Raw genomic sequence first — 254849 nt, 5'->3', positions numbered from 1 at the left:
TTTTAGACCCTTTAGAATGTCACATGCCTTATTGTTTCTCAGTAAATCTTTGCTGATGTGAAGTTATTGGAGCTGTCTGTGTGTGTTTGTTTCCAGAATGAGACCGGGACTGATTTCTTGCCGCCCTCAGAGCGTTTTTTTTTTTTTTTGTTTTGTTTTAAGATTTTATTTATTTATTTGACGCACAGAGAGATCACAAGTAGGCAGAGAGGCTGGCAGGGCTGGGCGGGGGGCGGGGGAGGCAGGCTCCCCGCTGAACAGAGACCCCCCCAATGCGGGGCTCGATCCCAGGACCCCGAGACCATGACCTGAGCCGAAGGCAGAGGCTCAACCCACTGAGCCACCCAGGTGCCCCCCAGAGGGTTTTTTAAGCATGTGAAAAAGCATGGGACCTTGACCTAACTGATTTTTAAGCAGTACGGGATGTGATCAGAGGGTTTCGAGGAATAGTTTCCTGAGTTTCTTGATGTTCGCAGCGCTTACTGTTACTTTCACACTTAGCTAAGTAACCTTTGATACTGTGTGGTTATAACATAATAACCACATGCCTCTTTGTCTTCTCTGTCAGGGGTGAAGAATTCGAAGGGCTTTAACCACTGGTAAAAGTGTCTTCTCACATCAACCACATAGCATCAAATATTATGTGAACCAGATGGCTATTTTACTAAATGGGTTGAGTACAAATTACACGCAGATTACAAAGTTGCCTGAGCTCAGCGGAGGGTAAATTAGCCAAAGACGTTATTCTGAGAAGCGAATCCCACTCTATCGCCCCCTTTCCTGTGACTTCTAAGCCAACCTTGTGGCTGACTGCAGCTTCCAGGGTCTGGCTGACAGGGTCAGGAAGCCCACGCTGTGTTAACCTAAGCGTCCCTGGGGTCATCCCAGGCTGCGTCATGCCTTCCTCTGCCATGTGGCCCAGGAGGGCTGGTCCTGTTCAGGAGGTACCTGGGACAAGGACAGGTCACCCAAATTAAGTGTCCCGGGGCTCATCAAGGCCTTGGCTCTCAATTTCCACTCCAAAGAGGGCCCCAGACCCTCCCGGTCTTAAGTGTCTACTTTCCCCCAAAATGACCCATCAGCCCAGGCGACTTCACCACCCCACTAAGCTGACTCTGGGTCCGAGGGTATCCTTAGCAGCTGGGAATGACTCCCCTAAAGGAACCCCCGTGTTCTCAGCCACCTGCTGAGACCCACGAGTCTCTCTTTTGGAATACCTCTCATTTGACTTTGCTTCCCTTGTGGGGGAATTGTTGAAATCCTCGATAGGATTTCCAGGCCTTTCTCTGATGTTGTTGATGGATAAGCTAACCTCAGAGTTACATGGTGACATCTGTCCCATGAAACCCCCCATGCTAGCCCTATACCTCCTGGGCACTTGCTCAGGGTCCACCACACTCTGGAGTTGCCACTAGGGAGCGAAGGGGAGGCGAGCTGCATACCCAGGGTTATGGTTCAATAGATGGAAGCGGTTATCAGCACAGGCAATGCAGCACCTTACCTGGAAACCTTAGACCAGGAATGTTTTAGCCATTCAGGGTTTAGACAGGTGATAAGGTAGCGTGTCCAGCATGCCGCGGCCAGCAGTCTGTTAACCAAACCATTTACTGTTCCCAAGGGGACGCTCGTAACTATTTCACATTTAATGGGATAAATGAAGACTCTATAGAGCTTCATGTTAATCCATATCTTGAGTTATAAAAGAATTTGTGATTTCCAGAGCTCTTCGGATTTTGGAACTGTCAGAATTGTGGACCTGGGGGCGCCCAGCTGGCTCAGTCCGTAAAGCTCGAGACTCTTGATCTCAGGGTCATGAGTTCGAGCCCCATGTTGGGTATAAAGATTACTTTAAAATAAAATCTAGGCCGCCTGGGTGGCTCAGTGGGTTAAGCCTCTGCCTTCAGCTCAGGTCATGATCTCAGAGTCCTGGAATCAAGTCCCTCATCGGGCTCTCTGCTCGGCAGGGAACCTGTTTCCCTGCCTCTCTCTCTCTGCCTGCCTCTCTGCCTACTTGTGATCTCTGTCAAATAAATAAATAAGATCTTTTTTTTTTTTAAGTTTTAATTAATTAAATAAATAAAATAAAATCTAAGGGGTGCCTGACTGGCTCAGTCGGTTAAGCACCTGCCTTTGGCTCAGGTCATGATCCCAGGCCAGGTCCTGGGGTTGGGTCCCACGCTAGGGTCCCTGCTCAGCGGGGAGCCTGCTTCTCCCTCTGCCTCTGCTCATGCATGCTCGCTCTCTCAAGCAAATAAATAAAATCTTTTAAAAAGCAAATAAATAAAATCTTTTTAAAAAAGAATTGTGGACCTGTATTATACGTATTACATGCCCTAGTTATTTCATTCTGTGACACCAGCTTCTTCAAACGCAGCCTGAAGTATGGGCATACTCGTTCCTCAGTAGAGACAGGTCTGGCCTCTTGGTGGCTTTCCTTATCAGCTCCAGGGACATCTGACACGCAAGCAGGCCAAGCTCCAGTTTGTTTATGACATCATCACTGGGGTGTTGGCAGTGACACGGGAGTTTCCTCCAGGCCTTGGAGCTACCTGAGAGGGTCAGACCTTCCAGCGCTAATTTGGAATCATTTTATCTACGGGTGGGTCCTTGTCTGATTTCCAACTCAGATTAAGGGTAAAATAGCTGTAGAGTAAAAATTCCCCACCATTGAGGTTCTTGAAAAGGTGCCCTCTGACTTACGAATATATAGATGGATCTACTCTCTTTTTTTTTTTTTTAAGATTTATTTATTTGACAGACAGAGATCACAAGTAGGCAGAGAGGCAGGCAGAGAGAGAGGAGGAAGCAGGATCCCCACTGAGCAGAGAGCCCGATGTGGGGCTCGATCCCAGGACCCTGAGATCATGACCTGAGCCGAAGGCAGAGGCTTTAACCCACTGAGTCACCCAGGCACCCCGGATCTGCTGTCTTGACAATCATTGACAAAGCATTTTGCAACCCTACGTTTAAAGGTGACATACAATTTGTGTGTGTGTGGCTTGACTGAGGTGTAACTGGCATACATTCATGCTATGCATATTTGAGTCCTCCCCTTGCAAGCTCTTGCTTGTAACAGACAGATTCAGTGGTTTGTCCTTTTGATTTGATTTCTTTTTAAAAAGCCAGGGACGCCTGGGTGGCTCAGTCATTAAGTGCCTGCCTTCAGCTCAGGTCATGATCCCAGGGTCCTGGGATCAAGCCCCTGCATCGGGCTCCCTGCTCAGCAGGAAGCCTGCTTCTCCCTCTCCCATTCCCCCTGCTGTGTTCCCTCTCTCACTGTGTCTTCTATCAAATAAATAAATAAAATCTTTTTTTTTTTTTTTAAAGATTATTTATTTATTTGACAGAGATCACAAGCAGGCAGAGAGGCAGGTAGAGAAGAGGGGAGGAAGCAGGCTCCCCGCCGAGCAGAGAGCCCGATGCGGGGCTCGATCCCAGGACCCTGGGATCATGACCCGAGCCGAAGGCAGAGGCTTCAACCCACCGAGCCACCCAGGCGCCCCTAAAATCTTTTTTTTAAAAAAAGCCAAAAACACTCAAAAGAAGGTCTAGATTTCAACAGTACCAACGGGATAACACACAATTAATTCTACCCTTTTTGGGAATCTTGGATTTGCTACTTCAAAAATAATCCAGTGCAAGGTAATGTGGTATCCTGGATTGGATCCTGGAACAGGGAAAGGGCACTAATATGGAAACTGGAGAAATCCAAATCCAAACAACATTTCGGGTTTAGTTAATATCAAGGGACCACTGTTGGTTTCTGGATTTTGACAAGTGTCCTTTAATAATGCAAGAGCATCAGGGAAACTGAAGCGGCGGCGGAGGTGGGGGGGGGGTGGACACACTGAACCTTCTGTACCATCTTTGTGCCTTTTCTGTCAATCAAAAATGATCCAAAATATGAACTTTACAGAAAAAAAGATTCCAATGGCAATTAGTTACTAAAGGAGAACATGTTTTATCACAGGTGCTAGGTTTTAAACAAAAGATTTTATTATACCCCTAAATACTGCACAAACAATAGCTCTTTTCCTTTTTTTAAGTTGTATTCCTTGGGGCGCCTAAGTGGCTCAGTCAGTTAAGCATCTGTCTTCTGCTCAGGTGATGATCCCAGGCTCCTGGGACCAAGTCCCACATCGGACTCCCTGCTCAGCGGGGAACCTGCTTCTCCATCCCCCTCTGCCTGTAGCTCCCCTTGCTTGTGCACTTGCTCTCTCTCGCTCTCTCTCTCTCTGTGTCAAATAAATAAAATCTCAAAAGAAAAGTATTAGTTTATTTTAGAGAGGGGAGGGGCAGAGGGAGAGAAAAATCCCCGAGGTGACTCCCGATGAACACAGAGCCAAGGTGGGGCTCGATCCCCAGATCCTGAGATCATGATCAGAATGGATATCAAGAGTTTGTTGCCCAGCCGACTGAGCCACCCAGGCGCCCTGCAAAAGCTCTTATGTCACCATTTGTTTTTTAAGTCACAGCAAAACACATTTCACTTTCTGGTCCTACTTTCCCCTCCTAATTGGTTTTACCCTCTTTCCTTATTCTTTTCCATTGTCACCTGCGGGGTCCTTTACCTACCAGTGACAAACCATTTCCAAAAGCTGGCTTGAGCTGAAGATTGGTATTTTGGTTCTTGGAAATGAGATTAATCTGCTTTCAAGTGAAGGCGCCAAACAGGAATTTAATTCACGGAATAGAAAACAGTCCCTTCTGTTTTGCCAAGTTAACCTTGTGGTGGTTGGGGGGGAATAGAAAACAGTCCCTTCTGTTTTGCCAAGTTAACCTTGTGGTGGTTGGGGGAGGAGTGGGAGGCGGGGCGTTTGCAGAAGAAGAGCCTGTGGGAAAACAAGCCGCCTGCCCCTCCCCTCTGCCACCCTGCCCCAGGAAGCTGCAGGTGGAGATCCAGATCCTTGAGGGGCAGGAGGTGGACTCGGGTTGCACGTGGACCCGATAGGGACTTGGAGCCCAGGTTGATCTATCCCCTTTGACTGGACTGTTGAGTGTCTCAGCTGTGCTCACTGCAGGTTCAGCACCTGCGAGTCCTTCCTCCATTTCCTGGGTTTTGTCCCAACGCTGGAGAGCCCTGGAGAGTTGGGCAGGGAGCCGGATCTGATCTCCTTGACCAGCAAAAGTGATTCGACAGTTCTTGTTTCTGAGGGTTGCAAAGCCAACACACAGCGGTGCCCATATTTTTAAAAGATACACTTTGATGAAAAGCTCTATCTAGGTCAGGAAGTGCAGAATCTTTTCAGTAATTTTTGTCTCTTAGGCTGTCTGGCTTCCTGTTTAAATGGCTTTTATTTATTTATATATTTATTTATTTATTTTGGTAAATAATCATTAAATTCCTGAAGGCTGAGGGTATGTTGACATTTACATGTAGTTATAATGCTTTGGTCCGCACTGTAGCTGAAGTGTCTAGGACGATGTCTGGCATGTTGAGTGAAGAGTCAGTTAATATTTGTTCGAAAAAATTTTGTCCAAGAATTGAAAAAGTAAACAGATCCACCTCTTTGAATACTGGGATAAGGCCAGACTTTGGTGTGAGCATAGTACATTTCCTAGAATTGCCTTCATTCAAATGGAAGTGTGTAAAGACTAATTCACTTCCTGAAGCGATGAGTGATGTCCGTTTGTTTGGGAAGTAAATGGTGTTTCTGGGTCTGAGATCGACCAGGTAGGTTCTGGGGCTTCATTTGAATAGACACCCCCGTACATTTGGGGGAGGGAGTGAGGGGGTATTCGCTGTTTTCCCCGGGTTCCCAGGGATTTGGGACAATACCAGCAGGCAACTGCATGTCTGGGGAAGGTCAAGGCAGGTCAGGAGTCTCCCCCAAGTCAGAGAGGCTGGTGGGATTGTGAACTGGGGGTGAGATCCTTAGGTAGGTGAGAAGAAACTGCCACTTCATGAACACCCCCCAAGTTCCTCCAGCAAGGGTCCCCCTCGAGCTATAGTTGGGGACTTTGAAAAGCTCTGACCGCTGAAGGCCACCTCAGCTCCTGCCAGGGCTTCTTCCCTGCTCTCCACACGGAGGGTCCAGTCACCTCAGAACCTACCACTAGCCCTGGGACAGAAGAGAGATAAGGGTTCCTACAGAATCCCCAACTACACACACGAGGAGAACCTCCTGGGACAGAAGCCAGTCTGTCTCAATAGCATGGCCAGCGTGGTCTGAGACGTGAGGGGCTGTGTTTGCTGATTGGCCTGGGTGTCCTCTGTCACTGTCACTAAAAACGTCAGCTCCATAAGCTCAGAGTCTCTGTTTCCTGGGTTCAGAACAGGGCCCAGTGTGTGATGCTCTTGTGGATGTTGAATGAGCCAGAGATGGAAGAAAGGAAGAAAGGAAGAAACAAGGAAGGAAGGAAGGAAGGAAGAAACAAGGAAGGAGGGACCGAGGAAAGGGAGGGAGGGGAAGAAGTGTGGACATAAACCAACTTTGCGCTTTCTGAGCATGCTCTACTCTCCCTGGACTCTTTCTGATCTTGCCTTCACCAACAAATGTACATAAATGAATTTGGTTGTTGTTTGTTTTGTTTTGTTTTGTTTTGTTTTCTGTGGCTCCCCAGTAAGTCACATAATGATGATGTTTGAGGTTTCAAAGAAAAAAATGGAAGTTCATGTTGACAATAGTTTAAGACGGCAAGAGAAGGAAAGAAGTGCCTTCACAAGGCATTGAACACCCACGAAACAGAAGAGGAGCTCCGTGTAATGGTCTGCTGCAAGATGCCCATGACTTTGCATGACCATAAACAGAAAGGATGGGCCGACCCAAGGCTTCAGCTGGAGTGCTGCTCAACAGTGAACCTGAGGCGTCCGGCATCTTCTTTCCTGGGTCCAAGTCATGGAGCTTTGCAAAGTCAAGACTGTGTCTGCAGAAAGGCCTGGAACTATTGACAGCCTGATTTTTATATCGTCATGAAACACCAGCATGTGAAAAGCAGGATTCCCTCCTAGCTCATCCTCAATGTGGTTTCTACAACCTTCCCACAAAGGGGGGAGTGAGTCACGTGGCCTCCTTGCCAATTTACTGCTGCTCAAGAATTTAGGCGGTTTAAGATGCAAGCTTTGGTTGTCTGGGGGTTATAAGATTACGGGGGCATTTTTTCTCTTCTTTATTTTTTTTTTTTTAGTATTTTATTTATTTTAGAGAGAGAGAGCATGAGGGGGGAGGGTCAGAGGGAGAGGAAGACTGCCCACTGAGCAGGGAGCCCGATGCAGGAACTCAATCCCGGGACCCTGGGATCATGACCTAAGCCGGAGGCAGTCGCCCAACCAACTGAGCCACCCAGACGCCCTTGTCTCTTCTTTATTATTTTCCTGTATTCTAGATTCACCACAATGAGCAGATACTGCTGTTACAGCAAAAACAAACACAGTAGTGAAGGCTTGCAAGAATTTCAGTTCCATGGTAAGTTAGCCCACATGCTAAGGGCCAAGCAAGGCAAAAGTAGCCATTGTCTAGAGCAGAAGTCAGATTGGAAGCAAAACGCATGTGGGGTTTTTTTTTTCTTTTTAAGATTTTATTTAGTTATATGAGAGAGAGTGAACACGCACAGAGGACAGAGGGACCGGGAGAAGCAGACTCCCAGCTGAGAAGGGAGTCCAATGCAGGGCTCGCTCCCAGGACCCCAGGCTTATGACCTGAGCTAAAGGCAGATGCTTAACCGACCAAGCTACCCAGGCGCCCCAAGGAACATGTGCTTTTAACTGCCTTTCTCTTCCCTCAGATGCTAGTGCACCTATGGACATAAAGTAGCCTCGTTTGTATTTTGGTTGCGAGAAAGTTGATTTTAGAACATGAGTAGGACTTTTTGGACTACATGTGGACAGACAGACTCTCCACCACAACACACTCTGTCTTAATTTCCTAGACTCGTATTTTTGCCCTAGCCTGTAATTCTGCAGCTAAAATTTTGGACCATGTATTCTTTCTTATTTATGAACCTTTCCATTAAAAAAACAACACATAAGGAACAAACAGCCATACAGTATATTTGTGATTCTAAGCTGCGTTAGAATTCTAGAGAATGAGATGCAGCCTTAATTTTTTATTATTATTGAGAAGTAGGATTCAGCTGCCGTTTCATAGGTACTCCTCCTGCTAAGCGGGTATGTTGATCCAGGTAACTGGCATAAAAGACACCACACACCAGCTTCTTCTGGAAGTCTGAATTTGGCAGAAGTCTTTTCAAAGGGAATGTGTAGCCAGAAAGAACTGTCTGTGGAGAGGAAGGAATTAAATGAAGGAAGCTGCCGATTGCTGATCATTCCTCCTCTTCACTGTTGTGAGTCTCTGTTGGTCTCTGTTGGTCTCTGCCCCTGGTTCCTGGCATGCAGTTCCTGAAGCCCTTGTAATTTCCCGGGTGATGGGAGTGTCTTTTTGTTCCGATGAGGTAACTCTGTGTGGGTTCTTGGGTAGCCCCTGGATGAGAGCTGACCACCAGATAGAATAAGCCATGATTAGAAGCTCATAATTTTCTCTTAAGAAGGGTGAAGGGTTGAAAAAGAAGTTAATGATTGATCACGCCTACGTGAGGAAGCCTCCATAAACCATGGATGGACCTTGAGGGCCTTATGCCAAGTGAAATGAATCAGAGGGAAGGATGAATACTGTATGATCTCATTTATATGTGGGATCTAAGACATGAAAACTAGATTCATAGATACAGACGACAGATTGGTGGTTGCCAGAGGTGTGGGTGTGGGTCAAGAGAGGTGAAGGTGATAAAGGGTCAAACTACCAGTTATAAAGTAAATAAGCCTTCCGGAACGTAATGCACAGTGTGCTGACTATAGTGAACAAGACAGTACTGTATATTTGCTTGCAAATTGCTAAGAGAGTAGATCTTAAATGTTCTCATCACAAGAAAAATAAATTTATAACTTTGCATGATGACATGTTATTAGATTAATTGTGGACATGATTTCTCTTTTTTTTTTTTTGAGGATTTTATTTATTTATTCAAGAGAGAGAGCAAGAAAGAGCACAAGCCAGGTGGAGGGAGAGGAAGAGGGACAAGCAGACTCCCCACTGAGCAGGGAGCCCAAGATCCCGGGACCTGAGCTGAAGGCAGAGGCTTAACCAACTAAGCCACCCAGATGCTCCACAGACATCGAATCATCATGTTTTACACCTGAAACTAATGTATGTTACATGTTAATTAAATCTCAATTTTTTAAAAAATGAAGAAAAGGAGATGTGGAAGCAGAGATTGGGGAGAGAAAGCGAGAATTTGTTTTCAAAACCTTTGTTTGAATCTTTTTTTTTAAAAGATTTCATTTATTTATGTGACAGACAGAGATCACAAGTAGGCAGAGAGGCAGGCAGAGGTGGGGGGGAAGCAGGTTCCCCGCCGAGCAGAGAGCCCGATGCGGGGTTCGATCCCAGGACCCTGAGATCATGACCTGAGCTGAAGGCAGAGGCTTTAACCCACCGACCCACCCAGGCACCCCTGAATCTTTTTTTTCAAACATGTATTTTCATTTGATTATTGTTATTCTTTGTGTTTGCAAAACATGTGTTTGAACCTCTTGTCAAATGTATACCCTAGATTCATTTTCCTGGGAAAATAATGGCTTTCCTTTTATCTGTGTGTGTGTGTGTTGGAGGGTGTGTTATAATTCATTTGTCAAAGCCCTAACCTCCATTGTGACAGTGTTTGGAGGTAGGTTCTTTGGAAGGTGATTAGGTCAGATTTGGAGATTTGGTCATAGGGATGGGGCCTTTATGATAGCATTGGTGGCCTTCCTTCAAGCCAGGAAGAGGACTTGCACCAGACCTGGACCATGCCAGCACCCAGATCTCAGACTTCCAGCCCCAGAACCGTGAGAACATAAATACTGTTCTCGGGGTCCTGATCTCTGGCTACGTCCATGTGTAAAACAGAGCTCATAAAACAAAGGCTTTAAAAATGGAAGTGAAGAGTCCCAGAGCTTCCGTCTGATGGACACTCCTCTCATTTCATGGAGATTGTTTAGGAAAGAGCAGTCGTTACATTTCAAAAAGTCTGTGCTTAGATTACGGCAACCGAATCCCCCTGCAGGAATGAAATCCCGGGTAGTGCAGTTCCTGCTTCCCATCACTCAGAAGTCCCCCGTCCACATTTCTGATGGCTGAACCACAGTGCTCTACTGCAGGGTACGGTTCCAGCCACAGTGAAAGAAACTGGATGTTCTAATTCACTTGAGAAGCCTTCCGGGGGGCAAATGAGTGATTTCTCCAGGACTTCATGAAGCTTCAAATATAGGTTTTGAAAACAAGGGGAATAATAATGCATGATGTAAAGAATATATCTGAAAGGATAGTCATATAGATGTGTTTGCCCAGGAGAAGAGAATAAATGCTTTTAACTTTCAGGATATGTAACATAAAATGATCTTGATTATATGATTTCCTTCATGAAAAATTGAAGAATTGGGGTCTGAGGGACGCTCCCGGTGGTTCTTATGAGTGAACCCTTCTGTGGTTTCTGACCCAGAGAAGGTGGATAGTGGAAGGAGGCTTGGCTTGGCCTGAGTAACATGGCTCTAAGGGAGGCTGGGAATTTGCATCTTCTGGAAGGAGGCGTATTCATAAAGCTGAAAATGACCCAGCTATACTAAGGGTGTTCAAAAGGTACATTCAGAAAACAGGATAAGCATATGCTGGTTATGAGGATGGAGGGACAACATAGGGTAGGGTCTTAGTAAATGGTGGCTAGTCTTCTCGGAGGGTGTGGGCAACACTCCCAGTTTACTGCTGGTGATTCATCTGATGCCTCCCTCAACACCTCCCGGCTGCACCCACCTTATTTACAGCAACTGCCTCCCGCCTGAACCTTTTTTGGCTCTTATGTCCCACCTGCCATGTTTTCCCCAGAAGCCTACAGGACCTCAATGGCAAATGTAAACACCAAAGGATAGTGATACAATCTTTTTTTTCCTTTTTAAGATTTTATTTATTTATTTGACAGAAAGAGATCACAAGTGGGCAGACAGGCAGGCAGAGAGAGAGGAGGAAGCAGGCTCCCTACTGAGCAGAGAGCCCGATGTGAGGCTCGATCCCAGGACCCTGGGATCATGACCTGAGCAGAAGGCAGAGGCTTAACCCACTGAGCCACCCAGGTGCCCCAAGACAGCGATATAATCTTAATCCTTCCAGGAAACAGGGATCAGATTGAGTTTCTTTAAATTACGAAACAAGCGAGGCCTCATTACACAAATCTGCCCTGAGAACCCATGAAGAAATCTGAACCCCACCTCTTCCAGTCTACACTGGCAACTTCCCAAAGCCCTGGGCCCTGCCCCTCGAGTTGCTGAGGATTTCCCAAGAGACTCACCAGGATCAGGAATAAGAAAGCGTTGGCATGCACCTAAATACAGGTGTGTCTTCACTTTTTAAAAAGGTTAAAAGCGGGGTGCCTGGGTGGCTCAGTGGGTTAAGCCTCTGCCTTTGGAATGCATAACATCGCCTTCTGTGATAGTTAGTCTTGCAAAGGTCCCTCAAAGAAGGGGTGAAGGACAAGAGAGTCTGTATTTCTGTAATGAGGTTTTATGGAGTCCCACCGGAAGGGGGAAACCGGAAATGCAAAATTGCTGGAAGATGCCAGGGAGTCCCATGACAGACTCCATGAGAAGACAAGCCCCAGGCCCTGGAGCCCTGAGCTGAATTTTTCCTTGTACTTATATGCCAAGTGCTCTGCCCTTGCTGTTGGCTTTTGTCAAAACAGAGGACTCAAGTGACCAATCAAGGCTCCACTTAGCCGTGCTTAGGGCCTGCTTAGGGCCTGAGTGCTCGGACATTCACCCACCTGCTCTGTGGCGGCAACCCAGGCTGGTATAGAACAGAAGAAGGTAGTGGTCAGGGAGGGCAACCAAGTCCTCAGGGAGTGGAAGCTCCACTGGAGTTTTGAACTTCAAGTGTTCCCAGGGGGAGAGGTAAGAAGTGAAGGAAGCAGGGCAGAGAGCACGGAAGGGGGGAGCACTATCTTCCCTCAGGAAGGTCGTCACCAGAGGACAGACGGATGGACTAGCAGGTCTTGTCAGGGAGTCGCAGAAAGGATGATCTGGCCGGCAAAGCCAGGCCTCGAGAAGGAGAGAAGCATGGGGTGAGAGGCAAGCGATTCTGTAGCTAATGGGACTGGCCAAGAGCTTCCCCCACCGCTTGTTGGCTGTGAAATTTGGGGGTGTGTTCAGGCAGGTTTGGGTCAGAGAAGCAGAAGCACCATGTGGGGTGTGGGTGTGTGTGTGTGTGATAGCAGTCATGGGGGCTGGCGATCCAGTGTGTATAGGTCTGTTTTTCCTGTGTCTGGAGCTGGAGCACGCAGCTCTCAGGGCAGGTGGTGGGGAAGGGAAGGTTGGAGATCACCAGGACAAGCTGGGCACCAGAGCAAAACCAGAACCACCGGCCAGTCAGTCTCTCCCCATCTCCAAGCCTCCAACCTGATGACAGCGCAGGTGTCCTGCAGGAAACGCTGGTGCCCTTTGTCGTGGAGCTCACGCGCTCCTGGCCCAGGAGACAGGGAAGTGATACAGAAGATCCAGCAGGACTTGGGGGAGGCTCGGGTCCCTGCCATGCAGGTGACAGCGGATAAGCCCCAATGCTAGGAATTGCAACAACGCCCCATGCCCTGCCCCAGCCTCCTGGGAATGAAGGAATATGGCTGCACTTTCTCAGTCTTATACAAAAATATCCTTCCCTGCCTGTGCTAACTTGAAACTGCTCAAGAGGGGAATTCCAGGAAATACAGTTACAGCTTTGCCAAACTGACCCAGGACGAATCCCCGCAGGACAAGTTATTTATTTCTCTGGGCCTCAGTCTCCTCATCTGTGAAATGGGAGTTGTAACCCCTTAACTGTGAGGACTGAGTGATCCGACCAGTGGAGCAGCCCCCCACTGGGCCATCAGCCAATACTGGCTTCTTTCTGTCATCCTTCGGCTACACTCCTGAGCGAGAGATGAGGGGAGCACCTCCAGGTTATTAGCATAAAGAAAATATTCCGGGAAGACGAACTGGTTAGAAGGTAGCAAATAAATGGAGAAAGAAGGAAGAATTTGGGTTTTGTAAGGCTGAGGTTTATATAAGTTTATTAATTATTATATTATTTATATTTACATATTTTTAACTTATTTGTGTAACTATTTCTATTATTTCTATATATTATATACATAATATATTATTATATATTATTTCTATTAATTATTGTGTTCATTACATAATATTATTAAAGAATACACAACTGGAGCGCCTGGGTGGCTCAGTGGGTTAAGCCTCCGCCTTTGGCTCAGGTCGTGATCTCAGGGACCTGGGATCGAGCCCTGCATCAGGCTCCCTGCTCAGCGCAGAGCCTGCTTCTCCCCTCCCTCTACCCATCCCCCATATTCTCGCTCTCTCTCTCAAATAAATAAATAAAAATCTTTAAAAAAAAGATACACAACTAAGAATATAAAATTAGGTACAAAAGTATTGACTTACTATGAGAAAATAAATCACAAGTCACAATTTTTTTAAAGCTGCCAAATACCACTAACATTGTAACATTCAGAAAAATTAAATACCTGTATTAATTAAATGTCTGACTCTCTAATACATTTTAATGCACGTCTTTGTGTGATCTTTGCCTCTACCCATGAAAACCTTCAGTAATATGTTCTGTATGAAGAACAGAAAGTTAATTCAGTCTTTCTTCTAGAATGGTTTATCAAAGTGTTCATTACTGACAGTGTAGAAGTTTCTTTTGACCTGACCGGTTTGTTGGTGATACGTGGTATCAAGACACATCTCAAAAACAAACAAACAAACAAACAAAAAACCACCACCCTGTAAGAGAAGCATGTTAAAGGAGAAGTCAGAAAGAGAAGAGACAGAGGTCCTAACAATTGTGGCTAAAATCTCTTACTTTGCAGATTTCAGAGAAGCCTATGACCATGCCCCTGCCATGACAGAGGAAGAGGTTGTGCAAGGTGGTGGGGGTGGGGGGAGCTGGGCTTAAGCTTTCCGTAGTTTCACAGTAAATCTGCCTCCTAAAGGGAGAAGCTGCAGAAGGGAACCCATGCGCGTGTTATATGCAATAACCCAGGAGTTGCATGACAGCCTGGGGGCCATATGTGGAACCAGACAAAGGGCAGTGGATGCTTAGACATCTTTCCCAGAAATGCACCAGGACCGCCTTCTTGTTCTCTTTAGGTGGAGGAGCTGGCTGGGAGTCAGAGCCATCTAGCTATTAGCTCAAAAAGCCAAAGTCTTCAGCCAGGAGGAGCAGGAATAGGCAAAAGCCAAGCCCTGAGAATTTACCTTTCTGCGGTGATCAAGCATGCTTGGCAATTATTCTCAGTTTTAGTAGGGAAGATCTCCGGAAGGAGATGGTTCAGCTGGGAAAAGAACAAGTACTCTCCTCTGGGGTGGTGCAGGAGGGGGGGCGTGGTTACCATCTCCCCTTCCAAAAAAACCCTTGTCTTTTCCTCTGAGAACTCTACATGGGGGAGATCACAAGCGCTCCCTGGACTTGGCTGAGATGGATGCACATCTGTCCTTTCCTTTAAGATGATTTTTTTTTTCTTGATTATGAAACTAAAATATGCCGTTGGTGGTGGTGGCTGTAATAAAAAAAAGAAGACCGTTACCATTCATAATCCCATTACCTACTGCGTGTGTTTTGGTGTGTTCCCTCCAATCATTTTCTTTTCTTTTTTTTTTTTTTTAAGATTTTATTTATTTATTTGTAAGAGAGAGAGAGAGAGTGAGAGCAAGCACAGGCAGACAGAGTGGAAGGCAGAGTCAGAGGGAGAAGCAGGCTCCCTGCAGAGCAAGGAACCCGATGTGGGACTCGATCCCAGGACGCTGGGATCATGACCTGAGCCGAAGGCAGCTGCTTAACCAACTGAGCCACCCAGGCGTCCCCCTCCAATCATTTTCAATGTGCAAGGAGTCTGACTCACATACTGCCTTTTTTCACTTAACGTATAAACATGTCTCTGTATCTGGAAAACCTCGAAGCATCATTCAGATCATCGCTAGGTGTTTCATCACATTTTTTGTTTGTTTGTTTCATCACATTTTTTACAACAGTGGCCAATTTCAAGAGTTCTACAAAATATTATACTACTACTAATAATAATAATAATAAAAAGAAGTTGGGGGCTCCGATCCGGCTCAGTCAGTACAGTGGGAGGAGACTCTTGAGCTCTGGGTTAAGTTCTAGTCCCACATTGGGTGTACTTCAAAATTAAACCAAATAAATAAATAAGTAAGTAAATAAAATGTAGGAAGTCCAAACGTAAAGCCCTATGTTGCCAAACGCTATGCTGCCAAGGTCTTCACCAGAACTCGGTGACCTATTCTTTAATTCTGGGTGTCCCCCATTCATTCTGTTCTTTGCCCGTTTTCTTCCATGTCAGCTGGGTTTACGGCTCATCTTGGGAGAAGCCAGAAGACCCAGATCCTGGCCTCAAACTGGAGAGCGGCTCAGGCTGGGCGAGTAGGCCTCCCGCCCCCCACGGCGCCGCACCCCAGCTCGGCGGTTACTTCCTCATTCACTTCCCTGCGCCGAGAAGGGCCGAACCCACACACCCACACTCCGTCCTGAAATGTGGGGCCTTTCTCTCGCCCTCCTCGGTACCCTGTGCGCCCCGTTCCCCAAAGCCCCGCACCTTCCTTCGCCCAGGCCCTGTCTAACCACTGTGCCCTTAAACCTGTTTTCAAAAATGGATTAAAAGCGTCAAGGGTACGTTAGAGGCTAAGGAAGCGAAGTTTAAACGGAGGGAGGAATCGGGGACCCCCACGCATCTGGGAGCAGCAGCAGAAGAGCGGATGATGGGGCGCGGGTCGGGAGGGCGCGGGTCAGGGGGGCTCGGCTCGCCACGGGGGACCCCGGGGCCGGGGGCGTCGGGGGTCTTCCCGGAAGGGCCGCAAGCCCCAGAAGGTGGACGTCCGGCGGGGTTCCCGCTCGGCCCCTGGTCTGCGCCGGGCCCGGGCAGCCGGCTCCGCGCTCGGGGAGGCAGAGCCCCGGGCCCTGGGCCGAGCCGGGCGCCGCAGGCCGCGGGGAGCTGGGTGGGGGCCCGCGCGGGTCGGGGCGCCGGGAAAGTCCCGCGGCCGGCGGGGCGGGGCGGGGCGCGGCGGGCCGGGCTGGGCTGTCCCGCCGCCCCGGGACCGCGTCGCCGCAGCTCGGGAAGGGGCGGGCCCCGCGCGCCCTGCGCTCGCCATGGCCGCCGGGGCGGCTACGTGAGCCGCTCGGCCGACCCCGCGCCGGGGCCGGGCCGCCCTGAGAGCCGCCGCGGAGCCCCGGGCCATGCGGCCGGAGCCCCGGGCCATGCGGCCCCCGCCGCCGCCGCTGTCGCTCCTGTCGCTGCTGCTGCCGCCGCTGCTGCTGCTCGGCAGCCACGGCACCGCCGCGCCCCCGGCAGGTAAGCCGGGCCCGGGGAGGCGTCGTCCGCAGCGGGGGGGGGAGGAGGGGGGCGACCCGAGGGGTGCCGCGCGCGGGGCAGGGGTCCGCGGGGAGCCCCGAGTGGAGCGGGAGCTGGCGCGAGGCCCGCCGCGGGTGCGGGGCGTGGGCTGGAGCCCCGGGAATTGCGCGCAGTCCCCCGGCGGGGAGCCCGCGGGCACCGGAGCGGCCCCGGGACCGCCGCCGCCCCTCCCGGCCACCCGGCCGCGGGTCACCCTCCGACGCCGGAGACGCCGCCCCTGCTCCTGCGGGACTCGGGCCCCACGGCGGCCCCTCTTCTCCCGCCCCCGCGCCGCCGCTCCCCGCCGCCGAGTGTGGCCGAGGTCCGCGCGCCGCTCGGCGTGAACAAAGGAAGAGAGAGTGCGGGGCTCGGGCGAGGCCGCCTGTGCGGGCCGCAGGCTCCGCATCCTGGCCAGCCTGGCCGCGGCCCCTGCTGCCCCGGGGGCCTGAGTTAGAAGCGGGGCCCAGGCTCGCTTCCTTCCTCGCAGCTGCGTGCGGCCCAAGTCAGCCGCAGGCTGGAAATGTCACTCAGTCCCACCGGGACTGGGGATGTGTTTGAGAGTCCAGATGCTTCTTTTCCCAGGATCGGACAGGTGAGGGGGTGGGCAGCACTCAGAAGTGCCCCGAACCCCGGTCGTGTTGGTGTTGGCGGCGGGGGCTCCAGGGAACCAGACTTTGAATCCCGGCTCAGCTCCCGTCCAGACAGCCCTTTCCTAGGTCAGTCTCGTCCCTCTGACACTAACTGCCCGTATTTAGTACTTAACAGCCGAATCTAAAAACTCTGAGAAAAGACAAGACCGCGGTGAGGAAGGTGTTTTGCTGGTTCTTTCCCCAGGACAGACTGTCCCAGGTTGGGGAGCTCTTAAATAGTCTCTAGAAGGTAGAAGTTTTCGCCCATGTGAAACTCGGGGTGTGGGTTAGGTCTCTTTCTTCTGCCAGCATCACTTAGAAAGGCTCTTACATTCCACAGCTCCTTGATAAGGGGAGCCTTGCATGTGAGGCTGTGTGCTCTGGGCCAAATGGTGGTTTTCTGTTGAGACAGATGGATTTGAATCCTGACTTCACCCCTCCCCAGCTTCAGGTCTTGAGCAATCTCTGTTCTGCCCTCCCCCGGCCTCCTTCAGTTGGAATCTGGGCTTTGGCAAAATGTTGGTAACTGCCGGAGCCGAGTGATGGGCTTAGTGCTGGTTACTTTCAACTAGTGCTACGGCTTACTAGTGGGGGTCTATGCAGCATACATGACCTCTCTGCTGTGAGTCCGACTGGGAGAGAAATATTTAAAAACTTTGCTATTTGACATTGCCCAACACCTAAGGCCATGCCCCTCTTTCTAGTAATTTATCTTTTAGTCTTCTACCAAAGTTTGGGTTTGTGTGATGCATGAGAAATAAACTGGTGTGGGGGCACCTGGGTGGCTCATTTGGTTAAGCATCAGACTCCTGATTTCAGCTCAAGTCATGAGATCAAGCCCCACGTCAGCTCCCCTGGGCATGGAGCCAGCTTAAGATTCATTTTCTCTCTCTCTCTCTCTCTCTCTCTGTCTCCGAGTGCCTCCGTCCCCGAGTGCCTGGGTGGCTCAGTCATTAAGCATCCACCTTTGGCTCAGGTAGTGATTCCAGGGTCCTGGTATGGAGCTCTGCATGGGCCTCCCTATTGGCAGGAGGCCTGCTTCTCCCTCTCCCACTTCCCCTGCTTGTGTTCCCTCTCTCGCTGTCTCTCTGTCAAATAAATAAATAAAATCTTTAGGAGAAAAAAAAAAGATTCTACTCTCCCTCTGTTGCTCCCCCCACAAAGGGAATAAAATATCCTTCATCATAGATCCTTTGAAAAATAGCACTATGCTATACTAATCTGTTTTGTGACTACTTGAAATTTTTTTCATAATAAATTATTAGAAAAACTAACTGGGATATTTTAAGGAGAAACTATGTTAATCAAAGCACAGAGTGGAGCTATTAACAACTAACAATAGAAAAATTTCCATGCTTTTTCATAATTCACAAGTGTCCTGCAGTAATCATGAAATGGCTTTTACCGTCAGAAAAAAAAATAAATAAATATTGGAAACAAATTTTTAAAAAGGAAAACTTATAATATCTACCCCTTAGAGGTGTTTCAGGGATAACATATGTAAAATACTGGACCTGATCTAAATTGTAGCGTAGGGGAGGAAAACTTTTCCTTTCTTGCCTTCTGGGTTCTTCGACTAATCTAATAATTAAGTTGACATGAGACAGAGTGACAGGAGAAAAATATTTAATTTTGTTCCTATGGGAGCTTATAAAAATATGAGGGTCGAAGAAGCGACCAAAGTTTTCACCTTTCCTACCTTTTAGATATAGAAATAGTGATTTGCAGAGATTTAACCAAACAAGGGGGTTTGAGTTTGGGGTCGCAAATTAATGAGGAAGTAACCAAGTTTGTTTATGCAACCTTCTCAGCCTCCAGTTCCATCTCTGAGTCAAGATGCCCTTTGCCCTCCGGCTATAGGGAGAATACCATCACAAGAGAGATTCAGTTCCTGCTTTCAGGGGGAAAAAGAAAAGTCAGAATGTCCTTTTTGCACTGACTGTTTTTTGAGTAACTGTAATTCCAAATAATGAACATGTAAAAAAAAAAAAAATGCCGAAGTGACATATATTGGGGTGGCATATTTTGGTCCCTTCAGTAGTAATGCTTTAAGCAGTGGCCGTTTGCTTTAGATCAAAAATTAATCAGCCCCACTACAGTGCAGTAAATCAACCGTCTTTCTGACCATCGACCTGAACGTTGAAGAATTGAGGCTTTTATTTGTATTCGTACCTGCTCTTAGTTTAGTAGTAGGTTGGAAAGGCACTTGTGCCATAGAATTTTGTTACCATGATTTGCTGGCTTGACCATCCAAAGCTTCTGATGCACGGAGAGGCTGCTGAAAAAGACAATAAATGCCCCAAAACAGGAACCATTGCAAATGAAGGTGCATTAAGCAACTCTTTTCTTTTAAGATTTATTTATTTGAGAGAGAGCATGCAGGGGGAGGGGCAGAGGGAAAGAGAGAAAGAGAGAAGCAGACTCCCGCTGAGCACAGAATCCAACACAGGACTCGATCTCACAACCCTGAGATGGTGACCAGAGCCCAAATCAAAAGTTGGGTGCTTAACTGACTGAGCCACCCAGACGGTCCCGCAGCAAGTAACTCTTGTCTGCCCATCCACTCAGCAGTTGAAACTACTAAGCAACTGCCATGTTTTGGGGCAAACTGAAAATGATAGTAATAGCGTTTATTAGGCTCCTTTTCTAGGTCAGACAAGGTTTTGTAAACATGCACTGTCTTTCTTTTCCCCACCATTCTCTTCAAGTAGGAGATAGCCCCATCTGTTCTCAAGGAGACAAAACTGACCTTTTTAGGTGGGGACAAATGGTCTGGGCAAGTAAGCGGATGTCTAGGACTTACTGACCAGAGCAACTTGCTGGTTACAGCTGAGCGTTCAGGGAATGCTTTTTGATATCTCCTCACCTGCAAAGTCATGGACGTTCATCATAACACCCCATCCATGGGAGGAATCTGAAGGGTCTTTGGATGTCAAGATTAAATGATTAATTTTAGTGTGAATTTCTTTTAATGCACTTTATTTTATTCTCTGTGTGTGATGTGTGGGAGTTTTTTGGAAGATTTTATTTATTGTATTTGAGACAGAGGGAGAGATCATGAGTGGGGGTGGGCGAGGGACAGAGGAAGAGGGAGAAGCAGACTCCCCGCTGAGTGGGGAGCTCCGTGTGGGACTCGATCCCAGGACCCTGAGTTCATGACCCGAGCCGAAGGCAGACGCTTAACCAACTGAGCCGCCCAGGCGCCGCTCTGTGTGTGATGTATGTTAACCAAACTGTCTTTCTGAGAGCCAGGCTAGCCTTTTCTTAAATACGCATAAAGTCTCAAATGCCTGGGTCCAGGCTGCATCCAAGGTCAAGGGCAGGGCAGGAAGGGGGCGCAGGAGGAGCTCTAGCTGTGAGTGGCAGAGAATACCCTTCACACGGGTGATCACTACGTCATCTCTTACCATGAGTTGCTTGTGGGTGACTGCCCGCATAGACCGCGGAGAGGGAAGGGACTGGAACTGTGTACACCCTACCGTTACTTCGAGCTTCTGTCTCATAAGAGCTGGGGTGTCATTAAAGCCCTGGTGTCCACCTCCAGGGACCGTCTTACTTCCTGGTGTTGTAACAAATCACCCCCAGTTGAGCGCCTTCAAACAACACGTAAGCAGTGCCTTTACACAACGAGAGAATGTATTGTCTTACAGCTCCAGAGGTCAGAAGTCAGATGCTGGTTCCACTGGGCTAAACTGAAGGTGTCCATGGGGATGCATTCTTTTCTGGAGGTTCTAGAGGGAGAATCGTTGCCTTGGCTCCTCCAGCTTCGGAGAAATACCGCTGTGATGACATTGGGTCCACCCAGCAATTTCTGGATAAGCTCCCTATTTTAAGGTCTGATGAGGAACCTAAATTCCATCTACACCCTCTGTTCCCCTTTGCCATGAAACCTAATATATTCACTGAACACAGATATCTTTGGGGAAGGGGCGCTATTCTGCCTACATCAAAGGCAGACCATCAATTACATGCTCAGCGCGGGGCTCGGTGCCCCGTCGCGGGTCCCTGAAGACAGCGTCTGGGTGACCGGGTGCTGCCCGCCACCTGCACAGGCAGCCGTGCCATGAGGAATCGGGACACCCTGAAATAGTCACGTCTTAGACATTTACTCAAACAGCAGTGTCTGATTTGCCCTTCATCTGCTATCTTGCGCGTGCCCCTCGCTCCAGCTCCAGGAGAGAGGGCATGGTTCCACGATTCAGGAGAAAACCGAGGCTCAGCTGTGTCAGCCGAACCTGTGGCTGTAGGTCACAGGATCAGGATTTCAGCCTAAGCCCTTTGTCTGTAAGTTCTGTTCTCCTTCCGCAGAGCCCTTGCGGACACGTTGGACAGCAGGCACCATGACCCTAGATACACTGACTCTTTGGAGCCGAGCAGATAGGTCACAGCCCGGAGCTGTCCACCCATGCCCTGCTGCAGCAGAGACCAAACAAAAGGGAGGAACTTGAGCATAAAGCAAGGAAGGAAAAAGGGAACCTAAGCTCTGCCTGGTTTACGAGTGGAAGAATGAACCGCTGAGGACCAGAAATCGGTTATGTACTCTCTGAAGGCAAGCCCACCGCTGGGCTGCGGGCCAGTCACTCCCCAGATCTGGAGTGCCTGCTCTTCCAGGCAGGGGGGATAAAACAATCCCCAATTCAACAACACCCAGCCTTCCTGGAGCTCCCCACTCTCGTGTTCAGAGGTACCGTCGATAAACCGTTAGCAATGTGGAGAGGCACGGGCCACAAGGTGCTCGCCCTGTCCTCAGCCCCATGCATAAAACTAGGTCGTTCTCTCCTCATAATGACACTGCAAAGTCTATACTGTACCCATTTTACAGATGATACAACTGAGGCACAAAGAAGTTAAACAACTTGCCCAAGGTCCTAAGGAGCATGCAGCTTTGAACTCAGGCTGTCTAGTTCTGGAATCCATGCTCCTAAGCACCATGGTGTAAACAGAGGACCCAGGTGGTGACTTAGCACCACGCGGGTGAGTCAAGCAGAGACAGGGACCCCCGCGCCCTGCGCGTTTTACACAGGAAACCACTCTAGTGAGAGCAGAGACCAGAAGGGAGTAGGGGAGAGAGCTGTGGCCTAAGGGGAAAGAAGGTTCCAGAGAAGGAGCCGCAGGGGCAGGCTCTGAGTTTCCCAGGAACAAGGAGGGCCTGTGAGGGCTGTGGTGCAGGGGCGAGGCAGTTCAAGGTCGGGCCTTCCGAGAGGTGCAGAGGGCAGGGCGGTGAGGCAATTGCTACGGAGTGGGCAGTCTCCGGTGCTTCATTGTGAAACCCTCGGTTTTAAGACTTGTTATCATCTCTGAATGTGGTAGGGCAGGGGATTCCAGGAAAGTCAAATGTCAGAGTAACACTGCGGGGCAGCTCCCCACACGTCGGGAAAATGAAAGCTGAAGAACGTAGAAGGCCCATCTGGAGACTCCACGTTTACGGGGAAGCCTTTCTTCTGGCCCACCTGTCACTTGGGGTGGACCCGCCCTTCCTGCTCGGGCCCTTGGTGCTTCCTTCCTTAGCTGATGTCTGGATCTTGGAGATCCGGGCGCCAGGAGACAGTCCTCCCCAGAGACGGGGGCATGGTGGAGGGCACCGCGGCAGGCGAGATAATGGCCCCCAAAGATATCCACGTCCTAAGCCCCAGAGCTTGTGGCTGCGTGACCTCATGTGGGAAATGGGCTCCATGGTCCCAGTGTCGTCACAAGGGTCCTCAAAAGATGGAAGAGGGAGGCAAGAGAGTCAGACCAGTGTGGTGACAGCATGGAAGGGAATCGGCCTGGTCTCCTCAACACGGGGTCCTGGGGAAACAGCCACATGCAGAAGAAGGAAACCGGACCAGAAGCTTTCTCACGCCGTATGCAAAGATAAGCTCAAAATGGATGAAAGACCTAAATGTGAAACAGGAATCCATCAGAATCCTAGAGGAGAACACAGACAGCACTCTCTTTGACCTCAGCCGCAGCAGCTTCTTGCTAGACACGTCTTCAAAGGCGAGGGAAACAAAAGCAAAAGTGAACTATTGGGACTTCATCAAGATAAAAAACTGCACAGCAAAGGAAACACACGACAAAACCAAAAGGCAGCCTCCAGAATGGGAAAAGGTATTTGCAAACAACATAGCTGATAAAAGGTTAGTATCTAAAAGAACTATAAAGAACTTACCAACTGAATGCCCAAAAAGCAAATAATCTAGTTAAGAAATGGGCAGAAGACATGAACAGACATTTCTGCAAAGAAGACATCCAAACAGCCAACAGACACATGAAAAATACTCCACGTCACCTGGCAAGAGGGAAATACAAATCAAAACCACAGTGACTTACCCCCTCACACGGTCAGAGTGGCTAAAATTAACAACACAGGAGATGACAGATGCTGGCGAGGATGCAGAGAAAGGGGAGCCCTCCTACACTGTTGGTGGGAAGGCCAGCTGGTTCAGCCATGGTGGAAAACAGCATGGAGGTTCCTCAGAAAGCTAAAAATAGAGAGGCACCTGAGTGACTCAGTCGGTTGAGCACCAGCTCTTGATTTTGGCTCAGGTCATGACTTCAGGGTCATGAGATTGAGCCCCAAGTTGGGCTCTGAGCTGCACAGTCTGCTTGGGATTCTCTCTCTCCCTGACCCTCTGCTCTCTCTCTCCAATAAATAAATAAGTAAGTAAGTAAATAAATAAATAAATAAATAAAATTTTTAAGTGAAAAATAGAACTACCCTTTGGTCCAGCAATTGCACCACTATTTAGCCAAAGGGTACAAAAATACAGATTCTCACGGGCACAGTGTTCCTAGCAGCAGGAGCAGCAATAACCAGACTGTACGGAGAGCCCAAATGTCCACCGACTGAGGAATGGGTGGAGAAGACGGGGTCTGTGTATGTGGTGGAATGTCACTCCGCCATCCAGAAGAATGAAATCTTGCCCTTTGCAGCAATGTGGATCTAGCTGGAGTGTGCGATGCTAAGAGAAAGAAGTCAGAGAAAGACAAAGACCGTGTGATGTCACTCATATGGCATTTAAGAGACAAAACAGATGAACACAGGGGAAGAAAAAGAGAGAGAAAAAAAAACCCAAAGCATTGGAGACTCTTAACAATGGAGAACAAATTGAGGGTTGGTGGAGGGAGGTGGGTGGGGGATGGGCTCAGTGGGGGATGGGCCTTCAGCAGAGCCTGTGTTGTGATGAGCCTTGAGAGTTTTAATTACGTAAGTGATGAATCACTGGATTCTACCGCTGAAACCAATACAGTAAACACTGTATGTTCACTTAAATATTTATTTTTTAAGATTTTATTTATTTGACAGAGATCACAGGCAGGCAGAGAGAGAGGAAGGGAAACCGGCTTCCTGCTGAGCAGAGAGCCCGATGTGGGACTCGATCCCAGGACCCTGGGATCATGACCTGAGCTGAAAGCAGACGCTTAAACCACTAAGCCACCCAGGTGCCCCTAGAACTTAAATATTTAAAAAGGGGTACCTGGGTGGCTCAGTCGGTTAAGTGTCTGATTCTTGATTTCAGCTCAGGTTGTGATCTCAGGGTTCTTGGGATCAAACCCATGTCAGGCTCTGGGCTCAAGGCGGAGTCTGCTTGGGTTTCTCCTCTCCTCCTGCCCCACCTGCTCGTGCTCTCTCCCTTGCTCTCTAAAATAAATGACTAAATCTTCAAAAAAAAAAAATTTTTTTTTGAAAAATAAATAAATAAATAGGTAGTCACTTAAAAAGAAAGAGAGAGAGAGAGAGAAAAAAAGGAATCAGCCCACTGTTGCCGGGGGAAGGAGTCAGAGCCAAAGAATGTGGGCTGCTTCTAGAAGCTGCAGGGGGGCAAGGAGCCATTTCTGCCCCAGAGCTTCCAGAAGGATCCCAGCCCTGCCAACACCCAGACGCTACCTAAGGGAGAGCAGTTTCAAACTTCTCATCTCCAGAACCGTAAGCGATCGAGCTGGGTTGTTTTAAGACACTGAATCCGTGCCACCTCGTCTCAGCATCCATGGGAAACTGCGGGTCTCTGACGCTGCTGGGCGCTGGGCCCTAAGGAAGTCCTCCCCCCGGGGGCGCTGTCCAGTGCTCACTGCGCTCTGGGGTCTGCGGGCCCCGCACAGCAGCCATGAGGAGCGAGCTGGGCCTGCCCAGCAGAGCCGCCTCCCAGGCAACCCCAGCCTGCCTTTGGCCTTCATGCAAATTGGTAGAAGTGCTGGTCCGCTGGTTGAATAAGAATTATTCTGGAACTGAGGCCCGCCTGAGCTCCGGGCTGTGGAGACAGCAGGCATTCTGGAGGTAAACAAGTGGCCACGGACTCTTAGTAACACGTCTTTCAGAGGAAGAGCCAGACAGACACCACTCTTGAGATGGGATGCGTTTCCCGAAAACATATGGTCTGAACTTCCTGCTCCGAATTCTGGAGCAGCACATTTTTCAAAACCCTTCTTTCCACCTCCTGGGCGTTGGTTGTTCATGTTTCCACCTCGGAGAACAGCCCGTCAGGATCATGTTTTCTTGCAAGAGAAGAGCCTGCGGCAGTTGTGGTCCCCAGCCCAGTCCAGGTCACCCCAGGAGGGCGGCTCTGACCTTGGCGGTGGCTCCCCAGGGTGGGTGTTATTCGCTGTTTGTAGCCCTCAGCCTTCACCGTGCCTGAGAATCAGCTGGGAAGCTTGTTGGAGATGTGGATTTCTTGGTCGGGGGGTGGGGGTGGTGGCTGGTGGTCTGTGCTTTAAGCAGGACCTTGGCGACTGTGATACTGGGGGTTCTTGAGGAACAGCGCGACCCTTACGAAGCCCAAAGGACATGTCTTACCCTCCATGTGCCTTTGTGGTTTGCACACCTGGTTTGGGGCTTGCATGTGTGAGTGTGTATGCGTGTGCATGGAGTTTAACACACTCCGTTGATGCGAATGCACATCCGCAACTAAGGCTAGTCTGGGGCCAATGCGTGTCACATGGCCACCGACTCAGCGTTCACTTACAGACAGTACAGCTGTTTACCCCTTGCTCATGAAGAAGACCGTGAGCCCAGACTGTCAAGTTCACCTGCCCAGCCACACGTGCTTATTTGGGATAGAGCATGCATTCCAGTGGAGCCAGACTCTGGCACCCGGGCCCCGTTGCTAAGAACTGCAACCTGCGGGCCCCAGGCCTCTCTTTCCCATGGGCTGTGTCACTGGTGCCATACTTAGTCCAAGGCCAGGGTGAGGGGACATGCATTAGGCAATAACCATTTCTGCACTTGGACAAAAACGGAGTTGTGCATTTAAATATTGTTGTAATCCTATTTTTCTCTCTCAACCCTCCCCTGCTTTCTCTCTCCCCTCTACCCCCTTCTCTTACTCCCTGCCCCTTTCAAGACTCTCTCTCCCAGCTGCCAGCTCCTCGAAACCCGAAGATTCACCTGTACAACGCCGAGCAGGTTCTGACTTGGGAGCCGGGGTCCCTGAGCAATGACAGCAGGCCGGTGGTCTACCAGGTGCAGTACAAATAGTAAGCCGGATCCTTCTGTTGGCGTCCTTACGGAAGGGGTGCGGGGAGCCCCAGGGCCAGCGGCTCCGGCTTGCCTCTTGGCAGGATTGCCAGCAAATCCGCTGGAAACAGATATTCCTCTTGTACTTTTAAAATCTCCAAGGACAGAGATTTCATAACCTCCCACCATGCGAAGGCTTAAATGGCACTGGTGTCGCAGAGACTGGGCTGCCTACCTACGGGGCTTCTTAGTTGGGGGGCGACTATCGTCTCTTTGGGTTCGGGAGAGGTTTGTAGAAGACGGTTTCCTGTCTTAAAAGGGCAGGAGGCACCTTGTAGCTTTCATCTTCCTCGAGTTTGAAATATCTGGTTTATTGAACTTTACAGACCAGATTTGGCCTACTAAGGAAAGTATTCACTTAGTTGCTACTAATTCTCGATCTCTAAAAGGGGTTTTCCATTTCACACATTCTTCTGGGCCCTCCTCTCTCTCTCACCGGCTTTCACACTTTCTCATCCCTTGGTGTACAACAGAAACACACAGGGGAAGAAGTAAGACAAAATCGAAGTCCTCGGTGGTTACATGTTTACTATGTTACAGAGGCTAAGAGAAGACGAAGTTAAAATTATTGGCCAAGTCGTTTCGTATTACCAGTCACACAAAGTGTAAGGAAATAGTAATGCTCCGTGCTTGGGAGAGCGTGGTGGATGGAGATCGTCCCAGCCCTCCTCCCGCAGCGTTAGCCACTGGACAGCTCAAGTCACAGAAATGTCCACGTTACTTTCCCCCTACACAGCTGATAGAAACTCCCATCAGACAAAGATAAAGAAATGGGGTGCCCAGGTGGTTCAGTCGTGTAAGCATCAGACTCCTGGTTTCAGCTCAGGTCATGATCTCCCGGTTGTGGGATCAAGCCCCGCGTCAGGCTCTCAGAGTGGAATCTTCTTCACATTCTCTCTCCCTCTCATCCACGTGCTGTCTCTCCCTCTCTCAAATAAATAAAGAAGATCTTTAAAAAAAAAAAAAAAGAAAGAAAAAAAAAGAAGGAAGAAAAAACCACTCATATTCATGAAGATAGATAGACGTTGAAGTATACATTCGTGTCCGTCAGCAGAAAAATGCCAAATTGTGTCATGTTAACTAGTCATTGAACATTCAGGAACTATTAAAAAGGATAATCTGGTAGCGGTTGCAACTATGTAAAATCTGGACCATATCTGTGGTCAAGAACAGGGAAGGAACCTGGAAAAATTACAGGCACTTAGTTTGTAAGAGGAGCACGTTTCCAGATGACTTCGTTTTCACCTTCGATGTCCATTATAACAACATTTGCTAAATAAGAATAGATTCTAAACCAGGGTTTAGGGGTTATGTCTGAATTACATTTAGCTGGTCCTCAAGTAAGTACAAAGCAATCTACAGTAAGCGGACAGATCCACAAGGACCAGGTACATGATCTGTGGGTCTAGCACAAAATGAAAATGGTACGAGGCCCCTTGCTCAGAATTACTGAGAATCTCAAGATGGCGGCAGCCACGTATCAAATTGAGTGACTCCTCAGAGTGGGGCTTGGGCCCCTGCACGGGTCCTGTGACCACGAAGCTTGCCCTACTCGGCACTCAGTAAACATGGTATCGTAGAACTAAACAAGCTTTTGGTGACAGGAAGTACTGACTAGCATTCCTTAGCTTTGAAGGGGGAAGTACATCTGTGGGTCGACAGAGCGCCAGGAGATAGTGGAAATATTCCTTAAAACCTTTGACGGTTTCCTTTCCCAGACTTACATGTTTATTATACTTCGTTTCCTTTTTGGAAAGCACTTTGGAGATGGTTTTCTCAGGATAGAAGATGGTTCTAGTAAAAGAAATAAAGGATGGGTTGAATGTGAACGTCCTTCTTTGGAAAAGTTGAGGGGTGACGAGAAACTGAAACCCGGGCTGGTCTTGTTTTCTTTTCCAGTCACAAATCTGATGAGAGGACGGCCTTTGCTCTTGTTTTGTTTTCAGAGACTTTTACATGTTTGGGACGGTTTAGTGACATGAAATAATCATTTTGAGTCTTGTGGGACTTAAAACTTTTCCTACAGCAAAGCATTACCGTAATTAGAAATGAAGCTGCCTGTTTTCTGGTAGTACAGTAGCCAAAGCCAAATTGCACTGAGAACTGTGGGAAATTTTCAGGTTTAAATCAGGGGTTGTAGTGAGTGTGACCTTCGTGCTGGGTTGGACCCACAGTGTTTCATTTTTTTTTTTTTTTCATTTAGTCCCGACATTAAAAACTCAAGAGATTTCACTTTTAAAAAACTTAACCTGACCAGCCAGTCTTCTGAAACATTTTTTATTTCCTTTTTTTTTCTGATTTTAACAACAACACGTGTTCTTTACAAAAAGGCTACAACACCCAGAAAAGTAGAAAGAATAAAGTTAAAACAACCTAGTGCTCTATAGCCCAAGAATAATCCCTATTCTCCTTCTGGCGTATTTCTCTCTAGACTTTTTTCCTAAATGCGTGCACTTGGTTTGAAAATGTGCCCGTGTGTGCGTAAAAATGAAACAAAACTGGGGTTATGTCTTTGGGTACTGCTTCCTTTTTTTTTTTTTTTTTCAACCAAATGTAGTTAGGTGTGTGAGCCTAGTGATCCTCCTAGCGATCTCTGTGTGAACATTTTTACCGCTTGTTTTATCAGAGGATGCATCACACGTGATACAGTCAATGCTTCCCCACTGGCGGGTGTAGATGGTCACCAGCCTGCGTCCTCATACATAAATTGTCTGATTGTTTTCGTATATTTGGAGCGGAGGAATTGCTGGGTGCGAGGGGACACTTGCCATTTTTGAAGGTGATGCAACAGAGACTGGACAGTGAAGCCCACAGCTGCCCAGGTGTGGAACAAGTGATTTACGTGGTGCTTTCGGGGTCCCCCGTCCTGGCTCAGACACTTTCCTAATGTCAGCTGGTTCGACTTTCATGGCCCCTCGGAGGCAAATACCATCATTTATCCCCATTTTATAGATAAGGGGACTAAGGAACAGAAAAGCGAAGTCACTGGGATTTGAACCCAGGTGATCTGGCTCCAGAGTCCGTGTGTGTGGCCGCTGTGCCCTGCTCCCTTCATGTGAGAAAACTCAGGGACAGAGGCAGTCGTGCTGGACACATGGTGAGGGGGGAGCCAGTGGGGACTCTTCAGGTGAGACTCAAACGACACACACCCCACCCCCACCCTGCACCCCAGCACCCGGGCCCCAGGAGGCCAGAGTCGGGGGGAGCGGGGGGGGGCCACGCTCTCCAGGCTGCGCTCATTGAAGTGCTGCCAACATCCCCTCGTTTCTCTGGTTTGCGAAGACAAAGCAATGTGGCCTCCCAATGCAGCTCCCTTTTCCTCTCTTCCCCCTGAAATTGCTGTCTCGTGTCAGCTGTCATTTCAATTCGGATGCTTTGTCCCTCTTCAGACCCCTTTGTGGAGAACCGTTTTTTAACAGCAGTTCTGAGGCAGGGCCAAGTGTGGAGGAGAGGGAAGGACGGGGAGCCGGAGTGGTCCATTCCCTGCTGCGTGGGGAAGTGACCTTTGAAATGTGGGGAGCCTTTCGCCCAAGTTCAGCAGCTGGGATCTGCGGGGAGAAGGTTAGAGTGTCTCTAAGTATCTGTGTTACGTGTTTAAAGATCACTTACCCCTTCTGAAGCGCACCCCCAATCTAAGACCGGAGGGTGCCTCTGCTGGGGGACCCCTCTCCCCAGCACGGGCTGGCCCTGGGTCTTGGTGGTAAGCCACAGAAGCCGTGGCCACACATCTTGAAGTGGACTTCATCTTGCCACTTGCCACTTCGACAGAAGAGTTCCCGGTCAAGGTCAGAGGCACACTTAGAAGCACGTGTGGCGTGTGGAAGACAGTGGCAATGATCCCCAGCCTCCTCTCTCCTCTCTTCTGTCTCTCCCCGCCTCGCTTTCTAGGCCAGAGCCGCTGTTGGGGGCACAGCGTGTCTCTACAGAGCACACTGCCTACTGCCCCCCAGTGGGGTCTCTAGCAGCCACCTCCCTGGTTTTCCTCAAGTCTGCCACCTGAGAACAGAGGTCAGAGCTGTCATTTACAAGAATATGTGCCCTTGTATTTAGCAGGGTTTTCATACGGGTGACGCAGACGTTAAATGTGCAGCTATGGAGTAAACAGAACTCCACAGTAGCAGGAAGCATGAGTGGGGTTTGTAGGAACACCATAGCTTGCCTAAAGATGCCAGCTGCAGGGGTTGAGCTTGGAGAATTAAAATCAGTTGCAGAACTGAATGGGAAAAATCTGAGAAAAGACTTGCATCCAGAATATATAAAGAACTCTTACAACTCAACAATTAAAGACAACTCTGTCAGTGGGTTAAAGCCCCTTTGGCTCTGGTCATGATCTCAGGGTCCTGGGGTCGAGCCCCGCATCTCTGCTCAGCGGGGAGTCTTCTCCCCCCCCCCTCTCTGCCTGCCTCTCTGCTGCTTGTGATCTCTGTCAAATAAATAAATAAATAAAATCTTTTTGAAAAACACAGAGAAAGGGTTTGAGTAGATAGCTCTCCAAAGAAGATATACAAATAGCCAATAAATACATAAAAAGATGCCCAACACCAATATTCATCAGAGAAATGCAAATTTGAAATCACAGGGACATACCACAGCATAGTCGCTAGGATGGCTATAATTAAAAAAAGCATAATGACAAGTACTGGTGAGGATGCAGAGAAATCAGAACCCTCATATGTTGCAGGTGGGAATGTAAAATGGTGCAGCCGCTTGGGAAGGCAGTTAAAAATAAGAGTTCTGGTATCACCCATCAGTTCCCCTCCTAGGTATTTCCCCCAGAGAATTGAAAAGTTATGCCCGCATAGAAACTAGCATGTGACTATTTCTTAGTGTTACCCACAACAGCCAAAAAGTGGGAGCAACCAACATGACCATTAACAGGCCAATGGAGAAACAAATGTCCTATAAGCATCACACATCATGTCTGAAAAACACACTACGTGGGAAGAGCCAATCAGAGAAGACCATGCGGTTCATGAGCCCATTTGTAGGAAGTGTCCGGAGGAGGCAAACCCTGAGAAACTGAAAGGAGAGATGATTAATGGTCACCTAGGGCTTGGGGGGTTGGGGCACAGTGGGGAGTGAGTGCTAATAGATATGGGATTATGGGATTTCTTCGGGGGATGAAAAAAAATGTCCTAAAATTGGTCGTGGTGATGTTTGCACAACCCCACGAATCTCCTGAAAGTCATTGGTTGTGCACTTTCACTGGGGTGGATTCTTTGATCTGCAACTTGGATCTCAGGAAAGCTGCTTAAAAAATAATAATAATCTGCTCTGGGGAAACTGTTGGATGTGGCAGAAGAGTGAAATCCACGAAGTGAAAGCCTGTTTTCTTTTGCAGCTTCTCTGGCAGTAGGTGGTATGACGCCAACGACTTAGGTGTGAACTGTATGAACCTCACCAAGCCGGAGTGTAACTTCACCCCGAGCAGCCTCTCAACGGGTTTCCCACCACATTTCAACATCTCTTTACGCGTCCGAGCTAAGCTGGAGGACCTGGTTTCCCCCTGGCTGACAGTGCCTTGGTTCCTGTCCTGTTGGAATGGTAAGAGAACTTGGCTCTAAAGCTTCCTTTATCATTCAGGCTTTCTTCACTTTCCTCCTCACTGAGCCGTGCAGACTCCACGCTCCCCTGTCCTGTGTCTCGCCCCGCACGGCCGGTGAACAGGTGGGTATGGTGGTCGAACCCACGTCCTGAGCACGGAGGCTCGAGCTAGAGGACTATGAGTTGCTAAGACCAGAGGCTGGGAAGCCACAGCCTGTCGGCCACATCCGGCCCGCCAACCTGCTGTTGTAAATCAAGTTTTATTAGAACACAGTTTCACCGTCTGTTAATAATGTATGGTGTGTGGATGCTTTCAAGCTACAGCAGTTCAAGCTTTCAAGCTACAGTTGCAACAGGGATTGCCTGGCTCTTGAAGCCCAATTTACTAGGGCGCTTTACCAAAAAAAGCTCGTTGGCCTCTGGGCCGGATGGAACATATTGGCTTCACTGATCACCCTCCAGCTTCCTTTATGTTTAAGAAAGACTTTCATTCGGCCTCGAACAGTGCCTGGCTCATGGTGGATATGCCGTGGAGCTTGTGCCATGGAGCTTGGTTGAATGAGCAGATGTGCTCCCAGAAATCGGAAGGGGGCATAAGGACGGACAGATTCTAGTTTGTGCTTCGCTCCTTCCGTGATTCATTTCCCACAGGGTCGGCTGTGTCCCAGAGCCCCAGTGCTCATGGTTTAGGCAAACTAAGCAGAGGGAGAAGACAGCTGAGGGAGTGTGGCCACGGTCTAGCTATTTGACGGGCTAGTAAGCAATTACTGTTCATTTATCTTAGGTCCTATAATGGTATTTTATGTTTTTAAGAGCGGGGCGGGAGGTCCTAGGCTTTCGAGACACATACTGGAGTAGTTACACATGAAATGATGTCGTGTTTGGGATTTTTCAAAATAATCCAGAGAGTGGGAGGGCGGAGGGCAAAGGGGATGAGAGGAACAAAACTGACCACGACCTCGAGGTGGGTGGAAGTCGGGTGATGAGGACAGGAGTTGTTACCACGACCTTCCCTCTCTTTCCTACGTGTCTGAGCGTGTCTGCCTTGGGAAGCTGGAGGAGCAACCCACAGCTTGCGCCAGATGGTGTGGGGACAGGAAGAGAAGGCAGCGCAGTCCCCGCGGGCCAGACAGTTACCGCGGACAAGTCGCCTGTCCTTGCGTAGAGAACCAGCACATATCTGAGCTGCGAAATGTCACCTAGCTGGGAATTAGTTAAGAGAAAAAGAAAAAGTAATGGTGAGCCCTGGCCCTGGTGCTGGGGAAGAAGAACGGAGTTGGAAGCAGGGCCTGTTGTGAAAGTCGCTGGTCCAGTGCCAGCCATCCGCAGCTCCCCGTCCTCCCGGCCTGAGCTGGGCAGCAGTGTTCCCAGGTGGTTCCCGGCTGGGCAGTCATCCCCTGCCCTCACTTGCAAAGTCGGAGGCAGACGTGTCCTCAGAGCCCATCGCTGGGTCCAGCACTTGTGCACTTGGGGGACACAACCAACACGAGGATGAGCGTGTGTGCAGGGAGGAGATGGCTGGCGGCGGCAGCTGCTGGGGGTCACATCGGCCTCGCTTCAGATCCCGCCTCTGCCCCTTACTGGCTAGGCCTCTGGGCAACTGTGCTGACCTCCTGGCTTCTGTTTCTCCCTGTGGGAGCGAAGATGACCTTCTGTGGCGGGTACGCAGAGCTGTGTGGACACGTGAAAATCCACGTTGCCTGGTCTACAAGGAGAGCTGGTCCGTGGAAGCTGCCGTCAGCAGTCACCCGTGGATAATGGAGACTCACCTGCAGATAATCGAGACTCCCTTACATGTGTTGAGAGAGGGCGGATCGTCTCCCCATCAAAAGACAGGCTCATTTCCCCTCAAAAAGTGCTTCGTTGATGAAGAGGGCTAAGAGCGGCAGGCATTTATTCACACTCTACATCAAACCCAGGAAACCCGTATCATTACCTCTTGGCACCTGTCGCTTGGTACCAGATCCCGGATCCAGAATTCTCGAAGGGCAGCTCTCTCCACCCTGACCTTCCGGGGGACGAAATGACCGCTCAGGCTGGCACCCTAGCTTCCAGGCCCAGCCCTGCGTGGAAGCCACAGAAACGTCTAGAGAACATGTCCTACAGAGGAGAAAGGTCTGAGGATAACGTGGCTTGAGCTGGTGGCCGGGCGGGGGTGGGGGCGGGGACCAGGCCGGCCAGGTCTCTATCTAGACCTAATCTCTCCCCCACAGCCTCACAGTTTGCAGTATGGCTGCAAACCCTGCAGGGACCAGCCCCTTGCCCAACAGGTGCCAGGGCCTTGCCCAGCTGGGGGAGCCCAGGTGGGAGCGTGGAAAGCACGAACAGTCTCAAACGCACAACTAGCCACAGTGATCCGATCGGCTGCACGTGTAGACGGCGCATGGATGGGCCTCTCAGAACTCGTGGGGCCCGAGCTACACTCTCCGTCTGAGTGATTGTTTCGTACAAGAGGGAACCTTTCCTTCAACGTGCTTCAGGGTCCCGGGAACTCTGTGAAAAGCTTCAAGAAACAGACTTCCAAGGGCAACATCTCTCCAGTACTATATTTAAACATGGTCTGTTTATAAATACCACTTTTGTTCATTTGTAAGGAAGTACGAATGTGTATTAAACATAGATCTGCAAAGGAGCCAGGTTGTAGGTAAGGGGAGCAAGATCCTGTCCCCGTCTCCCCCTCTGCCTGAAAATCTGACTGTGGTTAACCTTCCGGCTGTTTCTCTGGAAACCCAGTCATGGTGGCTGTTCGCCACGTTCCTAAGCAGCATCGCTTGTGGCAAAATGACCCCTGACTGATAAGCTGCACCTCCCTGGGGCCCCTCCAGTGCCTCCAAGGGACCCGTGTCTTCGGCCGAGTGCAGCAATTCTTGTAACTGCGTGTGGCCCTCACGGGGACTCTGGAAACTTCTGCGGTGCAGTCGTAAGAGATATTGGCTATTGGGGCTTTTCAGCCTGGGAGGCTTCTGTACCAGCCTCTTGTGGGTCTCAGTCTACAGGGAAGCCGTGTGCTGGGGTGGGGACTGGGCGGGGGCGGGGGTGGGGTGAAGAGACTGGCTCTGGGCCAACACGTGAACAGCTGCCAGGGCCCTCCTGCCACTGACCAGAAGCCCTGGTGCCACACTGTGGCCTTCCTGCCCCGTGGCCTGCCACGTGAAGCTTGTGCCCAGACCAGTCTCTGGGAGTCCGCTATGCCAGAATGCGATCTCACTGGATTTAAAAATGTGTGTGTGGGTGGGTGTGGGTGTGTGAACACGCCATAGACATATATAATCATGTGTGAGAGGAGAAAATAAACCAAGACGAAATCACAGAGGGAGACAAACCATAAGAGCCCCTTAACCATAGGAAATAAGGTTGCCCAGGGCTGCTGGGGCCGGGCAGGCGGGTGGGAGATGGGGTAGGTGGGGGGTGGGCGTGAGGGAGTTTACGTGACGTAATGGCACCCGGTGTGGTAGGCACCGATGCGTCGCTACCTCCACCTCTGAAACTAGCAGTGCACTATGTGTTAATTAACTGGGTTCAAATTTAAAAATAAAATTAAAAATAAGATCATATGTTGTATTATATATAAAATGTATGTGTGTGTGTGTGTATACATATATACGTGTGTGATACATTGTGTTTGTGTCGTTACTCTGTTTCAGTGACCGTTGGGCCTCCCGAGAGCATCTGGGTGACGCCGGGAGAAGCCTCCCTCATCATCAGGTTCTCCTCTCCCTTCGACGTCGCTCCCAACCTGGGCTATTTCCAGTACTATGTCCATTACTGGGAAAAGGCAGGAATCCAAAAGGCAAGAGCATTTTTCTGCTTTTCTACATTTTTTCTACTTTGTTTTGATTTTCTTTCCTTCGGACTTTCTGATACAGCAAAAAAAAAATCAACTTGGAATGAGACAAGGAGGACAGAGCGTCCCGGTGTTGCCTTGGGGTCTGAGCCCTGAACCGGGTTCAGTCCTTCTGCTGAAGACCCGAGCTTCTGCTCCCTATGCTGAGCCTTCCCTTCTGCCAGGTGGCTCCGAAGGCCCCTCTCTGCCTGACAGCACGCCAGTCCCGTTGTTTGGGGTGCGCACAGAGCCCGTGGGGCACTCTAAAGTGTGGAGAAGGTTCTAGAAAGCCTGTTTCTACAACAAGGAATCCCCCCCTGCAGTCTGCAGGATTTATGTAAATTGCTGTGGTTTGTATGATTTGCAAAGAGAGCGCATATGAACAGGTGAAAAGTCTGCTGGGAGGAGAGAGCGCCTTCTAGGGAAGAAGACAGGGTGTGGGAAGGTTCGGGATCTGCAAGCCCCGGGATCTTCACAGGAATGCAGGAGGGGCTGCGGCGGGCCGCGAGGCTGGCAGAGCTGGCATCAGACCAGCAGGGCCTGGTCAGCCCTAGTAATATGAGGGACAGTGCTGGCCTTCGGTCATCCGCGTGCCTGATTGTCCAGGCTGTGTGTCACTATCTCTGTGAGCTTCCGGGTTTCCTAAACTCAACAGTATTATAATTGTTTTGGTTTTTTGTTGGTCAGTTTTATTGTGATATAACTGACATTCACCTCTGCACAAGTTTAAGGGGTACGGCATAATGGTTTGGACTTAGTGTATTATGAAATGTTATAGTTTTCATAATGGTAAAAGCTTATGTTAATCGAGAGCTTTCTTTGCGTGGGGCCCTGCACCAGGCATTTGAGATACACATTTAGTATTTGTCCCGAGCCGTGTCACAGAGAAGGAAACCAGCTGGTTGAGTAAGTGGCCCAGGGTCAGCAGCTGACAGCTAGCACATCAGCGCAGGGACATCTGAGCCCAGGGTCCGTGCTCTGCACTTTGTCTTTTGTTTTTTTTTAAGATTTTATTTATTTATTTGGCAGAGAGAGAGAGCACACGCAGAGGGAGAGGGAGAAGTGGGCTCCCCACTGAGCAGGGAGCCCGATTCGGGGCTCGATCCCAGGACCCCGAGATTGTGACCTGAGGCAAAGGCAGACGTCTAACCAGCTGAGCCCCCCAGGCGCCCCCTGCTCTGCGGATCTTCCGCGCCGTAGCTCACACTTGTCCTTCCTCCCCATTTCTTCATGGTGAATCTTAAAACACTGAGGAAGGCAAAACTCCCTGAAGAGTAGACACTTATCATATGAGGAAGAAGGAACTCACCATTTCCCTGAATCAAAAAGTCAAGGTCTGGTCAAGTGGGATGGAGAAGGCCCAGAAGATTCCAGAAGGGATTCCCCTTTCCCCCTTCCTACCAGAGCAGCTACACCTTGGACTTGTGGATCAAAGATTCTAGGGCTCAAATGAGTGTGAGAGCCACCAAAATATCCACATCCCAGCTGTGAGTCTGTGTCCCCAAAACCAGCCCTGGATTTGCTGGAAGGACCCACGGACTTGGCATATGGTTGTATTCACGGCTATGATTCATTACAGAAGAAGGACACTAAGCAAAATCAGCAAAGGGAAGAGGAACACGGGCCAAACTCCAGAGGAAGGCAGGCACACGCTTCCAAGAACCTTCTCCGGAATGACTCAGACAGGACACACTTAATTCCTCCAACAACAAACCGTGACAACGTGTGAAATGTTGTCTACCAGGGAAACTTATCAGAGATGCAGTGCCCAGGGCTTTTACTGGAAACGCAGGCCCCTTCTCCTTAGCACAGATCAAAATTCCGGACTCCTAGAAGGAGAGCAGGTGTTCAGCATAGAAAACATTGTTTTCACCATTAGCTTCCGATATTACTTAGGGAATGGTGGGGCATTTCTGGATTCTAAGTTCCCAGGTGCCGGCTTTGGTTAGCCTGGCAAACAGACCCTCCAAGGACAGCGGTCTCAGGTCTCTGCAGTCTTTGATTCTGAATTCTAGAAATGCCAACTGGCAGCTGAAATAAACCCCAGAGGAAGTTTATACTTAAGATGGCTTTGTGGGTGGGGCGCATGGATGGCGCAGTCGGTTAGGTGCCAGGCTCTTAGTTTGGGCTCAGGTCACGATCTCTGGGTTGTAAGATTGAGCCCCAGTAGGGCTCCACGCTCAATGGGGAATCTGCTTGCGATTCTCTCCATCTGCCCCTGCCCCTCCACACTTGCGTGCTCTCTCTCTTTCTCAAATAAATAAAGAAATCTTTTTAAAAATTGCTTTATGGGGCATCACAAGCAAAAATTTTTCTCCTCTGCCTTGGCAGTCCCTCAGCGTTAAACAGGAGGAAGAAAAATCATCCATGGTCCTATGATTCCTAAGTAATGCGACTATTTTATATTTTTAAAAATAAGATGCTCTCTACATACTCTTGAGTAATCTGCCGGTTTTCAGCCAACACTACAGCAGCTTCGTCTCCGTGTCGCTGAGCATATGTTATACCACCGTTTCAAACGGCTGTGGCGTTTTTCTGCTACATCTCAAAATAGGAAAGCAGGGGCGCCTGGGTGGCTCAGAGGGTTAAAGCCTCTGCCTTTGGCTCAGGTCATGGTCTCAGGGTCCTGGGATCGAGCCCCACATTGGGCTTTCTGCTCAGCGGGGAGCCTGCTTCCCCCTCTCTCTGCCTGCCTCTCTGCCTACTTGTGATCTCTGTCTGTCAAATAAATAAATAAAATCTTTTTTTAAAAAATAGGAAAGCAATCCCCTTATAAGAAATCCTATATGGCCATAATATATCTTTCCCTCTTTTCCCTGTGGGACAATGGCCACTTTGTCCAGGAGAGCAAGAAGCCTTTGACTAGAAGTTTCCAGAGGGAGGGCGGCAGCAGCAGGGATAGGCTGAGGGGAGGAGACAGAATCCTCCAGAATCTGGGACCCAGCTGTGTCCCGATTACGTAACTCGCCAAGATCATGTGGACCAAAACTCTGTAAGAGGCATCAGCACATTTCAGTTAAAACTAAAACCAGGCTCGGAACGAAAAGAATGTTATTTCCCACCGTGATTTCTTTTCCCTCTGTCCATTGGCTAGCTTGAAGAATCTAGAATACATTAACCGTGAAGTAAGAAATAGTGATTTTAAAGTAGATGCGCTGGGCGTTGAGGCAATTTTATTATTTTTTTTAAGATTTTATTTATGTATTTTAGAGAGAGAGAGAGAGTGCGGGAAGGAGAGAGAGGGATGAGCTGACTCCCCCTGAGCATGACTCGGGGCTCGAACTCACCACCCTGAGCTTATGACCTGAGTTGAAACCAAGAGCCGGACGTTTAATTGACTGAGCCACCCAGGCACCCCATTTCAGGAGAAAATTTCATCCCAGACATGGGGGCCTGCTAAATTCCAGGGGCGGACCCTCCGTGGCCCCGGCAGGCCCCCGAGACCTCATAGCCAGAAAGACAGCTCTGAAGCCCTCAGCGTCTTTCTCCACACGGTTCACCACTTTCACACATAAAATATGTTCACTGCAAACCAGTGACTCTTTCAAAACAGAATCTGGGTGGTTCATTTGGTAAAACAGCTGGCTTCAGCTCGGGTCATGATCCCAGCGTCCTGGGATCGAGTCCCACATCGGGCTCCTTGCTCAGCGGGGAGCCTGTTTCTCCCTCTGCCTCTGTCTGCCTCTCTGCCTACTTGTGATCTCTCTCTCTGTCAAATATATAAATAAAATATTTAAATTAAAAAAAAAAAAAGAAAGAATCTCTTTCTTTGGTGACGGTGTTCCCTGGGAATTTGAGGAAACACTGGCAAAGCTACAAGTGGCTCAACCACATCTCTCTGGGTCATTTTCATACGTTCCTGTTGGCGTTTTTTACGTAGGTTAAAGGTCCTTTCAAGAGCAACTCCATCGTGTTGGATGGCTTGAGACCCTTAAGAGAATACTGTTTACAAGTGAAGGCGCATCTCTTTCGCACATCCTGCAACACCTCTAGGCCCGGCCGCTTAAGCAACATAACTTGCTACGAAACAATGATGGATGGTAACACCTGCCTTCCTTCATCCTTTCTGAGCTGGGACCAGAATCCCTGAGTAGTGTAACCGGGGCTGGCTTACGAGGTGGAGGCAGTGGCAGTGGGGAGACCCAGGGAGAAAGGGCGAGAAGCCAGCGCCCAAGTAGATTTAACCAGCTCGTGCTGAGATCTGCGACAGTGACACCACACAGACGGCTAACGCCGCTCAGTTTTAGGGTTGCTTTTACTAGTTATGCACTCAAGTGCGGAAGGCTGGGCAGGGGAGGGACAGTGTGTGTCCATCTCAGGAGGACGTGGACACTACCAAAGCAGTTGGCAGTGAAGGCTGACCCGGTATTTGTATCGTGTGCGGGATGGGCCTCTTGTTCACTCTTGTGTCCTCTTTTTTAAGCCACTACCAAGCTTCAACAAGTCATCCTCATCACTGTGGGAGTCTTTCTGTCGCTGGCGGCGCTGGCGGGGGGCTGTTTCTTCCTGGTGCTGAGATACAAAGGCCTGGTGAAATACTGGTTTCACTCTCCGCCAAGCATCCCGTCACAAATCGAAGAGGTACGTGTGCACACATCCAGGGGGTGACATGTCATCCCTCTGCGGCCCCATGGTAACGCCTAGGAGTCTGGCAGTGGACAAAGCCATGGACACAAAGTGTGGAGTTAGAAGTGTTTCAGGGCAGGGGCGCTGGGGGACTCAGTGGTTGAGCGTCCGACTCCTAATCTCGGCTCAGGTCTTGATCTCACAGCTGTGAGTTCGAGCCCCACGCTGGGCTCCGCGCTGAGTGTGGAGCCTACTTGGAGGGAAAAAAAAAGTGGTACAGGGTTATTTGTACACCCGTGTTCATAGCAGCAATATGCACAACCCCCAAATGCTGGAAGCAACCTAAGTTTCTGTCAGTGGATGAACGGATAAACAAAGTGTGGTCTAGCCACACAATGGAATGTTATTCAGCCATTAAGGGGAAGAGGATTCTGACTCACACAACAACACGGGTGAACCCTGAAGATACGATGCTAGGTGAAAAGGCCAGTCACAAAACGACAGCTTCTGTGTGATTCCACTTCTGTGGCGTACTCAGGAGAGTGAGGCTCACAGAGACTGAGTAGAGTGGTGGGCACTGGGGATTGGGTGGGGAGGGGGATGGGGCGTTAGCGTTTAATGGGGACAGAGTTCTAGTTTTGCAAAATTAAAACAGTTCCAGAGATGGTGGGGCTTGTCCAACCGTGTGAATGTATTTTATACCACTTAAAAATGATAATTCTGAATTCTAGTAATGTATTTTACCACAACTTAGAACAATTTTTTGAAGATTTTATTTATTTATTCATGAGAGGCAGAGGGAGAAGCAGGCTCCCCATGGAGCAGGGAACCTAATGCGGGACTCAAACCCAGGGCCCTGGGATCATGACCTGAGCTGAAGGCAGACATTTAACCATCTGAGCCACCCAAGTGCCCTAAAACAATTTTTTTAATGGCACGAAGTTGGTGGGAAAGGTGGCCTGGCGTGGCCAAGAGATGGCCTGTGGAGAAAGCCGCCGGGACGCCTGGCAGAGGGTGAGAAGGCGGTGGAGACAGGGCTGTAGGGCAGGAGCTGTGCACTCAGAAGGATTCTAGAGGACACGCACCCAGGGCTGTGGGTACAGAGCCGTCCACACCGAGAGCTCCCTGGATGTCACTAATATTCTGAAAGACCTGAGGGAGACAGGTGGACAGGGTCTCGTGGGAAGTCGCTTTCCTGCTCAGCATCCCCACCACCACCGCCACCCAGGCTCTGTGAGGTGGCCCAGCCTTCTAGGAGCCGATGGAAGATTATTTAAAAGCATTTGTCTCTGGAGGTTTATTAGCAGTAAAATCGGAGTAAAGGTACTGGAAATACCTAGAAGGAATAGGTGTTAGATAAGGTCCAAGTCTGTAGAGAAAGAGTAGTGCTTCTAGAAAAAGCTGGAGTCCCTTATCTTCCTTCCTCCGTCATGAGGTATTTAAAGTACCCAGACAGAACTCAAATTACACGTGAAGTCTCCCACTAGAAAACTCCAGGCCGATTCCACTCACGTGAGGCATCTAGAATAGTCCACCTCATAGAAGCAGGAGTAGAATGTGGTTGCCGGGGGCGGGGGAGAGGGACCCAGGGGGATGCCGTTCAGCGGCCATGAAGTTCCAGTTAGGCAGGATGAGTAAGTTCTGGAGAGCTGCTCTGTGTCATCGTGCCTAGAGTCAGTAGTGTATTGTGCGTTTAGAAATTTTTTAAGAGGGTAGAACTCACCTTAAGTGTTACCACAAAAAAAAGAAAGAAAGAAAGAAAGAAAAGGAAAGAAAACAAAAACAAAAACAAAAGACCTTCCCTGGTTAATATTTTCACACAGTAACAGCCCTCAGTGGGCGTTGGCATCTTACCTGCTCGGATCTCTCTCACGGTAAAACCACCAGCAGGTCCCTGTGAGGTGAATTTACTACTAGCTGTTTCTTTGGGTTGTGGGTCTAAAACAGAGTCTTTCGGTTCACTTCCCTGGGAAAGTGTGAAAAATAGATTTCAAAGGGCACTGAGGTTGCACGAGAATAACGAATCAGGTTTCACTTATATTTTTGAGGTTTCAGAAGCGCTCAGGATTGGTTTATGCTCCTCTTGTCGCCAGTCAGCTCTGGGCTCTCTGTGTTTCGATGTCTGTCGGCCGGTCTGGCAGTGAGACGGGAGTTTCTCCGTCACGCAGCGGTGACATGATGGCTCAGCCTGGTGCTGAGGCCTGAGGGAAGGGACAGGTGGGGCGCCATGAGGCCCCCTCCGTCTCTCCTTGCTTCTCTACTTGGTGTGTGTCATGTGAGGTGGAAGTGACCGGTGGGTAGAGGGGCTGAGGAAGACACGGGCCAACTTTCCCTCTTTTCCCCCATGAGGGGTGAACTAGAGGCCCCTCGTCCTCCCTCACCGGAAAGGGAGAATCCTAGAGCCACTTCCGGGGAGAACAGGCCCCAAGCCTGCCCCAGAGGCAAGAAGTCACAACGTGCTTTTCCCAAGGCACCGTGTGAGCTTGGCTGGCCCTGGGATTCCTGTTGAGGTGACTGTTGATGTGAGGGGCGTTCTTGTTTGAGAAGTGGCTTCGGTGGTGGTCAGAATAGGAAGGTACCAACTCAACCAGGTAGAAGGTCCGCCATGTTGAACTGAGAAGCTAATGACGCTGTTGATTTTCAACCTTTTCAAGTATCTGAAGGACCCGAGCCAGCCTATCCTAGAGGCCCTGGACAAGGACACGTCACCAACGGATGATGCCTGGGACTCGGTGTCCGTTGTTTCATTTTCAGCAAAGGAGCAAGAAGATGTTCCCCAAAGCACTTTGACCCAAAACTCTGGTGCGGTCTGCTAGCCTGTGGGGTGAGGGCTCTGAGCCAAGGAAGCTGCTGATGTCCATGTCAGCACTTTATGGAATCCGGTCCTCCATTTTCCTGTCCCCAAAAGGCCCGTCAGTGCCTGGGAAGATGTCACGGGTCTCATGGGGCTGACAAGCTTATTGATTTTTTTCTTCAAACTAAGAGTTTTCTAATCATACGCGTTTTCAGAATAATTCTACAGATATGTCCCCGAAAGATTAAGATTTCTCTTAAACACTAAAAAGACATGTAATTATTTGTTAGCAAATGTGCGTCCGGCACGCCTCTGACACTTTCTCGTCAGCAGCCAGGACACGAGGCCCCTCCTTGATGAAGGCCCTCGGGCAGACCATGTCACCTGTCCCAGCCTGTCCCAAGAAGGGACATTAAGTGGCCCTTCTTCATATCCAAACACCTGGCTTGAAATATGATTAGTCCTGTAAATAGTTTCCCAGAGATTAAGCCTTTTTTTTCCCCGTTAGGAATAAAAGACTATAATTAACTTTTTAAAAGTCACTGTGAAGTTTCTGCTTTCCACTTCACTTTCTTGATTTTGGTCTTTATCTTCTGCAAAGTTTCAACCATTTAAAATTCCTCTCTCTAAATTTCTGTTTTCTTAAGTAACACCCGGTAGAGGTCCCAAGGCCTCATGGTCACTCAGTGAGAACTGTCTCCATGTGTCCCCTGATGCCCTAGAAGGGTATAAAGGGCACTTTCAGAAGCCGCATGTGTGTGTCACCCAGGATGACTCATGCGTTGACCAAGACAGGGGCCTGTAGGCAGTAAAGAGAATTTGCTACCAGTCAACGGTGACACCCACCGGGCGTGTGCGTCTTCTGATCGGGTAAGTATCGACAGGTTCTGGATTAAAAATCCATTTCTGTGACTCTTAGCATTTAGGAAGCAGACATGTAGTTGCTTGTCCACTCCCCCCCCCCCGCCACTGGCACACACGCACACACACACCCCAAGTGATACACTTGCTGTAACGTCTGCTTTCCAAAGAATCCCCTCCGGGCAGCCAAACCTCACTGGGGAGGGGAGGGGAAGGAGTGACTATAAGAAGGAGAAGCTTCTATCACTCATTGATGGGGTCACTTCTCTCTCTCATTCGGGGCCTGTGCCACTGGTGAGGAATTGGCCCTGGGGTTGAGCTTCTAAGCAAACGCTGCTCCCAGAGGCCTGACTGAGGCTAGGCTCTCCGATGTTACTGTGTCGGAGGGGAGAGTATGCCCTGACACCACACCCGCTTCAGCATCCTAACTCGGTAAACACCCCGAGGAGGCCTGGGCCGGGCCTATAATCCGGGGGGGAAGGACAGGAATTAGTAGAGGGAGAGCCTTCTTTTCTATGTATCTTCCCCCAAGAAACACCTGGTTCTACTTTGTCACATGAAGAGCTAGTCAGTGGGATTCATACTTATACTCACTTGGGATTTAGTTTCTCGTCAAGCGAAGTACCTAACCATAAAATGAGTCAGAAGCAATCTTGTCCGTCAGCTACAACAGGGCAAACTGCAAGCCATTCGGCAAAGCCAGCCTGCTCCCCGCATTTGTAATTAAAAATAGTTTCTACAACTTTAAACAGTTTGGGGGGGAAAAATCAAAAGAATAGTATTCCATCACACATGAAAAGTACATGGAATTTAAATTTCAGTGTCTGCAGTAGCCAAACTATGGAAAGAACCTAGATGTCCATCAACAGATGAATGGATAATGATGATGTGGTGTAGATGTATACAATGGAATACTATGCAGCCATCAAAAGAAATCTTGCCATTTGCAACAACATGAATGGAACTAGAGGGTATTATGCTTAGCGAAATAAATCAATCAGAGAAAGATAATTATCATATGATCTCCCTGATATGAGGAAGTGGAGATGCAACATGGGTTTGGGGGGGGGGTAGGAGAAGAATAAATGAAACAAGATGGGATTGGGAAGGAGACAAACCATAAGAGACTCTTACTGTCACAAAACAAACTGAGGGTTGCCGGGGGAAGGGGGGGGAGGGAGGGGGTGGGGTTATGGACACTGGGGAGGGTATGTGCTATGGTGAGTGCTGTGAAGTGTGTAAACCTGGTCACAGACCTGTACCCCTGGGGCTAATAATACATTATATGTTTATTTAAAAAATTTTAAATTAAAAAAAAATTAAATTTCCGTGTCTGTAAATAAACTTTTACTGGAGCCCGGTGATGCTCATCATGGCTGGACCACTGCCGGCTGATTTTGCACGGCTCAGCAGAAGTGAGGAGGGCTGCGGAGCCTAAAATATTTACTGTGTGGCCCTTCCCCAAGAGTATTTGATCCCCCTTGATCTCCACAGTGAACTGTTCACTGGACAGGAAAAAGCAGAACCATTCCCATTACTTAAGTGTATACAAAGTCCCTGCAAGGAGCCGTCTGATGCTCCCACGGTATCCGGGAGAAGAGGGACTGAATTCTTATCTGTATCCCACAAAGCATGTAAGCGACCCTGTCCTTGAGCGGGCTGGATGGAGGCCGAGTTCAGGGGAGCCTGCAGCTCAGTGGAGGCCAGTGGGCCCTCTGCCAAGAATAGGGCGCCCAGAGATGATGGGTTCCTTGGAACCAGACCCCCTGTGGCCTGTATTTGTGTGAATTAGACATCCGACTTTCAAGACATTTTGAGCCAGGGATTTTCCAGTAAACCCCAGCGTCTGGTGTTCCTGTGCTGTGGATAGCGCCCCCTGGGGGCCCCACAGTGCCCGGCCGTGAGGAGAAGCATGTGTATATGTAAGGAAAGGGAAGGCTTATCATTTGCTACATACAAATGTACATACAAAGGTATATCCATCCGCCCTGTCCCAGGGCCACCTACTTTCATTCGACTCCACATAATGCTGTTGGGAAGCAAATCAGTTCGTTCTACTTGATTTATTAAGTTAATCTGTCCCTGCAAGCTGCCTAAGTTAATTACAAAGGAGAAAAAGAGCAGCTAGACACCATCTCGAGCAGTTTCAATGGCTGCTGATAGGGGTAATGACTCATAACAAATGTGGTTTCTGTCCTATTCCTGCCCAAAACGCATAACCTAGATTCGTGAGGGAACACCCCGCCAACTTAAACTGACGGGCATCCTACAAAACGATGCACTGGCCTGAAGTCTTCAAAAATGCTCAGTCACGAAAGACAACCCGAAGAATTGTTCAAGCTGAGGGCCTGTAAGGGGACACACGAGCAGGAGCACCGCGTCCTCAGGGATTGGGTTCTGGAACCGGAAAACTCTCGTGTTCCTTTACTGTGAAGCACATAAACAGGGCAACTAGCAGCATTTGGATACAGTGCTTGTCCTGACCTTGGTGTTGTGTGTACTGTGGTTAGGACCTAGGGAAATGTACACAGAAATATTCAAAGACGAAAAGGCATCACACCTGCAGCATATTCTCAAACATCTCAGAAAAAAATATAGACTAAAGTAAATGCAGTAAAATGTTTATATTTGGAGAATCTGAAGGTTGTATAGGAATTCTCTAAGTTGGGGCACCTGGGTGGCTCAGCTGGTGAAGCATCTGCCTTAGGCTCAGGTCATGATCCCAGGGTCCTGGGATCGAACCCCACATTGGGCTCCTTGCTCAGCGGGGAGTCTGATTCTCCCTCAGCCTGCTGCTCCCCCTGCTTGTGTGCACTCTCTCTCTAATAAATAAAACCTTCTAAAATAAATAAATAATAAATCACATCTTTTTTTTAAAAAAATTAAACAAAAATAAATTCACGACTTTCAGAATGGAGGGAAATACACTTACCATCATCCTGAACGCTTTTTGGCCCTTGGTGCTCCCAAATCAAAGCCTGGTGCTCTCTGCACCATCCCTGAGGGTCTGGAAGGCGCCCGCCACACCGTCTCGTAGAAACTGAAAATACCTTGAAGAGGCACCAATTATTATCTGAAACCCCTATGTCAAACGACAGAAACTTTTTCTGAACCCTGCGAAGACTTAAGCACAGGCAGGCTCAAAGGAAACAAAAACCAGGAGTCCAGGCGGTTTTTCTTGAAGGTGGCACGCCACCTTGTGCCAAGAAACTAGAAAGCCATCGAAAGAGGAAGGAAACGTCCCTCCCTTCAGGCAAGGCCCTGCTGGAGAGGTTAAGGACCCGCTTTTGGTGAGCACTTAACTGTTTCCAGGCACAAAGTTAGGCACCTGTTAGCATTCTTTCTGGCAAAGAGCACTTCCAGGCCTGCAAACAGCCTTGGGGTCACAGAGCTAATTCGGGGCGGGGCGGGGCCAGATTTAGGGAGGAGTAAACCAACTAAATATAAGTGGTTCCCTAGGAACCCCAACTTCCAAACCAGAAATCTCTAGGGACAGTGTCGCTGGAAATACTCCTCCTTTCTCTGTCCTCAACTCTTGGTTTCCTCTCAGGTTGTGATCTGGGGGTCGTGGGATCGAGCCCCACCTTGGGCTCCAGGCTCAGTGTGGAGTCTGCTTGTCCCTCCCTCTCTGCCCCTCCCCCCTCTTCATCTGCATGGGCTCGTGCTCTCTCTCTCAAGAATAAATAAAAGAAAAAACTTCACAGAAGAAAAATGTTCTAGCCTGGTTCAGCCTGAGGATTCCCAAGCCTTCTTTGGCAATGACGCCTGTTTGTTTTTTTTTTTTTTTTAAGATTTTATTTATTTATTTGACAGACAAAGATCACAAGTAGGCAGAGAGGCAGGCAGAGAGAGAGGAGGAAGCAGGCTCCCTGCTGAGCAGAGAGCCTGATTTGGGGCTCGATCCCAGGACCCTGGGATCATGACCTAAGCCGAAGACAGTGGCTTAACCCACTGAGCCACCCAGGCATCCCACATGACACCTGTTTTTCTCAAGAACACGGGTGCTGGGGCACCTAGGTGGCTCAGTGGGTTAAGCCTCTGCCTTCGGCTCAGGTCATGAAATCAGGGTCCTGGGATCGAGCCCCGCGTCAGGCTCTCTGCTCGGCGGGGAGCCTGCTTCCTCCTCTCTCTGCCTGCCTCTGCCTACTTGTGATCTTTGTCTGTCAAATAAATAAATAAAATCTTTAAAAAAAAAAAAAAAAAGAACACGGGTGCTGTGGGGAGGCTTGGGGAATGCGGGCTGAGGGAAGAGCAGGGCCCCGCCCTCGGGAGCAAACTGCCTGAGCCATGACCGTGACCCCAATCCTGACCCCAGTCCAAGGGCAGGTTACTTTACCTCCCCAGCTAGAAGGGCCCACCTCCAAACCGAGAGCGAAAGGAGAACACATGTAGGACAGTGTTTGTTGGGGAAGGTCACTGAAAAGATGGGGTGGCCCGTTGACTCGGGAGCTGGCCCCTAGCTCCTCACCCCCTCTCTGGTCCTTGGAAGGTGGGTTCCCTTGCTTTTCCTGTGCCCAGAGGCTGCTCCAAGGACACGGCCTGGAGATGGGGATGCGGCGTTGAGAACACGTGCGGCATCTGTGCCTGCACCTGTGCGGGGATCCACTCATCTCCCTGATGCCCCCGAGGAGCCTCAGGCCTCGTCGACAAGTTCCTTTGCGCATTAAACCTGCCATCTGGGGCGCCTGGGGGATTTAGCGGGTCAGGCCGCCAACTCTGGGTTTCAGCTCAGGGCGTGATGTCAGGGTGGTGGGATCGAGCCCCCAGTCAGGCTCTGCACTGAGAGGGGAGCCTGCCTGAGATTCTCTCTCCCCCTCTTCCCCTCGCCATGCTCGTGTGCTCCAGCTCTCTCTCTCTAAAATAATTTTTAAAGATTTTTAAAATTTTATTATTTGATAGACAGATAGGCAGAGAGGCAGGCAGAGAGACAGGAGGAAGCAGGATCCCCGCTGAGCAGAGAGCCGATGCGGGGCTCGATCCCAGGACCCTGAGATCACGACCTGAGCCAAAGGCAGAGGCATTAACCCACTGAGCCACCCAGGCGCCCCCTCGCTAAAATAATTTTAACAAACCCTTGCCACCTAGCAGCCTGGAGTAGCCTCTTCTTCGGTCTCCCCTGGCCATCTGAGTCCAGGGCCGGTGTGGGCGAGGCAGGTTTCAGATGCTACCCGCAGACGACCTTCTCAGGTGCGTGTCAGCTCTCAGCGTGGAGCAGGGACACATCCTGAAGAAGCAGGGCCTTGACTCGGAATGCCAGCGGCAGGGCCCAGAGCAAGGAAGGACATGGGCCTTGAGAGGAATGAGGGTAGGAAGAGGACACGGTGTGGGAGGAACACGAGGGCAGTGGGCGCTCTGTCGCTACAGTGGATGTTCGTGATTTGGAGGAGGGATGTGTCGCTCTCCCATCATCCTCGGGACACTCTCAGGCCACTGGCCCACAATGGAGTCCCCTGCCCGGTGTGATCCCAGCTGAGACTGATCCCAGTGAGACGGAGCCCCGGGAGCTCTGCCCTTTTGTTGCTTCGACGCTCATGCTGGGACCGAGGCCCTGTCCGCGCTCGATTTGCCTCCACGTTCCTCCCGTTGCGGGGTCCTGCTGATGTCGCTGCAGGAACCAGCGCCAGTGCTGGGCGGAAGGTCTGCCCTGTGTCCCCGGGGAGCTCGAGCAGGCTGCGCTGGGCCTCCTGGAAAGACCACCAGGGACACAGAAGCTTCCCTGAGGCATGAGTGATAGTGCCTTCTGAGCTCAACGTTAACGAATGGGGGATATTAAATAAGGTGGTTTTCAACAGAGACATATATGAAGCAAGGTTACATATTGATGGCTTGAGGAAAACTCGGCAGAGGCTAACCTAACCCTTATCTCCTGCAGCAGCCATCACCTGCTAATTCAGTGTTGGGGAGACTTCACAGAACCCCCCTATCTTGGGGTGCTTGGCTCAGTCAGTGAAGTGTCTGCCTTTGGCTCAGGTGATGATCCCAGGGTCGTGGGATCGAGCCCCACATCAGGCTCTCTGCTCAGCGGGGAGCCTGCTTCCTCCTCTCTCTCTGCCTGCCTCTCTGCCTACTTGTGATCTCTGTCAAATAAATAAAATCTTAAATTAAAAAAAGAAAGGAATGGGTTAGGAAAGCAAAAACTGCCACAGTTCCGTCAAGGTGAAGACCCACTCCAGGATTAAATCAAGCCTGATTGTCCTCCATAACTCTTCAGAAAAACACTGAACCTATCAGTTACTCCAGGCTATTCCTTTGTCTTCCATCAAAGAAATAAAAGCAATCAACAGAGTAACTCAAACCATAATTTCTACTTCAAGTATGGTTTCTACTTCAAATTTTCCTGTCTGAACAGATACAGTCATGAGACTGTTCTAACCTAAGCGCACACACAGTTAACCACAAAATGTGACTAATTGTTTAGAGAATAAAATTAGCATCAGATGTTTCTCCCTCAGGATTTAATAGGCCGTTCCTCGAGATTATTTAAAAGTAGCCCAAACCCTTATGAACATGAAACAGAATCCAACAGAGAGCATGAGGACAAGAGCGTGCAGGAAAAATTGGGATTAATTCGTAAGGCTGGCAGACGTTATTTCATAATGATATGAAGTCATTACATCTAAAATGGAACAGTGAAAGTTGACGTTATGATTGAAAAGCCTTCTGTTGTGGAAAAATGTGGAGAACCTGAGTTCAATGTCAAACACCTGAGTGGGGTTCCTGCCCAAGTAGCGAACGTTACACGGCGTGATAACATCAATCTTTCCCTAACTTTGCTACTGTATTATGCTGATACACATCAAAATTTACATAATGGGAAAATTTAGCCTCTGTTTTCTCATAGTGGCGACACCACAAGAAATACAAGGACCTCAGAAACAGTGTAATGACATAGAATGCTCTGGTAATACCAATCCACATACAAAAACAAAAGACACTCCGATTCTACAGCTACTGAACCTGTGCAAAAGGGAGAGCTTTCTATTAATGGAATCCCACAGGGTTTTTTTTGTTGTTTTTTTTTTTTTTTAGATTTTATTTAAGAGAGAGAGAGAGAAAGAACATAGCAGAGAGGAGCAGAGAGGGAAGGAGAGGAAAAATCTAAAGCCGTCCCTACAGAGCGTGGAGCCCAATGCAGGGCTCGATATCGTGACCTTGAGATCATGGCCTGAGCCGAAAGCAAGAGTCGGATGCTTGCCTGAGCCACCCAGGCACCCCCCAGTCCTCCCCCCCATGTATTTTTAAATGTTATGATGGGTTCCATCTTTTCTTATTCACAGTATCTGTCAGGGTGGATACAAACATTATCCCCCCCTCCTTTTAAGTGAGTCAACAGAGGAAAACTGATTTGCTCACAGTTTAAAAATTCATGTCAAGGGCGCCTGGGTGGTTCAGTGGGTTAGGCCGATGCCTTCGGCTCAGGTCATGATCTCAGGGTCCTGGGATCGAGTCCCACATCGGGCTCTCCGCTTAGCAGGGAGCCTGCTTCCTCCTCTCTCTCTCTGCCTGCCTCTCTGCCTACTTGTGATCTCTCTCTGTCAAATAAATAAATAAAATCTTTTAAAAAAAAATTCATGTCAGAATCAAAATCAGAGAAAATAGGGGCACCTGGGTGGCTCAGTGGGTTAAAGCCTCTGCCTTTGGCTCAGGTCATTATTTCAGGATCCTGGGATCCAGCCCCACGTCGGGGTCTCTGCTCAGCAGGGAGCCTGCTTCCCTTCCTCTCTCTCTCTGCCTGGCTCTCTGTGTACATCATGTGATCTCTCTCCCCCTGTCAAATAAATAAATAAAATCTTTTAAAAAAATAGATAAAACAACTACTATTTCAATCGATCTTCTGGCACACCCTTCACTAGCCTTCATACCAGCATTTTACAAGTCTGAGTAGAATGTATTTCTCTTTATGTCACCAAGAAAAACCGCTTCTATGACCGGGTCCACTTGAATAACTGAAAATGAATAAGCCGATTTTTTATGGCTCATTTTCTCCAACTGATTTCACAATATTGGAATGTGTGATAAGTAATATTTATTGCAACACGTTACAAAGGAACAGCCACCAGTAATCAGTCTTACAAGTTGTTGGGAGGCAAGACAAAGTTTACTGACATTTAGAGGGAAAAACAACAACAAAGGAAAACGTCATTAAACAAGAAGGTGTCTAGGCAAAGGCACAGCGTTCCACCGTCGCTTCATACTCTGTGCACGGGAGATCCTCTCAGAGAGCAGAGAGGACGGAGCAAGACAAGGCTTGCGTTAGGAGCTGCATGTTAATAGCACTGCTAGTAGTCTGTCTTACAACAAAAGGTGCTACAAAATCCCTCTGGAGGGAGAAAGTGCAACACAAAGCCTGTGTAACAAAGGAAAGCAAAAGTAGCAACAAGGACCCAACAGTCCCTTTGCTGCCTTGTCTCTCGTAGGCATACACATGGTGCACAAACAGTGTTTCCAGCTCAGCAAAAGGAGGTTTGGACTGGAATTACGGACTTTCAGGTTGAAGGTATATTTTGTAGGCAGAATTCACCCAAAGTCTGAGAGCTAGCACAAAGAGACACCTGCAGTTGGGAATAAAGAGGAGGAAATGCCTCATCTTTCACTAGGTCCTAATAATTCCCTTCGGGTAGAAGTGCTTTATCTTGAAACAAATTATTCCAGTTTTTTTATATGGTTCTTGCTTCTAAACTGCAGTTGTCTCAAACTTGCTTGATGCTGAATTTTGTAAGGTCAGCTAATGGCAGCCCGCCAAGAGCACCCCATGGGACAGATCGCGGCGTGGCTTTCATAAGAAGCCCGTTGCTGAGCTGCCCTACAGCCTTTTCACATCGGCCACGAAAAACCGAGCGTATCTGATCGTGAATTCTCTCCTTCCGCATAAAGTCATGTTAAAGAAATTGTTTTTAAAAGAGGCTTTCAAACTAGTCCTTCAGGCATTTAAAAAATCTTCATATAAAAGTCCACTTCTTTAATACATAACAAACATTTTTCCTTTAAAAAAAAAAATCTCATTTTTAAGCCAAAATAAATTACAACTTGCTGAAATACCCTTGTTCATGGCTCAGTGCTTGTTTCAGATACATGGAGCTGTGGTTTTGTGTTTGTGTGTTTGTTTTTTGTACATCTTCAGAAATTAAAGATACTAAAACAAAACAGTTAACTCTAAAATGACATGAAGATACAACCCTGGCTCAGGGAACAGATGAAGCTTTAAATCTTCAGGAATAAAAAACTGACACTCATCATGCCATCTATATGGTTTTGTATTATGTACATATTAACAATCTATTCAATGATTTTAAAAAAGGACAGAAACCTCATAAAACTATTTCCAAACTCAGAGCATAAAAGTGTAAAGAAATGAAACATTTAATGTACAAACTATCCCATTTGGCAATGTGTAAATTATGTTGAGAGAGAAAAACTTATCTACAAATATAACAAAACAGAAGGAAATGCGATCTAAGATGTGTTCTCAGGTCCACAGCTCTTCAGTTCTTCCAAATTTGTAGATCAGAGTACTAGAAAGATATGAAAAGAAATCATGAGGAAACAATGCCTGGGAATGAGCAACAAAGAATTCATTTTCTGACTATGCTTTGACAGGTGGCTCCCTGATTCCTTTGTGTCAATTTCTAAACATAAAGACCGCAGTGGTGCTGGTCTGAATGTGCTGGTTTGTTGACCTTGACAGCTAAGTTTGATTACATACGCTCTCTTAAAGCCTGGAGAGTTACTGGATAGGAAACCTGTAAGGAAAGGGGGATTTCTCCTAGTAACAGCATCAGAGCCCCTTTTAACTCTGGGTTTCTACAATAACTGAAGAATTCGAAAACAGACATTTTCCATATAATTACTGGACCCAGAGGCCTGGCCAGGCCGCAGGCTCCTAGCTAAGTGCTAGGAATGCAGGAGTCAAAACAAGGCCAGAGGTGCTCACGAACACAGCTGAGAGCCTGAGGGTAACAAACAAATATCAATGCAAAAAAATGCGGTCAAGGCGATGCACCTGGTGCCAAGAGAGTGAAACAGAATGCTCCGCCGAGTGAGAGAGGTCACGAAGGTCCTCCCGAGACAGTAGTGGCTAAGCTGAGACATAAGAGCGGGGATGATCTCGTGGGGATGATCTCAGCAAAGTAGGGGGCAGGGGGCGGGGAGCAGAGAGGTGGCGCACGCTGGGACCAGAAATTGGGCTGTGGGCAAGATGGATGTGCTGGACTTGAAATGTCAGCCACCCAAGATAAGTAGGCAAGCAGACACACGGTTCAGATGCGGACAGACCTCTGTGACTCATCGGCACAGATGCGGTAATCCAAGGCCTGAGCGGAAAGGAGCTCACTTGGAAGGAAGAAGAGGCCGGGACCGGAACCTTGAGAAACTTCAAAAGTGAGTGGCCAGTGCTGGTGGGAGGGCCAGCTGCAAAGCAGCAGAGGCACAGTGGCCAGAGATGCGGGAGCCGCACCCTGGTACAGAGAGGAGGCCCAAGCGGGCCGACAAACCTGCCGGGCTCGGAGCAGAGCACGAGGCTGACGCAGCACAGTCCACAGCAGCACAGGCCTTCCTACGCGGGAGGTTTCTGTTTGCCCAGTCTCATGACTCTCAGTTTCAATTTAATCTCTAAACAGTTCCTGGGGCACCTGAGTGGCTCAGTAGGTTGAACGTCTGCCTTTGGCTCGGGTTATGATCCCAGAGACCTGGGATCGAGCCCCGCACTGGGCTCCCTGCTCAGTGGGGAGCCTGCTTCTCCCTTTCGCTCTGCCTGCCACTCCCCGTACTTGTACTCTCGCTCTCTCCACCCCTCCCCATTAAATAAATAAATAAATAAATAAAAATCTTCAAAAAAAACAAAAACAGAAACAGTGCCTAAGACGTCTTCAGGAAAACTTCATTGTATCCCCAGAAGGCTGTTGGTCACATCCCAAGAAACATTATCACAAGACAGCACACACTGTCACACAGCTTCAAAGCCACACGCGTCCAGGTCATGGCGCAGGGAGAGGGCAGAGCCCAGCGGTCCCCCTAAACGGAAGGAACAGAGCTGAGGGTTCAGGGAAGGGGCTGGAGTTTGTGGAGAAGAGAACAGACAGCTAGAGAGGGAGCGCAGGAGACTCCCAGGAGCTCCCCATGAGTCTTCTGCTGAGTACTGATCAGCAGATGAATGCTGAGAAACGACCCAAGGAAAGGGAAGGAACAACTCCCAGAGCTGTCACAGGGCTGGGAAGACTTCACAGTCTCCCTAGCAGAGTGGGACGAAGCCTCAGGACCCACAGCGTGGGAAGGGCACCACCTTAGTAAGGGGGCACATTGGTCCTAAACTGGGCTTCTCGGCCTCCGCCCTCCAAGCTTTCCAGGCAAGACTCAGAAGGATCAGACTGTTTCCAAGCAACCTAGGTGCACCCAGAACAAAGCTCAAAAATGTTTAAAGGAATGCCAAGAAATTCAACAACCCCGCCCCCCCGCCACTGCATGCAGGGAAACAATGGGAGGGGACAACAAACAAAATGAAGACAAGATAGAAACAACAGGAAGAGACTCAGAACTGCCATAATTTGAGGGTCACTGAAATGGCTATAAACATACAGCATATGTTCAAGAAGGCAGAGGAGGGCATGACCATGCTAAGGAGAAATAAGGAAAATCCCGCAAACGGAGATAAACGCACATGTCTGAGACAACAGGTATGCTGGACGGGAGAATGGACATTGCAGAAGAGACAAGTGACTTTAAATATAACAAAGCAAGTATCCCAAATGAAACAGAGAGAGAAAAAAAAACAAAAAAGGACGAAGCACTTGGGGGTATGGGATGACTCAAGCAGCCCCGTGTAGATGTGCTTAGACTCCAAGGACAGGGGGATGAACAGAGAAGAGCTTTGAAGAAATAATGGCGAAAAGATTCCAAATTTGATGAAAACTAAACACAAAGATCCAAGAAACTCAATGAACCCCGAAGACAATGAACACGCAGAAAACTACATCACAGTACGTGAGTGAGCACCATAATCAGACTGCTTAAAAACAGTGATGGAAACCAAGTTCTTCAAGGCTTAGATCTTAATAATTTTCTGAGGTTGTGGGGGTATACATTTACAAGTAGATGGCTAAAATACTTCTCTTTACATTAAAAGACATTCATTCTGAAAAGCATAGGATATGAGCTTCATATTTTTTTTATTAGGAGGCTCCAATGTAGGGCACAAACTCATGACCCTGAGATCATGACCAGAGCTGAGATCAAGAGCCAAATGCTTACCCAACTGAGCTACCCAGGCACCCCATGGGCTTCATTTTAGGGTTTTTCTTTTTCTTTTTCAGAAGACTGCCCCTAAGAAATACTTCTAACATTGTTTTAGTTTTATATTTACTTTTTAGTTTTCTTAAAAACATAATTAGCGTGCCTGGGTGGCTCAGTGGATTAAGCCTCTGCCTTCAGCTCAGGTCATGATCTCAGGGTCCTGGGATCGAGCCCCACATCGGGCTCTCTGCTTGGCAGGGAGCCTGCTTCCTCCTCTCTCTCTCTGCCTGCCTCTCTGCCTACTTGTGATCTCTCTCTCTGTCAAATAAATAAATAAATCTTTAAAAACATAATAAAAAATCCAATTTCCCAACCAAGTTTTGTATATGACATGCATAATATGTACTAATCCTGGTTTTTCTGTTTTTTTCTTAATAAAGGTGCGTGATACAGTCTTTTAACAGACTATGGAAGTAGTCTGAGTTCAAGCCCCAGCTCTGCAATTACTTGCCCTTAAGTAGGCTCTGACCCTTATTTCCTCATCTATAAGACAGGAACACCACCAACCTCGTAAGTAGTCAGTACTTAAGACAATTATACAAGAATTGAAAAGGGAACATACATAAAGCATCCAGCTGAGCTCTTGGCTCATAGCAGGGCCCCAATTAAATGGTTTTTGTCTGTCCTTATATAATAGTAGAATTTTCACCTCTTCAAAGAAGTTATACTGTAATTAATTCAAAGGATTTATACATTCTATATGCCGCTCTTAGAAGGAAGTGACACTTCTGGGAATGTTTCGGGTATGGTGAAGAAATTAAGCAACGGGCAGGAACTCTTTCTGCTCACGGGCCCTGTCCCCACGCTTTAACAAGACCACCATTTTGCTCCCCCCGCAAAAGGAAGGGAGGAAGGAAGGAAGGAGGGAAGAAAGAAAGAAAGATTAGGCAACTTACCTAAAAAATATAAGTGCATTTTGAAAAAACACAGCTAGTCCTGGATAAACATCGGTATCTGCACAAAGGAACACGCATTAGAAGATTACACAAGGCAAACGGCGGTGACAAAGCATCCGTGCCCCTCATAAGGACACGCTCTGCATGTTAGAAACTACGGCTATTATGCATGAATGCTAAGAAATCTGTCATGAAACTGAAGGGAGAAAATGTCAGTCTCGTTCTCCCAACACAAAGGACTGTTCTCACTCTGGATAAAAGACAGTGAAATTCACAGTTTTTTCGTCTGAAGTTAACTGTTACGCTTGTAGCTGAGCCAGAACTCTGAGGAAACAGCAGCCGCTTCTCCCTTTCCTTTCCACAGTCAATACAGCGCCCTCCCCTTCATCCGTGGTTTCGCCTCCCGAGGCTTCACTTATCCGTGGTCCACCGCCTGCAGAAGCAGACGATCCTCCTTCTGATGTATCATGGGAAGGTCAGCAGTAGCCTACGGTGTGCCCCATGCCTGAGGCGCTCACCGACCTTCACCTCATCACACGGACATGTTACCGTCTCACATCATCACCAGGACAAGAAGGGTGGGTATGATAACAAGGGATTTTGAGAGGGAGACCACAGTCACATAACCTACTACAGTATACTATTATAATTGTTCCACTGTATTATTATTAGTCACTGTGGTTAATCTCTTATTGTGCATAATTTATAACTTAAACTTTATCATAGGTCCTTATGAATGGGGAAATCATAGTAAATTCAATACTATCCACAGTTTCAGGCATTCGTGGGGGGTGTTCTTGGTACGTAACCCTTGCAGAGGGGCGGACCTACTATATAGAAATATAAAATGTTAGAAAGGTACACATTAAATTCTGGATGATTTAATAGTCTGTAAACTTATTTTCTTTGATGAATTCAGGAATCTTATTGTGCAATTATAACAGATACACAAAGGATCATTTTAATTCATCACCATGTTCTTTCACTGAATCTCCCTGGAAGAAACAGTTACTATCTTCAAAGGAAAAGAAAAAAAATTTTTATAGAGTTTTAACTGTCCATTAAAAATACTAGACGTGGGTGCCTGGGTGGCTCAGTGGGTTAAAGCCTCTGCCTTCGGCTCGGGTCATGATCCCAGAGTCCTGGGATCAAGCCCCACATCCGGTTCTCTGCTCATCAGGGAGCCCGCTTTCCCCCCGCCCCGCCGCCTGCCTCTCTGCTACTTGTGATGTCAAATGAATAAATTTAAAAAAATCTTAAAAAAAAAATACTAGACTTGATGGAAAAAAAAAACCTTCAATTTTTAGCTTTCTATATACCATAGCAAACAGTACAACAGCATGGTCAAGAGCTCCAAGTCTAAGCCCAGATCCATAGATGTGAATCCCACCTCCACCAAGTGACTAAATGTGTGACCATGGGCAAATTGTTTAACCTCAGTATGCCCTTAGTTTCCTCATCTGTAAAGTGGGCATTATAACAGCATCGACCCCACAGAGTGTGGGGAATGTTAGACCATGTACGTGCTTAGAACAGTACTTGGCCCATACAGTGCTATATAAATGCTAGCTGCTGTTATGATTAGTAGTAGGTCAAGAAGATCTGTACAGCAAAAGATCTGAAGTATGTGTTAGAAATGCCCTCTGAAGTAAAAGCGTATTCAGAGTTTATAAACAGAAAAGTCTAAAATACTGAGCATTGCTGTAGAAATATAAAGATGAAATCCATAACTGAGAAATTTCTCAATGTGTACTAGTTCTCTAAAAATTAAAATACAACCAATGAGTACACAACCTTTACAAACGTGATACTTCCCCATACGCCTTCCAGAAATGGTAACTTATGCCCATTTTCCCAACAGAAACGAGAAAGTTTCACCTGTTGCTTTAAGTAACTGAGCAAACTTCCAGTAAGAGCACTTAGAGTCAGGGATAGAGTGAACTTAAAACACACTTCCCTGTATGATTCCATTTATACAAAATAAGCCAATCTACAAAGACGGGAAATAGATTAGTGGTTGCCAAGGGCTGGTGGAGAAAGGTAATGGGAAGTGACTGCTAATGGTAAGGAGTTTCTTTTGGGGGTGATAAAATGCTCTAAAATTAGATTGTGTGATGCACCTGGGTGACTCAGTCAGTTAAGTGTCTGCCTTCAGCTCAAGTCATGATCCCAGGGTTCTCAGATCAAGCCCCATATCAGGCTCTCTGCTCAGCGGGGAGCTTGGTTCTCCCCCTCCCTCTGCCTGCCACTTCCCCTGCTTGTGCTCTCTCTCTGTCAAATAAATAAATAAAATCTTTAAAAAAAAAAAGTACTTTCCTTCATATGCGCTTCATACTAGAACTGTGTACTCCATTAGTATTTTTAATTAACTAAAGTAACACTTTATTTTTAAATAATCTTTTCACCCAGTGTGGGGCTTCACACTCACAACCCTGAGATCGAGAGCTGCAAAACCTCCCAACTGAGCCAGGCGCCCCTAAAACAACACATTTTAGATACACTTGATGAGCAGCGTTATTTAAACAGTATTCAACCACTTATACTGACTTACTTGGCACCAAGTGAAAGACAAAGTTTCCAAAGATCGAACTAAGGACCTGAAAGGGTCCTACCAGGAGTATTAAAAGGTCAGCTATGGGTAAGGACAAGGAGAGGTGACAGTTAAGCAGGGTGACAAAGAGATTCTGAGGGGAGAGGGGACAGAAGGTGAGTAAGTGGTGTTATGTGTTATCTGAAACAGACTCCTGTCTTTGGAGTAAAGGGAGATAATCGGGTTCTTCTGGGCCTGGGTCCTGCCTTTCGACCCTGGCCTGGAGGAAAGCTACGGTGCCTGGAGCAGCCACGCGGAACAGCACCCTGCGAGCTCAGGCCATTGAGCGGAGTGAGCATGAAGTTTCTGCACGAAGGCTACATATATACACACACACACACACACACACACACACACACGAGCTCAGGCCATTGAGCGGAGTGAGCATGAAGTTTCTGCACGAAGGCTACACACACACACAGTCTTACTCCTAAAAACCTGCCCTGTGTCTATTCCTGAAAAATTCCAGCCTAAGCTGGAGAAAGGAGGCATCTGCGGAATGGTATTGGGGTACGCACCCCTGAGCAGAAATCCTTGTGAGTATGTTTTGGAATTCAAAAATTTTCACATTTAAGAATGGTTAACACAAGGCCATAAATATTAAAGAGGCCGCCAGCTCTGTTTGGACCAGCATCCACAGTCTAATACAACCACATTCCAGCAAGAAAACGTGTGAACACTTACTCAACGGAATAGAGACCACGAGGAGCCCCTTGTCAACTCGGGTCAGATGTCGCTGCTAAGCTGATTGTGAAACACCTGACTTGCAGCACTTTGTGGATTTTAGAATTCGCGGATAAGGGACGGAGATCTGTACAGGTTTCCCACTTCACCACTTACAACCCTCAGTAAACGGGCCTTCCAGTATAAAGCCTGGCTTCCCAGGGTTAGGAAGGAAATCAGACACTCTAGAGATGGCCAAGTGTTACCTGGTCTTGTTGGTGGCTTAAATTCTGCAACCAGGCTATACCACTGCACTCAAGGACCCCAACTTACGTATCTTCAAGCTAAGTGAACAGTTACAGTAAATTTTACTCCCGGTGGAGTTGATGGAGTAAGCTAAAGGTAAAAGACATACCTGAGTCTCTGTGAAATAAAGGAGGAAAAAAATACTTACTTTGGGTGACATATGCACCAAAAAGAATCCACATGGAAGCAATAAGTGACCCGAACATCAACATGAAACCAATGAAGAGCCAAACTCGAGCACCTGCATGAAGAAAAGGCTTTATCATTCCATTCATTGCTGCAGTGACTCAAGAACGCGGAACACCAGAAACACTGCGACCCTAATACCTGGCGTGCATACAAAGGCAGCCCCGTATTTGCATACACCTGCTATAACAATGAACTGAATGAGGATTTAAAAGGGGTTTAGCCCCACTTGGGGGGAGAAAAAAGGAGCATCACCTTTCTGCTGGCTAGAGAAATTACTATCCTAGCAAACTGCACTAGGGGAGCTTCTGAGTAATTCCATGACTAAACTGAGTAATTGATTAATTAAATCCTAAAGCTCTGCGGGGGAGCAACCTGAAATCCAAGAGCCACTGATTTTAAATAGTAACATTTTATTTATAGACTATGAGCAGCAAAACCTGACTAAAATAGTACTTCTGGCAGTAACTTTAACTTTGTTAAGGATTTAAGTAACACCAAACATTTTTTCAAGTTAATAAAAAAAAAATCTATCTAATCCTAACTAGATCTATAAAGAGACTTTCTTCTCCTGCTAACAAATCTCCCTCTGCCAGCACACATTAAAACTCAAAGTGCCTTTACCTGTTCTTCCCAAGCAGCCGCTTTCATAGCTGTCCCCCCGCACCTGAGCATTGGACACAGCATTTATCCTGGAACAACACAAAATCATCTCATGAGCTTGAGTGCTACTAAACCAGTCGCAGATATTTACATATATTTAAAGAGAAACATTCCCTAATTAGAGTCAGTATCTGAATAACTGAACATATCTTTTAATTTAACAGGTATCCTAGTGGACAGAAATGTTACAGGACTCTGTACCTAAACTACACCCAGAAAACATCCTTAATTTGAAGAAATTACTATTCACTTGTCTCCAAAGATTACAAAAGAGGGGCCGATTTTCTGATTTCCTTGCCTATTTTACATTCATACGCAAGTGACTCAGTGTGAGTCATCGTATTTTAAGGTTCTCGTTACAATCAAGACTTAAGTTCCCCTCTGGTTAAAAGTCAAGTGCTTTTCCCTGATCCATTTCTCAAAGTCACACATTTGATCTCTGTATAACAAGCAGGCACACTTTACTCAGCCTCTCTTGCTATTTTTATTAGAGCAAGATGCTTTCATAGTAGAAATGTAGCCTCTTCTCAGCATCCTTAATGGAGATAAGTAGTTCCATCCTCTACAATTTTGCAATATTTTATTTTTAGAGAGAGAGGGCATGAGCAGGATGGGGAGGGAGGGCAGAGAATCCTAAGCAGGCTCCACAATGGGCTCCAAAAGAGGGCTCAAGTTCAAGACCCTGAGATCATGACCTGAGCCAAAAATAAAGAGTCAGACACTAAACAGACTGAGCCACCCATGCACCTGCACAATTTAACTTTTATAACTCTCCACAGTATAAGAAAATTATATAATCTTAATGTTTTAACATAGTCTTTAATATTAATACAAAATACCCACAGAAAGTTTCCAAAATCTTTTATGAAATGAGACGTAACCGATAAACCCAAAAATGACTTAATAAAAAAGAAAAGTCACAAACCAATCTCATTAGAGGCCAATTCTGCCCTTCCCCCAGCTACTGGCAAACAGAGTCAAACAACACATTAAAAAAAAATTATACTCCATGCTAAAAGTTCCATGTGTTACAATACTCTAGGAATGATTCACCACTACAAAGAAATCTAGAATTGTAACATATTTCATTAAATCCAAGATGCCAATGATTTTTTTAAGATGCATGATATTTTTACCCAGAAAAAAAATATATCAATTATGGGGCACCTGGGTGTCGGGCTCTCTGCTCAGCGGGGAGCCTGCTTCTCCTTCTCCCTCTGCTGCTCCCCCTGCTTGTGCTCTCTTTGTCAAATAAATAAAATCTTACCAAAAAAAAGCAGCACCCTCATATTCAGAAATATTCAAATTCAAAAAATAATCTTGGGACAGATAAAATACAGTGACCAGTTTAAAAAGAGTGTAAGAAGAAAAATCATGTGATCATCTTTACAGATGCTAAAAAGATATGTAACTAAATTCAATACTCATTCTTGATAAAAAAAAAAATTTTTTTTTACAAAATGGGGAAAAATATAGATATTTATCATGTTAAAGAATCCACTGATAAATTAAAAAGTTATTCCAGATAGCATTAAACTATACGGCAAACATGTCTTTTGGAGATAAGTCTTGATCTTGAATTAAGAATCACCTTCATACTTACATGAAGAAAGCCAAGGTGGAGAACACGCCACACGTGTGAAAGGCATGGTTCAGCTGCTCTGGCTTAGGGTACACCACGGCCGCGTCGATCATTATCCACCAACCTGTAAAAAACTTGTGCAAGAGCCCAAGTCACTAAAATAACACGAACACTTGGTTCAGCATAACGTTACCTGCTCTGCAATATTCCTGTGTTTCTCCAGACCATGTAAATGAAACATAAGGTATTTCTGGTTTGAGTTCTGGATGTGGAAATATAAAAAATAATCTTCAGTTTACCTACTCTTGATAGCATTTGACATGAACTTAACCTAGTCAAATCTGTAAGATTCTGAAGTTCTGCTCTCAATGCAGGATAAAAAATTTGTTTTCTAAAATGAATTATCTACTTCTTTGGCCCACCATAAATTATAGGCACTTAAGTTCTCTCTCTTTTTTTTTTTTTTTAAAGATTTTATTTATTTATTTGACAGAGATCACAAGTAGGCAGAGAGGCAGGCAGAGAGAGAGGGGGAAGCAGGCTCCCTGCTGAGCAGAGAGCCCGATGCGGGGCTCGATCCCAGGACCCTGAGATCATGACCTGAGCCGAAGGCAGCGGCTTAACCCACTGAGCCACCCAGGCGCCCCAAGTTCTCTCTTTTTAAAAAGATTTTATTTATTTGAGAGAGACAGAGAGGGCATGTGAGCAAGAGCAGGGGGAGGGACAGAGAGAGAGAGAAACTCAAGCAGACTCTGGCTGAGCACAGAGCCCAGCACAGGGCCTGATCTCAGGACCCTGAGATCATGACCTGAACCAAAATGAAAAGTCGGATTCTTAATTGACTGAGCCACCCAGGTGCCCCTGAAGCTCTGCTTAACTAACCTCCAGCTAACCAGCTCCCAATTACCTGACGTGTTTCCTTCTCTCTAGAAAACATTCCTTTCTGATAGGCCTAAGCTCTTCTGTGTCCACAAATGAGCTGTGTGCTTACCAAGGGTCAGCTGTCAGGTCTCCAAAACTATTTAAGCCTTCCATAGTTTTAATTGATTATGCAGTTTGATTAAATACGGTATAACTGACTGAACATGAGTTTGTAAAATGGCTTTTTTTTTAAGATTTTATTATTTTGTTGACAGAAAGAGACATAGTGAGAGAGGGAACATAAGCAGGGGGAGTGGGAGAGGGAGAAGCAGGCTTCCCCCTGAGCAGGGAGCCCAATGTGGGGCTCAATCTCCAGACCCTGGGATCGTGATCTGAGCTGAAGGCAGACGCTTAACTGACTGAGCCACCCAGGAGCCCCAAATGTCACGTTTCTATGTAAACTAAACTGCAAAGACTGAGAGAAGCTGCTAAACAATTTCATGGAAAAATCAAGTGCAGGTGAGATGATCACAAAAAGCCAAAAAAAAAAAAGGGGGCACCTGGGTGGCTCAGTAGGTTAAACTGCTGCCTTCGGCTCAGGTCATGATCTCAGGGTCCTGGGATCGAGTCCCGCATCGGGCTCTCTGCTCAGCAGGGGGCCTGCTTCCCTTCCTCTCTCTCTGCCTGCCTCTCTGCCTACTTGTGACCTCTCTCTGTCAAATAAATAAATAAAATCTTTAAAAAAAAAAAAAAAGGAAGCATCACAATTATCTTTAATTCCTGCTCTGGGTTATTATTTTCCCCTACTGGACTTCAGGTATAGAACTATATACTGAAAGAGATACTTTTTTTTAACAGTGATCGATCCTGCAGTTTGCTTCGGAAAGGCAGTGAGCTAAAGCTAAAGCAAGACTGGTCTTGAGTCGTTTCGAAGCTGGGCTGTAGGAACATGGGGTGAGCAGGGTTCCCTACACCATTCTCTTTTTGTTGACTATATATGCTCAACATGTCTTATAATAAAAAGTCGAAAAAGAAAAAAAAGGAAGAAAATGAGGCAAGAGTTTCCTCCACAGACTTCGTCTCATCCCCATCAGAGCTGCCACTGGGCCCAGGGGGCGCTGGCGATCCTTCCCTAGAGCACCTCGGGGCTTCAGTTCTAAGGCAGCCTCATCCATGCTGCTGTCCACACGGTCCTGAATCTTGCTGAGTCACACCACACTATTGGTTACCAAATTCTGAGCCTCTGAGGAGCTTACAGGACTAAAACATATTGTATCATTGGGCACTTGGGTGGCTCGGTTGGTTGGGCGACCGCCTTTGGCTCAGGTCATGATTCTGGAGTCCTGGGATCCAGTCCTGCATCGGGCTCCCTGCTCAGGAGGGAGTCTGCTTCTCCCTCTGACCCTCCCCCATCTCGTGCTCTCTATCACTCATTCCCTCTCAAATAAATAAATAAAATCTTTAAAACAAAAAAAAAATTGTATCACTGACTTAAAAATGCTACCGCTTATGATAACTGTATTATCACTAAAGCTGAAGAAAAGATACTAAGCTTAACAAATTTACAAAGTCAGGGGCGCCTGGGTGGCCCAGTCGGTTAAGCAACTGCCTTCAGTGTGGGTCGTGATCCTAGGGTCCTGGGATCGAGTCCTACTCAGGCTCCCTGCTCAGTGGGGAATCCGCTTGCCCTCTCCCTCTGCCTATCACTCTGCCAACTTGTGCTCCCTCTCTCTGTCAAATAAATAAAAACCCTAAAAATTAAAAAAAAAAAAAAAAGTACAAAGTCAAAACCATGTTTTGTTCAGTCGTATCTGGAACTCTAATTATTCATACAAAGTAACAGTGAAATAAACAGTTCCGAAAGGGTATTCATGCTCCAAAGGAATCGACATTAATTTTCAGGGCAAAGCATGAGGCAGCCATGCCAACGAGCTGGCTTTTCCACTTACCAATATGCCCGCCACCACAGAAGCCACGGCGTTTCGCCTCTCGCTCCAGTCAATGCATTCGCATTCTGGCCAGCGGAAATTATCAAGGAAGCCTGCCATTTTCACCCCGTAGGCATGGATTTTTCATTAAACTTTGTATTCTACCACTAAAAAGACCAAAAAAAAAAAAAAATCTCTCTGAGGAAATGTTTTTAAGAAGTGAAATATCTTTTCCTTTCTTATTTTAAACAGAAATCTGCTTTCAGTCCAAACCTAGACTTCAGAAGAGAAATCCAGTACTTCGAGGACTACCTACTGACATGTAGGTAGGACTGTTGGGACACGAGGGGGAGCCTGCTATTTACTAAATGAGCCTGCTGGTTTGCTAATTCTTTGACCCTTCCACTTGACTGAGAAACGATCTCTGGCCCTCCCCTTGAATTCAGGCCCACTGTAAAACACCGGCTGAGCAACAGCACAGCAGACGGGATGCTCCGTAACTTCTGCCATACAACTTCCAGGACTAGATGGAAAAAGGCAATGCAGCTCGTAGCTGGTTCTCTGGAACACGGGTACCAGAGTTCCGAGTTGCCATGTAAATATCCAAGGTCACAATGCTGTGCGGAGACCGTGTACGGGCGTTCTGGCCCACAGTTCCCAGCCAAGAGCTGGCCTCCCCTGCCAGAAGCTTGAGTAGCCACTTCTGGGAGACCGCTGTTCCAGCTACTGTGCCCCATCTGGTAACCCAGACTTCCGGCTTCACCCAATGAAGCCCCAGATATATGGAGCACAGACACCATCCTGGCTGTGCCCTTTACCAACTCCTGACCCATAGTAAACCATAAGCATAATTAAATGGCTATTTTAAAGTACTAGGCTTTGGAGTTATCAGGAATGCGGCAATTGATAACTAGGAGAAAAATCATGTGCATAAAGAACTATAAGGGTGCAAAATGTTGGGGGAGTTTTCAGAAAAAGTACATTCAGATGAGGTGATCCAAGAACACCTTAAATTCCAAAAAGGAAGGGGGGGGGAAATATTTGAAAGCATTGAAGAGTGCTGAAAAGCAGACAGAAACTGGAGGGGATTTACCCTTGAAAGAAAACACAATGAGTAAGACCCACTCTTATACAGCTTTTTCCTCTGAAGAACCCCTAGTCTCCCACTCCAAGCCCAGGTGAGTCTCTGTGGTACACCGTGGCTAAAACTTGACCAAAAATGCCACAGCCTTTTTGGTTTGAGGTATAAGAGTTCAGGATTATTGGAGCAATTGGGAACTGAGAGAGGAAATTTTGGAAAGGGGGGAGTTACAGGAAGGAGCCCCAAACGCTTTAATATAAACTCTCTTTGAATACCTAATGCCCCCAAACAGGACACCCATGGAGGAAACTGCAAGAAACTCAGCAGAAAAAAAAAAAAAATAGCAGGAAGGCTAAATGAACTAAGCAGAGTTCCCCTGCACTCACTACAAGATACTTTAGAGCTTGAGTTCCACCAAGTCAGAGATCAGTAAACACCTTGGCATTACTCTAACAAGGTGTAACACCAAGGGTCTACAAGTTAAAGGTGGTCAGCCAGCATTTTATCCATCTATTAGAACAAGAACTGACAGCCCTCAGAAGATGATAACGGAACTGAGTGTCTATAATGTATCACCCACAATGTCTAACATGTAGTAAAAAATTATTAGACAGTCACAGAAACAGGAACAATGTGATCTATTTTCAAAGAGTAAAGAAAAAAAAAGTCAATAGAAACAGACCCCAAAATGACACAGATGTTGAAATTAGCCAACAAGGACTTTAAAGCTACCAATATAAACACATTCAAAGACTTAAAGGAACATGGTCCAAATAACTAAACTGATGGAGGATCTCAGTGGACAATTCTTTTTAAGATTTTATTTATTTATTTGACAGACAGAGAGAGATCACAAGTAGGCAGAGAGGCAGGCAGGGGGGTGGGGGAAGCAGGCTCCCCGCTGAGCAGGGAGCCCAATGCAAGGCTCCATCCCAGGACCCTGAGACCATGACCTGAGCTGAAGGCAGAGGCTTTACCCACTGAGCCACCCAGGCACCCCTTCAATGCACAATTTTTAATGTAAATTTTAGAACTGAAAATTATCATTTTTGAAATTTTAAATTAACTAAATGGGCTTACTAGGAGATTAGAGACAGCAGAAGAAAAGGGTAGTAAACTTGAAGATCAAAAGAAATTATCCAGTCTAAAGAACAGGATTTTTTTTTTAAGGGATTCTTCTTTCTTTCTTTCTTTTTAAAGATTTTATTTATTTGACAGAAAGAGAGAGAGAGATCACAAGTATGCAGAGCAGCAGGCAAAGAAAGAGGAGGAAGTAGGCTCCCTGTTGAGCAGAGAGCTCAACAGAGGGGCTTGATCCCAGGACCCTGAGATCATGACCTGAGCTGAAGGCAGAGGATTAGCCCACTGAGCCACCCAGTTGCCCCTCTTTCTTTTTATTTTATTTAATTTTATTTATTTATTCGAAAAAGAGAGAGAGAGAAAGAAAGAGCACAGCGGGGGGAGTGGCAGGCAGAGGGAGAACAGAATCACACTGAGCAAGGAGCCCCACGCAGGACTCGGTCCCAGGACCCCAGGATCATGACCAAAGCCCAAGGCACTCAACCAACCGAGCCACCCAAGTGCCCCTAGGGATATTTTTTTCTGGAAAAAAAAAAAAAATGTACAGAGCTCCTGCAAACTAAGGATCACTAGTAACTGATCCAATATATGTTTAACTGGTTCCCAGAAAAAGACAGAATGAGGAAAAAAATATTTGAATAAATAAAGGCTGATAATTTCCCAAGTCTGGTGATAAATATTAATTTATAAATCCAGGAAGCTCAGCCTTTAACCTTAGGTTAAATAGAGGAAACGTCATAATCAAATTGCTGAAAATCAGAAATAAAAGAAACACCTTGCAGTAGTTTTAAGGGAAAAAGTATCAACTTATGATAATGACTGTCTTCTCAACAGAGACCAGGACAGTGAAGAGAATTTAAGTGTTTTTTAGTTTGTTTGTTTGTTTGTTTGTTTTTTAAGTAATCAATCCCAGTATCCAGTGAAAATATTCTTCAGAAGATAGCATGATGGGGCACCTGGGTGGCTCAGTCAGCTAAACATCCAACTCTTACTTTCACTCAGGTCATGATCTCAGGGTCATGAGATCAAGCCCTGACTTGGGCTCCGAGCTGAGCATGGAACCTGCTTAAGAATCTCTAACTCCCTCTGCTCCTCTCTCTTCCCCCACCTGGTGCATTCTCTCTCTCAAAACAAAATATTTTCAAAAAGGGAGCATGACAACCATTCTACTATCGATCTACCCAAGAGAAATAAAAAGATACATGTACACAAAAACTTGAACACAAATGTTCATAGTAGCATTAATCATAACAGCCAAGAAGTATAGCAATCCAACCTACATCAACTGATGAACGGACACATAAAATGTGGCATATCATACAACAGAATACAAATTCAGTGATAAAGGGGAACGAAGTACTGATATATTCTACAACACAGAGGAACCTCAAAAACATTATGCTAAGTGAAAGACATGAGGCCACATCTTGTGTGATTCCATTTATATGAAATATCCAGATGAGGCAAATCTGGAGACAGAAAGTAAATTTGTGGTTGCCTAGTGACAGTGGGGGAGAGTGGAATAGGGAGCCACTGTTAATGGATACAAGATTCTAAAATTAGACTGTGGTCAGACATCACAGGGGAAGGGAAGAGAGAGACCAAGGAACAGACTGATGGTCAACAGAGGAGAGGTGGGGGGGGTGGTGAAATAAGTGATGGGGTTAAGAAGGGCACTTGTCCTAATGAGCGCTGGGTATTGTACGGAAGTGCTGAATCACAAAACTGTACACCTGAAACTAATAATACACTGTATGGTAACTAATGAATATAAATAAAAACTTTAAAAATAAGATTGTGGTGATGATTACACAACTCTGTAAATAAACTAAAAAATCACTGAATTGTACACATAAAATTGGTGAATGTTATCTTATGTATATCTCAATAAAGCTTTTTTGTAAAAATGATAAAATAAAAATATTTTCAGGTTAACAAAATCTGAGATAATTCATCACTAGATCTGCACTAAAAATAATGCTAAAGCAAATTCTTCAGGCTAAAGGGAAATGACACCAGATGAGTCTAAGATCTGCAGGGAGAAACGAAGAAAACCAGAAATAATCACTAGGTGGGTAAACATAAAAGACCATCTTTTCTTTTACTTAAAAGACAACTATGTAAAGCAAAAATTGTAAAACTGTATAACATGTCCACAAAGACTAATTTATTTCTAAACAGTATGTTAGTTATATTTTCAAATAATATGCTTAAATATGGATTCAGGTGAAATACCTCTAAATTTAAAGTAACGTTATCACTTAATACGTACTAATTAATATATTATAAGTACATTTAATATATTCTGAAATAAGTACAATTAACATATTCTTCATAGAAGGTCCAAACATTGGAAACACAGGCTGGGAGATGGTATTTGTAAAACAAAGGGCTTGGATCTATAATATAGAAAGAACTAAGCATTAGTAATAAGATAAAATATAGGCAATAAAAAGTGCAAAAGATGGGGCGCCTGGGTGGCTCAGTGGGTTGAGGCCTCTGCCTTCGGCTCAGGTCATGATCTCAGGGTCCTGGGATCAAGCCCCACATCGAGCTCTCTGCTCAGCGGGGAGCCTGCTTCCCCTTCTCTCTCTCTGCCTGCCTCTCTGCCTATACTTGTGATCTCTCTCTGTCAAATAAATAAACAAAATCTTTTAAAAATAAATAAAAAATTAAATTTTAAAAAAAATGCAAAAGACTTAAGCAGACTTGAAATAGGCAAAAGACTTAAAAAGACAATTTATGACCAAGAAGCACATAAAAAGGTATTCAACATGATCAGTCAACAGAGAAGTGCAAACTAATGAAATAACATCTCACATGCACTAGAACCGCAACTCAACCAACAACTCTAAATCAGGATAAGGTTGTAGAGCAAGTGGAAATCTCATAAATTTCTGGTGACAGTTTCTTATAAAGTTAAAAATAAACCTCCCTATAACCCAGCAATTCCATTCCTAGGTATTTCCCAAGGGAAGTAAAAATACATATCCACACATAAAAAAAGACTTAGAGAAGAAAGTTTTTAGCAGTTTTATTCACAATAGCCCCCAAATTAAACGATCTAAATGTTCAATAGATGGATGGATAAACAAGTTATGATCGAGGGAGCACCGGGGTGGCTCAGCTGGTTAGGCGTCTGCCTTCAGCTGAGGTCAGGATCCTGCGGCCCTGGGATCAAGCTCAGCGGAGAGACTGTTTCGCCCCCTCCCTCTGCTCCACCCTGCCCACCCGCTTGTGCTATCTCTGCTCTCTCTCAAATAAATAAGTAAAAGCTTTAAAAAAAAAAAAAAAAAAAAAGTGGGGCACATGCGTGGCTCAGTGGGTTAAAGCCTCTGCCTTCGGCTCAGGTCATGATTTCCGGGTCCTGGGATTGAGTCCCGCATCAGGCTCTCTGCTCAGCAGGGAGACGGCTTCCCCACACCTCCTCTTTCTCTGCCTGCCTCTCTGCCTACTTGTGATCTCTGTCAAATAAATAAATAAATAAATAAATCTTAAAAAAAAAAAAGTTACGATTGATTCATACAATGGAATACTCCTCCACAACAAAAAAGGATAAACTGATACAACCACACAGAAAAAAAAAAGTAAACCCTCAAAGATGATTTAAGTGAAAGAAGGCAGGGGTGCCTGGGCGGCTCAGTGGGTTAAAGCCTCTGCCTTCGGCTCAGGTCATGATCCCGGGGTCCTGGGATCGAGCCCCCCATCGGGCTTTCTGCTCAACGGGGAGCCTGCTTCCTCCTCTCTCTCTCTGCCTGCCTCTGCCTACTTGTGATCTCTCTCTCTGTCAAATAATAAAATCTTTAAAAAAGGAAAGAAAGAAAGAAGGCAGACACAAGAGAGTATATACTGTATAATTCCATTTAAATGCAGTTTGCTTAAGAAGAGGCAAAATTGGGGCACCTGGGTGGCTCAGTGGGTTAAAGCCTCTGCCTTCGGCTCGGGTCATGGTCCCAGGGTCCTGGGATCGAGCCCCACATCGGGCTCTCTGCTCAGCAGGGAGCCTGCCTCCTCTCTCTCTGCCTGCCTCTCTGTCTACTTGTGATCTCTGTCTGTCAAATAAATAAAGTCTTTAAAAAAAAAAAAAAAGAGCAAGATTTAAAATTTAAATAAATAAATAAATAAGAGGCAAAATTAGTTGACAGCCCCAGAAATCAGAATAGTGCTTCCCCTACAGGGGATAAGGACTCACTACAAGGGAATTTTGGGGGGAGAGGGATGGTGATGGAAATCTCTGTATCTTAACTGGGATAAAGGTTATACAGGTACATACATTTATCAAAAGTCACTGAAGTGTACACTTAAGACATGTGTATTTTACAGAATGTAAATTTTACCCACAAAATGTTTCTAGAAGTTTATCATCCAGATATGCTTTAGCTACACCGAAGTCCTGCACATTTTATATCATCAAAGATTAAATATTAACTGGTTAATAAAGAAGGTCACCATGAATTTAAGACAATGTCTGAAGTTAAAAGTCTTATTTCCAATTATTTCCCATATATTCATTTCCCATATATTAACCTGATTAAAAATAGTTCTAGAAGCAGAAAGTATATAGCTATTTGCATACAATGATTTCTGAAATGTCATGACCTCCTCCCTTCTGGGGCTCAGACTGGAGGGTCAGGGATGGAGTGAGGCAGAGAAACACTGGAGTAACGCAAATAAATACTATGGAGGAAATATGCAGGATGCTAACAGGGAATAAAGGGCAGAACTATTTTAAAGGGTGATCAGGGAAAAGCCTCTATCAAGAGGTAACACTTGATAAAATATTAAAATAAACTAAAATTTAAAAGCTAAGTACAGGGTGCCTGGGTGGCTCAGTGGGTTAAGCCGCTGCCTTCTGCTCAGGTCATGATCTCAGGGTCCTGGGATCGAGTCCCGCATCGGGCTCTCTGCTCAGCAGGGAGCCTGCTTCCCTCTCTCTCTCTCTGCCTGCCTCTCTGTCTACTGTGATCTCTCTCTGTCAAATAAATAAATAAAATCTTTAAAAAAAAAAATAAAAATAAATAAAAGCTAAGTACAGTCGATTAGATTAAGAAGAAACAAAAGGGAAAGAGGAGGGAGAGGGAAAATCACACACAAAGCCACTAGGTCCCTATGGTACCAGCAAGGAAGAATTAGCTGATACCACAAAGATTCAGGACATAGTTAGTAGAACAGGCTGGCTTAGAGTAAGTTTCGAGAGTCGCAGGTAAGGCCAGATCACACTGCAAATTAACCTTGACCTCATGAAGGACTTGGGTTTCACAGCGTCATAACCGGAAACCAGATGAAGAACTTTAAGGAGAAAAAGAGTCAAGGCTACGAAGAGCCCAGTCATTACGCAACACTTAGGACAGGAAAGTGAGGGGAAAGGGCTAGTCTATTAAGAATGAACCCTCTCGGGCGCCTGGGTGGCTCAGTGGGTTAAGCCGCTGCCTTCGGCTCAGGTCATGATCTCAGGGTCCTGGGATCGAGTCCCGCATCGGGCTCTCTGCTCAGCAGGGAGCCTGCTTCCTCCTCTCTCTCTGCCTGCCTCTCTGCCTACTTGTGTTCTGTCAAATAAATAAAAATAAAAAAAAAAAAATCTTTAAAAAAAAAAAAAAAAAAAAAAAAAGAATGAACCCTCTCAACTAGGAGGAATGACTTTCATGTGAGTTCTACTGTTGACATTCACTAAAAGATAAGCATATTTGATCATGACACAGTGCTGATCTAACATAAACTGGCAATACTCCTAACACTGGCTCCCTGGCTTGAAGTGGAATCAAGCACACAATACTTAATCTAAGATAACAAGTCTTGGGAGACTCAGTGAAGGCAAAGACTACTTAAGAGAAAACTTAAATGTTCAACGATAGAATAAATAGTTCAGTAAAATGGTTTAGTTAATGCAAACATTAAAAATATCTATTTTTGAAAAACATTTAACAGCACGAGTCAATGATGATGGTTAATATTAAGTGAAAAAAGTAGGTTATTAAAACTGTATGGATGGCATTATTTCCTTTTTCAAAAAAAGAACTACCAATATGCATATAAAAACACACACATAAGTAGAAATACCAGAAAAACAAACACCCAATACTTTTATATTATTATATATATGGGTGACAGGATCACGTGTTTGTTTTGCTTTTTGTCTGATTTCAAAGTTTGCAGCTCTTAGCTGCAAAATACAAAAATTTCAAAAGTTATTATAATTAACACAATGAAATGGTGATTTTTCTTGCCTGTCGAAAAACCTCTTTGTATAATGTAATATGTTTGTAACTGCTTTTAATAAACTTCTGACTTTTTTGAGGTCAAGAAAATGATTGGTAGGGTCTCCCACAAAACTGACCCTGCTACCAAGTGAAAAAAAAAACAAAAACAAAATTAGTGAACTAACTAACAGATTACTGGTCTGACCCACAAGTCTTGTAATATATTAGATAGCAATTATTCTTTTTTTTTAAAATATTTTTATTTATTTATTTGACAGACAGAGCTCACAAGTAGGCAGAGAGGCAGGCAGAGAGAGAGGAGGAAACAGGCTTCCTGCTGAGCAGAGAGCCCGATGCGGGGCTTGATCCCACGACCCTGGGATCGTGACTTGAGCTGAAGGCAGAGGCTTTAACCCACTAAGCCACCCGGGGCGCGCCCCGATAGCAATTATTCTTATTACTAAGAGAGGCAATTTCTTTATAAAAGGAAATAGGAATCCTTTTTAGAGGTCATTTTAAGTGATTCAACCATCTCATTTCCAAAAATTCAGTTTAGAAGACCCAAGGACAACTGCAAAAGCAAGAGAAGAAAACAACGATACGCTTCAACATACAAACAGTCTGAGAAATTTCCGTACGCATCCAAGTCCCAAAGAACATCTAATTCAGAAATGTTCCCATTAATCAGATTTCTACACTACCATCTGTCTGGTCTGCTGTCTCTCACTGGTTATTAAATGCTATTAGTGGGGGCACCTGGGTCCCCCATCGGCCCGAGTCCCGCATCGGGCTCTCTGCTCGGCAGGGAGCCTGCTTCCCTCTCACTTTCTCTGCCTGCCTTTCTGCCTACTTGTGATCTCTGTCAAATAAATAAATAAAATCTTTTTAAAATAAATAAATAAATAAATGCTATTAGTGTTCGGCAGTGAGTATATAAAAATGATTAAGGCAATCAACGTAGAGAACAGTCTGGTTAGGAACATTGTCAGAAGAACAAATACTGCATTACAATCTGGGCTGTAATACACATACATTATGAGCTACAGTGTAAAGTACTACAGCAGAAATATGAAACTGTTAAATCCCAGTACTCACTAGGAAGAGCAGAGGACAGTCTGACAGAGGAAGAGCAAACTCACCTGGGTTTTGAAGCTCGAGAGTTTGGCAGATGAAAAAGGAATAAAATTCTGGGCTTGTCAGTAGGGAAGTGACAAGGTCATCTCTGTGATTTAGGAAGACGATGCTGGCAGCAACGGTGTAGAGGAGGGACTGAAGAGAAATCTTAGACACCTGCCCTCATGCCTTTTTTTTTTTTTAAGATTTTTTTTTTTTAAGGTTTATTTTATTTATTTATTTGACAGAGATCACAAGTCAGCGAGAGGCAGGCAGAGAGAGAGGAGGAAGCAGGATCCCCGCAGAGCAGAGAGCCCGATGCGGGGCTCGATCCCAGAACCCTGGGATCATGACCTGAGCTGAAGGCAGCGGCTTAATCCACTGAGCCACCCAGGCACCCCAAGATTTTATTTACTTCTGTGACAGAGAGAGAACAGGCACAAGCATGGGGAGTGGGAGAGGGAGAAGCAGGCTCCCTGCTCAGCAGGGAGCACGATGCAGGGTCCGATCCCAGGACTCGGAGATCATGACCTGAGCCAAAGGCAGACGTTTAACAGTCTGAGCCATGCAGGCGCCCCAACCTGCCCTTATTCTAGACCAGAGGAGAATAAGGATGTACATGGAAGCCACATCAGTAAAGCCAAAGAAAGGGTTTTGTTTTGTGACTTCTTTAGATTTTTATTTATTTGAGAGAACGAGAGAGCACAAGTGAGGTGAAGGGCAGAAGGAGAAGCAAACTCGCAGGGAGCCCAATGCGGGACTCGATCCAAGGACTCTGGGATCATGACCTAAGCCAAAGGCAGACACTCAACCGACTGAGCCACCCAGGCGCCCAAAGAAAGGGTTTTTATTTGAGGAGTCCTAAAGCGGCATTATCAACAGGCAGGGGGAAGCTAAGAATGACAATGGCTGGATGCCTGGTGGATGGTGAGACCATTAGTCGAAACAGGGAAGGGAGAATCTGAGCATAGCGTATTTGGAAGGACTAAAGGACATTCAGGTGGGGCACCTGGATGGCTCAGTGGGTTAAAGCCTCTGCTTTCAGCTTGGGTCATGATCCCAGGGACCAGGCTCTCTGGTCAGCAGGAAGCCTGCTTCCTCTCTCTCTGTCAAAAAAATAAATAAAATCTTAAAAAAAAAAAAAAAAAAGGACATCCAGGTAGAAATTACCTAAGACAGATGTACAGAAACCACTGAAAGAGTGGTTTAAGACAGAAATACAGATTAGAAAGTCCCAGTACTTAATGGTAACTGAAGTCACAGGGCAGTTAAGGTATCCCCAGGACATGTGAAAGAGGACTGAGGACTGATTCAGTGTTCATCTCTGACTCCCGTCCTTTCCTCCTTGAGTTACTGTACACAGGCACTATAGCAGACTTGTAGATGCGATGGCATTTAATCAGCGCAAAACTCCCCTAGAGCATGTACTGAATATTTACAGAACACCTCCTACTAGTAAGGCATGGTGGGGAAAATAAAGATGAATAAAACAGCCCTCATCATCAGATTTATAAGCTCGCAGAGCAATCAGCTAACATTTGTTACATTAAATTACAATTTGTATCATTAAAAAATCCATTAGAAAAAAATCAGATTAACAAAATAAAAAAACAAAACATAAAACATCATTCAAGATGCTAGGTCTAGGGGCGCCTGGGTGGCTCAGTGGGTTAAAGCCTCTGCCTTTGGCTCAGGTCATGATCCCAGGTCCTGGGATCGAGCCCCATGTCAGGCTCTCTGCTCAGCAGGAAGCCTGCTTCCGCCTCTCTCTCTCTGCCTGCCTCTCTGCCTACTTGTGATCTCTGTCAAATAAATAAATAAATAATCTTAAAAAAAAAAAAATAAGATGCTAGGTCTACATAGCCAGAGCAGAACAAGTTGACTAAAATGAAACAAAAAATAAAACCTCGGTCTTCCCCACTCTTACTAGCACTACTAGCCCATAGTTACAGGACGCGGGCAGGTGCTTGGCTCTTTACAGACCACTCCATTCCAGCCTCGGGAAGACCCCACTTGTGGGACTACTCCCTTCAATCCTCACAACCCTCTACGGCAGTCCCTCAAATTATCTCCTACTACTGAGAAGGTTTAGAGAGTGGTTAACCCCGCTAGCAAGGAGGAAAGTCAGGACTGCCTCTGAAGTTCCTTCAGAGCTATTCCTGAAGTCTGTGCTTCTGACCATTCCAACACTAAGCTGCCGCCCAGCATCAGAGTGTCACAGGATTTCCCCCATCTCGGATTTCATAAAGAGAAAGTTACTGTTCCACTACCGGCCGGGGGACCGAGAAGAACGAGATGGCCGAGGGCGACACTGAACTGAGAGGAACCTCTGATCCTCCGGAGACAGAAGAAAGCAGTCGGACGAGGTCTGCAGTGACCGTGGTGACTGCTGCTCGTTCGGATCTTGCCGAAGGAGTCCGAAGAAGAGCTTTTCTTCTTGGTTTGCTATAAACCCAGTTTCTAGCCACTCACAGTGTGAATATTTTATAGGCCTTAAAACCCAACAGCATGAATTATTCAGAGATCTAAGTACTTCTGGAAAAGACGTTTTACGTACTTTATCTCAGGGAAGGCTTATTTGCCTTCTGACCTGTGAATCACATGTAACAAGAATAAAAGGTAGTTAGTACCACCAACTTTGGTAAAAGACTTAAATCTAAAAGCAAAGTAAAGGACATGGAACATAGATTACTCAAGAGACCTTAATTTTATAAACTATATAATCTCCCCCAGTAATATCCTTGCTAACAACTTTTAATTATTCAAAATGTGGGTTATTTGGCAAATCCTCCCCTCCGCTACTTCTCTGTGCCGTTGCTATGCAGACTGAAATAGCCAATCCCAGATCCATACATCCAATCCCTCAAGACATCCCTTGGCTGTCTCAAAGTCACCTCAAAAATCAACGTATCGGGACCCGGGGTCACGATCTCCTCCTCCAAACTGATCTCCTTCCGGGATTCACTACAACGAATGAATCATCATGCATCCAGCTTTACGAGCCGGAAACCCACGCCTCATCCCTGCTTCTTCCTTCTTCCCTCTCACATCCAATCCACCCCAGGATGCCTCCGCACTCGCTCCTCCTCCACCAGCGCCTCCAACTGCTGCAGACACGTCCACCCCCGCCCCCATCAATATCACTTCCATACTGCAGCGGGAATGACTTTCCTTTTTGTTTTTTTAAGTCACAAATTTGGTTTTTCCCTCCTGCTTGAAAGTTCTAATTTCCCTCCTAGATTTATTGTTTAAGATAAAAACAGAAGTCTATAGTGCAGCGCAGTCCTTACAGTGGGCCCCAGCTTCCTCTTACATCACTCTGTCTTCTCTCCAGTCATACTGGTTTCTCTTCAGTACCGCCGACTGGCTCAGTCACCTCAGTAAACCTGCACACCTCTGTCTGATTCCTCTCCGCTCCCGGCTCACCTTGTTAACGCCGACTCACACTACAGTGCTCAGCTTGGCTATCACTTTTTCACTCAGATACCAGCTTTCCCTCCCTCACTAAATGCTTACTGACAATGTCTACTACATATCAGTACTGGACACATAATGCACATCAATGAACAGATAAAAAGCACTGGCTGTGTGGAGCTTGGTAGGGAGAGGGGACGATAAACATAATTTTTTAAAAAGATTTTTTTTTAATATTTATTTATTTATTTATTTATTTGAGAGAGAGAGAGCACCTGGGAAAGGAGAGCTCATAGTGAGAAGCAGACTCCCACTAAGCAGGGAAGCCCGATGTGGGATTCGATCCGGGACTCCAAGATCATGATCTGAGCCGAAGGCAGTTGCTTAACCAACTGAGCCACCCAGGCGCCCCTTAAAGATTTTATTTATTTACTATTTGACAGAGAGAGGGAACACAAGCAGGGGAAGTGGAAGAGAGAGAAGCAGGCTTCCTGCTAACGCGGGGCTTGATCCCAGAACCCTGGGATCATGACCTGAACCAAAGGCAGCCACTTAACCAACTAAGCCCCCAGGTGCCCCTAAACATAATTATTTAAAGAATCACGTACCACATTAGAAAGTAATAAGTGTCATGGGGGGAAAAGAACAAGCTGGTGAGGAACACTGGGAGTACAGGCCATAGTGGGGCTGGCTGAAATGTCAAGGGAGGCTCCACTGAGAAGGAACCAGCTGATCAAAGACTCGAAGGTAGGGAGAGAGGTGGCCCTCTGAATATGTGTCGGAGGGAACAACAGCAGGGCAAAGGCCCGAAGGTGGTGTCTGGGTATTACCCAGTGTGGTCGAGGCAGAGTGAATGAGACGGAAAAGTAGAAGCCAACAAGATCAGGGAAGTAACAGAGGCAGGGAAGGATACTCACAGAGCCCTGGCGGCCACTGTGAGAACTCGGGTTTTCACTGATTGAAAGAGAGCCCTAAGAGAGTACTGTGCAGAGTGACACACACTTAAAAGGATCCCTTAGGCTTCAGTGGAAGAACACCCTGTAAGGGCTAAGAGTGGAAAGAGAGAGACCAGTTCATAGGCTTCTGAAATATCCAAGTGAGAGATGATACTTTCCTGACTTTCTAAGCCCCCTGTATTGCATTATTAATCATTATTTGATGAATATTTACCTCCCCTGTAGAGGGTAAGCTCCAAAAAGGACAGTCTGAAGTCCCTTTCACTCACTGTGGGGTTCCCCCAGAGCCTAGCACAGTGCCTGATGCACACTAGGCTAGGCGCTCAAATACTTGCTGAATGACTGACTCTATTACAGCTTTCAAAATGGGAAATGCATACGTGTCTCATTATCCTGTCATAAAATGAGAGAGTCAACTTTGTACTTAGGTTTACTGAAACTGATAATCTGGGGACGTCTGGGTGGCTCAGTCAGTGAAGTGCCCGCCTTTGGCTCACGTCATGAGCCCTGGCTCCTGGGATTAAGCCCTACACTGGGCTCTCTGCTCAGTGGAGAGCCAGCTGCTCCCTCTGCCTGCCACTCCCCCTGCTTGTGCCCTCTCTTTCTCACTGTCTCTCTCTCCCTGTCAAGTAAATAAATACTTAAAAAAAAAAAAAAAAAAAGGAAACTGATAACCTATAAAAGCTGGTAATCCAACACATCATCTGGATGAAGGAAATAAGTTCTACTGTGACTGGATACTCAAACATATTATTTCCTAAAATCATCTCCCTTGCCTTCCCAAGTCCAATATTCTGCCAGAATTGTCTAAAACTCAGACTGGATCATGACACTCTTTCATAAAATTCCAACAGCTACTGAGATAAATTCTGAAAATACAGGGTACTTGAAATCTTTCCCTGACACAGCCTTCTTATCTCCTGCCATCTTGACACTATACATAAAGCCATAAAGAAACAGAAGGCGGAAGGCAGCCAACACTTGCTGAATACCTACTGTGAGGCAAGCTGCTAAATTGTATATAGCTATATTTATACTTCCTATATTTATATTTATAAATCATATATGTAATTTAGACATAAATATACTCAGATATTTCACAGACCTAATACAGATATGTATTACTATATATTACATATAATATATGGCACTATATACTAAATATCTGATATAATGATACCTTTCTATACTAGATATATGAATTTAACATATACCAATAATATTAAACATATCCACACACATACCCTTGGAATGCCCCTTCCATCTACTGTCTATAGGCAAACTTCCAATTCAACCTTCAGGACACACAGCAAATATTTCCCTCTCTAGGCGGAATTAGCATAAATGCTTTCATGAGTCTTTGTTTTGCTTTAAAAATAGTACACCACGGGACACCTGGGTGGCTCAGTGGGTTAAGCCTCTGCCTTCAGTTCGGGTCATGATTTTAGGGTTGTGGGATCGAGCCCTGCATCGGGCTCTCTGCTCAGCGGGGAGCCTGCTTCCCTCTCTCTCTCTCTTTCTCTCTCTCTGCCTGCCTCTCTGCCTACTTGTGATCTCTCCGCCAAATAAATAAATAAAATCTTCAAAAAAAAATAGTATACCACATTGCAGAGCAATTATTTTGTGTGTATGCTTAACAAATGGTATTCAAAGGATGCCTCCAATGCTCAGTGGGTTGAGCCGCTGCCTTCGGCCCAGGTCATATCCTGGGGTCCTGGCATCGAATCCCACATTGGGCTCCTTGTTCAGCGGGGAGCCTGCTTCTCTCTCTGCCTCTGCCTGCCACTCTGCCTGCTTGTGCTCTCTCTCTCTCTCTCTCTCTGACAAATAAATGTATAAATTTAAAGTATGAAATATTTAAAATATATATATGTTAAAAAGAAAAAAAACAAATGGTATTCAAATAATGTTTTATAAGGGGCGGAGTGGGGGGCCTGGGTGGTTCAGTGGGTTAAAGCCTCTGCCTTCGGCTCAGGTCATGATCCCAGAGTCCTGGGATCGAGCCCAGAGTTGGGCTCTCTGCTTAGCAGGGAGCTTGCTTCCTCCTCTCTCTCTGCCTGCCTCTCTGCCTACTTGTAATCTCTATCAAATAAATAAAATCTTAAAAAGACAAAACAAAAAAAAGAACATGAAGAGCACTGCTTCTAGTACTGGCTCTGACATTCTTTAAGTTGTGACACTGGCCCATGATACAGGTGGACTAAATCAGTGGTTCCCAAACACAGGTCGGGGGAGCAGTGCCAAGCTAACCTCACAGTAACTTGGAGAGTTAAAAAATAAAAAGGTAATTGCGACACCCCTCCCACAAAGATCATAAAGTAAAGAAAAATGCCAAGTTATCTATTTTTTAAAACTTCCCAGGTTAAAAAACAAAACAACAGCAACAAAACACCAAACTTCCCATATACCACAGGAATCACTAAACCAAATTCACTCAAGGGTCCCTTCCATTACTAAGATTCTAAGCGTCACCATCTAGACTGTAATGAAGCAGTCTCCAAGAGCCAGAAACTTCAAAGGATTTCATCTATATCAAATCCATTAATCATTAATTTCAACTATATCAAAACATACAGGGACACCTGGGTGGCTCAGTTGGTTAAGCGGCTGCCTTCGGCTCAGGTCATGATCCCAGCGTCCTGGGATGGAGTCCCACATCGGGCTCCTTGCTCGGCAGGGAGCCTGCTTCTCTTTTCCCTCTGCCTCTGCCTGTGGTCGCTCTCTCCCCCTCTCTCTCTCTGATAAATAAATAAAATCTTAAAAAAAAAAAAATACAATTAACAGACCAAGTGAAATGTACAAACCTTCACTAATTCTAGTTTCAAAAAAAAATTTTTTTTTAAGATTTTATTTAGTTATTTGACAGAGAGAGATCACAAGTAGGCAGAGAGGCAGGCAGATAGAGAGGAGGAAGCAGGCTCCCTGCAGAGCAGAGAGCCCAATGCGGGTCTCGATCCCAGGACCCCAGGCACATGACCTGAGCTGATGGCAGAGGCTTTAACCCACTGAGCCACCCAGGTGCCCCTCGATCCCAGAACCCTAGGATCATGACCCGAGCTGAAGGTTAAGAGGCCTTAACCCACTGAGCCACCCAGGCACCCTCAAAAAAAATTTTTAAGGCAGTCTGGGCTACATGGGAAAGTCTGAATACAGGTCAGATATTAAAGACATTACAGAATTATTTTCTTGGGTGTGATAATGGTAGAATTATGGTTATGTAAGAGAATGATCTTGTTTTTAGAAGACAAATGCTTACATATTTAGGGGTTAAGTGTCAATGTCAACAACATATTATCACCTGGTTAAGCAAAAAAAAAAAAAAAAACTAAAGCAAATAGGGCAAAACGGTAAAATGTTGAATCCACTGTTCAACTTCTCTCTCTATACACTTAAAATTTTCTGTAATAAAAAAGTTGAAAAAGAAATAAGAATTGCCCATTTCATGAATTGTGACCCAAACTCAGATGACAGCTATGTAATCCACAAGCTGCTCCCTCCATGGGACTATTCCACTCCCTCCCTGAGGCCACGTTTACCCAGGCTCTCCAGCAGAGCGCTACTGAGGCATCTTTACATCCTCTGGGATTGCTCAGAAATGCCCTCCTCCCCAGTTCAGAGTAACTGGCTCCAGGGTCACAGCTCCCAACCCACACAGATGAAAGCGAACCCTCCTCGCAAGCACTGCTGGGAAAGCAAAGGCATTGAAATGAGTTCAGAAAAGATCTAGAGAAGAATATTCTTAGGGCGTTTGGGTGGCTCAGTCATTGAGCATCTGCCTCTGGCTCGGGACATGACCTCAAGGTCCTGGGATCAAGTCCTGCATCTGGCTCCCTGCTCAGGCGGAAGCCTGCTTCTCCCTCTCCCACTCCCCCTGCTTGTGTTCCCTCTCTCTCTGTAGCAGAGGGAGAGAGAAAAGCAGGCTCCCCACCCAGCAGGGAGCCCGACTCAGAGCTTGATTCAAGGACTCTGGGATCCTGAGCTGAGCTGAAGGCAGACGCTTAACCAACTGAGCCACCCAGGTGCCCCAGAAAGTGAGAATTAATAATAGCTCTGTTCAGCATGTGTGATCACTCCACACCAAAAAGAAAGTTCATATACATATGATCGCTTTGTCGCAAACACTCTGCTCCTGGCAACACCGCTACGACTCTTCAGTCCAGAAAACCTACCACTGCTTTAGGCAGAGACAGCAGATTGCACATCAGCATCTCACTTTTCTCCCTCCTGACACTTCACTAAAGCTACAATAAAAGGGAGGTTGTTTTTTTTTTTTAAAGATATTATTTATTTATTTGACAGACAGAGATCACAAGTAGGCAGAAAGGCAGGCAGAGGGAGAGGAGGAAGCAAGCTCCCCACTGAGCAGAGAGCCCAATGCAGGGCTCGATCCCAGGACCCCAGGCACATGATCTGAGCTGACGGCAGAGGCTTTAACCCACTGAGCCACCCAGGTGCCCCTACAATAAAGGGAGTTATTTTTTTTTTTTTTTAAGTTGTAGACTCCTAATGATATGGAGAATAAAAGAGGAGACAATAGCAATGAAATTCTGAAAGCTGGAGGGCAGATGGGCAGTGGTGACTAAGCACAGCCAAGAAAGCTGAGTTCCCAAGCCAGCAGTAGGGAGAGCTCAAAAACCTGGGGGAAACAGTAGAAAGTGAGATCCCGGGGCAACTGGGTGACTCAGTCGGTGAAGCGATTAAACCTCTGCCTCTTGATTTCCGCTCAAGATCATGTCACAGGATTATGAGACCGAGCAAGAAGTTGGGCTCCATGCTGGGCGTGGAGCCTGCTTAACATTCTCTCTATGCCCCTCCCCTCCACTCTCAAAAAAAATAAAAATAAAAAATACTGGAAGGAGATAACAATGGAGCAACAACTTCAAAATTCTGAAGGCAAATTAGTTTCAACTGAAATTCTATTACCAGAAAAAGTATCCATGAAGCATGAGTACAGGATCAAAACATATTCAGGAAGGCAAGAACTCCAAAAATATAACCCTTCATGTCAAGAAGCTACTAGAGTTTGAGCACCACTAGAGAGAACAAATCAATAAAAGAGAATGCAGGACACGAACTTCCAATTATAAAATAAATAAGCTGGGAAACGACAAGTACAGCACAGGGAATGGAGTTGAGGATATATTGGATGGTGACAGACGGTGGCTACACTTACTGCGGCGAGCACGGAGTAACACACAGAATTGTCAGACCACTGCATCGTGCACCTGAAACTAATGTAACCTTGTATGTCATACTCCAATAATAAAAATATTTTTTAAAAGGGAGAGAATCGGGGATACAGGAAAGATCTGACATAGGAGGACGAAAGAGAATCCAGCTGTGCCCCAGACGAGGAGGATAACCAGGCCAGATTGAAGTAGTGTAACTCGAGACAGACACGGCCCAGCTGCTGTACCAGCTCTTTAACCCGATGACTGAATGCCCCGAAACCTGGCCCAGATTCCTATCTGTGCTCAGCCGGGCTTGGCTTGATCTTGATCATATGGTGCTACTGTTCCTGCTCTCCTTCCAAGCCCGGCCGCTGCACCAGCAGAGGACACTCACTTCCTTCACAGAAAGGTTCTGCTTTGACCTACCCTGGTAACTGCGGGCAGGCCACGTGAGCTCAAAAAGCAGAAAATAAAGAGCAGCTCACTCTCTCATTTCTGCTGTCCTTCCAGTACCGACAGACCTAGGAGATAGTATCGATTCGGTTACAGACCGTAGCAATAAGGAGAATATCCTCGCAAAATGAGTCAAATGAATTTTTGTGTTTCCTAAGTGCTTATGAAAGCCGTGCTTACACAGTACTGTGATCTGTTAAGGGTGCAATAGCACTACATCTAAGAAAACACTGTACATACTTTCATTTAAAACTACTTCATTGCTAAAAGTGGGAAGCATCATCTGAATTTTCAGCAAGTCATACAGATCACAATAACAAATATAGCAATAAACAAGTCTGAAATACCGCACGAATTACCAAAATGTGATACAGAGACACGAAGTGAGCAAATGCTGTTGGAAAAATGGTGCCAACAGGCTTCCTCCACACAGGGCTGCCACAAACCTTCACTTCACTAAAACATAAGTAAATAAATAAGGCGGTATCTGTGAGGCACAATAAAATAAGGTGTGCCTGTGTGTGATCCATACTAGAGCCTTCCAGAAGCCCTCACTGTGGTGAACCCCACTTCCTAAGACTCATTCATAACCCTATTACTAGCTTCCTCAGAAAGGCTGAACAGGGAAACAGACAGGGAAGCTGAAGCCATTCTATTCTGTTTATCTTCTCCTGGAAACCTTCATCTAATAGTGACAATAACGGGCTTTCTTACCTGGTCAGGTCTGGGCTTACAATTATGAAACAAAATTTGAACCTCAAATTTAGAAAGCTCCAGTATTTTCTAATAAGCATGTTTGGAATTCATCTGCACTCTGGGGGAAATAATTAATAATTAATTAATTATATTAACTATAACTAATAACTAATTATTAACTTAATGAAAACCCCACTGTTAATATAGTTTATAGTCCTGTAAGGTTTGAGCTTAACTGGAGAAATTAATAAGGTGTTACGATTTTTCTAGCCTGGTAGAAAAGAGTAATCCCAAAGACATGATGATTTTGTGGCTGTGTGGAACATTAACCAATTATATCTCGGCAATTTTATTCAGACATTCCTTTCCTTGTGGACTACATATATTCCTTAAATTCTCTGAAAACCAGCTTGTCGTGGCACTCTCTGTAACAGTTAAATAAAACTTTGAAACATGCTCATTATCTATTTGCGTGAGATTTTTTTTTTATTTTATTTATTTATTTATTTTTTTAATATTTTATTTATTCATTGGACAGACAGAGATCACAAGTAGGCAGAGAAGCAGGCAGAGAGAGGAGGAAGCAGGCTCCCTGCTGAGCAGAGAGCCCGATGCTGGGCTCGATCCCAGGACCCTGGGATCATGACCTGAGCCGAAGGCAGAGGCTTAACCCACTGAGCCACCCAGGTGCCCCTATTTGCGTGAGATTTTTAACACTATTCATTCAAAATCAAATATATTGTTTAGGATGGGTATGTGTGTATGTGTCTGCTGTGTGTAGTGTAAGGGTCAATATATATGTGTATGTGTATGTTTGTGTATATATGTGGAAAGTTTATTTTAAAAAGCAAGAAAAAGACTAACAGATCAGAATAGAGGCTACCTCTGGAAGAAAGATGCACATGTTTTATTTCTTAATCTGATAATAGATACAATGATCTCAGCAATCACATTCTTTAAACACATAACATTCTTTAAACACATATATATCACATGTGTATATATAAAAATCACATATTATCATATATATACGGATATATGTGTGTGTGTGTGTATGTATGTATACACACACACACACACACGTTTGTATGTTCTACACACTTTTTTTTTGCCCTGGGATACATTTCACAATAAAAGAAACATTTTTTTTTAAAAAAGAGAACAAGAATTTGTTATGACTGGATATTTAAGGTGCTTACCACAGGACAAAGTACACAAAATATGTCTGTTCACAAATCTCTTCCTGAAGGCCTTCTCTATTTATTCCTGCCAAGCCAATCAAAGGAATGAATATAACCTTAAAAGTCAACACCACTAAGTGGAAACAAGGTTTAAAAATTCGCCATTTTGGGGGCACCTGGGTGGCTCAGTGGGTTAAGCCTCTGCCTTCGGCTCAGGTCATGATCCCAGGGTCCTGGGATCAAGCCCCGAATCGGGCTCTCTGCTCAGCAGGGAGCCTGCTTCCTCCTCTCTCTCTGCCTGCCTCTCTGCCTACTTGTGATCTTTGTCTGTCAAATAAATAAATAAAATCTTTTAAAAAATAAAAATAAATCTTAAAAAAAAATAAAATTAAATTAAATTAAAAAAAATAAATAAATAATAAAAATAAAATAAAATAAAAAATAAAATAAAAATTCACCATTTTTTAACCAGGTCCTCAAAATTTTCTTGATCCAGTCTCTAAATATAAAAGGACACTCAGATTCTAAGAAATGCACTTAAAACCAACAAATTTAGCTACCACCTTTAAATCATAAAATCTTTTAAATTATAAAAACGATTCCTTGTGGAAAGGGCACTCATTATACTGAAGTACAATAATCTGTTTAAATTTAATCTACCTGAAACTTATCCTACAAGGGCAAAAGGAATTTCTTGCAACAAGGCTTTTAACAGCTAAAATCCAGAAACATCCAAAATGTCCATCAGTACAAAGCCAATAAAATATGTTAGAGTACATCTGAACAATGGCATAGTACAAAGCATTTTAAAAATGAGGTAGGTCCACACATACATATACGGATATGTGTCCTGGTATTACTATAAGTCACTTGCCCTACAGTTACAGGACGATCTCTTCCTAGGGAATGGAACTGAATATATAAAGAATGAAAAGTGAACAACAATTCCCACTTTTTCCTTGATACACTTTTGTGCTGTTTGAACTTTTCACTTGATATTCTTCTGTAATGTTAAAAAAAATTTTTTTTACAATCTAGATATGTCACTGTTATCACTTAAAAGTAGCAATAAGGATAAACGAATCAGAGAAATGCTCTACCTTGGACTCCATAAGCGAATTCATTAAAGACCGGCCAGTTAAAGCTGCCGTAAGGCTAGTGGGCAGAGGATGGGGGTGGGGGCGTGTCTCCGGAAGAGGAAAACGACATCCTCCCGCGGCTCTCAGTAAACCTGCTTTTCCTGCAGCATCAGTACTCAAGATAACTTTTGATTTTCATTTTAAGATCGAAGAGTCTGGCAACACTATTATCGGTTTAAAAAAATAAAAATGTAACGTGTGCTCTACGTTTGAAACCTCAGCGGATCTGAGACACGAGGGGCCAGATAAGGGACTAAAGATTGATGGGGAAAAGAAGTGTGAGGGCCACCTGGGTAGCTCAGTGGGTTAAAGCCTCTGCCTTCGGCTCAGGTCATGATCCCGGGGTCCTGGGATCGAACCCCCGATCCGACTCTTTGCTCAGCGGGGAGCCTGCTCCCCCCACCCCGCCTCTGGTTGCCTCTCTACCTACTTGTGATCTCTGCCTGTCAAATAAATAAATATTTAAAAAAGAAAAGAAAAGAAGTGTGACAAGCCTAGGAGTAAGAGTCCCGGGAATTAAGAAAAGGGATTCACGGTACAGGTAGACGAAGAGTTTGAGGGAAGAGGTGGGACACAGAAGAGAAATTGTCTTCGAGAGGCATCACGGCGATTACACAAATACTCCAATCAGAGGCTTGACTCCCGCCCCCCCCCCACACACACAGACACACACATACACACGCACACACGCACACGTTCACCGGGCACTAACAGCAAAGGGATGGAGCACAGTCGATCTCATCACTGCTATGGCTTTAAAAAGGTCCTATCTGTGATGAAGCACCTTCCAGTGATTAACTCGGAACCCAATTCACTGGTTAGAACCCGGAATGGTTTCCCCCAGCCCAACTACCCCTGCCACAGTGGCAAGTCTCTGCTGCCGCTTACCTAAAAGGGCACTCCACACTTCAGGATGAATTGCCGAAAGAATGCCGAGCCGCCAGCATTTCCTCCTCCCACCTCTGTACCTGCCTCACCCGAGGCCAGAGTCGGGAAAGTCCACGGACCCGGACAATATTCCCAGCAATGGTTCGGAGCAAACGAGAGGGGCGACGAAGGACGAGTCGTCCCCAGACTCCCCGTGCGAGCCGTCCACCGCCTCTGTCCCCTGCCCGCGGCCCTGGGCGGCCGAGAGGCTCGAGATGGGAACCTTCCGGACCTCCCAGACCCGCAAAGGACGGCCAGGTACCGCGGCGGTGCGACCCGCACGGGTCGAGAGCGGATCCCCGGGCGTCACGGCCCCCGTCGGCTCGAGGCGACGCGGGCTGGGCCGGGGCGAGCGGCGGAGGTCTCGGGTCCGCAGGCTGCCCCCGCGCTCCGCGGGCCCGCTCCGGCGGGCGGCGCCAGGCGCGGGAGAGGCCGGGCTGGGCGCCGCCGCACCGCGCAGGCCGGGCCGGCCGGGGGCGCCTCTCCACGCGCGGACGGCGGGCGCGAGCCCCCCGCGCGCCGCGAGACCGACCGACCGCACTCACCTGGCCTCCCCGACACCCACGCCGACCCCGAGCGCGCGCGAAGAGGAGATGGCGGCTGCGCCGGGTCCCGGCCGGCGTCCTCGGCTCCGCCTCAGTCCCCGGGAGCCGGGAGCGGACGGCGGGCGCTAGGCTGGGGGCGCCGGCGGGGCGCGGCGCCGTGCGCACCGCAGCGACCAATCGGCACGCTGCAAGTGGCCGAGGGGGCGGGGCGGGGCGCCAGGGGCGGGGCGGGGCGCCAGGGGGCGGGGCGGGGCGAGGGTACCGCGACTCTGCGGCTCCGGGAGCTGTGGGCTGACTCTGCGCCTTGGGGCTCGCGGCCGCGTAGACCTGAGCCTAGTGCTGTCTTCCAGACGGCGTGGGGGCCCGGTTCCCACCGCTGCGTTTCTGCTAGCGGACTTCGAGTGCAGCATCCGTGACATCACGAGCGCGGGGAGCCCAAGACCCACAGGGCACGGACTCTGCCATAGGCCCCGCGGTGCCGCACGTGCTCCCGAAAAGGGCATCTCGGGAAGTGAAGGTCTGTAGGGATGCCCTATCCTAATCCCCACCACTCAGAAATGGAAGCCTGGAAAAGTGAAGTTTTTCACCCAAGGCTGCCAACTAGTACTGTTGGCAACTAGTACGAGGTAACCAGCACGGTACAACCCGTCTTCTAATTCTGCCTGATGCTTTTCCAGGGACCCACCCAGACTTTTGGCTTCCTTATAGTTAGGTCTCTTGCAACTGTCTCCTTTCTTTTTTCTTTCTTCTTCCTCCTCCTCCTCCTCTTCCTCCTCCTTCTTCTTCTTCTTTTGTTTTTTTTTTTTTTTTTTTTAATTTAAATTCAATTAGCCAACGCCAACTGCCTCCTCTGAAGACACTACATCTTGTGGGACCTGGCTAGTTCTTTCCGTAGGACTATTGGAGTCGTGAGTTCAAACCCCACCTTGGGTGTGGAACTTAATAAGCAAATAAATAAATAAAAATAAACACACTGCATCTTCAGTTTTCAGCATACCTTAACCAGCTTTTGAAAGGCCCATCTAAATTTCCTACAGAATCTAAAAAGCCATTTAATTGTTTGGAGGAAACGGCACTGTGAATACAGTTATTATTAACAAAGGGAACCTTGCGATGTCTGGGTGGCTCAGTCCGTTAAGCTGCTGCCTGCTGCCTTCGGCTGGGGTCATGATCCCAGGGTCCTGGAATCAAGTCCTGCATGGGGCTCCTTGCTCGGCAGGGAGCCTGCTTCTCTCTCTGCCTCTGCCTGCTTGTGTGTGCTCTCTATTTCTTTGACAAATAAATAAATAAATAAATAAAATCTTTAAAAAAAAAAAAAGAAAGAAAGAAAAAAGAATGGGAACCTTAAAAAGTTTTTTACTTGTGGTAGGATGATAAAAAAGGTTTTGTGTCCCAACTTACAACAAAATGCCATCCTCTTCTCTTCCTATTACTCCTATAGATTTTATGCATGTGAGAGGAGTAATCCATGCTTTGTGGTTTTTTTCCCCACTAACCCTCACTTCACATATTCATGGATACTATTTTTCTATCTTGTATATTTGTCACTTGGCAACTAATGCATTTACAGTTACATTATCCATTATTCAGATATTTGTGCTAGGATCTAGTGCTCAATAAATATTTATTGAATAATTTACTTTTGAAATATGTGCAACCTTAAAACTAGTCAAATCATATAAAACTTACTAACTTACGAAAGTTGATTTTTTTTAAATAAGATTTTAGATCTTGCTTATTTTTTCATTATTGTGTTAGGAGTAGGTTTGCCTGCAAATAGCATGGGGGGGGGGAACACAAAATAATAATGGCTTAGACAAAAATCAGTATTTCCCTCTTACATTTAAAAAGCCTGGAGTTAGTGTAGAGATGGTCTGACACTCCATGGAGACAGATTCACCTTCATTATTCCACCAAGAGAGTCCTACATGTATTTATTTATGTTTTCAAATATATAGACATTTGGAAGATACCCAGTTCCTTTCCCAGTATCACCTCATGATTTAAGAGAGCTGCCATAGCTCCGGCCATTATGATTACATTTCAACCATCAGAAGAGAAGACAGCTGGCAGAAGAGAAGAAGGAAACACCCCCTCTCTTTAAAAACCTTTCCCAAAAGCTACATATACATATCATTTCTGCTTTTATCCTACTGGAAAAAAAAAAAAAAAAACTCAGTCTCTTAGCTACACTAAATGTCAAGGAAGCCTGGAAAACAAGGCTTCACTACCGAGAAAGAATGGATATGGGGGACAGGTAGGAGTTCCTATCATAGTCTCAAACTCATCACTTTTAAAAGTATTAAGTATCTTAAGATTTCCTAAGATTTTTTTTATTTTTTTTTTAACTTTTTTTTTTTAAGATTTTTTTTTTTTTTTTTTTTTTTTTTTTTGAGAGAGAGACAGTGAGAGAGAACATGAGCGAGGAGAAGGTCAGAGAGAGAAGCAGACTCCCCGCGGAGCTGGGAGCCCGATGCGGGACTCCATCCCAGGACTCTGGGACCACGACCCGAGCCGAAGGCAGTCGTCCAACCAAGTGAGCCACCCAGGCGCCCCAGATTTCCTAAGATTTTTTAAAGCAAGTTTTTAAACAGAAGAATATCTGTAAGAAAATGCTTACCTCCATGTTTGAAAGAAGGTGTTACTATTAACCTGCCCCGAGGATGTATGCTTTCAGTTGCTTTTCCAGAAATGAGTGCAGACTCACATTAATGCAGTTAGCTTCTCCCTTATGCTTTAAGCCTCTACCCTACAGAGAGTTATATATATTCTTTTCAAAAATATGGGCATTTGAAATGTACTGGGATTTCAAATGTACTGATTTGAGTCTTTAGTAAAATTACAAATCAGTTTAAATATTTTTTATTTATTTATTTATTTATTTGACACACGGAGAGAGATCACAAGTAGGCAGAGCAGCAGGCAGAGAGAGAAGGGGAAGCAGACTCCCTGCTAAGCAGAGAGCCCAATATGGGGCTTGATCCCAGGACCCTGAGACCATGACCTGAGCTGAAGGCAGAGGCTTAACCCACTGAGCCACCCAGGTGCCCCTACAAATCAGTTTAAACAAAACTTCACACCTGCCCTGATTCAATTGGTGTTCTGTCATGTAGCTACCTAAGTATATGTTTTCTTAAATCCCTATTTCCTGAGAACCTCAGAGAGGCCCTTCTAGAATCTGGAGTCTTTGTGACTTCAGGACCTTTTCAGGCTTGGGCCAGAACAGTTCTAAAAGACGTGCTTCACCGAAAACTAGACAGGTAGGATTCAATACTGCCAGTTCAAATCTAGTAAGAGAGAGGAAGAGTCCAAGCTGTCCTTCACCCTAGGTCCCATGGGTTCTGGTTTGTTCTTATTTTCTCAAGGCTGCTTGGAGCGTACTGTACTCTAAGGCAGTGGTATTCACTTCCCACCCAGTGTGCAATGCAGAAATGAAAGACTAAAGCATAAGGTGTAAACATGTACTCCTAGGGGGACCTGCATGGCTCAGTGGGTTAAGCCTCAGGTCGTGATCTCAGTGTCCTGGGATTGAACCCCGCACCAGGCTCTCTGCTCAACAGAGAGCCTGCTTTCCCCTCTCTCTCTGACTGCCTCTCTGCCTACTTGTGATCGCTGTCTGTCAAATGAATAAATAAAATCTTTAAAAAAAAAAAAAGTCTCCTCCTCCATAAACTTAGGGGGTTTTGTAACAGAAGATTTCACAGAAGTCAGTAGAACTGTTATATTTGGATAAAGGAATCTTGAGACTAAGATCACATTCCCATGGATCTGAAATGATCCCCCGAAAGGATGGATGGATAGTCAGTGTCACTCATTTGGGAAAAAAACTGGGTCTTCAGATGAGAAATGATACCGAAGCTTGGAGGATCGTATGACACAGGAGAAGGAGGAGACATCTCTTTCTGCAGTCTAGATAGCAGAAAGTCACAGCGAATACATTTATCAGGGGGCGCCTTCAGTTGTAAGTAACAGGAATAAAATTCGAATTGGCTTTTTAGAATAATAAAAAAATCGGGCTGCTTGGGTGGCTCAGTGGGTTAAGCCCCTGCCTTCAGCTCAGGTCCTGATCTCGGGTCCTGGGATCGAGCCCAGCATCGGGCTCTCTGCTCAGCAGGGATCCTGCTTCCTCCTCTTTTTCTGCCTGCTTCTCTGCCTACTTGTGATCTCTCTCTATATTAAATAAATTTTTTCAAAAACCCTTTAGAATAATAAAAAAATGTAATTTAATTTAAAAAATCTGGGGTGTGAGTTTGTTTGTTTGTTTTTTTTAAGATTTTATTTATTTACTTGAGAGGGGGAAAGAGAGAGAGCGTGAGCACCAGCAGGGGAAGGGGCTGAGGAAATAGAATCTCTCGCTGAGCTGGGACCCCCACACGGGGCTCCCTAAGATTATGACCTGAGCAGAAATCAGGAGTCAGACATTTAACCAACTGAGCTACCCAGTCACCCAATAAACTCTAGGGCTTTTTTTTTTTTTTCTTTTTAAGATTTATTTATCTGAGAGGCACTTGGGTGGCTCACTCAGTTAAGCGGCTGCCTTTGGCTCAGGTCATGATCCCAGAGCTCTGGGATCCAGCCCCACAAGGGACCCCCTGCTCGGCTGAGAGCCTGCTTCTCCTTCTCCTTCTACCTTCCTCTCTGTCTACTTGTGCTCTCTCTTGATCTCTCTGTCAAATAAACAAATTAAAATCTTAAAAAAAAAAAAAAGATTTATTTATCTGAGAGAGAGAGAGCTCCTGGTGGGGAGAAGGAAAGGGAGGGGGAGAGAGGGAATCCAGCAGACCCCTGCTGAGGTACAGAGCCCCACACAGGGCTCCATCCCACGACCCTAACATCATGATCTGAGCCAAAATCAAGAGTTGGACGCTTGAGCCACTGAGCCACCCAGGTGCCCCAAAACCCTAGTTTTATTTTATTTTTTTTAAAGATTTTATTTATTTGTCAGAGACAGAGGGAGAGAGAGCGAGGGAGCACAGGCAGACAGAGAGGCAGGCAGAGGCAGAGGGAGAAGCAGGCTCCCTGCCGAGCAAGGAGTCCGATGTGGGACTCGATCCCAGGACCCTGGGATCATGACCTGAGCCAAAGGCAGCTGCTTAACCAACTGAGCCACCCAGGCGTCCCAACCAAAACCCTAGTTTTAAAACACACACACACAAAATAAATTGGAGACATAACCCGAGTAGAAATAGAAACACACATGGAGAAAATGAGAAGTATGATACTCTCACAAACAAGTCCGGCTGTTTTATAAGTGTCATGTTAAAATAATCACCTGTGGGGCGCCTGGGTGGCAGCTAGTTATGTGTCTGACTCTGGATCTTAGCTCAGGTTTTGATCTCAGGGTTGTGAGTTCAAGCCTGCCCTGAGCTCCACTGCTACTATGGAGCTTTAAAAAAAAAAAAAAAAAGGGTGAATAGAAAAAATAAAAATAAGGTAATCACCTATGTTGTGATCCAGGAAAAAGTGACAGTGAAATACAGCAAGAACTCCACGTCAAGGATTTCTTCAGACACCAATGTTTAAAAAATTGATATGAAGATAAATTCTTTTTTTTTTTAAGATTTTATTTATTTATTTGACAGAGAGAAAGAGAGCATAGCAGGGAAAGCAGCAGGCAGAGGAAGAGGGAGAAGCAGAATCACCAAGCAGGGAGCCCAACACAAGGCTCAATTCCATGACCCTGGGATCATGACCTGAGCCCAAGGCAGATGCTTAATGACAGAGCCTCCCAGGCATTCCCAAAGATAAGTTCCTAAATGGGAAACAGGGAACAGAAGATGGGTCAGACTATAGACAAAGGGCTGATATCCAAGATCTATAAAGAACTTCTCAAACTCAATACCCAAAAAACAAATAATCCAGTCAAAAACTGGGCAGAAGACAGGAACAGACACTTCTCCAAAGAAGACATACAAACAGCAAACAGACACATGAAAAAATGTTCCCCTCAGAGAAATTAAAATCAAAACCACATTGAGGGGCACCTGGGTAACTCAGTGGGTTGGGCCTCTGCCTTCGGCTTGGGTCATGATCTCAGGTTCCTGGAATCGAGCCCCTCATCGGGCTCTTTGCTCAGTGGGGAGCCTGCTTCCTCCTCTCTCTCTGCCTGCCTCTCTGCCTACTTGTGATCTCTCTCTCTCTCTGTAAAATAAATAAATAAAATCTTTAAAAAAACACACACGCACATTGAGATGCCACCTTACACCAGTTAGACAACGCAAGAAACAACAAATGTTGGAAGTTGTAGAGAAAGGGGAACCCTCTTACACTGTTGCTAGAAATGCAAGTTGCTACAACCCGTTTGGAAAATAGTGTGGAGGTTCCTCAAAAAGTTAAAAATAGAGCTACCCTATGACCCAGCAATTGCACTACTGGGTATTTACCCTAAAGATACAGATGTCGGGAAAAGAAGGGCCATATGCACCCCAGTGTTCAAAGCAGCAATGGCCACAGTCACCAAACCATGGAAAGAGCTGAGATGCCCTTCAACAGACGAATGGATAACGAAGATGTGGTCCATATATACAATGAAATATTACACAGCCACCAGGAAGGGTGAATATCCAAATTTTGCAAAAACGTGGATGGGACTGGAGGAGGTGATGCTGAGTGAAATAAGTCAAGCAGAGAACGTCAATTATCATATGGTTTCACTTATTTGTGGAACATAAAGAATAGCATGGAGGACATTAGGAAAAGGAAGGGAGGGGCGCCTGGGTGGCTCAGTGGGTTAAGCCGCTGCCTTCGGCTCAGGTCATGATCTCAGGGTCCTGGGATCGAGTCCCGCATCGGGCTCTATGCTCAGCAGGGAGCCTGCTTCCTCCTCTCTCTCTCTGCCTCTCTGCCTACTTGTGATCTCTCTCTGTCAAATAAATAAAATAAAATATTTAAAAAAAAAAAAAAAAAAAAAGGAAAAGGAAGGGAAAAATGAAAGGGGGGAATTCGGAAGGGGAGCTGAACCACTGGACTCCAGGAAACAAACTGACGGTTTTGTGCAGGGGGGATGGGTGAGCCTGGTGGTGGGTATTAAGGAGGGCACGAGTTGCATGGAGAAAGGGTATTATACACAAACAATGATTCATGGAACACAACATCAAAAATGAATGATGTACTGTACGGTGACTAACAGAACATAATTTGAAAAAAAAAAAGAGGAAGAAGATGGGTCAGAAGAAGACACAGTAACTCGGTTGTACACGAAGCCATAGAGAAGTTGTGCACGAAGCCTCAGACACTGCTGGGACACCTGGGTGGTTCAGTCGTTAAGTGCCTGCGTTTGGCTCAGGTCATGATCCCAGAGACCTGGGATTGAGCCCGTATTGGGCTCACCCCTCAGTGGGAAGCCTGCTTCTCCCTCTCCCACTCCCCCTGCTTGTGTTCCCTCTCTTGCTGTGTCTCTCTCTGTCAAATAAATAAATAAAAACTTCAAAAAAAAAAAAGATAAGAAAAGAAGACTGCTAGAGACAGAATATGATAAGGCAGAAGAAGAACAGGTGGTGTCCCCCAGATTCATATGGTCATTTCAACCTGTAATTTTTGGCAATATAGATTGACTTCCTTTGTACAAGAAGAGTAGTATGAAATTATTTTTGAAACAATGCTTATTAATGAAATTAGTGAGACTACAGGGTTTCGTGTATGTCTACGTTATTGTCTATTGCTACGTGGCAAATTATTCTCAAACTTAGTGACTTAAATCAAACATTTATTTATTATTTTACATAATGTCTAAGGATCGAGAATCTGGAAGTAGCTTAGCTAAGTTGTTCTGGCTCAGGAGTCCCCATGAGCTTACAGTTCAGCCGTCAGTGGGGGCTCCAGATCCCTGAAGTCTTGACAGAGGATCTACTCTGCTTCCGGTAACACTTGTTCATCTGGCTGTTGGCCCGGGACCTCAGTTCCTGGACATACGTGCCTCTCCACGAGGCTGCATCAAGTCATGTCAACTGGCTTCACCCAGAGTGAGCGATCTAGCAGAAAGTGAGAGTCAGGAAGCTTCCAGCCTCAGAAGTGACATGCTGTCCCTTCTCTTAGACTCTATTGGTCACATAGATGGAATCTGAAATGTTACCGGAGGGCACTACATAAAAATGTTAACATCAGAAAGTGGAGACCTTTGGCGTGCCCGGCAGGCTTAGTCGGGGGAGCATGCAACTCTTGATCTCAGAGTTGTGAGTTCAAGCCCCACGTTGGGTGCAGAGATTATTTAAAAACGAAATCTTAAAGGAGATGGCACAGTCAATTGAGTGACTGACTCTTGGTTTCAGCTCAGGTCATGATCTCAGAGTTGTGAGATCAAGCCACACCTTGGGATGCTCTCTCTCCCTCTCCTTCTACTCTTCCGGCTTGTGCGCTAGCTCTCTGATAAATAAATAAATCTTAAAAAACTAAAGGAAAGAAAAGAAAGTGGGGATCTTTGAGGGTCATCTTGGATCCTGACTAGAAGACCCACTAATGTGGTAATAATTGGCACTTAATTAAAATCCAATCTCCTCTCGGATGTATTTGCATTCAACACTAAAAGCAAACAACAATAGGCATATAGTACTGCCAATTCAATGCCATCAGCCATGGTTCCATCACTAATGATGTTCTGAAATGGGGTCCAACTCTTGGTAAAATTCCCCCCAAAATAAGTACAATTTTTACAGTATTTGCATTTGTGGGAAAAAATAGTGTATTTTGCATTATGCCCCTGATGTGTATTGTGTCTCTATGTAAAATATGATTCTGTTCCAAGTTTAGATTACTATAAACAGATTTTTTTTCATCCACATGAATAAGCGGTGAGATCTTTGGATGGTGGCCAAGACACAGAACAATGTGTCTTTCTGGTTACCTGCCCTGCAGACACTCAGTGTTCCTGGCTCTGCCCTCCTAAATGTGGCTCGACATGATGTTTGGATTTTTTTTTTCATTTAAAAAATTTTTATTTTTATTTTTTTTTAAAGATTTTATTTATTTATTTGCCAGAGAGAGAGAGTGAGCACAGGCAGACAGAGTGGCAGGCAGAGTGGTAGGAGAGGCAGAGGGAGAAGCAGGCTCCTTGCTTAGCGAGCCTGTTGTGGGACTCAATCCCAGGATGCTGGGATTATGACCTGAGCCGAAGGCAGCCGCTTAACCAACTGAGCCACCCAGGCGTCTCCCTCAATATTTTATTTATTTACTTGAGAGAGAGAGAGAGATAGTGACAGAGATAACGAGAGAGAGCACAAACAGGGGGAGAGGCAGAGGGAGGAGGAAGCAGGCTCCCCTCTGAGCAGGGAGCCGGACGTGGGGCTCAATCCCGGGACCCCGGGATCATGAGCTGAGCCGAAGGCAGACACTTAACTGACAGGGGCCCCTGAAATATTTCACGATTAGGATTGCATGGACTTGTGCCAGCCAGCAAAACGTACTGGTCCAAATGGGCAAAATGGTATTTCTTCAGTAGTGTCCCTCCTTTCTTGTCTGAAGAACCCTCCGCAATGTTCCAAAATGTCCTCTGGGGGCAGTAATGCCTCCACTGAAAACCACGAGTTCCCAGTAAGGACTTCACCTTGCACTCAGCATTTCATATTCATCATCGCTAAGGATTACAGCTATCCCCACAAGTTAGGTCTGATTACAGTTGACCCTTGGACAAAGCCGAGGTTAGGAGCGCCAACCCCTCACCCGTCAAACATTCCTGCAAAACTTTTGACTCCCCAAAAACCTCACTGCTTAGCCTACTGTTGATCCCGAAGTCTTACCGGTAACATAATCAATTAACACATACATCGTGTGTTATACGTATTATAGACTGTATTCTCACAATAAAGTAAGTTAGAGAGAAACAAGTGTTATAAAGAAAATCATAAGGAAGGGGCGCCTCGGTGGCTCAGTCGGTTAAGCTTCTGCCTTGGGCTTGGGTCATGATCCCAGGGTCCTGGGATGGAGCCTTGCGGCAGACAAGGGAGAGCCTGCTTCTTTCTCCCCTACCTCCCTGCTTGTGCCCTCTCTCTCTCCGTCAAATAATTAAATAAAATCTTTTATAAAAATATCATGGAGTGCCTGGGTGGCTCAGTGGATTAAGCTGCTGCCTTCGGCTCAGGTCATGATCTCAGTGTCCTGGGATCGAGCCCCGCATCAGGCTCTTTGCTCAGCGGGAGCCTGCTTCTCTCTCTCTCTCTCTGCCTGACTCTCCGCCGACTTGTGATCTCTCTCTCTGTCAAATAAATAAATAAAATCTTAAAAAAAAAAAATATCATAAGGAAGAGAAAATACACTTACAGTCCTGCAGGTAAGTGGTCTCACGGAGTTGAACCCCTGCTGTGCAAGGGTCAACTGTATATTCGTTGGACTAATGAGGAGACAGAAACTCAAGAAACTCGAGGTCACGGAGCTAGTGAGTGGCAAAATGTGGATCTGACTTCCGGTCTCCCGAGTCCCAAGCCCCAGTCCCTTACCACTGTGTCCCACTGCCCCTTGCTAAAGGTCTGAGGGGCAGTCAGGGAGGCAGGATCCTCAAGGGAGGTAAAGGACGAGAGTGACAGTCCAACGATAAAACGCCCTGAATGCAAGACAGCCCCAGGAACTCAGTGTCTTGAGTCTTCGTTGTTGAAGCTGTCGCTAATGTGATCTGCTCCAGCAACCTCTCTGCCAACAGCAGAGCACAGTGTGTGGGTATGAATAGAGATCTGAGTGCTATACACCTGGGTGCTCAGTCAGTTAAGCATTTGCCTCTGGCTGAGGTCATGATCGAGATCCTGGGATGGAGTCCCACATTGAGGTCCTGGGATTGAGTCCCAAGTCAGGCTCCTTGCTCAGCCTGTTTCTCCCTCTGCCTGCCCCTCCTCCTGCTTGTGTGTGTGCACTCTCTCTCTGACAAACAGATAAACAAATAAATAAATCTTTTTAAGAAAGAGGGATCTGGGGGGCTCCTGGGTGGCTCAGTGGGTTAAGCCGCTGCCTTCGGCTCAGGTCATGATCTCAGGGTCCTGGGATCGAGTCCCGCATCGGGCTCTCTGCTCAGCGGGGAGCCTGCTTCCTCCCTCTCTCTCTGCCTGCCTCTCTGCCTACTTGTAATTTCTCTCTGTCAAATAAATAAATAAAATCTTTAAAAAAAAAAAAAAAGAAAAGAAAAGAAAGAGGGATCTGGGGGCGCCTGGGTAGCTCAGTGGGTTAAAGCCTCTGCCTTCAGCTCAGGTCATGATCCCAGGGCCCTGGGATCAAGCCCCGCATCAGGCTCTCTGCTCGGTGGGAGCCTGATTCCTCCTCTCTTTCTGCCTGCCTCTCTGCCTGTTTGTGATCTCTGTCTGTCAAATAAATAAATAAAATCTTTAAAAAAAAAAAAAAAAGAGGGATCTGGAAGCAGAGAAACCACAGACAATCCAGGTTCAAATCCCAACCCTTGACAATTTCTAGCTGTGTGACCCAAGGCAAGTTGCTAAACCTCTCTGCGCCTCATTCGTTTCCTCAGCTCTTAAAAAGAGTTAAAAATAGTACTGATGTCATAGGATTTTTGTGAAGATTCATTAGTGCAAGGAAAGCATCCAACAAGAATAAGCTATTGTCAGCTTCTCTGTACCTCATAGCTTGTGATGCACTATCACGCCCTATCTCACTCCGGACTCATGATCGCTTCAGCTCACGTCTCCTGTCTCTATGCCTCAGTGTCTCTCTCTGCATAACCTTGCACTACTACTTATTTCATCTGCTCAGTATCAATTAGTTCTTATTTCCATGAGAGCATACAACCGTCTCAGGCAGTCTTAACAGATAATAGAGCTGGATGTGTTCATTTGGAAAGACCTTGAAGATCTATTTATAGACTAGTGAAGCAAAAGATAAGAACACAGAGCATGTTCACATTTGTGTGTTTTTGAGAGAGATATGGAGAGACAGTGTGTGCATGTAAATAATATACCTAAACTTTTGGAAGGCTATTGTGGTGGTGTGATCATGGTTCCCCCCAATATGTCCTAAATTCGCAGAAACTCTGAATATGTTATGTTACTTAACAAAAGGAAATTAATTAAGGTTGCTATTTGACTGACCTTAAAACAGGGAGAATATGGGGTGCGTGGGTGGCTCAGTTGGTTAAGCATCTGCCTTCGGCTCAGGTCATGATCCTGGAGTCCTGGGTCCTGAGATCAAGCCCCACATTGGGCTCCCTGGTCGGCAGGGAGCCTGCTTCTCCTTCTCCCTCTGCTGCTTCCCCTGTTTGTACCCTCTCTTGCTCTCTCTCCTGCTCTTTGTCAAATAAATAAATAAAATCTTAGAAAAAAAAAAGACTAGGGAGATTATGCTGGATGATCTAGGTGGGACCAAGGTAAACCTATAAGTGGAAGAGGGAGGCAGGAGGGTCCCTGACAGCAGGGAGGACTCACCTGCTGTCACTGGCTTTGAAGATAGAGGAAGGGGCCACAAACCAAGAAGCCTCTAGAAGCTGGCAAAGGCAAGGAATCCGATTCTCCCCTAGAGTCTCTGGAAGGAGTGAAGCCTCACCACCACCTTGATTTTCTACCAGTAAGATCTACTTTGGATTTCTGACCTCCAGAACTGTAAGACAATAAATTTGAGTTCTTTAAGCCACTAATTTTGTGGTCATTTATTTAAAAAAAAAAAAAAAAACTAGTATACATGTGCAAGAAGTTGTTGATGGTGGTTAGATCTGGGAAGTAGGGTTGGGAGGTCTGGGTCTGCGCAGCAGTGGGGAGCTCATTCGTTCATGGTCTATCCTTTTGCATCGATTGAATCTCTTACTATATACATGTGAATTTTCAAAATAGATTTTTTCAAAATAAAGAACTTTGGGGTGCCTACGGCTTAACCATGTTGAGTTTTAGAATAGAAAGTTTTTGTACGTGTAGCACCTGGGTCGCTCAGTCGATTAAGCGTCTGCCTTCAGTTCAAATCATTATCCCAGGGTCCTGGGATCAAGCCCCCAGGGGGGCTCCATGCTCAACAAGGAGTCTGCTTCTCCCACTCCATCTGTCTCTGCCCCTCACCCCACTCATGCTCTCTCTGCCTCTCTGTCAAATAAATAAAATCTTTTTTAAAATTATATATAATTAAATACCATGTTCTTTCAATCATTTTTTACCAAATGTGTTTGCTTTTGTCTATTTTCTCCACTTTGTGGATTCCTGTTTATGTAAGGCCATCACTCAGTTTGGTAAGAGTAGCTATGTGTTGTAAGAACAACAGAACAACACAGCTGGGGGCGCCTGGGTGGCTCAGTGGGTTAAAAAGCCTCTGCCTTCAGCTCAGGTCACGATCTCAGGGTCCTGGGATCAAGCCCCGCATCGGGTTCTCTGCTCAGCAGGGAGCCTGCTTCCCCCTCTCTCTCTGCCTTCCTCTCTGCCTACTTGTGATCTCTGTCAAATAAATAAATAAAATCTTAAAATAAAAAAACAGCTTTCACATACTATAAAATTCACTCATTTAAAATGCACAGTCTGGGGTGCCTGGGTGGCTCAGTGGGTTAAGCCGCTGCCTTCGGCTCAGGTCATGATCTCAGGGTCCTGGGATCGAGTTCCGCATTGGGCTCTCTGCTCAGCAGCGAGCCTGCTTCCTCTTCTCTCTCTCTGCCTGCCTCTCTGCCTACTTGTAATTTCTCTTTGTCAAATAAATAAATAAAATCTTAAAAAAAAAAATAAAATAAAATACATAGTCTGGGGGTTCTTAGTACGTTCACAGAGTTGTGCCACGATTACCACCATCAAGTTTAAACATTTCTTTTTTTTTTTTTTTAATTTATTTGACAGAGAGATCACAAGTAGGCAGAGAGGCAGGCAGAGAGAGAGGGGGAAGCAGGCTCCCCAATGAGCAGAAAACCCAATGTGGGGCTCGATCCCAGGATCCTGGGATCACGACCTGAGCTAAAGCAGAGGCCCAACCCACTGAGCCACCCAGGAGCCCCACCACCATCAATTTTAGAACACTTTTATCACATCCAAAAGAAACCCATAAACATTAGCAGTCACTCCTCATTTCCTCTCAAACACCACAGCCCTAGCCAACCGCTTCTCTACTTCCTGTCTCTAGAGATTTGCCTATCCTGGACCTTTCATATAAATGGAAAAGTACGATATGTGGTCTTTCTTGGCTGGCTTCTACACTTTCATTTAATGCCTCCTGCTAGCTGAAGGCATGTCAGAGAACAATTTCAGTGAGTTCAGGAAATCGACTAGCAAGATCAGCTTTGAAATCAATATTCCCTCGAGAAGAGCTATGGAACACTTTTTAAGAGATTTTATTGATTTATTTGAGAGAGAGAGGAGAGGAGGAAGAACACAGGGGTAGGGGCAGAAGGAGAGGGAGAGAGAGAAATTCTCAAATTCTCTTAGAGCCCTGTTGCAGGACTCGATCCCATAACCCATGAGATCATGACCTGAGCCGAAATCCAGAGTTAGACGTTCAACCCACTGAGCCACCCAGGTGACCCTATGGGACAATTTTTAAACAAACCATAAAAATTAAAAAAAATTTAAAAACCTTCTTTTTATTATTTTATTAGCACAACAACGTGCATCATTTAATTCTTAGAGTGCAGTGCCCACCCCATGGCAGTCACCAGCTGGGTTCTTCACAGAGAATATCTCAATGAATCCTCACACTCAGTCACCATTTTGAGCGTTTACCCCTGAGTAATCCGTAAGTCATTGAGGTTTGGTATTTTGCCCAGATCTCATACCAAATGGCAGAGCTGAGAGTTTAGTGAGAGTCCACGCCCCCGCCCCAGTCCCCCACTCCCCCACTCCACAACCTGGTGTATTGTTGCCAGGAGTCCCCAAGCCACGAGATTCATCCCATCTGGATGTCACAGTGCTTAGCTGCAAATGGCAGCCCCTCCCCTCCCAGCAGGATTAAGCAGAAAAGGGTTTTGTTAAAGGACACGGGCCCTTGCAGGAGGGCGGAAAGTGGCTCGAGGTTGTTAGGAGCAGTGCCTGAAACGACACAGAAGAACTGACCTAGGGAGGAGAAGACCGAAGCTGCCGCTAAGCCAGGGACTTGGCCACCCCTGCAGGTGACATTAATGCCACTTTATGCACCTGGGAGCCACCGCCTTCCTGCCACAGCTGAGTGAGGCTTCTCCAGAGACCCAGCCTCGTTCTTTCCATGCTTCATTCTGATCCCTGTCCCCCAAGGACAGGTCTTGCCAGAGCCTGGGTCACAGGACCATTTTGGGGCATGTTTAAGGAAAGGAAGGCTCTTCTTTCCTGTGAAGAGCAGCTTTGAAGATCTGGCTTCCTGTGTTAGGAACCACATCCCCGCTAGACGAATGACATCTACCACCATCAATACAGGTCCCTCGGAAGAGGGGAGGCAGCCAAAAGTAGAGCAGCCGTCAAGTTCATCTTTAAGCAAATCTCACTGAGAAGCTTTGGGGCTCAGCTGGGCAGTTCATGGTGTAAACTGTAGCTAGGTGGAGGGGACTATGCTATGGACCCAGGTTCACCCACAGAAGTGAAAGCAGAGAGGTCCAGCTGTAAATTATAAAGCTGAGTCAACATTGGACCATACACTCCTTGCTAAAGGTTCTCAGAGTACACCAGGAAGGACCCGCGCCACAACTGTTGAGTATGTCTCTCTCTCTCTCTTTTTTTTTTTTTTTAGGTTTTTATTTATTTACTTGAGAGAGAGAAAGACAGCATGAGCAGCAGAAGGTGAGGGACAAACAGACTCCCCTCTGAACCCAGAACCCAACACGGGTTGGTTGGATCCCAGGACCTCGAGATCATGACCTGAACCATCTAGGCGCCCCCTTTTGCTTAAAAGATTTTATTTGGAGTAGGTCTCTCTTATAACAATGTTAAACTTATTTGATAAATTTGTCCTGTTGAGATTCTCAGGTAGGACCAGAGGTGGCGGGGCTGGGGGACAGTGGCATCCATTAGTCATCTAGGGAAGGTGTGGGTCCTCAAAGAGGAAGCCAGACCTCTGAAACTGGTCTCGGCAGGAAAGAAAATTCCGTAGTTCTTAGTTTCCTAAATCTAGACTTGGGGGAGTGGAGGCATGCTGAGGGCACCTGAGGGTTCTCTCAGAGGTGGGAGAACGGTGGGTTCTGCCCCTACAGCAGGTTGAGGACTGGGCTCAGAGATGAACAGGGGAGGGCCACAGGCCAGGCTCTTCTGTCCCCAGGACTGCTTTCCCCTTGTCTATGTCATCCCAAGCCTTGAAGGAAGCTGTAGTTTGATGGGGCAGTCTGGTCTCAGCTGGGCAAGAAGTATTATGCCACATTTGTGGGTCTGCCTGAAGGCCAGGGGAGGAGAGGGAGGTCAGTGTCCCCTGCCTGGAACCAGGGTGGTGGTGGCAGCAGTAAGAGTGAGGAAAATGAGTAACTGGGGGTTACATTTGGGGCTGAGGGGTCCATATGTCCCCCCTCAGTGATTTCTGACCATCCGGATGGTGGGATGGTGGCTTCCCTTTCAGGACTTCGACAAATATACGCTGAATGAACAGAACATCGTTGAAGAGGAAACGCAACCCTTCTAGGAACAGCAAACCAGCGTGAGGGGTGCCTGAGAAGTACCGAGAAGGTCCCAAATGGTCCCTGGGTCCCAGTGATGGTGGTCCCAGGCAGCTAGCAGCAGGGAAGGGCATCAGGAAGCAGCAGGCCCTGATTATACAGCCAAGGTCACAGATGACTCCCATCTCTGTGAGGTACCCCAATGCCAAGTGTAGAGCTCTGTCCAGGTGGCTCCATGAAGAAAAGGAATAGTACTGCAACTGTTCTAGAAAATTAAGAGCCCTCAGGTACCAAACCGGCCTCAGGTACACAAAACAAGGGCATAAACCATTTCACATGGCTGGGAGCCAAAAGTCACTGGAATTTGAGGCTGTATGCTCAGGATGTTGGGCCAGGGTCCTGGTCCTAGAGTCTGAAGAAAGGAGCCCTGAAATTCAAGGTTAGGAATCAGGCAGTGTTTGATGCGAGGCTGTTCAGGAGTTGTTCAGACATTACCACTACATCTGAAAAAGTGGCCAAGTTAGAAGGTGAAACACTGACAGTAAAAGGTCAAGTCTGCCTCAGAGGAAAAGGAAGCATCAGATCACAATTCAAGAAACACTGACCAACCAGCCAAAATCTTTTCTCTGGCCTGAAACTTAGTTCCTTAAATTAGTGAATGTTTTTTCACTGAGTGAATTTGCCTTCTTCACAAGAACAATCTGTTTACAGCTTTTATATCATCAATCAAAAAGATAAAAAGCATTTATTCAGGTGGTCAGTCAAAAATACGGTTATTATTCTTAGTGGTTATTTATATAACAAGAGACCATTGGATAATCATTAAAATGAACTTTATTAACCTTATTAATACAGACAACATTTACAAACATAAGGCGTGGTGTGCTGAAATTCAGGATTTACTAGTGCTTTCTGATAACTTTACCTTTCTGTCATCCAATATTGAAAGTGGTTTCCTTTGTTTGTTTTTAATAGACATTTATTTTACTGGGGGAGAGAGAGCACAAGCAGGGGGAGCGGCAGGCAGAGGGAGAGGGAGAAGCGGGCTCCCCACCAAGCAGAGAGCCCGACGCGGGGCCCGATCCAGGAACTTGGGATCATGACCTGTGCCAAAAGCAGATGCCCAACGACTGAACCACTCAGGCGCCCCAAAATGGTTTCCTTTGTATTATGTTGCTGCAATGCAACTTGGCGTCATGCATCTAATTCCCATTTTTTTTTAAAGATTTTATTTATTTATTTGACAGATCATAAGCAGGCAGAGGGGCAAGCAGAGAGAGAGGAGGAAGCAGGCTCCCTGCTGAGCAGAAAGCCCGATTCGGGGCTCGATCCCAGGACCCTGGGATCATGACCTGAGCCTAAGGCAGAGGCTTTAACCCACTGAGCCACTCAGGTGCCCTCTAATTCCCATTCTTAACAAGATTCACAGAATCCTAGTCTTTTAAAATGTTTTATAACTATACTTCTTATTATGTAGCTACATTTCCTACTGGTCACAATTCTGTTTAGAGTAATAACATCACTGGAGAAGGCACATAACTCATTCAGTAAAATAATCACATGTAATACCAATTAATTACCCCATCACCTAAGCAGAAGGCCCTGACATTTCCTCGAAAGTTGCAGTTTTACTGAACCATCACGCACTTTACAAAATAATTTGTTCTTTCAAAATCAGAGTGGCAAGTACCCCTTTTGAACCACATCCATAAGCCCGCACTTGGAGTTCAATAAGGAAACAGATCTCCCTTTGAACACTTGATGCTCTTCTAGTAGCCCAACTCTTCTAGTAGCCCAGCTCTTCTAGTAGCTAACGCAATTACACAAACTTAAAAAAGTCAGATTTTTTTGAAAGTGGATGGAACACAACAATCTCACGAATGTCAATCTCTAGTCATTTGCCAAAAGTGCAAACTGGAGCAAAATTCAGACACCTTTTCATTCATGAAAGAGTTCCTTAGACCAGAAATTGGATCGCTACACTGAGATTTTCATACAGAAAAAGCCCCTGGGGAATCTGTAACATTACACAGAAAGGCTTCAGGTAGACTTAGCGATGAAGCCAGAAATGAAACCTCAAGTTTCCACTGAGCCCAAGGAGTTTTTTTTTTTTTTACCTCCAAAGATGCAGAAAATATACCCAAACTCTTTAAAAGTGGCCACTAGAATCTACTTCTAGAACAGCTATATCAACAAGCTTGGCTGATGGATTTGTACAGCTAACATAATGAAGTTAGGCAAGAAAAAGTACAACTCGGGTATTTCGTGGTTTTTTGTTTTGTTTTGTTTTGTTTTGATTCAGTTTCCACAAAGACGGTTTATAAAAAAAAGAAGAGTGCAATAAATCCATTAGGCTAATTTCCTGATTATAACATTTCCACCCGCATAAAGAATGTCCTGAAAGTCTTAGAACAATTGTAAGCTTTAATAACTCAGGGGTATGTATGTAGCAAGCTTGCAAAAAGACATTCATCATTTGAAAGTTTGCTTGCCTACAGTCCATTCCTTAGTTTTGTGACTTCTGATAATACTTTTTAAGGCTTGCTTGTTATAGTTGTTTGCTGCAGTAACTATGTTTGAAGATGGCAATAGCCAACTGTCTTTTGAGTTATTAGAGCTGAAAACTGCACCAAGACTTTCTGGAATGCCCTTTATATGACTCCCCTTCTGAGTCCTTGTCCTAATTCATTTCACCCATGACTGACATCTATACTCCAGAATGGGTTTTATTTCCTAGAGGTTCCCTTCTTTTCCTGCAACGTCCTCAGAGCAAAGCTGGTCAAACATGTCTCAGGCTCTGTTTCTTACAGCTTTCTCCCTCACGCATCCCTGGAGATGTGATTAGTTTTGAAAAAAGTACAGAGATTCAGAGTTCTCATCACTTGTGTTACCACAGTATATCTCAGCTTCTAAGAGTGACATCAGTACAACCGAAAATGGTTTGAGGCAGTACTGTGAATATTTAAGTGGTCATGTTTTAATAAATTTCCACACATTCATCCAGTTAAAAAAACCTGTCTTGACTTCAGGTGTTTTCTCCCTTTCTCCCCGATCAATGTTGTTTGGGTTTTTATTTGTGACTTCTTCTGCTCTTACAAGGCTCTCATATACTTCCTGGGCTCTGGCAATTTCTTTCTGTGCATCAAAATGGACTTTTTGCCAGGTCAGGAGGGGAACAATCAAATTAAAATCATTAATTCGCTTGTTTAGTTTTCTGATGTTTTCTTGAAACTGCTCACAAACTTGGGTCCACTGTTTCTGTTCAGTTGGTGTCATGGGGTTCCCAAGTTTTTTCCTGGATGCTAAGATCACCTCTCTGAGTTGATCAATGGTATCCTTTATTTCCTTTTGCATTAGGATCCATTCTGGTTGATATCCATTATCTATCAGTATTCTGTTCAGGTTGTGAGTCATGGGATCAATATATGAACAGCCAGAAAATTTTTTTAGAGGTTTTCCCTTCCCACTGAGGTTATCAAAGTCTCCTTTGGCCATTGACTCCTGAATGAGATCCTCTACTAAACGCTCTATAGCCTGAGTTATCTTTTGTTCTTTACTCTGCCTCACATCTTTAACAATTAAACTGTCCACGAAATACTGGCTTTGTAGCTTCTGCTTCTGATACTCCATGACTTGCTCAGTTGCACGGTCAGCTCGAAACTGCCTATACTGCTTCTCTCGTTGACTCGGAGTTCCAAAACCAATACCTTCAAAACTTAAATAATGCCGGTGTTGGGGTGTTTTGTATTTGAATTTGTCTTCTTCTTCCTCTGCTTCTTCAACTTTATTCTGTCGGGCATTTGTTTGTTCTAGCACGTGGGAAAGCACCTTCCGATAAGCTTCTTCGATCCTTACAAATGTTGCCGAATCCGCAGTATCAGAGCCACTGTCCGGATGGTATTGCTTGGCAAGCTTATGAAAAGATTCCCTGACATCATCCGCAGAGCAACCTTCATCCAGATTTAGCAGCCTATAATATTCTCGCATCTTCTTTTTGGATATATGAGTTGACACTGCTCTGTGTCTAATGACACCAAGATATGGGAGCATTTTCTGTCTATTAGATATCACTGGAACATTTATCAGATGAGACCTTAAGATTTGAGCCATTGTCACATACGTCATGTTCATAATCTTCCCAGTGATGGCCTACAAACGGACAACAAATAAAGAGTGAAGGAAGTTGTATTATCAGCAATCTCATGTTTTCAGCAATAAGGAAATTACAGGTACGATAAGGGGCGGTATTTTTCTAATGCTGCTGCCAAATGTTTATAGCTATATTTCACATATGTTAGCAGAGAAATTGAAGTTGATGATGCTTAGTATTAACATATTGTGATATAATCTGGATTCTACTCCTCACTAAGCAACCACAGAATTTCAGAGCTGCAGGTTTTTAGAGATCTCATCCAGTCTGCCCATTTTAAGAGAAAATGTTGGTCCCCAAGATAAAGCAACATAACCCAGTCACAGAGCAAAGTGTAAGGAAAATGGTTAGGGTTAGGGCACAATAAGGTTTTGCTTAATTCTCTGTATCCCCAGCAAATTATCAACTTCATCACGGCCACTGCATCTTTAGTGTAAAACTGTCTTCATCATCTCGAGGGGTCTTCTCATGAAACTTACACACATGAAACAGAGAACAGGAGCAAGTATGTACGTAGCCTGACAGTAAACTGAATAGAAATCAAGTGTCCCAAAGCTCCCTACCTTACCAAGGAGATGTTTGCTACATGCTAGAAAACCGAGATGAAATCTGGGCCCTCCCGACACGTTAGCTGTTATTTCTTGAAACTCATGGTCTAGCAGAAGAGAACAACTTACAACTAGATAATGGCAATTAAATGCCAGAAGTGGTTTAATCAGAAGTGGGATTTTGACGTACAAACGCTAGAACCGAGCTCCTGGGGACTCCAAGTTTCTGGACAGTTGGGGTCAACGGCTTTATAGTTTGGATGGTGGAGGCTGAGCCCCGGGTGGCCAAGACCCGGCAGTGCTCAGTCCCGAGGGACACGCCCCGCTCCGCCCCCTACTCACCTTCACAGCCTTGGGAAGGGGCTTAGCGGCTCCCGCCCCCAAGCTGCGCCTCTGCGCATGCGTGCGCGGTCTTGCCCTTCGCTCTCCGCCGGTCTCCCTGCGCAGGGGGAGTGTCTCCGCTGGACTAGACCATCTGTCGTCTTACCGTGAGGGGACCACAGTGGGTACAGAGGACAGAGTCGGACCTAATCGGGACAGAGGTCCTACTTTAACAGGGAACCCAGGAATCTCTCCTAAAATGAACTCTACCCTGGGGGACACAGGCGGGACGGCTCGGAAGGCTCCGCCCCGCCCCCACTCCCACCAGCAGCGGGCGTGGGGGTCCGGCCGATGGGGATTGTGGGAGATGTAGTTCGGGGGAAAGTGAGGCACGCGGCGGCCTTCGCCAGGTGCCTATGCCTTCCCGGGAGGAGGCGGCGGGCGGGGGAAGCGAAATGTGGCGGGGGCCGGAACCGGGGTGGGCATCCTCCATTGCAGGGTGTGGTGAGTGTAGGTTGGCAACCTTGAAGTCGCTGTGGTTCGGGGGCGACGGCCCTCGGTAACGTGCTTTTGGGAAGGGTCGACAAGGTCGTTTGCCCGAACAGGTCTAAACAGCCTCTTCCGGGTCTGCAGATGGGGCGCGAGCGCAGACCTGAACGTTCTGCCCCACCCAGAAGCGTCTCCCTGACCCGGGCGAGAAACCTGGTCTTCGTTAATTCAGCAACTACTTACTGGGCAGCTCGCCTAGCCAGGCGTTGGTAGGTAGGGGTTGAGGACAGTCGAGATCCAGATCAAAACAGGGGTCTCCTGGCTTTTGAGCTCAGCCACTGTCAAGGGGATTTCCTGTTTCCCCCTCCTGAACGGGGAGATGATTTTTTAAAAAAGAAAAAATAGAGAAAGGCAGAAAACTGCTTTTCTCTCTGTGTCTGTTTACCAGTAAAATAAGGGTACCAATAAATGGTAAGTGTATATTTAGCACTTTTTGTCAGCTGCTGTGCTAAGTGCTTCATGTATAATCTCTTTTAATCCTTACAACAGCCCTGTAAGTGTATTTTCCTCATTTTACGTACGATGAAATAATAATTGCATAAAACGCACTGAATTTTTGTGAGAGTTGCACAAGATATGTAAGCCACTTTGCAAAATGCCTGGCGCATTAAGCAATGTATTCTATTATGACTGTATTTCCTAAAAGGAGCCAGAAATAGGTTCTGGCCTTTCTAAACTTCTGAATGAGACAATGTAACAAGAAGTTGCTACCTCCTATGTAGTTGCACAGAGAAAGACTTAAATACGGATGCAGAGGGATTTCCTTATAAGCAAACAACGTAGAGTTCTGTGTGAAGCAAAGTAGTGTTTCTACAGAGCTAACTTTTCTGGCCAGCATCTTAAACACAGCATTAAAGTGGAAAAGAATGCAAAACACAGCTTTAAAAACTACTCATATATTTATAGCACTTTGCGTTTTGAAAGGACTCATCACAAATCTCATTTTGATGTTTGCACTTTAGCACTATGTAGTTAAGTGCCTTTTGTAAGTTACTAGAACTGTCAGTCAGTTTCTCTCAAAAAGTGTCAGTTTTATAGCATGATTGTGTACTTGTAGAAAGCGAATTGGAGTTGGCTGCTTAATCCAGTAGGAACACTTGCAGCTGCAAAATGCAAACCAGCTAACTGATTGGGGGAATTAACTTTTCTCATGTATAAGAAATATGAAGGCAGCCAGCTTTTGGGTATTGTATTGGGTTGCCACATTTGCTTTACCATTCTTTCCCTCTATATATGTGCCTTTTTAAAATTTTTTTTAAGATTTATTTATTTGACAGCACAAGTAGGCAGAGCAGCAGGTCGAAGGAGACGGAGAAGCAGGCTACCCACTGAACAAAGGACCCGATGCAGATCTTGATCTCCCGGGATTATGGGATCATGACCTGAGCAGAAGGCCAGTGCTTCACCGACTGAGACACCCAGGTGCCCCCCCTTTTTTTTGCTTTTTAAGATTTTATTTTTAGATAATCACTACATCCAGCGTAGGGCTTGAACTCAAAACCCTGAGATCAGGAATCTTGGGCTCCACCGACTGAGCCAGCCAGGTCCCCCAAAGGCTCTGTTTTAATCCACGTCTTTTTTCCTTCTCTTTTATTTGTTTATTCTGTGATAATTGCAAAGAAACTGATTTATTGCCCATAAGTTACCATAGTAACCAAAAAAATTACACTTCCTGAAGCTTGACTTGTGGTTCGGTCTGCATCTTAAAACCACATATTGTCCGATGACGCTTGCAAATGGTAACTTCTAGAGCTACAGTTCCTAGAACCACCATGAATATGCTTTCCTTTCTGGGTGCCATCTTTTTAAAAATTATTTTTCATTTTTCTGTTTTTATTTTAAGTAGGCTCCACACCCAGGGTGGGGCTTGAATTCAAGACCCTGAGATGAAGAGTTGCATGTTGTATTGACAGCCAGCCAGGCACCCCTCTGGGTGCCATCTTCATTCATTTCTGTTTGCTGAAGAAGGAGTTTGATGCTGGGGTGTCTTGGTGGCTCAGTCAGTTAAGAGTCTGCCTTCAGCTCAGGTCATGATCCTGCCATCCAGGGTGGATCCCCACGTCAGGTTCCCTGCCTGCCTCCCTGTGCTTCTGCCTGCCCTCTGGTGAGGTCATACTGGATCATTTGGTCCGAGCTGTTCTCCATGGAAGAGCGCAGGAAATGAGTATGTAAATCTAGTTTGTTACCCAAACTTCTTTTGAAGGTGCCCTTCCTGATTAAATAGCATTTCTTACATTAAATGAAATGAAAGAATCGCATAATTTCTGTTCTTTCCTTGACATCGCGGTTTAATTATCTACTCTGGGAGATATCCATAGTGAGTGAGTGTTTCTGTCTTTGTTCTTAGGAAGTACATGTTGAAATATTTATGGAGAAAGGGATATGATGTCTGCAAATTACTCTCCAGTGACTTAGAAATAAATGCATGTACAGGGCAAGGGAGAAAGAACAAACAATAAACCAGATGGAGTGAAATGTTATTCGGAAAATCTGGGGAAAGATGATTTGGAAGGTTTTTGTATTACAACTATTCTGCTTAGGCACTTTTTAACTTTTTAAAAAGAATTTATTCATAATTGCCAGAAATTGGAAGGAACCAAGATGTCCTTCAGCAAATGAAACTGTGGTTTGTACATACAATAAAATATCATTCAGTGATAAAAAGTAATTGAGCTGTCAGGCCTCGAAAAGACAAGGAAGAGGGGCACCTAGGTGGCTCAGTGGGTTAAAGCCTCTGCCTTCGACTCAGGTCATGGTCTCAGGGTTCTGGGATCGAGCCCTACTTCGGGCTCTCGGCTCAGCAGGGAGCCTACTTCCCCCTCTCTCTCTGCCTGTCTCTCTGCCTACTTGTGATCTCTGTCTGTGTCAAATAAATAAATAAAGCCTTAAAAAAAAAAAGAAAAGAAAAGGAAGAACCTTAAATGCATATTGCTGAGTGAAAGAAACTGATCTGAAAAGGCTCTATATATGATTCTAACTATATAAAACTATAAAAATCATTTTAAGAAATCAGTAGATTAAAGATAGGCAAAAAGGACTTGACTAGACATCTCTCCAAAGAAGGTATTCGAAGGGCCACAAGTAATCGCAGAGAAGCTCAGCACCACTGATCCTGGTGAAAGGAAATCAAACCCACAGTGAGTTAGCACCTCACACGCATTAGGACAGCGGCTATCAGACAGAACAAAACAAAATAACAAGTGGTGAGGATGTGGAGAAGCTGGAGCCCTTAAGAGAAAATAAAATGGGGGAAACATTTTTTTTTTAAAGATTTTATTTATTTATTTGACAGAGATCACAAGTAGGCAGAGAGGCAGGCAGAGAGAGGAGGAAGCAGGCTCCCGCTGAGCAGAGAGCCTGATGCGGGGCTCGATCCGAGGACCCTGGAATCAGGATCCAGGCCCAAAGCAGAGGCTTTAACCCACTGAGCCACCCAGGTGCCCCGGGGGAAACATTTTTTTTTTTTTTTTTTTTTTTTTTTTTTTTATTTTTATTTATTTATCAGAGAGAGAGAGCGAGAGCAAGCACAGGCAGACAGAGTGGCAGGCAGAGGCAGAGGGAGAAGCAGGCTCCCCGCCGAGCAAGGAGCCCGATGCGGGACTCGATCCCAGGACGCTGGGATCATGACCTGAGCCGAAGGCAGCTGCTTAACCAACTGAGCCACCCAGGCGTCCCATCGGGGGAAACATTTTTGATGGTCACAGTTGCCCAAAGCTACACAGCTTGTGGCAGACCTTCCTTCCTTCCTCCCTCCCTCTCTCTCTCTCTCTTTCTTTCAGATTTTATTTATTCATTTGTCAGAGAGGGAGCACAGGCAGGAGAAGCAGCATGTAGAGGGAGAAGCAGTCCCGATGCAGGACTGGTGGATCCTAAGACCCTGATGTGAAACTCAATCCCAAGACCCTGTGATCATGACCTGAGCCAAAGGCAGAAACTCAATTGACTGAGTCACCCAGGCGCCCCAGTGGCAGATTTTTCTGCCGGTCTAAATCTGCAGATTTGATCTGCAGAGTTAGTGCAAGATTTTTCCTATATCCTTCCCAACCCAGAGGGCAGACATGCTGCAAAAGGGAAAGAAAGTGTTAAAAGAGTATTTGCATATTGGTTTGGCATATAGCTTTCTAAAATAACACCCTCAGTTCCGGAAGGAATTTATTTCAGAATGGAGTTAGTAGCACCAGACCTTTGTTAAGTCATTTACTAGATTTTGAAATGTATTATTTGTGTCCAAATCAGCTGACAAAAGTGCCAAGAACAAGAAATCATTTCCCAGCAACACTCTTGGGAGCTCTGTGCCTGTGTCGTCTGGCCCCCTGGCAGGCCTGAGCCCTCCTCTTCATTTCGTAAAGTAATCAGTGAAAAAATGGACATTTCAGGGGCACGTGGGTGGCTCAGTCAATTAAGCGGCTGCCTTTGGCTCAGGTCATGATCCCAGGGTCCTGGGATTAGGCCCTGCTGGGCGGGTCTCTGCTTCTCCCTAGCCCTCTGCCCCTCCCCCCTGCTTATGCTCTCTCTCTTGCTCTCAAATAAATAAAATCTTTCTTAAAAATGGTTATTTCATTAAAGATGTTTTAGAGGACACAGAAGGGAGGGTTCCATTCAAAGCCACCAAGCAGAATTTCCTAAAAGTTGCGAGGAGCCATCTGTCCTGTCCCAGGCCCAGTCAGGTGCCGTATACCTCTCGTCTCCTTTCTCCCTGCCTTGTCTTCTCGAAAACGCACTCGGAGTTTCAGCACTTCGTGCAGAAAACAGAAGCACGGAAGTTTGCCACTTCACTCAGGCTTTCAAGGATCATTTATCTTCAACTGGGTACCTTGCAAGCATGTGTTTATGTGCTGATATCTGTCCCATTCCTGATGCCAAGTGGTTTATCAAAGAAAAATACAAATCAATTTCTTTCTCTTCTCTAGGCCCTAAAATTCTGCTAGTAAGAAAAACAAGATCTTGGGGCGCCTGGGTGGCTCAGTGGGTTAAGCCTCTGCCTTCGGCTCAGGTCATATCTCAGGGTCCTGGGATCGAGCCCCGCGTCTGGCTCTCTGCTCAGCGGTGAGCCTGCTTCCCCCTCTCTGTCTGCCTCTCTGCCTGCTTGTGATCTATCTCTCTCTGTCAAATAAATAAATAAAATCTTAAAAAAAAAAAAGAAAAAAAAGATCTTTTTCTCCAAACCATTAACATAATAAAAATACACAAAGTGGCAATGACAGAATGTTCTTAATAAATTGGCCATTTAGGGACGCCTGGGTGGCTCAGTAGGTTAAGCCTCTGCCTTTGGCTCAGGTGATGATCCCAGAGTTCTGGGATGGAGCCCCACATCGGGCTGTCTGCTCAGCGGGGAGCCTGCTTCCTCCTCTCTCTCTGCTGCCTCTCTGCCTGCTTGTGATCTCTCTGTCAAATAAATAAATAAAATCTTAAATAAATAAATTGGCCATTTAAAAGGCCATGCTCAGCATAAGAACGCGTCACACAAACTTTAGGATCTTGATTACCTCTGAAAATCTTAGAAGGAGTCCAAGATTTTCACTTGAATCACTATAATAGCAAACAAAATTAAAAAAATAAAAATAAAGGGGGAGGGAGCAAGTAACTGCAGGCGATCGGAAATGTAAATTATGAAACATCCCTCACTCTGCAGCCTGTAAAAAGAATGAACCCGATCTCTAGGTATAGTCATGGAAAGGTGGCCAGTGTATTTTCTGAATAAATATATTTTGCTAAATTATATTTGGAAAAGGATGAGTCAATTTGCACTCCATCCTATCCAGGAATACCTGTTACTCTACATCCTTGATGACACAGTGGCTTAGTAATCAGAACAACAGGTGATGGCGAGTGTTAGGAGAAATCCCAAACCCTCACATACTGCTGGTGAGAAGGTAAAATGGAACAACTCCTTTAGAAAACAGCTTGCGAGGGGCGCCTGGTGGCTCAGTGGGTTAAGCCTCTGCCTCGGGTTCAGGTCACTATCTCAGGGTCCTGGGATCAAGCCCCCACATCGAGCTCTCTGCTCAGGGGGGAGCCTGCCCCCCCCCGCCTGCTTCTCTGCCTACTTGTGATCTCTCTCTCTGTCAAATAAATAAATGAATAAAATATTAAAGGAAAGAAAAAAACAGTTTGCGAGTGCCCAAAAGTTAAAACATGGAGTTGTCACATGACTCAGCAGTTCCCCCTCCTGGGTGTATACTGAAAGGAACTGGAAATCTATTTCCACATGTATTTAACTGTTCATAGCAGCATTATTTATGATGGCCAAAAAGCAGATATAACCCATGTGCCTATCAACCGAAGAATGGATAAATGTGCCATATGCACACAACAGATTATTACAACATCATGAAAAAGTATAAAGTGCTGAGACACATCACAACATGGATGGACCCTGGAAACATGCTACGTGAAGAAGCCAGATAGTAACGATGAGTGAGTGAGTGCTAGTAGACCAGGGTCTCCTTTTGGAGTAATGAAAATGTTCTGGAAGTAGGTAGTGGTTATTGTTGCACAACCTTGTCACTATTGTAGAAATCACTGAATTGTATTTCAACAGTTGAATTTGATAGTATGAATTCTATCTCAATGGAAAATCAAAGTGTCTGTATTTTTATGTTAAGAAATTGGGAGTGCAGTGTAACTGTCCCTCAGAACAATGTATTACTTAAAATATAACCCATGAGAAATTCTACTAGTTACCAAGCATGTTTAGATACAGCCTTAAGAAAAACATACACTGGCAACAGGCCTCTGGGGCAGAGGACGATGTGCGTCCTTGTAGCTGGGGATGCGGGCTCGCTCAGGACGGAACGCCGCCTGCTGCTTTTTTCCGTTCTTGCCTTCCCCGGAGACACCCGTGGCTAATTAGACGAGCCCTTTGAATGTGTTTGATCAACTATAAACTTGATGCTGCTTGACCAGATAGATTTTGCTTTCCTTCTTGTTTATCTACAAGACATATGATTAATGTATAGCCTTCTTCGGCTCCTTTGTTGGTTACTGTCTATATCTAATAAATACGGGACTGACGAGTTGTTTGGGGTGACAGTCTTTACTTTTTCCTTTTTTTTTTTTTTTTTTTAAGATTTTTATTTATTTATTTGACAGAGATCACAAGTAGGTAGAGAGGCAGGCAGAGGGAGAGAGGGGAAGCAGGCTCCCTGCTGAGCAGGGAGCCAGATGTGGGGCTCCATCCCAGGACCCTGAGATCATGACCTGAGCCGAAGACAGAGGCTTTAACCCTCTGAGCCACCCAGGCACCCGGCGACAAAATCTTTTCTACTGTTGTCCCCTGCTTCCACTCTCTTGCAGGTGACTTGTTTGTGCCTCATTCTCCCGGGTGCCTTCAGGAAGTGGCAGTACAGTTGGCATTTTGTTTATATTTAATATTTAATAAAGTTTAATATTTAGAAATTCATACCTAATAAAATCTTATGGCAGTCATAAGTTATCATTGAAAATGTGTACCCAAGTGATTTAGACTTTGATTTAAAATTGAAATCTTCCTGGGGTGACTGGGTGGCCCAGTGGGTTAAGCATTTACCTTTGGCTCAGGTCCTGATCCCGGAGTTGGGGGATGGAGCTCCCCCATGGGCTCCCTGCCCAGCGAGGGGCCTGCTTCTCTCTCTGCCCCTCACCCAACTCGTGTTCCCTTTCTCTCACGCAGGTGCACACTCTCTCTCAAAAAAATAAATAAAATCTTTTTAAAAAATTGAAATCTTCCTCAATTTATATGTTATCAACACATCTGATAGAATTTTAGCCATCAACTTAAAATTTTTGAAGGTATAAAAGTAATTCTTGGGGCACCTGGATGGCTCAGTGGGTTAAGCCTCTGCTTTCGACTCAAGTCCTGATCCCAGGGTCCTGGGATCGAGTCCTGCATCGGGTGCCCTGCTCAGCAGGGAGCCTGCTTCCCCCGCCTCTCTCTCTGCCTGCCTCTCTGCCTACTTGTGATCTCCGTCTGTCAAATAAATAAATAAAATCTTAAAAAAAAAATTATTTGAAAAAAATTCTCAGAGAATTCTTCAGTCAGATAATAAAAGTATTGCGAAGGCAAAGCAAGCATTGCAAACTTAAAATTCAGCCTCAAGTGTGTTCATGTGTCAGTGGAGTCAACTATTAACCAAAGTCCCCTTCACAGCAATGGTTAATGTTTACTAAGAAATAGGGTTGCCTGGCGGGCTCAGTCAGTGGGGTGGAGCAGGCGGCTCTTGCTCTTGGGGTCGTGAGTTCGAGCCCCATGTTGGGCTCAGAGATTACTTAAAAAAAAGTAAAATAAAAAAAAAAAATAGGGGTGCCTGGGTGGCTCAGTCAGTCATTAAGTGTCTGTCTTCGGCTCAGGTTATGATACCAGGGTCCTGGGATCAAGTCCTGCATCAGGCTCCCTGCTTGGCGGGAAGCCTGCTTCTCCCTCTCCTACTCCCCCACTCTGTTCCCTCTCTTGCTATGTCTCTCTGTTAAATAAATAAATAAAGTCTTTGAAAAAAACAAGATCTGTAAGCTGAGTTTTGAATGTGTAACTTTAACAAACTGAATAGTAGTTTTAAAAAGCAAAAACGCCTGAAAATTCTCTCATCCCTGCCCCCTCCTTGGCTAAGGCAGGGGTAGCAGCTGCTGTGCACCCTTGTGGAGATAATCAACGCCGGAGAATGCCCTTGGGAGGGCGCCTGGGAGCTCAGTCGGTTAGCGGTCTGTCTTCAGGGCTCGGGTCATGATCCCAGGGTCCTGGGATCGAGCCCCATGTTGGGGTTCTTGCTCAGTGCAGAGTCTGCTTCTCCCTCTCCCTATGCCCCCTTCCCCAACTCGTGCTCACTCACGCTCTGTCAAATAAATGAATAAAATCTTTAAAAAAAAGAAAAAAAGGGAATGCCCTTGGGATGCCTGGGTGGTGCATTTGGTTAAGCATCTGATTTTATTTATTTTTTTTTAAAGATTTTATTTATTTGACAGAGATCACAAGAAGGCAGAGAGGCAGGCAGAGGGAGAGAGGAAGGGAAGCAGGCTGCCCGCTAAGCAGAGAGCCCCATGTGGGGCTCGATCCCAGGACCCCGAGATCATGACCCGAGCCAAAGGCAGAGCCTTGAATCCATTGAGCCACCCAGGTGCCCCAAGCATCTGACTCTTGATTGGGGCTCAGGTCGAGATCTCGGGGTTGTGATATCAAGCCCCACGTGGGACTCCGTGCTCAGTGGAGAGACTGCCCGAGAGTCTCCCTCCGCCCCTGTCCCACCCCCTCCCGCCCTCTAACTCTCCCTGCTTCTCTTTCAAAAAACAAAAACCACCACCACCACCAACAACAACAACAAAAAACCTCAAAAACAAAAAGAGTGCATGTTACTCCCATTTCCCTTTAATATACAAATGGGAGCGCAGTACACCTACACACCTTCCTTTAGCCTTCTCACTTAACAGCATATATTGATCCGAAAAAATCCCAACATTCTTTTGAAGAAAATAATATTTGCAGAGGACTCCCACAGCGTTTACGCTCCCTTATTCAGCATGATCTCTGCCAACAGTCAAGCCTGGATGGCAGTCAGGCTGGCTCTTCTAGTGGCCAGAAGATGCCCCCTGCAGTCGTGGCTCTCTGTCCCAGAAGGGCCACCTGAAAACTGGCACTAATTTGGGGAGGAGATAATAGACGTCAAGAGCTGCATTGTTTTTCCCCTCCCCAAATTTGAATGTTAAACTTCTAACCCCCCAGTACCTTAGTATGTAGGAAATAATTAAAGGAGCAATTAAGTTAACATAAGGCTATTGGGGTGCCCCCTAATCCAAGCTAACTGGTGTCCTTAGGAGAGGAGGAAGTGTGGACACACACAGGGGCACCGGGGAATGCCTGGGCGCAACAGGCTAGGCGAGAACGCAGTGAGGAGGTGACCTCAGAAACCTTGATCTTGAACATCCAACCTCCAGAACGGTGAGAGAAGAATTTCTGGATAAGCCGCTGTCTGCGGTCTTCTGTTCCAGGAGTGTGAGCAGACAAATATCCGGGTTGTGTGATCCTCACACGTTTGTTCAGTGGACTCGAGGAATTTGTGTTCCCCAAACTGTGACCGGCCAGATGGAAAACTTGAAAAGGAAGGGGAGGCTTTACTGTCCTGTTTCCTCTGGCTGGACGTGTAGATCTGGCTTCTGGCGGACACTGCCTCCTTCTCTCCTTCTCCAGGGCTTTCTGGGGAGCCTGCCTGGGGCCCCAGAGCCTCCCGCGCAAGGGGATGGATGTCAGATGTGGGCTTTTCTGGCTTGCTGAAAGGTGCGTGATGGGGTGGCGGGAGCTATTTCTACCTCGGCCTCTAAGAGGAGAAAGGAGCCAGAAACTTATTTCCTGTTCCTTGAGACCCCCTTCTCCCAGCTTCGGTGGCAGCCCTCTCTCCTGGGCCCGCCACCGCACTGTTGGTGCATTTTCAGGTTCCTTTGAAGACCTTTCTCTCACTTGATTGCTAAGCATGCTAGGGCTCTGAAGCTCTGTGACTTGTGCACTCTGATGACCTAAATCATCTACACTCGCCTACCCACTCAGTCCCAGTGCCTGAACTCTGTCTCTGAGCTAATGAGCTAGGAGTGTGATCCAAGCAGTCAGGCTCCATTCCCTGAAGGTTCAAAGCAATCCCACCTCTCTCGAACAAAATTCCCTCATTTTGCAAAAGAAAGGCACGCCTTGCATACATCCCGAATCTTACTAGGGTTCTCTGAACACCCTCAGGGCACCAAACAAATGCGCAGTTGAAAAGGCTGATTTGCTGCGGATGCTAAGAAAGCAAGATAAATCCTTTAAACTGGAAGGTTTTCAATACTTGGCTTTCAACAAAAATGAAGGGAGACGGATTAGATCTGTCAGCTGAATATTTAATTTAAAATGATTTTTTGGCAATAGATCTTATTTTGTTTCTGCACCTAACTGAAGCAGTCAAGGGATTGAGTGATACTGTGATAACAAAACAATTTTTTTTCCCCTGTAAGAGTTTGTGGAGTTTCGTGATGCAGAAAAATTTAAAATGCAGGTTGACTGTGAGTGCCCACGAACACTTCAATGCATGAATTTTTTTAAAATTAAATTGATTGGAAATACTGAAATTTTCATGCTTTTATGGCAATGCTTAGGATACAGGTGGGACTGAGGAATTAGCATCTGTACTAAAGTCACCTGCGAGAATTACCAGGTTAAGAATTACCAGGTTAAAAATGGAGGATTGAGGCAAACAGATTTTATTTTATTTTACTTTAATTTTTTAAGATTTTATTCATTTGGGGCGCCTGGGTGGCTCAGTGGGTTAAGCCTCTGCCTTCGGCTCAGGTCATGATCTCAGGGTCCTGGGATTGAGCCCCACATCGGGCTCCCTGCTGAGCAGGCAGCCTGCTTCCTCCTCTCTCTCTGCCTGCCTCTCTGCCTACTTGTGATCTGTCAAATAAATAAATGAAATTTTTAAAAAATATATTTTATTTATTTCACAGAGAGAGACACAGAGAGAGAAGGAACACAAGCAGGGAGTGTGGGAGAGGGAGAAACAGGCTTCCCTTCTCAGGTCAGCAGGGAGCCTGACCTGAGCGGAAGGCAGATGCTTAACAACTGAGCTGATGAAGTTCTAGAACATAGGTGAGGTTCGGTGGGGTGAGGTCTGGGCAGATGAGAAAGAAAGAATTCTTGAGACATCTTTGGTGCAGAATGGTGGCTTATTAAAGCACGGGGACAGAACCCGTGGGCAAGAAGAGCTGCTGCCCTGGGGATGTGAGGAGTGGTCCATTATATACTTGTAAATTGGGGCGGGGATTAGGGGGTGATGTAAGTCTCTAAGGAATTTTGGAAGCAAGGTTTCTAGACCTTGAGGGGCTAGCAATTATCTGGGGAAAAGGTTATTCATTACCAGTAATAAAACCTTCCTGAGAGACCCTTTAGATGTGTATCAGTGGGCCATATGCTTGGGAATGCTTGTCGACAGTATCTTGGCGGTTTAGAGATAAAGTTTCCTAAAGGAATTGTTAAAGTAGACTTATAGGATCCTGGTTGGGGGTAGGGGGTCAGCCAGGCTAGGATTGTCCTTTGCCCTTAGCAAAGCCTCAAGGTGAGGGTAGTTGAGTCCCTACAGGAGAGTCACTCTGCCTGTTTTAAGGGCTTGTCAGTAAATCAGGAAATTTAGTGATTTTCCTCCTGCTTCTGTTTCCCACATCAGAGCCACCCAGGTGCCCCAATATAGATTTTAATATGATTTCTGACACAAAGCATGGAAGTTATATCTATATTCATTTAAGTGACTTCATATTTTGAATGTGAAGTATTTTCTTTCTTACTTATTTTTTTAAAGTTGGCTCCACACCCAACATGGGGCTTGAGCTCATGATCCCGAGATCAAGAGTCACATGCTCCACTGACTGAGCCAGCCAGGTACTGAAAGACCCGCGGATCCCCTTACCCAAGAATCCAACACTGCCACTGGATGCAATCAGCAAGAGGTTCTTTATTGTTACGCAGGCGCCTGCGGGTGGTCAGCAGCTCCTGCTAGCTGAGCACACCTGGCTGGGGTGGTGCAGGATTTTTATAGACAGGTACAAACAAGTCCCGGATGGGACGGGGCCGATTGGCTGACAATTTGAACATTTGAAAAAAGGCATACTTGGTGTTAGTGGATTGGCCCTGGAAGACCCCCTTGCGCGAAGAGAAAGGCGGGAAGGGGAAACAAAGAGGGGAAGTTTGACCTTATCACTCAGCAGAAAGACATCCTGTCTACCTGACTATGCAGCCCCCTGTCTACGTGACCTACGTGACCATGCAGCCCCCTTGCCTATGTGACCATGCCTCGGCTATTAGGAGAAGGTATCTTGTTCAAACAGGAGACAAGTGTTATGCCCTAAAAGTCAAGCAGTTACAGAAAGGCAAAAGAGCAGTTACATTGAATTCAACCCTGGGGGAAGGGTCTTTTCACTGCAAGGGGAGGAGGGGTACTCTTACACAACAAAAGAGCAGTTAATTAGTTAACGACCGGGGGGGGTGTCTTTCAGTACCCCCTGAATGTGAAGTATATCAAATGTGTGATATATTTTACAACATCAAATTAAATGTGATCTTGATGTATTGAAAAAACTATTAATTAGGGGCGCCTGGGTGGGGTGGCTCAGTGGTTAAGCATCTGCCTTCTACTCAGGTCACCATCCCAGGGTCCTGGGACGGAGCCTTCTGTCAGGCTCCCTGTGATGGAGTTCTAGAACCTAGGTGCCGTTCGGTGGGGTGAGGTCCGGAGTCGATGACCAAGAAAGAATTTTTGAGACATCTTTGGTGCAAAATGGTGGCTTATTAAAGCACGGGGACAGGAGCCTGGGCAGGAAGAGCTGCTGCCCTGGGGGATGTGAGGAGTGGCTGGTTATATACACAGGAGTTGGGTAGGTGAGGACAAAGGGGGAGTTCCGAAGGGCTGTCAGGGTCAAGAAGACTGTCAGGATATTGAAGGCCTGGTTACTATCAAGCCAAGGCCGGTTTTCCCTTTAATGAGGCACTAGCATGAAGACAATTGGGAGTTTCCTGGAGTTTCACATTCCTGCTATCAAGCGTCCCTGTTAGTGAGATTTGGGTTTAGAAGAAATTTAACTTTACATTTCCTTCTACCTCAGCCTCAGTTTTGTTTATGGAGGGGAGGGTGATGTTAGGGCTCGAGGAACTGAGTTATGTGCCTCTGGAAATTGGGCTATTGATAAGGTAACTTCTTTGTTGTAATTCTCTAGGACATTTGTAAACCAAGGGAGACTCCTGTCTTGCAGGGTTGTGATCTCTGCAAGTTAACTATTTGTTTTTCTTTTAGGGCAGCCAGGGATGCCTGAGGAAAGTCACACATACTACCAAGAAGAGGCGAGGAGCCAGTCGAGAGAGGGAGCCAGGTGCCAGCCTTTGCTTTGTCCTCAGCCAGCCTCCTGCTCCCTCATCACCTGCTCAGCGGGGAGCCTGCTTCTTCCTCCCCCCTCTGCCCCTCCCCTGCTAGTGCTCCCTCTCTAGCGCACTCTCTCTCGAGTAAGTTAAATTTTTAAAAAACCACAACTGAAGGGGCACCTGGGTGGCTCCATGGGTTAAGGCTCTGCCTTCGGCTCAGGTCATGATCCCAGGGTCCTGGGATCGAGCCCCGAATCTCTCTGCTCAGAGAGCCTGCTTCCTCCTATCTCTCTCCCTGCGTCTTGGCCTACTTGTGATCTCTCTCTCTGTCAAATAAATAAATAAAAATCTTAAAAAACAAAAACAAAACCCCACAACTATGAATTAATGTTTTTATAGTGACATTAGGAGTTGTAGCTTTGTTTAGGGAAGCAGTTTTATGGGGATATAATTCATACGCCACACAGTCCGTCCATTTAAAATATACAGTTGAGTGGCTTTAGATATGTCCATGGAGTCATGGGACCATCTCCACCATCTAGCACATTCTCAGTACCTAATAGAAACGCTATACCCTTTAGTCAACACCCTCAAAATACATCTATCCCCACTGCCCTGGGCAACTATTTACCTATTCTGTGTCTGTAGGGATTTGCCTGTTCTGCACCTTCCATACCAATGGAATTATAAACGTGCGGTATGTGACTGGATTCTTTTACTTAGCTTGTTTCAAGATTCCATGTTGTACGTATCAGTCCTTCATTTCCTTTAATGATTCTAACACTCCATTGTCTGGATAGACGACGACGTATCTTCATCGATTCATTAGCTGAAGGACATTTGGATTGGTTCTACTTCTGAATTAATTTAAAATGTTAATTACACAATTCGCCCCAGGGGTGCCCATCTGGTTCAGTTGGAAGAGTGTGTGTCTGTTGATCTCAGGGTTGTGACTTTGAGCCCCACGTTGGATGTAGAGATTAACTTAAAAAAAAAAAAAAAATATATATATATAAAACCAATTGGCTCCAGCTAAAAAGGAAAATGGCCTATGTTGTGGTAAAGAAAAGGCTGACAGGGCTTGTGAAAGCATGGCTATGAGAGCCCATCTCTTAAACAGTAGTGGAGGAGGCAGAAACTTATGTATTACAGAGGTGACTGGTAAAAAGGCAGCTCAGGGGGAGATAGGCCTAGAGGAACTGTCAGTGTTAACGGGAACATGAACTTAAAAAAAAAAAAAACAACTAGGGTTTTATTAATCTTCCTGAACTACTTGCAGCTGCACTGGTCACCCGAACGGTGGGGTCGGGCCTGTGTCACATGGGGGCTGCTGTGCAAGGTAATCCCCTCAGTGTGCCCAGGGCAGCCACCGTCCTGCGAGGCAGTTTCACGCTGTCCAGCAGCATGAGGCTGTATTTCTGTTCTCCCTTGGCTCCTGGCTGTGAGAGCTGAGGAGGCTGTGGGAGGGGTGGGGTGACCTAAACTTGGCCAATTGGATCTTCCTACCTGGGACTTTAAGCCTGGATGAGTGACCCTGAAACACAGGCAGTCAGAGTGCTTCAGTTGTGGCGACAGGGCGGATGGAGTGACCACTGGAAGTGGGGTCAGCAGAGCCCAACATGGCCTGGCAGAAAAGTGTCCTTGACTGTCTCCTCCTGGGGCAAGGCTTTGGCTATGGTTCTGCTCTCTTAGCACAAGAGAATTCTGTTCCCTTAGCACAAGAGAGTAGCCGAGGGAAATGTGGTGGAAAAAAAAAAAATGAGGCTCTAGCAGCTGTACCAGTTATTAAACTTTATTATGACTAGATACCATATTATACTTTATGTTTGTATAGCAGTTAAAAAGGATTAAGTAAAAAATTTGAGAAGGAACATTTAGAGACATGAAGTTTAGAAACATGAAGTTTCTCTTAGAAATTTCACACTCCTCTTTAGAACGTTTGGCTTACTTGCTCTGGAACTCACACTTGAATCCTTCCACTTCTTACCACCAGCAATGCTGAGGAACAGTTGGACCCCCTCTACTTTTATTAAAGTTTGTGATTTTATCCACCAATACCATTTTCCTTTCTATCTTTTAACTTTCTGTAAACTTCATAGGACAATGTTTGGCATGTACATAACAGGTATTTAATGTTGCGTGTACTCTCCAGAACAAATGAATCAGTTGTTTTTACAGCAAAGGGGCTATGTGAAATGATGCACCTGAACCTCCAATTTGATGGCCTTTGCCCACTGTAGTCTGAGTAAGAGCGACATCACTGGCCAGCTGCCTGGGTCTGGGGAAACCTACTTGCACCAGAGGCAGTGATTAAGGTCTATTGGGGAAGGTGCCTCTCCTCTTACTCGCCTACTCTTTCCTTTTGTAAGGCTAGAATTTGTATCTTCTGTATAAAATGACTGCTTTAAACTTGAGTTTGAACTCCAAGGGAGGATTCGAACAGGGCCTCCATGTATCCTGCGAGTAAGGCGCACTCCTGCTGGGCAGGCAGATCTTAGGCCACATCGCTTTGAAGGCTGCCCAGTAGTGGAAGGATTGCTGGCTCCTTTGGGGCTGGATGGTCATTCCTTGTTCACTCTGCTATGGGGGAAATGTGGTACCAAGCTTGAGGTCATGTACATGTGCCGTGTAGGTCAACCTACACCTCCCAGTTCCAGAACTGTATATCCAGACTGGGAGTAAATGGCCAGAGTGGAAAACCTATGCAGCGCCATTCTACTCTTTACTCGTCTGGGAGCAGTGCCTTCCATTAGCCCTCACTGCTCCCAAGCAGCACCTAGCACGCCTCCACTATTCTGTTTATTACCATTCTCAATCTTATATTCAGATGTATTTGTTGAAAGAGTAGTGAGTTACAAGCGCTTTCATAACTGGGAAGAGCTATGAAGTAAATGCTGACCTTTGAGGGCCTACTCTGTGCCAAGCCCGGTTTTTGGCATTTCATACGTATTAACTTAATGATCAAAGCCACCATGACAGCATTTGCCTGTGTCAGTAGCTGGGGACACAGAGACAGAGAGGCTGAGTAACATGCCTCAGTCCTATGTTTGAATCTGGATGCCACCAAAACTCTCCCTATAACCTTCTAGTATTTATAAAAGTAAGGATGTTGATAACATACAGAATAACTGTGAAGCTACAATCAGAGTAGTACAGAAACTGCCAATAATTAGAGGGATGTTTAATAATATTTCAAAGCACACAGTATACTATCCCTCAGAAATGGGAGCTACACACAAATTCTGTGACATTAAATCATGATCAGGGTAATTAGAGACGTTTCCATTCAAACCAGTACAGATTACATAATATAGGGGAGAGACAGTAACTTGGGAGTTTTGTGGGTTAACTCTTCAAATACCAGAGCACATGTAACTACAAAAAATGGAGGTGGTATCATTCAGAAGGAGAAGACCAAGAGTTCTGGTATATTGTCTGGCTGAAAGCGAAAGAATTCTGAATGAGCAACTTGGTTATGAACAAGAAGGTCCAGAACAGGTAAACCTGGAAAGACCACTGGTGGTGGCACATAGCTCTTAGCTATGCTGTACCAGTCTTGTTTTTAACGAATCTCTATTCCTTAAAAAAAAAAAAAAAAAAATGGCCAGGGGTGGGAGTGAAGACCTCTTTTTCAGTATTTGTTCTTCTCCACGGAGTCCATGATAAAAGTCACCATGCACACAGCTAGACTTCTTTCAGAAGTGGCTCTACTCCCGGGTTGGGAGACTTCACTCTGTGACCCAACAAATCTTGCCATTTTCTCCAAGCCGTACAGCTCCACTGGCTACCAGCTGGAGGGCTGCAGGGAATATTTTGTGCTCTGCTAATTTCACTCTTTCAGACAGAGTTGCAACAGTGTCCCCTCTCTTCACTGGAACAGATTCTTGTAAAATAATCTGTCCAGCATCTACATCTTCCTGGAGGAAGAAGAAGAAGTTTTGAACATTACTTTCTAGCTAGCACAATTTACATAAAGACACAGATAATACTTTGGTAGAAAGAGACATACTCACAGCTACAAAGTGCACGGTACAGCCGGTGACTGTGACACCAGCTTCTAGGGCTTGCTCGTGGGCATTTGAACCCTTAAAAGACGGGAGCAAGGATGGGTGGATGTTGAGCATCTTCCCTAGAAATTAATGAAAACACAGTGGTCAGAATTTACAAATTCTAGGTCCTCTACCAAAGAATGTATGTTTTTCTGTCTAGAGTCGGAAGTCAGGAGGAGCAGGGTTTCTCTGGGATGGGTGTTTATTTGTAGAAGACAGAAATGAAAGGGAAATAAGGGTTTTCATCTAGGAGCCGTGGGCGCAGCAACCTCCTGCCTTGCACAACTGAACACACACGAGGCGCTCTGAGTAGGCGCCTGCAGTGACAAGAAGCGGGACAAAGTGAGACGCGGCCTGCTGCTGGCACGTGCTGTTAGAAAGAGAGCGGAGAGTCCTACACGGTGTCTACGTGCTCGACCTCTAATCACAAAGCGGCATTGCCACTTTCCACAAGGACTTTAACCATAGTCACTTAAGAAACCACGAACTCTTTGGAGAATCCATCTGTTGTCCAAACAGGGGCACAAAAAAGAACAGCAGGACGCAGTCACAACTTTAGTGGAAAGGGCTAGAACACAAGGTGCGTTTTCCAGAAACAATGCCTTCCTTGCCATGTGTGGCAATGGTCTACGAAGTGTAGATGGACTCTCCATGTTGGGAGACGGGATCATTTTCTTTCATGTCTACACAAGCAAAAATGTCTCTACTGAATGATCCATTCAGAAGATGAAATGCTAGTAATGTGAGTAACCTAACCTGTGTTAGAAAGTGATTGATTACAGCAGGCCAAAGAAAACTGATAAAGGCACAAGATAAAATGATCACTGGGTCGTTCTCTGAGCTGAGGAAATTAAATTACAACCTGTGTTAAAAGAGCCTAGTAAATACTTCACCATTGGGTTGCTTGGGAGGCTAATGGCCCTGCAGTGTGCGTTCAGCTGATATCTCAATGTGGTGTCACACAGATTTTGCTTACCATCCCATTTCCTGACAAAGGGGCCAGATAAAATTCTCATGAATCCTGCAAGACAGACTATGTCTGTGGAGTACTCCTCAAGGACTTGGTCAACTGCAGTGTCAAATTCTACCCGACTTTTATATAATTTATGATTAATTACCTGTAATAGAAAAAAATCAGCACAACTTTTTCAATGAATTACCAAAAACAATTTAAAACTCAACCTGTACATAGACCATGCTTGCCCTCTTTCTCATAAAGACATCCTGGAGAATGAAGTAGAAAGGCAGCCCAGCACACACCCCAATCCAGAAATCCAAAGAATAAGCTACCCTTACAGTTAGAGGTCATGTTAGGGGTAGAGGGGGCAGGTTATGAGTTTAAATACAGTCTTCAGGAAAGACACTTGTCAGAGTAACTCACTCTGCTGGGAATTCCAGCTCTCTCCGCTTTATCTAAGCCAGCCACTGCGGCTTTGTTGGAGATAACGACGACTATGTGCGCACAGCTACTTGGCTCCCTAGTGCTGTCTATGAGAGCTTGCAGGTTTGATCCTGAAAGAGAGAAAAACACACAAGTAAGTTTAAGTGTCCTAATAAAGATATGTTCCATTTTGCATAGCAGATGGTCAAGATTTCTAAATAAATATCTTAGAAAAGACTGGCAAAATATGTGAGGCTTTTAAATTCCTTCTCTTGATGGATTAATGGCTTAGGAAAATGTAGGCACTCCTGGTTCTAGGATATATAATTGGTCCTACAAATAATATGATCAAGCACAGTAAGAGAAACAGTGTAACATAATTTAAATACTGACTGGTGGGGCGCCTGAGTGGCTCAGTGGGTTAAGCCTTTGCCTTTAGCTCAGGTCATGATACCAAGGTCCTGGGATCGAGTCCTGCTTCAGGCTCTCTGCTCAGCAGGGAGCCTGCTTCTCCCTCCCTCCCTACCTGTGATTTTTGTCTGTCAAATAAATAAATAAAATCTTAAAAAAAACCTGACTGGTGAGGAATTAGCTGCTTAATTAGGCAAGAAAAATCAACCCTCTTTAAGATTTTATTTTTTTAAGCAATCCCTATCTGTGCCCAAGATAGGGCTTAAACTTATAACCCTGAGATCAAAAGTCACATGCTCTATTGACGGAGTTAGCCAGCTGCCCTGAAAAATCACCCCTCTTAAGAAGTAGCCACTATGGGGGCACCTGGGTGGCTCAGTGGGTAAAACATCTGCCTTCGACTCAGGGTCCTGGGATCGAGCCCCGCATTGGACTCGCTCCTGGGGGGGGGGGGGGGGTCTGTTTCCCTTTCCCCTCTTCCTGCCTCTCTGCCTACTTGTGACCTCTCTCTCTCTCTCTGTCAAATAAATAAATAAATAAATAAATAATCTAAAAAAAGAAAAAAAAAAGAAGTAACCACTATGAACCTTATAATAGCTTTTTTTTAAAAAAAAACCATTAATTTGGGCTTGAAGTATATTGAAACCTTAAAATGGACTTGGAAAGCAACTATACTTCTAGTAATGTATCTTAAAGAAATAATGAGATATGCACCTAGAAATGTGGTGTATATTTACCAAAATGTTCACAGCAATGTTATGTACAACAGTGGGAAAAATAAACATGCTATCTCCATCTGAGCGAATACAACACTCTTATTATTTATTTTATCCCTCTATCCGTAAGAGTCAACCATAAATTTCATATTCTTATTACCATAAAAAAAACCACCTCAGCTGTTTTAAGACTTTTTATCTAGAAAGCAATAACGAGAAAGTTGGATTTTCCATTTCTTCTGGTTTCTCTTTCTTCAACCATCTTCCTTATACCCTCTATTTTGCCTTTAGGTGTCTCAAAAGCCCGAGAAAAGTAGAAAGACTGAGGACACAGAATAACAAAACAGTCCTTAATGATCCCCTGCCCCACTCTACTGACAGTTTCCTCACAATCGGAAGGATTTTTGGGGTGGGGGGAGTGAGCATTTCTTTTTAAAATTAATTAATTAACTACTGAGAGAGCGCCTGTGTGTGAGAACATGGAGGGGGAGGGACAGAGGGAGAAGCAAGGAGCCCGATGTGGGATTCAAGCCCAGGACCCCTGGGATCATGACCTGGGCCAAAGGCAGGCTTAACTGAAGGCAGATACTTAACCAACTGAGCAACCCAAAGGCCCAGAAAGAGCATTTCTACAGCCCCACAGTAAAGAGGAAGGCATATCTTACCTGTTCCAGATATTAAGACAGCCACTCTTGCCTTTTTTGATTGGACAGAGAAATGATTTTTCATGGTGCCATTTTCCAATAGTGATCCATTTATTTGCATGGTTTCTATCAAATTCTTGACTTTCACACGAGGAGAACCTTCATGTCAAACACACCCAATAAATAAGAATGGAACTGTGAACTAACAGTAATAATGGAGAGAAAAGTATTTTATGAAAACTTGAGAATACCTCATCTTGAAAATAAATTATGAAAACACTAACAAGACTAGACTTGTATTACTTAATGTTATTCACTCATAAAAACTTCCTGAAAGAGAACATTTATAATTGCCTACTTCAACTAAAAGCCACAGCATACCACTATCTCCTGGCCTCAGGGGAGGCATGTGACACAAGTGAGGCCATTCAAAGATTTGACAGAAGATGCTGAGCGACAGAGGACATGAGCTCAAGGATGTGGACTCAAGACATCCTTCTGGTACTTGGAGAACCTGCTTGAAATGAAACCTACATAATAAATGAAAGGCATCGCTTCTCGGCCTTTTGGCTAAGATCAAGTGTAGTATCTGTTCTTATCAGTCTAATAAATGAAAGGCATACACAGATATAATTGGCAAGGCCTGGCATCTCTTAGCTAATCTGAGTGGGTTTTCCGCCACTCTCCTTATTTCTAGTACTTCTAACGGAGTCCTGAGTATACACAACACTTGTCAGGGCGCTCGCTTCACAGTTTCCTGAACTGAACTGAATCACGAGGTAGAGCCCGAGACAAGGTCTCGCCTGTGGAAAGACTCCTCTGGGAAGGATCCCAAGAAACCAGAGGGAGGCTCTGGGAAACGTGATACGGAGGGCCAACAGAAGAGTGTGTCACTAAACTGGTCACCACATGGGCAATTGGGGCTTGATTCCACTGTGAGCCTCAAAAGAGCTATGAAGACTGCTTCAGAACTGTTCCCTTTTCTGTCCCTAAAGTGGGTATTTACTTGCTCCGCTGGCTAAGGGTTGTCCTGTGGGGTGCAGCTGCGCACAAGGACTACTGCACAGAGGAGTCAGAGCTCTTCGGCCCAAGTGAGGAGAAATGCGGTGGTACCAGCTCGGGCGCGGTCCAGTTACAGCTATGTAAATGCAGTTGCCCCAGCAATGGCTGGACTAAAAGGTGGACACAGCTTCGGAGGCGGGGCGGAGTTGTACTTCTGGTTAGATACCCAAGAACAACGGATCAAGGAGTGATTACCTTCAGGACATGCCACCACCTTGCCAATCACCCAGGCTTCCTCCTTGTGCTGCTTAATATCTCTCAGAATCTGCTCTGCCAGATCCTTTGACACCACCAGGGCAGCCCCAATCCCACAGTTAAATGTTCTGGCCATTTCTTCCTCAGAGAGGTGTCCTTCCTGCTGTAACCATGAGAAGATCCTGGGGACCCTCCAGGTCTGGGCATCTGAAAACAGGGAAGAGTTGTCTGATTAGCCTATTGTCACACACAAAATATAACGTGTGCATATATACAAAGCTGTGGAAATACAAGCAGCTCTGCTCTTTTACGTAGGGTAGAACTATAAACTGGCCTTCCAGAGTTTTTGGGTGGGATCCATTTGTACCTCATCCAGAATATTTTTGCTGATACACTTGGCCAGTATTAACAGTTAAGTTAGGTTTTGTGATGCATTAACTAAATTCTTAGCAGTCTCTTAATAGATTGTGTTACGAACTGAGTTCCAGTAAAGGTTTGCAAATGTAAAGCTGGGTCTTAGTGATGACCAAAATGCACCCTAAGTGTGATGAAAAACTAGGTGGCTTACATTACAGATTTAGAAGAAATGTACAGGGCACATGCGCATGTGGGGGTTACGGGTAGGGGAATGGGTGCCACAGAGGGACAAGCAGACTTCCGGCTGAGTGTGGAGCTCAACACAAGGCTTGATCCTAGAACCCTGAGATCATAACCTGAGCTGAAATTAAGAGTTGAATGCTTAACTGATTGAGCCACCCAGGTGTTCCTTTCCATATCTACTTTAAAATTTAGATTTAGGTCTGTTATAACACAACAAAAATCTGACAAAAATTTTTAAGTAAAGGCATAAACACAACATACATACAATTTAAATTTGGATAGTTGTTTAGAATCTACAGTTATGGGATCAGACTTGCCAAAACTCTACTAAATTAAATATTTATTTATGATGCTCCTAAGAAAGGGAAGCCATTATGGATGTAGCTTTTTATTAAAAAATAGGATTAACCATCAGTTCCCCTTATTAATTTGGTGGATCTGCTGGATAATCAGTTCTTTATTTTTATTTATTTATTTTTTAAAGTAGACTCTTCCCTCAGTGTGGGGCTTGAATGAACTCAAGACCCCAAGATAAAGAGTCGCATGCTCTACTCTGTGACCCGGTCAGGTGCACTGGATAATCAGTTCTTTAATGCTCTGGAGTTGATACAATTTTTAGGGAGCATCACATATTCATGAACCTTCTCCTCTATCAGATTTAATTCCATTTCTACCAGCTGGGAAATGTCCACTCTTACAAGCTGAGCTCCAAAGATTTAGCTACAGTGATGTTCACTCTTCTATCAACAGTCTAAAGCCAACAGCAACACAAAACCAAATAGTGGTATATGCGTAAAAAAATGGAATACCCAGGGCGCCTGGGTGGTTCAATGTGTTAAAGCCTCTGCCTTCGGCTCAGGTTATGATCTCAGGGTCCTGGGATGGAGCCCCACGTCGGGCTCTCTGCTCAGCAGGGAGCCTGCTTCCCTTCTTCTCTCTGCCTACTTGTGATCTGTGTGTCAAATAAATAAATAAAATCTTAAAAAAAAAAAAAAGAATGGAATACCTGTCTCAAAAATGATGCTACTCTGACAGCTGGATATTGATGGTAGAGTAAATGGCAGAATAAATAGAAGATTACCAAACTATAATCTCATTTTAGCAAAATGATTAATAAAGTAACTGTTTGTAAGCAAACAAACAAATAAACCCTGACAGGCTACAAGCCTGGTTTCTAAAAATGATCAGATGTCAGCAGTAACATAACCAGTTGCAAATTTAATGTTGAAAATGCCTTACCTAAGTCTGTTGGTGGAGTAGGATTCCTAGAAGAAACCTCAGAGGCTGATGTAAGGGCCTTTCTTTTTTATTGGGACACAGACATTTGTGTGACTCAACCACCACGGCTATTGGGAATATGGTGAAATCGACTGTATGTCATGATCAGTTCGGATTCTTCGAGTTCTTTCTGAGCTTCATGTACTCTGACTCTACTGTTGGCTCAGCAAATCCACTCATGGGCACCCACAGCTGCTTCCAGCCTGACTGGACCAACCCGCTCAAAAAAAAAAAATTTTTTTTTAAAGATTTTATTTATTTATTTGAAAGAGAGAAGGATCTCAAGTAGGCAGAGAGGCAGGCAGAGAGAGAGGGGGAAGCAGGCTGACAGAGCCTGATGCGGGGCTCGATCCCAGAACCCTGAGACCATGACCTGAGCCGAGGGCAGTAAGGCTCAACCCACTGAGCCACCCAGGTGCCCCCCATTTTTTTTGTTTTTAATTCATGTTTCAAGGCTCTACATACTCATACTTTGGGAGAAAAATCACACAACCACCTTCGCCTTCATGTTCAGTGCTTCTTGTCTCATTCTTTTTTCTGACTAGACTATCTCATTATTTACTCTTTTTCTCATGCCCTCACTCCTGGGTCTGCTCATCTCACTAACCCCTTCGTACCTCACTGGGAAAAAGGGCTACTTTATGTGAACTTCTTTAGCTTCTAGTCCATTAAAGCAATGTATGTTAGTTGACCATGATAGCTGGGGCAGTTCCTCTGTTACCCTACAAAAACAGGGATGGAACACCCTGTTGCTCACTTTGCTATGAGTATAAGTAATGATCTCCCCCTTCCCTTTGACCAGTAAGTTTCTTGAATCAGCAGCCTCCGCTCACTGTCCCTATTTATCTCTGCCACCCACTACCCCCATGATCACGTGGTGGGCGGCCTCTGCACTCACTGAGATGCTTTCCGAGCTGACTGAATCATACTGGTTTATTTCCAGTTCACATCCTACATCCCGTGGCTGCACCTGACGCCGCTGACCACTGTCATATTCAAATCCATGGGGTTCATACTTTTACTTGGTTCACTCCCTGCTTCTGACTGTTCTTTTCTAGTAATTCTACCTCTGTCAACCTTCAAAGTAGACAGAGCACTGAGGTGTAACAGTGGAGTCCCCGTACTCTTTTGGCTATAACTATTACTATCCGCATCTGAGCACCAAACTTAACCTCAGCCTGATAGCAACTTCTGCTCCCAGACACCTCATAATAAATACACTGAAGACTTAAAACACTATTCCAGGGCGCCTGGTGCCTCAGCTGGTTGAGCGTACGACTTGATTTCGGCTCAGATCTTGATCTCAGGGTTTTGAGATCAAGCCCCATGCTGCGCTCTGCATTCAGTGCGGAGTCTGCTTGAGATTCTCTCCCCCTTTGTGCTCCCCACCCCTGGCCTTGCACACACCTGCACTCCCCTCACTCTTCTAAAATAAATAAATAGGGGCGCCTCGGTGGCTCAGCTGGTTTAAGCATCTGACTCTTGATTTTGGCTCACGTCATGATCTAAGGGTCCCGGGACTGAGCCTCACCTCAGGCTGTGGGTTCAGCGGGGAGTCTGCTTGAGATTCTCTCCCTCTGTCCCTCCCCCTGCACTCTCTTTCCCAAATAAGTAAATAAATCTTTAAAAATAAATAGATAAGTAAATATTTGTGAAAAAAACACTATTGCCACTTCCTACTCCAAATCTACTATTCTTCCTGCATCACGGATGTTACTGTCTATATTTACTTGCTTAACTAGAAACTTGGGACTTCTTTTTCTTTCTAAGCGTAAGTGATTCTCAAATCTGTCTCCCTTCTCTATGGCCTTGGTTTGGGTCCTGCTTGTCCCTTGCACAGGCTACCATTTCCCTTCCTGGCATATTTTGGTTCTATCTTGATAGAGCCTGAGACTACCAACCTCTCATATCCCCCAAAGCACTTCATCTATGTAAGTCGATTACACGAGGGGACCTTACACCTTAAAAATGTGGCTAATAAAGCAAAAAGAGGCTAGTTTTATTTTTTCTGAGGAAAAAAAAAAACTTAAAAAAAGGCCAGTTTTATTTTTGCTGAGAAACCTCAATAATTTAAGAATTTTCCATATAGGGACGCGTGTGTGGCTTAGTCATTACATGTCTGTCTTTGGCTTGGGTCATGATCCGAGAGTCCTCGGATCAAGCCCTGCTTTGGGCTCCCTGCTCAGTGTGAAGTTTGCTTTTCCCTCTCCCCATCCCCTTGCTTGTGTACCTTCTTTCACTCTCTGTCAAATAAATAAAATCTTAAAAAAAAAAGTTTACTTCCCCACATATATAATTATATGTGTACTAACTACCATGGGTTTTCTTCCACAATGCATTTTATTTCCAAATGGTTTTCTGAACAAAAGTTCTTTCAGCAATCTTACCTAAATCCACCCCAAACTTCTGAGGAAGGACTCGGGGGATGTTTTCTAGCAATCCTCCACCAGTAATATGGGCAAAGGCCTTGACGTGTCCTGAACGTAGGACAGGTAGCAGTGAATGGCTGTAGATTCTGGTTGGAGTAAGAAGTAAGTCCCCTGTGTATTGGAGAGAAGAGATAAACTTAGCCTATGAATATAAAACCAAAGCATATGTCAATAACAATTCTGAAATAGAGAATGATTTGACCCTACAGACACGCCAGTTCTATGGTAAGGTCCGAACAGTGAACTCATAGGGCAATGTAATTTATTCCATTCTAATTAACTAATGAAAGACTAACCCATTAAGAGGTGCTCACATATTTCTAAGGAAAATTTAAATATGAGTGTTTACCTAAGGTCTGATCACCACAGCCTTCAGGTGCTGGAGATGAGTACTGGAGGGAAGATTTTGCTACAATTTTCCTTACAAGGCTAAATCCATTGCTGTGAAGACCAGATGAAGCTACTCCAATAACAATATCCCCTTCAGTGATTCTTTCCAGGTGAGGGAGTTTCTGATCCCGCTCCATGGCACCAACGGCAAAACCAGCTAGGTCATATTCTCCCGGAGGATACATGTCGGGCATTTCTGCAGTTTCACCTCCTGGCAGAATGATGAAACAAGAACGAAGTAGTCACATAGTATTTATAAACCTACCTGGGAAGTACTGACACCAGGTACTCTTTTTTCCTTTTTTAAGTTTGTATATAATTTCTACACCGAACATGGGGCTTTGTACTCACAAACCCAAGATCAAGAGGTGCATAGTTTTCTGATTGAGCCAGCCAGGCATCCCTACTCTTATTATGAACAATTAAACACATAGCTATGTTCCGCAAATATTAAAAAAAAAAAAAGTCCTCTATTAGCTGCCTAAAAGAACTTTCGACCGAGCATGATTCCAAGGGAAACAGTACTAATTTCCACGAAGGAAATGTATAGCCCAGAATAGCATTATTGTCAAAGAATGAATGCTTGGTTGAATATAATGTCATTTCTATAGCAGTTTAATTTTACAAATGCTTTTATTTATATTTGATCTTTATAATCATCCTGTATTCCAGATGATGGTATGGGCTTATTAGAGAAGTGATTTAATCAGGGCTGCTTACATCCAAATGCCCTGGCCTAAGAAGTACAGCATAGCTCACTTTTGTGATGATATGTAAAGATAGGGTCTAGGTAGGCAGTCTCCAAATTACAAACTGTTCTAAAAGATGGTTGAAAAGGTAATTTTGGCTTTGGGGACAGATGTGTCCACGGGAATGGTTAATATAAAAGAGGTAGTTTCATTGCTTGGGCAACCTGCAATTCATTTTGCTCAAAGTTCCCACATATATTTAAGCAGTATTTCTGTAAATCTTAGATATATTTTATTCTTAGTGTTACTTCTGTTGGAAAATAATGCTTAAGACTTAGAATGTTAGGAATCATCTAGTTCTGGTGTAGGCCAGTAAGGAGGAAATAACCCTTAATGTTGTCTGTGCATGAGGACTTTGAGAAAGACAGGAATGGAAATAGTAAACAAAGATCAGGGAAAAAGGTAAGGCCTGGCTTACAGTTTAGGAGTAGGAATCTGGGGGACAAACCCTTGAGGAGGAGCTTGAGGGCAAGATTTAAGTTTTCATCCGGTAATGTTATTTATATTTTACTTGTCTTATGATGTAATCTGTAGTTTTTCTTCTTAGCTATATAAGTAGTAATCGCATTTATACATAGGGCTAAAATATAGTAAAAAGGACATGTGATTAAAACGGATGGTCATACCAAGGAGAGCACATCCAGCTTTTCCACAGGCTCTGGCGATTCCAGCGACAACAGCTTCAGTTGTATTAAGGTCAAGTTTTCCACAGGAAAAGTAATCGAGGAAGAAAAGGGGCTCTGCCCCTTGGGCCAGAATGTCATTGACACACATTGCAACCAGATCTTGACCAATGGTATCATGTTTGTTACACTGCTGGGCAATCTAAAGAAGCACAACACACAACACAGAAGATATGCTCCAAATTATACCTTGTCAGTTTATTGATGGAGGCTAATAAATATTGCTATTTGGCCAGCTGCTCCAAACACCTAAGGATAAAATATTAAATTCTGATAAGCTATTTGATCCCAAACTATCCCATTTAAAATTATTATTTTAAAAAGGTTTTTATTATTTGAGAGAGAGAGCATGCATGGGAGGGGTGTGGAGGAGAGGGAGAGGGAGGAGCAGACTTCCTGCTGAGCAAGGAGCCTGATGTGGGGCTCAGATCTGGGAACTCCAGAATGACGACCTGAGCTGAGGCAGATGCTTAAGGACTGAGCCACATAGGTGCCCCCAAAGTATCTCCCCATCTTTTATTTATTTATTTTTGATTTATTTGACAGAGAGAAATCACAAGCAGGCAGAGAGGCAGGCAGAGAGAGAGGAAGGGAAGCAGGTCCCCTGCTGAGCAGAGAGCCCCATGTGGGACTCGATCCCAGGACCCTGGAATCATGACCCGAGCCGAAGGCAGCGGCTTAACCCACTGAGGCACCCAGGCGTCCCTCTCCCCACCTTTTTAAAAAAAATCTATTTAGAGAGGAAGAGAGAGTTTGGGGATGGGGGAGGGGCAGAGGGAATCTCAAGCAGACTCCCTGCTGAGCATGGAGCTGGATGCAGGGCTGGATCCCCCCACTCTGAGATCATGACCTGAGAGTCCAACACTTAACAGACTAAGCCACCCAGCTACCCCCAAAGGTGTCCCATTTAATCCCCTCCAATAACACTTCCATCTGGATAGAGTTTCAACAACATTGTGTTGTAAGAATTATGTACATATTTGGGGCGCCTGGGTGGCTCAAAGGGTTGAGCCTGGGGGGCTCAGTGGGTTAAGCCTCTGCTTTCAGCTCAGGTCATGATCTCAGGGTCCTGGGATCGAGCCCTGCATCAGGCTCTCTGCTCAGCGGGGATCCTGCTTCCCCCCTCTCTCTGCCTGCTGCTCTGCCTACTTGTGATCTCTCTGTTGAATAAATAAATAAAATCTGTTAAAAAATGTACGTATTTTAGCCATATTTTATGGTTATTTGGTATGGCTCTCTCCAGCGCATATATATCAAGAGGGGAAAAATATGTATTTGGTATACAGTAAATTCTCTATCATTCACAAAAGGCCTTTAATCAATCACATAGGTTATCTGCTTACCTTCAGTTTAGTTCCAACACCATCTGTTCCACTTGCCAGAAGAGGATCTTTGAAACCAGCTGCTTTCAAATCAAAAAGACCAGCAAAACCTCCAAGATCAACATCACAGCCTAATGAGGAGGAAATTAATTACCGGCTGCACTGTAATAGACTAAACATGGATATACAAACCATTTCTTCATAAACATGGCTACAATAAGAGATGCCTTTTCTGAGAACGGAAGAGTACCACATGCTCAAAGAATTGGCCAAGAAAGTAATTATATACAAAAGGGGTAGATTTATCTTTTTGAATTTAACATTATGTATAAGAAATGCTTTCCTTAATATTAGAAACAAGAAAGCAGAAGACTATGGGTTTGGCTTAAACAGGGAAAGACTTAGCAACCTGGCATTAACTTGGAATGTTTTCCTCAGTAAACTACAAAGCCCCAATCAATTCACAATGCCCGTCACAGTTAACGAACTAGCAAAGGACAGGCTCTGACTTACCTGGTCTGGAGGTAGCTTTTGCTAAAGGTTTAATTTTCTTGACCAGCATATTTCCAGCTGCAATGTCTACCCCAGATTCCTTGTAAGTCAGGCCCCTAAAGAATTAAATGAAACAAACACATCACCTAAGTACCAGGGAAAATTAGTTTAAGGTATTATTTAAAACAGAAGATGACTTGCATGTATCTCATTGTGCCAGGCCCCAGCCGTAAATTTTAACTGGTCAGGGGTAGGCCCTGAAAGCTGAATGTGTTTAAGTAACTGCCCCAGTTGACTCCATTGTATCATCACTGTGGAGAACTACTTCTCTTTACTTATTTCTTCTAGAAGTACTTCAGGTACCCACAGGTAGCTAGATATACTGATATTTTGCCACACTTTTCTATTTAATTTTGGTATAGGAAGCAATGTCAAAATGGAGTAAAAAAAGTGAAAATTGGCATTATACACACTCTACAAAATAATCCCTAAATAATGAAACTGGACTCTTAACTGCAGTAGAGAATTGTGTAAGTTTCCTTATAGCTGAAGACAGCAAGAAACAAGGTAAAAACACATTGGAAAAAACAAAACCAGATAATGATACTCAGTGCATTATTCCCTTCTAAATAGGGCCAACATGTTGAAGCAGTGCATCTAAAACTCATGAACAGCCCTGGGAATTCAGTAGCCTTGTCTTACAAAAATGAGTACTTTGGCCTATTGGGATGTAATGATACATGAAGAAATATGTGAAATTTTATTAGAAACAAGGGGTCAGGGTACAAATAAGAGTTGAGAGCTTTGGCAATTAATACCAATGAAATTAGTAGTCTGGGGGTCATGTTCAGAAAGGAAACAAAGTTATGCTGATTAAAAATAAAAACTTTCTTAGGTAGCAGCTGGTATTGTTGCCTCTCATTTTCTTCATCTTTAATTTTACAAATTTAATTTTGCAATTGGTCATTTCAATGGAATCCAGTTATTTTAAAATAAGAAATAAAAATAAAACTTTGAGCGTGGTAAAGGAAATTTACCTGGGCTGCTGGAGAAAAGCTATGGCGCGATAGCCTATGTCCTTCCTGTAAATGTTCTTAATCCTAAACAATTTCTAGTATTTAAACTTTAAATATATTTGTCTATCAATTAATAGGATTAAGTTTAATTAAGTTGCTAAACATTTCACATTTTTTTCTAAGACATTTATCTCACAAACTCAATGAACAACAGAAACTATGATATATACTTAAGAAATCAAATCACCCACATTTGCAATTAATAGTTTATTGATTTTACAAAGGAGTAATTGTATGTACTAACAAATTATACATTTAAAATGTAAAAATTTTACATTTTACATTTAAAATGTAAAAATACATCTTAGTAATAAATATAAACACACTAACAAAATGAGACTGCCAAAATTTATAGTATAATCAAATTAAGTAGCAAAGGTAGATGGCCAATATTTTCATTTTTTTTTTTTAAAGATTTTATTTATTTGACAGAGAGAGAGTTCACAAGCAGACGGGCAGCCAGAAAGAGAGAAGGGCCTGGCTCTCTCTCAGCAGAGAGCCTGACGTGGGGCTCAATCCCAGGACCCTAAGATCATGACCTGAGCCCAAGGCAGAGGCTTAACCCACTGAGCCACCCAGGTGTCTCTTCATCTTGAAATCTTTGACAAAATCATGAACTAAGATGAAAATACAACCGAAATATTAAAATATGTAACTCAAGGAATAAAAATCCTTTCCCCATCTTTATTGATGAATACTTGACAAATGATTACATGTATTTCAAATATACAATGTGAAAAAGTCCTATTATCACTGTGATTTTACTGAACTTTTTTTTTTTCAAAGATTTTATTTATTTATTTGACAGACAAGGATCACAGGTAGGCAGAGACAGGCAGAGAGGGGGGAGCAGGCTCCCCGCTGAGCAGAGAGCCCGATGCGGGGCTCGATCCCACGACCCTAAGATCATGACCTGAGCCGTAGGCAGAGGCTTAATCTACTGAGTCACCCAGGCGCCCCTTTACTGAACTTTTCAGACACAAAGACCTACCATGAAGCTTTACTCCCACTTCAATTGAATTTTTTTTTTTTTAAAGATTTTATTTATTAGAGGGAAAGAGAGGATGAGTGGTGGGGAGGGGCACAGGGGAGAGAGACAGAGAAAAGCAGACTTCCTATTGAATAGAAAAACCTGATACGGGGCTCGATCCCAGGACTTGGAGATCATAACCTGGGCCTAAGGCAGATAGTTAACAGACTGAGCCACCCAGGCACCCCCATGTGAATACCGTTCTAACTAGTTTTGCCTCAGACTAAATGTAAGTCAAAATTAGAGCAGTTCCATAGAGAGAAAAGATTACAGAATGGCTTAGTATAAGGTTAAAAGAATTTTCTATATAGCCATTTACATCAGTTATGAGGCTGTGCTAGATCTATCTCGGTAGGAAATTTACCTGGGCTGCTGGAGAAAAGCTATGGCGCGATAGCCTATGTCCTTCCTGTAAATGGCTCCCTCAAATTTTATAGCAGCTAGTCCTTTTTTGGCTTCTTCAAGGGCCAAGATGAGATTTTCCCGGATCGCTGTTACCGTAAGGACTCTACCCCCGTTAGTCACCACTCTGCCATCTTTCAGGGCAGTGCCTGCGTGGAACACCTCCAGTCCTAAAGCTTGAGCCGCAGGAAACCCTGTAAGAGAGCACATTTACATAATAACAATAGTCAACGCTTCTGAAGTGGTTTATAATTTCCTTAAGTCTTCTTTTTAAAGTTTATTTTAAGATTTTATTTTATTGATGGAGAGAGAGAGAGAGCACAAGTTGGGGAGGAGCGGAGGCAGAGGCTGAGTGAGAAATAGATTCCCCACTGAGCAGGGAGCCCAATGTGGGGCTCAATCCCAGGACCCTGGGATCATGACCTGAGCTGAAGACAGATGCCTGACTGACTGAGCGGCCCTGATGCCTGAAGATTTTTTTCAATAAGATTTTTATTTCATTTAAATGAATCTTCACAAGAATCCTATAAGGAAGGAATAAAGCAACAAGATAGCAAACAGACTGTCTCAAGAACAGTCTGTTCTGCTCTAGGGTGGTGGTAACTGTATTATCATTAACCTGTATTATAACCTCATGAAAGAACTATTGTTTCAGTGGGGTAGGGAAAAAAAAATAACCTAAGTCTAAAAAGTTTAAAAACTTAAATGTAGAGCTGATGCTTAAACAATGCTGGGGTTGGGGTGCTGATCCCCCTTCATAGTCCAAAACCCACATATGACTTTTGACTCCTCAAAAACTTAACTACTAAGAGCCTGCTGCTGAACAGAAGCCATACCAATAATATAAAGTCGATTAATGCATACTCTGTATATAATATGTAACATATCTAATATGTAACATTCTGTATGTTATATACTATATTCTTACAATAAAGTAAACTAGACAAAACGTTATTAACAAAGCCATAAGAAAAAAATACATTTATAGTACTGTACTCTACAAAAACCCTTGTATGTTAAGTACACCCATGCAGTTCAAACCCATGTTGCTCAAGGGTCAGCTGTACCGCTTTTCTCTCCTGACAGGACGTTAAGAATTAAAACTTAAAAGGGAAAAAAGAAAAAAAAATCCTTAAACATCAATGAATAAAACCTATACTTAATCACCTTTTACTTATGAGTAAAGGAATTTCTTTTTATCATGGCCATACAAATTGCTTTCGTTCTTTCTTCTTTAAATAACCAACAGAGTAACTGTAATGCAAAACATATTCTTAATCTTTCTCCTAGTATAACAATTACAAAATCTTAAAACAAATCTGATTTAAATTTGGTTTTAGGCCCAATTTAAAATCCCTAACTTAATTTGCTTTCGAATTCTTAAGCTCTCATGTATAATTTTACACTTAAAATATTATTAGACCATATTTTCTATATTCTCAAGTGACCAACATGGCAGTTTTACACAAAGAGAACTTCTAAATTAAAAAAAAAAAAAATCCCAACAACACCCCACTCATATATTGTTTATCTTTTTTTAGTTATCACTTCTCTTTTAGCATCCCAGTTGCTAATATGTAAACGAAGATATTCCCTACATGTTTTTATAGCACAGGGGCACTAGTCATAGGTACCCATGTACCTACCAGTATTGGAATACCTAATACCGCTGCCAAAGAAAGGACTATTACACTTGTCACTTCAATCTTTGGGAAATTTCATCAATGTAAGTGATCTTGGTTCTATCCCTTCTCTTTGTTCCTTTAAAAGGCAATCAGGAGGGGCACCTGGGTGGCTCAGTGGGTTAAGCCTCTGCCTTCAGCTCAGGTCGTGATCTCGGGATCCTGGGATCGAGCCCCGCATCGGGCTCTCTGCTCAGCAGGCTCCCTCCCTTCTCTCTCTGCTTGCCTCTCTGCCTACTTGTGATCTCTCTCTGTGAAATAAATAAATAAAAGGCAATTAGGAGTGCCTAGGTAGCTCAGTTGGTTGAGCATCCCACTCTTGATTTCCGCTAAGGTCATGGTCTCAGGATCCATGAAACTAAAACCTGCATCCAGCTCCATGATCAGTGTGGAGTTTGCTTGAGATTCTCTCCTTTTCCCTGCTCACTTCGCATGTGAGTGTGTGTGCACACACGTACTTACTCTCTCAGGTAAAGAAAAAAAATCTTATAAAAATAAAAGGCAATCGGGGCGCCTGGGTGGCTCAGTGGGTTAAGCCTCTGCCTTGGGCTCAGGTCATGATCTCAGGGTCCTCGGATCAAGCCCCGCATCAGGTTCCTGCTCAGCAAGGAACCTGCTTTCCCCTCTCTCTCTGTCTGCCTCTCTGCCTACTTGTGATCTCTCTCTCTGTCAAATAAATAAAAAAATAAAATCTTAAAAAAATAAAGTAAAAAAAAAAAAAAAAAAAAAGGCAATTGATTCCTGACTGCACAGGTACCATGACTGGGATTCACAAGGCAATGAACTTCTTGTCTGGGCAAAGCAGGAACTAGAGTGTTTGAACCAAAGACACCGTTAAGGTCTGAGAAAGGTCAAACAAGAGCCTGCCAGGGATCTTGGAGGTCTGCCTTTGGGCTTATGGCACTAGAACTTATTTGGCGTTTTAAGACACTGTTTTATTTAATATCATTTAATAAGAGATGCCTCACTTCCCATAAAGAGAAACAGAAGAGTTTTGAAACTGTTTTAATTCTGTGACTATGGGGTACGCTGCAAAAAGGAGGTGGGGGTGGGGTGTCTAGTTACGATTATGCCTCTGTGAAGTTTATCTGATGTAGTTTCTACTAATGATGTGCTGATTCTCATGAGTTCCCTCTATTATCAGGGCTTTTGGAGGACAGGAGAGACAGGCACACTGAGTGGTACTCTGGAAACTTGGCTAGGCCCATATAGGTCTTCCTTGTGCAGGAAGGGACATGGATGGCAGTTTTTCAAATACTGTAATTTTGGATATTTGCATACCCTCATCCGACATGGTTAAAAAACTCCTGAAAGGTTTCTGATGGCCTCAGGCCCCTAAAAGGAGCAGAGCATAGCCTGGAAGGAAGGCCTACCCTAACGCTGGTCACTTGTCACTCAGTAATTCCACCTTTTGTTCTCGGATATTCACCTGTTATCTCCACACCCTTGGTGTAATCTCCCGGATAGCCTTTACTTGCCATCACGACAGTTACTGCAGCGCAGTTTTCAAACCAAACAGGCAGAGATGTACAGAGCAGGCCATCCAAGGTAGACTGAATCACTTCATAAAGATCACTTTTAAGAAGTGGGAGGATCACCTGGAAAAACACAATCAACATGGCAGCTGAGAAATTTTAGTTCTCTCTAGACGATGTATTCACTGAGGTACCAGCAGAACTTGCATATATTCCTTAAAGGTAATTATTTCAAGGCCGATAAATCCTGAGATTAAAAACCACACATCTACAAAATAACACTTGTATTATCTTTAACTATTACCCACTTGGCACTCTGGATCACCAAAACGGCAATTGAACTCCAGAACTTTTGGGCCATCCTTGGTCAGCATTATACCAGCATAGAGAACACCTGCATGGGAAAGGAACAGCAACAAAAACAAAAACAAACTATAATGAATACACTGCGGCTGAAAATTAGAATTTAAGGTACTAATACTTGAGGTTCTGTACTAACATGGCAAAAATTACAAAAGTGGTCAATTAAAAAGAGGTGAAAAAAGAGAAACCGGGAAAGTTTTATCAAGGTGTAAAGTCACTCTAAGAATAATGTCCACCATGACGTCAGTGTGCTTCACCTGTGTATGGCGTACCCTCCTGTTGCATGCCGTCCACTGTCCTCTGAAGAATGGTATTTTTTATTTTCAGGAACAAATCCTTAGAAACCTGGGAACATACAGGAACATTTAAATGTAACTGGGTATTTAAAAAAACAAAAACAAAAACCATCTTATAAGCAGTTTTGTATGGGACAATGAAAGGGGACAGTGAGAACTATTATTATTTTACTTCCTTAGATAGGCTGAGCACTTTAAATTCATAAGCTTTTAAAACCCTCACATTGGGGCGCCTGGGTGGCTCAGTGGGTTGAAGCCTCTGCCTTTGGCTCAGGTCATGATCCCAGGGTCCTGGGATCAAGCCCCTCGTCAGGCTCTCTGCTCAGCGGGGATCCTGCTTCCTCCTCTCTCTGCCTGCCTCTCTGCCTACTTGTGATCTCTGTCTGTCGAATAAATAAATAAAATATTAAAAACAGAAACAAAAACAAACAAAAACCCTCACATTGATTCTATCAAGTAAGTAGTCAATCTCATTGTTACAAAATAGGAAAGAAGACCTTTGAGAAAAATTATAAGCAGAAGCTAGATTACGTATTTACTGATCCGTGTTCCCTGCCATTTCAGCACTAAATGTTAAATCACCTTTTCTACTGAATCTAGAGATTCTCAAACATGTACACACTTAAAACTCACTAAAAACAGTTTTCTAAAACATAATAATAGGGCGCCTGGGTGGCTTAGTGGGTTAAAGCCTCTGCCTTTGGCTCAGGTCATGATCAGGGTCCTGGGATCAAGTCCTGCATCAGGCTCTCTGCTGGGGGAGTGCGGGGGGGGGGGGGGGGGGGAGCCTGCTTCCTCCCCTCTCTCTGCCTGCTTCTCTGCCTACTTGGGATCTCAGTCTGTCAAATAAATAAAATAAAATCTTAAAAACAAACAAACAATAATAAAAATGATAAAAGTTCCTCTACCACATTGAGACCCTTTTGTATCCTTCTGGTATATTCTATGCCTATTTCATAAGCCGATAAAGAATCTGAGTTTAGGGGCACCTAGGTGGCTCAGTGGGTTAAGCTGCTGCCTTCGGCTCAGGTCATGATCTCAGGGTCCTGGGATCAAGACCTGCATCGGGCTCTCTGCTCAGCGGGGAGCCTGCTTCCTCCTCTCTCTCTCTGCCTCTCTATCTACTTGTGATCTCTCTCTGTCAAATGAATAAAATAAAATCTTTAAAAAAAAAAAAAAGAATCTGAGTTTATGGGACGCCTAGGTGGCTCAGTCAGTTAAGCGCCTGCCTTTGGCTCGGGTCATGATCCCAGTGTCCTGGGATCGAGTCCCACATCAGGCTCCTTGCTTGGCAGGAAGCCTGCTTCTCCCTTTGCCTCTGTCTGCCTGTGTGTGCTCTCTCTCTGACAAATAAATAAAAAAATAAAATCTTTTAAAAAAACAAACGAAAAAGAACCTGAGTTTATAAATTTAATTGTAAAAATTAGACTTAGAGATAATTCTTTTTTGAAAAATATCTTATTTTTCAAAGATTTTATTTTTAAGTAATCTCTATACCCAACATGGGGCTTGAACTCAAAACCGCAAAACCAAGAGTCACATTCCCCACTGACTAAGGCAGTCAGGTACCCCTAGAGATGGTTCTTAAACTAAAATCACATTTCCCAAATAGCTATTTTAATACTTATAGCTTAAAGTAAATCCTGTTTTTAATTTTTTTTTTTTTTTTTTTTTTTAAATTTTATTTATTTATTTGACAGAGAGAGATCACAAGTAGGCATAGAGGCAGGCAGAGAGAGAGAGGAGGAGGAAGCAGGCTCCCTGCTGAGCAGAGAGCCCGATGCGGGACTCGATCCCAGGACCCTGAGATCATGACCTGAGCCGAAGGCAGCGGCTTAACCCACTGAGCCACCCAGGCGCCCCTGTTTTTAATATTTTTAATTAAGAAAAATGTGTATTAGGCACTATATTATCAGCATAAATAACCACTGACTATCCTCAGTGCAAAGAATGGGTGAGTTTCTGAAGTACTGGTTCTACTTATAAGACACCCAATGCAGATTTCTTATAAAAACTGTCCTGAAATTGTTTGGAAACATACTTTATGTACCCACCATGAATTACAGAGACCATAAAAACTAATTATAGTCTGACTTGGTTCTCAATTCATCTCTGTTTCACACACACACATTTATTGAGCACTTATGTGCTGGACCTTGGATATCTAAAGGTGAATAAAAAATAATTTTAGACTTTAATTGGCTCTCATGCCCTAAATATAGCATGTAGAGAGCAGGAACTAAAAGGATCTGTTCAACCTATACACAACTTAATTCTTCAGACTTTAGAAAAGGTTTTAGAATGACACTAGAAGAGATAGTTTTCATTTAACTGGACATCCAAACTGCTGATTAGTAATATTAAGTATAGAAAACAGAGAAGTATGATCCAAAAGCTCTTTGAGATGACTTAAACAATGACTACTGAACTTAAGCTGAGCCTCTGGGAAGTACCTGAGGTGCTGGACAATAGGCTCCCATTCCCCCTGTGTTGGGGCCATGATCTCCTTCCAGCAATCGCTTATGGTCTTGTGCTGGGGGCATGGGGGCCACGGTCCTTCCATCAGTGAAGCACAGACACTGTAGAAAAAACAAAACAGTCCACTTATTAAATGGCAAAAAGTAAAAAAAAAAAATTAATGAGGGGAACCATATGAACCTTAACTCTTACCGGGGGAAAAAATTTTTTTAAAAGGAAGTTGAAACATAAATAAGCCTAAACTATCTATAGCAAAAATCAAAGCATCTTGTATACTCAATTTCTGAGGGATCTATAATTTTTGAGTCAGTTAGAAAAAAAGGTCAAGCTACTCTCAAAGTGAAGTATTTCAACCTTACCCCCCTTAAATAATATGGGATAAAAATTCAAGTCTCTACTGATATACAGGGCAGGATTAAAAGAGGATAAATTTTTTTTTCACTTGCATCGAAAACATTAAACATACACAAATTCCTTTGTAAGTGTTGGGTTTCTGCCTTCAGATGAAGCAACCAAAATAAATCATGTCTTTCTGGGGCTCACAAAGCAGGTAATACAGCTTTTCCTACTGTAGAAAAGCCAAAAAGGTGGATATACATACAGACACCTCTTCTCCTTCAAGAAATTCTTCAATGACAATTGTTTCTCCAGCTGCTCCATAAGCTTTATCCTTGTACCAAAAAAAAAAAAAGAAAAAAAAAGAAAAAGGCTCTTAATATTTACTCAATGAGCTATCGTCATTTTTCACCATTTGTATTATTAACTAATTCACTAGTATTGTAATTTCCTTTTCCATTTCTGCGAGCCTCAAAGGAACATATGAATGTTTCCCTTTTTTTCTCCCCCAATTTATCTATCTGTGGTGCCTGGCTGGCTCAGTTGGGAAGAACATGTGACTCTTGATCTTGGGGTCATGAGTCTGAACCCCACAGGTGTAGAGATTACTTAAATAAATAAACTTTATTCATTTAAAAGTTTATTTATTTGCTTAGTAATCTCTAGCCAGGCGCCCCATATGAATGTTTTCTATTTTGACACGTGGCAATAATGCAGAGCCAGCACTGGTACAGATGAAATGAACAAATCATTAACACTCTTCTGGGGATCTGGCTTTCTAGTTTCCAATCATGTAAGAAAAAAATATATATTCATCCTTACCACTTAATTCTCATGTCCGCTTATAATTATGATATGTTTGTCTGCTAACCTTATATTACAGCATGCCTTTGAAAACAGACTTCCATAAGGGAGAACAATAATCAAGAGGGATAGTAAAAGAAATGTGTTATTAATTCATTGCTTCCCTTCTTAGACTTGGGACACCAAGGACGAATACTTTTTGCTTCCGTGGATGGCTGAGAATTTGAATGTTCTGTAGTCTGAGGATTTTCTACTTTTCTGCAGCAGACAGCAAAGTATGCTAGAACTTACTTCCAAAGAACAGCATGGTGATTTAGCCATCAATATAGATCTTTAAAGACCCTTTTATTAGAAATGTATTATAATACATGGTATTATAAAAAACTTACCCGTATGTTTGCTAGATAGATTCTTCTTAGCTTAAGGAACATTTCATAAACTTAAGGAGTACCCAGCACAGTGTGACTTTTCCAGAGGAACAACCTACCTGCATGATCTCCTGTACAGCTCTGCAGGCCTCTTCCTTGCTCTTGGCAACAATCACTCCTTTTCCAGCTGCAAGACCACTGGCCTTCACAACCAAAGCAGGGAAGTCTGCACTGTGAAGACAGAGTAATCTTCAACATCCAACAAATCTTAAATTCAAAAGCCTCAAGTGCTGAAATGTGCTATAGCAACCACCAAAAAGCAGGAAAAAAGAACTACTTATACCAACACCATTTTGATACACTTCTCCCCCTGGGATTTTTTCCCTATGTATTCCTTTATAGTTGTGATTATATGGTACATACAATTTTGCTTTTATCACTTATCATGAGATCATACAGGCAACATCTTTGGAAGACAAAAGCAGTTGTATAGCATAAGCATGGAAGGATCCTTAAGAGCAAAGTAGTGAATTATACTTCATTCCAATAGAAGATGTGACTGTATAAGACCATCATAAGCATGAATATACAAGTCATTTTTGAAAGTACACAGAAAAAACTGTTCTTGGTAATTTCTTCTGTTGGGTGGGACTGGAGATCTAGAAAGAAACTTACCCAAAGTAAGTAACAAAATTGTTACTTACCCAAGGCATCTGGCTACAAGGAAATAATAACTTTCATTGTCTAAGAAACCCTGTAGGATGAAGAATGAATAAAGAATGAAACTGACTCAACTAAAAGGAAAAGGTAACAGATAAAAGGGGTAAGTGTCAACCAAAAAAGGGCAAAAGCATGTGTCTACCACCATTCATTGTTTCACATTTTTGATACAACAGAGAACAAGAATGTCTGGTCTTAAGATTTAGATCTAAGTGGCAATGGCAGAAAGCCAAGTGATGATTCTTCAATCCAGTTAATTATTTATGAAAGAATCAACATCCTTCATGTTTTAAGATGCCACTGTGTTTATTAGTTTGACCATAAGGAGTGCAGGACTGCTAAACCAAATGTATCTTTTACCCTAGAACCTCCTCAGTAATGTTAAAAATATCTTCTTTCTGCAAGGCCACAAGATTGTACAGCTACACATGCACAGGGTCCCATTTTACTTTGACGTTGGAGGAAAGGCAACCTACACAGCATGAGTTTTTCTGCCATGATTATCATACTAAAAACCTGTGACACAAAAGTGACCTGTGTGTTTAAATATCCTAACAAGGGGCGCCTGGGTCGCTCAGTGATTAAAGCCTCTGCCTTCGGCTCAGGTCATGATCCCAGGGTACTGGGATGGAGCCCCACATCAGGCTCTCTGCTCAGCGGGGAGCCTGCTTCCTCCTCTATCTCTGCCTACCTCTCTGCCTACTTGTGATCTCGGTCTGTCAAGTAAATAAATAAAATCTTAAACAAACAAACAAATAAATAAATAAATATCCTAACAAAACAATGGCCCCCCACAGGCAATCTTTTAGCTACCTCATTATAAAGCTGCAGGCTTCTTCAGGTTTGGTGAAAGCTCTCCACCGTGCAGTTGGGATTCCATGTCGGTCCATAAACTCTTTGGCGAATCTCTTGCTGGACTCTAACTGAGCTGCTTCTGCAGTGGGACCAAAGCATCGGACTCCTGCAGACGTCAGGTTACCAACAATTCCTATGGACAGAAATGAGCAGCTTTAGGTGAACCAAGGTCTCTGCAGAGCCTTCTGACTCTGAAGAATCAGGATTAGACTAAATCTACATTGACATAAGGCGGATAAGTAGTGGCAGAGAGTAAGTTTCTCAAGTTGCCTACTGCGTATAAACAAAAACGTTACTACTAACATGTGATTCAAACACAGCAAAAGTTATTTGTTAGAGTCAAACATATGACTATTAACTGGATACCAGAACAGAGCAGAATAGAAACATTTAAAATATTTTCCACAGTTGCAAATTTGCTCTTTCATTCATCACATTATTGATGTGTCACGGAAAAAATGGAGACTCCATAAATTTCAAGAAGGTGAAAGCTCTTTTTCCAATGTTGTATGATAGCAGAAACCCTCATCCCCAAATTGAATTGGCTTAGATGATCTCTAAGCTCCTGTTGGCTTGCATATACTGTAATAATAAACAGAAAACAAACTTTACCAGCAGCCAGAGGTGCCTCTGGTCCAACAACTACGAATTCAATTTTCTCATCTTTGCAGAACTGAGCAAGGGCTGTGTGGTCATTGATTGAGATGGCTGTGAATAGAAAAAACATACCCCACCTCACTTGATACAAACATTCTTTAAATTAACAGTCATGCTGAAACATAAGTACTATACTTTGAAAGGCTTATTAACTATTGCTTTTCTTTTATGAGTACAGATGATAGTTGTACCATGAGAAATTCAGAGCCTAATGCATTAGGCTAACCAATGAGGCTCAGTCCTTGATTACTACAGCTAGTTAAGATGAAAATACCAGGAAGCTTCCCAAAGAGGTATTAAAGAACTTTCTTGACTATGGTATTCATGTCACATTGATCATAAACAAAAAAATGTCCCACAGAATATACTCAGAAACTGCCTTTTAATGTCATTTACTCAAGATTTACTGAGAACCACCATGTCCTAGATACTGAGCTAGTCACTAGGTTAAGATGTTAACACAGAGTTCCTATGCTTAGGATGCTTATATGGGAATGTTTGGTAATAAATATGCAAGCAAAAACAACAACAAAAACCAACAAAAAAACACCAAACCAAGTGTGAACAAATTAGGGAAATCTGATAATATCAGGTGAACTGAGATACTGTATCTGGTTGAGCTGAAAGGTCTTTGTGCAAAGATGGGTAAGCTAAGAATTGAATGACAATTTTATTTATTTACCTTTTTTTAAAGGTTTTATTTATCTATTTGACAGATAAAAGAGAGAGTACAAGTAAGCAGAGCGGCAGGCAAAGGGAGAGAGGCAGGCTCTCTGCTGAGCAGGGAGCCCAACGCGGGGCTTGACCCCAGGACCTTGGAATCGTGACCTGAGCCAAAGGCAGCTGCTTAACCAACTGAGCCATACAGGCACCCTTATTTAGTTATTTTTAGACACTTATTTCAGAGTGTGTGGGAGAGCACGGTGGGATGGGGCACACAGAGGGTAGAGGGAGAGGAGAAGTCAACTACTGGCAGAGCCCAAAGCAGGGCTTGATCTCATGACCAAGATCATGACCTGGGTGGAAATCAAGAGTTCGATGCTCACCCAGGTGCCCCCTGAATGAAGTAACACAGCTTACTTCGACTGACAAGCCAGGAATATTTTCTCGATGGAATTTGAAGTAACTAGCAGCAGGACCAACCATATACTGTATTGGTTCTACAGGCGCCTTCCTGCTTTGCTGTATCTGTACCACCATTCTGAAGTTGGCTGAAGTTGTATACTACTCTGTGACATTTGTGATGTGTTGGGGAAAGTGCAGAAATGGCAGAGTTCTCAAGCTACAGGAGCTGCTTGAGTAGGTTAAGGGTGGAGTACCATGCACTTTGGGTTAGTACCTGCAAACACAACTGGGCTGATCAAAGCCAACCACCTCTGTACAACAGAGAGTGGCAAGAGAGAAAGGACACACCTAACCTGTTGCTCCAAGTGGTAGCAGGCCCATGGCAATCTTGGGAGATTTCCACAGGCTGGCCTTTATAACATCAGCTAGATCTAGATAGGATGTATCAATTCTTCAATAAACACATATAATACACCTCACCTACAAAGCTAAAATCCCAGGGAAGCAGATACAATCTTATTTATCTTTTTCTTTATTATTTTTGGTACTATGCATGCAATTATTTTCTCCCAATTTGGGGCTTGTTGGATCTATGTTTTCTCCACAAATATTAAGTGCCATATAGGGTAATAGGCATGGTGTACACAATGCAAAAACAAGACAGAAGCGTTCCTTGCTTACATTCTAGAGCGGAAATGAAGAGAGGAGATAGGCAATAGAAAAGTAGAGTAAATACATATAATAGTTCATGACTGAAAACAATGAATTAGGGGGCATGCTTTACTTAAAAACTTTAGGAAAGACCTCTTTGAGGAGATAACTGATAAACTAAGACCTGAATGATGAGGAGCCAGTCATGTTAGGGGTGGAAACAAACAAATACCAAATTCTAGGCATCTCTGTTTGGGAAACTCATAGGACTGCATGGACAGAACACAGTGAAAAGAAAACAGAGGATATAAAATATCAGGCTGGAAAGTCAGGCAGAAGCCAGATTGTAAAGGGCTTTGGAAGGAATGTTAAGGAGTTGGAGTCTGAGTTTTATTCTAAGTACCACAGGAAGCCACTGAAGAATTTAATGTAGCATAAGAACTGATCATTTTTTCACTTTTACCAGTGAAAGAGATAAAGATTGAGGTCTAGTAAGGACTTAGAATCGCCAAAACTTACATTTAATAGCACTGCTCAACTTTTCATTTCTAAAAATACGTATCAAATTGCCTTTAACCTTAGGCACTTGTGACTTTTTCAATGGGTATATTTTGTAAGGTTTAAACTAATTTAAGATAAAGAAATGCCATACTCTGAACAAGAAGATACCTAAAATTTACAACATAAGGCAAGTATTTAAATTACCACATAAATTTTAAAGTCAAGGAAAACATTTGAATTTGCATAGCTATTGACTATTATTAACTATTACTCCCTACATTGAAAGGTGATTACCAGTATTTGAAATCTTTTCCAAGGAGGAAGTGCCTGCATTTCCTGGGGCAACCAACACATGTTTGACATGATTAGACTGTGCAAGTTTCCAGGCCAGTGTGTGTTCCCTTCCACCGCTGCCAATTACAAGTACTTGGGCTGCCATTGCTCTCTCTGCAAAGCAGGAATCCAAAAGGGAAATAAAAGCTGTAGAAAGAAAACCAGAGTTGTTATTTTAGAATGCACATACATTAGAAATTGTGATTTCTAAATATTTAAATATTCCAAAGATTCATTCGTGAAAAATTAGAACTCATAATTTGAGGATGACTATACTTCACAAAGATTAGGGAGGTCTGCACGTATGTAATCTCTACATCCAATGTGGGTCCTGAACTCATCACCCTGAGATCAAGAGTTGCAGTTCCACTGCCCAAAGGGAGGTATTTTAAAAATGAGGAAGACTGGCCTACAGTTAGGTTAAGGAATGAAATGGTGACTTAGCTTGTAACCTGGTTTAAAAAAACAAAACAAAACAAAAACCTATGAGTAATCATTCTTTAGGCTTCACTTTTCCACCTTTATAGACTTCTAATCATCAAGCCTCCGTTAAACATGAATCCTAACATTGCAAATTTAGACCCCAAATTTCAAGTACCTGCTTTTAAGTCTTGTGATGCTACAAATAATAGACTTCGAAGTTCTAAGTTGAAAGAAATATTTAGACTGGGACCTGTAAAGGACCAGATAGTAAATATTTTAACCTTTGAGAGTCATACACTCTCTATAGTAACAAGTCAACTCTGCTACTGTGGCACAAAAGCAGCAATAGACAATACAGAAATGGACTAACATGGCAATGTCCAGTAAAACCTTACACAACTAGGCAGTGGGAGGTAGGTCATAGGTTGTCTCTGTTCTGCTCTAAGTGATAAGAAGCTACCAGAAGCTTATAAAGAATAAGCATGAGAATGTTTATTTATGGACACTGTAATTTGAGGATCTTACAATCTTCACATGTCATAAAAATATCATTCTTCCTTTTTTCCAACCATTTAACAATGTAAAAATTATTTGGTGAAATGTATAAAAATAGGTGTCAAGAAGGATCTGCCACAATGGCCATAATTTGCTGACTCCTGATTTAAGAAGTCAGTGTAATATGTTAGGAAGTTGGTAGAGAAGGCAAAATCAAACTTGAACCAGGTCTTACTTTGACTATGGCATTTGATTCTTAGCAGGATGGATGCAACACCTAACTCAAGTGAGCAGTATGACTTTGGCTAAGCTCTTCCGATCTCTAATTCAATTTCTTTACATCTTAAAAGATGGAAATAGGAGATCTTGCCTTGAGAGGCTACATAAGGGCTAACTGAAATGACATTTTTTTGGAAATGACATTTATAAACAGCTAATAAAATTTCTGATACTCAGCAGTAGTAAATGTTTTTATATTCTATCTTTTACTTTTTTTTTTTTAAAACGATTCTATTTATTTGACAGACATGGATCACAAATAGGCAGAGAGGCAGGCAGAGAGAGAGAGAAGCAGGCTCCCCACTGAGCAGAGAGCCCCATGCAGGACTTGATCTCAGCACCCTGAGATCATGAGCTGAGCCAAAGGCAGAAGCTTAACCCACTGAGCCAGCCAGCTGTCCCTATCTTTTACTTTTATATAAAATCATACATTAGGGACAGGAATAAGTACTAAATGGAAAAGAAAAGCCAAAGGAATATCCTGTCACACTAATTTACTAATCTCTAGAAGGCATTTCATTATGTAGAAGGCAAACTGAAAACAGAAAATCAATCAGTAACTTCTTGTGTGATGCCAGGATTATACTTAAATCTAAGATGATAATACAAAAAACTTACAATTTTTGAGTCCTTACTTTGTGCCAGATGCTGTTCTAAATACTTTTCACGAACTACTTTACTTATCTAAGAATTTTGCGAGGTAGGTACGATCACCACCTCATTTTACAGAGCAGAAACTAGGTCCAATCATGTTAAATAACTCGCCGTAGGTCACCTATCTAAGAGAAAGTAAGGCCTCTTTACTTTACGGATTCCCGTTGTGTGCAATCGTGATTCAGATGCTCTTTTAACAATTGAGATTATGATCACTGAAAACTTGGAAGAAAAAAATTTTTTGCTGAACTACTGTCTCAGAGAGGCAAAAGCTATTTTAGCAGAAAAGACTTGCCACGTGTGTTGAAATATCTGAAATAAGCAGACTTTTTCTGAAATCTAGAGAAAAAATACACTTAGTTTGAATAGGAGAAGCACTAAAGGGAAATTGTCCTAGTTCCTACGCGGATCACCGAAATAGCGTTGGCCTCAGCCTGAAGGAATCCACTCGAGGGGTGGTTAGGGGGCCCGGCCTCCAAAGCGCTATGGTTCGGTGTGAGACTGCCCCTTCCTTACTAGCGGGGTTCGATGAAGAACTTAACCTTCGTGGGCCTCAGCCATCTAACTGGGGAACTTTAAAACGAGAATGAGAGCCAGGTAGAGCCTCTGCGAAGGGCTCGGTGAGTAACACAGGCGAGTAACACAAAGCAGAAACCAATGACAAAAGTGGACTAAGTCTGCTACAGACCGAGTGCATGAACAGAAAATATGCAATTTAGGCTTACGACCTAAAAAAGTCATAAAGGTACCAGGCCCGACATCTTACAAGGCGGGGAAAGTGGAAGATCCAACGTAAACCTCAGTTAAAAGAAGTGAAAAGCACATGGCCAACCCCCACCCACGGCGTTTACAAACAAGACCAGAATTCCGACAGCCAAACGCGTTTCTACAGTTTCATCCCACTCCTGACACTAAACCCCCAAATCAAAGCATAAATGTACTTTACTTAAAATCGGAGAAGGCTTCTGCACCTCCACAGGCGGTACGACCGCTCGCGCTCGCACGCTCGTCGGCGCGCTCACAGCACGGGCTCCCGTCGCGCGCCGGAAGTCGGCCCCGCGCAATCCGGCGCGCGCCTCTCCCCGCCCGCCCCGCCCCGCCGCCGGCTGCACCACCCCATTGGTCAGCGCGCGGCCGGCGGTGGCCGCAGCGAGGTAATCAAGTGCGATTGCGTTTGGCTCCTGTGCGCGGCCTCCGCGTACTCCACAGTAAAGCTACCAGGACCTTGCGCGTTTATCGCTGTAGTTTTAGGCGCCACGTAACGTCTCTCTTCCTCCTCAGGAGCCTTCAGAGCTCTGTGGAAGAGGAGCTCCGAAATGCTAAACCCACGATTAGCTAATTGGGTGCTGGTAACGAGTCAGAGCTGACCCGCTTGGTATCCCGACGAGACTAGAAATGCACCAGGCTTTGGACGGCAGGCCGCTTAAGACCTCTGGCCTAGTGCTTGCAAAAAGCGGGGGTGGGGGGAGCGTTAATGAGATGCCATGGGGAAAAAAAAATGGGGGTGAAAACGTGTTCTTTTTCGCACCACAGTGAGGGCGGGCGTTGATTAATGCTTTTCCGGATGCATCTCCCTGCCAAAACAACTTGGCGCCACCCAGAAACGGCGGAGGCCCCGTATCAAGCCACGTAGCCTTCCTTTTTCCTTTTCTCATGCTCTATAGTCTTGAGCATTTAGTAAGCCTCTTAAGCTTCCCAAAACACTGTTGAGAGACCGACAACTTAAGCTGACACAGTCGCCTCAAGAGAGACTTCTCCTGTAATGGCGCCTGCGTCAGTCACTAACATGGCGGACATAGTCGTGCGCGGCGCAAACGTCAGCACCTCTACCCTAGCCGCTCAGAAACAGCGGAGGAGAACTGGGCCGTGCTCACTGATTGGTCCAGCGGCGGAGCGTGCCAGTCTGGACGCTCCCACAGAAGCCAATCAGGACGCCGAGAGACGGAATTGGCCGCTGCGCCTCCTCCCGAGGCATGCTGGGAGCCTGGAGGACTAGCGAGGAGGAGTTGAGAGAACGGAGCGGACGCCATGGCGACCAACATCGAGCAGATTTTTAGGTCTTTCGTGGTCAGTAAATTCCGGGAAATTCAACAGGAGCTTTCCAGGTAAACGCTTCCCAGACTTTTCTGCTCCCAAGGGACCGCTAGGGCCCCGTGTAGCTCTCCACGGCACCTTTCTTCAGAGACGCCGTCGTTCCTCGCCTCAGGCCCCGCTACAGCCCCGCCTGGGCCTGGGATCCATTTTCCGGGCCCTCCCCCCCCCCATCCGCTCCCTCCCTTTCCAGCGAGGAACTTCGCTTTTGCTGAGGTAACCCCAGACTCCCTCTAATAGAACCGAGTTAAGATGCTTACTTTTCTTTCCCGTTCGGTAATCTCCTCCCTTTAAGCTACTTGTAGGCCTGGTTGTCCACCAGGGACGGGCCTAGTTCCTTCCTCAGCTCCGCCGCCGCCGCCGCGTTTCCCCTCCCCCTCTCCGCCTCCGCGGATTTCGCCGGCCGGTGCCTATGACCGGAAAGGGTCTCTAACGGCCGTTTCTTGAGTAATCTTAAATCCGCTTTATTATTGCACGCTTCAGATCTTTTGGGGGTCGGGATCCTTTAATTAGATTATTCGGGCCCTGGTGTCCAGTGGCTTCTACCAGGCAGCATTCTAATGGATTAGAAATTGAAGTTAAGGCAGCTAACAAATTAATGTTAGGTACTTTGACGAAATGTTCGAGGTGAGGATGGAAAGGGACTTTGAATTAGTATTAATTTCTCAATTTGACAAGTGGATAGTAGGCTTTGTGTTTAGGTTTTTTTTTTTTTTTTTTTGGGCTGCTCCCGCCCCAATTGACATCTTGACCAGCACGCTACTTTTGCCGTTGCTCTTAGACTTTGCGTAGTTTACCTTTGGTTCCACAAAATTTGAACAGGAAGCGATTTCCAAAGAAATTGATGTTTATTCAGAAAGGAAAATGGTGTTGGTCATGTTGTGTTCGTGGTTGTCTTGGAGTATTTTTGCTTTATAGAGCCTAAATATTTGTTCCGGGTTCAGATGTTTTTGCTAGTTATATTTTAAAAGTCGAGAGGAAGAGCAATACGTGAATTTGAAAACGCATTTTTAAATGAAGCGCTGAAATTAACATAGCGTTATTGGGGGAATGGTATGTAGTACCGCTAAAAATCACTATTTTTGCGGGGTATATTGTTTAAGTAGGAAATCATACTCGTTTCATTGCTGTTTTAAATTTTGTTGTATATATTAGTGATTTTTAGATGATGAGAGAAGTCTGGAGGTAAAGGGAGTATGATTTTTCTGAAAACTTTAATAGTTTCAGGCGATGATTGTGTTTGCTTGCTGTAATGTCTTTTTATATCTTCTAAAAATCTGTTTTTGTATTTGGGAAACAAGTGTTTCATTGTAAAAAGCTTAGAATAAACGAGACACATAATAATGTTCTTTATGTTCTTTCATTTTTTTCCTTGTGTGTACAGATGCACATATTTTGTGAAGTGTGATCTTGTTTTTTTTTTTTTTTTCCATCTGATTGTGAACAAGTTTGTCTTTTTCACATTCTCGGTTGTCTTGGGACCTTTTTTTATGGCTTCATAGAATTCTATTGTAGGAATGTATTGTTAGCTGTTTAGTTGGTTTGAAATTTTTTTCCTTTTTCAGTAACTGAGATAAATATCTGATAGGTTTAAGGTGATTATTTTCTTACAGACTTTAAAGTTGTAATTCTCTTGAGTATCAAATCCATGCTTTACTAATGTGATCGTGTATGTGTAAGTGCTTAGGAAAAGTGTAAAAGAGCTCCAGAAACTAGGTAAATTTAGAGGAATATTTAGTTTGTCAAATAGTATGTAATACATTATCAATCTAAAAACAAAATTTGGCTTGTCATTTTGTGAGCTATATTTGCCATACTGTCCCATCTGTTTTTACATGTATCAGTTTGGGTAAGGAGGCTGACATTTAAGTAGTAAAGAGCTGTCTTTTTGTCTGTGGTGGTTAAGGTAGGAGCTCTGGTTTTGAATGCCAGCTTCACCTCATAATAGTTGCATGAACTTCAGTTAGGTTCTTCTCTGTGTGTCATTTTCCTCATTTGTAAAATCAGAATGTTAGTGCTAATCACTGAGTTGTGTTAGGATTAAATGAGTTAAGAAATGTAGACCCGTGGCTAATTAATAATAAATGTTAATTATTACTATGCGAGTCATGTTAGAAAACCAAGTGTTCTCAAATAACAGTTAATTACTGAAATTTTTTTGGTTTTTGACCATTCAGACTTTTATCAGGTAGTGGAGCATAATTGTTTGATTTCTTAGCTAATTTTAATTAAATTGAATGTGTTGAGATTATTTTTCAAAAACAATTTTACTTAGACAAAAAGTAGTAAAAATGACTAGGTAAGTGACATGCTTCTCATTTCAAGATTTTTCTAGCCCTGTGAGTTGAAAATGCATATTAATTTACTATAATAATTTCTTGGCATAAATAAAATGTCACTTGTTTCCCATGAGTTTTTTTAATGCCAGAAAAATACCAGGATTCTTGATCAGTGGGTAAAAATTGTATGAATGTATTTTTTTTTAAACTTGATACAGTATTTCAGTAATTTTGATCAGTCTAAAATTGATCAGAGGCTACAATTTACCCTTTTTTACTCAATATGTTTGTGGTAACTGTTCCTTGATACTGTTTATGGTGATTGTTTTCCATGCACAGATGTGGTTTTATTGTGGTTGTAGCTTCTATCATAATGTTAGAATGGTGTATTGTACCATGTATATTAGGTGGTATATTTTTCTTTGGATTTGTGATTTTTGATTGTGATAGTTTTTCTGCCCTGAGATAAATATGCAAGCAACCCAAATCTAAATCAGTTTAGATTTCTGGTATTATTTTATTATTTTTTTTAAAGGTTTAGAAAGCTGTTTTAAAGTTTTTTTTTTCCCTTTAACTTTAGTAGTTCTGAAAATTAAGTATGTAAAAATGAAAATGTACCTACTTTAAGTAGATAGGGTGAAGGAAGGATGGTTGGTGGGGAGTGTCATCTGAAAGAAATACAAAAATGGTAAAATGTATGAACGATGTCAGATTATTTTAATGAGCTGAGTTATAAATATTCATTGTATGGTGTGGTAAAAGTAATAATGAATCTTGATAACTTTTCTTGTCAAGTGGAAGGAGTGAAGGCCAGCTCAATGGTGAAACAAATACACCTAATGAAGGAAACCAGGCAGGTGATGCAGCTGCCTCTGCCAGGAGCCTCCCAAATGAAGAAATAGTTCAGAAGATAGAGGAAGTACTTTCTGGGGTCTTAGATACAGAACTACGATATAAGCCAGGTAAGCTGGAGATAATCAGCTGTCTCAAAAACTTAAAGATTTTTAAGTAGCTAATACTATTTTTTTTACTGCAGGGTATTTAAAAATCTTCAGTAGTTCTAAAACTTCAGTAAGTTTGAGTTTATTTCCTGATGACTTTATCGTCTTATCTGAAAATACAGTTGTACTGAAACGTGAGCATTGATACTTGATTGCTTTGTTGGTGGAATATAACTTGATTCGATTCAGTTTTGTAGTGACTCCCTACCAGGATTTTGAATGTGGGTTTTCATAGAACAATGGTGTAAATGTCCATTTTGGGGAAGGTACAGGAGCTGGACCAAATTTGTGATAATTTTAAAACCCTGGGAGGTTTTATTTTTAAAGCCCAAGCTCAGAGATGGCCTTGTTTTTGCATCTGTTCCTCTTAAAAGTGCAATGAATGGAGAGGAATCATTGCTTTGGTATTTAGTGTTTCAGGAATTATTTAAATAATTGATGCTTAGAAATGAAAGATCTATGATCACCCGTAAAAATAACTATCTTCTGGAGCTGCCTGGGCGGCTCAGTCGTTAAGTGTCTGCCTTTGGCTTAGGTCATGATCCCAGAGTTCTGGGATCGAGCCTACATCGGGCTCCCTGCTCAGTGGGAAGCCTGCTTCTCCCTCTCCCACTTGCCCTGCTCTGTTCCTCTCTCACTGTGTCTCTCTCTGTCAAAAAAATAAAATCTTAACAAAAACCCGAACAGTCTGTCTTCCGTTTTGAAAATGGGGTGGTTATGGGTTTTTATTTTTTATTTTTATTATTTTTGATCAATATGGTTAAAAAAAAAAAAGCATAGATTTCAGCTCTACTTAGATTTATGACTGTATCAGCTTTTTCTTTAAGTGTAACTTAGCTGACTAGCATTAGGTGGATAATAAATAAGAAATAGAAAATTGTTTTGCTTTGGAATGGATTTTGTCATGTATTCTTTTTTTTTTTTTCATAGTCTTAGTGGCCTGTGTTTCTGATCAGCTTTTCTGGGATCAGTAAAATTTATCTAATTTGATACTGGCATTAGAGTAAATTAGTCTAGTTGTAAAGTAGAAAAGCTTTTTTTTTCTTTCAGATATGCAGTGTTCTTGGGTTAAATGTAAAGGAGTGTAAGAATTTCTTTCCTGCGGGCGCCTGGGTGGCTCAGTGGGTTAAGCCACTGCCTTCGGCTCAGGTCATGATCTCAGGGTCCTGGGATCGAGTCCCGCATCGGGCTCTCTGCTCAGCAGGGAGCCTGCTTCCTTCTCTCTCTCTCTCTGCCTGCCTCTCAGTGTACTTGTGATTTCTCTCTGTCAAATAAACAAATAAAATCTTAAAAAAAATAAATAAATAAAAAAAAAAAAAGAATTTCTTTCCTGCACTTTTTTTTTTTTTAAGTGAAGACGTTAAGATTACTTCAGTAATTTTAGAAGAGTGTTGAAGGAAAAGCTGTTTTTATTTAGAATGTAACATGGGTGCGATGAGATAAAATTCAAGTTTCGTGTTGATGCTTTACGTTAGTTGTTTAGCCCTTTGTGTATGTAAAAGTAATCACCAGCATTTGCTGAGGGCTTTCTATGTGCCAGGCATTGTTCCGAGTACTTTGTATGTTTTAACTTTACTTTGTCCTCTAACTCTAGGAGACAACAGTGTCCGTAATTTCACCAAGTTCATTCATCTAGTGAGTGGTAATTGATTCAGGATCTGAAAGCAGACTGTCTGTTCCAGAGCCAGTGCCATGTTGCTTTTTGTATAAATAGGCTTATTAAATAGTCATTAAAAATTATATAATACGTATTTTTAAAGGAATTTTAACAGTTGATAATAGGAAATTTTTCCCTAAGTGTAGTTTGAAAGTAGCATGCTATAATTTGAGAGGTGGAAAAAATAGTTGTAAATAGGTTTAGTAAAACACATTTTAATGTGACTTTGAAGTTTTTGTGATAAACTGAGAACTTATTTTAACCCAGACTTTGTAGTTGTAGAAAGGAATACTTGGAAAAATTTCAGTCTTTAGATAATTGGTTCTTAGAAGATAGTTTATTTGGCAACTTTATTTAACAAGAAACTTTACACTATAATGTTTTAATGTGGGGATGTAAATTTTGTTTATGAGCTTTATTAGTTAGCTAAGCTTACTTTGGGAAATGTTTGACAAAATTAATTTTCTTTAATTTCAGACCTGAAGGAGGCCTCCAGAAAAAGTAAATGTGTGTCTGTACAAACAGATCCTACCGATGAAATTCCCACCAAAAAGTCAAAGAAGCATAAAAAGCACAAAAATAAAAAGAAGAAAAAGAAGAAAGAAAAGGAAAAAAAGTATAAAAGACAGCCAGAAGAATCTGAATCAAAGGCGAAATCACATCATGATGGGAACATAGATTTAGAATCGGATTCCTTTTTGAAGTTTGATTCTGAGCCTTCAGCGGTGGCACTGGAGCATCCTGTAAGAGCTTTTGGCCTTTCTGAGACCAGTGAATCTCCTGCAGTTGTATTAGAACCTCCTGTGGTATCAATGGAGGTATCAGAGGCACACACCTTAGAAACTCTGAAGCCAGCTACAAAAACTGCAGAACTGTCCGTTGCATCAACATCAACAATTTCAGTGCAGTCAGAGCAGTCTGTGGCAGTCACGCTGGAATCATCCATGACAAAGATTTTGGATTCCTTTACAACGGCACCAGTGCCTACTACAACAGTAATGCTAAAGTCACCTGAGCCAGCTGTAACAATGTCAATGGAGTATCAGATGAAGCCTATGTTGAAATCTTTGGAGACCACACCTCCAGAGCAATCAAAGGTCATGTTAGAACCTCCAGTAGCAAAAGGGCTAGAGCCTTCAGAAACCCTTGTGTTATTGTCTGAGATACCTACTGAGGTGCACCCTGAGCCAAGCACATCAACAACAATGGATTTTCCAGAGTCCTCAGCAACTGAAGGGGTCAGATTGCCAGAGCAGCCTGTCGAAGTACCATCGGAGATTGCAGATTCATCCATGACAAGACCACAGGAGTTGCCGGAGCTCCCCAAGACCACAGCGTTGGAGCAGCCGGAGTCGTCGGTGGCCTCAGTGATGGAGTTGCCGGGGCCACCTGCGACCTCCAAGCCGGAGTTGCAGGGGCCCCCTGTGACTCCAGTGCTGGAGTTACCTGGGCCCTCTGCTACCCCCTTGCCAGAGTTGCCAGGCCCCCTTTCTACCCCAGTGCCTGAGTTGCTAGGGCCCCCTGCGACGGCAGTGCCTGAGTTGCCGGGGCCCTCTGCGACATCAGTGCCACAGTTGTCGCAGGAATTACCAGGGCTTCCAGCACCATCCGTGGGGTTGGAGCCACCACAGGAGGTACCAGAGCCACCTGTGATGGCACAGGAGTTGCCAGGGCTGCCTGCGGTGACAGCAGCAGTAGAGTTGCCAGGGCAGCCTGCGGTAACAGTAGCAATGGAGTTGACCGAACAACCTGTGACGACGTCAGAGTTGGAGCAGCCTGTGGGGATGACAGCGGTGGAACATCCTGGGCAGCCTGAGGTGACAACGGCAACAGGGTTGCTGGGGCAACCTGAGGCAGCGATGGTGCTGGAGTTGCCAGGACAGCCAGTGGCAACAACAGCGCTGGAGTTGCCAGGGCAGCCTTCGGTGACTGGGGTGCCAGAGTTGCCAGGGCTGCCTTCGGCAACTAGGGCACTGGAGTTGTCAGGGCAGCCTGTGGCAACTGGGGCACTGGAGTTGCCTGGGCAGCTCATGGCAACTGGGGCACTGGAGTTCTCGGGGCAGTCTGGGGCAGCTGGAGCACTGGAGCTTTTGGGGCAGCCTCTGGCAACGGGGGTGCTGGAGTTGCCAGGGCAGCCTGGGGCACCAGAGTTGCCTGGGCAGCCTGTGGCAACTGTGGCGCTGGAGATCTCTGTTCAGTCTGTGGTGACAACGGAGCTGTCAACGATGACCGTGTCGCAGTCCCTGGAGGTGCCCTCGACGACAGCGCTGGAATCCTATAATACGGTAGCACAGGAGCTGCCTACTACATTAGTGGGGGAGACTTCTGTAACAGTAGGAGTGGATCCCTTGATGGCTCAGGAATCCCATATGTTAGCTTCTAACACCATGGAGACCCATATGTTAGCGTCCAACACCATGGACTCCCAGATGCTAGCGTCCAACACCATGGACTCCCAGATGCTAGCGTCCAACACCATGGACTCCCAGATGTTAGCAACTAGCTCCATGGACTCCCAGATGTTAGCAACTAGCTCCATGGACTCCCAGATGTTAGCAACCAGCTCCATGGACTCCCAGATGTTAGCAACCAGCTCCATGGACTCTCAGATGTTAGCAACCAGCTCCATGGACTCCCAGATGTTAGCAACCAGTTCCATGGACTCTCAGATGTTAGCAACTAGCTCCATGGACTCTCAGATGTTAGCAACCAGCTCCATGGACTCCCAGATGTTAGCAACCAGCACCATGGACTCCCAGATGTTAGCAACCAGCACCATGGACTCCCAGATGTTAGCTACTAGCTCTATGGATTCTCAGATGTTAGCATCAGGCACTATGGACTCTCAAATGTTAGCCTCCGGCACCATGGATGCCCAGATGTTGGCATCTGGTTCCATGGATGCCCAGATGTTAGCATCTAGTACCCAAGATTCTGCAATGTTGGGTTCAAAATCTCCAGATCCCTACAGGTTAGCTCAGGATCCTTACCGGTTAGCTCAGGATCCTTATAGGTTAGGTCATGACCCTTACAGGTTAGGCCATGATGCCTACAGGTTAGGGCAAGACCCTTATAGATTAGGCCATGATCCCTACAGACTAACTCCTGATCCGTATAGGATGTCTCCTAGACCCTATAGGATAGCACCCAGGTCCTATAGAATAGCCCCCAGGCCATATAGGTTAGCACCAAGACCCCTGATGTTAGCATCTAGACGTTCTATGATGATGTCCTATGCTGCAGAACGTTCCATGATGTCATCTTATGAACGCTCTATGATGTCCTATGAGCGGTCTATGATGTCCCCTATGGCTGAGCGCTCTATGATGTCAGCCTATGAGCGCTCTATGATGTCAGCCTATGAGCGCTCTATGATGTCCCCTATGGCTGAGCGCTCTATGATGTCAGCTTACGAACGCTCTATGATGTCAGCTTACGAGCGCTCCATGATGTCCCCAATGGCTGACCGATCTATGATGTCCATGAGTGCCGACCGGTCTATGATGTCGTCCTACTCTGCTGCTGACCGGTCTATGATGTCATCGTACTCTGCAGCTGACCGATCTATGATGTCATCTTACACTGCTGATCGTTCAATGATGTCTATGGCAGCTGATTCTTACACCGATTCTTATACTGATACATATACGGAGGCATATATGGTGCCACCTTTGCCTCCTGAAGAGCCTCCAACAATGCCACCATTGCCACCTGAGGAGCCACCAATGACACCACCATTGCCTCCTGAGGAACCACCAGAGGGTCCAGCATTACCTACTGAGCAGTCAGCATTAACAGCTGAAAATACTTGGCCTACTGAGGTGCCCGCATTACCTCCTGAAGAGTCTGTGTCGCTGTCTGAACCTTCTGTGAGTCAAAGTGAGATTTCCGAGCCTTCGGCATTACCTGCTAATTATTCAGTGTCAGCATCAGATCCTTCAGCGTTAGCGTCAGAGGCCGCTGTGACTGTTCCTGACCCAGCATTAGAGCCAGAGTCTTCGGTTACATCAACACCTGTAGAGTCTGCTGTAGTAGCAGAAGAACATCAAGTTGTTCCAGAGAGAGCGGTGACTTACATGGTATCTGAAACTACCATAATGTCAGCTGAACCAACTGTATTAGCATCCGAGTCTTCAGTTATGTCTGAGACAGCAGAAACCTTTGATTCCATGAAAGCTTCAGGACATGCCTCAGAGGTGTCTCTGTCTCTCTTGGATCCAGCTGCAGCTAATCCAGAGGCATCACAGAGCACTCTAGAGCTGCCAGCCATGGCTGTTTCAGAGCTCCCAGCTGTGGCTGTCCCAGAGCCACCAACAGGGACTGTTCCAGAGCCCCCAGCAGCAGCAGCTGTCCTAGAGCCCCCAGCCGTGGCTATCCCTGACCCAACAGCTGTGGCTGTCTCTGACCCAATAGCTGTGGCTGTTCCAGACACACCTGCTGAGGGTGTCCCGGAGACCCTGGCCTTGGCTGAATCTGAGCATGTTACCACTCCTGTGCCAGTTGTTTCTGCCCTGGAGCCTACTGTGCCTGTGCTGGAACCAGCAGTGTCAGTCCCTCAGTCTAATACAGTTGTTTCAGAACCATCTGTTCCTGTCCAAGAACCCACTGTGATAATTTCAGAGCCTGCTGTCACTGTCTCAGAGCAGACCCAAGTAATACCAACTGAGATGGTTTTAGAGTCTACACCAATGATACTGGAGTCTAGTGTTGTAAAAGGAGTGAATTTACTATCTAGTGATCAAAATACAGCTCCAGAGATTGGCATGCAGGAGATTCCCATGCATTCAGATGAAGAGCCACATGCTGAAGGACACCTGAAGAATGACCCATATGAAAGTGAACATGGTACAGATACAGACCTTAAAACAGACAATCATTTTGTTGCTCAAGAGATGGAACATAATACAGCGTCTGCTGCCAGTACTGGTGCTGTTGGTGAAATTGGTGAAGGGAATATTCTGTCGATCGGTGAGACTAAACAATGCACAGTATTGGATACCTGCTCTAGTGTTAGTGAAGCTGATGGAGGAACTCTGTCGTCTGCTGGCCCTCTTGCTCTTGAACCTGATGCAGTGGGAACGAGTAAGGGTATTGAATTTGCCATAGCATCTGCTCTTGGTTCAGTTAGTAATTATGATGCTGAAGTATCTTTAACTGCTCAAGATACTGAACATGACATGATCATTTCCACTAGCCCTAGTGGTGGTAGCGAAGCTGACATAGAGGGACCTTTGCCTGCTAAAGACATTCATCTTGATTTACCATCTAATAACTTTATTAATAAGGATGCAGAAGGACCATTATCTATAAAAGACTGTGACCAGACATTAGCAGTTGCTCTCAGTCCTAAAGAAAGCAGTGGAGAAGATAAAGAAATACCTCTCCCTACTAAAGAGATACAGTCAGATTCAGGATTTTCTGCCACTATTGATGATATTAATGAAGCAGATTTAGTAAGACCATTACTTCCTAAGGACATGGAACGTCTTACAAGCCTTAGAGCTGGCATTGAGGGACCTTTACTTCCAAGTGAGGTTGAACGTGACAAATCTGCTGCCAGTCCAGTTGTAATCAGTATACCAGAAAGAGCTTCAGAGTCGTCTTCAGAGGAAAAAGATGATTATGAAATTTTTGTAAAAGTTAAGGACACACATGAGAAAAGCAAGAAAAACAAAAACCGGGACAAAGGTGAGAAGGAGAAGAAAAGGGACTCTTCATTAAGATCTCGAAGTAAGCGTTCCAAGTCTTCTGAACACAAATCACGCAAGCGTACCAGCGAATCTCGTTCTAGGGCAAGGAAGAGATCATCTAAGTCCAAGTCTCATCGCTCTCAAACGCGTTCAAGGTCCCGTTCGAGACGCAGGAGGAGGAGCAGCAGGTCAAGGTCAAAGTCCAGAGGAAGGCGCTCTGTATCAAAAGAGAAGCGCAAAAGATCTCCAAAGCACAGGTCAAAGTCCAGGGAAAGAAAAAGAAAAAGATCAAGTTCCAGGGATAACCGGAAAACAGTTAGAGCTCGCAGTCGCACCCCAAGTCGTCGGAGTCGGAGTCACACACCAAGTCGTCGAAGAAGATCTAGGTCTGTGGGGCGGAGGAGCTTTAGTATTTCCCCAAGCCGTCGGAGCCGCACCCCAAGCCGCCGGAGCCGCACGCCTAGCCGTAGGAGCCGCACCCCTAGCCGCCGGAGCCGTACCCCAAGCCGCCGGAGCCGCACCCCAAGCCGCCGGAGCCGCACCCCTAGTCGCCGGAGAAGATCGAGGTCTGTGGTTAGGAGACGAAGCTTTAGTATCTCACCAGTGAGATTAAGGAGATCACGAACACCATTGAGAAGAAGGTTTAGCAGATCTCCCATCCGCCGTAAACGGTCCAGGTCTTCTGAAAGAGGCAGATCACCTAAACGCCTAACAGATTTGAGTAAGTCATTTTAATTAATGGCATCGTAATAGAGAATGTCTTAAATAATTGTTTTCTGATCTTAGAGTCAGAAAAGGGTGATTGGTTGACAGTAAGTATTTCTGTCTTTAAGTTTCTTTAGTGGACTCTGGGAACATGGGTTTGAACTGGATGGGTCTACTTACATGTGGATATTTTTGATAAATGAGGTGGTAGTATTGTATTTTCCTTATGATTTAAAATTTTTTTTTCTTTAGCACATAGCATGTAATACATATACAAAATATGTGTTGATCTGTTTATGTTGTCAGTAAGGCTTCCAGTCACCAGTAGATTATCAGAGTTAAGTTTTTGGGTAGTCAAATTTACATGCAGTTTTCAGCTACACAGGAGTCAGCCAGTGCCTTTAACCCTTCTCATTACTCAAGGATCAGTGGTAATTAGATTTGCTTGTATTTGGAAATTGTGTAGGGATAAGTACACTTATAATTAAAGGTTTTTTGTTTGTTTGTTTTTTAAATTTTTTTAAAAGGCCTGTTTTGGACTGTGGTAGAACCAAAGTGTTTTCATGCTTGAAAGTTTTAGTTTGCTTCAGCTCTCTTCCATAAATAAAGATAGAAAGTACAAGTCTAGTTAATGACAAGGCTTATATGCTCAATTGTTTTATTATATCTGTTCCAACATAGATTCTTACAAATAGGCCTAAAATTACAGTATCTCTTTTTTAGTAAGTTACATGTTTGAAAATGGCAACACAGGGCTGTTAAATCTGTGTGAAGGTAATTCTGATTGGTATAAGGGATAAAGAACGGAAAGGAAGTGAATAGGGAATTTTGCATGTGTGGAGTTTTTATCTGGGTGGGTGATACTAGCAAAACAAAGTCAAATTTACTAAAATGACTTGTATTTTAATAATCTGCTTTAAAAAGTGAAGTGCACTTGTTTCTCTTGATGTAATAAGTGTGTGGGGATGATTAAAACTTGATGGCTAGTGTATTACTACCTGCAGTAGTACTGGATAATTTATCATTACCTTAGTAGATTGGACATTTCTAGGTCAGTCCAAAGAAGAAGGCCCTAACAGAACAGTGAGGGAAAATGCATCCAGTTCAACAAAAGTTGAGTTCTTTTTTTATTCATAGAATGACATCTTTGAAATGATTATAGGTTGGTAGAGGAGACGTGGATAAAATGCATATATGTCTCTTTTACTAAATCATAACCTGCCAAAAAAAACAGATTGTGGTGATTACTGTAAGTACTGGTATAGATAAGGCACTTTGGAGAAGTGTTAAATTCTGACTTAAGTCCTGTTAGAAGAGTTGGCACTTGTACTTGGCTTAAAGAGTGATTTAAAATGTCAGATATTAGAAGGAAAGTTCAAGGGCATCATAGGAAAATAAAGAAGGCTATGCCGTGTGTGTGTGTGTGTGTGTGTGTTAGAGTGACCATTGTATAATTTAGCTATTTTGTATAGTATTTGAATGGGAAGCTAAATGTCAACTTACTAGCGTCATTTACTTAAAAACTCAGCCAAGGAGTGATTTGATCACAGCTGTATATTAGGGCAGAAAATTGATGCTTTTAATTTTGTTGCCATATCAGACTTTAGATAATACAAAGTGTATTAGCCTGTAGGAAAACTGCTTATATTTTCCTCTTCCAGATAAGGCTCAGTTACTTGAAATAGCCAAAGCTAATGCAGCTGCCATGTGTGCTAAGGCTGGTGTTCCTTTACCGCCAAACCTAAAGCCTGCACCTCCACCTACAATAGAAGAGAAAGTAGCTAAAAAGTCAGGAGGAGCTACTATAGAAGAACTAACTGAGGTAAGCTAGACAGAATTTGTTTACATTCTTAAATGGATTATTTCAGTGATGTTGACTCTGGAGCGTGCCAAAACCCGAATTGTGGGCTGAACTGATAATGGCTGGCACCGAGTGGCCAAAACCCGAAATACAGATGTGGCAGCGGCAGAAGCTCTGTTTAGCAGGCCATTATCCGGGATGGCTAAGCTCCGCTAGCTAAAAGTTACTTCCCATTACTTTTGCTTTCCAGTTTTAGAAGCCAAACTGACTGAGGAGTGGGACGGTTCGTTTGAATGGAGGAGGTGTTGAGTGAGCAACACGCAGAAGCTCGCCTACAGTTTCGTTTCCATTCACGACGTGTTCACTGATCGCCACGAGTATACTGCATATACGCAAAGACACAGACAATCTTCAGAAATGATCTTTTGCCACCGGAGCTTGGAAATTAATGAGAATAGCTGGCCATTGCCTGAAAGGAACTTCTTACGCATCAACATTTCGGGTTTTGGCTGTTTGGTACCAGCCATTGGTGATAATGGCCGGCCATTATCAGTTCTTCCTGCGGTTCGGGTTTTGGCAGTAACATATTTTAAACACACTTACTTTTGTTTTTAAGAATTTGATCTTTTCAACTGAGGCTTTTTTTTGGCTTTGTTTTGTTAATATTATTTTTATTTTTTTTTTTGGGAGGACGCTGAAATATTGCTGCTAGGATCCAGAAATATCACGCTGTTTCATATATTGAAACTTGTTATTGGCTAGCCTTATGCCAGCCTGCCACTGTCAATATATTCTGTTCCCCTTTACAAGCTTGGTATATACTCTGTGTTTTTTGGCCAGTTGAGCTTTTTATCCTATTGTAACATTTTCAATTGATGATGGATGTGACAAATTCTGCTTGTATAGACAAGTCCACCCAAATTTATTCTGACCTTTTTATAAAGCCAGGTAATGGAGTCTGTTCCTTAGCTTCTCGGGAAGGAATGGACTTAGCTTTATGTGTCAGACCTCATCACTTAACACCCTCTCCATCATGCCTTATTTTTCATTCTTGAGTTTTGTTCCTTTAGAGACTCAACTTACTGAACATTTATGGAGAGACAATTACATCTAACCTAGTTGGAGAAGTTTCACATTTTTTATTTTGCCATGCATTTGGGGGTTCATATAGTTCCTTAATTTGTTTTCAAACTTAGATTTATTGCAATATGAATTACAACTTTTTTAATTTAAGAACTTAGTGAAAGCTTCTATTTGCGCATCAAATCTCAGCTCCTTATCTAAAACCTTGTGAACGCTTAGTGTTTCCCTTATGTTTTTAAGCCTCATTTTCAGACCTTTTTTTCTTCCAGTAAGTTTCTCACCTTTATATCACCATCTAACTAGGATGACTCTTTTTCTTTTCCTGCCAATCCTTGTTCTTAACTATGAAAATCTGGCTTAGAATTCTTCAAGGAATAGCCCTTGATTACCAAATTCTGCCTGATTCTGTTTTCTCTTAAGCTTTTGTTGTTTCAGCACTTATGTACTCAGTTTGTATTATATCAGTTTGCACTTGTTAATTGTGTTGCTCTGTAAAAGCGTTCCTCAGTTATTTCACGTGTATGTAATTCTCTTTCTTGAACTAGATTGTAAGCTCCTTGGGAGCAGGGACCATGTCTTCTACTTTTTTTTTTTTTTTTTTTTTTTTGTATTCCCTGGACAGTGCCCAGTACAGTGCTCTGCACATAGTAGGTGCTCAATAAATGTTGTTGACTGACTGACCAGCTAGAGTGTGTTTAAATAATAGCTAATAAGTTAAGTTACTTACCTAAAACCTGTTGTTAATCTTGTTTTATTGCTAAAAGTTGATTTTATGTGGTTTTGATTTTTTAATTGCATTTTATTCCATATAAAGTGTAAGATTTATTTTTTGTTTTTATTTTTTTAAGAAATGCAAACAGATCGCACAGAGTAAAGAAGATGATGATGTGATAGTGAATAAACCTCATGTTTCAGACGAAGAGGAAGAAGAACCTCCTTTTTATCATCATCCCTTTAAACTCAGTGAACCCAAACCCATTTTTTTCAATCTGAATGTGAGTATTAGAGTTTATGGCTTGATGAAACAGCATAGAGACTAAATAAAACTCGAATTTAGTGTTTTAATTTTTGGATTATGTACTGTGAGAAAAAATGAATGAAACTGTTTTCCGATTATGTTGAAAGTCTTTTCAGTTTTAATTAAGGAAATACATTATTTTTTAGATTGCTGCGGCAAAGCCAACTCCACCAAAAAGCCAGGTAACGCTAACGAAAGAGTTTCCTGTGTCGTCTGGATCGCAACATCGAAAAAAAGAAGCAGATAGTGTGTATGGAGAATGGGTTCCTGTAGAGAAAAATGGTGAAGAAAACAAAGATGATGATAATGTTTTCAGCAGCAATTTGCCCTCTGAGGTAAGTAAGAGGAATATTGTGTTTTTTGTTTTTTGTTTTTTAATACCTGAATCTCCCATTTTATTGTTACCTTATATCTGATTTGGATTCTGTTTCACTCTTCTTAGGGCCGGGTTAAACGGCAGGGCCGGGTTAGACGACAGATGAAACAACCCGCAGCTTCTCATTTGACAGTAACTCGATGCAATTCACTTTGTGGAACCAAGCCACAAAGTGAAAAGCATCGAATTGCAGAGAACAGTGTTATCACATCCCTACCCAACATTGGGCCCTCCTTGCACTTATGGGAAGGTAGCCCAAGGTACAACTATTTAGCTTCCCGTTTTGCTTCAAGGCTCTATAGCTCTAGATTTTGGTGGTAGCAAATCCCCTGGGTGGAGGGATTGAGCAGAGAGAGGCAGATCCTCAGGTTCAACACAAGAACTGGATTGGAAAAGGTCATTGTAGGCTGATGTGTGAGCATCTTGGATACATAGTCCATTGCCCTTAAATAATGGTTTCTCTGGGTTGTTGTCAGATAGCCTTTAATTTAAATCATTTTCCCTTCCCTGTGTTACCTTGGCCCTTTGGAATTCTTGTGTTTAACCTAATGCTCAGCCTTGGTACTCCTATTTCCCTTCTCCTTCCCCTTTGCTACTATTAAAAGTTGGAGAAGTGGAATTCACACCTTGAAATTTCCATGAGGCTATAGTTGTATCTTGTCAGAATGACGCAGTAGTAATGCCACGTGTCAAAACAACCCCATTAAAATGCTGCCTGATTAAATAATGTGCTGCTAAGTACAGTGCACATGAAAACAGCAAGACTGTATATATATGTAAATATATATATATATCTGTATCTTTGTATGTATCTCTGTATCTGTACCTTTGCTGTATCTTTTAATAAACAGTTTACTTTTATTTAACTTGTTGTGCAAAATCACGCTTGGGGGATCTGGGGGGGTGGAGACTTACTAGGGGGGGGTGGGAGTTTTTGAATGATACTATAGACTAGTTATCACCTCTTGCCCTTGGTTCCAAAGCCCAGATGTTTGTCCAAGCACTGGACTAGATACGATGCCCTTACAATGTGGGACTTCTTCCCCACTTCTTTTCTTGCAGTTCTGGGATAACATAGGTCAAAGAGACCTGTTCTCTCCAACTCGGGTTCCCTTCATTGGCCATATCATTTTCCACTAAACACCTCCATTATTACAAATAAATCCTGTTTGTAAAATCAGAAAGTGAACAGAACCCAAATCAGAAATCTTTTGATAGTGTATTTTTTGCCCTGGGCTATTCACAGGTGACATTTTCACTGTGGTGTGGTTTTTTGTTTTTTGTTTTTGTTTTTTGGACCTGTGGCATTTTGAGAGAGAGCAAGTTCTATATGATTAAGCCAGACATGATAATTAGCTAATGGAACTTATAGTCCCCAGTGATGATTTATATTTACATGGGATTCAGCAGTTGAAGCAAGTTAAACTATCACCAGTGAGGAAGGCATAGTTGGTTTGGACAATGTTTTAGTAAAGCCAGTTCAGTAGTTCAGTTGCTAATTCCCCAAATCAGGCTACCTGCACATCTCAAGAGGGAAAGGTTAACTGACATTTGCAATGGACTTAAATCTTATAGTAGCTGAATATAAATCATGATATGAGGGCCAAACAGACTTATTTAGAAATTCTGATACATAGGCTTTTGGTAACTCGGAGATGAATCATTTAACAGAGTTGGGAAAAACACAAGAAGATTATTTATGTGAGAAAAAATTTTAAGCTGAGTGAAGCCCTAGAAATATTGAAAAATTCCAAGGGATTATCCTGAGACATGATCATAACTATTTTAACCTTAGTTGAACATGGGAAAAATGCTTAGTGAATCCTGATGAATGTTTTTTTTTTTATTAAGACTATGTTTTTTTTATATATATATATATATATATATATATATATATATATTTGAAGTTTAATACTCTGCCACTTTCAGTCTTGACACTGATAGTGAGGTGCCTTAGCCATGTCTCTCCTCAAAATTCATTGTCACATTTTAAAAATGGGGGGAATTATTCCAAAGAAATCCCGAGGGGAAAAGTTGGGTGTTCAAATTTAATATTAAGCGGTCTTTCATGAAAGCAGCAGAAAAAGTTCAGAGGGCTTAAAAAAGTGGATTTCTTCTGTGGGAGGTTATATACAACTTTTGATATCAGAACTCTTTGAGCTAGTTTCTTAGAAGATGAGACTGAAAAAATATATAGGTTAACTTTAATTTTAAGCAGAAACAATCCCAAAAGTTTTACAAGAGGAAAAGGAGTAGGGTTTTGTTTTGCCTTTTAGATCTCTACTTTTATACAACAGTAATGGTAAACACCTCGAGGAAATGGTCACAATATAAAATGTTTAGTTCCAGTTACTTAGCTATAGCTTGCAAATTCATTTGTAAGATTATGTTCTATACACCAGTGTTTGTGGAATACTGTTGGTGTCATTTATGGGAGCATTGACCCTTTTGATTCCCTGTCAGGGGTTGAAATAAAGCCTTTTTGTAGAGTAAAAGGAAAGTTCTTTCAAATGGTCATGTTTTAAATGAGTAGTATTTTTTTTTTAACTTACCAATCTTTTTCATTTTAATGTAAATGGAGTTTGTGGTGTTTTTAGTTTTGAGCTTAAAACATTTAAGCAAAGATCACAGATTCGATCTTAGCTTTGCTGTAATCCTTAACCCCACCAATTGTCTTGCACATGAGTGCTCTTTGACATAAGCGTGAGTGGATAGATGTGGATGGATCAACATAAATCCGTATCTTACGGATTATCAGCTCATCAGACTGTGCCTTACTGCCATAGCATCGTCTTCCTACCCTGAAGCCAGCCAGCAGCATCCTCAGTAAGGAGTGACTACAGAACTTTGACCCTATTTGTGTGAATTTGAATCAAAAACAGTGAAATCAAAAATGTTGGAAAACTAATACATAAAAAATCGTCCTTGGGGGCACTAATTCTTGGTAATTAGGATAGAGACTTACTGGGTAGAAGATTTAAATGTAATCTTTGACATAAAATTTCCTTGGGTTTACTATTAATCATAAATATTTAGAGGTTCAGAGGGAGGTAGACAGTGTGCCTGGTTTGTTTTATTGAAAATTCACATCCCAGTGGAGCTACAGTTCTCTTAAGTGTAGAAGTTCTAAATTTATAGTTTAGGAAAGCTCAATTCTTGGAATAAGATGTAAGTTTTAACTGAAAATTAAACACATGGGTCCTGGCAGCGCTAGAATGGTTAAATACAGCCTTGTCATGCATTCTTTCCTTGGATTCTCCTCGGTGATTAACACCGAATTTCTTGGAACCATTTAATAGGTTATCTGTTTGTTTTCTTATTGTAGTTTATTTAGATTAAATGTAGAAGAGTTACACTAGAAAATTCTATATAATGTAATAAAAAGATTTATAATTCGTGGTTTAAAAACCCAACGCATGACAACTGAGATACTCTATTTTGTGTGGCTTTTGTTTTTGTAGTTGTCATCTTCTCTTTGTAACTTGTTAATTTTTACCAAGTATTTTAAAATCCTGTTTTACATATAGGTCAGATGCATTTTCTTAGTTTCATGTGCTTAAAATTAAAAGGTTCCTTTTATACTGTCTTTTAAGATACCTGCAGTTATCTTTACAGATTGTAATTGCCATATTACAGGGCTTCTTTTCTTTTCTTTATCTGACTGACCCCCTCCTAATACTTCTTTTTAGCCCTTTTGTATCCTTTCATTGACTTTGTAAGAAATACCTAAGGTAATAGTTTTATTTATGTAAGTAGTTGGGTTGACAAAAGGGAGAAGTAAATTGACTTAGGGTTTGTGTGTGTGTGTGTGTGTGTTTTTTTTTTCTTTTTGATTTAGGGTTTTTTAAAATGAAGAAGATAACAGAAGGCACACAATAATTTGGGCTGTGAAATGCATGTTATACTATGGATTTCATTATTCCTGACACTTGTGGATTATGGAAGAAGTAATTGGTGGTGTTGCTGTAGTACAGAGATAAAATAACTTGGATAGGTTTTTATTAATATGAGAACTGGAATTATAATTCAGTATACTCTTACATAGATTTTACTTCTTAGAATAAGTTCTAGCCTAAAGGAAATTAAACATTTCCCCTGTTACAATACTTAGAATATTATTATGGTATCATAATTAAACTTGAAGAAATCTGCAGTATATTAAGGGAAACAAATAAGGCTTGTGATGACAACTTGACAATACTACTTTATGAGATTTAAGATTATTTCCCCATTTGCTTTTAGAAGGGCTTTAAAAAAATTTATTTTATTTTATTTTATTTTATTTTATTTTATTTATTTGACAGAGAGCACAAGTAGGCAGAGAAGGGGGTTTTTGGGGGGGAGAGGGGAAGCAGGCTCCCTGCTGAGCAGAAAGCCCCATGTGGGGCTTGATCCAGGACACTGAGATCAAGACCTGAGCCAAAGGCAGAGGCTTAACTCACTGAGCCACCCAGGCACCCCTAGAAGGGCTTTTTAAGAAGCATCATTTTGGTACCTTTGACATATTCCTGTTTCTGAGCAACGTTAAAAAGATGGTTAAGGCTCTGAAGTTCACTATATAGTATAACCCACTGTATACTGTTTATGTACACACATATATGCACAACATATAGTCCAATGTAGTCACTGGCCACTGAAAGATCAGTTCATTTATTGCCCTAGTAGACACATTTCAAGTGCTCACTTGCTGTCATTGTAGAGAATGTTCTAAAGAATAGCTCTATACTGTAGAGAATGTTCTAAAGAATAGCTCTATACTGTATGGGAATTTTAATGCTGATACATAACATTTGGTCTAGTCCTTGAGTATTAATGCTTTGGGGATTATATTTGGCTTTTTGTGCATTGTTGCATATTTTGAATTACCTTGAAAACCGGAAACATGGTTTTTGATTCAAACTCTTGAGGATCCTTGAGCGGTTAAGATAATCCTGGTTTATTTTATTTTGAGTATATTTCTTCACATTTAAAAATACGAATATAAAACTAATAGATTAGTGTTGGGTAATAAGGTTTTGACATGAATTTGCAGCTCACTTGGTAAGCCTGTTGAGTAAATTATGTTACTTCAGGAAGAAAGTAGTTGTAATTCTATCTAAAGCAAATTTATATTAAACATCAAGGTTGTCATATTAAAATTTCTTCCAGCGTGAGATGTGAATATAACAAAGTATTACTGAGATTTGAATGAAGTTTCATCCTGGGGATAAACGACGAGACATTTAGGTTATCTGCTTATTCAGTAAAGCTTAAAAAGAAAAAAGTATGAAGATATGTTTCCAGATGGCGGAATTCAAAGATAGGTGTATTCATTTGCTTTCCAGTTGGGAAAAATTTTATTCTGGAAAAGTTGGGAACTTTCAAAGCCATCTTAACTGCCTATTTAAGGCTAAATCCATAGTTGGAAATTGGGAATCAGGGCTTAGGGTGGTGGGTAGATAGATTTTCCACATTACTTCCTATAAGCTTAGACTTATTTGAATAAAAACCCATCTATATCTAAACATCAAAAGTTTATAGACTGCTACACAGAGTAGTTCAGGCAAGGTTGATGAATAGTATTTGGGGTGTATTTGGTGGGCCTTCGAATTACATCGATAATCCTGCCAAACAGTTTTAGGAAACATTTAAGATAGTCCAAAGGAATGTAAATTTCAGCCCGAAATATCTGGGTTCTCATTTAAAGTACCAGCATTTAATCAGAATTAGAGTAGAAGTGTAAAGAGTGAAGATACTAAAGCTTTTAGTGTTTACTTGTGATTTTGCCTACATATTTTTTATAGGCCCCAGACATAATTAGTATGGATAATTACTATATTGACTGAGAAATTTAAGATCTTCTTTCCTGTGATCTGTAAACAGTATAATTACAGAATGAGTTTAGATTCATTTTACTTTTCATTTTTAAGAAGGTAATACAGAAGAATCTGGGTGAAAAAATTTTTATTTTGCTAGCAGAGTATTATGATTCAGCAAGATAACTAAGAGTGATGCAAGAAAAGGGTTCATTCTGAAGGTAGGAAAAGGAAGATTAGTAATTCTTTTTTTTTTTTTTTTTTTTTTTAGATTTTATTTATTTATTTGAGAGGGAGAGAGTATGAGAAGGGGGAGGGTCAGAGGGAGAAACAGACTCTCTGCCAAACAGGGAGCCCAATGCGGGACTCGACCCCAGGACTCCAGGATTGTGACCTGAGCTGAAGGCAGTCACTTAACCAACTGAGCCACCCAGGCACCCAAAAAGATTAGTAATTCTTAATGCATGAGATAGAACTAGTCTCTCATTGTCACATATTCCTTTTCTGCTATATAGGTCTTTGATTTAGAAGAAGTATTTCATATGCAGTACACAGTTAAGGTACAGATAGCCTTTATTTAGCTTTTAAGGAAAAATCCTTAGCCGTTAGCGTATCTTACTGACTTCTTATGTTTGTCAAATCCATGCAGTACCCATTAATCATTCTTTGTAAATGAATTTGGGAAAACCTTCCCATGTCAAATAAACATTTTCTGAAAATGAATTTTCTTGGGTGCTAAAAATTGGTGAGTTGATATAAGTCAGTATGAGCTCTTAACATTAGAATAGAGAACATCAGATACTTAATTTTTCTTTTACGGTTGAGCCTTCCACAAATCTGGTAAATTGGGAATGTGCTCTAAAGATTACCCTTTTAAGAATTTTCCTGGACATTATGAAACATTTAAAAAAGTTAAACTATAAAATCAATCTGCTTAGCACAAAGTTTTTACAGGTAAGGTATGAGCTTTGAAAAGGAAGACCTAAGTCCATTCAGATATACCTCATTTTAAGTGTTTTCCATTCATGTTCAGTACCCCCACAGAAATACTTTAATTTGGGTCATTAATGTATGTGAACTGAGATATTTTTCAAAGAAATGGAGTTCTTAAGACCAAATTACCCCTGAGCATCCGTAAGAAGATGAAAAGCTGTGTGGATGAGTGAAGGGGAGACCACTGATAACAATAGTGGTTTTCTGCTCGCTTGTTCAGGAACCTTGCTTATCGCTTCTGAACATTATGCCAATAAGTAAGGTAAAATGAAAACTAATGCATATAAAGTTAGCAGTTAGAAAATAGTTCAAAATTTCTCAGTTTTTTGGTAAATGACTCGTTAGTGAAGGCCAGAGAGTTTTAAGTTCTTGGCAGTTTTCTATGATTGTAATTTGATAAAGTAGAAAATATGAAATCATATTTTGGGTTGAGTTCAGCTGCTGCCTCTGATACTTTATAACTTCTCTTAAATCCTCATCTACTTTCCAAGTTTCCTTTTTGGCATTTTTTTCCTGTACTTTGCAAGATTGTTAATTTTTAAGACTATTTTCTATGACATGTAGCGGCTAAAGAGCATTTTTTAGAATTTAGGGGGTCTCTCATAATTTGAGATAATTATCTATGTTTTCTTTCTTAGCCTGTGGACATCTCAACAGCAATGAGTGAGCGGGCACTTGCTCAGAAAAGACTCAGTGAGAATGCATTTGACCTTGAAGCCATGAGCATGTTAAATCGAGCTCAGGAACGGGTATGTAGTTGTTCTAATGTCTAAGTGAGAATTTAATTAGATAGTTGTGTCATAAGCAAAGTCTGTGGCATGCTGTTGAAATGTAGGTCCTTATCTTAAAAATCCAAGGAAATAAATAATTTGGCATTATTAGTTTATTTAAAATGAAAGTGATTTGGGGCATGATCATTCATTTAGTAAATATTTATTGTGTACTATGTGGCAGGAACTGTTTAGGAGAATACAGTAGAAAAAATTCGCTGCCCTAAAGAGTTCGTTATCTGGTGTATAAAAGTAGCTCTGTGCCCATAGTAGTCCTTTGAAATGTAGGTACTATTATGACTTGCAGTTTCAGCGGAGGAAACTGACAGTGGTTAGTCAGCCTGAAGCAAGTATGATGCTGTATGTTAACTACACTGGAATTTAAAAAAAAAGTGATGAGGCAGTCTGAGTCCATGGTCTGTACTTTTAACAGTAGACAGCTTTTCCATTTGTCTTCTGCATTCCTTTGGTAGATCTGTATAGAAACAGTAAATACACATTCAGACAGATAAGAAAATAATACTGCCTGACAATACCAGGGTACAGTAAATCTACTTTGAAGGACCGACAACTGATTCTTTAACCTGCACAATAAATGTTGGTGATTAACGTAGTGCTCAGTTTTTAAAGAAAGCTGTTTTATGTGTTTGTACAATTTCCTGTGTTTATTACTCCTTAAACATGTCTCTCAAATTTATTCTGGATTTCTAATACCACAGAAAAGGTAGTTAAAAAACTCCGGTGGTTATGACGTTTATATGTGTACATAGGCAGAGGGTGGGGATCCTTTGCTGTACAAACTGTTCATGTATTCATGTGATACTTGGAAGGACGAGCATTACAGTTACGCTTTTTAGTTGTTAGAAATACATCTCAGATCTTGTTACAAATGGGACCCACTGAATGTTACCAAAGTGCTTCTTTGGAGCATTTAAGAAAAAATTTAAATACGTATAAAAATTCAGCATACTGTTTTAAAAGTTGAAGTTTCAGGTCAGCCTTTTCAAGAATGACCTAAACCGTTTCATGTAGTGAAATAAATCAGTGGGATTTTGACTAGGTAAGTACTTTTACTTAATTCATTGAGGCATTTGTTTTTCCTTCAGATCGATGCCTGGGCTCAGCTGAACTCCATTCCTGGTCAGTTTACTGGAAGTACGGGAGTGCAGGTTCTGACACAAGAGCAGTTGGCCAATACTGGTGCCCAAGCCTGGATTAAAAAGGTACACGACATCCGCATATATGAAAGTGGCCAAGTACAAAGTTAAGGTTTTTTTAGAAAATGTGTTACTAAAAATGCACAGAGGCCAGTGACTTTAACCAAAATTCATGAGTAAATTTGCGCTGTGTGCATACTCAAGATGGACACTGAAGATGGACCTGATTTGTGAGACAATGGCAGATGGATAAATGGGGCGTAAGAGCTGCTCAGTTTATATCCTCAAGTTTTATTTCTGTGTTGCTGCCACTGGGATTTTGGGGGGTGGTTTTTAAAAACTGTTTTGAATGCTAACGGTGTATCTTAGGTGCTGTGCAGAATGTTCCACAGTTCCTGTTGGACTACTAATCTAATGATTTCAAAGCAGTGGTTCTCAAATTTTTTCTCATCATGGGATACTTTATTACAGGTGTATTTTTGGTGGATCACTGCCCCCAAGAGCCCTCTTACCGTCCCAGTGTTTCCACTTCTCTGTTCCTCTGTCCTCCTTCCCCCTTCCGTAGTGCCTGTGCCCTCTTGTAAGCACTCTTGGCCCTTCCTCCTCACCCCTCTGGTGATCTCCAGTCCCCGATCCCAGTGGGTGTCCGCGGCCGGTTACAGCAAGTTGGTTGGGAGGCCCCAGGATTAGCTCTGCATGTGGTGATTTTGCCATGGGACTGGACGGCTGGGGAGGAGGGCTGGAGTGTGTGTGGGGGAGGGTGGGCAGTGCTGAAGGGGTGGTGACGCGGGTGGGGAGGGGACAGAGGATACTTCTCTGTGGACCACCATTTAGGCCCTGGTGGCCTCTGGTGATCCGCAGGCTCAATTTGAGAACCACTGATCTCATGAAAAAAACAGAGTAAGACCTAAATACAAGGGAGAGGACGGACGCCTCGTGCTGTGAAGATGTAGGTGCTCCTGGTTTCAGATTCCTGCAAGGAGACCTGTGCACTCCACCTACGGCTGCCTCATTGTTGGGGGAGTCTTAGGTGGTTATGAAGGGCTTTCTAAATGCCTTCTGGTGAAGGGATGTGGTTTGGTCGGATGGGTGATGGGAAATCTGTTTCAGGAGTACTGGCAGCATGGCAGTGCTGAACTGGGAGGCCGCGTGGTCTAAAGGATTGGGAAGGTTTCTTTATCCTGCTGTACTCCTGACTGCTTTTGTGATCATGGGCAAGTAATTGGAATTTCAGTCTCCAAGTGTCATAAGAAGACAAGTTCTTATTACTGCTTCTCAGGGTGGTAATTAATAGCGTGACGGGACTTAGCACCTATTGAAGAATGGCTGATTGCTAGGGAATGAACTGAATTTCGGCAAAAGGAGATTTTGGTTGCTTCAGAGCTTTTAATCTCATAATACTTCAATTTTGATAGCATTATCTCTAATGACCCTCTTATTAACAAATTAATATAAAACATATACCCTCAGTTTGTCTGTCATGGGGGGGAGATAGTTGCACATTATAATAGGTGTATGGTGGGCATATGGTCAGATTTATGGAAAATTTACAACTTGTTTATAATTTACTAGGGATCGGTATTAGAAAAAAGATGAAAATCTAGCAAAATATTTTAAATTTTGAATTCATTTTGGACTTAACTGTATTACAGTGTTTAAAAGTAGTGATTTGTTTAGTACTTGAAAATGGCTCTCATCTCATTGGGAAGAATTACAGTTATACACCTATTTGAATACTTTTAAGTCTTTCATACTATTTAATCTTGAAGCTGAGTGCTCAGTATTTCACGAAGTTAAACTTGAAGCTTATATGGGCATTTAGACACATACAGATTAAATAGTCTTGTACGTTATTAGATAGAAACTTCTGAATGCTATTCCATTGCAAAATTTTGGACTTCATTTGGATAATGAACTTGATCCATAATGCTTATATAGTTCTAAAAATCACGTTAACATAACCTGCAAAAAATGAATCTCTTAAGGATTAAATTGGTTCCCCGCAGACTTTCCCTTAATTTTTTTTGGACTTCCAGTCTTCTAGGCAGTTGACAGGTTTTAAATAATTCACATCATGTTAAATGTTATGTAAGTCATTTTGATAAATTAGGAGATTTGTTCATCAGAGAAGTTTCTAAATAAGAAGGCTGTGCTTTCAGAAAAACTACCATTTATATGTTTACAGAAGAACATTTGCTACTGATACAAAGGAGGGAACATTTATAAAAATGTGAAGTCATTAGCTGAAAATTTAACATCTTCACTGTCAAATACCACAAAATGTCTCTTTATTGCATTTAGAAAACTTTTTCAATGATCATACAGGTTTTCTTGCCTTGCTATTGCCCAGCACCCTCTTTTTTGTTAAAAACTCCACAGAATGACAACATTCTCCATATTCTTTTTAGTTTGTTACAGTATATTCTTAGATGAAAAAGAATGAAAAGTTTACCATTATTACTGTTTGTCAGTAAAACATTTTTAACTGGTAACTGACTTAAAAGAACCTTTCTTTTTTGGAATTGAGTGGTTGGAACAAGACCCGATGGGTATTGTTTGCTCTTACAGTTTCATTAGACTAAGCAGCTTTTTGGTGAACTGTGTACACACTGGGGTAAAGAAACATGAAGATAGTAGAGAATGGAAACTGAGTTGGAAGCCTGGGTTTTTTGGGGATTTGCATTATACTCTGCACAGTTGCCCTTTTTTTTAGGAGTGTTTCCTGGAAAAGAGGGGCGGATGAACCTGGAAGTAAGTAAAAGTCATTCTAGGTGTGTAGCAACAAGGCAGTCGATACCCAAGCATCAGCTAACTTTTCTCTTTATACATCAACACTGCATGGCCTGCACCAAATAAGGAACTGAACCAGGGGTATGTTTTTACCTCCACAGCTGCCTCCTTCCATCAGAGCACCTGGTTGAACTTAATGTCTAGTCACACGTCATTGGCATGCCTGCTCCCCAGCATATAATTTACAAAGCTGGGGAAAAAATAAGATGATACAGTTTTACTACTGTGTGTAAAAACAAGATAATAAAAAATTTAGTATTAACTTATCAATACAGGAAACGATTTATGCATACTCTTTCCAGAGCTACCAAAAGTTTTGACTCCCTCTGTTGATAAGTTAATGACTTTTGCTGTAGATTTGCTAGAAAATGTAAATCTAAAATTTAATAACAAGGGGAAGTAAAGCAGGATTTGGAGATGTTACAAATTTTTAAAAAATGGCCATAAACCTCAACAATAGAATTCGTTTGCTGATGTCCTTTAAAATAGAGGCATTGCCTGTTTATTTCTCAATGTGTGAAAACGACTGTTGACCATGCTAATGTAGATAGTTGTGCATCTTATGACATTAAGTGGTTTGCTGCTTTGATGGAAATTATGGTTCAGTGGGTTGGATACAAGAGAGATGACTGTTCACAGAATAACCTGTGAACTTTCACCCCTCTGTATGGAAACTTGTTTCAGGGCCAAATCCTTGTAGCTGTCTTCTTGCCCCGGTCAGTGCCAGCCCTACTATTCACAACACTGCTGCCACCGAGGCCTAGGTATGTAAACGCTTAAGGAGTTTTTTACAAGTCTTTTAACATCACGCTAGGTTTTAAAAGAATTCAGTTTCAGTTTGGTAGTAATGACAGGGTATTTTATGTGACTGTCCGTTTCTTACTGTGTAAATACAGAGACTTATCTTTTTTGCTTCATAGGGATTTTCTTAGTAAAATATTTATACTTGCTTTATGGTAGAATGGGGAAGAAAACTTGGGATGTTAACAGTATGCTTCTTCAGTGTCCAAACTATTTCTAAATGATTTCTGGGCTTTATTCATTAACTAGGTACACCTGGGACAATTAATATTATTGACTGTTTTAACATTGCCTTCTTTTTATTTTGCAAGCTAAGAAGAGATACCAGTGAACCTAAATAGTGGACGAAAACAGGAGTGTTCTAATTTTTTTTTTTTTTTTTTGGAGGGGGGCATGAGGGCCACTGTTTTAAACTGCCATTTATCTGCCTTATTTGACTTTGAAAATACTCTTATGTTAATGTGAAGTAATTAGAACATCCACACTACAGTATGTATATAAGTTATAGAAATTTTAATTGCTATATCAGATCTAGAAAAATAAGATTTTTTTTTAAAGTTACACTGAGTTTATAGCCAAATTCTAACTGTGCAATGGGGACATTTTACCTTTCTTTCTTTGGATAGGATCAGTTCTTAAGAGCAGCCCCGGTAACTGGAGGAATGGGAGCCGTTTTGATGAGAAAAATGGGATGGAGAGAAGGAGAAGGATTAGGAAAAAACAAAGAAGGAAATAAGGAGCCTATCCTAGTTGATTTTAAGACAGACCGAAAAGGTAACACATTGTTTCGGGAATGTTGATTATGCCTCCTTTAATATTTAGAGTTTCATTACCATCCTATTTTATTATTTTTTTTGAATTTTCCTTTTTTTTTTTTTTTAAGGTTTTATTTATTTATTTGACAGAGATCACAAGCAGGCACAGAGGTCGGGGAGAGAGGGAAAGGGAAGCAGGCTCCTGCTCAGCAGAGAGCCCGATGCGGGGCTGATCCCAGGACTCTGAGATCATGACCTGAGCCGAAGGCAGAGGCTTTAACCCACTGAACCACCCAGGTGCCCCATCCTGTTTTAAATTGAGCTCTATACCCAGTGTGGGCTTGAACTCACAACCCTGAGATCTTGAGTCCTACACTCTACTGACAGAGCCATCCAGGTGCCTCTTTAAAAAAAATTTTTTTCTTTTTCCCAAAGTAACCTTCCTATATTTTGATGTCCGTGATACTTAAGTGGGGCATATTTACGGCTGTTATGACATGAAAGTTCTGCCCATTTGTGGCAGCTTTTATGGATACGGATGGAGTCACTGATTGGAGCTAAAAGGTGGTCTTATATTAGTTGCTTAATATTACGGAAGTGTGCATAAATCAGTGTAATTGAAATTTCAACTAGATTTTAGTTTAGTAAATGGTATCCCCTTTTCTTTTTTCTTGACAGGGAACATATACTTCATATACTTGTCTTTGTTTCTAGGTAGGATGTAGTTTTTACCTTTCTCAGATATTTTATCCCACATATTCTCATTTCCTATTAGAGTGCTGTTTTGTCTTCATTTTATATAAACCCTTTTGGCATGTCCCTTTCTTAAGCTCTAGTTGAGTTTTCTTGGGCTGGGGCTGGAGACAGTTGCTGACCGCAGCATCAGCTGTTCGTATTACCTTGTGCTTGGGGCACCTTGGGACTTTTGTCTTTACTAGTACTTTGCTACTCAGGTGGAGATCTGTCTACATAGCCTGCACACAGTTGCTAAGTATTAAAAATACACTCAGGGGGGTGGGCTGCTGGGTGTCTCAGTCCATTAAACATCTGACTCTTGGTTTCAGCTCAGGTCATGATGCTCAGGGTTGTGAGATCGAGCCCTGCATTAGGCTTTGCACTAGGTGTGGTGCCTGCTTGGGATTCTCTCCCTCCTCTGCCCTCTGCCCTCACATAAAAATATGTATATATGTACTTAGTGCTCATTGATGACCGCCAGTTGGTACCTTTTAAATAATACCTTCCTTTGGAAAAACGTCTTACATAGATGGGGCTGAGCTGTCAGCTTTGTGATTTTAATAGCTCGTATAAATCCTGATTTTTAAGAACTGGGAAGTTCAAAACTGGAATTAATTTTCTTTAACTTTGCAAACAGAAAGGTAAAGTTGAAGTTAATGTAGTTAAATTACTCTGTCCGTGAATTTGGAAACCAACCAGCTCGGACCAAATTGTGTCTTATAAAATGTTTTGCATCAGAATTTCTATATTGTCATCCAGAGAATACTGTGATATTCTGTGAATACTGTGATGCCATTTTTTAAATTTGAAATTGGTAGGATTTATCATCATGATTCTCAAAATAGGCTGGAAATAGCATGAGAGTCATCCTTGCTGTGGCATCAGTTCAAATTTTGGATCAAATTAGGAAAGGACATTGTACTGATACCACATTGGCATTGTCTTAATACAAGTTGAACACATTTTTTGTGTGTCCTAGAAGGTGACTGGTTGGAAGAGAATAGCTGTGAATGTGTCATGTAGCTACAGGGAACATCCTTTTTGGAATTGTGTTAACAGTGTTGGGTTTTGAGAAGCATAGTGACAAAATTAGTGAGGAACTGATTGAAAATTCCCAGGAAAGCATGGATGTTGGCTAGTAATACAGTGAAATCCCATTGGAAAGGGAGATTATGCAGTGAGACTGTCTTCTGTTCATATCATTTGATAAGTCAGAAAGTGGTTGTTTGCTGGGAAAAATACAGACCCATTTCTAGAGACACCCTCTTTTTTTAATTGTTCAGGGTGTGTGGCCTAAAATCCTCACCTTTTGGGGAACTTTAATTGGGCATTTTGTTTAATGGCATTGGAAGCCTTTAGAAATCACTTGTAGTAAATAGCCACTACTTTTTAAACTTAGAAAGAAACAGTCCTGGAGATGTTAAATATGGCACTATTCATATTCTAAGTTTCTGTGTTCTCTGAACATTTGATTTTTTTTTTTCCAATTTCTAGTATCAAGGTATATGAACATGATGTATATGTTTATATATTGAAACATAGGGAAACAAGCCAAATTACATAAAAATTAAGGGTAGTGGGAGTTGAATATTTTATTGGAAGGCATAGGTTGTGATTCACGTTCCTAGAATCATTGTATAAGTTTAAAATGATGCTTTGGAGTTTATTCAGTGAACATTGGCTTTTTATTTTAAAGGTCTCGTTGCAGTAGGAGAAAGAGCACAAAAGCGGTCCGGAAACTTCTCTGCTGCAATGAAAGATCTGTCAGGTGAGAGCACATTTTAATTTCCTCTTGTCCCATCCCCCACCTTGAATTCCTAATTCGTTACCACAGAGAGTGAAAATTAATGGCTTTTTTCCCCTCTGTAGGCAAACATCCTGTGTCTGCTTTGATGGAAATCTGTAATAAGAGAAGGTGGCAACCACCAGAATTTCTCTTGGTCCATGATAGTGGCCCTGATCATCGCAAACATTTTCTCTTTAGGGTAAATATGAATTTCTGCATTATGTACCCTTATTAATTTGATGCCTAGAGGGTGAGGGATAAGCATTGTATGGTCACAGGATTGATACATTGTGGGTTGGGAGTGAAGATGTATGTGTGGGCAGAAGTGATAGGGATTTGGGATTTTAAAATAAGTATACTTTAACATGACCTGTTAATACCCTATTTTTCAAAAATGATGGAGGGAAAAAGATGGGCAAATCTGGTGGATCATTTGTTGACATTTTCTAATGGAACATGGAGAATTAATTTTAATAGTTTTATCAGGGTTTTTCTCCATTCCCTACCTCTCCCCCAACCCCGCCCTCCCATTTGGAGACCTGCTTTTAATTTGCAGTCCCTTTTCCCAAATGATTTGCTTTTTCTGGGTTGAAATTAATTTGACTTACACAGTGTGGGTGTTATATTTTGGTAAATTATTTTTCTAGCATTTAGTGAAAAAATACAAAGCTAATAGATATTAAAGTTTGATGCTGTTCTTATTGTATGTTTTTCTTGAATAGGTATTGAGAAATGGAAGCCCTTACCAGCCCAATTGTATGTTTTTCTTGAATAGGTATTGATAAATGGAAGCGCTTACCAGCCCAGCTTTGCCAGCCCTAATAAGAAGCATGCTAAAGCCACAGCAGCTACTGTGGTTCTTCAAGCAATGGGCCTTGTACCAAAGGACCTCATGGCTAATGCCACTTGCTTCAGGAGTGCCTCACGTAGATAGATTGAGGTTTTATATTAATCATTTCAGATAATTTTACTCTGCATCAAAATGTATTTCCTCTTTAATGTTGTAAATATTTGGCAATTTAAGACATTGTGTAAAAAGCAATCTGTACAAACATCTCCAGGCTTTGATTTTTGTACCATGGAAATTGTATTTAACCATACAGGGTTTTGGTATGTTTATATTGTTTACCTTAGTGATGTATTTGTTTAAGTGGCTAACATCCAAACGATTGTTTGAAGGCATCCGTAATCTTCAGTGTGGAATGTTAAATAACGCTTTTATACTGTATTTTGTACTATGATGTAACCTCCCTTCCTTATGGCTAGGCTGCTGTTAACACTTGCCTGTAATCAGTGAAGGGCTGTGCACCTTGTACTAGTTCACAATGGGTTCTGCTGGACAGATACTGGGCCAGTGTTATTGAGGTAATTAAGCAAGATCTGTTCCACAGGGCTAATGCCACCATCTCCCCTTAAAATTTTGTAGAGGTTATAAACAGAAAGTGGTATGTTGTGTGATGATCTGCACTAAGTCCTGCATTCCCATCAAAGCCACCTGGGCCATGAGAAGGGAGTCAAAATGAAGTCTGATTAGAATTCTACTGCAGAGGCCAAGTACATTTAGTATGGCATTGAGTTGTGATATAGTTTTACTTTGATGTGCATTTTGAATTTCAGCTACACCTAGATAGACGTTAAATGATAATTAAAATGCTGTAACCAACTTACCTAATAAAATCGGCACCCAGCCACTATTTTGTTGACTATGAGAAAGTTTTAAGTTTATGTTAATTTTTAGGGTCTGATAGAATATTTCATGTGTATTACAGTGGTATTCATAATGCTATGTCTCTAAACTTTATTTTCAAAAGCTTAAGGCCCAAATATAAACTTCTCTGGAATAAATGTGGTGTTTTATTTTCTGGATCATAAAGTGAACACATACTTCTTCACTGAATACTGTTATTTCTTTACCCAATGCTTTTGATTTCTAAGTACTTTTATTTTTAAGAAAATCTGAATTACACACACACACATACACACACGCACGCATGCACACACCCCTACAGGAGCAATAAATACTACTTTACCATGACAGCTGAGCATACATTACAATTATTAACACTATTCTGTGGGGAATACAAAATACCTTATCTGACTTAACATGCATTAAAAAACCAAATTTAATATCTTTGAGAAGAGAATAATTATAAATCAGAAGGAAAGCAGCAACTAAGAGACACATCAACAATCATCAGCTCAACAGGTATGGTCTACATTTGTTTTCTATCTTTATAAAAAGAACCTGCCTATAATTGCAGGTGATTTATCAAATATAGTTTTGCCCTGATGCCATCAGTCATAATGCCAGGAGATAACAGTAATTTAGCTTCAGTTCCCATTTGCAAGGAAAATCTGACATTCATGACATCAGTTTTCTACTCCGTTTATAAATTAGGTTGAAAGTCTGGAAGTCTCAAGTTACTGATGTTTCTAAGAAGTTGGGGGTTATCTTCATATCTGAACGAGCTAATCAGAGTAGTAAAAATGCTGATTTAAAATCTTAATCCTCTGTTTAACTCATGTAATAAAGTAAAAGATTAATGTTTATAAACATTTGAATATTTTAAAGATCGTTCTATTCCTTTAACTTCCAAAATGAACTTTAGAGCCAAAGGGATAACAATCTTGAATTTCCTTGCTAGAAGGCTTTTTTCCTCAAAGATTCCTTTTAGGCTTACTTTGATGTTCAGGATCTCCAATTATAAACGTAGTCACTCATTTCCACATGTCGTAAAGATGATTTTCCCAGTATTGGTGTTCGACTAAGTTGGTCCAGAGTCTTACGATGCAACCCACAGTTAGCGAGCTCCTCAAGAACGGTCTCCTGTGGAAATTTGTACTCAGGTCAGTTAGAAAGCACATCACTCTTTGGACACTCAGACTTCACTCTTGGGACTCCACCCGACGTGGGGCTCGAATTCACGACCCTGGCAAATGCTGCATGCTCTTCCAGCTAAACCAGCTAGTTCCCCTTTAGATTTTAAAGTAGGCTCCGTGCCCAGTGTGGGGCTTTTCAGTAATTAGGATTGATAACGCTGAACAGTACAGGTTAATAAACTGGTGGTATGGGTTGCATGCTCTACCAGCTGAGTCAGCCTGGCACCCCTGCACACACCGATTTTAGTCATTTCCATGGAACTTTGAAAAACACCTGCCTTACTTATTTGTTCATAGATAAAGGCAGTTCATTATCAATAGACATGAACCCTAAAAGTTTTCCAGCATCCACAAATAATTTTGGTTACTCTTAGAAGTCTGGCAAATGATAAAAGCATGAGGCAGTTTTAAAGGTCTTAATTATAACCTGTAAATAAAAACTATGACGAAAATTGCAGGCAAATACTAAATATCTGTAGTTGTTTATAATGAAAGAATCAGGTACTATAAAGTTCCAGATCTGAGGTGGCCATGAACACATAACTTGCCTTTTCTTTGTGTTGGGGAAGTTCCAGTCACGTTGAGTACAATCTAAATTCCTAACATCTACCTCAAAAAAACCAAACTTACCCCTTCATCTTAGTAATTAGGATTGATAAAGTTACAATTAGTGCAGTTTAACACCCTAAGACACAAGTTTGGCTTATAGTAACTCACTTCTTCCATCTGAGGAAACTAGCTACGATGAAATGCTTACAGCTGTTTACTATGTTCTTGTCCTTAAGATTTTATTTATCAGAGAGGGAGGGAGCATGCGCATTAAGCAGGGGGGACGGCAGGCAGAGGGGGCAGAGGGAGAAGCCGGCTCCCTGGCGAGCGAGGAGCCCAATGTGGGGCACGATCACAGGGCCTTGGGCTCATGACCTGAGCTGCTTAACCCACTGAGCCCCGCAGGCGTCCCTACAGCAGTCTCCTTACCTTACCCGGTCCTTCCTTCGCTGACGGGCAGGCGTTAAATACAGCAGTTGGCTCATGTGTATACAGTCCAGCAGAAAATGACCCCTTTTGTGCAGACTGGAGTAGCATGGTTACAGAATGCACACAGTGAGGCATGACGGGACCTGTGATCTCCAAACTAAACTGGTCTTTGTATCCAGAAAGAGCTTGTGTCTTCACATTGACACTTCGTGCCTTCAAGAAAATTTAAAGAAAAATTGACGGTCACCATCTCTCAAGCTTTTGTCCCTAGCCAAAGACTTGTTCAATAACTTCATGTGGGTTTTCCTCTCTACTAACCAATGATGGACTGAAGAAGGTAGAGCAGAGGCAAGAGTCCATGGTGTTGTAATAGCACTGTATGGTGACGGCAGCTACTACACATGACTGTAGCATAAAGTAGCTCACAAGACATCAAAAGAATGCTATAGGAGGAAAAATGTTAATTCTCCATCTGTAACGCACCTCCAAATTATGACTCAGTGTAAGCATGTTCTAAAGAATATAACTTTTCATGTGGTATCCTGACTTAGTAATACACTTGTCTTATTAAGAAAAATTTTTTTGAAGATTTTTATTTGAGAGAGAGCACAGAGGGGGAGAGAGGGAGAAGCAGGCTCCCCGCTGAGCAGAGAGCCCAATGCGGGGCTCGATCTCAGGACCCTGAGATCATGACCTGAGCCGAAGGCAGAGGCTTAACCAACCTGAGCCACCCAGGTGCCCTCAAAAATTTTTTTTCAAAGTAGGATTCATACCCAGCATGGAGCCCAGTTTGGGGCTTAAACTTAATGACCCTGAGATCAAGACCCGAGCTAAGAGAGGTTTAACCACTGAGCCACCCAGGTTCCCCCATAAAATTTTTTTTTAATGGAGGGCACCCGGATGGCTCACATGGTCAAGCATCTGCCTTTGGCTCAGGCCACGATTCAGGGGTTCTGGGAGAAGTCCCACATCAGACTCCCTGCTCAGTGGGAAGCCTGCTTCTCCCTCTGCTTCTCCCTCTCAATTTGTCCCTCATGAATAAATAAATAAAATCTTAAAATTTTTTTAGTGGAAATATAGTTGACACACAATGTTAACATAGGTTTCAGGGGTCCAATGGTGATTCTACAACTGTATCCATTCTGCTGTGCTCTCAAGTGTAGCTCCCACCTGTCGCTAGACAGTGCTGTCACAGCACCGCTGACTATGCTCCCGATGCGGTGACTTTCATTCCCGACTTCCTCTATTCCCTAGCTGGAAGCACGTACCTCCTCCCACTCCCCCTCACTCCCATTCCAGTTCAGTAACATAATTTCAATGCAGAATACTGGGCAAATAGAAGAATAAATTCTATTTTTTAAAAGTAAATAAAAATTCTACTGCTAATAACATTCACTATACCTTTTGTATTTACAAGCATAATTTTTTTCAGTACTGTAGATATATAGCTGTTCTTTTCACTTATCCATGATTCAAGTTTTGAGATTAATAATTTAACAACCTCGGCTAGGATCTTTACTGGTTAAGAAATGAGACAAAATGAGATCGAGCAACTTTTCCATATGGCAAAATGCTTTTGTTGCCAATCATATTTATTCAGTCAGAAAAAATTATTTTCATCTAATTCAAATAAAACATTTCTGTAATAACCATATTTTGATCTCATTTCTTTGATACATCTTTATAAATGAATGATTTTTTTCACTGGGAGGAAAGCAAAGACACAATCTGTACCATACAAAATGGCAGGAGTTATTAAAAATGAAGACTTTGATTTATTCTTAAAAGGCTAATTTATGAGGATCAGTGATTTATTCCCCCCTTTTCATTACCTTAAGCATTTGCATCGTGGCACCTCGGAAAGCTACAGGCGATAAGAGGGTTGGTGGAAGTCCTGCCTGTGGACCTGAGCTGGCAATTAAACTCTTAGAATTGATCAAAAAATTCAGCAGCGTCAGGGTATTCGTTCCCTTCACCAACACAACGGACTCCGGTCTGTGGTCCATTTGCACTTCATGTTTCTCTTTACATCTGAAGAGGACCATCAAGGAACTTGCAAATTTAAATCCCATAACCAATGGGGAAAAAACCTTGATTCTGAATCACTTCGGACCCTTTCTTCCCATTCCGAACTGGAAATGCTCTCGCCACCCAACTCTGCTGCCATTATAACTCAGTGGTTTAAATCAAAATGATTTCTCTTTGGCCATGTGAATTTGCTAGAAGTGGACACCTCACAAAAAGTAATTTCTTCTCTAGTCAAAAAAAAACCAAAAACACCAACCATGCTCTCCATGGAATTTCATTTTTTAAAAAAATAGTAGTAATTGTTCATGGTTTACTGGTACTGAGGGAGTTTGTTATTTAGTGTTGTGCTGGAAAATTAGTTTAAATATGATCTTAAGGTAATTTAAGATTATAGTCAAAGAAAGCTGTCCGTCACTATTACAAAAGTAGCTCAATAACGGAATTAAATGGAAACCAACTGCAGTTAACATAACAAAGGATACAGCTTGATAGAGAGCACATCTGGTTTTTTAATTTTATCTCGCACACCCATCTCTTCCAGCCAGGAAAAACTTTCATCTTCATCCTCGTCACTGATTACTTGTTCCCTAGAAAATTGTTACAGTTAAGAGTTTCCAGTTCATAAAACGGTTCCCTCTACAAAACAACTCTACCAAGTCCGTAAGTCCTTAGGTGACACAAAAGATGATTTTAATCACATACTCTCCCTGTCCCAGGCTGGTCCCAGGTGCCTTCTTCTCATGGCCATTTTCTTTTATTAACGGCAGAGAAAATTCAATACCTACGTGAGAAAAGAAGAATATAACTGAGTTTTCTTTAATATAATCTTTTTTTTTTTTAAAGATTTTATTTATTTATTTGACAGACAGAGATCACAAGTAGGCAGAGAGGCAGGCTGAAAGAGAGAGAGGAAGAAGCAGGCTCCCTGCCGAGCAGAGAGCCTGATGTGGGGCTCGATCCCAGGACCCTGGGATCATGACCTGAGCCGAAGGCAGCGGCTTAACCCACTGAGCCACCCAGGCGCCCTCTTTAATATAATCTTAAAGAACTTAACAGGTATGCCCTACTTTTACAGAGTATGAAATCTAAAGATCTGAGCTTTTACCCTTGATCTATTAAGGGACTAGCTTTCAAGCTTTCTTGACACTAGCCCAACACACACACACACACACACACACACACACACACATACCCTCTTTTCAAACAAAAGGTTCAGGAAACAATACACACTCTCACTGCATGTGGTAAGGTACTCTTTCGTAAAGTACTGACTGAACCTACTAAATAGATTCCATGATCATTAATGGTTGACCCAGTTGCAAAACTGTTACTAAAAGGGGGTGGATAATTTGTACTATCAAGGAATTTCTAGAGGAACATATTCAGATGGGAACTTCCCAGGTTAACACGTGGTGGTCAGATCAGAGAAGGGAATACCACTAACTTTTTTTTTTTTTTTTTAAAGATTTTATTTATTTATTTGACAGAGAGAGATCACAAGTAGGCAGAGAGGCAGGCAGAGAGAGAGAGAGGAGGAAGCAGGCTTCCTGCTGAGCAGAGAGCCCGATGCGGGACTCGATCCCAGGACTCTGAGATCATGACCTGAGCCGAAGGCAGCGGCTTAACCCACTGAGCCACCCAGGCACCCGGAATACCACTAACTTAAAGCTATGCATTGGGGACAGCTTAAAGCACTGCTGGGGAAAAAAAATCAGAAATAAAGATGGTTCTGTAGGTAAGATTGATAAAAGACCATTCAACTGGCAAAAAGACAATTCACATTTTAGCTTTTAAGGAAAGTAATTAAGATACAGTGTGGTATTCTCATTTTAAGCCAATGGTTTTACCTTCATTTTTCATAGCTTCTCTTATGCCTCTAGTTGTAGGAGATATGAGAGCTGTGATGACATCATTTCCTGCTAATCCTGCTGCGCGGAACAGGATGGTAAACTGGTATGTACAAACGTAGAAATATGGACAAAGTTTTGTCTTCAGCAGATTATAAAGAGAAGTGAAGCTCACAGACCTATGAAGCAGCAAAATTTAGATTTTTAAAATGTATTTAGCTTAGCATCTAAAATTCAGTTTTATATCATTCGGTTTGATACATGATTGAAAACATAATACATTTATTACTGAAAATGGTTCGAATTTTTGCCACTACATATATAACTTGGCTTTTACAGGACTCAGATCGGTCATGGGACTCACTGATGACTTCTAAATACTTTAACCAATAGTGTTTACTGCTTAATCACTAAATGTTTTTTCTTTAAATAAAACACAATTGCTAATTGGTTGCTGATCTTTCTCTGAGCAGCTTCTGCTGATGAGAAAGGAAGCAGCCACTGAGAATAACATAAAAGAACATCTGTATATGCTTATGGAACACTTACACATACTTCCACAACTGCACGAAGAGTGAATAAGAGTTTAAAAAAAATTAATTAATTTAAACATTCGTTATTAACAGCTTAGAAAAAATAATTCAAAAGGACACAGAGATCATTTTACTACTACACATTTCCACATCACAAATAAGGAGAGAACACTGGTAAAATGAAAATTCACTTTTGGATGCACCAGTTTTTAATCTTACCAGTCTCTCGGGGTGCCTGGGTGGCTCAGTGGGTTAAGCCTCTGCCTTCGGCTTGGGTCATGGTCTCAGGGTCCTGGGATGGAGTCCCGCATCAGGTTCTCTGCTCAGCGGGGAGCACTGCTTCCCCCTCTCTCCCTGCCTGCCTCTCTGCCTACTTATGATCTCTCTTCTCAAATAAATAAATAAAATCTTTAAAAAACAAAACAAAACAAACAACTGCCTGAAAAACGACAAAAAAAAAAAATCTTACCAGTCACTCATTAGAACGTGTTGCAAGGTTTCATCATTTGCCCAAGGGCTTATCTTTCCAGCCATTTTTCTATCAGCTCCGATGCGAGGGAACAGCGGTAGCCAAGGAAAGGCAGGGTGAAGCCAATAGATAAGACTCTGCTGGAAGGCACAACGGAGCTCAGTGGAGACTTTGGGATCCTAAAATCCAGAGATGATATTGGACAGCTTTGGGCACATTAGAAGTAGACGATTTCATTAAAAAGCATCGATATGCCACTAATTCTCAGAATCTTTACTGTTTCTTATGGGAAAGTATTAATAGCGGTTACAGCGCCTAAAAGGTGGTTTATTCTTGCCTGTGCTTCTTGACTGTTAAAACGTATCAGAAGGAAGACTTAAATACAGCGGGGAACGTTCCCTGGGCTCAGCACTGCCTGCCGCCTGCTACCACGGAGGATTGTGGGGATTTATGCTGCAGTAGGCGATACTACGTTCCGCCGCGCTCCCCTCACAACTGTTCCAACAGCAGCCAGTACAAATGGGGAACACGAACCCCAAATCCTCCAGATCTATTTATTAACAAAGCCGTACCAAGGCCTCTTTGAGGTAATCCCTTTTCATCTAGTTTGAGCTGATGGGCTGCTTGGGAGGCGAGCAATTCCATTTCTCCAAAACCATTCTAGAACTCATGACCTCCACTGCAGTATTTACAACACACTATCAACCCCGAAGCAAGAACTAGTATACAGAAAAAAAAAGAACACATGCCGTATCAGCAAAGCAGCGGAATAACCAATCTGCCTTTGCAATCCTACTCAATTGCTTTCCATTTCTTTCCCGTAGATTATCTTGCTTAAAAGACCTTAACAAAGAATGGCTTAGTTCAAACAATTCCTACCCAACCCATTAACTAATTCTCAGGACAGGTCCCTAAATTTAATGGGCAGTTACTGAATCTGACAGAAAAAACTGCATGAAAGCACCATTTAGGAAATACAAAATTTCCCAAGTCTTTGTGTCTCTAAATGTCAGAAGAACTTAATAGAAGGAAGTATCTGTGCCATTTTGCAGAGAAGCACGTTTTACAACTAATTTGTTCCTTTAACACTTATCTGTTTTCTCAGAATTACCTGTATACTTTGAGGCAAAGTAACTTCTGTTGCCCTACAATGTTGGATGACACCCTGAGCTTCTTCCTGGGCTTTCAAATGATCTGCCCAGGTAAAGGGTTGAGAAGAGGTGAAAAGGAGTCGAGTTTTAATACTCCAGTCCACAGGTAACTCGGTACTTTCTGAGGATGGAGTATCAGATTCGGAGAACGATACTTGCGGAGTCTTTTAGAAAACAGAGAACACAAAAATTAGTGGAGTACCAAAACCAAACCAACGAACCAACCCACCCACCCCAAAACCCCTTTGATTTATTTATTTATTTTTAAAAAGATTTTATTTATTTAATTAACAGAGATCACAAGTAGGCAGAGAGGCAGGCAGAGAGAGAGAGAAAGGAGGAAGCAGGCTCCCTGCTGAGCAGAGAACCTGATGCGGGACTCGATCCCAAGACCCTGAGATCATGACCTGAGCCGAAGGCAGCGGCTTAACCCACCGAGCCACCCAGGCGCCCCCCAAAACCCTTTTAATCTACAGATTTGATCAACCAGCACGATCACAGAAATGTCAAAATTTTATAAACTGTGTAAGTAACACTTAAAACACACTACACACTATGAAACACTCTAGAAAGAGTTACTCAACTGTGGTTTCGGACAGTGGTTTTCTCTGAGAAGCGGGGATTTATTGTTATGGGTGGTATTGGTGGAGGGGCACATTTTACCTGTCAGTTTATATATAGTTCTACATAGTTCAGTTACAAGAGGCATGTACTATTCCCATGATCATAATTAAAAAAGAAATCAAAATCTATTATTGATTTTGCTGTCAAAGCAAAAACCGGATTCCAAGTGTTTCATTATTTTTTAAAAGATTTATTTCTTTATTTCAGTAGGGGAGGAGCAGAGGGAGAAAGAAAGAACCTCCAGCAGACTGGGCAGGGAGCCTAACTCTGGCTCTTGCAACCCTGAGATCATGACCTGAACCGAAATTAGGAGTCAAACACATAACGGACTGAGCCATAGGAGGGCCCCTCCAGTGTTTTAAAAAGTACCTTTTAAGCCTCTAAAACTCGAACCAGGGCTAAGCAGCTCCTGCAGGGAAGAGTAAGAACTCAGGCAGGGCTCTTAAGAGGCCATATGTAAAAAGCATTTCCTGATTTTAAAATTTCCTTCTAGACTGTTTTGCTGTCTTTTCAAGGCAATTTTCGCCACTTTACAATGATTCTTTGAGGTGACATCACATAAAAATAACAGGTAAGGGGGAACTATTTTTTTCTTTTTTTAAAGATTTTATTTATTTATTTGAGACAGCGAGAGAGCGAGAGAGCGAGTTAGCACACAAACAGGGGGAGCGTAAGAGGGAGAAGGAGGCTCCCCGCTGAGCAGGGAGCCCAGGACCCTGGGGGAATTATTTCTAAAAGACCCCATCTATTTCCGTGAAAGGGAAAGTGGGTCTTAGCTCTTGTCGCCTGCTCCTATTAGGTCAAACTCTATCTGTTAAACCATCACAACAGGAAAATCCGCGGATTGTATCAAGAGATCGAGCGTGTGTTGTGGTGGTGTCAGCAAGGTTCCGCGACATGCCACAACCTGCGGAGGTCATCTGGGGATCGAGTCTGAAGATTCAGTTAAGGACAAAGTTCAAACTGCAGCGGAGCGTGGACTGATGAGCTGGAGCTGTCACCGGTCACACAGAAACAGTGTCAGAACAGCTGGAACAGGGGAACCTGTATCTACACCAACCCTGGCGTCGGTACCACGAGAAACACCATTTTTACATCGTATAAACTCCACGCCGGTGCCGATGCCATCTTGACAGCCCTGGCACAGATGATCACTCAGCACTCCCGGCAAAGCGATCTTGCAAGTAAATGTTTCTGAGAGGTATGGATTTAGATTGTAAGAGTATACATTCTAATAACATTTACAAACTATTACCTGGAGTAATTCGGCAACGGTTGTTCTTTCAGGAAACTTCTCTTCCCACAGCAAATCATTTTCCTGATTAGAATCTAAAAACTGAGGGGGGAAAACATCGGTTCTTTTCAGTCCTAAGTGATGCTGGAGTTCGCGTGAACACGGACAGCCTCGCCAGGGACACGAGTTCCTCCGCGAAGGCAAGTGCAGGAATTCACATGCAAATCACTAGCTCAGGGTTTCAGTCCGAACTTTACTGTCAAATGGCGTGGTGGGGGGGGGGGGGCGGGGATACGTGCGCCTAATAACTGATGTAGAGATCTCAAAAGTTTCAAAAGGCTCTGGGGTAAGAAAAGGGCTAGGAAATTCGGACTCCAGGACTCCCGAGCATTCCTCTTTCTCCAGGATATTTTCGAGCGCGGGAGAAGGGAGGGTCTCCTGTAACCTTCCCACTGAGCAGCGGCCCTCCTGGAGGAGTCGCTCCGGGATTTTTCGAGCCGTCTTCCCACTGACCTCTAACCCTCAGGGGCCCAAGCCCGGCAGGACCGCGGGGGGCGCGCCCCAGGGCCCTGCGCTTCCCTCAGGGCGGGCGGCCGGAGCGCTCGCGGGGCGCGCTCCACACAAAGCCCAGCTTCCAGAGCGGCCTCTCCCAAGGCTCAGGGCCCCTCGACCGCGGCGCCTGCCTTCCTCCGCGCCCATTTCCCCTCGACCGCGACAACTTGCCCGGATTTCACAGCGAATCCCCGCACTACGAGAGCCCCTCGCCGGCCAGGCCCGGCACACTCACCGGGCCCTCCGCCTCCTGCGGGCCGCGGGGCTGCCCGTCGGGGGGCTCCGCGGCGGCCGGCGGCCGGTTGTCCAGGCGGGCGAACGGGTTCCTGCGGGTCGCGGCCGGGCCGCCGCCGCCTCTGCCCGCCGCCGCCGCCGCCGGGAAGGGGCGGAGGAGCAGCCCGGCCGCCAGAGCGGCGCGGCGCGGCGCCGGCTCGGGCTGCTCCCCGGGTGAGGCGGCCGCCCCGCGGCTCCGGACCCGTTTTCGTCGGAGCCGCAAAGTCTCGGGGGGCTTCTTGAAATTGGGCGAGTAGCCAGGCACCGAGAGGGCCATAACGCGCGGCTCACGCAGAGGGGCCGGCCGGCCTCCCCGCCGGCGCTTCCCGCGCGCGCCGGCCCCGCCCCCGACGTGGCCCCGCCCCCGAGGCGCGGCAGAGCGCGAGCGACGTCGGCCGCCCTCGAGGCTCCACCCCCATGCCTTGGTCGGGTCTGGTCCCCTCCGCTCCCCGGCGCTCCGGCTGGGTCCTTGGCTGCAGTTGGGTCGCGGGAGCCGAGAGGCCCCGGGTCCGGGGCACCGACGGGCACTCCCCTATCTGGCACCGAAATAACTGACACGCCATTTAAATCTGCAGCAGAGATGTAATGGGCCCAGAACATGGCGCTTGGATGAAAAGGAGACGTCACACTTGAGCTGCAGCTTCTTAGGTTTACAGAGGGCAGCGGCGACGTCTAGAGCTGGCGAGAGCGCCCTGCGCCTCCCTGCCCCTGGCCGAAGAAAATAGAGAACCCCGGCAGGCATCAGCAAGTGCAGCCTCCTAGCCCCTGCCACGCATGGCCACAGCAGCCCCCAATCGCCTCCACCCCGCACACGCTGCAGCTGCCGCCGGCAAGTTACGGTGCTGGTCCTGTTTGATCCCGAGGAAACCCTGAAATAAATGAGTGCTTGAAAAATTTTTAAAGTGTCTATGGACTAGATCCTTTGAGACTTGAAAATAAACTCAAATGATTCAATTACGACAGCAAAGGCTCCTTAAGGAAGGAAGGTATTGAGAACGGAGTTGGTACAACAGTAATAACGTTATTTTGACATACCAGAAGACTAACAACTTTATCAATAGAGTAGCATAGTTTTTCCTGAAAGCAATTTTCTTCATGGGAAGAATTTTATAACAGAGGAAAATGTATCAAAACAAGCACAAAAGAATTTCAGCATATTCCCTTTAGACATTAATTAACAGAACGGTCTTGACCATTCGTACAATAATTTTTCCAAACACTTTTCAAAAACCTTAAATAACTTTGAGCGTCTTGACTCACAGAAGGAAAACTGAACAATCTGATTTTATCTTCCTTGACTTTTCTGAGCAATTCCCAAGGAAACTCTGGCTTCAAGTACTGGAGGGGGTTTATCCAACTGAGGGCTGAGAAAGAACAAAATTAAAATTGAACAACTTGCTTTTTTCTTGCTTGATTTTTCTGAACAACTTCCATGGTAACTTTCGCCTCATACAGTGGAATGGGTTCATCCAACTGAGGCCTGGGAAAGAATGAAATTATTATACAGTTAGGTCAAGGGAAAGATGAGTAAAACAACAGGATGAGAGTTGACACTTGCTGTAGTTCAATTCTATTATTTTTTTAAGATTTTAAAAAAATTTATGTGAGAGAGAGAGTGCAGGAGCAGTGGGAAGGGCAAAGGGAGTGAGAGCGAGCCTGGGGTTCTATCCCAGGACCTGGAGATCATGACCTGAGCTGAAGTCAGATGCCCGACCGGCAGAGCCACCTGGGCGCCCCAATTCTATTTTTTTAAATAATCTTGTCCATTTAAGTAAACTTGTCCGTTAGTATTTCCACTGTTAAAACTGGGTAAGTTCTGATGTGGAAAAATGCCTCCTTTATCTACTCCCAGATCCAAATAAAAAAAAACAAAACTGTATTTTCCCTCTTCTCAAGCTATGGGTCATTTCACATTACTCGGGTAACGGTGATGAGAAAAGCAAAGGTTGTGTGGTGTGGTACGGAAAGTATAAGGAGAACCAATGAGCCACTTCTATCTTCGCGAATGCTTACTGATGTATCCCAGGAACACTTTGAGAAATAATTAAAGAGCAGCTACTTATCCAAACAAAATAAAATATGGAGGCAAGAGGTATGCTGTGGAAACTGAAACAAGTGGAAACGCTTGCCTTACCTGGAGCATAGAAAAAACAAACAATGATTTGGTTACTATGCGTACCTAAAAACTCCGCTTGATAACTTCTCCATCACATCTTTTAAGATACGTAGCTGGAAAGATTGTTAAGGTGGCAATGTAACAGAGAGAGGATTGAACAAACCCAGTCAATAAGATGTTACGCAGGTCACCTATTTTAAGTTCAGCGCTCTCAGAAACGGAGAATTTAATTTGCAGAAATTCTGTAAGCTGCAAAGTTTACCTTGAAAACAGGGAAATGGGGAACTGATGTGAGAGAAGTGGAAACATTAAATAGAGCCTACAGTTCTAAGTTAGGACAAGTGGCAGAAGCAGCGAGCCTCATGCCTTGTACTAGGTAACCACTAGTGTTAACCCAGACGGGTAGGTTTTCCTGTTAGCACTATGTATGGTGTTTCTAGTTAGAAACAATGTTAGCACTCATATCTCTTAGATGCACGTTTACTTACTAAACAGGCTGCTCAGTGGCTCAAAATTTGTGTGCAGAAAAGTTAACAAACTGTAGTTTGTCACTACAAGACTCAAAAAGTAAGTGTAAAATTAAGAAAAAAAAATTGAGTTGTTTAATTGCGATGACAGTTTTAGGATTGAGTGTGAAATTGCTGGTAGTAGAGAATGACATATGGCATCTATCACACTGTTGGAAGGAAGGCTGTTAAATCACAAGAAGCAACTGGCTCACACGGGAACTGATCGGGGGGTTTAGCACCAGTGAGGACTAGAGTCTGATTTGGGACTTGAGAATTCAAGTCTTTAGAAAATATAATTAGAAAGTCTGATCATCAGCCATTTTAAAGATTTTCTTAAAGAGGACCTAAAGAATTCTCCCCGTATTGCAAATTCTCTTTCTACTCTTGTTAAGTGAAAATGCCAGCAGAAACTCTAAGAGTGTGTTTGTACGGAGGGAATTAAATAATGTAGGCAAAGGAGCTAGCCTGGCTCCTGACATGTAAGATCCAAAATGCACTGTATCTAGTGGTACTCTTAACACATGCTGTTATCCTATGAGATTCTTGATAATTACGTTAGTGGACAATTAAGTTGCTTAGAATTGAAATCTAACGAATTCTTCTAGGAAGTTAAAAATTAAGTCTATTTTCCAAATTTAAAGAAAAATATTTATTCAGAAATACTTTCAAATCACAGATTCAGTACATTAAGGGGATGTTCTGGTTCTGAAATGTATTTTTTACAACTCAATGTATGCAGGATAGTGCTGAAATACTCCTATTTGAAAGCTCTGAATTAATTCCATCACTGCTCTTAGAGAAGGTGGGCCTTAATAAGTATCACGTGTATATAAACTACATACATTTAACGAAAGCAAAGTATGATATTCAGTGGAGACAAACTTAAGACTTACAAGTTTCTTTCTTCATACAGATATACTCTATTAAATAATAAGAATTTATGTTTTATCCAATGTATTACAATTTTTAGCAGGTGCAAATGCCTTTAAAACAGTTATCTTAGAAAAAAAAGTCTTCATAAGTTTGACCCAGAGTTTCTCTTAAATTCTAAAGAGGTTTGGACCATTCTTTTGGAATGCTTTTACATTCTCCAGACAAGATTTCATTACTTTCACCAAAACTGGAATGGTTTGGCTTCATTTGCCAGATTTTTCTCGGAATGAATTCCATTAAAAAAAAAAAAATCAAAACCGTCTTCATTTGATGAAGATTTCCCAGCACTGTTCATCTTAAAACATCCCACAAACTCTTTAGTGCAGATAAGCATTCTGAAACGTCTTACATAACAGCACCATCAGAGCACAGATTAGAGCCTTTCAAGGGGATGTGTAGTTTCCGAAATGCCAAGTTGAAAATGAAACAGAATTTTACATGTATCCTGTAGTTTATCTACCATTCACAAACCAGCAAGACTGCCTGGGTGATTCCTGTCCCATCACGTTTTAGCTGCATCCTGGAACATGCAGTGACTTTCCTATGCTTCAGTTTCTTTACCTGTGAGACAGGCATAATGATAGTACTGACACCTCACAGGGCTGTTTTTTAATGCTTAAATATATTAATACTTACAAAGCACCTGAAACACCGTTTGGCAAATGAAAGTTAGCTGTTATTACTATCAATTACCATTTCTGAAGAACTTAATGAGAGTTTATGGTAGATTTCAAGCCAGAAACGCAAGTCAGTAGATAAAAAGGATATAAAGATATTTTCCCTGTTGCACATTTGACAAATTCCAAACTTCATCATTAAGGAAAGCCACCGTTGCTCCCTTGAGGAAAAGGCAATGGCTATCCGGAGGATCCAACTTGGACAGAAAGCACAAAGACTAATCAACAATTGTGAGCTTAATAGCAGACAGAGATAAGTATGTTGAGCCAGAAAAACTTCTATGCAGATTAAATACCCAAATCACAAATAAATACTATATAAACTTTAATAACAATATGTAAACTGTAACATTTTCTTTTCTAATTCATTGTCCAAAATGATGAAACAGTAAGTGTGTGCAGGAGTGTGTGCTGTGTGCTCGCGTGTGTATGTGTGTGCACGAGTGCGTGCGTGTGTGTAAGAATGAGATTGCTGGCTGTTACTTATCAGTTGTCATCATGAGGATGTTAGAAAATTAGTGAAGGTTGATATACGAGGATTATGGTATTGGCATATCAACCATGATAAAATTTGAATACTGTTGAGAAATGTAACTTCGGGAGACAATGTGTATATACACGTTTGTAGTAAATTCCAATGTGAATGGGGAATTATCATAATTTTATATAGAAATATTTTGCTAAATATGTGTCAACAATGTTTGTTACTAAAAAAAATAAACCTTAACGGAAATACTACTAAAAAATTCAGAAGTCACTTCTTCCAAACCACTAAATAAAAGCTGAATGAACTCCTCTAGTAGGCACTACTTCTATATTTTGGCCAACATGTATCTAAAGTAAAAAAGAAAGTTACATTTCTTTAGAAACAGGTATAATTCAGAATTTATAATTTCTTCACATCTTGCCTCAAGAGACTTAGGCATTATTCTTTGTTAATTATAACCTTTCAATGTAATAGTAATGCTTTATTGTTTCTGATAATACCTGCAGGTTTTCTTCTGTTGTTACCCAATGGCCTCCAACACCAAGAAGTGTGATGATGTCATGTTTATGTGGTAGTAGTTGTAATTTTACAGCTGGTTCATCATCTTTACTATATAATCTCACTTACAAGGGAATAGTTTTAAAAAAAGAGAGAGAGAGACAAGAAATATATTTTATAGTAATCTGGCAAAAATTAATTCTTCAAACTAGTCCATTTTACTTTTTAATGTAGGAACAAGGAAGAATTTTTCTTAGAAAAAAATAACACACAATGTATTCAGATACCTTAAAACATACTTTTTGCTTTAAAACTGGTCATAAAATTTACTCTAGAATCAATTATAAGTGAAATAATAAATGACAAAAAGTTTATTTTCATTTGAAAACCAGGCAAGGTAATACAACACATAACTAAGACTGGTAGCTTTAATCGTAACATTGATAGCTTAATTCTTTGGGAAAATCTGACTTCTGCTTAAGGAACTCATAGATTTAAGAAAGTCATACACTGACATAATTATTGAAATGTATATCTGAGGGGCGCCTGGGTGGCTCTGTGGGCTAAAGCCTCTGCCTTTGGCTTAGGTTATGATCCCAGGGTCCTGGATGGAGCCCTGCATTGGATTCTCTGCTCAGTGGGGAGCCTGCCTCTGCCTCTCTGCCTACTTGTGATCTCTGTCTCTGTCTGTCAATTAAATAAGTAAAAATCTTAAAAAAAAAAAAAAAAGAAAGAAATGTATATTTGAAAAGTAATCTGGCAAAAATTGAAAAATGAAAGCACACGTTCACTTCCACTGAAAGAGTTTTCTGTGTTAATATTCACAGCTGATCTTAGCCAAAAGGCCGAGAAGTGCTTCTCTGAGTTAATTTCAAGTCCTGAAAATACTGGTTAAAAAGAAAAACATTAAGATGGTCATAGCTGCATTTCTGACTCCCATCACAGAACATAAATCTTAACAAAGCATGAAGAGAATCTCTTTGCAAGCTTTCCACCAATGGCACTACCTAGGTGTGTACAGATTAGGTGTTAAATAGATACTGTTTAAATAACAAAAGGTTCAGGGAGGTAAAAATGGAACAAAATTCTGTGCTTTTTCCAAATAGAGATTGCAGAAGTCAGCCACCCAACAGAGGGCAGCCAGACACAGCAGAACTCCGCGTCTGGCCGAGAGCTACAGTAGTATGTATCGTCTGGCAACCAATGAGAAGATGTTTTTCATATTTGTCAAAACTCTTATAAACTCCAGTGCCTGTATTTTAAAGTAAGCATACTCTCTCTTCTAGACCGTGTTTACAGGAGGATTCAAGAAGCTCTAGTTTAACTAGAAAAGTTAAAAACAAAACATGACATCGATTTAACAAAATATGTTAATAATCCTTATCTGGCTTTATTTATATATATTTTATTTGATTTGTGAAATGCACCCATCACACGACAAAAACGACACAGACTACTGATCTAGTAACGTACCCACCTCCAGCATCTAGGACAATATCAACTCCCAGGCCACCTGTTTCTTCTAAACAGCTTTCAGCAACGTGGGCTTTTCCATTAGATACATCGATGACTCGGGCTGTAAAGGACAGGAAGTCAGGCAATTGTACTGTTCTCTATGTGACCAACACCAATCATCCGAGAAAAAGAAAAGCAAATAAATATCTGTATGGAGTGGTTCAGTTACTGGATCCAAATTTTACTTTTTCTCTTCTTACCCAATAGTGGTAAGGATCAATTTAAAGGCAGGGACTGGTATATTCAATCAGATAAAAATACTAAACATTTTGTGGATGCGGCGTTCCAAGGCTGGCCTACTGAAAAAAAGAGCACTGTTCCCTATCACTAAAAGATATATAGTCAGAACAGGGAATCTATAAACCACAGAGATACATACATATTAAGGCATAAACTAAGAGATTAAGCAATTTCTCAAGTATGTTTAGAGTTAAGAGAGTTTAAAGCTAAAATGTAAAAAATGTATTAGTGTGATATGGTACCTCTCTATTAGAGGCTGTTTTAACCTTTTTCAGTCATAGAAATTCCCCTGCTCCCTTTCACACTTGCTCCCCCAAAATGAAGAAAAACCTTGAAGGTTAAGGAAAAAAAACATGATTACTTTGAGCAGTTAGTGAAAACCAAACTATTTTTAAGAGTATTATCTCAATAGAACAAGCCAATGCAATGAAAAAATACAATGAAAATCTTAGCATTTGAATTGGCAAATGAAGACACATGTTTATAATTTATTTCAGGAGTTTTTAGCACCTTCATGTAAAAGAAATCCTGTCAGCGGGGTTCCGACTGGCGCCCCCAAAAGATGTGGGGGGCGGGGCGGGAGTGAGGAGGCCGCCAGGGAAAGGGGACTGAAGCGCCTGGGGAGGACAGGGTTAACCAGTAAGAAACCTCTCCCTTCAAAAACACTGCTCAGTGCTTTCTTCCACCACTTCATTCCATCTCCAGTCTCTTCCTTTTTTTCTTCTTTCTCCAGCCCCTGCCTTAACCTTTCTTCCAAGTCTTGGTTATCTCTGCCAGAAGCACAAGGTAACAATGGAGTAACACGGGCTTTCATGTTGGACAGGCCTGGGTTCAAATCCCACTCCAGTCGCGTCGTGGCTCCTTGGACAAGCTGGGTAAACCCTCTAGATGCTGCTCCCTGGTTCGCTGACACAAGGTTGCCGAGGACTTCGGGGGAGATCATTCCCGCTGACACTCAATGAACCTGATGCTCCTTCCTGCCCCCCCCCATGCCTGCCCCCCCCCCAATCTGGCTGGGCCTCCTCTCCTCATCTGTTAGTTTCTCCATTCCTCTTTCTCCCCTTCTTGGTCATTTCTTTCAATATATATATATCAATCTATTTATTTTTTATTTTTTTAAATTTTATTTATTTGTCAGAGAGAGAGAGAGAGGGAGAGCGAGCGAGCACAGGCAGACAGAATGGCAGGCAGAGGCAGAGGGAGAAGCAGGCTCCCTGCCGAGCAAGGAGCCCGATGTGGGACTCGATCCCAGGACACTGGGATCATGACCTGAGCCGAAGGCAGCCGCTTAACCAACTGAGCCACCCAGGCGTCCCACAATCTATTTATTTTTTGTTGAGCCGTTTTTTATTAAAAAAAAAAAAAAATTCCAGTATAGTGAACATACTTTTCTGTTAGTTTCAAGTGTGTGATACAGTTACTCAGGGGTTCCATACCTCACTCAGGGCTCATCAAGGTAAGTGTCTTCTCAACCCCCACCACCTTCTTCCCCCATCTCCCTACCCACCTCCCCCCTGGTGACCATCAGTTTGTTCTCTACAGTTAAGAGTCTGTTTCTTGGTTTGTCTTTTTTTTTCTTTGTGCGTTTTTGTTTCTTAAATTCGACATGAGTGAAATCATGTATTTCTTTCCCTGATTAGCTCATTTTGCTTAGCCTTATACTGTCTAGCTCCATTCGTGTTGTTGCAAATGGCCAAGATTTCATTCTTTTTTATGGTTGAATAATATTCCATTGTATATGTATATACCACATCTTCTTTATCCATTCATCAGTCAATGAACATTTGGGCTCCTTCTGTCACTTGGTTATTGTAAATATTAATGCTACAATTTATTTTTTTAATTTTTTTTAAAGATTTATTTATTTATTTATTTGACAGAGAGAAATCACAGTAGATGGAGAGGCAGGCAGAGAGAGAGAGAGAGAGAGAGGGAAGCAGGCTCCCTGCTGAGCAGAGAGCCCGATGCGGGACTCGATCCCAGGACCCTGAGATCATGACCCGAGCTGAAGGCAGCGGCTTAACCCACTGAGCCATCCAGGCGCCCATTAATGCTACAATTTAAAAAGGGGTGCATGTACCCCTTTGAATTACTATTTTATATTTTGGGGGTAAATACCTAGTAGTATGATTACTCATAGGATAGTTCCATTTTCAACTTTTTGAAGAACCTCCTTATTTTTGCTTTTATTTCCCTTGCCTCAGGAGACACAGTTAGGGAAAAAGTTGCTATGTCCAATGTTGGGGAAATTACTGCCTGTCCTCTTTTCTAGGATTTTTATAGTTCCAGGTCTCACATTTCAGTCCTTAGTTTCAATCTCTTCAAGAGCTCCCTAGTCTCCACCATATCCTCCTCACCATAAACTATACCTGACCCGCGTTTTCTGTTTAAGTGGATCATCTTCCTTCCCAGCATATCACAGAAAACAGATAACTTTAGAAAACAGATAACTTTTAGTAAAAGAGGGTGAGAAATCTACAGAGTGACGGAAACATATCTTGATTTACGAATAAAACCAAAAAGGGATCAGGTGTTGCTAAACTTTGTCCAAGTTCAGCTAATTCAGACTTGGGTACGTTGGTAACAATAGGGCGAAAAACAAGAAAAACAGTGAGAGATGTAGGTTTAAAAAGAATGAAAATTAAAACTATCACTCAGGTAAACCTGGACTTAGCATGGAGACTAAGTGCATTTTAATAGTGACTTTCATTTGGGAGTACTTTGTTTTACGAGGACAGTCTTTACAGTGATACCTCATAAAAATTTCTCTTGTCAAGTCTGTGTTGAGTAGCATTACCCACCTAGAGAAGGCCTAAGTCTTTCGAGGCACTGCTTGTCTTCGAGGCTACCTGCTGTTGAAATCACTTTGGCTCCTCTGTGGTGCGCTAACTGAATAGCTATCATACCAAGGGCCTGTGGAGACAAAAATACCCAATGGGTTTATAGATGTTAAGGCAGAGGCTGTATCTAACTTGCTTTAGAAGCTATTTAATAAAGTGTAATAGTTACAATATTATCTGATAGAAGAGGAAAAAAAATATGGACAAGGTTGGACATCTGACTGACTTTCTTCTTCAGGAGGATGGCAGAAAAGGTGTGTGTGCCACATGCTCTCACTCGGTCCCACTGCTGCACAGAGTTTCGAGGTAAAGGCTGTGCTCAGAAACTTGGCCTCAGCTATCTCTCTTTATTTTATTTTATCTTTTTAAAGATTTTATTTATTTATTTGAGAGAGAGACAGTGAGAGAGAGCATGAGCGAGGAGAAGGTCAGAGAGAGAAGCAGACTCCCCATGGAGCTGGGAGCCCGATGTGGGACTCGATCCCAGGACTCCAGGATCATGACCTGAGCTAAAGGCAGTCGTCCAACCAACTGAGCCACCCAGGCGCCCAGCTATCTTTCTTTAAAGGTCAAAGCACTCGGGGTGCCCGGGTGGCTCAGTGGGTTAAAGCCTCTGCCTTCAGCTCAGGTCATGATCCTAGGGTCCTGGGATTGAGCCCTGCATTGGGCTCTCTGCTCAGCGGGTAGCCTGCTTCCCCCCCCACACCCCCGTGCCCCTGCCTGCCTCTCTGCCTACTTGTGATCTCTGTCTGTTAAATAAATAAATAAATAAAATCTCTAAAAATAAAAAATAAAAAATAAAAATATTAAGAAAAAAAAAAAGGTCAAAACACTCTCAATAGCTCCATCCTTTTGCTGACCTGATGGTAAGTTCAGGAAAACACTACTATCCTGATGCTGGACATCAGGCTGGAGCCAATGCCAAAGACGCTTCTGCCTTTTTTTGCACAGAAAAGCAGGGGGTAAAAGCATTTCATCATCAGCCAGACAGATAATGAAACTACAAAAACGGACCGCAAGTTTTCTAACATTTTTAGACTGTCATCTATTTTTATGTTATTTCTAGGGTCTTGAATAATTTTTTTGCTGATACGTGTAATGTGTTGACAGTAGCACATTTTTTTATCCTACGTGACTTGTCTATAAATGCAACATCTAACCAACGTTAAGTGTCGGTGTGAGGGAAACACAAAACTGGTTGGGAGTTTTGGGGTATGACTTCAAAGGTTTCATGCGCTACTTCAGGCTTCGTGGAACAGGCAGAAAAACATGGTTTGTTTGTTTCTTTAGTGTACTAGCAGATTCAAAGTAGTAAGAAACGGAACACAGTGAAGTCGTATCTGCTGTTAATAAAGGCTGCCTGTTTTAACAAAATGGGCAGTGCACAAGCTATCGGTAAAGAATTACATTAGCGGGACGCCTGGGTGGCTCAGTTGGTTAAGCAGCTGCCTTCAGCCCAGGTCAGATCCCAGCGTCCTAGGATCGAGTCCCACATCGGGCTCCTTGCTCGGCAGGGAGCCTGCTTCTCCCTCTGCCTCTACCTGCCACTCTGTCTGCCTGTGCTCGCTCTCGCTCCTCTCTCTCTCTGATTGATAAATAAATAAATAAATAAATAAAGAATTACATTTGCAAATGGGTGGCCTATTTCCTAAGTTTAGTGGATTCTGATCTGTTTCTTAGCAGAACTATTAGCACCTACACTTGCTCCATCCATGATCAGGACTGATTTTCCAGGAGAGAGATGAGACAGATAATGCAGAGCTGTATAGGCTCGTACTCCATCCCGAATGGTTCCAGCGGCTTCTGTCCATGTAACTTTTTCTGGTTTGTGAACTGTCGCAAAGAACGAGAGGAAGCGCCCCATTAGCACGTGCTCTTAGTCCTGCCTCCTGGATCTGTCTCTCTGGCCATCTCCCCTCCCTCGGTGGCCCTGGTCCAAGCTACTACACCTGCTACCTTTTGCCTACATTTTGGTTTCCCTAGTTCCATTCTCACCCACACATAAGGCATCCTCAGCATAGGAGCCGGTGTGTGTGTATTTTTAAACATTATACTGTGAAATGAAACACACGCGGAAAAGTACAGGGAACATCAGTACAGATGGGTGGATACACACAAAGCAAATATACAAGTAATCCCAATCCCGGTCAAGAGAGCGCACAGCCCCATCTCTGCCACCAGAGGTCGCCAACACGCTGACTTCAGTTCTTGTTCACCACCATCCTTTAGGACCCATGGATGCCTTCCTAACCAGCGCATGGGTGGGCTAAGCCTCTGCCTTCAGTTCAGGTCGTGATCTCAGGGTCCTGGGATCGAGCCCTGCACTGGGCTCCCCACTGCTCCCCCACCCCTGTTCCATCTGCCTGTCTGCCTACTTGTGATCTCTTTTTCTCCCTCAAGTACATAAATAAAATCTTAAAAAAAAAAAAAAAAAGTAACGGCGTTTGACCGGTTTTGGAACTTTAACTAAATGGAATCATAGCACAGGCACTCTTTCCTATCGTGCTTTTTTGCCTCAACACTGAAGACACACCCACTTTTGTAAATGTGGCTATAGTGCTTTCCTTTTTCTGGTGTGTGTTTTATTTAAGATTTTATTTATTTATTTGAGCGAGAGAGCATGAGAAGGGGGAGGGTCAAAGGAAGAACCAGACTCCAGGATCATGACCTGAGCCAAAGGCAGTCGCTTACCCAACTGAGCCACCCAGGCACCCCCTTTTCTGGTGTTTTGTGGCATTCCACGATGTGAGAACACTTTCATTTGGTGATGCGTGCCCCCCGTCCAAGGAGGATGTGTGTTTTCAGTTTGTGTCAGCTATAAACAGTGCTGCTAAGAATGCTCTCCTATAAACGATGATGTTATGCTGTCACATGGGTTTTCTCTAGGATAGTACAAGTGAATGGAAATCCCAGGTCGCATATATACAACCTTCGACTTGATCACATCCTCTGGAAGTGGCGGTCTGAATTCATTCTCCCATAGCTGTGTAACAGCGCTCCCGTTACTCTGAACATCCCTTGGCACGATTACACATTCTTACCAATCATTTGGGTGTGTAATGGTTTCTTATTGTGATTTTAACTTGCTTTTCCCTCACGACAGCTAACACTGGGCACCTTTCTGTGTTTGCTGGCCACCTGGAATTCCTTTTGTGAAATGACCAACTGTTTTATCAATTTTTCTGTTATGTTGTCTTTTTCTGATTGAGTTATAGGAATTTAAAAATATATTCTAGATGAACTACTTGTTTATGTGTTATAAATATTATTTTCAACTTTATGTCTTCTCTTTTCAATCTCCCTAATGGTGTTTTTTGGAAAACAGAAGAGTCAAAATGACCATGGTCAGTATGGAGCCCAATGAAGGGCTTGAACTTAACACCCTGACATGAAGACCTGAGTTGAGATTAAGAGTCACACGCTTGGGGTGCCTGGGTGGCCTGCTTCTCCCTCTCCCCCTGCTTGTGTTCCCTCTCTGTCTCTCACTGTCAAATAAATAAAATCTTAAAAAAAAAAAAAAAAGAGTTGCATGCTTAATCAACTGAGTCACCCAGGTGCCCCCATAATTATCTTTAACAACATACACAACATGCTAACCCTTCTCTGTTTAAAGTTCAGTGGCGGGGCGCCTGGTGTCTCAGTGGATTGTCTGACCCTTGATGTTGGCTCGTCCATGGCTTTCCACTGCACTTGAGACAAAATGTAAACTCCTAATATAACTTAAGAGCTCTCTATATGATCTGACCATTAAGCTATTCTTTTTTTTTTTTTTAAGATTTTATTTATTTATGACAGACAGAGATCACAAGTAGGCAGAGAGGCGGGCAGAGAGAGAGAGAGAGAGGAGGGGAAGCAGGCTCCCCTCTGAGCAGAGAGCCCGATCCGGGGCTCGATCCCCAGACCCTGGGATCCTGACCTGAGCCGAAGGCAGTTATTAACCCACTGAGCCACCCAGGCGCCCTAAGCTATTCCTAAATACATTTAATTCTTTAATTTTTACGTTTTTATTCTGTACACCCAATGTGATTATTTTCACAGTAAAAGCCATCCTTTCTCATTTTACCTAAAACCAACTTTATAACACTTTTGTAGTCCTGGCCAGCTTTCAAGTATTTTCCCGCTGAAGCGGAGACAGCAGCCCAGGACCATCAGCACCGCACACATCAACTAACTAGTGCCATCTAGCGGGGAGAGAGCACCCACGCGTATATGCTGAAAGTGTTCACACAAGCAAGGCATGAAGATAGAGCACCAGGGGATACCACTCACACATGGTAATTATTCTTTATCAAACTCTTTAAGACACCTATTCTCCCAATTTTCTTGATTATAAAATGTGGCTCAGGGTAATTAATCTGTCTGGCGTCACACAGCTAATAAATGTGAATGCTGACTCGAAAGCACATCAATTCTAGCTGTGCACCCTCAAGGTACCTACAGTTTACTTATAGTTTGCGGGGAACATCTTCCATTTTAAGAAATGAGACTGCCTATGTATTCATTAAGAAATCAAACGTGTACGGGCGCCTGGGCAGCAGTCGGTGAAGCGGTCAGCTCTTGCTTTGGGCCCATGTGGTGATCTTGGGGTCCTGAGCTCAAGCCTTGCATCAGGCTCCATGCTCAGCAGAGTCTGCTTCAGGATTTTCTCCTTCCCTCTGCCCCACCTCCCAAAATAAATAAATAAATCTTAAAAAAAGAAAAAAAAAAAAAACCAGAAACAAAGAACTGAACATGTAGTCCTTTAAAAAAAGGTAACAGTCATAAAACTACATTCAGAGAGCAAAGCCTCTAACATAGCAAGATAACTGTTTTTTTTTTTTAAAGATTTTATTTATTTATTTGTCAGACACAGAAAGAGAGAGAATGAGTGAGCACAGGCAGAGGCAGAGGGAGAAGCAGGCTCCCTGCCGAGCAAGGAGCCTGATGTGGGACTCAATCCCAGGACCCTGGGATCATGATCTGAGCTAAAGGCAGCCGCTTAAGCAACTGAGCCACCCAGACGTCCCGGTTTAATGTGGTTTAATGCTGAGATCGCTGCTTTTGTGTTAGGTGGACCACAAGTGTTTATTACGTTGTAAAAAACTAGAAGTATAAATAAAAGAGCCAGGCAGGGATCATAACAACAGCATATCAAACCCAAGAACTATAATTTCAATTCATTCTTCCTTAAGTTCAAAAAAATAATGCTGAAAATGTATGAAATTTTGAATGAAAAAAGTTACTTTTATGTTTGACCTAAATGGCTTAAGAACTGAAAGCACAAAAGAACTAGATAATTTATTCAACTTCTTAACTTTATCTTTAATATACTGCAGCAGGATTAATAAGACCTTTTTGGGGAAGTTGTCTGGAGCCTAATTCTTTGGTTTGGTAAAAGAACAAACTTATCTGAAGGTGACTGAGTGCCCAACTTTCATTTAAAAAAATCACTAAAGAATTAACAGAAACTAAAATATAGTTGTGCTAAACTGAGTATTTCCTTCTGCAAATCTTCAGGGAACATACTAAAATTATTTCCTCTTTTACGAAATGTTGGGGCTGCAACAGGGCTTAGAGGCTACCTAGTTTGACTGTGCCCAGTGTCTTGCCCAAAGGCAAATAGGCAAATCATCACAATAAGTGGCCATTCTTTTTTTTTTTTTTTTAAAGATTTTATTTATTTGACAGAGAGAGAGGAATCACAAGTAGGCAGAGAGGCAGGCAGAGAGAGAGAGGGGAGGAAGCAGGCTTCCCGCGGAGCAGAGGGGGGCCCGACGGGGGGCTCGATCCCAGGACCCTGGGATCATGACCTGAGCCGAAGGCAGAGGCTTTAACCCACTGAGCCACCCAGGCGCCCCAGTCTTTTTTTTTTTTTAAACAAGATTTTATTTATTTATTTGACAGAGATCACAAGTATACAAGTAGGCAGAGAGGCAGGCTGGGTTGGGGGTGTAGGGGGTGGGAAGCAGGCTCCCTGCTGAGCGGACAACCCAATCCCAGGACCCTGAGATCATGACCTGAGCTGAAGGCAGAGGCTTAACCCACTGAGCTACCGGGGCACCCCAATAAGTGGCCATTCTTAATGTTCCTCTTTGAAAGAAACATTGTACTGTATTTTTTTTCCTCAAGGAATATCTGGAATTATTTTCTTTATATATGTTAATGGACTTTTGGACTACAGTCCTCCTGATTTGCAGGAAAATAAAAGATCATTTGTGTGGTTTGACTTAGTTTAACCTTTATAATTAGGAAACTGATGTACCGATTTGCTTTTTTCCTTCTAGCCCCATCTATAAATCTCGGGTATTCAGCAACACCTAAAAGAATGGGTCTTTTTTTGCTGGGTTTTAGGGTAGCTCTATTCTTTTTTTTTTTTTTTAAGATTTTATTTATTTATTTGAGAGAGAGAAAGAGAGCACAAATGGCAGGGGGAAGAGAAACAGGGAGAGGGAGAAGCAGGTTTCGTGCTGAGCATCGAGCTCAATACAGGGCTCAGTCCCAGGACACTGAGATCATGACCTGAGCTAAAGGCAGACGCATAGCCAGCTGAGCCACCCAGGTGCCCCTATTTTCAACTTTTTGAGGAACCTCCATATTGTTTTCCAGAGTGGCTGTACCAGCTAGCATTCCCACCAATAGTGTAAGAGGGTTCCCCTTTCTCTACATTCTCGCGTTTCCTGACTTGTTAATTTTAGCCATTCTGATCGGTGTGAGATGGTATCTCATTGTGCTTTTTTTTTTTTTTTTAAAGATTTTTATTTATTTATTTGACAGACAGAGATCACAAGTAGTCAGAGAGGCAGGCACAGAGAGGTAGGCACAGAGAGGCACAAAGAGAGAGAGAGGAGGAAGCAGGCTCCCCACCGAGCAGAGAGCCCAATGTGGGCCTCAATCCCAGGACCCTGGGATCATGACCTGAGCCGAAGGCAGAGGCTTAACCCACTGAGCCACCCAGACACCCCTCATTGTGGTTTTGATTTGTATTTCCCTGAGACCAAGTGATGCTGAACATTTTTTCATGTGTCTGTTGGCCATTTGTATGTCTCCTTTGGAGACAAATGTCTTTTTCCCATCTCCCAATGAACTATTTCTTTGGGTGTTGAGTTTAATAAGTTCTTTATAGGTATATACCCCAAAGATACCAATGTAGTGATCCAAATGGGAACCTGCGCCCCAATGTTTAGAGCGGCAGTGTCCACAATAGTCAAACTATGGAAAAAGTCCATTGGCAGATGAATGGATAAGGAAGATATATATAAAATATATATATATATATAAAACTTATTTATATATATAAAATAGAATACTACTTGGCCATCAAAAAGTGAAATCTTGTCATTTACAACGACGTGGATAGAACTAGAGGATATTATGCTGAGCGAATAAGTCAATCAGAGAAAGACCATTATCATGTGATTTCACTCATATGTGGAACTTAAGAAACAAAATAGGATCATGTGAGAAGGGAGGGAAAAATAAAACAAGACGAAATCAGAGAGGGAGACAAACCATAAGAGATTCTTAATCACAGGAAACAAATTGAGGGTCGCTCGGAGGGAGGGGAAGGGGCCTAGGGTAACTTAGTGATGGACACTAAGGAGGGCATGTAATGAAATGGGAACTGGGTATTTTTAAAGACTGATGAGGGGCACCTAGGTGGCTCAGTGGGTTAAGGCCTTTGTCTTCAGCTCAGATCATGATCTCAGGGTCCTAGGACCAAGCCCCGCATCGATCTCTCTGTTCAGCAGGGAGCCTGCTTCCCCATCTTCCTCTCTGCTTGCCTCTCTGCCTACTCGTGATCTGTCAAATAAATAAATAAAATCTAAAAAAAAAAAAAAAAGACAGATGAATCACTGAACTCTTACTCTGAATCTAATAATGGATCATATATTAATAATTGAATTTAAAATTTTTAAAAAGACCAAAATAAAACTTTTTCCAGAGCTACTGTAATCAAGGCAATTTTGACTGGCATAAGAACAGATGCATAGATCAGCTGAATAGGATGAGTCCAGAAATAAATCTATGTATCTATGGTCAATTGATTTTGAACAAGAGTGTCAAGACAATTCAGTGGATGTAGCAAGAGTCTTTTCTTTTTTTTTTTTTTTTTTAAGCAAAAGTCTTTTCAACAAATGGTTCTGGGACACTAGATATTTACATGCAACAAAAAGAACAAAGTTGGGCCTTTATTTCATACCATATATAAAAATTAACTCAAAATAGATCACAGAAGCAAATATAACAGTTAAATCTATAAAATTCTTAGAAGGAATCATAGGTGTAAATATTTGTAAACTAAGCTTAGGCAATGGATTCTTAGAAATACTAAAGCACAACAGGCAAAAGAAAATATGAATAACCTGGAGTCCACCTATTATTTTAAAGACTGTGCTTTAAAGGACACCAGGGACGCCTGGGTGGCTCAGTTGGTTAAGCGGCTGCCTTCGGCTCAGGTCATGATCCCAGCGTCCTGGGATCGAGTCCCACGTTGGGCTCTTGCTCGGCGGGGAGCCGGCTTCTCCCTCTGCCTCTGCCTGCCATTCTGTCTGTCTGTGCTCGCTCTCTCCCCCTCTCTCTCTCTGATAAATAAATAAATAAAAAATCTTTAAAAAAATAAAAAATAAAAGATAAAGGACACCATAAGGGGCACCTCGGTGGCTCAGTGGGTTAAGGCTCTCTGCCTTCGGCTCAGGTCATGATCTCGGGGTCCTGGGATGGAGCCCCACATCGGGCTCTCTGCTTAGTAGGGAGCCTGCCCCCTCCCCATCTGCTTGTGATCTCTCTCTCTGTCAAATAAATAAATAAAATCTTTAAAAAAAAGATTTATTTTATTTATTTATTTGACAGAGAGAGAGAACACACAAGTAGGCAGGGAAGCAGGCTCCCTGCTGAGCTGAGAGCCCGATGTGGGGCTTGATCCCAGAACCCTGGGATCATGACCTGAGCTGAAGGCAGAGGCTTTAACCCCCTGAGCCAACTAGGCACCCCTGACAAGCAACTTCTATCTAGAATATATAAGGAACTCTTACAATTCACCAATTAAAAAAAAACCCCAATTTAAAAACTGGGCATAGGATCTGAACAGACATTTCTCCAAAGAAGATATACAAATGTCCAGTGAGTATGAAAATTTTTCAACATCATTAGTCATTAGGGAAATAAGAATCAAAACCACAAAAGGTTATTACTTCTAGAATGCTTAAAATTAAAAAGGCAGAAAATAACAAGTGGTAGTGAGGATGAGGAGCAACTGGGACCCTCATTCATTGTTAGCTGAACTGTAAAATGTTGGAGCCATTTTGAAAACAGTTTGTTGGTTTCTTAAAATGTTAAATGTAGAGTTATTACATGACTTAATAATTCTATTCCTAGGTTTATACCCAAGAGAAATAAAAATATATATCCACACAAAAATTTGTACACAAATGTTCAGATCAGCATTATTCATAATGGCCAAAAAAAGTGGAAACAACCTTGATATCTAATCATAGATGAACGGATAAACAAAATGTGTATGTTCGTACGATAGAGTATTACTCAACCACTGAAAGGAATGAAATACAGATAGATGTTACACTATGCATTAACTTGACCTACGTGAATTAAGACAATTACAAAAGACCACATACTGCAAGATTAATGTATATGAAATGTCCAGAATGAGCAAATCAATAGAAAGAGAAAGTCTATTCACGGTTTTGAGGAACCATGGAGGGAAAATGGAGAATAATTGCCGGTGGGAATGGAGGTCCCTCTTGGAGTGACGAAATGCTCTAAAATTAGTGATAAGGTTGATCAACTTTGTGAATATACTAAAAATGATGGAATTGTATGGTTTACAAAGGTGAATTTTGTGATATGTAAATTACATCTCAATGAAGCTATTATTAAAAAACAACTGGTAAAGACATGATGGAAATGTGTATAAATCACGCCAAATCTTGAAAAAAAAAAAAAAAAAAAAGAAAGAAAAAAAAAAGAGTGGGCCTTTTTTGGTTTGTCTTTTCAAGAGTTAACTTTCTGTAACAATTTAGTTTAGGGGAATTGGTCAAAACTCATGCCTGGGAATCCAAACGAGAGGTTTCATTTGATTCCAGAGTTACCAGGTTCTCAAAAGAATCGGTGAAATAAGGCTCAGGGAAATTCTGGGTCAAAATTAGTATAGTTACCTATAAAAAAAAGCCAGCCGTGGTCCTCAATTTTCAAACTGTATAATATCAAAACAGCTATGGATCAGAGACTTTGACAGCACCATATTTGAAAGTGAGGTTTATTATTCAAAGGAAGACACATACTTGGCTCCATTTCTAGGTTTACTATAATGGGCCTCAGATTTCCAGAAAAATGCCTTCTGCAATTAACTTTAAGTAAACTGTATCCCCAGTAGGGGGCTTGAACTCATTACTCCAAGATCAAGAGTTGTATGCTCTACCGACTGAGCCAGCTAGATGCCCCTGAAATTAAATTTTAATAAAATAATATAGTATTATTTGGGAATATTAGACAGTCATTAAGTTAAATATAGACTATTTATAGTCTGCAATTTTAGAAATAAAATGCCACATATTTGTTAGTCTAGTTCAAATTACTGTATGGACACAGATGTATTAATTAACTATTTTTAATAATCTAGAATCCAATTTGGATTTCTGTCACCACAAGGTCTTATTAGGGATTATACTACTTAACGAATAACTCAGGGAAAATAGTAATGAAATAGTTCAAGAATACAAAACAGCACATGCTGACCTATTGATAGGAAATGAAGAACAAAAAAAAAGGGAAGAAAGAAATGAATAATGTAAATCCCAGCATAAGAAACAGCTTATTAGAAGTACCACCACAGTCCCAGGGATCCACTCTGATCATATCCTCTTCTTCTGCCCACATAGGTAAGGCTACACCTGACTTTTCATCCCTGTTTATTTCCTAAATAAGACATGCTTAATTTTCTATGTTCTTGAACTTTACAGAAATATGCGGTATCGTACTGTATTCTGCAACTTGCTCTCTTTACTCAACAGTTTATGAGATTCATCCATATTCGTATGTCTGCCTGTTTATTGATTTTCACTGCCAAGTTGAATTACAATCTAGGAATATCTTTAGTTGTTCATTTTCCTGGTGAAGAACATCTATTCAGGCTGTTTCCATTTTTATTCCACTGTTCTAAACCTTGGTATTAGGAACTCTTGGGCTTATCTACTGATCCACATCGAGTTTCTGGGAGATACAAAACTACTAGTAGAATTAATAGGTCTAGGGTACATACACCATTACCTTTATTTAGATAATGCTAAATTATCTTCTTTTCGTTGTTGTTAAGAGTTTTTAAATTTTACCTTTTTTTTTTTAAAAGATTTTATTTATTTATTTATTTATCTGTCAGGGAGAGAGAGCGCGCGCACAAGCAGGCAGAGGCAGAGAGAGAAGCAGGCTCCTTTCTGAGCAAGGAGCTGGATTTGGGACTTAATCCCAGGACTCTGGGATCATGACCTGAGCCGAAGGCAGTGGCTTAACCAACTCAGCCACCCAGGCGTCCCTAAAATTTACTTATTTTTAAGTAATCTCTACACCCAAAGTGGGGCTCGAACTTACAACCCTGAGATCAAGAGTCAGATGCTGTACTGACTGAGCTAACCAGGTGCCCCGTTTTCTAAAGTATTTGTATCAATTTACACTCCTGGTGCATAAAACATTCCATTGCTTTTCACATCCTTGCCAACATTTGGAATGGTTAGACCTTATAAAATTTGTTAATCATGCTTAACAGTATCCTGAAGTGGTTTTAAATTGCCTTTCCCTGATTACGAAGGAGATGCAGCAACTTTTCCCTATGGTTTCCTGAAGAGTGTGTGTTTATATTTATTTTAAATATTCAAGAAGAAAATTACTATAGGAAAGATTACTATTTCAGTTAAACTAAACAACTGGTCAAAATATATTAGCAATAGAAACCAAAGGCAATAATCTTAGGGAAAAAAAAAAAAAAAAGAAACCAAAGACAAGAGTTCTTGATTCTCTCCTGTCTCAGACTCTACAAATACTATGTAGATTTTATATATTTTTAGTTTCAACTGATAACCAAGAATAAAGAGTAAAAAAAAAAAAGAAAAATAATTCTCCACCTAAAATGAATGTATCATTGTGTGCCAACCATCCTTCAATGAAAAAAAAAATTCTGATCAGGGATATGATTCCACAGCCAAGGAAGAAACCACTTTTCAAACCTCTTACCACTGCAGTGTAAGTGAAACTTAAAGGTCTATGCGCTATTTGCTCTGAATATGAATTTTATGGATAATAAATATAAGCTAGCAGTAGTCACATGACCAGCCAAGTTATTTATTACCAGGGAAGATGCAAAAACATTGCAACGTTACTAAACACCCCAGACATCACTGATGCAAGACTTACATGAGCTGCAAAGACTGGCACGTACCCAAGTAATGCTCGTGCACTCTAACAACTTCACAAAGTCCAGGGTCTTCAGAATCCAGGGGCAGAATTCCTGGAAATTAACAGGAGAAACTTAAGGGAAATAATCCCATAATGAATTCATTCCTAATGAGATTCTACTAAGTATTAGTCTACATTTTGTTCATTGGAGTTTTTAGGAAGATTCTAGTAATAACTAGTGTGGGGAAGGGAGAGCCTTCAGAACTATGGAATGGAAGTAGACTGTTCATTATGTCATGAACGCTGTATCGCCTATACTATCTTTCTTTCTTTTTCTTCCTCTTCTGTCACCTCTTGAGTGCTGGTCAACATGGCGTCTGATGTACAGAGCCAAGTCAGAGTCTTTGGGGCACCTGGATTCCTCGTTAAAATTGTCCCTGATGTGGGACGCTTGAGTGGCTCAGTCGGTTAATCATCTGCCTTCAGCTCAAGCCATGATTCCAGGGTCTTGGGATCAAGTCCCACATGGGGCTCCCTGTTCAGCGGGGAGCCTGCTTCTCCCTCTGCCTGCTGCCCCCCCCTGCTTGTGCTCTCTGACAAATAAATAAAAATCTTAAAAAATAAAATAAAATAAAAGTGTCTCTGATGCACAGCTACCTCCCACAGTATGGTTCCATAAGATGCTTCCCATAAAATCCCATTTTCCTCTATGCCAGTCTGATTTTATTTTTGGTCTTGAGTAACACAGTGTCACTGACTTCTAGGATGAATAAAAAAGTTTAAAAAAGACAGAAATAATAAACTCTCAAAAATAAAATACATGAGTCAAAGGCAATACTACAAAAAGCTAGTAAAAACCTACCATAAATCTGTTCTTAACAACTTCAAGCATACCATCAAGTTAAATATTTTTTAAGTCTGAGTATCTTTCTATGAATATTTTCCATACAGAAATGGTAATTTTCAAGACAACAACTAAGGTCATATTTTATGTTTGTGTGACTGTTTAGGATGTAATCATATAAATACATGTATTTGCAGAATAGTATTCACGGTGGATTTTTAAAATAACCAATAAACTAAGGGTTTCCAGTGAACTTTTTTTTTTTTTTTTTAAAGATTTTATTTATTTGACAGACAGAGATCACAAGGAGGCAGAGAAGCAGGCGGGGGGTGGGGGAGAAGCAGGCTCCCCGCTGAGCAGAGAGCCTGATGTGGGGCTCCATCCCAGGACCCTGGGATCACGACCTGAGCCAAAGGCAGAGGCTTTAACCCACTGAGCCGCCCAGGCGCCCCTGAACTTTTGGTTTTATGAGAGTAGCGGGGGAGCAGCTCTGGGATACACAGGCTTCATATGGAGAGTGAAACTGCCACACAGCCGAGTCAGTCAGCGGTCTTCAAGCAGGTGACCTGCCACTGTGTTTTCCAGAATCTGTGGTCTAGTCAGAGACTGGGGTCCTGTCAGGAAAGGGCTGCACCAACCATGGTAACACCTACGGTCATTTTTCTATCTATAGTATTGTTCAATAGTCAGATATTAGAAAGTCTTAAATATTCTGCTATTGAGATTAAACTCCCAATTTTCTTCATCAGTGGGTATTTGTGAACAAATTAAAACATCAGGATACGTGTATCCTTCTATACAAAGCACACAATAAACATGAATAGCTGTCTTAGAAAAAGAAGAGAGGACAGTAAACAGAGGACTTGCAACAGGATTATAAATCGTAACTCACCAACGACTTCATCATCTGGTTGAAAGAATGACACCTTGCTTCCAACTTAAAGAGGGGAGAAAATTAACAATTTGTATTGTGAGGTCCTTAAATACCACCTTCCTAAACGATTACAACAAATCCATGGGTTTATAAAAAATTCACTAACTCAGAGAAAAGGCCAAGAACTTCTAGAACATTCTGAGAGTCAATAGTAAAGGCACCTCAAATCTGGATTCTGCACACAATGCTCCACAAAATCTGGGCCATGAGGCTGCTGACACCACAGAGAAGGATGTCCGTTTAGCTAAGGATGAAGGAATAAAGGAAAAGAATCCACTCCGCAGCTCTTATGATGATTATACCACTTTCCACCCCTCCTGTGGCGAGCCCAATCATTATTTTAGGTACAGAACCTTAGACATACAATGGCAGTTTCTGATAAGAGTCATGCACTGAATTACTCTGATTGGGGGATTACAGAAATATATTCAGACTGGTGTCAAGCAATTTCTTGGTTACATTTTCTCTGCACACATAGAGAAAGAGCCTCTGCCAACAGCCAATTCTTTAGAATATTTTTGTTCAAATAAGAACAAGAAGGAAGAAAAAACCCAAACATTGTTGACTGCCTACTTGCAGTAGCACATGTGATCTCCATCACATGTAACCCACGATGTAGGTTTTATTATTCTTAGTTATCAGACAATGGAACTACGGTAACGGGATGAAGGAAGATGGAAGCCAGGAATCTGGACGTGGCCTCTGTGGCTGGCTATGGCCAGGATGGTTCCAGAGTTCATCTCTTGGTACTCCACAAGCAACTCTAAGTTTGATATTCCTGCTTTTGAACCCTCTTTTTGGTTTGCTTTCTTTGGATCCTCCTGTGTCATCATTCCCCGGCACTCTTGCATTCTGATATGTTATGTTCTTCCCTTTCCCTTCAGTTACTGATTCCGGTCTTCCTGGGATCACTCTGATCCTTTTCCACTGGCTTCCTTCACACTCCTTTCAGCTGTCCCCCAAAGACTGGCCTCCTCCATTTCTCCTCTCTTCCTGAGTGAGCTCATCAACTCTGATTTCAACACAAATGACATGCAGACAACTCTCAAATATACACATTTCTAGCAAGAACTCTCTACCTTTGAGCTTAAACTCAATCAACTGCTTAGCAGACCTCTCCAGTGAGATGTCACTCATGGACCTTGAACTCAACAAGTATACATCTAAACTCACCATCTTCCTCCAAATCAGATCCCCTTCCCTTCTCTATTACTGGCATCAATTCATACTTAACCAGATTCATACCTTAACCTTCTTTTATTATCCTGTTTTAGTTAATTATTCAGTCCTGCTGACTCTCCTTCCTCAATATTTCTCCAACACCTCTGCCATCCCTATCTAGGTTATGGACTTTGTCATCTCTTGACTGTTAAGTCTACAACCTGACCAGTCCTCTTGCCTACCGCCTTAAAAGCACCCTTCATATGGCCACACCAATGATCTTCCTAAAACCCAATCTGATGTATGAGGCTCATGATGGCTCTGGCCCTTGTCTACCCTCCTGCCTCATATTTTGGAGGTAAAGAATCCCTGTTTATATCATTAAAATATTTTATCTTTCATTCTGCTATTTTTGAAGAGAATTTTCTCGACAAAAAACTTTCTCTGCTGTCAAGTATCTTGACTCCTGCCCAGAATTTTGCTTTTGCTCTGGCAACACCAGACTGTAATTCTTGTAATACATCACGTTCTTACTTGCTTGGTCTTTGTTCATGTTAACCTGTGCGCTGAGTCTGATTCCCCTCCTTCGTGTCTGGTTACTGTACCCAAGAAGCCTTTCCTGTTTCTTTTGGCTGGGCTGGCCAGATCTCTTCTGAGGTCTCATAATCATCTGCTCATGTGGATGTATCTGTCTTTCCCCCAGAGAGTAAATTCTTTTGAGGGCAGGGACTTGGTCTCATTTAATATTCCAGGCACTTAGCAAATGCTCATAAAATGTGGTGTAAATAAATGAATGAATGAATTAAATGATATGACAATGATGGTGTTCCAGCTATCAGAATTCTTTTTATTTTCCTACAGTCTGAGCAGAAGAAAGAGGAAATGAAATTATAATTTAGCTGTATCTGAAGAAAACAATAAGGAAGAGTCAACTATATTACAGATTAAAATCATAGGTAAAACTCGGTCCGACCCACATCACATTCTCATTCATTCACATTTGCAGAAAGACGAACATACTGACTGATCACGAACTGCTTATAAGCAACGAACGTGAAGTGTAGGTGTATTTAGAAACAAAATTATTTTAACTATTTATGCCTATTATCTTTATTCACCAAATAAAACTTAAAAAATCTTTTTTGATTTAAGGCAACTGTAAAATTTTACTGCTTATTTCTCTCTAGAACCCATTTTTGCATGAGCAGTCTGCTTTTAAGTGCTCAATTTTAGGCAGACTTGAAAAATTGAATATGAATGTAGTTACTATTATTATAAATTTTGGCCCAAAGCCAACCTACACAAGTAATTTATGGTTTGTAAACATTATAAAAAGAGTAACATTGGTTATTTCACTGAATACGATTACTCATGGATTTAAACATATAATCCCCAAATATTTACTAAACTCTAATTAAAGTTTTTTTAATTATAAAATACATAAATAAAAATTTTAAAAATACCAATTACGTTCCACTTTTCTTCTTAATTAAAAGAGAGAAATATTTCTGTATAATTAAATTTCACATCTGAGGACGTGTATATAATTTTATGTACTGGTAAATCAATTAGCTCCCATTTAATTCTTTCATCTTAGAAAACAAGTACAGATATTTACATCTATAATAAACTTACCGTCTAACACAATTCCAGCAATTTCTCTCCCAACAGGAAAGAAATCTTTCTCCATCTTCATTTCTGCCAGAAGCTAAATCATAACAAAGACCGCTTACTGTTAGAATAACTCCTGGCCCCCTCTCATACATAAGGAAAGTAAGAGCAAAAATCAGGCCATAGAGAAACGCAAGTATGATTTAATTTTTGGAGTTAAGACAAAGCAAGTAACTTCACAAAATAAGTTTCTATAGTAGGAAACCAAGAGTTTGCAGAGTAATTAGTTGATCTGTAGAATTTACAAATGGGTATTATTATTCAAATTATCATTAACATCCTATGTTTAGCATTTTTACTTGTCAGGTAAGAAGGGAAGTAATAGTCAAAACTCTTCTTGGTTAACGAAGTACTTTTTTTTTTTAAAGAGTTTATTTATTTATTTGACAGACAGAAATCACAAATAGGCAGAGAGGCAGGCAGAGAGAGAGGAGGAAGCAGGCTCCCTGCTGAGCAGAGAGCCCAATGCGGGGGCTCAATCCCAGGACCCTGGGATCACGACCTGAGCCAAAGGCAGAGGCTTTAACCCACTGAGCCACCCAGGCGCCCCTGACTAAGTACTTTTACCAGTCACTTCATTCTGGTGGGGCGAAGGGAGTCTGGAGAGGACACTGTTGAATAAAGGGGATGTAGCCAAATAGAAGAAAAGGTTCTCCATTTCCACATCTTTCTCACAAGTCTTAGGTAAGGGGTAGGCAGGAAAAAGTGATGGAGATAACATAAGGGAAACTGCCATACAATTTCAGACTGGAGTTTCTTTTTTAAAAGGGTAGATGATTATTTTTTAAAGATTTATTTATTTCCTTTTTTTAGGGAGAGAGTATGAGAGAGAGGGGCAGAGAGTGAGGGAGAGAATCTCAAGCAGACTCCCTGCCCAGCGTGGAGCCCAACATGGGGCTCGAGCTCATGACCCTGAGATCACAACCTGAGCTGAAACCAAGAGTCGGACACCTGTCAATTGTGCAGCCCAGGAGCCCCAAGGATTTATTATTTTTTAAAAGGATAAACTATTTTTTAATTTTTAAAAAATTAGTTTTCAAAAAATTATTTTATTGGATTCTGAACCAATCAGGTACTTGACTTTTAAAGTGGCAGACTGTACATAAACCTATAGCTTAAGTTCCTGCCACATATACTTTTATAATGATACTAAAGATGCTAGGCATATTTGAAGGTATAAGATTGTAAGAACCACAAAAAGAATAAACTGAAATAATCCTTTTGTATATTTCCTTTATTTTAAAAATTTCTGATCACCTGTATATACCTGATGGCCAGAAAAGTCTCCTTTTCAATGTGGAACTTTATGCTTTTCCTAAGATGTTCTTATGACATGCTTATAGAAATATGGGGTGTTCTACAATATTTCTTCCATGCAGACTTTTACAGAGCTTTAATCATGTCACAACTGTATCCTGTGGTTATATCTCAGGGTCCTGGATAGAGCCTGCTTCCCCCTCTCCGTCTGCCCCTCCCCCTGCTTGTGCTCTCCTGCTGTCAAATAAATACACTCTTAAAAAAACAAAAGAAAACCATTGCATCCTGTGCCCTTCATCTACCACAAGCATTTTCTTACATTACTACACAGTTTTTATGAACATTGTGTTTCAGAGTTGGGCAATATTCCATTAAACTGATTTTACTCTAATTTACTATTTCTTTCTGTTAGACATGGAGAGAATTTTCTGAGACTAGGGATTTCAATGAATTTTTCATAGACTATCTTGGATGGTCTGAATGTAGAACTTGGCAGACAAGGAGTAGTGAGTACTAGCACTTCCAGTGAAAGGATTTCAAGGCATCTGACTAATTCACTTCTCAAGTCATGTTCCTGTTGTCCAGTGGAAACCTATGACCTTGTTCAGTAATTCTGCTAAATGTGACTATCACAGAAGGCTTTTAGATTCCTAGAAATTATGATGGCATTATAACCCAGTAAGTTAGGGGTCCAGTAGAGCCACAGTATTAATCTTTATAAAACTGAGTAAATGGACCTGCTTTATTTATCATGGCACATTGAACCGCACTTTATTTACTATCTGAAGACTCTTCCTGTACTTCCTGTAAATAATGGATGATTACTGTGGGGCGGTATGAGGCTGGGGATGTGTTAAGTATGAGCAAGAGAAATGACGAGAAGAATATGAATACGAACCCTTTCTAAACACATTAACTAGAAATATCTACAGAATAGTGAATAAATCATTGATTAGATTTCTAGGTTTACTTTTGCTATTTATAAAAGTAATTTCTTCCTTGGGGTGCCTAGGTGGCTCAGTAAGTTAAGCCTCTGCCTTTGGCTCGGGTCATGATCCCAGGGTCCTGGGATCGAGCCCCATGTCGGGCTCCCTGTTCTGTAGGGAGTCTGCTGCTCCCTCTCCTTCTACCCCATCCCTGCTTGTGCTCTCTCTCTCTCTCATATAAATAAATAAAGCCTTTAAAAAAAAAAGTAACTTCTTCCTTAATAAGCCTGAGTAATTGTAAATTCTCACAATGTAAAGGAGTTTATAAAATATTTTTATATAATAATATAAACTGTCTGACTTCATTTAATAACTTATTTTTAATTAATTAATTAATTAAATTTTAAACTATTTTCTTTATTTGACACAGAGAGACATAGTGAGAGAGGGAATACAAGAAGGGGGAATGGGAAAGGGAGAAGCAGGCTTCCCGCTGAGCAGGAAGCCCCATGTGGGGCTCGATCCCAGGACTCTGGGATCATGACCTGAGCCAAAGTCAGACACTTAACAACTGAACCACCCAGGGGCCCTAGATAATAATTTAATACAGAAACAAACAAGCTGACATTACCTTTTTTCCCTAGCTCTTTTAGTCTTCTAAGGATGTTAATTTTTTGGCACTCAGAAGTCATTTATCGTTATATGTTTGTATACCAAATATGCCAGGAAACTTTCATTTGACTTTTGGTCAGAGTAAAAGCATCATACCTTCGTATTTATCTGGCTCAGAGCACAAGCTTTAACTTGAAGTTTCACATAGTTATCCTCTACAACAGGAAGATTTTCCTAGAACCAAATAACACATTTCTTTGAGAACATGCCTTTCTGTTGTGAAAACTGTCATGCTAACTGAACAAAACTAAACAGACCCCAAATCCTACAGCCAACTTAACTGAGAAAGCCACAAGTAATTATCCCATAGTATATGAAAAAAAAAGAAAAAAAGAAAGAAAAGAAAAAAAAAGAAGGGGAATTTTGCGGTGAAATGTTTAAAAAGCCATAGTTATTTTAAAAATGTATAGATACCAACTGTGGATCTATGTATAGGCAATACATTTTTAGGGTAAAAAGGAGAGCAACAAATACTGTACTTTATTTCAATCAAAATAATCTCAAAGCATCAAATCTTCACACATACAGGGATATCCTAACACGCATGACACATAGCCTTCACTGATTTTGGAATTTTCTTAATGCTATAAATGAAATTGTCTGGTGTTAGCTGTGTATCTCTTATTTAACATCTGTCTTAGACATTTCAGCATGCCCCATGGGATTTTGGGGTCAAAACAGAAACCTAACGAATCTTAATTACCCCACTATTCCACAGCCAGATATATCTTCAAAGGCAAAGTATCATTCACAACTCAGGGATTCAAAGTCACCCGCCTGTATGATTTATGAAATATAGTATCCCTTCTGCCAAATACCCCTATGCTGGTACCAATCATTTAAATATTCCCCTCAGCTCCTGATATGGCCAAAAATGAGATCAAAAGCTGGGTATGAATAGTTACTTTTGTAGGCCCCCCTACAACCTATCAAAGAGATCACGGTTTTATTTGGCTTGAACACAATACTCTGGGAGTATCTCTTTTTAAGTTTCAGATTTGATAGTATTTGATGATATTATGAAGATATTCAATATTATTGATTAATGTGTGGATTTTATGATGATGGTATGAACCTGTGTATGATTCTTCCCGAGCCCCAATTAAACCTCTGAGACCTTGATCCTGACTCAGTGGCAGAAGACAAGCTGTCTGAGATTTTGACCTTGATCCTGATTCAGTGGTAGAAGACAAGCTGTCTGAGATTTTGACTCCTAACTGACTAATTTTGGAGTTAGTAAAAGATAACAGAAAAACTGGATTGTATTCATGATCCAGAAATTCTTATTACTATCATGAAATAAACACAGCACTTAGTTTTGGGCCCTAAGTTGACAGTGGAATGATTTTGGCTTGCCACAGACCTTTCAAACAATCACCAGTATATGCAAATTCTATTACATGTTCTGAGAGTGCGCAAGAGTGAGAAACAGTTATGAGTTTAGTGAATGAGGTAATTTTGCAAAGCTCAGAATTTGGTGTGGAAAACAATGCTCTTACACCTCTTTCTTTTCAGAACACGGGAGAAATATTTTCTGAAATATGGCTACAATCTGAATACTCACTCTATTGTGGTATTCTGAATAGGTTGGGTTAATTCTGCAATTATTCTGTTTTCCTAATTTGTTTTATACCACCACCTTGAGGAACTAAAAACTCTTTTGAAGCAACTCTTCCAAAAATATAGTTATATTATAATACGGAGTACCAATTTCACATAAGATTAGAGGAGTTTGTAAGTTTCATTTAAGTAATTTTTACTCAGTTCCACTCAAAATAACTTATAACAGGTCATTTAAAATTGGTTCTATTACATAGAGAAAATAAACTACCTTTTTCTTTTAATAATTAAATAATTTTTCTTACCCTTTCTTGAAATACAAATGTTATTTCTTCATTTGTAGAACTCTTTTGAAAATATAAGCCTTTCATAGTCACCTAAAAAAAATTCATATGTATATATATAAAAACATGAAATAAAATGTTTTCCCAGACCAAATAAAAGCAAAAATTGAAAAATAATACTGCTAAAGGATAAAATGTATTTCTAAATGTACCTTTCTTTTTTTTTTTTAAAGATTTTATTTATTTATTTGACAGAGAGATCACAAGTAGGCAGAAAGGCAGGCAGAGAGAGAGGAGGAAGCAGGCCCCCTGCTGAGCAGAGAGCCCGATGTGGGACTCGATCCCAGGACCCCGAGATCATGACCTGGGCCGAAGGCAGCAGCTTAACCCACTGAGCCATCCAGGCGCCCTAAATGTAGCTTTCAAACCAAAAATTCAGGTAAGTCTTGAAAGTGGTCAAACAAGAGAATATGCAACACTCTCTGAGTACATGTTTTACCAAGAATGGGCTTAGTTCAACCTTTCAAACCAAGGTGAATTTCACTTTGCTAGTCAATAAAAATTATTAGATATACTTAAAAAATTTTTACCAGAGCCACAGATCTCAATTTTAATTACCAAAGGTGGTATTTACAGGGCTTTCAAGTCCCCCCCCCAACACTTTTTTAAAAAAGATTTCTTTAGGGGTGCATGGGTGGTTCAGTGGTTGGGTGTCTGCCTCCGGCTCAGGTCATGATCCCGGTATTCCAGGATCAAGTCCCACATCAGGCTCCCTGTTCTGCGGGAGGCCTGCTTCTCCCTCTGCTGTTTCCCCTGCTTGCATTCCCTCTCTCACTGTCTCTCTCTGTCAAATAAATGGGTAGAATCTTTCAAAATAAATAAATAAATATATATATAAAGTGAACAATTCAGTGTTTTTTTTTTTAATATTTTATTTATTTATTTTACAGAGAGAGAGAGATCGCAAGTAGGAAGAGAGGCAGGCAGAGAGAGAGGAGGAAGCAGGCTCCCCCCTGAGCAGAGAGCCCGATGCAGGGCTCGATCCCAGGACCCTGAGATCACGACCCGAGCCGAAGGCAGAGGCTTAACCCACTGAGCCACCCAGGCGCCCCAACAATTCAGTGGTTTTAAAAAAAGGATTTATTGGGGCTCCTGTGTGGCTCAGTAGGTTAAGCCTCTGCTTTCAGCTTAGGTCATGATCTCAGGGTCCTCGGATTGAGCCCTGCATCTGGCTCTCTGCCCAGCAGGGAGCCTGCTTCCCCCCTCTCCCTGCCTGCCTCTCTGCCTACTTGTGATGTCTCTCTCTGTGTGTCAAATAAATAAATAAAATCCTAAAATATATATATATATATACACATATATATATATACATATGTATGTATATATGTATACATACATATGTATATATATACATATGTACATGTATATGTATACATGTATATGTATATATGTATACATACATATGTATATATATATGTGTATATATATATTTTTTTTTTAGGAAAAAAAATGGAAAAGAGTACGAGAGAGCAAGCACTTAGGGACATGCACACACACGGTGTGGTGGTGGCAGAGGGAGAGGATCTCAAGCAGATACCCCATTAAGAGTAAAGCCCTACATGACTGGACCTCAGGACCCTGAGAATCAAGACCCTAAGATCAGAACTCAACGGGTATCAAGCGTCTGATGCTTACCAGACTGAGCCACCCAGGCAACCCAGGGCTTTCAAATCTTAAAAAAGACCATTAAAAAGAAAAAGTAAATTGTCAAGACACTCACTAAAGTCATACCCCTAATTCTTCTGTATCAGTTTATAAACCATTTAATGGAAGTATTAAGCCTGTATTCTGTGAACTTCTTGAAGCATCTCTAAGGATTCCACAATTGTTTAATTTTCAAAATATCGTTGACTCATGAACAATACAAGTTTGACCTGCACAGGGCCACTTATACATGGATTTTTTTTTTTTTAATAGTTCTAAGTAATCTCCACAGCCAATGTGGGGCTTGAACTTAAAACACTGAGATGAAAAGTTGCAGCTCTACCAATTTGAGTCAGGCAGTCACCCCTCCCTACAACTTTATTTATTTTTATTTTTAGAGATTTTCTTTATTTATTTGAGAGCAGCCACAAGCAGGGTAAGGAGCAGAGGGAGAAGCAGACCGGATGCAAGGTTCCCTCCCAGGACCCTGGGATCATGACCTGAGCTGAAGGCAGAGACTTAACTGACTGAGCCACCTAGGGGCCCCATCCCCACAACCTTAAATCCAACCTCTTCTGCCTGACTTTCAAGGCTGTCTAAAAGGAATACTCATTGTCTCTGATCTACTTTACTCCCCTGTTTTTCTAACACATATTCTCTTTCTGAGCTAGTCCGTGTGACCTCACGCCATCTGGTCATCCCAACACCGGGTCATCCCTGTCTCAGGACTTAACAGGCAGTGCTTTCTCTCTTGAGATTGTGCCAAACTTACTCTACAGATTCTGCCAAGTGAACACAACCCAAGTCTTACTCCTTCTCTGAAATCACCCCCAGCGAAACTCAATCTATCCTATCTGTTCCATGCTTCCAGATTTCATTACATATCGACAAACAAAACCCTGCTTTATTCACTTAATAACTAGCAGGTTTTCCCAGCTACTGCTTGGAAGAGTCAATTTCTACGACTATTCAATAAAGAAATCACTGCTCCTACTCAGTCTGGAGCTATTAGTAGTTCCTTTTTGAGAGATGAAACAATTGCGTCAATACTCAATACCTTGATTTCCAAGCAGCTCCTGTTGTAATTCTGGAAGCCACTGTCTTCTCTGCCTATCTCATTTTTTTTTCTTTAAAGATTATTTACTTATTTTAGTAACCTCTATACTGAACGTGGGGCTTAACTCACAAGCTGGAGATCAAGAGTTGCAGGCTCCTTTGACTGAGCCAACCAGGTGCCCCTGAGCAACGCATCTTAAAACATATGGCATGTTTTGCACGTTTCCCAGATCAGTGGTCACAAGGGCATCTTCCTGCATATACCCCAATTTCAAAGACTCTCGAAGATAAGAGCTTGTTTGTATCCCCAGGGTCCCCTGGTCCCCATAGGCAAATACTATTAATATGATGACGTATACTATATACATTATACTATATACTATAGAATGTATACTATATACACGATAATACATGATAATACTATATATATGATAATGTCAACATTTTTAGTCAGATTGTCCTAAATGGTTCCTCTAAATTAAAACTGGCCTGCTTAAGGTGCCTGGGTGGCTCAGTGGGTTAAGCCTCTGCCTTCGGCTCAGGTCATGATTCTGGGGTCTTGGGATCAAGACTTGCATTGGGCTCCCTGCTCAGCGGGAAGCCTGCTTCTCCCTCTCCCTCTCCTGATGCTTGTGTTCCCTCTCTCACTGTATCTCTCTCTGTCATATAAATAAACAAAATCTTAACAAAAAAATTTGGCCGGTTTAGTAGGAAAAAAAGTAGTTTAGCTGGTCTAATAAAAAACCATGTGGGAACAAATATATCCTCAAAGTTACAAAGTGAAGAAAGGGAAGTGTTTTCAGAAAAGTGGCCAGAAGAAAACTAAGAACATGTTATTTACTTGTTTTGCAGATCACCAAAAGGAATACTGAGTTCTTAACACTAAGAAAATGGTAGAATGGATAGTATAGTTTCTCAGGCACTGGTCTAGATTAAATGGAACACTTACTCCACTATTTAATATCACTTTTATTGAATGTAAAGATATTTGCACACAGAAAATAAAATAACAATATCTTTTTTTTTTTCCCCACAGTCGGAGAGTGGGGGAGAGGGGCAGAGAGAGAGCTCTTTAGCAGCAACATCAGGCTTGATCCCACAACCCTGAGATCAAGACACTTAACTGAATCATCCAGCTTACTATTTTATAAAATAAAAATATAAATTAAAATATAATAAGATAATGCTTATCATGCCATTTCTAAAAATCAATGTCAGGTAAAATTTCAAAATTATATGTTCTACTGTAAACTTTGTGACAAGTGTTACATAAAACTCTTAAATGAAAATAAACCTGTTTAGAAACATAGGCTAGGGCCACCTGGGTGGCACAATCATTAAGTGTCTGCCTTCGGCTCAGATCATGATCCCAGGGTTCTGGGATCAAGCCCTGAATTGGGCTCCCTGGTTGGTGGGAAGCCTGCTTCTCTCTCTCCTACTCCCCCTACTTGTGTTCCTTCTCTCGCTATGTCTCTCTGTCAAATAAATAAATAAAATCTTAAAAAAAAAAAAAAAGACCCCAAAACTGTAGGCTAATATGCCCTATAAAAAGAATAGATTTTATATTTTAACATCAGATTTTTTTTTTTAAGATTTTATTTAATTATTTGACAGAGAGAGAGATCACAAGTAGGCAGAGAGGCAGGCAGAAAGCGGGAATCAGGCTCCCCGCTGAGCAGAGAGCCTGGTACAGGGCTCAATCCCAGGACCCTGAGATCATGATCTGAGCCAAAGGCAGAGGCCCCAACCCACTGAGCCACCCTAGGCGCCCTTAAAGCGATTTCTAAAAAACCAATGGGAAGAAACTTTGAATGGTTTCCTTTTCGTTATAACAACAACGTGAACTCCATTTGCTCTTCTGCTACACTTAATCTCTCAAGGAGCTCATGTATTAATAATTGTAAATAAAACCACTACAGACTATTCCTTATCTACACTTTCAGACCACAAGTGTTCTGAGAGTATCAGATCTAGCTCAAATTCAACAGACACAAAACTGGAGTCATCCTGGGGCACCTGGGTGGCTCAGGCAACCAACTCTTGATTTCAGCTCCGGTCATTATTCAGGGTCGTGGGACTGAGCCCCACATCTGGCTCTGTGCTGTTCGAAGTCTGCTTGTCTCTCTCCCTCGGCTCCTCCCCACACACTCTCTCTTCCTTTATAAATAAATAAAATCCTTTTTTTCCTTTTTTTAAAGAAGATTTTTATTAAAGAGAGAGAGAGAATGAGCAAGGAAGAGGGGCACAGGGAGAAGAGGGCTCCCTACTGAGCTGAAAGTCTGACATGGAACTCGATCCCAAGACCCTGGAATCAGGGCCTGAGCCAAAGGCAGATGCTTTGTTGACTGAGTCCCGAGGTACACAATAAACAAAATATTAAAACAAAACAAAACAAAATAAAACAACAACCCAAAAAACTGGAGTCACCTTTTCCCAAGACAAGATTTTTTTGGTACTAATCTTCTGTCATCAAGGATAATTTAGAGGCTATCATAATTCCTTCCTCTGTATCAAGTTATTGACTCAAGTCTCCTTTTCCTTTATGATGTCCGGGCTCACTTGTTCATGTTTGGGTTTGATGGGCGTTAGCACAAATGATGTGCTAACACTGCAATGTCTGCCCTCAGCTATGGCCACACACGGCTGAGTGGCTTAATATCATTCCCTCATCCAATCCGCCTATGGACAACTTAATTCCTGGAAGCCCAAACTCTTATATGCTCACATTTCTATTACTGCCCAATATCAACTTTGCAATATTGTGGCCATTTGTCATCAGGATTCAATAGTAACATTTTTTTTTTAAAGGATTTTATTTATTTATTTGACAGAGATCACAAGTAGGCAGAGAGGCAGGCAGAGAGAGAGGAGGAAGTGGGCTCCCCGCTGAGCAGAGAGCCCGATGTGGGGCTTGATCCCAGGATCCCTGGGATCATGACCTGAGCTGAAGGCAGAGTCTTAGCCCATTGAGTCACAGGCGCCCCAGCTCCCTCTGCTTCTTAAAGAGAGAGGCAAATGCATGGTTGTAATAATTGGAGGACATCTCTGCATTGCGCAGGCAACAGTCTCTAGAAATCCTTATACTCCAAGGACACTTTGCATAAACAGTACACAGCTGTTTGCTGCATACAACTGCACTAGTTGCATAAAACTCCTGACAAGATGGCAACAGAACACGGTGACAGGGCTCACACCTGGCTAAACCCCTGAAAAGCTTTTCTAGCTAATAATGTGTGTTTTCAGAACTTGCTTTTGGTAGGTGAGTGAAGGGCAGAGGGAGCGGGAGAGAGTGAATCCCAGGGAGGCTTTATGTCTAACAGATCTGGACACCCAGCTTGATCTGACCATCAGAGATCATGACCTGAGCCAGGATCGAGTTGGATGTTTAACCAGCTGAGCTGCCGAGGTGCCCCAAGAACTTTCTATGTTCACATTTTAAGTATCTAACTTCAATCTTTGGAAAATTCATTAAGTTGCATGCTTTCTATCACTAGAAGTATTTAAACAGAGGCTGAATAAACATTTACAGTGGCTTCATAAACAGGATTCAAGCAGCAGCTGAAGAAGATGGGGGATAGCATGATCATATTACAGGTACAGCCTCTTCTGATTATGGCAATGGTATGATGTGATTATGACCTTTTCTCCTTTATGCTACCTTAATGATGTGACACCAGGACAATGCAGGTGGTGATGAGGGAAATAAGCCATTGAGGAATCCTTCCTAAATCTCTACCACACTCTCCCTTCTCTCCAATTGATGTAAACAATCATTTTTTAACTAAAATGACTGTAGTTTGTAAATGCTTATTTAATTTTCCCATCCACTATAGGGCCTTTAAGAAACCATTTCTTGCTTCAGAAGCAAAAAAGGAATTTTAATTTTGATTAAATATTTACTAGTAAATCCACAATGAAGAGAAAATAATTCAGAAGATGTGTGTATGGGACGCCTGGGTGGCTCAGTTGGTTAAGCAGCTGCCTTCGGCTCAGGTCATGATCCCAGCGTCCTGGGATCGAGTCCCACATCGGGCTCCTTGCTCCACAGGGAGCCTGCTTCTCCCTCTGACTCTGCCTTCCACTCTGTCTGCCTATGCTCGCTCTCGCTCACTCTCTCTCTGACAAATAAATAAATAAAATCTTAAAAAAAAAAAAAGATGTGTATTTCCTACAATATGTAAAAACAGGAAAAATATTTCGTAAAATATCATATTTTAGCATGTGTAGACATGTCTATTTTTCTCTTCTAATCATAAAACTCACCTTAGCTCAGCATAGTACTGTTTGGTGGGTCTAGAAAAACCATAATGTCATTTTTGAAACATTCAATGTAAAGTTCAGAGAAGCAAACAGTACTTTTAAGAATAACTAAAAAAAAAAGATGCAACCACAAACAAAATAAAAAAAACTCTATGACTGCACAGTGAAATATTTTAAGAATTTCTAAGCTTTCTCATTCCTCTTTCTTCAGGGAGGTACACAAATGAATCAAGACACATTACTGGCCTGGATATAGTACTGGGGAAGTAATTTTTTTATTACTTATAATACAGCATGGAGGGGCACCTGGGTGACTCAGTTAATTAAGCCTCCAACTCTTGGTTTCAGCACATGCCATGGTCTTGGGGTTGTGAGATGGAGCCGAGTCCGGCTTCGAGCTCAGTGCAAAGTCTGCTTGTCCCTCTCCCTCTGCTTCTCCCTACGTGCTTGCTCTCTCTCTCTCAAATAAATTAAAAAAAGAATTTTTAAAAAATTTTTAAATTTTTTATTTTTTAAAGATATTATTTATTTATTTGACAGCGATCACAAGTAGGCAGAGAGGCAGACAGAAAGAGAGGAGGAAGCAGGCTCCCTGCCGAGCAGAGAGCCCAATGCGGGGCTCGATCCCAGGACCCTGGGACCATGACCCGAGCCGAAGGCAGAGGCTTTAACCTGCTGAGCCAGGCACCTCCAAAAAAGAATTTTTTTTTTTAAAGAAAGATTTATAATACAGCATGGAGATGGCTCAGTTGGTAGAGCATGCAATTTTTTGGTGAAGACTTTATTTATTTTAGAGTTAGACAGAGAGCACAAGCAGTGGGGAGAGGCACAAGCCGACTCTGTGCTGAGAGCAGAGCCCAACGCGGGGCTCCATCCCACCACTCCAAGACCACAACCCGAGCCAAGATGAAAAGTCAGACACTCAACCAACTGAGCTCCCCAGGTGCCCCTACAGCATGCAACTCTTGATCACGCCCTATGTAGGGCTGAAGCTTACTTAAAAATATACACAGCATGAAATATTTATAATACTACCAAAATATGTCACTCCAACTGATAGGCAAATTGACCTTTTATGAGGAAACGTGCTGTTTCACCTCTCAACGTTTCATCTGCCATAAACTGGACCAGAGGCATCAATGAAGTGAAATTACTGATTAAAAAATAACAATCATACACTATAGCGGTTGACAGGATTTAGAAGTCAAAATTGACCCAAGTCTGAATCCTGGCTATCCTACTTATTGCTGTATGGCTTTAAGCTACTCAATTTTAACCTTGTAGGCCTTCGATTCCGTATCTCCAAAATATAATAGTTACCTCCAAGGGTTGTAAAGATGAAACACAAGCAAAGCACTCGGTACAACACCCGGCACAAAAATCACCGCTCAGTAAGTGCTGGTTGGCTATTTTTGCTCTTATTTCTGCAAACTGGGCAGAGAACCTCTCTAAAGTAGTGCCCAGGCCCATCTCACAGAGCAGCAAAGGGTTTGGTCACATGCAACCAACCCTCTGAGCTTTCGCACCTTTTAGTTTCTTGCACAGGGCACCTCAATCATCTGGACCTGCGCCGTCCAAAAACAAGGGCCACTAGTCCACAGGTGGCTAAGGAACCTGTGAACTCTGTGTATTTAGAACTGAGGCCTTTTGTCAAGGTAAAACCCACATTCGATTTCGAAGACGCTAAGGAAAAAAAAAAGGAATTGGGGCGCCTGGCTGGCTCATGCCGTCTAAAGCAGGCTGCTCTTGATCTCGGGGTTGTGTGTTCAAGTTCCTCATTGGACGTAGAGCTTACTTAAAAAAAAAATCAATAAATACAAGAATTTATAATATTTCAATTTTAAGGTAACTGATGATGGGTTGAAATGATAAATATTGGATGTACTGGCTTAAACGAAAGTGCCTCGCATTACACCTGCATTGAGCAGAGCTGATGCAGACAGAACACCCGGTTACTCAGAAAGAGGACGAGCCGCTCCAGGGAGCTGGTGAGAAATGCAGAGTCTCGGGCCCCGCCCAGACCTACCAGTTCAACATCTGACTTCAACATGATTCTGAGCCGTTATCTCCGGAGTTTTTCGCTGTTTCTCTTAAGTGGGCAAACCCGACCGTATAATCACGTAAATGGGACTACCCTTGCTTTGTGTATGGTTCACCGATAAAGGAAAGCGAAGGAGGAAAAAGCGGTGGCAGAGGAGTACGAGAAAAAGAAAAAGAAACTCAAATTCTAGCACAAAAAGAAAGCTGGGGTGGGGGTGGGGGTAGGAATCCAACCTGGGAGTTCAGTGGAAGGGAGCTTCGATTTTTGCTTCTATAAATGCAGAGGGAGATGCAAACTGAGATAAAACCTACCATCCAAACCCGCAAGGATCAGGAAATCGTCAGTCAAGTCTTTCCCGCCCCTCAGCGGCCTCAGCTAAGCTAGGCCTGGGCCCGACGCGGTCTGGCGCTGGGGTGCAACGCCAACCACCATGCACCCCAGGGCTGCACGGTTCCGCGAGGCGTCCAAAGCCCAAAGCCCCGCTTCCCAAGACACAGAACCCGGGTCCGGGGGCTCACCTGCCTCTGAGCTGCCCCAACGGCCTGCGTCTTCGCCACCGCCACCTTGGAGTCCTTTTGCAGAGGGCCCGCCCCCGCTTGCCCAGGCGCTGCTCCCATTGGCCAGGTAGCTCGTCACTCCTGGACCGGAGGCTGTGGAGAACGCCATAGCAACCGAACTCGGAACTACATCTCCCGGAATGCTCCGCCAGGTGGAGAAGGGTGGAGCCAGGGGCTACCAGTAAATGGGCGAAATTGTAGTCTCCCGGATAGATTCCGTTTTATGTAAATTTCTGTTAAAGACCACACCCTTCCTCGTTCCGACCGTTTGCCCTACCGCCTAGTCTGGACTGTGACCGCCTTTTTTTCGCCTCTACCTTGTTCTATCCTTTAAGACCTTTCGTGACTAATTTAGTTGAGTGCCTCCTACCCAGTGCCTCGCGCGACAACGGGTAGATGGACCAAAATCGTGAAACAAAATCTCCATAAGCTCCGTCAGGGAAATCCCAGACCAGAAGCTTTTGGTTACGCCTTCTGGGAAGGGGGCGGGGAGACAAGGCCGTCCTCCCCGCCCACACCCTTTGCGCTTGCTGATTGGCTACTTTGGCTGTCACTCCGTCCTCTTCCATCTTTTTTAATTGCCCCCTCCCTCTCTCCTGCGGTGGGCGGGCATAGCGGTAAGGGGCGGTGAGGAGGTGCGGGCCTCTTCTCCCGATTGGCCGACTGTTCGTTCCCACCCATCAGTGGGCGGAGATGGAGGGGTGGAGGAGGGCGGGAGAGGCTGCGGAGGGAGATGAGGAGATAGGTGGGAGCGAGGGAGCGAGGGAGGGAGCGAAGGAGGTAGAGAAGAGCGGAGGAGAGGGGAGGGAGCGCAGCTTGGTTGCTCCGTAGTACGGCGGCTCGCGAGGGAGAATCCCGAGCGGGCTCCGGGACGCACGGGCCGGCGGGCAGGCGGGCGGGGATGGTGTGCGGGGCTGCGGCTCCTGCGTCCCTCCCCGCGGCGAGTCAGCTGCACTGATTTGTCCCTGGGGCTGCAGCGCGGACCCGCCTGGAGATGAGGTGAGGAGCGGGCTGGACCGCGGCGGCCTGGACGGGGAAGCGGCGGGGGCGCGGGTCGGCGCGGGGGTCGGCGCGATGGCCGCCCGGGGCGCCCGTCCCTCGGGCGGGCGCGAGTCCCGCGGGCCGCCCTTCAGCCTTTGCCGCGCGCCCCGGAGGCGCGGCCCCCGCGGCCCCTGCGCCTCGTCCTTCCCCATCCTCCCGGGGGTGGCGGCGGGGCGGCCGGCTGGCCGGCGCGGGGAGGCCGGGACGCCGCGGCGGGCCGAGGGGGTGGCGGCCGTGGACGGGCGTCGGGCTGAATGGGCGTCCGCAGCCCCGGCCGGCCGAGCGCGGTCGCCTCCCTCCCCAGGGGGCGTGGGGGCGGTCGGCCCTTCCAGGGCTGACCTCGCTGCCCTCGGCCGCCTGAGCGTGGCGGGCTGGCCAAGCCTCGCCTCCCCGCCAGCCTCTCGGGGACCCGGAGCTCGCGGGGAGCGGCATCGCGCCGCCCGCCTCTCCCTCGGGCCTCGAGTCCCCGGCTCTTCTCTTTCTCTCTGTCGCGTGCCTGCAAAATCGCTGTCAGTGAAGGGCAGCCAATGCCGCTGGGCCCTGAGTCGTCCGGCCGGGGCGGACTCTGATGGCATTTAGCAGAAAGCGGCTCTGCTTTCGGTGGGAGCGCGTCCCCGGGGTCCGCCGCGGCTCCTTCCCTTTACGCACGGACGCGGTCTTGCGGTGTGGACCCAGGGCACAATTGCGGGCTCTGCTTGCTGGACGAGGAAATGGCAATCGTCAGAATCCCCAGGAAAAGGAAACCGACGAGGAATGGGTCGCACCTTCCTTTACTTCTGTTGGCCGTGGGATCAGAAAACAACTTCGCAGATAACATTTCCTGTGGGCATCTTTTGTTGTGATTCAGACTAAAGAAGGCTTTGCTTTTGAAGAAATAAATTGGCGTCTTTTTTCTGTTGAGTGGGAGGCTATGGAGATTTTTGGTAGCCTGTTAATATGAAAGTTTCCTTTAGAACTTTGCCATCATCAGTGCTATTCTGAAGGCAGCACCGGCCTGAAATTTTAAATACATGCGCACTCCGGACAGATGCGTTTCTTTGTGCTTATCTCCTGGCGTCCTGCTCTTGCTGTCTCTGGGATCAAACGTACAAATAATAAAAGCAAGTACAGTAAAAAGAACAGATTAAAAAAAACGAATACCATACAAACAGATGCATCGGGAACAGCCTCCATTCCGTTAACGAGAGGCAATGTTACTAATCCCTTTGAACGGATGATCAGAGATCTCATGGATTAGGTAGTGGACAGGATCTGAGGTTAGGAACTAGAGCCAGGACCCAGCAGACCAGATGACTTGTGAAGTGCTACTCTTAACCTCTAAAATGGGAGGAATGTATTTGTTTGGGTACCTTTATTTTTAGATGATTTAAGGTGCAGAAACTTAAAACCCTCCCCCAAGGTTAGGATTTTTCTCTCTCTCGGATCAAAATGCTGTGTTTTTCTTTAAAATTATTTTTCTAGTTTACGTGACACAGTTATGTTGTACTGATGGGTATTTGCTTATTATAACTAAAAATGCACATATTTGTAGTATGGAAGGGAATTTTTTTTCAGTAGGAGGTTGGTAAAGAACCCAGGATCTTTTAAGTAATCTAAATTGTAAATGAGGGACACGTTAAAACTATTTAAAACTAACTTAAGTAGTTCCACTAAGGAACATTTCTGATAGTTTTTTTTTTTAATGGCATTTCTTTATCTAAGAATGTATCTGTTGAAATTGCTGAGGCCCCGTCGCACCTTCACAATACTCTATTATTATTATTCTGCCTGAGTAGGAGAGGAAATGAACAAATTTTTGATGTACTTTGGAACCCTGTGGATTGTTCAGATACTAAGCATTGTGAAATAGGGCATAAAATGAGTGGTAGCAAGTTAGTTCCGTGAAATGTTTGTCCCGCTTAGCATTTTTTTTTTTTTTTGCAGTTGACTAGAAATTTCCTTTTTCTTAATGTTTATTTCTTCTGTTGGTAGGACTTAAATTCATCTTTTCATCAAATGCCTAGATGGAAGCAAATTCAAATCTCCCATTAGACATTAAGAAGGAGGTGCTGGTAAATGGCTCCATTCTTACTCATCTTTTTAATTTGCTGGATTTGTGAATTATACAGAACTAATTACATGAGGGTTGGGTTTATGTTACTCAGTTCAAGTTCCACTGCCCTGGAGCTATTCTCTTCTGAATGATCGTTTTTCTTCTGAAGGGCTCCACTTACTGGTGGGTTTCTCAAAGTCTGGACCTCAGATCACTTAGATCAGCATGAAGTGAAGTTCTTGTTAAAAATAGAGGGTTTTTTGGTCATTCCTAACCTCAGAATCAGACTCCTGGAGGTGGGGCCCTGGAATAGTTGTGGGTTTTTTTTTTTTTTTTTTTAAGATTTGATTTATTTACTAGAGAGAGAGAGCATGAGATGGACGGGAAAAGGTCAGAGGGAGAAGCAGACTCCTTGCAGAGCTGGGAGCCCGATGCGGGACTCAACCCCAGGACTCCCAGACCAGGACCTCAGCCAAAAGCAGTTGCTTAACCAGCTGAGCCACCCAGGCACCCTGGAACCGGTTTTTTTTAAACAACTTCTCCAGGTTCTCCTGAGATAGTAAAGTTGGCGAACAGTTGATGCTCTGCTTCCCTCTTGCTAAGCATCTCCTAAGATCATCTCCTGAAGTGGATGGCAGATATTTTAAATAACAGACTAAGTTTTATACCTTAGGCTGCTAATAAAAAACGGACTACAGGGCGCCTGGGTGGCTCAGTGGTTAAGCTGCTGCTTTCGGCTCAGGTCATGATCTCAGGGTCCTGGGATCGAGTCCCGCATCGGGCTCTCTGCTCAGCAGGGAGCCTGCTTCTGCCTCTCTCTCTCTCTGCCTGCCTCTCTGCCTACTTGTGATTTCTCTCTGTCAAATAAATAAATAAAATCTTTAAAAAAAAAAAAAAAAAAAAACGGACTACAACCTTCAGGTACATAATGCACATAAAATAAAGGTTTAAGAAGAGTAGGGATTTTGAGTCATCATTCTATCTCCAGTGCTAGAAGAGTGCCTGGAGGAACTCCATTAAATATTTATGAGTGAATAACATGGCAATGAGGCCACATTTTAAAACCATTTCTTGTAAAATTAATCTTATTACTTAGTCAGTAATTTTATAAATTAGGAGCTGCATACACTATGCCCAGTCATTTCTGTAAGTTTGGTTGGCTTTGAAAAGAGAGAATCTTTCCCAAGCATAGCTTGCTCAAGGCAATTAAGCTGGAGAGAAGGCTCCTCTCAAAATACTGCTTAGAGGGGCGCCTGGGTGGCTCAGTGGATTAAGCCGCTGCTTTTGGCTCAGGTCATGATCCTAGGGTCCTGGGATCGAGCCCCGCATCAGGCTCTCTGCTCAGCCGGGAGCCTGCTTCCTTCTCTCTCTGCCTGCCTGCCTCTCTGCCTGCTTGTGATCTCTCTCTGTCAAATAAATAAATAAATCTTTAAAAAAAAAAAAAAGTACATGCATCTTTAAAAAAAAAATACTGCTTAGAGACTCAAAATGTAAATTTAAGTCACAGTGTAATGGTAAATTACTGTGTTATCGCTATTTTCAAAATACCATTTTTTAAGCTATGGTAAGCCCAAATAATGCTGTAAAAATTGGTTTACAAAAAATGCGGAAAATTGTCATGTTTTCCAGTTTCATTTTTCCTCCTAATAAAATATGGCCTTCATTCCTTTCTTTCAGAATCCAGTGAAGGGCCCCGTAAATAACAGTTTCTGTTACATAGTTGAGGGTGCTGAACAGTTGGGAGTAAAATTTCTAGAGGATACTGGGTTTGACCCCATAGTCTGTGACTGATCTAGTCTAACATTTCAGGGTCTCAGTCTTTTCAGCTGAATGGGAATAATACTAAGTAGGTTAAGTTTAAATACTTCAGAGTGCTTACATAAGTTCTTGAGATATGTTCATTTAATAAGTGGTAATTAGGATGATAAGGAATTGAGTTATATAAAAATACATAAAATTCCAAAACTAACCCATTTAATTCTTGTACTGCTGCACTTGATGGTAGAAATCCATCACTTGAAGTCTTGCTAATGTCTTGATACTTTTTTTTTTTTTTTAGATTTTATTTATTTATTTGACAGAGAGAGAGATCACAGGGAGGGAGGCAGGGAGGCAGGCAGAGAGGCAGGCAGAGAGAGGAAGAAGCAGGCTCCCCGCTGAGCAGAGAGCCTGATGTGGGGCTCCATCGCAGGATGCTGGGATCATGACCCGAGCCCAAGGCAGAGGCCTTAACCCACTGAGCCACCCAGGCACCCTAATGTCTTGATACTTAATATGTCTAACTTTTAATTGGGTAACTATTGAAAGTATCTAATAGTCAGGACACAGGGATGCATGGGTGGCTCAGTCCATTGGGTGTCTGCCTTTGGCTCAGGTCATGATCCCAGGGTCTTGGTCAGTGGGGAGCCTGCTTCTCCCTCTGCCTGCCACTTCTCCTGCTTGTGCGCTTTCTCTCTGACAAATGAACAAATAAAATCTGAAGAAAAAAAAGAAAAAAAAAAACCAAACTTAAGGGTTGCTGGAGTGGAGGGGGGTGGGAGGCATTGGCGTGGCTGGGTGATGGACCTCGGGGAGGGTATGTGCTATGGTGAGTGCTGTGAATTGTGTAAGACTGATGATTCACAGAACTGTATCCCTAAAACAAATAATACATTATATGTTAATAAAAAATTAAAAGTATCTAATAGATCATCAAGTATTATGTAAATATGAGGTTTTTTCCTAAATAAAAATAATCTTGTCATTACTTTTAGCTTAATTATGTATTTCAGAACCAAACTATTTATCAGTTCATATCCGTTGTATTTTAAAGAATTGCATTTGCGGGCTCCTGGGTGGCTCAGTCAGTTAAGCGTCTGCCTTGGGTCAGGTCATGATCTCAGGGTCCTGGGATCCAGTCCCATCTGGGGTTCCCTGCCCAGTGGGGAGCCTGCTTCTCCTTCTCCTGCCTTCTTGTGTTCTCTCCCACTATCTCTGTCTCTCTCTCAAATAAATAAGATATTAAAAAAATAAAGAAAGAATTGCATCTTCATGGTGGAAAAGTTGAGATACAGAAAAGTAAAAAACTATACAATTCTCATAAATCCACTACCTCAGTACATACCTGTCCAAACTTCTCTCTCTCTTTTTTTTTTCTGTGCATGTGGCTTTTTATTTACCATTTTTGGTAACAAGTATGAGCTCTGCTATAGATGATCATTTTGTAACTTTTTGGTTTTGGCCTCACATGTTACAATGAATCCATATCTATATTGTCAGTTATAATAGTTTAATAAATGAATAAGATTCCATTTTATATGTGTGTGATAATTTAACCATTAACATTTTTGTCAGACATTAGTTTGTTTCCTTTTCCCCCTCACTGTTACAACTCTGCAGTGACTCTTCTCCTATATACACCTCCGTGTATGCTTGTGAAATGATTTTTCTGTAGGATGAGTTTCTAGAAGTGGATTTGTAGGATCAAGGTACAGTACATGATACGTTTGAGATTTGTGATACATACTGCCATTTAGATGGGTTGTAGCAGTTCATATCTCTATCGTCCTGGTTGAGAGTTCTGTTTTCTTTTTTTTTTTGGAATGACTTAACCAGTGACAAACTAGTGAATTACTATTATTCTTAGGAAGAAGAAAGGAATGGGAATGTGACGCGTTCAGGAATGTGATCTGGAAACTCAGAAAATCCGTACACCAGTAATAGTGATAGCTAACATTTAGCGAGTCCCTTTACATCATTTGATTTTTTTTTTTTTTTTAATTTATTTGACAGAGAGGCAATGAGAGAGAGAACGCAAGCATGGGGAGTGGGAGAGGGAGAAGCAGGCTTCCCGGGCGCCTGATGCTGGCTTGATGCCAGGACTCTGGGATCGTGACCTGAGCCAAAGGCAGACGCTTAACTGACTGAGCCACCCAGGTGCCCCGAATTGTCCTTTTTTAGATGAATATGCCTTGGAAACTGAGGTACCAGCGGTGAAGGAACTTCCAAGAGCCAGCAAGTGGCTACCCTGTGTAACTTCAGAGGCCAAACTTTCAGCCACAACACTGGACCACCCATTCCCTGGACACAATTTATAGGCCTTAGGGTATTTTTACATTTCTGATTTCAGTTTTGGCATAACCTAGAGGTTCCCTGATGTATGTTAATTTATAGATTTGAGTCCCTCTCATTGAGAAGTGAGTAGTGTAAGTTAGCTCACAAATAGGCCTTGTCTACTGTCTAACATTCATCTCTCAGAGCAGCTCGTTAGCCTTTCCAGTGAGGTGGTTTTCCTTCAGTGCCCCCGATGAAAAGCAGGGTTGGAGTCCCAGAGAAGACGAGTGGAATTTGAAAAGACGGTTCACTTGTAATGTGTAATGCGTGGCCTTCCCTTGGAAAGAACTCCATGTGGATGTATGATCAGGGAGACAGCTGGAAGTCTGCTCAAACATTCCCACACTGGCCAGTTTTGAGATTTGAAGCAGCTTGTGGAAGTTTGCTGCAGGAATGTGAAGCCCTCACTGGAGAGAGATGTCACAGATCCACTGGGAGATTGTTAGAAGAAAAAAAAAAAAACACCTTCTATTAATAAATGTAATGGTAGAATATCATTAACATTTTGTTGCCCTCTAACAAGGTGAGTTTAAAACAGGTTAATCTATTTGAATTCATCAGTGCTCTTTTGACCTGTTTCTAGTAGAATGAATAATCCGGCCGCTTATCTTACAAGCTTAGGGCCCAGAGAGAGCACAGGTGAAATTGTTTGGGCTTAAGCTCTCTGGCCCGAGTTAGCTTATGCTGAGGTCGGACTGCACAGCTCAGTTTGAAGCTAAAACCCATTCTCACTGTTGGCATAGTTTGGGGCTCCACAAAGGTTGTGGGGGAGTATCGTTCATTCTTGGTTGAGTGGAAGAGCCAGGAGTTGAACTGAGGGGTGTGATGGAGAATTTTGGATTCAGCTGAACAGGACTGTGCAAATAACAAGGTCTAGCGGTTGGTCAGTAGTTGTTGTTTAACCTTGATGGTGAAAATTAAAGTCCTCTCCTTACTGCAAGAGAGCAGTGCTTTTGATCCTCTTGCTTGACTGGGCATTTTGCCTGGTTTCTCTGCCTTTGATGGTCTTTCTCATCCTTGTGTCTTGCCTGTAAGTCCGCCTGGTGACTGGTGGTGCGAGCCACGGACACTGCTCATGGAAATGAATGCCACCGAGTGGCTTTGGGTGCCATGCTTCGACCAGCCTCCGATTCCTTAACGATTTTATTTATTTGAGAGGGGCGGGGGAGGGCAGAGGGAGAGGAAGAGAGAATCCCAAGAAGACTCTGAGCTGAAGCGGGGAGCCCCACGTGGGTCTCCATCTCAGGAACGCTGAGACCATGTCCTGAGCTGAAACCAAAAATGGGACGCTCAGTTGAGCCACCCAGGTGCCCCAAGGAGGACACTGATTCTTAAGATAAAAGCATTGGAATCAAGTTGCTGTGGGATGCACTTGTCTCGTCTTAGTGTGCGTGCGTGTGTGTAGGGCTAATTACTTTTCTCTGAGGCCGATTTCCTGAGCAGTTACATTGTTCTAACAAGGGCAGTGTTTTGTATT

The 254849-nt window shown here is 43.5% G+C and overlaps 7 protein-coding genes and 1 pseudogene across 19 annotated transcripts; 3 read left to right on the top strand and 5 right to left on the bottom strand.

The window, feature by feature from the left end:
• Positions 1-16139: 16139 nt before the first annotated feature.
• On the top strand, positions 16140-43806 carry IFNGR2 (interferon gamma receptor 2). Its single transcript, XM_045085139.1, has 7 exons — positions 16140-16380; positions 26369-26501; positions 31883-32085; positions 35730-35875; positions 39789-39948; positions 40332-40489; positions 43129-43806. Exons 1-7 carry the CDS (start codon positions 16266-16268, stop codon positions 43288-43290), a joined length of 1077 nt encoding a protein of 358 aa, XP_044941074.1. The 5' UTR covers positions 16140-16265; the 3' UTR covers positions 43291-43806.
• An 8326-nt stretch (positions 43807-52132) lies between these two features.
• Positions 52133-90173, bottom strand: TMEM50B (transmembrane protein 50B). Of its 2 annotated transcripts, none has more exons than XM_045085138.1 (7): positions 90043-90173; positions 66111-66256; positions 63322-63434; positions 61680-61747; positions 61018-61110; positions 57311-57368; positions 52133-53641 (listed from the first exon to the last, which is right to left on the bottom strand). In XM_045085138.1, the coding sequence occupies exons 2-7, from the start codon at positions 66207-66209 to the stop codon at positions 53596-53598; spliced, it is 477 nt and encodes a 158-aa protein (XP_044941073.1). In that variant the 5' UTR covers positions 66210-66256; positions 90043-90173; the 3' UTR covers positions 52133-53595. The 2 variants fall into 2 exon arrangements, with proteins under 2 accessions (XP_044941073.1, XP_044941072.1); XM_045085137.1 differs by lacking the exon at positions 90043-90173 and adding an exon at positions 89459-89903.
• Positions 90174-107259: 17086 nt separating this feature from the next.
• DNAJC28 (DnaJ heat shock protein family (Hsp40) member C28) lies at positions 107260-111834 on the bottom strand. Its single transcript, XM_004757515.3, has 2 exons — positions 111518-111834; positions 107260-110626 (listed from the first exon to the last, which is right to left on the bottom strand). Exon 2 carries the CDS (start codon positions 110606-110608, stop codon positions 109448-109450), a length of 1161 nt encoding a protein of 386 aa, XP_004757572.3. The 5' UTR covers positions 110609-110626; positions 111518-111834; the 3' UTR covers positions 107260-109447.
• A 15830-nt stretch (positions 111835-127664) lies between these two features.
• On the bottom strand, positions 127665-161680 carry GART (phosphoribosylglycinamide formyltransferase, phosphoribosylglycinamide synthetase, phosphoribosylaminoimidazole synthetase). 4 transcript variants are annotated; one of them, XM_013058866.2, is made up of 23 exons: positions 160179-160287; positions 157980-158054; positions 157343-157528; positions 154787-154882; positions 154133-154307; positions 152719-152830; positions 151693-151761; positions 151067-151192; positions 148575-148662; positions 148263-148348; positions 147909-148077; positions 144760-144991; positions 142311-142405; positions 141819-141928; positions 140419-140617; positions 139003-139254; positions 138612-138764; positions 134347-134553; positions 133111-133248; positions 131319-131449; positions 130914-131055; positions 129902-130017; positions 127665-129805 (listed from the first exon to the last, which is right to left on the bottom strand). In XM_013058866.2, exons 3-23 carry the CDS (start codon positions 157485-157487, stop codon positions 129617-129619), a joined length of 3030 nt encoding a protein of 1009 aa, XP_012914320.1. In that variant the 5' UTR covers positions 157488-157528; positions 157980-158054; positions 160179-160287; the 3' UTR covers positions 127665-129616. The 4 variants fall into 4 exon arrangements, with proteins under 4 accessions (XP_012914320.1, XP_004757580.1, XP_004757582.1 ...); XM_004757523.3 differs by lacking the exons at positions 157980-158054; positions 160179-160287 and adding an exon at positions 161584-161680; XM_004757525.3 differs by lacking the exon at positions 157980-158054 and having other exon boundaries at positions 160179-160267.
• LOC123393408 lies at positions 133640-133744 on the top strand (annotated as a pseudogene).
• Positions 161182-194360, top strand: SON (SON DNA and RNA binding protein). The gene is given in 14 exon segments (XM_045085126.1): positions 161182-161337; positions 164398-164564; positions 166738-172671; positions 174317-174477; positions 176388-176534; positions 176704-176892; positions 184360-184470; positions 185598-185714; positions 189866-190013; positions 192426-192497; positions 192599-192714; positions 193291-193419; positions 193421-193477; positions 193480-194360. Coding segments are annotated over 14 exon segments (7611 nt in total). The 5' UTR covers positions 161182-161260; the 3' UTR covers positions 193666-194360.
• Positions 183284-205887, bottom strand: DONSON (DNA replication fork stabilization factor DONSON). Of its 4 annotated transcripts, none has more exons than XM_045085129.1 (11): positions 205047-205887; positions 204281-204361; positions 202362-202565; positions 201251-201429; positions 200249-200427; positions 199104-199182; positions 198884-198988; positions 198206-198404; positions 196374-196586; positions 195197-195342; positions 183284-184966 (listed from the first exon to the last, which is right to left on the bottom strand). In XM_045085129.1, exons 1-10 carry the CDS (start codon positions 205359-205361, stop codon positions 195205-195207), a joined length of 1692 nt encoding a protein of 563 aa, XP_044941064.1. In that variant the 5' UTR covers positions 205362-205887; the 3' UTR covers positions 183284-184966; positions 195197-195204. The 4 variants fall into 4 exon arrangements, with proteins under 4 accessions (XP_044941064.1, XP_044941063.1, XP_044941062.1 ...); XM_045085128.1 differs by lacking the exon at positions 183284-184966 and adding an exon at positions 188245-188628; XM_045085127.1 differs by lacking the exon at positions 183284-184966 and having other exon boundaries at positions 194352-195342.
• A 198-nt stretch (positions 205888-206085) lies between these two features.
• CRYZL1 (crystallin zeta like 1) lies at positions 206086-246647 on the bottom strand. 6 transcript variants are annotated; one of them, XM_045085131.1, is made up of 13 exons: positions 246169-246288; positions 236611-236682; positions 234842-234919; positions 231855-231927; positions 229017-229061; positions 227324-227392; positions 216599-216732; positions 214861-214972; positions 211782-211880; positions 210307-210428; positions 209411-209516; positions 207264-207309; positions 206086-206564 (listed from the first exon to the last, which is right to left on the bottom strand). In XM_045085131.1, exons 1-13 carry the CDS (start codon positions 246265-246267, stop codon positions 206465-206467), a joined length of 1155 nt encoding a protein of 384 aa, XP_044941066.1. In that variant the 5' UTR covers positions 246268-246288; the 3' UTR covers positions 206086-206464. The 6 variants fall into 6 exon arrangements, with proteins under 6 accessions (XP_044941066.1, XP_044941068.1, XP_044941070.1 ...); XM_045085132.1 differs by having other exon boundaries at positions 206427-206564; positions 207264-207313; positions 246169-246304; XM_045085133.1 differs by lacking the exons at positions 234842-234919; positions 236611-236682 and having other exon boundaries at positions 246169-246294.
• Positions 246648-254849: the final 8202 nt, after the last annotated feature.

The sequence above is a fragment of the Mustela putorius genome, unplaced genomic scaffold (genome assembly GCF_011764305.1).
Source record: "Mustela putorius furo isolate JIRA1106 unplaced genomic scaffold, ASM1176430v1.1 tig00000832_pilon_pilon_pilon, whole genome shotgun sequence".
Classification (NCBI taxonomy): domain Eukaryota; kingdom Metazoa; phylum Chordata; class Mammalia; order Carnivora; family Mustelidae; genus Mustela; species Mustela putorius.
This window is presented reverse-complemented; position numbering and strand designations above follow the sequence as displayed.

What these genes read in the sequence shown, in the direction of transcription:
- CRYZL1 (XM_045085131.1), bottom strand. Translation starts at nt 246,267, where the DNA reads ATGGGAGCAGCGCCTGGGCAAGCGGGGGCGGGCCCTCTGCAAAAGGAC. An exon ending in TGAGCCAGATAAATACGAAG is followed by an intron (nt 231,928 to 234,841) that starts GTATGATGCTTT and finishes GTTATGATTTAG; the next exon opens with CTTCTGGCAGAAATGAAGAT. An exon ending in TATTGTCCTAGATGCTGGAG is followed by an intron (nt 210,429 to 211,781) that starts GTGGGTACGTTA and finishes TTCCCTTGTAAG; the next exon opens with TGAGATTATATAGTAAAGAT.
- TMEM50B (XM_045085138.1), bottom strand. Translation starts at nt 66,209, where the DNA reads ATGGCAGGCTTCCTTGATAATTTCCGCTGGCCAGAATGCGAATGCATT. An exon ending in CTGTGGTGGCGGGCATATTG is followed by an intron (nt 63,435 to 66,110) that starts GTAAGTGGAAAA and finishes CTCTTGCACAAG; the next exon opens with TTTTTTACAGGTTGGTGGAT. An exon ending in TGGTGCATATGTCACCCAAA is followed by an intron (nt 57,369 to 61,017) that starts GTAAGTATTTTT and finishes TCCTTTGTGCAG; the next exon opens with ATACCGATGTTTATCCAGGA.
- DONSON (XM_045085129.1), bottom strand. Translation starts at nt 205,361, where the DNA reads ATGGCCCTCTCGGTGCCTGGCTACTCGCCCAATTTCAAGAAGCCCCCC. An exon ending in CGCAGGAGGCGGAGGGCCCG is followed by an intron (nt 204,362 to 205,046) that starts GTGAGTGTGCCG and finishes TTCCCCCCTCAG; the next exon opens with TTTTTAGATTCTAATCAGGA. An exon ending in CCGTTGCCGAATTACTCCAG is followed by an intron (nt 202,566 to 204,280) that starts GTAATAGTTTGT and finishes GTTTTCTAAAAG; the next exon opens with ACTCCGCAAGTATCGTTCTC.
- GART (XM_004757523.3), bottom strand. Translation starts at nt 157,487, where the DNA reads ATGGCAGCCCAAGTACTTGTAATTGGCAGCGGTGGAAGGGAACACACA. An exon ending in GGAAAAGATTTCAAATACTG is followed by an intron (nt 154,883 to 157,342) that starts GTAATCACCTTT and finishes TTCTATTCACAG; the next exon opens with CCATCTCAATCAATGACCAC. An exon ending in AAAAGCTACCTCCAGACCAG is followed by an intron (nt 141,929 to 142,310) that starts GTAAGTCAGAGC and finishes CCTCCTCATTAG; the next exon opens with GCTGTGATGTTGATCTTGGA.
- IFNGR2 (XM_045085139.1), top strand. Translation starts at nt 16,266, where the DNA reads ATGCGGCCGGAGCCCCGGGCCATGCGGCCCCCGCCGCCGCCGCTGTCG. An exon ending in TACCAGGTGCAGTACAAATA is followed by an intron (nt 26,502 to 31,882) that starts GTAAGCCGGATC and finishes TTTCTTTTGCAG; the next exon opens with CTTCTCTGGCAGTAGGTGGT. An exon ending in CTACGAAACAATGATGGATG is followed by an intron (nt 39,949 to 40,331) that starts GTAACACCTGCC and finishes CTCTTTTTTAAG; the next exon opens with CCACTACCAAGCTTCAACAA.
- DNAJC28 (XM_004757515.3), bottom strand. Translation starts at nt 110,608, where the DNA reads ATGAACATGACGTATGTGACAATGGCTCAAATCTTAAGGTCTCATCTG.